Genomic DNA, 288,358 nt, shown 5'->3' on the forward strand with positions numbered 1-288,358 from the left:
TGTTGATGCCTCACACAAAGCCAGAGGAGTAGCCCTAGGCCAGATATATGAAAAATTGCCTTATGCCATTTACTTTATCAATAAGAATCTGTCAAAGGTCGAACTGAACTACACAGTGACCAAAAAGGAGCTCCTGGCTGTTGTGCATTCATTAAACAAATTTAGGAATTATATTATAGGCTATCAAACATTTTTACATACTAACCATGCTACAATCAAATATTTAATGAATAAACCTAATGTGAATGCCCGAATTATTAGATGGTTACTTTTATTACAAGAGTTTGATCTAATTATTGTTGATAAGCCTCGCAAGGGAAAAAGTGTTGCAGATTTTTGGTCCAGATTAACTTTTCCTATAGGTGAGGAGGGAATGGTCGATGACCAGCTACTAGATGAGCAATTATTATCCATTTTAGTTCTCTCTCCATGGTTTTCTGACATAGAAAACTATTTGGTTTCTGCACAGTTCTCACTGAATTTGTCCTCCAAATAGAAAAGCAAGATTGTGTTATGAAACCAACTCACAAAAAGATAGCAAAGATAAGTCAACGCCTTAGAAATAAGCCTCTTCGAGGGGAAAACCTCCTTTACATTACACAAATGAACAATTCTTGGATGATACAAATGACAAGGCCTCCTTTCTATATATAGGAGTCTAAGGGGTCATAATATAATCAGAGCCGACATAACAATAATAATGTAAGGGCACAATAATAAAAATAATGGGCTTCTATGGGGCACAATAATAACAATAAGGGGACTACATGGGCACAAAAATATAATAAGGGGGTTGTACTAATAACAATAAGGGGTTACACTAGTAGTATAGGGACCTAACATGCCCCTCTCCTTCAAAAAGTGTTGTTCTCAACGCTTGAGTAGTTCTTGATGCTTCTGTATAAAATTCTTGTCCTCCCATGTGGAATCTTCATCGGGTAAATTCTTCCACGTGATGAGATACTCTGAAATTGATCAATTTCGTAGCTGTCAAGTTCTTATTTCTGTGACTGCTCCAGGTACCAATATGATTTTTCCTTCCTCATCAAGTTCTGGCAATATTGTTTGAACTGGGATCTTCTGCAACTTTTGAATGAGTGACCACACTTCTTCATCCTTCTTCCTTTCATCCCTTGCTTCATTTATCCAATCTAGTTGGATAATAGAAATAGCACAAAACAATGCTTCCACATCCTCATCCTTTCTTGAGAGTACATCTGCAACAACATTTTTCTTCCCTTTTTTGTAGATGATTTCAAAGTCATAACCCAACATATTTGTGACCCATTTTTTCTATTCTTCTAAATATAATCTTTGTTCTAAAAAGTATTTAAGACTATCATGATCCATTTTTACCTTGAAGTGTCTTCCCATTAGGTAAGGTCACCATTTCTTAAGTGCATGTAGTATTGCCAACATTTCCTTCTCATAAATAGCTTGCTTGAGATGTAGCTATAAAAATACCCAATCGCCTACATCAAAACTTCTTTCACTGCGATGTTGATCTGCCTATTGTTTCATTCGATTCTGCACCAAAGTGGCATTATCCTTTAAAAGTTGGAGAACTTGTTTTTGATGCTCGATGTGATCTTTCACTGCTTGAATCTTTTTCTTCTTGATATGTCCTTCTATCTTGAGAGTTTGAGTGGTAATTTTTCCAATGCATTACAAGATATGGCCGAATTCATTTCTTGATGCTTAATGTGATCTTTCACTTGAACATTTTTCTTCTTGATATGTCCTTCTATATTGATAGTTTGAGGAGTGGTAATTCCGGCCAATGAATTACAAGATATGGTCGGATTCATTTCTTCTTTCTCGATGTGATCTTTCACTTCTTGAACCTTTTTCTTCTTGATATGCCTTTCTATCTTGAGAGCTTGAGGAGTGGTAATTATTGCCAATGATTTACAAGATATAGTCGGATTCATTTCTTCTTTCTCTGGGGTTGGTTCATGGTGTATATCCTCTTCTTTTGATGTTTCTTGATCATTTTCTTCCTCCTCTTCAAAATCAATGTAAAATAATTTCTTCTCAGCACACTTATGACCTTTAATTTATTTGTTATCACAATTGTAACAAAGTCCTTTTGCTCTTTTTTCTTCCAATTGTTGTGGTGTCAACTTTGTAGGTTGTGGAAGGCTAGGAGAAACAACAATTCCATCTTTATAGTTGTGAGGGGTAGAATTCCTTGTTGCCATAATTTTGCTTTCCACTTTTCTTGCCAACCTGAATGCCTTCTCCAATGGATCAAGTTCCCAAAGATGAACCTCATGTTGAATGTTATCCTTTAAAGTCCCTATGGAGATGTCAATCCTCTACTTCTCTGGAATATGATTTTCCCTTATATTCAATTTTTGAAAGTCCTCAATGTTCTCTTCCATTGAATACTTTTTTTTGAGATTAAAGAAGGTGTTTCTCTTTATATCCTCATAATGTGCTATCATTTCCTTCGTTAAAATTGACCACATAATAAGTGGTTTACGAGAAAAAAGCCCTTTATACCATAAAAATTGATCTGGTTCTAAATATGAAGATGCAATACGTACCTTTTGTTACAGTTTCACCTCATGTAGATCAAAATATTGCTCCATCTGTAATATCAAATTTACCGGGTCCTTGCCATCAAACTTCCTCATATTACCTTTTCTTTATTTTAGGATCTCGATCTTGAAATGACTATAACTTTGTAATTTCGGATCTTCCAGTTCTGAAATCATGACCTGTAGTAGCCCTCTGCATCCTCTTTCTAATGCCACTAGTTTGATCGAAATTGGATTCTCCAAGAAAGAGTTATGCACAATATCCCAAGCTGACCTGATTATATACCTTTTCAAAAGAGCGACCTTGTATGAAGTGCAACATGTCACTGTTTTGAACTTCAGATCTGAAAAATATAAAAAGAAGGCTACAGTCTGTCCTCTTTCTCTAACTTCTTAGGATATTTCAATCTGATGCTCAGAGTGAAAGTTATGACGATTTTCCCAAGGTCACTTGCTTAAGATGTAATTTGGGAGTCTGCAAAAACCCTAACTTCCTCAGTTCATATAGCCGAAATATAGCGAGACAAGATATGAAATTCAGACCCGAGGTTCATACTGCTTTCCCCTCATTTTTTTTTTGAGTTTCTGAAACTTCATAGCGAACAAGTTATAGCGAAACTTCCACGATGACCCATTTTAGATGAAATTCTAGAGCTTGTAAAATCCCTAACTTACTCAGATCATATCTCCGAAAATATAGCGAGACAATATTAGAAATTCGGACCCGAGGTTCCGCGAGATTTCATCTCAACTGGGGTTTTTGTTAGCTTCTGAAACTTCATAGAAAAAAAGTTATAGCGAAAATTCCATGATGACCTATTTGGAGAAGCAAAACCCTAGAATCCAAAGCTCTGATACCAAATGTTATGAAACTAGCTCACAAAAAGATAGAAAAGATAGATCAACGCTTTAGAAATAAGCCTCTTCGAGGGGGAAACCTCCTTTACATTACACAAATGAACAATTCTTGGATGATACAAATGACAAGACCTCATTTCTATATATAGGAGTCTAAGGGGTCATAATATAATCAGAGTCGACATAACAATAATAATGTAAGGGCACAATAATAACAATAGTGGGCTTCTATGGGGCACAATAATAATAATACGGGGACTAGATGGGCACAACAATATAATAAGGGGGTTGTACTAATAACAAAAAGGGGTTACACTAGTAGTATAGGGACCTAACAGATTTTGACGAAGAGAACCCCCTTCACTTGGATTGGGGGAACTTCTTCAAACTAGGCCCGGATCAAATTATGAGAAGGTGTGTTAAGGAGGAGGAAGTCTTTGACATCCTTCCAACCTGTCATGATGGGCCTTGTGGAGGTCACTTTGTAGCAAAGAGGACAGCATTTAAATTGTTACAAGTTGGTTATTATTGGCCCACTCTTCATCAGGATGTGAAATGATATACTAGTCAGTGTGATCGGTGCCAAAGGATGGGAAAGCCTACTCTAAGAGATGAAATGCCTCTGCAACCTCAAGTGACTTTCTAGCCATTTGACAAGTGGGGCATGGACTTCATTGGACCTATTGAACCTCCTTCCAATCAAAAGAAATATATCATTGTATGCACTGACTATCTGACTAAGTGGGCTGAAACCAAGGCAATCAAGTAAGCAACAGAGGAGAAGGTGGCTGAGTTCTTAAGGGAGAATGTATTTTACAAGTTTGGGTACCCTAGAGAACTGGTCATTGATTAAGGCAGCCAATTTACCTCAAACATGTTTAAAGACTTGCTAAGCCAGCACAAGATCAAGCATAAAACCTCCACTCCCTATCACCCACAAGCTAATGGGCAAGTGGAGGTGACCAACAGAGCACTGGGGGGCATCCTGATCAAAGTGGTTAGCAGCAACAGGAAAGATTGGGTAGATAGAGTAGTTGAGGCTACTTGGGCCTATAATACCACCTAGAATACCACCACTGGATTCACACCCTATGAGCTAGTCTATGGGAAAATGGCCCTGTTTTCCATTGAGTTTGAGTATAATACATTGAGGATGGTAGCCCAACTAGATCTATATCTCAACAGTGCACAAAAAGAGATATTTCTCTAGTTGAATGGTTTAGATGAGTTCAGAATGCAGACCCTCCTACACACAGAGGTAACTCAAATTCAGAGGAAGAACTGGCATGATAAGAACATCAATGATAAGCAATTTCAAGAAGGTGATTGGGATTTTTTATATGATTCTAGATATAAAGACTTTAAGGGCAAGTTAAGGACAAGATGGTCAGGGCCTTATGTTATAGACAGATGTCATGATAACGGTTCAGTCTAGATCAGAACCATAGATAAAGTGGCCATTCTTTTACTTGTTAATGGTCACAAATTGAAAGTTTACTAAAGGCCATTGTCAAAGCAATAGTTCATTGATGGTATCAATAAAACAGTGATGGTGGTGGAGCAAGCCTCAGCTCCTGCCTCATCAAGTCACTGAGAAAAAAGAAAAAATAAGGAAACTCGGGTGAAAACCTCCATGAGGTGCATGAGTCACACTACTGGGTTGAAAACCTCTTGGGGCGGCCCAATAGTGTCAAAAAAATAGAAATAAAAATATCTCTGGGTGAAAACTTCTCTTGAAGCGCCCAGGGAAAGTAGCTAGGATGAAAATCTCTTGGAGGCAGACTAGTTGTTTTCAAAAGAAAAAATAAAAGAAAAAATATGAAAAATTGTTTGCAGGTCAGCAGGAGGACGATCAGAGATCAAAGGAGAATCAAAAGGGACCTATTCCACTCATATTTTTATTTCTCCATCCATTATCCTTCATCATTCCACCATTCATGTCATTTTTTTCACTCATTTGCCTCAGTTTGCAAGGGTACTGTGTTTTCTACAGGATTCCTTGTAAACCTACAAGATCCCCTGAAAACCTACAGGATGATCCTGTAGGAATTACAGTGGCTTGGGAATCCTACAGGAAGTAACCCTAGGGTAAGGAAATGACCTGCCCATGTCAAAAAAATTAAAATCCATACATCACCACTTCATTACCATACCTCTCTCCACCTTGATCACCCCTGCATTCATCATTAAAAAAATTAGTTTTAAAAAAAATTACAGTCTTCAAGAAAAAAACACAGAGAAAAAAAGATGAGATAGAGAGCAAAGGGGAACAACATCTGAAGGTTATTTCTTGTTATTCACACACCCCTAGACCTCCTCTCTATCCATGGTCATCATCATCAGGTCCCATCAGTATAAATGATTAAAATTTTTGAGGGAGAAGCGGCTACAGGAAATCCTGTAGCAGCCTATCCCACAGAATAAAAATCATAAGTTGCAACAAGTTTCCAGCATGGAGATCCAAGGGTAGAAGAAGCTCCAGAGCAACAGTAGCACCATAATCTTCAACACCAGGTACCTGCACATCAAAAAAATCATCAAAGGAAAATCAAATTAAAAAGAAGGAGAGATCACATGCATCCAACATACAACAAAAGCCTTGTTTCTTCAGTTTACCTGTCCACCAATGTCTTATCTGGAATTCCTAAAACATTTGCTTGCCCAAAATAACCAATGAGGTGAATGAATCACAACATTAAAAACTATAGGAAACCCTACTAGAAACATTTCCAAAGTCGATGGCTCAAGTGCCTAAAGTATCTCCAACAACAAAAGAATCATATCCAAGTCATGCTCTGCCTTGTCTCCCCATCCTTTTTCCAATCACATTTCCTATAAGCTTCCCAAAAAAGAGTCAAGTAACAATCAAACGAAGGAATTGACATTTTTTTTTTATCTTTTATATCTATAAACTTTGAATATAAAAATCTTTTAACACAAACCAACTATAATACTAATATTATCTTCAAGTTTTGGATGTTGTTTAAATGGACATGATAACAAGTATGTTCGATTTTATAGTTAAAAGACAAAACAAAATCGAAGTTAAAGTTAAAAATACAATCAAACAATAAAGAGAAGATATCATGGAATGGGCATTGCAATTATAATTTTCTTTTTACCTATTCACCAATGTATGGCATTCCCTAAAATTGCTTTCCCAAAATAACCATGAGGTGAAATAATCTCAAAATTAAAAAAAATATAGGAATCCTTCCTAGAAACATTTCTAAATTCGATGGATCAAGTGCTTGAAGGATCTCCAACAAAAAATGAATCATATTCAAGAGATTCTCTTCATTGTCTCCCCATTTCTTGTAATCTGCCCACACCAGAGCCCAGTGACATTCAAACGAAATATTTTCTATTTTTGTAGAAAATAATGGAGAGTTGTCAAGCATGTTAACTACATGGTAAATATATTCATAAATATTTGCAGAAAATAATATCAAAATTTTTATATTTTGTAAAAAGAAATTGGAGATTTTTCAAGTAGGCTAATTGCATGTTACAAAAATTGTTTCCGCAAATGTATCCATAAATACAGTGGATCTTAGTCATAAATATTTGCAGAAGATTTGTCAAGCAGGAAACATGTATGGCTTTGGAGTCTTAGTTGCATGAATGTTTGACATATTTGATGCAAATTTGGTTTTTTTCTTCTTTATTTGAGGTTTGAAGGCCCTTCATCTGGTGAGCATATAATAAGAGTACCTCTACCACCATAACCCTTACACGAAGTTGGTGCCTAACTTCTTCCATTCCTGCAAGTTTATAAGGATGCAAAACAACGACAGTAATACCCACAGAGTATAAATTTGCAGACTTTCACTGTTAGCCCAACCATTGTGAATGTGAAAGGGACTTTTACTGCTTGGAGAATTTGGAGAGCCCAAAAGGTTTCCTAGAAGATTGAACTAGAAATGCCAAGGCTTTGAAGTTGGTTTATTTTGAATGATCACTCTTTATGGTGTCCTCATCCTAATTTATGAAATAAAAGTCAATACACATGGTTCTTATTGAAGCTGTAAATCATATTTCTGCTTGCAAAAATCAATTTCAAATGGCATGTTATGGTTGATCTACCATTTCAGCTTCATACACATCTATTACATCATATGCTAACTCTATTTTTTTTACAAAAGCATTCAATTGATCTTCCTAAAAAAAAGAATTCAATTGTTCTCTCTTATGAGGAAAATGATAATGATGTTTTCTTTCTCATGACACAACTTTCTTTTATCAGGACAAGGTCAACATGCCCAACCTTAAATTGAAAATAATTACAATGAAGTGTATCCAACTTATAACAGTTAATGAAAAATCCTTTAGCTAAGTAGTTGTGAGTGGAGGATCTTTATTTCACTAAAGTCACTTAGTACTCACACTTGATCCCAAGAATATGGAATGGTCCACTTGGCCCACAAGGGACAAATATGTCTTTGGGGACTTTGAACCTTGGATGAATAACAACATCCCTGCTTAATTGTCTAACCAAAACCCCAATGACAATGATATGGTATATGTTATCAACCACTGTTAATCAGGTTTTCTATAAATGCTAGGTTAATTGGCATCTTTATCTTCTGGAAAGTTATTTCATATGGAAAGTAGTTTCCTTAGTCCTTAAAACTATGTTGCAAGGTTCTCTACCACTGCAAAAATTAGAAGGTCAAAAAAAGTAAATGTCACTATAAGGCCTGAAAGAGAGGAATTGAGAAGAAAGGGTATAAAATTAAGCGATTGAAAAGAGCAGGATTACAGAGACTTCATAAACCATGAAGCAAGACTTTAAAATAATATTTTTCATACCTTGAAGAAGTTAAATGGTGATCTTCTTCAGATATTGGACTGTCAAGTTGCACAATCTACAATTAAAACACTTTCATTACTAACTACTACTTCCACTTGTTGAATAGTTTAGTACATAAGTAACTTCATGTAAAACTTGTATTATAGTGTTTGTATGGTACCTCTACTCCATATAAAAGCTTGTTTCCAATCCAATAACACAATATTTAGAACATGGAGTAATGGCAATATAAGAGAGACGGGGTTTGCATCAAGTGTTTTGGTTACAAGTTTCTGTATCATTAACATAACGAAGAGTTAAAATAACAAACTTGAGCATCAGTAAATATCAACAACATTTACATTTGGACTGTCAGGTGCATCCATTAAAATGTTTGAAAAGCTTTTGTAAAACTACAGGAAAGACGAGAAAGGTAATATTCGCACAAAGTTTATGGAAAATAAGGAATATAAATTGGTTAAAATTAAACTTAATGTCTACATTTATAAACTCTAATGTATCCCCCGCTGATTTCCATAACTCCACCAAAGACAAAGATGGTGCAACTTCAGTAACTTGTATAAAATTTCATTGCTTTCTCTTAATTTATCCTCCCTTTTGAGATTTTAGAATTGGAATTATGGATATGATATGCATGTACTATATATTTATGCATCTAATATGAATTAAGTTCAAGAAATTCAATAGTCTGTGTGATCCAATGGATGAAGAGTAAGATTATATATGGATCCAATCGGGGGGATAGAAAAAGATTTGAACCCAAGACTTTCGGTTCCGTGATACTTCATTTCCATGGCCATTTCCAATTGAGCTACCCCGAGTGGAAAAGCACAAGATTTTATATCATATTGTAAAGGAATTGCCATTAAATCTAACCTATGTTGACCCAGATAAATATTAACCCTTCTCAATTGTTTTGTCTTCATGAATCTTTATCTATCATCAAATTTAACAAGATTAGTATTTTCACGAAAACATTTTCTTTCAACTATGGAAGGAAGATTATTTAGATTTTATGACATATGAAACAAAGATGAAGAAAATGAAAGTCTAAAGAGAGGATAAACCAAATATACTAAACTGTTATTAGAACCAGTAAGGTTCTAAGGATAAAGACTGTAGGAGTTCAATTTCCTTATATTTCTATTACTAACCCATTTACGTATGGTTTGGAATTTGGATCCAATCATGATAGCACTTAGAGTAGCTAGAATTCTGGCAGAAAGACAGTTGCCAATAAGGAATATCACATGGGTCTTCCATAACAAAATCTTTGAAACCCAAATGAATGAAACTAACATAAAGCATCTAAAAATTCCCTATACCTTTCTCTCAAAAATTATTTCAATTATTGATTCCATTTATATATTACCATGTTTGAAAATTTATGCACTCTAGACCATAATGGTCCCCAAATTATTTTCAAAACAGATGCATCTTAAAGGAATGAAAAAAATCAAAAGAAGACCATTGATTTCTCTATTCAACAATCTTTCCATTCAGTCAATTTTTCTTCATAAGAAAATGTAAAAATGCATGTGCTTTAACGTATATTTCATTCTAGGATATTAGAAAAAATGTGGACAAGGAGAAAATATCTATAATCTGCATGCCAACCTTGCAAGGATTTACTCTTTCTACTAGCAAGCCTAGACTCTTTACAACAACATCCATTTTCTCTATTGTCTCCTTAGCTGAAAGTCTGGAACCAAACTTCCTTTTGTTTCTACCATCATTTTGCAATCCAAAATTGGCATTAAAAGGAAATTAGCACATTTCTACACTAGATAGACTTCAATTTTTGTTCATTAAATTAATTATTTTTTACTAGTTTCTGAAAATTTAAAATTCTAATGAATAAAGTCTCTTAAATGTTTCCCATTATTTATGGAAATTGAAATTTTAAAATTATAATGAATAAAGTCTATTAAATGTTTCCCCATTACTTATGGCAAGCTTCTAAATAACTTTGGTTGAGTCGAGTGAATAGCATGGTATTTACTTTCCTCAAGAAACGACGCAATATATTCAATTTTCATGGCATTTACTTCTCAAGAAACTGTGCAATATCTTCAATTTGCCATCTTTCAGATTTTCACCAGTTGGAGACATGTTTAGAATAAAACCAAATCACTAATCTAGGGTGGAGATTCCAAAAAACTCAAGAGTAGCTTCCCCTTTTTTGTCAGGTTCTGTACAATGGCATACTCTATAGACCTCCAAAGTGTCATCATTCTCACCTTGATATGAACCAGTAGATAATTTCTTATTTTCAGTCCACAAAAAGAAGGAACTCTCTCGTCTTTTGCACCTATTTTAGTAGCAGGTAACAATTCTTCTTTTCTCCCCATCACTTTCAAATTATGATTATGATTTTTCCTTTGACCTAGTGAGACTTAGGGCTCAAATATAACTCTGCAATTAGAGTGTAAATGCATAATCCTTTACCAGATCATTCTTTGCCCACAGTTTTGCAATTTTTCACTTGTGTTTCAGTTGAGTAATTCCTAGAACCTTCACTTGCTCATTAATTACCAAGTATAAGATGGTTGTATAAGAAAAATATGTTAAGTATAGGCCCCATGAGAACTTTGAGAATTTACCATCCAGGTAAGGTCTAATAGGTCTTTCCCCTCTGTCCTCTATTTCCTTGGGCCTCTACCCCAATGAAATAGAGAAACCTTGTATCATGTCCCCTTTTGGGGGTGATATACTTAACGTAACCTCACTTCCACCTTGTTGTGTTGAATTTCCCCACTTTGATAAGGCACGAATCCTTAGCAAAGTCTCCTTGGTGCTTGCTTTCCAACTTTGGGGTAGGGGGGTCACCCTAAAATCTTTCTCACCGGCTTCCATGCCAGCCAGGGTATTTCTAAGTGCCTTTACTATCCAGCCTCCATTAATCCTTCTTCCTCCACGAGCCCAACCTCGGATCTATATAATAGTAGCTGGTAAGAGAAAAAGTGGGAAATTGGGTATCAGGTCCTTGCCCTTCTTAGGCCAGGAAAGTGGTTTGTACCTTGATCCTTGTAAGAGGGGAAATTGACTAATGAAAGGTGGCATATCAAGATGGTAAATTGGGAAGTGAGAAGGGAAAACAAATCAAGGGTTAGGACATTACCTCCCTTCTAGCTATTTGAGGGGAAGAACTCATTTCAATTCGATCAAGTCAAAATGCATGATTAAATATATAATATATGATGCCTTGTAAGCTCTACGATTGAGGGAAGGTCTGTCTCCCTTAAAGTATCTGTTGTAACATGCATTTTTCATTATTTATAACATCCATTTTTCATTCAAGAATCTCTTCAAAATACTTAGAAAAAAAGGATAAAAGCAAAATAAAGGAGTAAGAATGGTATATCAGGTATGTTTTCCTTGTTAAGGAACAAGTAAAATAGAAGAATCGGCCTCGATTTAGGCTAGGGTGAAGTCAATGGTTATATGGATGTATTCATATATATATATATATATATATATATATATATATATATATATATATATATATATATATATATATATATATATATATCATAAAGCATAAATACATTGAATTTACAAAGAAAACAAGCGTTAAAGTGTTAACACCGGACCTCAAGAATATATGTTATATTTTAATGTTTCGGCGGGTCCACAGTATAATAGAGCACCTTATTCTTATATAGTTTCGGTTCTGCCATTTGCGGTTTGGGATAAGTGGACCCAAAATGTATATATGCTATATTATAAGCCCCGTCGGGTCCGCAATATCGCATAGCGCTTAATACTTATGTATAAGACTAAGCCGATCGCGATTTGCGATTGCGGGCCAGACCCGAAATATATGCATTGTATTTTAAAGTCCATCGAGTCTGCCTTTATGCATGTATGTTGGATGGTTGGACCCGATATTTTATGTGCTATGTTTTATACTATCGTCGGGTCCGCCATATCGCAGAAGTCTTAACATTTGGGCTGATACACCGTTTAAGAGCGCCGATTACGATTTATAATGGGAGGTCAACGCATCGCTGAACAGGTGGATTCGATAGGTTTATTAAATCAGATTAATTCCTTTTCAATTTCACTTTATGTGTTTTGCATCAATTTTGTTGTGTAGATGGAAAATTAGTGTTAAAACTAATTTTAACGGAAAAGGCAATCTGTTGGTTTTTTTTTCGTGTTTTGGTTAATTAAAATGTATCTGACACATCCGTAAGCCCAGGATTATACAAGTCTAACATAGCGCATTATGATTAAAGCGGATTAAGGAATTTACAAAGGAATTCAATAGCAGATTAGCAAAGCCAGTCAGCCATTATTGTCTTCTTCTAAATTCAATTGCTTTCTATTATTTTATGTTCTTTGAGGTATATTTAAACCTCTATAAAATTTTGTAATAGTTTATAGTTCATATAATTAGGGAAACAATTTAATAGTTTGACAGTTTACCAACAACTGTGTTACAAATGAAGAAAATTTACAGAGAAAGGGTTGGTGGTTCGAACTTTGGAGAACCCAGAGACTAGGCTGTTGTATTCTTGATATCATCATTGATTAATGAAAGAATTAGAAGTTTCCATGAGTTGTTGCATACAATTTTGTAAGCTTCTCTGTCATGTGTCATGCTATGTTTTCTTCTTTTCAAGTATAGTAATGAAGCAGCAGGTCTTTATTTACTTACCTAGATAAGGTTAAAATTCCTTAAAAGAACACTCCTATACTTGAAGTCCTCACTTCCTTTCTAAATTATAGATAATAGTTTCTATGAAAGATCAACATATTATCTTTAACTTCCCCTTCAAACTTTCTTCATTCATCATTTATATCTAGCAACAAATGGAATTCTGAGATGGTTTAGTCATACATGTATTAAGAGTTAAAGACCGAGTTTTCCAAGTCCTTCATTTGAGAACACAGCAAACAATAAGTGACAGTGAGTGATATTTATTAATGTCTTAAGCACAATTTCCCCATAGCTTGGAAATTGGTTTCTTAAGGAACAACATTAATTGGTGTTGTTGCTGGGGAAAGAAGACAAGAAGTTTTTTCCCCGGGTTTCAATATTTTCCTCTAGTTGTTCAGTGAGGAGGAAATACTTGGTTGTTTCGAATAAAAGCAATAAAAGGCGACTCCATTGTAACAAAGACCCTAGACTGTAAAGCAATAGAATAAGAACACTTTTTCTTGAATATATTAAGTTTGAAGCTGATTCTTGAGAGTGACAAGTTTCAGCAGTTTGTTGTACATTCACACCTGTGATCTTCACTTACAATATTGGTTGGCGATTCCAATGGACTTTGAAGTTTTCTTTTTTGGGTTTTAATGGCTCTCCCTGCATTCTTAGTCCATAAATTTGATCCATTTGATTTTACTGGGATCACTGGCTATCCTCATCATATGCCTGCATTTTTTGTGTGGAATGAGTATCTTCCAAAATTCAGTAGAAAGGAATATGAAGATCCAACTCAGCATCTCCAAGAGTTTCATGAATGCATGGAGCAACAGGGCATCATTCATGAAGATATAAAGATGAAGTTGTTTTTGTTTTCTTTAGACCTAGAAGCTAGGGCTTGGTTCAGGTCTCTGCCTCTTTCAAGCATTTCATCTTTGAAAGATTTCCATTCAGTATTCAATTCTTCTTGTAGAACTTATTACCCACACAAGTTTCTTTTTGAAGGTTGTTGTGAATACTATGATGTTAGAGAAACTTTAAAGGCTCAAGATAATCTTGTTGATGAAACTAATGATTTTGTTGATAATATATCAAGCATTTAGAGTTATGTGCGAGTCTCTGAAAGCGAGGAACTATCATGTTCTCAAAATGATGCAGAGAATGGGTTAACTCTATTCCAAGCAGATCAAGAGAGTATTCAGATAGAGGAAAGTTCAAGCATGCATCAAGAATTTCTGCTCAACAGTCTAGAGGAGGAAGAAATAATTAAGTTGCAAATAAATCCCCAGAGTTTTTATTCTATTAAATTTGATGATCCTCCTATCTATATTGAAAATGGTTTAAATGGGGAATGGGATGAAGCTCTTCAAGTTCATCAGTTGGGTGTTGGACCTATAGGAAGAAACCAACAAGTGGAATATGCTAGACAACAATATATCAAGCCTTCCATCATAGAAAAAGAGGCTATCTCATGTAAAAAAATAAGCTGATAAAGAGATTGTATATCAGTGCATTGAAGAACACAATGATGCCTATGGATCAGGGGTAAATAATCCATTTGATGTTGATCATATATTGTATAATAATGTGAAAAAATCCCTTCTTCTTCCTAAAGTTACAATTACAATTTATTTTCAATCAAAGTTTAGAGATGAAAAGTGGAGACATGAAAGTGACATTGATCATTTTCTTAAAGATGTTGTTGATTGTTCTATTGAACATGTTATCCCAAAAAAAGGTTTAATCGAGCAAGAACCTTCATACATAGAGAATTTTTTGTTTGGAGCAGGTCAGGACCATAATTTTTCTTATACTTTTGAAGATCTTGTGGTAGATTACATGGAAGAATCTATTAGCAGTCTACACATATCATTTTGTGGATATTCTTCTAAATTTTACTGTGAGCTTCCTTTATGCATAGTTTATTTTTCATTCAGGATGAATTGAATTTTTAAAGTTCACTGGCAGAATGGTTCAAGATTATGCACTCAAATGCTAATCTGGTATCATTGGAAGATTGACTTCACTTGATGGAGTTCAATCATGTACATATGTAGGGACTTGTACATAAATAAGCTCAGGTGTTGAGCATTTGGTTTCCAGTTGCAGTTATTCAGTTTAATTGTTAGTTGATGAATAAGGGTGACTTTCCCAGTTGGAAACTGGTTTGCAGAGGTGCTAGACTTCTATATTTTCAGGTTTCAGTTGTCATATTTCAGGGTTTTCATAGTGTTGGACTCCATGCCCAACTAAGGCTGTTGATCTACGATTCCCAATATTTTGATATCAAAGCGTGAGCATCTAATCATTGCAGATATTGGTGTGGGTTCACTGTACAGATTTTCACATAGTTAAGACTTGGTGAAGCAATATATGACTCCATGCCCAATGGATAAGGCATTGATCTGCGGTCCTTAGTGCTTCTGTGGAAAAAGCATTATCCCCAGGTGGAGCCAGATGTTGTAAGATGCATTTTTTATTTTTTATAACATCCATTTTTCATTCAAGAATCTCTTCAAAATACTTAAAAAAAAGAGATAAAAGGAAAAGAAAGGAGTAATAATGGTATATCGGGTATGTTTACCTTGTTAAGGAACAAGTAAAATAGAAGAATCAGCCCCGATATAGCCTAGGGTGAAGTCAATGGTTTTATGGATGTATTCATATATCTATATATATATATATATCTATATATATATATAGATATATATATAGATATATATATATATATATATATATATATATATATATATATATATATATATATATATATATATATATATATATATATATATATATATATATATATAGATCGCAAAGCATGAATACATTGAATTTACAAAGAAAACAAGCGTTAAAGTGTTAACACCAAACCTAAAAAATATATGTTATATTTTAACGTTTCCATGAGTCCACAGTATAACAAAGCACCTTATTCATATATAGTTTGGGTTCCGCCGATTGCGATTTCCAATAGGCAGACCCAAAATGTATATATGCTATATTATAAGCCCCGTCGGGTCCGCCTTTATGCATGTATGTTGGAAAAGCGCCGATTGCAATTTTGATGGTCGGACCCGATATTCTATGTGCTATGTTTTATACTATAGTCAGGTATGCCATATCACAAAAGTCTTAAAATTTGGACTGATACGCCGTTTAACAACGTCGATTGTGATTTATAATGGGAGGTCAACGCAGTGCTGAACATGCAAATCCGATAGGTTTATTAAATTGGATTAATTCCTTTTCAATTCCAGTTTATGTGTTTTACATCAATTTTGCTGTGTAAATGGAAAATTAGTGTTAAAACTAATTTTAAAGGAGAAGGAAATCGGTTGGGTTTTTTTCGTGTTTTGGTTAATTAAAATGTATCTGACACATGCGTAAGCCCAGGATTATACAAGTCTAACACATCGCATTATGATTAAAGCGGATTAAGGCATTTACAGAGGAATTTAATAGTAGATTAGCAGAGCGAATCAACCATTATTGTCTTCTTCTAAATTCAGTTGCTTTCTGTTATTTTATGTTCTTTGAGGTATCTTTAAACCTCTATAAAATTCTATAATAGCTTATAATTCAGATAATTAGGGAAACAGTTTAATAGTTTGACAATTTACTAGCAACTGTTTCACAAATGTATAAAAGGAATAAAATTTATAGAGAAAGGGTTGGTGGTTCGAAATTTGTAGAACCCGGAGACTAGGCTACTGTATTCCTGATATCATCATTGATTAATGAAAGAATCAGAAGTTTCCATGAGTTGTTGCATATAATTTTGTAAGCTTCTCTGTCATGTGTCATGCTATGTTTTCTTCTTTTCAAGTATAGTAATGAAGTAGCGGGTCTTTATTTACTTATGTAGATAAAGTTAAAATTCCTTAAAGGAGCACTCCTATACTTGAAGTCCTCACTTCCTTTCTAAATTATAGATAATAGTTTCTGTGAAAGATCAACATATTGTCTATGATTCAGTTCTCATTATCATAATTCCTCTAAGTTACAGATAGTAGTTTCTATGAAAGATCAGCATATTATCTTTAACTTCCCCTTCAAACATTCTTCATTCATCATTTATATCTAGCAACAAATGGAATTTTGAGATGTTCTGGTCATACATGTATTAAGAGTTAAAGACCAAGTTTTCCAGGTCCTTCATTTGAGAACACAACAAACAATAAGTGATAGTAAGTGATATTTATTAATGTCTTAAGCACAATTTCCACAGAGCCAGGAAATTGGTTTCTTAAGGAACAAAAATATCCATCTCCCTTAAAATAATGGAGTAAGGTAGAAACTATGTGTGAGATAAGGAGGAATCCCAATGTGTGCCAAAGGGCTAGATTTGGGATTTGGGAGGAATATACTAGGAAAAAGGGTTGGACAACATGCGTAGTAACAAGTTCAAGGAGGAAAGTCAAGGAGAAAGTCATTGTGGATATAATATAGGCTCCCTGAAAGTCAGAGATGGACTTACTCATAGAGTCAAAGACAAACTTAATCATCTTTAGAAAATCCATATTTAGTAAATACATTTCTAACCATCAAGTTTGTACCAAAAGAAAGGAAAAAATAACCATGTTTGTATACCCAAGGTCTTGCATATTTAACCAAGCAAGGAGAATAATTTCCAATTAAATGGGATCTTAGAGCAGGTCAGCCCCATAGGATTGTTTTTAAATGAAGCTTATTTCTGTGAATATTAGGGGTTTGGGTAGTCTTAATAAGTGACTTTCCCTGACCAGAATTGTTGAGGTGGAGAAGCCGAACATCATGCTTCTGCAAGAGACTATGAGTGGGGGTTTTTATTCAGTTTCATTGTTGAGGAAGCACTTCAAGGGTTGGGATTTGACTTTCACTGACTATTTTTTACTTTCATGGGGTATCATCATAGGATGGAAATCAAGTTTCAATCTAATGAACTCTTATATAGTGGTTTAAGGTCTATGCACAAAATTCTACAGTCAAAGTCTGGGACAACCTCTTACTGTTATGAATGTGTATGGATGGACCCTAGGTGTTCTGGGAGAGGATTTTTTATTTGCAAACCATTCAAGATGGTAGGGTAGTCATTGTTGTTTATTTCAATTTAACCATGAGTAGATTTGAGGTATAGGGCAAGACTTTGAGGGTGGAAATATTGGCTTCCTTTTTTACTCACCAACTAGAGATTATTGAGTTTGTTGACACCTAATCATCAGGATTGGGTGAACATAATGTAAATAAATAAATAAGTATGTGAAAAGTATCGAGAGATGAAGTGAACAGTCTCTCCCTCATGTATATAATGAAGACCAACCTGAAGAAATAAACATACGAATAATTTTTGCTTTAAGGAGTTACTGCCTAGCCTGACATGGTATCAGAGCCAGCTCCCAAAATAGGTCTAACTCCCTTCTGCCTACTGCTCTCTGTCCACTGCCCCTGTGTGCTCTGTCTGCCATAATTAACTCTAAATTCTCTGAACTAACAGCCTCAGACCTGAAAATCTTCTGAATCACTGAGTTCAATGCCCTTGAGGCCGTGCTACAGCGTTGAATGGTCCGTTGGTTGAACGCTTCTCATTACAACACTGGCCTGACATGCGTTGAACTACCATGATGACCTATACTGCTCGTTACATTATGAACGCTGCTCGTTACTATGCATTGATGCTGCTCCATATCTAAAACCTTTTTCGTATTGTCCGGCTCTCCATATCTAAAACCATTATTTATGCTGGTATGGCTATGCGTTGAAGTTTCTTTGGCAATCTATTGAAGTTTTTGGCTATGCATTGAAGTTTTTTTTGGCCATACGCTGGTATAAAAGCGTGGTGTTCACTAGTTTATGAAGGGAAAACGTTGGAGTTAATGCCATACGTTGAACGCTATTTTACCATTGTATTAACGTTGTTTTTAACGCAATTGTATTAAGGTTGTTTGGTATTGTATTAATGCAGTTGTATTAAGGTTGTTCTTGCCATATAACGTTGGTAACGTTGAACGGTGTTCATGGCATATTAATATGTTAAATGCCTATGTGAGTTGATTTGCATGTGAGTTGAGCCATGCGTTTAATATACATGGCATGCGCTGAACCATTTTTAGTACACTGACATTCCTGTTGCATGGTATACGATTGAAGTTTTTTGGCATTATATTGAGCCGTTTTTGTACACTGTTCATGACATTGTATTGAGCCCTTTTTTGGTACGCTAACTACATGGTATTTCATAAGTATTTGAGACATGCGTTGAGATTAGATTGGTGAAGACCAAATTCTGATAGCTCTGTTGCCTTTTCCATGTAAAACAATTCAAGAACGTTGCAAAAAAAAAAATTGATGAGGAAGAGATTTGAAATTTTTTGAGAGTGCATAACTGATCTGAATATTTCTTTGGAAAATGTTTTATATTTTCATTAAAGAAAAATATAGTACAAAGCCCTATATGGAGAGAATGCCCTTTTGAATTGTAATTTTTTAAAAATTACCACCGGAAGTACAATTTTACTGTATATCAGCAGAAGTATTTTTTTATAGTATGCATTCAATCATATCTATTGTGGGAATAGTTCTCACTGGCAAAGAGAACTATCCTGAGTGGTCCTGGATGATAAAACACATGCTCATTTTCAATGAGTTGTGGAAAGGAGTGTGTGTTGGAGATGGATACATAGAGCTAGAATAGCCTACATCAGACAAAGAGCTCGTCATTTGGGAAAACAAGAACAACAAGGCTTATGCATTAATCGCAGCATCTATAAATGAAGAGGTGAGTCGCCATATTTTTCCATTTTCAACTACCTTTGAAGCCTTATAAAAGCTGAAATAACTCTATGACTCACATTCTGCACTTGAAGTTGTTCAACTCATGATTAAACTCTTCACTCTTGAACTGCAAAATAATGATCCTCTTGCTCTTGCATCTAAAGTAAAGACTATAATGCATGTTATCAAATCCACTAAGGTTGAATTGGACATTCCTCTTATCGCTTTTCTCAAGACACTTTATCCTACTTACTCCAATTATCTTGAGTCATTACAAGCAAATGGTAATCTCAAAGATATCACCTTTGACTCTCTTGTGAAAAAGTTTGTTGAAAGAGAGAAAGATTTTGGAAAGAAGACAACCCCTGAATCTTCTGAAGAGGCGTGTGCCTTGCTCATAAAGAAACGAATCCTGCTAAAGATTCTTCCAGAGGAAGACATGGTCGAAGAGGAAGAGGAAGATATTTTAGAGGCAAGGGGGGAAAACACTCCCAAGGAGAAAAATCAGATTTGCACTGCATACGCTGCAAAAGAAATGGATCACATGATGCCTCTACATGCAAGTTACCATGGGACAAAATTGAGCAGCAAAGAAACCAACAGAAAGATAAAACTATTGATACAAACAAAGTTAAAGCACCTGAATCCGCTCACTATGTTGTGGCACAATGTAATATTAGAGTAAATGAAGATTTATTTAATGCTTCACTTGCTTCTTGGAAAAATGATTGGTTGCTTGACTCAAGAGCAACTTGCCACATGACTCATAGAAAAGATTTTTTTGAAGAATTTACTAAAAATGTTGATGGAGCAGTATACTTTGCAGACTAATAAAAAATCAAGCCATCAGGACTTGGCACAATCAAGCTTAAATTGCATGGTCTTCCAGACTTTCTTCTGCACCATGTTCTATATCTCCCACAGCTGAAGAGAAACTTGTTGTCCTTGGTTCACATCCGCCAGCAAGGTCACTCCATTCATATGTTTGATGGCAAGCTTGAGGTGAGAAAAGCATCTGACCACTCACTTGTGATGAGGGGAATAGAAGAAGAAAGGCTTCTCAAGCTGCAAGGAACCTCTCCTCGTGCACAACATTTCTCATACAATTCTTATCATGAAGAAGGTACTCTTCCATCAAGTTTATTATGACATGCTAGATTTGGACATTTGAACTATGACAACCTCCGCATGTTGAAGAAAAATGGTGTTGCTAGTTTGCCTACAATTCCTAGGAAACTTAAGCAATGTGATGCTTGCATTCTAGGAAAGCATAGCAAACAGTCTTTTCATGATTGACATTCAAGAGCACAAAAAAAACTTGAACTCATTCATTCAAATTTATGTGGTCCAATGCCTGTTCCTTCTGCAAATGGAAATAAATATATGATGACATTTATTGATGACTACACTAGAATGTGTTGGGTTTATTTATTGAAGAACAAATCTGATGCTTTTCAAACATTCAAGAACTTTCATAAATGGATTGAAAATGATGCACAGTCTCATATTGGGTCTATTCGCATTGATAATGGAAAAGAATACACTTCAAATGAATTTGAAAACTATCTTTTCCAACATGGGATCAAACATCAAACAAATGTACCTTATAATCCCCAACAGAATGGTGTAGCTGAAAGAATGAATAGGACAATCTTAAATATGGTATGATCCATGCTATTCTTCAAAAATGTAAAGATAATGTTTTGGGCTGACGTTGGTCTATGTGCTGCATATATAGAGAATAGATGTCCATCTAATGCTATTAGAAACAAGACTCCATATGAAATGTGGTATGGACATGTTCCTTCGGTAAAGCATCTCAAGGTCTTTGGTTCCACCTATTATGCCTTGATACCAAAGGTACATAGAAACAAACTTGGCGCTAGAAGTCGTAAATGTATCTTCTTGGGGTATTCAAACACCTCAAAAGCATACCGTCTCTACGATGAAGTAAATAAAAGGTTTGTTGTATCTAGAGATGTATTTTTTCTTGAATCATCCAAAACTGACAATGTTGTTGAGCGGAAACTTGATCGCTTGGATAGATTCACAAATGCAAAATCATTTCAAGAATTTGATAATTAGATCCCACATCTTGAAGGGGGGATTCTTATACTAGATCAACATGTGGAATCTTCTTCTGAAGAACACTCTCCACCGCATGAAACTCCAACAACAAATGATGCTTTAAGTGATGTGATTGATAGAATTGGGAGACTCAATCTTGATTCAGTCTCAACTCAATCAACAGAACAGCCTAGACCATCTGAGAAAGGTCCCACAAAGTGGCTGACAAAGACACTTGAAAGTGTTCATCCTGATGAATTTGGAAAGACAGGAACTAGAAATTGAAACCAGCAAAATGGAGATGATGTAGATGACTCTAATTTTCCTGTTGATATGGATGTTTCTTATGATTGTGAACTGAACTTGTCTACAGATTATGAACCAACTTCCTTCAAAGAAGTTGCTTCTCATGATGAATGGAAAGAAGCGATGCAAAAGGAGTATGATGCCCTCATAAAGAACTGCACTTGGAAGCTGGTTGATCCTCCATTAGGAACCAAACCAATTGGCTGCAAGTGGGTCTACAAGAACAAGTATAAAGTTGATGAATCACTTGGCAAGCACAAAGCTAGGCTTGTGGCAAAAGGTTTTACACAGAAGGAAGGGGTTGATTATGAGGAGACTTTTGCCCCCACAGAAAAATGGGCTACCATTCGGACACTCTTTGCCCTAGTAGCTTAGAATGGTTGGAAATTCCATCAAATGGATGTAAAAACTGCTTTCTTGAATGGAGATCTAAAAGAGAACATTTTTATGTCCCAGCCTGAAGGATTTGCTATGAAAGGACATGAACATAAAGTATGCAAACTTGTGAAGTCCTCGTATGGCCTCAAACAAGCACCGCGAGTCTAGTATGAAAAACTAACTGAGCATCTTCTGAAACTCAATTTCAAACATTATGATCTTGATGATGCAACTTTATTTTTCAAGAAATTTGGCAAAACAGTTGTATATCTTGTGGTATATGTAGATGACCTTTTGATGACAGGGAACAATGAAAGCTACATTGCATCCTGTTGTGGCCAGCAACAACCCCCCTCTCATTTAGTGTCATTCGTAATACTAAATGTGTGGGAACCCTTAGTTATAAAATCCAGGAAAAACAAAGTAGTGCTTAAATTTCCTTTCCGCAAATAAAGTTACCATCATAAGCTTAGGAAGCTCCTTGGAAATTCTTCAAATCTAAGTTTATGATAAGGTAAAAATCTTTAAAATCGCATCGTAAAAAGATAGCGAGATGCCACCTTACAAGCACAATCCCAACATTTGCGAGATCGCGGCAATAAATATCGCGTCGCATTCAGCAAAACTTACATGAAACACTTCAAAATCTACTGATATGCGATGACGCCGATCGCAAGATCGCATCTCGCAAGAAATAGGTTAACGAAATTTGTCATACATAAAACTCCTGCGATCTGCGATATTGCGATATCGCGATTTTGCGATAAAGCAATGTTGTGACGTCAGGCCAGATCAATGCTGCGATGTTGTGTTTTTGCAATTCTGCGATTTTGTGATGTTGCGATGTTGCGATCTGCGATGTTGCAAAGCAAATCGCAAAATCGCTCCATCGCAGATCTTTCGGGCATATTATTCAAGAAAAGTACTTTCCATAAGCTGACACATGGTTATGTGCTTTAAATGTTAATAAAGGAGTTAGTTGTCAGTTATTAATAGAATATGAGTGCGTGCTTTTCGAAGAATCATTTCACGTAAGGTGGTGTATTTGGTATGTCTGCGGCATTTAAAACCTCTCCCATCACCCTTCCTTGTCATTCATTTCTACTTCACTTGTGAATTGTAGGAACAGAGAATAGAGGACAATACAAAGCAATACGCAGGTTGAAATGGGAAAGAAAAGCAAAGTCCCGAGCTCCGAAGAAAAGGAAATGGCACCTTTGTATACAGACACGGCTTGTAACAGAGATGCGGGAATAGCTACATGGGAAGGCATGTATAATTTGCTCGAAGAGGAGAATCCCAGAGTAATGGAAGTTACTGTTGTTGCAGGCTCACAGAGTCCTTCTGAAGCATCCCTAACAGAGCTAGCTTGCTCATTCTTACATCGAATAGCAGCAAGGCCAAAAATCCTCCCATACACAGACATGGTCAAGTGGATACTGGATAGCGCAGAAATAAGAAATAGACAGTTCAAAGTTCATGGTCAAGGACTCATCGATTCATTCGCTGCGCAGGATTTAAAGCTCATGTATCATCTGCCCGAGCCACAGGAAACTTATAACAAGCAATTCATGGAGAAATTTGTAAAGGAAAATCAGGACCTGGCAGAAACCACCAAAGACTGGTCTAGGAGAGATGAACCGCTGAAGAAAGATAAACACGGTATGTACAGTACTGGTTCCCTTACCTCCCCATATTGCTTTGCTGCTGCCATGCTCTGTAGAATATTTGGAATGCCAAATATCAATAAATTTTCATCCGAATTGCTACCATTATGGATGCTGCCACAAATTCCATTATTGTAGATTGGGCCAAAATTTTATCTGATAACCTAGTCATGGCCATTGTCAGTTACCGGTCCAAAAGAGCTGCGGCTCAGAGAATTTATCCTCCTTTTTACCTATCTGCATATATTATGGATTCAATATGTTATGTTTCTAAGTTTCCTATTATGGGTTGGAAGTGGACCACTCAAGACCCCATACCCATCCATGTCTATCATAAAGAATTGTGGGACTCTCAGTTCACTCCATACTTCTACCAAATTTGTCATGGAATTATGCTACCCTTGCACATAATGTTGTATGATAAAGACCCCCCGAGGTGCTCACCTGAAGCAGAGGTAGACATCCTCCCCATCGCAAGATAGTTCAGAGAGGAATTGTTTACTTATGTCAGGGTATTTGGAAGTTCTGCACCCCCTCATGTCCTACCTCTGTATATCCCGGATAAACTCTTAGCTCGAGAGATTGCATATCAAACTTGTGGGGAAGGTGGTCTAACTAAAGACTTAAAGGACAAAAATAAGGCTATATGGCCACAGTTTCTTGTAGCTTGTGGGGCCTTTTCACTATTTGATGTAGGCCACACATTTATGGAAGTAAAAAATATGACGTGTTTACAACTATTCAAATTTCCGGGAAGACCATTTGACCCTAATGGGGTTTCCCAGAATTTCAAAACTACAGTCAAGATAAAGGTGTTCTCTGGAGAAAGGGATTTATTTAATGATATATTCCAACAGAAAAGCACACTTCAAGAAATTTTGCATGAAGCCCAATTGCAATTATCTCCAGAAGATTTCCAAAAGTTCACAATATACAGAGAAAGAAGGTTAGCCAGTATTCCTCTAGAGAAACTACGCCTACCCTCAAGAGAACCAACTCCAAGTGTTAGTCTTAGTGGGAGTTCAAGCACTAACGGATCTAAATCCAAGTCTGAACAAGAAATGTCCGAACACTCTAAAAGATCCAGAAATGAACAGGATAAGAGCGAAGGGTCAGTAAAGGATACTACCCAATCAATCAATGGAACTTCTACATCAGCAGGTTATTGCCTCCCCGCAAAGAGATCCTCCTCCTCTCATCATTCAAGCACCGCCAGTCACAACCAAATTAGATAAAGAATGGGAAACCTTCAACGACTTGATCAATCTTGAAGGACAAGCCATAAAAACACCTGTGAGCAATACACAGGTAGCAAAAGAAGTAGTCACAAGAATAGTCAGCGATGTCTCAGATATGGAACATATTCCTGTTGCCCCATCTTCTGAGCTTATACTCAACATTAAATAAATTCCCCCTCTAGATATATTTTATAGCCCACAGCATAAAGCAGTGGTAAGAAGATAGAGAAAGAAAAGGAAATTGGAAAATACACTCTCTCAAGACGCAGAACAATTAGACGTCTTGTGGAAAGATCCCACTAGCAATCCTACTGAAAATCTCACCAAACTATCTCAGATCGCAGGAGCATATGCTTCTTCGACTATTGATAAAGAATCTGAGGTATAGCAGTTGTTAAAAGAAAGGGAAGACCAGATACAAGTACTGCAATTACAGTTGCAACAAGCTAACGCCAATAATGAAGCACAGAAATAGCTTGAAAGGTTGCAGCAGGACTTCCAGCAAATGCAGATAGGATATCAGAAAAGTTTGGATGAGAAAGGAAAGCAGTTACAGAATTTACAGGAGATGCACAAAAACGACCCTAAACTTATAGAATTTATGACGGAGTCCATTTCCTTGAATGAACAATTACTACAGCAACAAGAAGTGTTGGGCCAAAAGATATCACAGTGGAGTTATTATTGTGAAATTAGTGATAAGGCCACTAATCAAGTGATAGATTTACAAAGTGACTATGATCTGATTTTTAAACGGGTGACTGAATATTTGGCTTGGCAAGATAAAGACGAGGGAAAAAGAGCAGGTGCACCAAGGATAAATGAAAACCTTAAAGAAATGCTCTTTAACAAATGGGACGAGCAAATGAGGGAGGCAGAACAAGCAGCAGAAGGAGCAGCAACGGCAGCAAGAAGTCTTATTGATTGTGTAAATGAAAATTTACACAGGGAAAATTTGATCACAGAGACCACTCTAGGATATTTACCAAACGCACAGCAACTAGAGGCAGAATGGAAACAGAGAGCACAAGAAAAGGCAAAAGCAATTCAAGGGCTGAGCAAGTTAACTGGGAGTATTATTGGGCATACTTGGTGAAGCCGTATAGCCAGTGGATGACTGTTAAGTGTATCATAAATGCGGCCGAAAAAATGGCACCAGCTCTCATCGATTCTGTTTTCTCAGCTCAGCTAAAAGCAGAAGTCAGCCAACCGACTCTCCTTAAACAGATGCTGCATACATGCAATTTCAAAGACCAAATACATAAATAGTTTAATTTATGTTCAATTTTAGCTTTAATTTTTTTTTATTTTCCTAGAAACAGGACGGTCATTTAAAACCGCATCCTGAATTTTTGTAAACAAGTTATTTTTGGATTTAGTTAGTAGTATTTAAACCCTTCGCATGCATTTAGAGAAGGGGTCCAAAAATTTATCAAAAACTTGTCCTCAGAACATGCACTTTTGCACCCTCCGAGGAGGTTTTGGTGAATGAATGGAACAAGATTTGCTGATGTTGCACTTTTGTACTCTTAGTGGATATTAGAGCAAGGAGAGATAAATCATTGTCGCTTGAAGCTCATGAGTAGGACTAGTTATAAATGGTACTTTTATCTCTTAACCATTGCTGCTTATGTGTGAAAGTGATATACAGTTTTTTTAGTTGTTTATGTATTATTGCATGAATGCCTGAGTTATCATTTGGCACTTTTGTATGGTGATAGTTATTTATTTATGCTTAATGTATGAATGGCTCATTATGTGATATGTTTTTCACAACTGTTTCATCTAACTTTTTATGCGAAGTGGTTCATCCTTATTTATTTCTTTTCTCATAATAGCTTAATGATCTTTATTACCAGTTGTTATTTGAAATCTTTTTAGATCGCATAATAGAAGAATTATATCCCGGGTTAGTATAGACTTAGATGTTGCTGTTTATTAGAATAGCATAGCATTACATTAAAGTTAGAATTAGAATATCTTAATTAGGAACCGTTAGATCAGGAACATCAAATTCTACACACACACACACTCATAGATTGGGAAACTGGTCCCATATCCCCAGTCGGACCCGCTATACCAAACGGATAAGGAGCTGCCAACCAAGGTCCGGACTGGGTGGGTATCCCCCTTGTTGTAGACCTGATTTTCGGGGCTTCAACACATCCATAAAGAAGGAATTGGGGAAAAGTTTTGAAATGCCTGATTTGGGCTATGTTCATTACTATCTTGGTATTGAATTAACCCAACATCTGAAGTCCATATTTCTTTCTCAAAAGAAATACATTGGAGATCTGTTGAACAGGTTTGACATGACAGAATGCAATCCTCTTACCACTCCAATGGAACAAAACTTAAAGCTCACATCTATTGAAGGAAAAGAATTTGAGGATGCAACAAAGTATAGACAGCTTGTAGGAAGTCTCAACTACCTAACTACTACTAGACCAGACATTTCATTTGCTATTGGAATCCTCTCCAAGTTTATGAAAAAGCCTTGTGAGGGACATTGGTCTGCTGAAAAAAGAGTTCAAGGTACTTGAAGGGAACTCAAGATTTTGGAATCAAGTATACACAGGTGGACGACTTCAGCTTGATTGGATACTCTAATTCAGACTTCGATGGAGACAAAGAAATTGGGGTATCTACTTTAGGATATGCTATGAGTCTTGGATCAAGAGCTGTCTCCTGGAGATCACGCAAACAATCAATTCTAGCAGATTCCACAACAGAAGCAGAATACGTGGCAGCAGCTGAAGCAACAAAAGAAATTGTGTGGATCAGGAAAATTCTTAAAGATTTGCAGGTAAAACAAGTACAATCAACTCCACTCATGATTAACAATACCTTTGCAATAAAGTTGGCCAAGAAACCAAAGTTCCATGATCGAACGAAGCACATCAATACTAAATATCATCTGATTTGACATCATGTTGAGGCCAAAACAATCCATCTCCATCATTGTTCCACTAATAAGCAAATTGCAGACATCTTCACCAAAGTGCTTGGAAGAGAAAAACTTGAACGATTCAGAATGATGCTTGGACTCACCAACATCCCTTCATATTAAGGGGGGAAATGTTGACACCTAATCATCAGGATTGGGTGAACATAATGTAAATAAATAAATAAGTAATGTGAACAGTCATCGGGAGATGAAGTGAACAGTCTCTCCCTCATGTATATAATGAAGAACAACCTGAAGGAATAAACATATGAATCATTTTTGCTTTAAGGAGTTACTGCCTGGCCTGATAGACTTGGTGGATGTTGAGGGTATCTCCTTTAGGCCCATGTGGTGAAAGTATTGAGATGACAATGAAGGAGTGTCTAAAAGGCTTTATAAATTATTGGTTTCTTCTCCTTTGCTTCAAAAAATGGACAAATATAGGTCTTGGATCGAAGGTGGTAGGATTTTTTATCACTGTCCTATTTTCTTATAGTTTTAGAAAAGTTACCCTAAATCATGGAGTCCTTTTAAGTTTCATTTTGGTTGATTAAGGGAGGAGGAATTGAAATATATTGTTAAGGAGTGGAATTCATTTGATCTAAATATAAGGGTTTCTGCTAGTGAACAATTATCTAATTTTCTTAAACTTGTAAGTTGTAAAGCAGAAGGTTGTGGCTTCGGTTGGGTCCCTCCATAGTCTGGTATTGTCTATGACGTAAGAGATTTATATAGTTGAAGTCACATAGTCTCTCCAATATGTAATGGATACTATAATCCTCTTGATTGTATGATATGAGGATCCAGCTGATGATATCCCTCCAGCATAGCTGGAACAAAAATATGTTTCATGATGACACATGTCCTCCCTAGGTCACATCAATGTAATGTGATCTTGGCTTTGGCTACTAGGCATGATGCTCTAAATGTGATACAACTGGGCATGGACTCCATATATGTAACAATAGCTCAGCTTAACTACCATGTATGTTACTTATGCTAATACTTGTATCTATCTATCTTAAAGTAATTAGGCTTACTTGACCTATGAAGGTTATACAAGATTAGGCTTAGATATCACAGTAATAAAAGTAATGTAATCAATATGATTTATCAATCTCACTAATTAGCGAGATATTGATACTAGATCTCATCCTCTATGCAGATACTTGTGATCATGACTAAATATGTATGTAACTTAGGTATACTAAGAGCTATGAGTAAGAGTGATACTAGTTATGAATCAACACCATTAGTAAGAAGTACGTACTCTATCAGGATAATAGTTAGTTAAATTAATCTATGCCAATATGAAACCAATATGGATTACTCTAGTATGATCATGCTTGTAGCTTACATTGTGAATACCATAATTAGTTAAAGCATAACATGAAGACTATTACCACTGCTATGAGAAGTTATATGATGAATTAGATGTGAAAGAGTTTATCTAAGCTTACTTGCGTTGTAATGGAATAGCTAATTACCATATTCAATTGGTGTCATTAACTTAGTTATTTCACCTTAATTCCTGGGACATCACATACGGGTTATTACTTATAAACATGATGAAACAAGGTTAGCATGAGCACCATTACAATTTTTATCAGTTGTGTGGAAGTCTAGAAATCGTCCCCCCAAAAAATACTAACCTCATCTACCTGCAAGAGATAGGAAGTTTGGAATTTCAGGAATAGGAAGTTTGGACAAGCGTTTCATTTAGTTACAGAAATATGTGTACACATAATATTATTAATCGAAAAGATTCAACTGCAATTACAAGTATTTAATTTTATTGCAGAAATATGTGTACACATAATGAATTCGATGACATATATATCAACCTTCAATTCACAGTATTATTCCTTTTTCAAACTTTAAAAAATAAAGGAATGTCATAGATACTCCTGCTAAAATTCCTGCCACATTCTTAACATTGACGTTAAGCACTCACGCTACTATAAAACCTTGAAACCCCTCGAAACTTCCTACAACACAAAACCTTGGTAGGATTTCTGCTAATCCAAAATCGATGTTAAAAATAAATATCAGACACTGTCGTCCTTCCCACTACTAATCTCCTTTTGCAACGTATTCATGAGGTTACTGAACCCTCACCACTATTTATTGAATTGGTGGTGCAAGTGTTGGTGAAACTATTATCAGAGGGCAGATGGGACCAGACGAATGCCGACCTGAAGGGATGTACGTATGGTAGTGGCATGGTTCGAGCCAGTACCTCCGTAACCTCCCTCATCATTGGACGAGCCATCGGATTTGGGTTGGAGCATGCCAGAACCAACATCAGCAAATGTTTCATGTCATCCTCGTCAATGTTGCAATGAATTTTCTAGTTGAATACTATATTACAACATTTAAACTGTGTATTTCCATGCAATGTCTCTATAGATTGATTTACTCCACAAATATAGTTTCATCGAGCAAAGATAAATAATGTCGTGTATTTATTTGATTTCGGTGTAAAATATTAGATTTAGAGAGCTAGAATCAAGATTCAACGATTACACGGTAAATCAAAAGAATCGACAATTTCAGCATGGTAAAGAAAGTGCTAGTTGTAGATTCAATCTCTATATAAAACTGCCCAAATGACAAACATCTAAAGATATAAATAAACAAATGCATATTTAGCGTAGCTTATGATCATCTTGAGCTTACATCTACACTCAAAGGCCAAGCCTACGCTCATCTTGACGATTAGAGAATCAACGATATTCCTGAGCTTGTGCACGGGAGTTGAACACTCATCCTCGAAGTCCTGGAGAATGGAAATCACTTGTTTCATCCCGTTCTTATTTCTAGCATGACGGATGGACATTAAATATGTGTCTCCAAATAAAAAAGTCATGGCTGAGGCTTTTAAATCCAATGCCTAACCCCCATTATGGTTTTGAAACCTAGGGACAATAGGAACCTCAATATGAACACCAAGAACGGAGTTGCGTACCTCGATCTGAAAATTTTGCCACAAGTTTTTAAAGATGTCGAGCCTCAAGCAGAATCAAACCCTGAGCACAAGGATTTCTCGATCCAAGACAGGACACTTGAAGGCACAAGGCAAATCACAGATGGTTCTAATCATCTCGAAATTGGAAATATGTTGGAGCTGTCATGGATTTCTTCAAGATTTTGTCCCGTAATATTATCAGTAAAAGTGGATGCCCGATGTTCCTGTCACACCGATCCCCCATTACCTTGCATATTCCACCCCTCTTGATTACACTAAAATTGCCTGCATATCCATCATAAGAACTAATCTAAACATCGCTCCACTTGGGGTCGATCTGATGACTTTCTTGCCCCAACCATGACTAATTAGTTAAACGTTTCTGGGGGAATTTAATTTTCAATTTGTTTTAGAATATTTGGACTTTCAATAATTAATCTTATTTCTATATTAAAAAATTAAAAATATTTAATGAATTAAAAATCATTTTAGTTTATGTTTTCAAATTAAAAATATTTTTAATATTATCAAGAAAATCAAAATGGCCCTTGGATAGAGCATATTGACAATATTAATTAATATCCATGCATTTGGAGGATATTTCTCATTGTGTTTAGTGTTTTAAGTTAACATAATAGAATGAAGAATGATTAACCTCATAGGAGAACAAGAGGCCATGATTATCTGACATCAATGATGAGCAATGTTATTAGAATATGCCAAAAGAGATAAAATAATATGCAAACAAATCAAAAGGTTAGGCCTCCTTACTCACCTACAATGTCACGATCCTCCTATAAAATATAACAAAGGTATTCACATCTCCGCACATACATATAACAAAAAGAACTCAAAAAAATGAGGGAAAATATAAATCTAACTAGGATATAAAAGATGTCTTTGGAATTTGGTAGAAGGACATCATCTCACACCTCACAGATATAATTGAAGCATTCCTTTGAGGTGATAATTTAAGTAGAGGATCAAACAAAGTGTGAGTAAATTAGGATTCTCAACACTCAGATAAGCATGTGAGTGCAACATGCCAAAAGTTTCGGTCAATAGGATATGGATCATCAAGATGTTGAACCATCCAATGTAAAGATGGTTTTCAATGCTAGTGATCTAGTCACATAAAAGACCTTATAAATTTGCGCTTTGGGGTACCCCCAGGATTCAATAAGTAATCCAAAATGAGAGGATTTGTTGCTAAGGTGATTAGTTCCATATCAAAAACCATTTTTTTTAGCTCAAACATTTTAATAAAGCTATAGTGATATCCTTTCACATCCTTAAATTGTAGCACCCCAAGACATCTATTTTCCATCATGTATGAGAATTCAAGTAAAGCCATATATATCATAAATCAGGGCATATAGTATACTATCCTAACAATATCTACTAAAACAAAAATTATCAGAATAGGCCAAAAATGACCCAGCATGTATCAAATTATCATCATGAAAGAGAAAAGTAATAGAAAAATATATTTCCAATGCAAGAAAGTGCTTGTAAGACTTCAAACAAAACTAAGGAAGGGATGTTAACATACCAAGATTCTAAGAATTCCCAAACCATTTTCTCATTATATTGGCTAGCCTTACATTGATGAAAACAACCCCTGATTCTCTTGCTATTTCCTTTTCAAGTAATCATGTTTTCCTAGTTCCAGAAGGGCCATACACCAAAACACCTTTTGGAGGACTGAGGAACTTGCACTGCCCAAACAAATTAGGCCTTTGTAATGGAAGAATAACCAACTCATAAAGTTCCTATTTAACCTATTCTAACCCTCCAATTGAGTCAAAGGTTACATCAATATCATCTATATTTATAACATCACAAGCTATCACAACATGTAAGAGAAAGGAATCACAATCCAAAAAACACGGTTGTAACAATCAAACTAGAATAAAAAGAAGGATATGGTGATTAGAAAAATACCATATGTGTAATAACATTGGGATGTGTAGAAAAACAAATATTGATAAGTCTACATGGAGATAAAAAAAGATTCACAATTAATGTGGGGAAGAAATTATAAATAAATTTATATATTTATTTAAATTTTTCATAATTATTAAAGAGTAAAGAAGGTATAAATATATTTATAGGTGGTGTTGTTGTTTTTTGTTTTTGAAATATTAAATTAAGTGTTAATCTAATATTAAGGAAGATGGTTTGTTTTAAAATTCTACATAATGTATTCTTCTCTTTGCAAGTATTTTTCATAATGTATTTGACTCAATTGTAATCCTTTGAATTTAATTCCTTGTGAATGTGATCAAAGGATATAACCTTGAAGGTTCTAATCAACTCCATAACTCTAATCATCTATTGATCCAATAAAGAAATGTTCAAGGAAGTATAACCTTTCAGCCAATTTATAACAACCTTTGAATCCCTTATCACTTGTAAGTTCAGATTGTTGAAGTGACACAATTAAAATGACTAACATAAATGACTAATTTGTATTATTGTAGTACTTTTTAAGTAGTCGTATTTTTGTTCCTAAACTAAATTAGTCATTCACGTTAGTCATTTTTAGTTGCATTACTTATTATCTAGTAGTATATTTTAACCCAAGACTAAATTAGTCATTTATATTAGTCATTTTTAGTTGGTTCACTTAAGATTGCTCATTTTTTGTAGTATTTCACTTGGAAAAGTTGTGGTGACTAACGTTTTTAGTCACCTGGTCACTAATTTCATCATTTTCTACTAGTGTACTTTCAGGGTGGAGGTGTGAGCCTCTGGATTCCCTTATTGCAGATGGAGGCATCATATCCTTTTATTTGTTAGTTGAGAAAATATGCATATGTTTATATGTGTGTATTATCGTAAATACTATAACGAGCTAGATTTATAAAGCTCCATAGACAGTATGGTTATTTGTTGGTTGAAGAAAATGTGTATGTGTATATTTGGTTATTGTAAATACCATAATGAGTTGTGTTATAAAGCTCTAGTAAATGGTATGTTTGTCATTTTTTAGCAGACGGTCATTGTAAATACTACAAGGAGCTGTGTTATAAAGCTCCAAGGATAGTATGTTTTGTTTTCAGCAGTCATGTTGGTTGTAGGTGTCACTAAACACCGAGGACAGTTTTCCCCCAAGGGGGAGGGTTTTGTAATAGCCCTAGTGAAAATTCCATGTAAATATATATATAATGCCATGGTGATGGGACACGTATTCCAAGATGAATGGTAGGGGAAACATCCTAGTGGATGTTTAATCGGATTATTATGGCTAAGGAAATTGGAAAAGGCAATGGCTAAGGCTTTGGAAATGCATGAGGCATTAATTGCCATTTTATTTATGAAAATAATGGAAATTTGGGGAAAGGAAGGTGAAAGGTCACAAGTTGCATGTGAGGATGAAATTGAAAGAAAAATAATGGAAAATGAAGAAAATAATGGCCTCATTGGTAAAAAGGCTTCTGAGGATCAGTTGGTGAGACTTTGACAGGTGTAGGTGGAGCTCTCTTCTCTTCTCTCTCTCTCATACTCTTGGAGACTTAGATTTTTCTTGGAGCACTCTTGGTCGGTGTGGAATACTTGGAATTTTAGAGCAAGAAGGAAAGGGAAGAGCAGGAAAGCGCAAGAAGGCATCGAGATTAGCAACTACATTATATTTTCTTGTAGGTGCCAAGTTGCATGTATGTCTCCTTCACTTGTTTTGGGATGCATGGCATATGCATGTGGATTTTTCATTGTAATTTGTCATTGGCATGGATGATGGTCAATTTTGAAAGTGGATTGCCTAGCCTTTCCATTTCTTGGATAGCCATGGTCATTGTGGGTTTATTTTCATTATTGTGTTTTTGGTTGGTTCACATGTTTCCTTAGCTAGGGTTGAGTTACTAGCCCTTGAGCCTTAGTTGGGAAAATGCTCTGGAACCTTGATACAACTTGGGTTTAGTACTAGTCCTGGACCCTTGGTTGGAAAAATTCTCTTGAGCCCTTGGTTGGTTGAGTTACTAGTCCTAGAGCCTTGGTTGGACAAATGCTCTGGAGCCCCGTAAAATCTATGGGTTGAGTTACTAGTCTTGGAGCCTTGGTTGGACAAACGCTCTATAGCCCTTGGTTGGTTGAGTTACTAGTCTTGGAGCCTCGGTTGGAAAAAAACTCTAGAGCCCTTGGTGGGTTGAGTTACTAGTCCTAGAGCCTTGGTTGGACAAATGCTCTAGAGCCCGGTAAAATTTGTGGGTTGAGTTACTAGTCCAGGAATTGAGCTCTAGAATTTTGCAGTGAAACTATGTTGGGGATAGTGACTATGCGCTTCGCAGTTCCAGGAAGTAGAGCAGCATCACTAAGGGCTGAGACTACATAGTGTATAGCTTAGTCAGTGTCCGTGAATGAGAGTTGTCCGGCCAGAAGGATTTTTAGGAAAATGACTAAGTGTGGGAGGCAAGGGAACTGTGAGGAACTTAACATTGTGATCACACACTTATCATGCTTTGATGACACAACAAAATAGACCATCAGAACAAAAACACAAAGCACTACCCTCTGTGAGATTGTCTAGAACTAAAACCGACAAATGCAACACTTGGGATAGACTTTAGGACAACCGTGACAATACTTTTGTGACAGTGATTAGAACTTTGTGTATGAGTGTGACGGGTGTTTACATGGCTAGGAAAACATGTATACACAAAGACCAACCTTGGAGGTCACCAAAAAGGCTCACAAACATAACATAACAACCAAACATGCTGAAAGACAATAATTGATCCAACAAGCGAAAGGGAGCAAGACACTTAGAGGAAACACATGGAATGGATTTTAGTGCTTGCAACCATGAATGTCATTGAAGACAAAAAAATGATATGATAATGATAAGCGATCTTTCATGCTACACTAAGAGGTGGATTTCAAAATATGTGCTTTGTTTTCCATACCTACCCTCCAAATGGTTATGCATCAGATGGAGCCTTCATGCGGTCTTGATATTCTATCATACCCTGGGTTCCTTGGTGTCCTTATATTTCCTCCTTAGCTCCTTAAGAGTCATTTAGCATGTCATCCTTCTTTGTGGCTACTTAGAGATACAATTGCATAATTTAAGCGGGCAATGACTATTGCGGGATGAGGCCTTGGGAGGGCATGTCTACGCAGTTTCAAGATGCAAGGCATACAAGGCAGATGAGATGCCTGAGGGACAAATCTATACAGTTTCTCGAGACAGTGGGTTCCAGATGAGGGAAGGATATCAGAGGAAGCCACTACATAGTTTTGGATTCCAAGGGAGACTAGATTTCTAAGCATTGTGCATTTCCAGCAGGCAAGGGAAAATCTTGAGGGTTTTAGATGTAACGTGCATGGTTTAGGAAAGCTGGATGAGGCTAGGTTGCTAGCGAAACTTCGGAATTTGGCTAAGTGTGGGATCAGTGGAACCGATGCGAATAGTGATAGAACTTGACTATGATCACACACTCAACATAGACCATCCAAAACATAATTCGCTTAATGCAACAACCTTTCTAGTAGCTCACGATAATTGTGGCTCCGATGATAGAATTTGGGAGGATAAAAGTGAAACTTGTTCAAGAGTGTTTTAAATGAGTTTGAAACATGTCTATGTGATGAGAACAACCCATTCTCACAAATATTTCCCCTTAAAGGAAAGCAAACTTCCCTTTGCATGACAAGCGATAATCCTCATGCCCAAAGATAACACATACCATATAAAGATAAAAGCGTCAACGACTCTTAAGGTCGAAGAGGAATGATTGAGATCATCACCTTAACAATAAGTGACTAAGGAAGGATTGATCACAGGATCCACATTAGGCTCCAAAATTTAAGTGTAGGCCAAAATTTTGAAGGGTGTTTCAACCGCTACAACACTTGACAACACACTGGTTGAATACCAGCTTCTCTGTCTTGGATCATTTTAGTGTAGGGCCTTGGTCCTTCAGGGTGTATTGATTCATCATGCAGATTACTTTGGCTTCCCCACTTAGTCGATGGGTAGATATGGTCCCCTTTGTACCTTATCAGTTGAACACAACATAAGATTTGGCCAGATCATAGTGTTTCGAATTCAGAAGGGTAGTTTAGCTCGCGAGCTTAAGATTTTTAGAGTATAGTTTTTCATCTCTAGTGTTGCTCCCCTCCCAGTAGGCCTGGATAGTACCCTGGAAGAGTCACGCATGAACACAAGAATTTCTCCATTACCAACGAGCCTGGACAGTACCCTGGTGGAGTTTCCTGCTTCACCTCTCTATGCAGGAAGCATTTCTCTTCTTTCGCCTTTATTTATTTTTTAAAGAGAACTGTGCATCAACACTTATTTATCTTGGGGTGAAAGAGGGATCTCGACTTATTAAGAGAAAGAGAGGTTGTTCCTTGAGAGAAGCATATAAAGACCTCTGATTTAGGTTTTCTTGTTTATATTTTCGCCTTCTCCATTTCTACTAGTAAGCTTGAAAACACCAAAGAAGAAAACTAAGTATAGGCATGAGGTTCCCAAATGGGAAACAGGTTCATGGACAAAAATTCTCCTTACGGATGGATCGTATTTTCTGTCAAGACTTCATCAGCCAAAAGTTACAACCAAAACAAAGAAGGTGGACACAGGACTAGCCAAGGGTTCCAATGTCACAAGACTCTTTGAACATCAACCAAATACACACTTGGAACCCAAATAGGTCCAGGAAAGACACTTATTCATGTAATGGAACAAAATAAAAATTCAGCAAGGAAGGAAAAAAAGCAACAGGAAAGAACACACAGAACCATGAAACAAAATCAAAAGACAAGTGAAAAGAATTACTAAAGTAATCGAGATGTAGAATCAGAACAAGAGAAAAAGGATAGACTACGAAAAAACGAGTGTAGATAGAGTGCACGAAATGGAAAGCAAATGATGCAGTTAATCCTACTCCTAACCAAACAGCTAGAAGTTCAAGGTCACGTAAAATGAAATTTCTAGGGAAGCCACAGTGATTGTTCCCGACCTACATCCACAAAGATAAGAACAGTTAAAATAGATAAAAAGTGATGTGTAACATATGATAACAAAAACTTGAAAGACTTGCACAAGAAAAGGAGGGTCTTGCCTGTGGGCAAAAAGGTGTGTCACAACCACCACTTTCATCCAATTCACATTCCTACCTTTTCAATGAATATCATTTTTCAACAAACCTCGAAAGCCTCTTGTGAGTGTGTCCTCATCTGCACTGAGCTTCTTAGCAAGCGTGAGGGATAATTGAAACTTGTTGCCTACAACAGAGCTTGCCAAGTAAGATTGTTCCATTCATTCAGCGATTGATCTTAAATGCCTTTTGATCTTTAAACGGATGAATTTTTTATTCGAGAGATGGGATCACAACGGGAATATTGTATCGGAAAATGGATCTGATCATTCTCTGTAGTCATGACAAGACAGTGAGGACCTACCATAACCATCAATAAAGGCTAAAGTGCCTCACCTACTTGACACCAATCTGAATAGAGAGATGTTGAACAATGAAGATCAAAGCAAGGAAAATTTTAAGGATGGAAAACTATCATGAATTTTAAAAACAATGGCGAAACTCACTAGTACCTAATATGCAAACTATAAAATGTTTATTGATATATTTGTAAAATTATTCAAATTTATAGTGATTTTATATATACTCTCTATATAATGTTGGCGATTTTTAAGATAAAAAAATTTTATATTGTAAAATTTGGGCAAATCATTTTTATAAAAAATGGAAATTTTCGAATCTTTTTTCTAGAAAAATCATGGAAAATTAGCCTACTTGTGAAAATTTTCCATGGATCAAAGAGTGTGAAACGATTGTCATCATGTGCTGATGGGAAAATCATAAGCTTATTGATAGTCATCAAAGACAAAGGATTGGTCATATGAGTTGATTGAAACATAAAATTCCAAGTTTACAATAAATGAATAAAAATCGATTTAAACAATCTTGCAAATTCTCTAAATAATCAAACCAAGTTCCTTGCGAGCCAGATATGACAAACCACCTTCGTTCAATTGGTGACCATTGTACAAGCATCATAGTCATCAAAAGAGTTTAAAAAGGATGCTAGCACCGTGAAGGCATGAAACTAGTTGAGGCATGGTGAATGGAGAAGAACTTCATTCCTGTGATAAACTATGTGTTCATTATCATATAGGGAGATTTCTAGTGTAGTGAGAGGATAAATTTGCAATACAATATTTGCAAGAAGATCGAGGAGCTGACCATTAAGGGAGAAATTCGATATGTATGATTCTTTCAGGAAAACATAGTACTTGATATGATCAACTTCAAAATTCCATGATTTCATGAGAGATGGACATTCCCAACCTGAGTTTGATGTGAGAGATTTGCATGGAGATGAATGAATTACAACAAATTCGAATTCAGTCATAAGTGAAATTTTGAAAAATTGAGAGATCACATCCGAAATACCAAACATTTTTTACGCAGGAATCCACATCAAGTGAAAGCATGCAGATAGAAGGATTATGCGAGAGAAACCATATCTGATTTAGTTTGGGGGGGGAGGCCTGACGAGATTCGCGAAATCTTGACATAACCATCAATGGAAGTTAAAGTGCCTCAGCTCCCTGGCAGGTTCCTGAACTTTCCAGGAATGTAGAATCGCATTTTGAAGCTTAAACCAGATCATGCATGGTTTGAGGGTGGTTTTTGTTGCTAATTTTATAATTGCTCTCTAGATGGAAGCCATCTCTATCACAGGTTTCACCAGATTTTTCAGCTTCGATAACAATCAGATTACTCAATTGAAGAGGCTCTTCTGATAGTACATTCAAATACAAATTCATTAGTGAGATCTAATGCGTAAGTTGACTTGAAGAGTTGTCTTTATGTAGAATAATATATGATGAGGGGTGGGAAGAGTTCTCTATGATTTGATTGTTTTCAACTTCATCATGGACAACCTCACTTCCTTGTGTCAATTGAGGAGATAACCCATCGGAGGAAGAAACAAAAGAACATGGAGTATCTCCATCACAAGTGGATGTGTTGTGAATGGTAGGACACAAGGGATAGTGAGGTGGAGGGGAAGTTTCGATATGATAATATTCTTTGACCCAAGCATATTCTAGGTCTAAATTAGAATCTTCATGAGAAACCAAAATATCATTTGATGTGCTTGGGCATCCGTCACGGAATATGGAAGAATTGGACTAATTATTGCCCAAGGCTGGGAGTTGATTGATAGAATTGATTGTACTAGATTTTCCACTGAGATTAGAAGATTAAGAATCATTCAAGAATGAAAACTCATTTTTTTGATGCGGACAATTTCGAAACAAAGCAGAAAGATTGATAGTGTCCTCACCTTTCTTCTCTTTTACCTGCAAAATGTGACTACCTTGTGCCTGATTGTAATTTGAGCCAATAGCCTAAGAACCAAAAGATGGTGAAAATTTGTCTAGTGAAGTAGATTGATCAAGTGAATCATGGTATAAGAGTCATGATGTTAAGAAATAGAAGATAACCGAAATTTAGACCAGTCTTGAGATTAGATTTGTGAATGATGACATCCTCTTGCAGAATGGAGGAGTGAATCTTCATTGTAGGCTTCTTGAGCCATTCTAGAACTTCCTCGATTGAAGCAAGAGAAGAGTGAGAAGATGGGCTGAAGATTTTATTCTCATATTTCCCAGTTTTACAATCACCACTAGGAGGCACCCATATCGAGATCGGAAAAGGAGGAGGACAAGGAACAAACGGGGTACCAAGCTCCTCCTCTGCAATTTGAGGTGCTTCATGATCCGCAAGAGTTGGGGAAGAAGGGAAAATAGTATGTTCATGGTATTGGGAGACATGAACCAAGCATTTAAACTCTTGTCTCAAGAAATACGAGTTCAAATTTTTGTCAGGAATCTCACAAAAAATGTGAAGGAACCGACTAGAAAAGCCCTCAACTAACTCATCTAGCTCCATTCTTAAATGATATATTCTTTCACAGACATCTTGGTGGCTATACTTATCGAAATATTTATAAAACATCTTGGTAAGATGAGCAAGTGAATGGATAGAAGCAACAAGTAATGTATGACACCATTGACTAACATGACCTTCGAATGTGAGGGTGGGTAATCTAGCCATGAAATCTTTGGGGTCTATTATGTTACAAAGGAAGAGACGGATAACCTGAAACAGATGTTCATGAAAAGTTGATTCACCCTCACCATCGAACTTAAATTCAGACATGTCATGAATGACTTTCGCAGGGATGGTACAATTAAGATCTTTAGAAAAACATTTCAATATTATGATTTGAGGAAGAGACATTTTAAATAAGAGACTCAAAACAAACTCTTCAGGAACAGCCTATTGTCTGGCCCTTCTTCTAGTGCCATTTTGTTGATGGTGCTGGAAATCCATCAACCAAGGGGATCTCCCCGATATGAAGTACCAACAAGACCTCACATTGTTTGGTGTAGGAGTCTCATCTAGTATAAAGGCACGGTTTCCATATACTTAGAGATTTTCCTTGGCTCTGGCTGTCAGCACAAGAGAGTGATGCAATGGCATCTTTGAACAACGAGGTAAATGTGCCTGGCAAGTGTACAACACAACTGTTTCAAGGTTCTATTACTACGAAAGGAGGGAGAAAAGTGAGCCTCTAAGTGAGAGGTAATAGTACCACCTAGGAAGGGACACATGCGAACGAGGAAGGTTTGTCTAGCATCCAGTGAAATAGTCCATAGCGGATGAGGAAGTCATTAAAACCGAAGTACAGGGAAAGATTCGTCCTCTATCTAGTGGAATAGTCCACAATGGATGTGAGGGTCATTATAACCAATGAACGATAAAGATATGTCAAGTATCCTGTAGACTAGTCCACAAAGATGAGATATCAGTGATAACCAATACAGCACATTACAAATAAGGTAAGCACTAAAACAACCGAAATAGTTCAATAACCTTAGTACATGTGAAACAAACATGAATTACAAATGCTCAAAGTATAGTCTTATAAAGATCCATAAGTCATGCATGGAAATCAGTTGGCCTAAATAGGCTTTTTTATTAAGCAAAATTTCCAAGACACATACTTATATCATACATCACTAGCCATATTAGTGGGACATTGGAGCCACTCATCACTCCTCAAAGAACTAAATGAAAACTCTCTATTCTTTGTGGGAGGAGCCAAGGTGAAAATTCATTTGCTCATATAATGAGGGGGTATATATAACCAAGGGTGATGCTTGACCCTTATGACTCTTTGACTACCCTCATGACTGTTCAACTTCCTGTGACTTTTGAACTAACATGACTCTTCATATTCATGTGTGTCCATTGGACTTCTACTTTACATTACATTCGATTTACAATAGACATGGCTCATAGTAGTGATGTTGCCCTGACAACTCATGACACGACTTGACATGACATTATTGACATGGACTAGCTTGCTGAGGTGGCAATGTCAAGTTTTTGTTGCTATTGAGTGATAGATGTGTTCTTGGATGTGCTCTCTCTTCTCCTTCGCATAACATGATGATGTGGGGTCTTCAATGATCTTTCGTCTTGAGAGGTGGTTGCATGCATGTGTCCCCTTTTCTTGTACTTGATAAGCTTCTTTGTTCGTCTAGTTGTAAGTCAGTATTCTAGCATGCTCGCTCCTCCTTCTCCTTCTTCATTGTCTCACCATGATCCAACAACATACCTGTTTCTGCAATTCACTCATGACAGGATGACATCAAATCCAAAAAATCCGTAGTCTAAGATGATGCACTGTTATCCATGGAATAAACCTAGGACAGGTAACAGATTTGTAAAGAGGGACCAATAACTACGCATTGTATATTTCCAGGTGACAGGGAGGGAGAATGGTCACTGAGATTGTGTAGAGTGCAACTCAGGCTTGGATGAGGAACTCCTGAGCACAATCTTCATTTCCGGGGAAAATTGTGCAGAGGCCACTGGGAGACAGGATTACGCAGTCAAGATCATTAGTGGCAGCTACAAAGTGGGACCCTGGGAGGCAAGTCTATACAATTTTCTGAGGGAAGGCAGGACTAGGCAGCAGAGGGACCAAACAGGAGATATCTGTGCAGTTTCTAAGATCAATGAGTCCCAACTGAGGGAGGACATTGGGGGACACTTCTACACATTTCTGGGAGATAAGGCAGGCTTGTGTCTCTACGCATTACAGGGTTACAATTGGCAGGGAGGGGGCTTCATGATTGATCTTGAAAAATGTGCAGTTCAGATCATGCTTGAGGAAGTTATTGTGCACATATGGGAAGGAAGGCAGTTTGTTGAGCTATAGAATTGTGCAGTGCAGCTTCCCTGGGGATAGTGACTGCGTAGTTCTAGGAAGTAGAGCAGAATCACTAAGGGCTAAGTTTGCATAGTGTGTAGCTTAGTCAAGGTCCAGTGAATGATATTTTTCTAGTCAAAAGAATTTTCATGAAAATGGCTAAATGTGGAAGGTAGGTGAACTTGTGAGGAACTTGACATTGTGATCACACACTTAGCATACTTCAATGACATGACAAAATAGGCCATCAGAACAACAAGGCAAGATATTACCCTCTGTGAGACTGTCTAGAAGTAAAAGCGATAAGTGCAACACTTGAGATAGACTTTAGGATGATCGTGACAACACTTGTGCATAAGTGCTTAAAACTTTAAGTATGAGTGCGACAGGGGTTTACATGGCTAGGAAAACTTGTATACACATATACCAACCTTCGAGGTCACCAGAAAGGATCTCAAACATGACATAACAACCAAACATGCCAAATGACAACAATTGATCCAACAAGCGAAAGGGAGCAAGAAACTTAGAGGAAACACATGGAATGGCTTTTAGTGCTTACAACCATGCATGTCATTGAAGACAAAAAAATGATATTACAATGATAAACAGTCCTCATGCTACACTAAGAGGTGCATTTCAAAAGATGTGCTTTGTTTTCCATACCTACCCTCCAAAGGGTTATGCATCAGATGGAATCTTCATGCGGTCCTGATCTTCTATCAGACCCTGGGTTTCTTGGTCTCCTTATATTTCCTCCTCAACTCCTTGAGAGTCATTTACCATGTCATCCTTCTTCATGGCCACTATGAGACACAATTATGAAATTGATCCAGGATGTTTTCGCTTCTAGATGTATAGAAAAGAATTACATATAAAATTGTAGCTTGACACAAAAATGTGCACATAAGAAAAGAAGAAGTAAACACATAAAAGGCACAAAAGAGGACACCAAGGCTTGATAACAGAGTTCATCCAATTCGGACTACATCTTCGGGCCCAGCTCAATAATGGGGAGGCCTTTCTTATTAAATGGCATGAAAGAACAGAATTACATTCATCAAACTGTCACACAAGAGGCTTATACCTCCCATCTGCAAGATGGTTGTGCAATAGATGCCTGAGATGGAGAGGTAAGCAACACCAAAGCATCCTGTAGCAAAGAAAGGGGATAGAGTATGTAAACTGTCCAAAACAAACCAACATGTGCTCTCGGCCTCCTGTGAAACAGCATGCTGCCACCAAAATTGTCTCCCCTCGCTCTTTCCAATGATCTTATTTTATAATGGATTCTCAGACATGATCCCATTTAAATCGGGGCTTGCCTAGTTAACTATGGAGGTTGGTAGCATGGAATGATTGGCGGGCACAACCGTTCTTGTAAATGGCCTTCTATCATTTAAAATGATAAAACTTAAAAAAAATCTAGAAAAACACTGAAATCCACCCGAAAACCATATACGCAGATTTCATAAAACATAAAATCAGGTTTATTTCCCATATCAGGTCTGCGCTAAGGTCACAAATCGGCATATCAGAGGTGTCCCTGTCCTGGTTATCAGGAATGTCTGACTGCTGATCACCAATCACCGATATTTGCGTTGGCCGATCGCGTCAAAACCGCACACATATATCACCGCGGGTGTCTGATAGTGGTTCCGCCGATCCGATCTGATCACCGATCACACCCTGCTACTGCCGATATGCATATAGGTAAGACCTCCGATTGTGATTGCCTCCAATTCGCTGATCCGATATGATCAGAGATCGGCGATCGAGGGTTCCATTGCCCAAAGCTTAAGTCCACCTCTATGCAACCTCTGATTACAATTTTGCCTTAAAGGCTTAAGACCCATTTTCAAAGGGAAATCCTCATTTTCTTAAGGATTAAAGCATCATTCTTTGTGCGATAACTTCATCATCCGGACTCGGATTGAAGTACCATTTGCATCATTGGAATTAGGAAGACGAGATCTCCACTCTGGTCCTAAGTTGACTTCATTCTGCTCACTTTGATTTCTGAGTTTTTCCATGCCATTGTATCTAAAGATCCACCTGGATCAATCCTCCCCATTGAGGATATTTTGGACTACCAAAAGCTTTTCATTAGTCAATTGGCAAGTGAGGGAATTTTTCCCTCACTTTCTCTTTCTCTAGCCATCTGGCCTTGCTGGGATGCATTCCCTTGAATCCAACTCGAAGGTACTCTACATCTCCTCGCCATGAAGTCCTGGTCCTTCTGTCGAGGATGATGTCTTCGGGAAACTCATCGAGATATTCTGGTGCAAAATCATTGACGGTAGGAACTGTGCCCACCTCATCAGTGTCCATGATCAAAGGTGGTTCATACAGCTTCAGGTTCTCCACATTCACTACTGAGTACATCTGCATATATACCGGCAAGTCAAGATGAAAGGCATTGTTCCCAATCTTCTCCAATATGGTGAATGGTCCATACTGGATTGGCCGCAACTTCTTTCCTTCTCCCTTCATCCTGTCTTTGCTGATGTGGAACCACACCTTGTCGCCCACTTGGAATTGATGGTCAACTCGGTGTTTATCATGTCAAGCCTTATAACAGGCTTGACTTTTTTCCAACTGCTCTTGCACTACTTGGTGAATCAATTGGATTTGCTGAATGAACTGCTGAGCTTTGTCTTTATCATTACATCCACTGGAGCCATCCTCCCTTCCAAAGACCATATCAAAAGGGTCCTTTGGTAGGTAACTAAAACATGTCTTGAATGGTGAATGTTGCGTTGATGAATGCACTGCTCGATTGTAGGAATTTTGTATATAGGGGAGATGTTCATCCCACAACTTGGGATGTTTCCCACAATAGCCTCGTAATAAGTGTACCACTGTACAATTTACAACCTCTATCTATCCATTGGTTTATGGGTGAAATGTTGTGCTTCTTTTCAGTTTGGTGTCCATCATCCTCCACAAGCTGGTCCAGAACTCTCCAAGGAAGCGAGAGTCTGGATCCAACACAATTGATGTGGGTAATCCAAAGTCGACCCAAACACGCTGAAAGAAAAGAGAAGCAGTCTGCTCTGTAGTAATTTGATTTTTACAAGGCATAAGAATACACATTTTTCTAAAACAATCAACAACAACATACAAATAGTCATGACTCTTCCTAGACAAAGGTCAACCTCCTACAAAGTCCATTGACACACTTTCCCATGGACGACTTGGAAGAGGGAGTGGTGTGTAGAGCCCAAGTTTTCTATTAGAGGGCTTTGAAATAGAACACATCACACAACCCTTTGCATAGCGAGTCACAATGTTTTTCATATGAGGCCAAAAACAAAATCTTTGTACGTGACATAAAGTCTTTTTGACACCAAAGTGTCCAGACATAAGAGAGGTGTGGGCCTCTCGAATTACATGCACTGTTTCTCCTGTGGGAATACACAATTTACCAAGGTGATACAAAAATTTACCCTACAAGTGATAGTTTTCCACCTGTGAACCATGGGTTAGTTTTGCATAAACCTCCTTAAAGTCATCATTGTTAGCATATTGTTCAGCATAGCTCTCAAAAGACAATGAAGCATTATGCAAAATAATAGAAGCAGAAATAGGAGGGCGAGATAGCATATCAGCCACTTTATTTCTAGTGCCCTTATTATACTTTATTACCAGATGAAACTGTTGAAGAAAGCTCATCAAATTGAAATGACGACTTTGTTGCAACTTGGTTTGTGACTGAAGGTACTGCAAGGGCTGATGATCTTTATGGATGATGGTCTCCTTGCCGATCAGGTAGTGTTTCCACTTTTTCACACTCTGCACCAAGGCATAAAGCTCCTTGTCATAGGTGGGATAGTTTATCACAACTTGAGAAAACTTCTCAAAATGGTAACAAATTGGCTTCTTTTTCTGCATCAGTACAACTCCCATGGCATAACCGCTGGCATCGGTTTCGATCTCAAATTTTTGTTGGAGATCAGGTAAGGCTAAGACTAGCGCGGTGCTAATTTTTTCCTTTAATGTTTCGAAGGACTTCTACTGTCTTCCTCCCCATTGGAAGACCTGTTTCACACTTGTCAATGTGTGCAAAGGTGTTGCAATAATAGAGAAATTAGCAATAAATCTCCTCCAATACTGGACTGCACCTAGAAAGCTACGGACCTCAGTTACACTAGTAGGCTTAGGCCAATTTACAATTGCTTCAACTTTAGTGGGATCAATTTTTAACTGACCATGACCAACAATATGACCTAGGTAACCCAAAGAGGTTTTCCCAAACTCACACTTTGACAATTTTACAAAGAGTTTTTCCTTTTTCAGCACATCAAGCACTTTCTTTACATGACTCACATGTTCAAACCAATTCTTGCTAAAAACTAGTATATCATCTAAATATACAAGAACAAACTCATCAATGAAGGGCTGAAATATATTATTCATAACCTGCATAAAGGTGGCTGGAGCATTGCAAAGCCTGAATGGCATTACCATCCATTCGAACAACCCCTACTTGGTTTTGAAAGCAGTTTTCCACATGTCCTGCTCCGCAATTCGGACCTGGCGATAGCCACGGTGCAAATCTGACTTTGTGAAATATACAAAAAAATTTAATTGATCCAATAAATCATCTATGTGTGGGAGGGGATAGCAATTTTTTACTGATATTTTGCTGAGCACGTGGTAATCCATGCACATCCTCCAGCTACCATCCTTCTTGGGCACTAGAACTATCGGCAAACCGCATGGAGAGGAGCGCGGCCTGATTACGCCTTGGTTCAAAAATTCCTGCATTTGCCACTTAATCTCCTCCATTTCAACTGCTGACATCCTATACATGCTGATATTCAGCAGAGGGGTATCATGCAACAGGTGGATTTCGTGTTGGATTTCCCTCTTTGGAGGTAGTTCCCGCGGCTCCTAAAACAATTCATTATAATTAGAAATTAAGTCCATAAATTCCTTTGTATGCCTCCCATCACAACCCTAGAACGCATCAGCAAATTCAGTCCCTTTCTCCCTTACAACCATAAGCATGCATGTCTTGCTGGAATTCACCAGCCATTTCATCTGTCCAGTGCTTACGAGGCTAACGTTAATCTTATTTTGATGAGCCTGCACTATGTATTCTACTCCATCCTTGGTGATGTGATATTTATTCTCATGGCGGAAAAATAGTGCTTTCTTGTCATACAGGTATGGGCTCCCCAATACCATGCCACAGATATCCAGTGGTATTGCATCCATCTCTACATCGTCTACCATCTTAGAGTCAATCAAAAATTTTACCTTGCACTGTTGGGTTACATTCAATTTAGCTTAATCATGTATCCATCCCAGCGGGTAAGGCTTTGGGTGCGGTTTTGTTTCCTCCATATTTCTTTGGACGCTTTTCTGGGTGCTACTTCCAACAGTGATCATCATTGTGGCCTTCTTTCTTGCAATGATTGCAATAAGGCCACTCTCCCTCTTTGGCTACTGTTGTTTTCTTCTCCTTCCCTTTCCATTTCGTTTTGGATTTTCCATTTGGAGGTTTGAATGGTGGCTTGCTAGACTGATCCTCTCTTTCATTCTTGCCCCTGTTCTCAATATGAATTGCTTTTACACTAGTTGTGTCAATAGTGGTTGGTTCAAACAATAACAATGAATGCCTAATATAACTATGCAGTGAGCCAATATATTTAGTTACAACTTCAGGTGCATCAAGTGCAATATCCAAATTTAGTGCTTGCTTCCTAAATTCTTCTGTAAAACTCTGAACATCCTGCCCTTTGCCTTGCCTTAAATATTTCCAATTCATCAAAGCTTTCTGTTTGTATCTTAAGGGATAACATTGTTCCTTTAACGCAGAAGTGAAATTAGACCATGATGAAAAGAGCTTACCCACTTTTTTACTGCTCTGCAATTTTCTCTCCCACCAAATGAGAGTTGTGCTACCCAGTTGTAGAGAGGCCAGCTAGATTTTCTCCTCATCCTCTACGATTTTCTGAATCCTGCAGTAAACCTCAATCTGCCTGATCCAATTATCAAGCTTCCCTGCATTACTTCCTCCATTAAACACAAGAAGATCAAATTTAACATCTAATTTAAAGAAAGGTTTCTTAGATGTGTCCTTGGGATTTATGGGATTATTATGGTGAGGGGAAGAAGAATCTGCATTCACGGGAGGAGAAGGAGGGGAATCTCCTCCACCATCTCCAGGTGCTGAGCCTAGTTCTTCTATAATTCTTCCCTCTACTCTCTCTAGCCTTAGAACCAATTGACTGACATTCTTTGCCATTGAATAGAAAGTCTTTCTAAAATTGTGCTCCTCTTCAATATGAGCTTCCTCTTCAGCCATGTTTCTTCTCCGAGGTGCATGCCCTACCTCTGGATCAAAAGGTTCTAGATTCCCTTCACCTCTTTGAAGCCTACCTCTTGTTAGCATGCAAACATGCAATTCACATCTAAAAAGCCCTGCTCTAATACCACTTGATCCAGGATGTTTTCGCTTATAGATGTATAGAAAAGAATTATATATAAAATTGCAGCTTAACACGAAAATTGGCACATAAGAAAAGAAGAAGTAAACACATAAAAGGCACAAAAGAGGACACCAAGGCTTGATAACGAAGTTCGTCCAATTTGGACTACGTCTCCGAGCCTAACTCAATAATGAGGAGGCCTTTCTTATTAAATGGCATGAAAGAATAGAATTACATTCATCAAACTGTCACACAAGAGGCTTATACCTCCCATCTGCAAGATGACTGTGCAATAGATGCCTAAGATGGAGAGGTAAGCAACACCAAAGTGTCCCGCAGCAAAGAAAGGGGATGGAGTATGTAAACTGTCCAAAACAGACCAACATGTGCTCTCGGCCTCCTGTGAAATAGTGTGCTGCCACCAAAAATGCCTCCCCTCGCTCTTTCCAATGATCCTCTTTTATAATGGATTCTCAGACATGATCCCATTTAAATCGGGGCTTGCCTAGTTAACTATGGAGGTTGGTAGCGTGGAATGATCGGTGGGCACAACTATTCCTGTAAATGGCCTTCTATCGTTTGAAATGATAAAACTTCAAAAAAATCCCGAAAAACACTGAAATCTGCCCAAAAACCATATACCCGGACTTCATAAAACATAAAATCGGGTTTATTTCCCATATTTGGTCCACGATGAGGTCGCAAATCGGCATATCGGGGGTGTCCCTGTCTTGGTTATCGGGAATGTCCAACTGCCTATCGGCGATCACCGACATTGGCGTCGGCCAATCACGTCAGCACCCCACACATATATCACCTTAGGTGTCCGATAGTGGTCCCGCCAATCACAACCTGCTACCACCAATATGCATATAGGTAAGACCTCTAATTGCGATTTTCTCCGATCTGCCGATCCAATCTGATAGGAGATTGGCGATCGGGGGTTCCACTGCCCAAATCTTAAGTCCACCTCTATGCAACCTCCGATTGCGATTTGGCCTTAACGGCTTAAGATCCATTTTCAAAGGAAAATCCTCATTTTCTTAAGGATTAAAGCATCCTTCTTTGTGCGATAACTTCATCATCTAGACTCGGATTGAAGTACCATTTGCATCGTTGGAATCAGGAAGACGAGATCTCTGCTCTGGTTCTGAGTTGACTTCATTATGCTCACTTTGATTTCTGATTTTTTCCATGCCATTGTATTTGAAGATCCAACTGGATCAGAAATTTAAGCGAGCATTGAATGCTATGGGATGAGGTCCTAGGAGGGTAGGTCTGCGTAGTTTATAGATAGAAGGTGGACTATGCAGTTGAGATGCCTAAGGGAAAAAACTATGCAGTTTCTGGAGACAGTGTGTTCCGGATGTGGGAAGGATACCAAAGGAAGCTCTTGCACAATTTTGGATGTCAAGGGAGGCTGGGCTTTCTGCGCATTGCTCAGTTCCAACATCAAGGGAAAAGCTTGAGGGTTGCAGATTCAAAGTGTGCATTTCCAAAAAACTGGATAAGGCTAGCTTGCTAGGGAAAATCCAGAATTTGGCTAAGTGTGGGATCAGTAGAACCGTTGTGAACAATGATAGAACTTGACTACGATCACACAGTTGAACACTTAGTTATTCAACATAGACCATCCAAAACATACTTTTATTAATGCAACAATCTTTGTGGAAGCTCACGATAAATGTGGCTTTGATGATAGACTTTGGGAGGATAAAGGCGACACTTGTGCAAGAGTGCGTGAAATGAGTACAAAACATATCTATGTGATGAGAACAACCCATTCTCACAAACATTTCCCCTTGAAGAAAAACAAACTTCCCTTTGCATGACAAGTGATAATCCCCATGCCCAAAGATGACACATACTATAAAGATAAAAGCTTGAACAAATATTAAGGTTGAAGAGGGGAACTTGAGATCATCAGCTTACCAATAAGTGACCAAATAACGATCGATCACAGGATCCATAGTAGGCTCTGAAATTTAATTGTATTTTGGAGGGTGTTGTAGCCACTGCAAGAGATGGTTAGCACTTCATTTTATCAAGACCAACACTCATATTCCAGAGTTGAAGCTATGCATTGGCTACTCCCATCTTGTAGGGATAATATCAAGTGGCAAGGTGGGAACCATCATTTTTCCATTGGTGTCATCAACCTCCCTGACATTTGAACCGAACATAAGTTCTCATGTTAGGGTAGTATTGTACATTGGATCATCGCACTTGTAGTATACCTGGGGGGGTATTATGGGGTACAGAGGGAGGTACCCAAGGGAATAATGTAATAATGTGATGGGCTATAGTTAATAAATAAAGTGTTTAACCTGCATCATGTAAGGCACCACAAGTAGTTAACAATAATGTGATAATCCCACTGTATTAGAAGTATGGTATTGAGAGACCCGTGGTAATGACCCATGGTATTGTATGTATTAAGCCTATATAAAGAGGCTAGAGACTCCCCATTGGGATGTCAAGGATTATTGTATTGGAAAGCATATGGCTTGTGTAGTTTTCTCCTTCCTTAAGGAGTGATTGTATGGTGTTACCCTACCTTAAGGGTTTTGATTAATAAAGAGAAGCATTTCTAAATTTTGTGTTTGTAATTCTCTTGAGATTATTTACAGTTATTGGGTATATTGGCATCATTTCATATTATATTATTGGATCGATCTTGTTATTTCTAGGTATATTTGTTATTTTCATATATTTGTAGGTCAGATCTATCACAAGTGGTATCAGAGCAATTTCTTGGGCAAAGTGGAAATATTTTTATTTTTACTTTTAGTTTTGCAGGATTTTTTTGGGGCGGCGAGTTTGAAGATCAGATTTGAAACTTCTGGTGCCAAATTTGTAGAAAAAAATTACAGATCTAGATTATTTGTGAAAAAATACCCAAATTCAAAAAAACAATCCACTGAATTGAAGTCCGGATGAGGGAGATATTGCTGATTTAAAGATCAGTTGTGTTGCCGAAATTTTTCTAACGAAAATTCGTGGAAGACGGATGTCGAATCAATTTTTGGAGTTTTTGTAGAGACTTTTGAGAAAATAAGTGCATATCTGAGATTCTCTTGAAAGGTTACCAATTTGACAAAAACAATCAGTCAAATTAGAGTTCGGATGAGGGAGATATCATTGATTTAAAATCAAGTCTTTTTTTAGAATTTTTTGTGATAGCAGGATAGTTGCATCATGAATATGAAATTCTAGAGTGCCCATATCAAGATTTCTATCACATAAAAAGATGCAGAATGGTTGTTCCATTTCCGACAACAGGCTATCATAAGGATTCTGAACCATATTGACAGAGTTGTGGCCATTTTAAATTTGCCGCATAAAGTAGGTAAATTTTTCAAGACCCTCATTGTACTTCATGGCTTCTACTGAGCTGATTTTTACAGGAAACGATGATGGCCCTGCTATTGAAGAATTCATAAAAAAGTGAAATTCGGCATTTGGGAAATATTGGAGATATTTAGCATGGCTTCTTTTGAAAGATGAGGTTGCCATATGGTGGTGCTCACTTGACAGCAAGAAGTCCAACCTTCGGAGGAAGAATTTGAAAAACTATTTTTGGACAAATCGTCTCATGCTACACAACAGGAGAATGAAACACAGAAAGGGTTATTTTCTGATGATATCTCCTTATTATAGGTTCATGGCTGTATTCAAAAGGTGAAGATCATTATGTCTATCAATCCTAGTTGCAAGTATAATTTTATTAATGTTCATTTGGCTAAAAGATTGCAAGTACTATCCAAACAAATGGAGCACACACAGATTAATAATGAGCAGGTGCAAGTTTATAAAGATTTGAAGATTTATATGGATAAGTATGTATTGGATTCTGATTTTTATGCTTCAGATATGGATAATGTGGATGTTTCTTTGGGATACCCTTGGATGGGCTCTGTTGGTACTATCAATATTAATGTGCAAAAGAAATTCCTAAAGCTCTGGTATAAAAAGAAGAAAATTACATTACATGATATTTCCATCAATAAATAGATTGAGTCCAAGGAGGTTGAAACAGAAAATGTTACAGGCACTGATACATTAGATGGGGAGTATCTAGTTGAAGTAATACTGGAAGATAAGAGACAACCGCAGGTGCCACAACATGTAAAAGATACCAATCAGGCTCCATTATGTGGTGAATTAAAGAAAGATACACCATTGGTTAAAAATTCAACATATCACCACCCACATCACCCAAAAAGAAAACAACCAACAAGATGGCAATGAATTAGCAACAAGGACAACAACCCATGCATGACAGATAAAGAAGTGTGAAAATCCACCCACAACACATCAACGTAGAGGAACCATCGGGGTCAACTCCCATCTCAAGCGAGCGAGCCACTGGCTAGATCGAGTAATCACCTGCCTCGGGGATGTCTAGATGCACGTGTATGGTACCAGTGGAATAGTCTTTTGAGTAGATCTTATTATTTGTGTTCTTCTTATGTTTTAGGGATGAAACATGTTTAAGGGGGGTGGAATATAGTATACCTATGGGGGATATTATGGGCTACAAAGGGAGGTACCCAAGGAAATAATGTAATAATGTGATGGGCCATAGTTAATAAATAAGGTGGTTAACCCACATCATGTAAGGGACAACAAGTAGTTAGCAATAATGTGAAAAGCCCATTGTATTAGAAGTATAGTATTGAGAGACCCGTGGTAATGCCCCATGGTATTATATGTATTACGACTATATAAAGAGGCTAGAGACTCCCCATTGGGATGTCAAGGATTATTCTATGGAAAGCATATGGAATGTGGAGTGTTCTCCTTCCTTAAGGAGTGATTGTATGGTGTTACCCTACCATAAGGGTTTTTATTAATAAAGAGAAACATTTCTAAATTTTGTGTTTGTAATTCTCTTGAGATTATTTACAGTTATCAGGTATATTGGCATCATTTCATATTATATTATTGGATCGATCTTGTTATTTCTGGGTATATTTGCTATTTTCATATATTTTCAGGTCAAATCATCACAAGTAGTATCACAGCACATTCTTGGGCAAAGCAAAAATATTTTCATTTTTATTTTTGCAGGAATTTTTTAGGGCGGCGAATTTTCAGATCAGATCTGAAACTTCTAGTGGAATATTTGTAGAAACAAATTAAAGCTCCTGATTATTTGCAAAAATATACCCAAATTCAAAAAAATAATCAGCCGAATCAGAGTCCAGATGAGGGAGATATCATTGATTTAAAAATCAGTGGTGTTGCAGAAATGTTTCTGAAGAAAATTTGTGGACGGCGGATCTCTAGTCAATTTGTGTAGTTTTGTATAGAATTTTGAGAAAATAATTACAGATTTGAGATCCTCTTGAAAAATTACCCAATTTGAAAAAAAAAAATCAGTCAAATCAGAGTCCATATGAGGGAGATATTGCTGATTTAAAATCAACTCTTTTTTCATAATTTTTTTGTGACGATGGGACAGTTGCAGTGCAAATCTTAAATTCTAGAGTGCCCATATCAGGATTTCCATCACATAAGAAGATGCAGAATGGTTGTTGTTATCAGTCAGGTTGTTCCCTTTGACTCCAAAGGGAAACAGCCGAGGTAACCACTAACCAATCTTTTAGCTACAGGTCCTAGCCTACCTGCAACCAGAGAGGGCTCTCTCTTTCTAATTTAGCTTTGTTTGGTGTAATTTTTAGGCTAGTTATGGTGCACAGGATTTTGTTTTGAATTTGTTGGGATGATGATTCCAGTCAGAACATGTATGTTTTTGCAGAATGATCTAGGCCATTGGGCATGGAGTCGATGATGGTGAACTGTTGGAAGTGTCTTTTTGAGGAAAAGGTTATGCTACAAAGCCAGACAAGCATCTATGAAACAATTTTTCAATTCTGTAATATGATGGGATGAGCTCAGGGAGTGAAAGGAAACTAAGGATCTTTCACTAAACTGATAGGGGGAATAGTGGGAACATTATTTAGGAGCATTTAAGAATTCCTTAACAACATTCATAATGATAGAACGAATACAAACATGAGCAGTTAAGAATTCATGTTTAAGATTAATTCTGAAGAAAACACATTTAACAACAGAGATTGAGCATAGGGTGTATTCAAACAATTCCTGTACTATTCTTTTTCTCTATTGCCAAGCTAGCGAAACATATATTTGAGTTAAACAAACATAGAAAGACAAAACATAGTTTAGGATAACTTATTGTTCCATCAAACAACACAGGGATTCTGTAGCAGAAAGCAGATCATCACTTTGACATCAAATAGTACAGAGATCATGAACTTTTCCAGCCATTTGTATTAGATAGTCTGAAAATATACAAAACAGCGTCTCAGAGAGAAAATCACCAACCCCAAATACGTTGTGTGGGGAGGTATATATACAAAAATTAGATACAAAATATCTAGCTGATGAGTTAATGGCTCATAAATTCTATGCCAGCCCCTGAGGGATTACAGTTGATAGAGTAAATGTTGTAATAACAATTTAGTGCATTAGTTGTCCATCTTTGTCAGAAAGTTTTGACTTTTGTGACCCATTGAGTCGGCTGGAGCTGTGCTGTCCAAAATTTGCGCGTTTCCTTTCTCTGGCTTGCTGTCCCAGTATTTTGCTGAGTCATTACTTTCACCCACCCTGCCTGTTGTCTTCATGCTGCATTAACTTTTGTTGACCTGAAGTTGATTAGAAGAGACCGAACTGAGATCGTTGGGGCAAAATTTGCAGCATTGCTTGCCACCAATCTTCCTTAGGAAGTTGGTGTCTTCGTATTTTTATTAGAGTTTCATCTGCCTCTGTGTACCTGTAAAAATTTGGTGGTACCTCAAACAGGTGATTAATTTCATGCTCAATGTAAAATATTTTTTCTAGCTTGTTATAGAGGCTCTGCCCTAATGGAGGTCCTGCTTCTTCAGAAGTGCTGGTGGATGTTGTGATCTGATTTGCAATGAAATTGGTCATCCTAGTGGCATATTGCTCATGGGTGAGAAGTCTTCCTGCGTCGGTCAATAGGCTGGGCAATCCTTTGTCTTGTAATGCACCCATTCTAAGCTTGTAGTCATCTACCTCAGCCTGCATTTCTTGACATTTTCTCTCCAAAGTTTGCACAAAAATTCTGAGGGTCAGCACTTTTTTAGCTGTTAGAATAGTATCTGTTCTGCTGCTGATGTCTAGGGCTGCCAACTCCTCCTTGGTGTGAGTGTTGAGGAAATGTATCATTCTACTAGCCTGCTCAGGATGTTTCTTAGTGCTGCTCTGGCATTTTGGCTTTCAACTTGTGCTTGGCCTATTAACTCCATCTGCTCATGCACTTTCTTGATTGATTTCCACTGTTTGGTAATAGAGTGGTCAATCCGGGCCCACAAAATTTTCTTTATTTCAGCCAGAGTTTTCTCCAAATTCAGTTCCTTCTCCAAGGCCTTTATTCTATCTTTCAGGGCCTTAATCTCTCTGGTCTGCTCAGCTACTGACATTTTAGATTTGTCATATTTTGTTTCCAGCTCAGCCAATTTTTCTTTGGCTTGCTTAATCTCTATTGCCTGAAGCTCCAGCTCTTTGACAGCTTTGGTCAAATCATCCATGCTTATGCCAGCCTCAGTAGTTGTTGTTGTTGCTGCCGCAGTACCTGAAGTTGTTGTAGCCGTTGGAGGGGCCACTGCTGCTTCTGTAGTTGCTGCAGTAGTTGGGGCAGTTTGAGGAGGCTGGGAGGTTGACTCTCCCTGTTTGTCTTGCAGTGCCCTCTCCAATTCTCCTTCTAAATCAATTACTCTTTGGTTTAGTTTCATCATCAAATCCAATTGATCCTCAGCTTCTTTCTCTTGTTGCAATTCTCCTGTTTGAGGGTGCTTAGTAGGAAGCAATCTCAATCTCTTTTTCAATGCAGCAATATCATCATCCTTCTTCTTCATAAGGGCCCTCACACCCTTAGGATCCTTAGGATCATGTCCTAAGCCCACAATAATGTCCACATTCTTTCCAAATCAAGCTGAGTATTAGTGTTCCTCAGAGATTCCTTTAACTCATGGGCCATTGTGGCCTTGTCTACCAATGTGGCATAGACCAGTTCCCCTGTTTGCTTATGCAGTTCTATTTGATCCATGGGGTGAATGTCTTTTGCCATAACCTCCAACTTTGTTCTGACATAATCTGCAGCTGAGTGATGCTGTTGTACTTTGGGTTTAAAATGGCTGAGGATCATCTTTTCCTCCTTGATGTCATATGCTGCCATCAGCCTTTCTTGTTTGGCCGGTGTTGCCTTGAGAAATTGGTCATATAACTGCACTCTTAGCAGCTCAATTTGTGCTTTAATTTCTTTAAAGGTGGCCTTGTTGCTAGATGGCTTCTTGCTTTGCTGAGTGGAGGAGGACACCTCCATGCCGTGTTGTCTTTCCTGCTCTTGTTGAAAAGAGCTTGTGGTCGTTTGTTGACTGTCTTCCTTATCTTTCCTTGGGCTTCCAATGATTTCTTCCACAACTGGAGAATCAACCTTTTGCCTTTTGGCTTTGGGTTGCTGAGTGGATCCACTAGCAGGTGTGGACTCCTCTCGGTCTCGTTTTCTGCCTCTTTCCTCATGTGCAGGAGTCTGCAAGGCAGGCACTGTTTGTGCTTCTGTTTGTTGTGGAGGAGTATGTTCTTGATGTTGCCCTATTGAAGAGGCAGGCTGCTCTGTGACCACTTCTTTTTCTGCACCCATTATCCCCTTGCCCTTTGCTGTACCTGTTGCTGATGTAGATGGTCCTTGGGCAGTTGGTGTGGCTGCAGCAGTGGATGTACCTTCTCAAATTTGATGTGGCAGCTTGAATATTACCTGCTGCACAGAATCCAAGTCAAGATTTTTTTCTAAATCCTTGACATTTTTCTCCATTATTTCCTCTTGAGTTAATTCCTCAACTAATGTACCTTGTAACCACTCATCTTGGTTGGCATACTACTCAATTTGTGGATATTTACAGTGGTCATAACCTAGCAACCTATATTTGACTCTTCTGGCACTGATAAAGCCTTCTGGGTCATAAGGGACCCACCAGAAGCTCCTCTTTAGCTTATATTTGTCCCTGAGAATTTGATCAGCATCTTGCCAACCTTCTTTCTTGTTCATGATGAAGGGGCCTAGATGGTCTTTGAATTTGAGGTGAGCCTTCTTTTTGGCACTATGAAAGTGGGTGAGGTCAGAACTAATGAGTTTCCTATAGTATTCCAAGGCAAACAATCTCATTGGTACATACCTTGGAAGCCTGTAAGGACAGAGCTCACAACCATAAATTCTGATGACAGTATGGTTTTGATATAGGTACCAATCACCTATTTTATAGCTTTTGGACAACTGCAAGGTCTTCTGAATCTCAAATGACAGTCTGGGAGGAGGGGATCTCATTAAGAGGCAAGAGACTGGGTAAACAAATTGGTCAACAAACTCACAATAAGAATATGGAGAGTTTTGAACTTCATGAAAGACCGATGACCAAAAGATGATAGACCTCTTTTCACCCCTAGAATCCAATTTCTTGATGGGGCATTGGAAGCTTTCAGACTGGTAATACATGAATAAGTGGTAGATATATGATGAATATTTAAATACTCCCTCCCTATCCACTTTCAATAGCTGGTCATGTATTTTATTGGCTATAAACTTGGCAAAGTTATACTTGTAAGCAGGGGGCTAGCCTGGACTATATGCAGCTAATAATACCAACATTGTTTCATCAATGTGCTCACTGGTTTTGAAGCCAAGCACATAAGAGATCATATCAACTAGGAGCTTGCCTACCTCATTGAAATGGACATATAAGAAAGGAGGTGTCCCTGTAGGCTGGCGGTTTGCCCTCATGAATGTCTTGGTGATCTTTGCAATGTCAGCACTGGAGAGTTTGGCGCCTGCATCCAGCAAATAGTTCATGGAGAAGGGAAACAACAGCTGAGTCTGCTTGAAATTGATCATTTGGTTGATGGAGTCAGGATTAATGTGGAAAAGTATGCTCCCAGATGGAGACTTAACAGTTCTCTGAGTTGGATCATAGTTCTCAGCACATAAGCAGATGATATCTGGAAAAATATTAACAGATGGGAGGAAATAATAAGGTAGATTGGACTCCCATATACCATATGTGTCATTGTTGCTTAGATAGCTGTTTCTCAACTGGCAGAAGGTCTACAAGTGGTTTCCATCACCAACAAGATCTTGGATAAGGTAATCTCTATCAGCAAGAGGCATGGCTTCAAGCTCCTTGTTTGGTGGATTCATAGGAGTGACACTAAGAGCTGATGGTGTAGCCATGATAGAAATTTCAGGTGTTATCTTTAGAATGAAGTTTGTGAGTATAACAGGCTGAGGATGATAGCTTATGAGGATTTGAAAAGGAGTGGCAGAATGAGTCTAGCTGAGCCAAAGTTGCTATATTGAAAAGAACAATTTGCAGAGTTTGATTTGAGCTTTGGTTTCTTCTGGTGAACTCTCAGAATTCAGAGACAGTGAGGGCAAATGCAGAGGAGAAATGGATTGCAGATTAACGTACTGAGAGCTTGAAGTAAAACATAGCAAAAGGTAACAATGTCGGGCCGGTGTGAAACTTATTTTGATAATTCAAGCCCGAAATTGGATTTTTGTTATGAACGATCCGTGGTTTTCTTAAATAAGGGTTGCATTAGATAATTTAGGCCAATCATTTACAGGACAACACCATTAATTTAGGATTTTGTAGGCAATTTAGCGGAAATACTGCAGAGAACGGGAAGAACAAGGGAAAACAGGTTGAATTTGGCAAATACCTGGATTAGCTAGTGCCGAGGGTGGTCGAGTCGATTGGAGGGCGAAGACTGACGTCGACTTTGCAGGTGGCGGCGTCCAACGTAGTGAAATTTGAAATCTGGAGACAGTTGGGAGTGACCAGCAGAACAACGCAGCCGCAATTGTGTAATGAAAATGACTGAAAACGGTCACTTTCGGCGTTTTTAACGACAAATTTGGAGCATACGCGCTTTTGGCGCTTTCCTGTGATGACGTCAGCATGACATCATCAGTGGGCCCTGGGTATGGACGGGTGACGTGGATGCTGACTGGGAGGACAACGTGGCGGGACATAGTGGCACAGCATCGGCGCAGAAGGACAGCGTGGCGGGCGACGTGGGGCAGCGGCGGGGGACCAGGTATGACGTCATAGTGACGGGAATGCTGACGTTATGGGCGGAGGGCGGTTTCCGAACGACGGTTTCCGGTTTCCACGCACCGCCTTTGGGGAGAAGTGGTTTCGGGGGGGAGACCTTCGAACACCCCGGGCTGTCGACACGTGGCAGGGGTACGGCGACAAAACCACTCATCCCCCGGATGTTAAAGCCCGGCATGTTGGCGGCCCAAAATACCCGCCCACCGTTGGATCGGGCACGGTGGGAGATCAACGGCTGGCGGGACCTCCGACGCGGCGTGCAGGTTTCGGAGCGGGACCTGCCCATTATTTTAAATAATATTTTTTGCGTGGGTTCAAAACTTTAGTTCGGGTGGGTTTTTGGAGGTTGAATTAATGCAGGTTATTGCGCCACAAGGTTTAATTAAAAGTATTTAAACCTTCTACCCTTTAAACATTGGGGTTTAACTGCGAGGGCAATTTTTTACAAGGGTTTAGGTGGGTGAGGGTTTAGGCATAGGCCCTTAGTCTTAACCAGGGGTTAGACTAATTCCGGGGTAAGGACGCAGAAGGGTTAACTATAGCCCCAGATGGACTAATGTCTCCCATAACCATGTTACTTAGCTATAATGCTAAAGGGGGGGGGATATTTAATATGCTTTTTTGGGAATTTTATATAGTTTTTTGTAGAAAATAGGGGTGGGGAAGTGACTAAGGAGCTATATAATAGGGTTAGAAGGTAATATGGGTATGTGAGGTGGAGTGTAAGGGAGAAATTGAGCTAGAGAACTAAAACTTAGAAACCAGAAATGGATGAAATATGAAGTGAGGGCTTTACACAAGAAATGTGGCTTCTTTTTGAAGAAGAAGGTCACAACTTGACCTAACTTTGTCAAGGGAGAAATGAAAGAAGGACTATTTAGGCAGATCCTAAAGTCCTCAAGGGGATATTAGTAAGAAACCTTTTGAAGGGAATGAGGGAAGTTAGACATGGTTTGATAGTTTTCCATATGGGCCATTGTTCTTTCCCTTCTCTTATAGGTGAGAAAAGATATGATTTTTAATATATCATGTGATCAGACCTTACTTCTGCAACCTCCAACTGCCTACCCTGCCTAATAGACCTAACATTTTTTCTTCTTTTGGATGGGTGCACTTGGCCTTGCAAACCCTGATAATCCTCTTTTCTTTTTGCTGCCCTCCTATCTAAATCTACCCTTATGTCTTCCAAGGGCCCAGATTAAGCAGTTGGGCTCCTTTATTTCTCTATTCAGTTACTCATCTGCCAAGCTTGAACTGTTTGAACAGGTATTCATTCTCTAGTCTAGAACAGGCAATTTAAAACATGGCATGGTCCAGTTTGAACTGTTGAGCAATCCATCAAGATAGCAGTGGCATTTTGGTTGGCCAATTTCCTGGTCTTTCTTTGGGGTTCATTTCAATTTTTTTTTTTATTTTTTTTTTTGACCAATTCATTTTCTTTTCTTTTGATTATTCCTTTAAGGCATACCCTCTTTACATTTTTTAACTGTCTATTTTTTTCACAAAATATGGAACCTTTGTAACATCAAAGATGAACATTTTTGGCACTTCCACTGTCAATCATGAAAAATGAAACCCTATTGGTATAGGAGACTAATAGTTGTTCCATTTCTGACAACAGGATATAACAAGGATTCAGATCCATATTGACAGAGTTGTGGCCATTCTAAATTTGTTGCATAAAGTAGGTAAATTTTTCAAAACCCTCATTCTACTTCATGGCTTCTACTGAGGTGATTACAGGAAAGTATGATGGCCCTACTATTGAAGAAATCATAAAAAGGGGAAAGTCACCATTTGGGAAATATTGGAGATCTTTATCATGGCTTCTTTTGAAAGATGAGGCTGCCATATGGTGGCGCTCACTTGATGGAAAGAAGTTGTCAAAACTTTCGGTGAAGAATTTGAAAAACTATTTTTGGAAAAATGGTCTCATTCTACACAACAGGAGAATGAAACACGGAAAGGGTTATTTTCTGATGATATTTCCTTATTACAGGTTCATGGATGTATTCAGAAGTAGAAGATCATTGTGTATATCAATCCTAGTTGCAAGTATAATTTTATTAATGTTAATTTTGTTAAACGATTACAGGTACCAGCAAAACAAATGGGGCACACACAGATTAATAATGAGTAGGTACAAGTTTATAAATATTTAAAGTTTTATATGGATAAGTATGTATAAATATTTAAATATTTAATTCATTCTGATTTTGATGCTTCATATATGGATAATGTGGATGTTGTTTTGGGATACCTTTGGATCGAATCTGTTGGTACTATCAATATTAATGTGTAGAAGAAATTCCTGAAGCTTTGGTATAAAAGGAAGAAAATTACATTACAGGATATTTCCATTAATAAACAGATAGAGTCCAAGGAGGCTGAAGCAAAAAATGTTACAGGCACTAATACATCAAATGAGGAGTCTGTGGTTGAAGTAATACCAGAAGATAAGAAACAACTGTAGGCGCCACATGTACCAGATACCAATCAAGCTCCATTAGGTGGCGAATTAAAGGAAGATACACTATTGGTTAAAACTTCAGCATATCACCACCCACATAATCCAGCAAGAAAACAACCAACAAGATGGCAACGAATCAACAAAAAGGACAACGACCCCTGCATGACAGATAAAGAAGTGTGACAATCCACCCACAACACATCAATGCAGAGGAACCGTCGGGATCAAATCCCATCTCAGGCAAGAAAGGCACCAACTATATCAAGTAATCACCTATCTATGGGATGGCTAGATGCACGTGCATGGTAACAGTGGACTACTCTTTTGAGTAGATCTTATTATTTGTGTTCTTCTTATATTTCGGGGATGAAACATGTTTAAGGGGGGTGGAATGTAGTATACCTAGGGGTGATATTATGTGGTACAGAGGGAGGTACCCAAGGGAATAATGTAATAATGTGATGGGCCATAGTTAATAAATAAAGTGGTTAAACCGCATCATGTAAGGGATCACAAGTAGTTAGCAATAATGTGATAAGCCCATTCTATTAGAAGTATGGTATTGTATATATTAAGCCTATATAAAGAGGCTAGAGGCTCCACATTGGGATGTCAAGGATTATTGTATTGCAAGCATATGGCTTGTGGAGTGTTCTCCTTCCTTAAGGAGTGATTGTATGGTGTTACCCTACCTTAAGGGTTTTTATTAATAAAGAGAAGCTTTTCTAAATTTTGTGTTTGTAATTCTCTTGAGATTATTTACAGTTATTGGGTATATTGGCATCATTTCATATTATATTATTGGATCGATCTTGTTATTTCTGGGTATATTTGCTAATTTCATATATTTGTAGGTCAGATCTATCACACACACCTTCTTTCATTCAATCGAAGACCAATACATCTAGGGTCACACCCCTTTTTAGCATTACTTTACCTCATATTCATGGGGGCATTCAAAGCAACCTGTTTTTTAGAAACACCCCTGGGGGTTAAAGCAGTTACCTTCATCAGTTATCAGCATGTCAGCTACCACATTGTTGACTTGAAAAGATTATTTCAAAAAGAGTCAAGGGATCTCTACCTGAATGGTTCATGAGGCACAATACTTGCTAAGGTTTTGCAAATGGGGTAGCAAGCTAAGTGGGCTTGATTGTGGGGAAAAACTCCACAGTTAAGCGCGCTTGAGCCAGAGGAGTTCTGGGATGGGTGACCTCCTGGGAAGTCCTGGTTACCGGGTGCAAGCCCCGGAAGTGATGATTGATGCTATGTGATTCGTTCTCCACATTTCACTAGTTTCAATCCCACTTCTTCACCCCTGTGAGCATCACCCGATGCAATGAGTGCTAAGTGAACTATTCAAAAATCATGAGATATTAGTCACTTTACGACTACCTCTCATGGAAATGGTCATACTTTGAATGACTTACTTAACGCAGTTGAATCCCAAAAATGATATCTAATATAATGCACTGCGTAAATCCCCCATACTTAAATTCAAAAAGAGTCAAGGGATCTCTACCTGAATGGTTCATGAGGCACAATACTTGCTAAGGTTTTGTAAATGGGGTAGCAAGCTAAGTGGGCTTGATTGTGGGGAAAAACTCCACAGTTAAGCGCGCTTGAGCCAGAGGAGTTCTGGGATGGGTGACCTCCTGGGAAGTCCTGGTTACCGGGTGCAAGCCCCGGAAGTGATGATTGATGCTATGTGATTCGTTCTCCACATTTCACTAGTTTCAATCCCACTTCTTCACCCCTGTGAGCATCACCCGATGCAATGAGTGCTAAGTGAACTATTCAAAAATCATGAGATATTAGTCACTTTACGACTACCTCTCATGGAAATGGTCATACTTTGAATGACTTACTTAACGCAGTTGAATCCCAAAAATGATATCTAAGATTATTTCCTATATATTTGTAGGATGATAGTTCTAGTCATCCTAACGAGCATGGAACATGTCCACCTCATATAGACACTTTTGTATCATTATTTAATCAGATCACTGGTTATCTATGAGTTCTTACTTAAGGACACCTCCCCGACCATCTCCGCAGTGATCTTCTCTCTCTAAAAAATCACGTGAAACCCATTGTTAGAACAGCAAAAATGTGATGTATTTCAGCTATACACTTTCTCCTAACATCATACATTAGGGGGGAACTATTAATATGAAAAAAATAATACACACACTTATACAATTTAAATGACACTAATAGTCAAACAAAAACATGTACAACTGAAGTTCTTCCAGCTAAAGGCATCATGAAAATCAAAAATCAAAATTTCTCCAAGCTCCAATTTAAAAAATAAACCAAGAGGACACTCCAAAAGAAGAAATTAACAACCACGTGGTTGTTTCTTCGATAGTCACATGGGTCAACCAAATCCCAAGTCAGAAATCCAAGACAACTTCGCACAAGTTGAAGTGGGATTCCTCAACATGTACCATCCTAGGACAACAGGGTTTGAGTTGACTTGGATATATTCAACCCCCAAGGGATCCTCTTTTCCTTCTCTCAGGTCATTTTCACTTAATTAGATAAGAGAGGGAAGGAGGAGTTCAAATTCTATATAAATAGGCCATTAGAAGACCCAAAATAGGAGGAAAATTTATGTTGGAAAAATTTCTCCCCAAGAAATCCTACATTTCATCATAGAGAGAGTTCTACCATCATTGATAACTCTCTTAGCTTCTTTGAGAGAGAGGAGTTTTGCATAGAATATTGAAGAAAGGAGTTCCTTGTTGAGAGTTCTTGAGCACCTTTGCTCAAAGACCTCTCTTCAAGTGTTTCGATATCTCATAGTGTAGCTCTTCTACCAGCGATCAATAAAGGGTATTTTGTTCATATGTCTTTTTGTTGATGTGATTATGCTTCATTAAGAAAAAAAAAATTATTGTGAATAGTTTTAGTTTATGTATGTTTATGCATTGTTTCCATTGTGTTCAATGCTTTGTTTACCCATGCTTGTCCACTAAAAACATCCAACTATTTGTATGTTCTTTATATGTACAACCAAACTACAAAGAATGGTTTTCTGGGGCTCATGCTCAATAAAAAACCAATTACCGGGGTCACAACTGATAAAGGACATTAAGATATGCTCTCCCCCCCTGTGTTGTCATTCACTGCTCACTCACTACGCTGCAAATTATCAGTGGTCCAGGATGCATGAGAAAAGTGAAGATGAAGCCATTTCTTGAGCCACAAAAGCTACTAAAGCTCGATCGGATCCTCCCCATTGCATAATGATTAGAAAAAGAATTATGGTGGTATATAGAAGTCCAAAAATGGGTTCCTGGATCAATAGTTAGATCCTGTAGAAGATTGCCCCTAAAAAGCCCAGCTCATTGAGGAAAATGTGTAAGTATGGAGAAAAAATCACAGCCGTGACCCGGGAGGCTCATCGCAATCGCAATCGGGCATTCAGGCAAGTAAGGAGTATTGATGCAAGGATGAACAATGATCCAACGATCGTTGATATCGCATATCGGCAGTCGGCGGGTCAGGGCCCAACATTTATTGATGGTCGAAACCCCCTAGGCACAGAAACATATCGGCGATCGGCATATCAGCGGAGTAAGGGGGTACCACTCTAACGACCTTGTGGGGGTCGATTCTAAGATATAAAAGGAAATTTTCGAGGGAGGGTTGTAAAGGTTTAACATAGGAAAGGTGAACAAAAACAAGGGTTGCAACACCACTTTCTATCTCCTCCATGTGGCATTAGAAATCAGCTAACGGCGGAGTCCCAAGGTTCACACTTAATGATATCAGTATTTATCAGCACCGAAGGCCGATATCACAGTCCCACAGTCCCACGATATCAATGATTGACATATCGGCGGGATTTTAACCTAAAATATTTGTAAGCCACTAAAAATACGATAAGGTGGTGCATCATTGGGGGGATGAGAAAACCAAATACAAAGGAAAAACATGAAAAAGATAGGGTCGGGTAGACCTTTTTCTCTCTCCTTCAGGGGGCCACGTGATGGCATGTGATTATTTCTCGAAGCTGACATGGCAGCTGACATCAGAAATGACATGGCAGTATGGATGCTGATGTGGTAGTTGGACACGTGTCACTCACGTTTGGCATTTTTAGGGGTCCTATGGGGCTGTTTCCGGGTGCCACATGTCACCACTCAAAGAGTGACACGTGGCAGTGATGATGTCACCCCGGGGAATCGACGATCAACGATTGGTGATTGCACGAGGTGAAAGTTCTTCCTACCACCGATACACCTCCTCGGCTACGATTGCAATCAGAAAAGAGGCCCCGAATGCAATATGTTATGTCTTGCAATTTTATGGATTTCGCATCAGGGAAATCGGTCGATGCAGTGTAAGGAGAGATTGAAGGTATTTTCAAGTTATAAAGGAAGAGGCCCCCTGCGCAGCTGTTGAGAGACTTAGCACTGAAGCACAATGCCCTTCATCCTAGCCCCCATCATATGTGAAGCACTATAAAAGGGGCCATAATAAAGCGGACCTAAGGGGGAAGCCCAAAGGTGCCCTTTCACATGTTCTAGAGGTAAAACGCCTGTGCCCTTTCACATGTTTGAAGAGGTAAATGCATGTGCCCCTTGAGACTTCCATCATTAAACTGAGAACTCGCCCCTAGGCCAGATTAGGGTGCCAATCATGCTCAGAAGTTGTTTATGGCGAAAATGACAGAGTCAGTCCCGGAGGCAACCGTAGCAGTGAATCAGGAGAGGGAGCATTCAAACCCAAGTATGGTGATCTGAAAATGATCATAGACTTAAGCTTATGTAGAATTGATTAACCATTAATGATTTGAATGTTAGCTCAAAGCACGGAAATTGAGGAAAATTTCTTGAGAAGAAGACTTTACGACAGTAGATTAAAAACAAGATAGATGCATAACAGAAGTGAAAATAGTAACAACACAGTGATATGAAATAGAAAAATTGATTACGTAGTTCGTTCCTGATGGACTATGTCTTCGGGTCTGCTTTCAATATGGGTGACCGCTTTATTAGGATTGAAACAGATGAGGTCGATTACACAAAGATTTTATCAGTCTAAATGTGTACACAATCACTTTTGATCACTGTCATCAAATAGCCCTCTAAACCAGATTTCCAATGCCTGTCATGGTTCCCAATTCTGACTCCGGATGCTCCTGTTACAATGAAAGCAAAACTGCCTATGACCTCCAAAATTTGCAAACAAAAGTAAAAACCACTCTCCTCTCATCAATGAAGGAAAATCCGCCTTTTAAAGGCCTACAGGTACATAAAACCACCTTGGGCTGATTTGTAGATGAATTTCGTTGAGTCTGGATGTGTTTTAGAAATCGGCCTTGTTGGAATTTGACACCTAGGGTTAGTTCCTAAGGTCAACGCATTAGTTCCAACGAGCAAACCATTGAAAACCCAAAAATTAACATTGTATTAACTCAGGACCATAGGTGTTCAACTAACTGGGCAGAGGAGGTTGGCAGTTGCGTGTGACCAGCTTTGGTCTAACCACAAGCTTCCACCTCCGTTTTCTTCCCCGGTAGTTCCGACGACAGTTTTGCTAACAACAGTTGCATGTGTCCACCCCTACTATGGTTGGAAAGGCCCGGCAGTTACCACCTAACCCCGTTAACTCTGTCGGTTTCAATACGTTCACATGTCAACACTGTGGTGAAAACTCTAGCGCTATCAAAGGTGGCGGATAGGACTGTGGTTACAAGCCCTCGACGGTCTATCAATGCCCGTTCACATGTCAAACCTCCGATGTGGTTAGGCTGATAGTTAACTGCTTATGGTATTTTGTAATGTTTTTGTTTGTTAAACATATAACATATGTCCAAGGTTTATATTATAGGTTTGTTATTTTTGTTTTATAATGCAATGGGTTGGTAGATTAGGTTTAGGCCTTAGAACTTAGGTTTAATGCAATAGGACTTAGGTTTTTAGAACTTAGGATAGGCTTACCACTTAGTTCTTAGGTCTTTAGCATAGGTATTAAAGCATTTGGATTACCTTTTGAATGTTGCATTGTTCTAGGTTTAGGTTTTTAGAATACATAGTGTAGTTTTTTATATCAAATTTGTCACAATACGACAATAAGCCACATGCATATCGTCGACACAAGCGACATTTGTGACGACAATTCCTGATGAAAAACCTTATCGAACTTTTCGATGGATGACACAACCTAATCCTATGAGTGGATGACAAAAACCATGTCGACGCCAAATCCAGCGAGGCGAATGACAAGACACATGTCTTCAAGCAATCCTGGTAGAACTGTTGATTTATACAAGTCGACAACTAGGAACAAACCCATGTCAACTGAATGCCATGCAAAACCATAAACCTGAACAACCTGATCCATAACCAATACTGTCGAAGCTAATGACACTGAACTGAATGTCTACGACACTGAACACCTATGCAACTGATCTGACGAGATCCTCTTGGATCAATCCTCTCCACTTGAAAGATTTTGGACCACCAAAAGTTTAACTAAACAAATAGTCGATGAGGGTAGAACTCCCTTTCTTTCCACCTTGAGCTGATGATGTACCAATAAATCCGATCAATCACCTGTAAGTGATGACCTTAATGATGCTGAACATGGAACTTTTTAAGTTGGTGACTTGTTTCATCCATCTGCAGTATGAACAACTTGCGACAATGGGAAAACATCCTGTTATGAACATGGCAACTGAATTCTTTCTGCGAAGAACCATGAGTTAGTGATTCATAATCATCTTTGAAAACAGTCTCTACTGGACATTGTTTAATACCATCAACATGTATAAACAATCTATTTTGTGGAATGATAGAGGAAATCAAAGATATTCTTGACATCAAACCAGCTATCAAACTGTAAGGTGAAACCTATTGCAACTTAGTTTGAAAGTATTGAATTAGCTATTGATTTGTTTGAATCACTTTTAAATGATGTTTCCATTTATTAGAACTTTCCCCTGATGCATTAGTTTCCCTTCGATACTTTGACACTGCTTTAGAAAAGGATTTGATATGAAAACAAATAGGTTTCCTCTCCACTTGAAAAGAGGTTTCCAAACTATTTGAAACATGAATTGGGGACACAATATAACAAGAGAAATTGAACACTGACTTTCCCCAATACTGACCTGTATCCCTGCAACTGTTTAATTCCAAACTTGGACTGAATTGATTCATTCTAACATTAGGAAGAAGATCTTTAAGCACAAACTGTAATTCATGTTGTAATCCATGCTTATGAATAAGATGTTTGGTTTTACATAGAACTGGAATAGTTTCTATTTCTTTAATCAAACGATCTTTAAGCTGAGTCTCATAACTTAAACAACCATCATGTCGATTGTTATGTTGTCCTTTCACACACATTTAGTTGAACTTATTAATCGCTTCATCTTATTAACATTAACTAAATTCAAGCTATTTTTGTTTTGATGTGCTCTGACAATAAATTCAACCCCATCTTTCTTAAGGTGATATTTATGTTCTCTCCGGTAAAATACTGCATCACGATCATAAAGATAAGGACTTCCTATGACAACTCCACATATGTTTACTAGAACCACATCTAATTCCACTTCATCAATGTAATTAGCTGTTATGGAAAATCTTAATTGACACTGTTTGGTCACTTTTATCTGAGTTGATCTATTTAGCCATCCTAATGGGTAAGGTCTTGGATGATTCCGTGTTTCCAAACCCAATATTTTAACTAAATATTCAGAGATTAAATTCACCTGTGATCCACTGTCAAACATTGTATCTATCTTTGTATGCTTAGAAGTTATCCTTATGTTAAACAATTCAACTCTTTTATCCTCATTTGAAGGATTTATGTCTGATGAAGATGCAATAGTTTTGAACTTGAACCAGTGTTAGAAGTTTTACCTGTCGTAACCATGATGATTATCCTCCTTTCATCACCTGAATCTGAACCTAGATCTTGTTGGACTGTTGCAATGGCCTTCCTTTCATCCTTCTTCTTAAGGAACTTTTTGGGCTTAAGTTCTGGATGAAGTTTCCAACACTTAGATTCATGATGACCGATTCTCCAGCAATGAGAACAAGTAAGTCTTTCCTTCTGAACTATCGGTGATTTCTTTCTCTTCAAAATGTTCTTCCCCTTACTGTCATTGGAATCTTTGACTTCCAACTCTTTGGATGACTGTGATGAAAACTTGAATGGTCTGCCACCTGATTCAATATGTATGGCCTGAACACACACTTCATCAAAATCATGAGAGGATTAAACAACAAAAATCTATTTTGCAAATATGAATGTAAATTTCCAATGTATTTTAACAAAGTTTCATGTGTATCCAATGAAATATCAAGTGCCAATGCTTTCTTTCTGAACTCTTGAGTAAACTCCTAAACACTCTGCCCTTTACCTTGACTCAGATGCTATCAACCAATAACAGCTTGCTGCATGTATCCTAAAGGATAGAATTGCTTCCTAAGAGCTTTTAAAAACTTAGACCATGAAGAGATGACTTTTCCTTTACGCTTTACATCTATCTGAGTTTTACTTTCCCACCAGATTAAAGTTGTTCCCCCCATTCTAAGTGTAGCTAACTGAATTTTAGTTTTATCATTATAAATGTTCTGAATGCGACAATACACTTCTAACTGCTTAATCCAATTATCTAGCTTTTCAGGATTCATTTTGCCATCATAAACAGGTAATTCAAATTTCACATCAAGTTTGAAAAGAGATGTTTTCTTAGGTTTCTTTTTTGTTTCAGATTTTGCACTGGAAGAAGAAGAAGAAGATGATGATGAGGGAGATGATGGAGATGAAGGTGGTTTATCAGTATTCCCTTTACCTTTGTCCTTATTCGATGTATTTGAAGAAGAAATTGCATCTCTCGCCTTCTTGTCTTCGTACAATTATCCCAACATCTACTACATAGTCAAGAATTATTGTTGAAACTATTCTTCACTCATCTTAGTTTTAGTGTTTTCACCTGCATCAGATCCTGTCATGGTCGATTTATGAATGACTTGTCGCTTTCCAATCTCTGGATCTATCTGCTCAAGGATTCCTTCTCCTCCTTGTGACTTTGACCTGGCCAACATTCAATGGTAAATTCTACAAACGCAACTTGCTCTGATACCAAATTACATGATCTAAAAATGATCATAGAATTAAACTGATGTAGAATTGATTAACCATTAATGATTTGAATGTTAGCTCAAAGCACGGAAATCGAGGAAAAATGCTTCAGAAGAAGACTTTACGACAATTGATTAAACACAAGATAGATGCATAAAAGAAATCAAAACAGTAAAAACACAGTGATACCAGACAAAAAAAATTATTACGGAGTTCGTCCCTGATGGACTACGTCTCCGGGTCCGCTTTCAAGATGGGTGACTTCTTTATTAGGATAGAAACAGATGAGGTTGATTACACATAGATTTTATCAATCCGAATGTGCACAAAGGCACTTCTAATCACTGCCATCAGATATCCCTCTGAACCAGCTTTCCAATGCCTGCCATGGTTCCCAATTCCAACTCCGGATGCTCCTGTTACACTGTAAACAAAACTGCCTATGACCTCCAAAATCTGCAAACAAAAGTCAAAACCACTCTCCTCTCATCAATGAAGGAAAATCCACCTTTTAAAGGCCTGCAGGTACATAAAACCACCTTGGGATGATTTGCAGATGAATTTGGTTGAGTCTATATGTGTTTTAGAAATCGGTCTTGTTGGAATTTGACACCTAGGGTTAGTTCCTAAGGTCACCGCATTAGTTCCAACGAACAAACCATTTAAAACCCAAAAATAAAAATTGTATTAACTCAGAACCGTAGGCGGAACTAACCAGGTGGAGGAGGTTGGTGGTTGCATGTGACTAGCTGTGGTCTAACTACAGGCTGCCACCTTCGCTGTCTTCCCCGGTGGTTCCAACGACAATTTTGTTGACAATGGTTGCATGTGTCCACCCCTGCTGTGGTTCCAAAGGCCCGGCAGTTACCACCTAACCCCGTTAACTCTGTCGGTTTCAATATTTTTACATGTCAAAGCTGTGGTGAAAACTCCGACGCGGTCAGAGGTGGCAGATAGGACTGCGGTTACAAGCCCCCAAGAGTCTATAAATATCCGTTCACATTTCGGACCTCCGACGCAGTTAGGCTGATAGTTAACTGTGTATTGTATTATGTAATGTTTTTTTTGTTAAACATATAACATATGTCCGAGGGTTATATTATAGATTTTTTATTTTTTGTTTTATAATGTGATGGGTCGGTAGATTAGGTTTAGGCCTTAGAACTTAGGTTTAATGCGATAGGACTTAGGTTTTTAGAACTTAGGATAGGCTTACCACTTAGTTCTTAGGTATTTAGCATAGGTATTAAAGCATTTGGATTACATTTTGAATGTTGCATTTAGGTTCTAGGTTTAGGTTTTCACAATACATAGTGTAGGTTTTTATATCACATTTGTCACAATGTGACAATAAACCACATGCATATCGTTGACACAAGTGGCATTTGTGGCGACAATTCCTGATGATGAACCTTATCGAACTTCTGCAACGGATGAAACAACCCAAATCCTGCGAGTGGATGAAAAAAACCATGTCGACACCAAATCCAGTGAGGCGAACGACAAGACACATGTCATCGACCAACCTTAGTGGAACTGTCAATGAATACAAATCTACAGCCAGGCACAAACCCATGTCAACTGAACGCCATGCAAAACCATAAACCTGAACAACCTCATCCATAACCAATACTATCGAAGCTGATGACACTGAACTGAATGACAACGACACTAAACACCTGTGCAACTGATCTAATGAGATCCTCCTGGATCATATGCGCACCCCCAGAAATGGCTTTTCATAACCCATTCTCAAGGCCGGCGCCGAAGCTCTTAAAGAAAAAATGACAAGAGTTAGCTGAGTAGTGCAGGAGCATATGTCATGAACTAAATGCATCCATGAAACGGAAGTGATTACAGGGATGGGGTGCTGGAATTTTGCATTAATGTCTAACATGTTCCGCAATTCTGCGATCTTCTTTTCTCTGGGAGGCCATTACTACTGTTTTTAAATTTTTTGGATGCCAAACTTCCCCTGGCTAAGAGAACAAGCTGCCTTGACAGCCAAAAACTCTGCCCAATATTTTATGTATTGAACCATGATTAAATGCACCCCCTCTTCTTATAAATATGGGGTTGCAACACTGAAAATAGGGTTCAGAAATCTGAAAGCAAGTCGGATTCCTCCTTTGATGTATTACAGTTTGTTACTTTGTTTCATTCATCTTGTATGTTTTCCTCTTTGAATTCATGCGATAATAGATACTCTGATATTTTAGACTTGTCTACAGATTTGTCTGCGTTAAAGTGTTAATACATATGCCTGTGTGAGGGATTGAAATTATATTTCCAAAACTATATTGCATGAAGCATATCGTTCATTTCTTCTTTGTCCATTACATCTTCCTGTCACTGAGATAGTTATAGTAAACCTTATGTTTTAAGGCTCTATCTTTTATATATATAATTCTTGGTACTATGAGTTTTATATCCCAAGTTGTCCCTTTTCTTTGTCTTCTCTCATATATCTTATAAAGCTGATTAAATTGTAAGTCTTTGAAGTGCTTGGCCCCCACTGTTTCTGTTATATTTATAGGAACTATGTGTGTGTGGAAATGCTGAAACATATGGCCTGTACCTTTGAATGAAAGAACCAACTCTCTGATATCTATCTATAGAATACGGGTGGTGTCTCATCCTGCTTGAGAATCATTTGAGGCACACCGATTTATAAGTACCCACACACTAGTATTGTAAGCAATCCAAGGTTGTCTCTGGGAGCGACAACATCTTTTGGCATCGTTTTTGGGGAGTTTATTGAGGTATTTTTCCCCATGGATATGAAAAATTCAGCACCCTTCGTGTAGGTGAGCGAAGTCTATTTTGATTTCTTTCAAAACAGCTTGGAGACTCCACATCCCCTTCATCATCATTCACCACTCTGGATTTTAGAAGGCCTCATACTCACTCAGACACCTCACAACAGAAAGCCCCATTTGTTTATGACCCTGGAAAAATAATTTTCAAGAAAGTCTGGAGAGAGAAAACTCTCTCTACCTCTGCTGCCATCTCACCAGCCTTTACAACTTCCTCCTCCAGTTCTTAGGCCACTGTTTCTCACAATTTAGGACATACTCGTAAGACCCTGACATACCATCCTTCCCTTCAAACCCCTATGGTCTTGACCTCAGTTCCTCAAGTAAATTTCCTCCTCCACGATACCAGGTGGCTCAACTAGGCCTCTTGCTAAATAAGTATGCACATCTCGATTTACCTCAACCCCTGAGTGCTATGCCCCAGGACTACTTGAAACTTTTGCATATGTTCAATGGGGAAGATGATAATTCTGGTCAGAAACACATTTAGGCCTTTTGTGCTTTTGCTGAGAACCTGAATGTAGAACAGCCACATGTGGTCTTGAGATTTTTTGTACAGTCCCTTGATGGAGAAGCTAGAAAATGGTTCAAAACCCTCCCTTATGCTTCCATCACTACTTGGGAGGAACTTGAAACCTCTTTCACACAAAAATGGGCTGAGAAAAGAGATCATGAGTACCTCCTCACAGATTGCAATGCCATCAGGAAGAAGCTAAAGGAGAATATCTCATATTTTAATAAGAGATCCAATAAGCAGTATAACAACTTTCCTGTTGAGATAAAACCTCCTCTAGTTGTTGCTCAGCTAGTTTACTTGGGAGCCTTTGAATTTGACTTTGGTTTCACTTTAAGAGAACAAAAATCTCCTACCTTAGATTAACTCCAGGTCAATGCTCTAGAAGTAGAAGAAAATTTTGCCTCCACAGGGAATTCAAGTGGAAAGAAGGAAACCACTGGGAATAGAAGAGGTAAAGAAGAAGCTTCCTCCTTTCGTCAAACTAGATAATCACCAGACCAGAAGTTGGAGGAGTTGCATAAACTCATCAGGAGTTTTTCACATAAGATTGGAAAGCTCTAAATTTTGTTATAGACATATTTGGGCACTACAACCCCAATCACATATGTCTATAAACCAAGGGCTTCTAAGTCCCTAAAAGTGTTGTTTCATACCCTAAAGGAGCAAGGTCAGCTGATTACATCATCTCCCAGAAGTTCTCCATGAAAAGCTACTCGGAACTAGTCAAAGCAGGACCATACAGACTGCCTAGTGCTAAAGGTGTGATGCATCTCACCTGCCACATGCAAAAAGTGCGATGCATACTAGAAATCCCTTCTATAGGGTGCAATGAGTGAGAGCAGACAAATGGCACAAGCAGTTTTCTAGGTGGAAACCCAAAGAATCTTCTAGAAACTGCTCATTTGACACTTGCCTCTCTGAGTTCACCCAGGGATGAGTAAGAGATCTAAAATCTCCATGTGGAACCAAGAACTATCATAGAGATGACACTAATAAAAATCCCAGAAGCTGACTCACCCCCCTATAAATATCTATAAATGGATCCCTCATCCAAGAGATCCAGAGGTTTGAATTTGGTAATTTGCAAAGAGGTGTTGCTAGTTTCTCTTTGAAGACATTGTTGGGTGATCTTGCTTTATGTGAGGTGAAGAGGGCTTTCAAGCTGGGAGGATGGCGTTGGGTCAGACCAAGTGGTTGTAATCCTCTCTTCTACTACTTTTACTAATAAATCTATTTGAGTTTTCCTCCATATTCTTATGTATCTCTTAATATTGTGTTGATGTATGCATTTGTATGGTCAATATATATCTGATCCTATATTATTTACAGTGAAATATCTCTATGCTTTGATGGTATTATGCTGCTGTGAATCTACAGGTACTCTTTGACGCAGGACAAGTAAGGAAGCCGTGGCGAGATTCCATCAATGGGGAAAGGAAACAAGCAAGGAGCCAAGCAGAAGACTGAGGTTGGTACTCTCTGCTTCTTTCTCATCTCTCTCTTGTAAAGGAGAAACAAGTAACTTTAATCTGTTTGTTTCTAAGATAGCTACCCGTCTTAGTGGGACTAGAAGTTCTGAATAGACACTAGATTTCCCGATAACAAAATGGCGACTCCACTGGGGAGCGATTAGTTTGATTGCTTGTCTCTATTTGTTTGATTCATAAACCACAGACGGAGCCTAAAGTCAAGCCAGCTAGCCTTCGAACTGCATTTGCTATGCAAGTGCAAAGTAGATCAACACTGCTTCAGTCAATATCCAGGTTTATTTATGAAATGAACAATTGACTTGCAAACATCCTAAGTGCCCTAGAGGTAGCTTGAGTAACCTCATTAGATCAGCCCTATACTTTGTAGTTACTAACTATCATTTGCTCGGCCTAAATCCCTGGACTAAACTACAAACTGTGACCAAAAACTAAGTTAAAGTCTCGTTCCTTGAACATCTCACCCTCTCCTTTAGGAAATCTAGATGCATCGCAACTCCCGTATGCAGTAGGTGGGATGCATCCCTGTTTCCCTGTGTTATAGGTGCGATGATCAAACAAGACTAGATCTGCCTCCAGATTTTGGTTTTTGCTTCACTCTCTTCAGTTTTATTCAGGAGTTTTGTTGTCTGTGATCAGTAGACCACTATTGAAACTTTCTTCTTTGCATCATCCAACCTCTATTGTACAAAGAATTTTGAATGTTTTTATGTATTGTGCACCATTTACAGTTCTCTTTTACGAAGAAGTAGCTTAATCGAACTGTCGTCTTTTGATTTGGAAGTGTCGCAAGTGTCATTTTCAGTCAAATAAATGAATCCTACTGTTCTTGATAGTCGATTGTACTGTTACTCTTGTATTTGATCTAAATTAGTAGTATTTCAAGTGTCGAAAGCAATTTTCAATTGAAAATCGCAAGTGTCGTCTTGCCTTCCTGTCATTTTTTGAAAATAAAATCGTTATTATTGTCGCTTTGAAAAAAAATTAGATTTGTATTTAGCATTCTTTTTGTCATTCACACATTAAGAAAGCGGAAAACAAATACATGCATGTGCATTTGCATTTAGACTGCTTGTTGATTTTGATTTAGGATAGTGCATCTAATGTGTGCTCTCTGCTCTATGTTGAAAGGATTTCATTTCTCTTTCCTTAGTAGCTAGGATTTTCATTGCAAAAAGAAGATTAAGCCACTGTTTATCATCTTAGATTGCATTTTAGGAATTGTATATCTACATCACGCGGTGAACCTGAAAGGCAAATTTCTTAAGAAAGACCAACTGTAAAATAAATTCAATGAACATAAAAACACTTTGGAACCTAACACACAACATCTAGAAGTCTAGGCTAGAGACATATTTCGGCGTCGTAAAGCCTGGTAACTGTCGCTTTCACTGTAGGTTGGATGATTCCTCCCCTTTGAGACGACAAGTGCCAGTACAGACTTGTGCTCCCATGTACCGTCGAGTATATATTGGGAGACCACAATAGGCTATATCCTTTATCCTTAGGAAGCCGTGTCTGCCACCCTATCAATCGCAATGCACTGAACACAACATTCAGGAAGATTGACTGTCGTACCGTAAAAAGTATTCTGCAGTTTTGCAATTGGTTTGCTAATCCCTCTTTCTAGATTTCCAGAGTAGTCTCTTTCGTTCCTTTTCAGACTCATTAAAGGAAAATGTCAATCTGAGCACTTGTCACTTCAGGCTCATTAAAGTCGAAGGCGACTAGAGTCATCTTTAACTTTTTCTCGACTCTTAAAAATTGAAAAATCAAGTTATGTCAAACCGTCTAAATTTTATTTTAATCGGAATAACATCATTGTTCCCTCGTTGGTCTTAGGTTGAGAAAATGGATTCCACCAACCAAGATTTCCCCTTGGAGGAAGTCCTAGTCCTTTCTCCTCTTGGGGAGATGTTGGTGCACCTCATGTGGCCACATTGTCCCTTCCAGCACTGACAATTGGCCTGCCGGTATGATTTTTCTCGACCTTTGTCGTTCAAAGCACCGTGATTCCTGAACAATCGAATCAGCAACTAGATGATACCAGAGCCCCCCTCCAACCTTCTATTCCATTCATCTCTCCCTCTCCTTCTTCCTCTTCGCTTCGTAACGATAGTAAAACTAAAAACCAAGTAACTGAGAAGAAGAAGAAGGGGAAGGAAAAGAAGAAGAAGGAGCCAACAGCAAAAAGGGGCAACCGTACATCATCTAGCAAAAATCCACACACTGCACCGTCCAAACCTAAATCTCCATTTGTCATCTACAAAGGAGACCACTATCACAGAGATTTTCCTTGCATCCCACAGATCCTAAGGGACTGGTCTCCCCGCTTGCACAATTCGGTGTCATCAACCTCAAAGGATCATGTTGAAAGTACACCATCAACTAGTGAAAGTGAAGTCACCAGACAAGGAGGAAAATCTAAATTTCCCTGCAGACTATGTGAAGGCGATCATGCCCTCCACCGTTGTCCCTTCCTGGATGAAGCTAAAAGAGTCTTGGATAATCGTCCTGTATCACCGCAGCGACTCCCTCCTGGGTACAAGAAACTCTTGCCGAATCCATTGCTAGTTGAAAATATGATTGACCCACCTTTGGAGTCGGCCGAAGCATCTATCATTGAAGATAAACCCTCTGAGTCCACATTAGACCAAATTCAACAGGTTGAGATGGCAGTCGACCCCATCTTGACTTCAGAAGATTTACCTTCAGATGATACAGTCACCGAAGAGGATGAGAATGACACCATTCAAATTCTTTTCGTAAACACAGACTCCGATGAACATGGGGGCAATCTGCCCATTCCTTTACCGTGGGAAGGAAATTCGTCAGAGTTGTATCTGACCATTTATTCAGTCCCACCTCCAAGCAACCTAGTTGTTTCCGTCGATTGGAATCTACTTGGCAGACCCCGTTTACCATCTAATGTACCATTTTGAATCATAGTGCAAACCTACAAAATGGTCATGGTTGGTACCATCATAGATGAAGGGGCTTCTATGAGTATCCTTTCCTCAACTGCTTGGAAAGTGCTTGGTTCGCCATCGCTTTTGCCTGAGATGCGAAATCTGACAGGCTTTGATAAAGGAACTAGTCGGCCGTTAGGGATCCTTCCAAGTTTGCCTATAAGTTTGAGAAGTAAAACCGTTTATCTAAATGTAATGGTAGTCCAAGGACCTTTAGATTACAATCTACTCCTTGGGTGCAACTACATTTATAGCATGGGAGCCATCGTATCCTCACTCTTTCGAGTAATGTGTTTTCCACATGAAGGCAAAGTGGTCTAGCTCATAGACCAGCTTTCATTCCCCGGTTCACACATAGCTAATAGTCAAATGCCATCCCTAACAGGTCTTTTTGCACAAGGAATGTCTCATCAATCTCCAGTTTGCCCAAATGGCAAATTATAGAACAAGCATATGTTATCCTCCTCAAGCTTGACAAAAATAAAGAGGTACTGATCAGAAATGACTAGGGAAAATTGGGAAGAAAACTTGAAGAAACTTTATTGGTAGCAGGTCGCTCTTGAACTAGACACTTTCACTCCATCACCATGATTGAGTCGGGTTGGGTTATTCTGTTGACCGATCATATCACCATTGGTCAACCGTACCATCCACTTTTGGGGTTAATGCTACCAATCCATTTCAGTGTCGCCGATATGTTCAAGAGAAGTCACTCAAAGAATTCACCTACCCAGCTTGTGTCTCATCTGCTGCAATACCTTCATGCTTCATTCTTTCATGACCGCCACCCTGAACCTTGTATCATCAAATCGTTTTCACCTCCACAAAATCATTTGATCCATTCCATGTCGTAGATTTGGGATTCATTAATGCCCTCCTACAATGAGTCACTTCTTGTCAACATCAGCTCATTATCCAAGAAGTTGACCTAGGAACAACCCTTTCAGTACTTTGAAGCTTGCCTCAATGGCAAGTTTCTCACTTCCAACGATAGGTTTACATTAATGGCCTTCGACTGAAAGATTTTGCGTGGTGTTCGACATCAACTCATGTATTCACACCACGTGAATTGTACTGCAGTACCTTGAGGGTCATCGTCATCATCGGTCATTCCTCTTGCGCCTGTTAATAGTTTACATCATTGGTTGGTAATCAGGCGATGTCTTTCCATGTTCAACATCAGAACATCTTTTCACATGGACCGACTTGTACTTTTAGGCGAAGATTGAATGAGTTTTGAAGACCCCGGATCTAGTTTCATCCATCTGGGCTGCGATATAATCAGGAAAATAAAGACATCAAATGTACATCATTGTTGCATAGATAATCATCCAAACCAAGGGATGATGGCTCTACTAGAATCATCAGTCTGTACACAGATGGTTGTCTGTCCTAGGTACATGAAAATGAATTCATCAAGCTGAGCATGGGAATGCCCGCCTCAGCTAGATCGTGAAAATATTATGAAGATAATGTATTGTATTGTATCTTATTGCAGGTCACCTTCCAGTGCGAAAAACCTTGGATCCTCATTATAAAGCATTTCACCCGACATCAAAAGATTTACGACCTCATGCTTTAGGGGGCAACTGTTATAGACATATTTGGGCACTGCAACCCCAATCACATATGTCCATAAACCAAGGGCTTCTAAGTCCCTAATAGTGTTGTTTAATACCGTAAAGGAGCAAGGTTAGCTGATTACATCATCTCCCAGAAGTTCTCGATGAAAAGCTACTCAGAACTAGTCAAAGCAAGACCATACAGACTGCCCAGTGCTAAAGGTGCGATGCATCTCACCTTCCACATGCAAAAGGTACGATGCATACTGGAAAGGCCTTCTATAGGGTGCGATGAGCGAGAGCAGACAAATGGCACAAGCAGTTTGCTAGGTGGAAACCCAGAGAATCTTCTAGAAACTGCTCATTTGACACTTGCCTCTCCGAGTTCACCCAAGGATGAGTAAGAGATCTAAAATCTCCATGTGGAACCAAGAACTATCAGAGAGATGACACTAATCAAAATCCCAGAAGCTGACTCACCCCCGTTCATCAGGTAGACGAACTGGAGATTCATGAGACATTCCTTGTGCAAAAAGACCTGTTAGGGATGGCATTTGACTATTAGCTATGTGTGAACTGGGGAATGAAAGCTGGTCTACGAGCTGGACCACTTTGCCTTCATGCAGAAAACACATTACTCAAAAGAGTGAGGAGACGATGGCTCCCATGCTATAAATGTAGTCACGCCCAAGGAGTATATTGTAATCTAAAGGTCCTTGGACTACCATTACATTCAAATCAACAGTTTTCCTTCTCAAAGTTATAGGAAACCTTGGAAGGATCCCTAACAGCCGACTGGTTCCTTTATCAAAGCATGTCAGATTTCGCATCTCAGGCAAAAGAGATGGCGAACCAAGCACTTCCCAAGTAGTTGAGGAAAGGATACTCACAAAAGCCCCTTCATCTATGATGGCACCAACTGTTATCACTGAGAACTGCAGTCACATGTATATAAGTTGAGTCCAAAATTTCATTGTTAAAAATGGATGTCAAATGGTTGTTATCCTATATTAACTACTTAGGGGGTCATGTTTTTCAATGATGTCAATGAGAATCATTTTCAAAACCGTTAATCATCCTCCATTATGATTGATTAAGATGTGTCTTATCTCGTATATGTCATTTGTCCTTTTCGCAGTTTCGTAGCGCAGTTTGATTGGCTGATTTTGAAGCACAATAATGTTTTAGCCTTTTCGTAGCGCCAGCCATTTCGCAGCACATGTCGCTAAGTTATAACTGTTTGCGCTACGAAATCGCGGATTCGGGGATTTTGCAGCGCAGATCTTCGAAATGTCATGTCCAGGGATGAGTCATTGTGTCCGGTCGGTTGTTGTCAGTTAGTGTACCTTCCAAGCACTTACGAGATATCATTCCACGAATAAGTTCATAGTCATACACATTAAGTTCATTCAAATGTTTTTGTCATACATGGTTGTGTCATGATGTTCTGTTATTATTACATGAAGTGGCCAGCTTATATGTTAAGATATTTGAATTGAAACGAGCCCGAGTTTCTTCTTCAAGAGAGCTGCATTGCAAGCGAGCCTGTGTTCTAAAGTTTGAATTTGCTTTTCGAGTTGAAGCTGCCGGTGTTTCTCTGTGCAAAAGTTTTCAAGGTGTAATGGAGAAGAAGGAGCATCGGTCCGGAAGGTGTCAAAGGGCAGAGCCCGAAGGATTGGACTTGACATTAAGGGAGGAAGGTGTTAAAAAGGCCTTCAAAGAGGCTGGCTGCTGGAGTTTATGTTCAAGCCAAGAAGGCCAGTTACAAGGAAACAAATTAAAGAGGCTGAGAAAGTGCATAAAGGAGAAGAAGCTGTAAAGGAGAAAGTGCATAAAGCAAAGAAAGCTGTAAAGTCACCCAGAACAGAGGTAATTGAAGTATTGACAAAAACAGTGGAGGCAGTCAAACATAAAGACAAGAATAAGAAGGTCATCATCACCCAAGGAGGAAATGTGATTGCCATAAAAAGTCAAGTGGAAACAGCCATAAAAGATCAGGTGGGAGCAACCAAAGAAGAAATTGTCAAAGCCAAAAATGTGATTAAGGAGCGTGCAGTTAGGTATGCCAACTATAAAAGAGCTGTGTTAAAGGGCAGCAAAAACCTAGTGGGTCAGACAGATTCCGTGGCTGATGTATATAACTGGACGGTCCCAGCCCTCAAGCAAGCTAAACTCCTCAGAAAAATGAACCTGACCCTGAGAGCTAAAAACAAAGCTTTAAAGAAGGAGATTTCAAATTTGAAGATACGGCTAGGTCAGCTAGCTCATTGATTTGAGGAAAAGGTGATATTTTCAGTTTTGGTCAATTTTGTTTGAGTTCCACTATTTTGAAGTCATCTAAGTCTTTGACACCTGTAGAGGAAGTTTGAAAAGTCAAAATTTCAAGCAAAGGAAGCTTTAGTGCAAATGCATTTTGTTTTAGCAAAAACAGCAGTTTCGTAGCGCGCTACGAAACTACTGTAGGTGCTGTTTTATAAGAAAAACAAGGAGTTTAATGATAAGGTCAGCAAATTTTTGAAGGAAAAGCCTCAAGGACATAAGGGAAACCTTAAAAGACTCTCCTAGCTATTCAGAGAATGACAGATGTGCATTTTGGAAAAGGTGAAATATTTTGTTTCTAGCTCAAGTCTCGTTAAAGGTACTTTATGACCGAATTGTTAGGGTTCCTGTTAAGGTTATCGGAGATTTTTGTTTGTACACTTGTTCAGCTCACAAGGCTTCCAGCTCATTGGAGAGTATGGTGATATGCGTTGTTTATGAAGAATTAGAGAGCAGGGGACATGTTCTTTAAGTGATGAAGAATGATGGGAGACAGGGACCGTAAAAACAGAGCACTTCTCTTGGTTAATTAATGAGCCATCTGCGCAACTAGAATCTAAAGCCAGCTCGTTCAGTGTATTCTCCTCCAAGATACCTCAACCAAAACAGATAGTGGACATGTGTCAAGAGTCAGAAAAGCATCATGCTACGAGGAGGACAGATTTTGAGTTTTGAGTAAATTAAGACCATTTGTAATTACAGTTCAGCAATCATGTAATTAATGAATTAGTTATACAGTAGATAAGGATAGTTAATAGCAACCTTCGATGCTCCCCTCACGCTGGAGGAGGAAGCTCGAGGTGGTTAAGCATGTATTCCTATATATGGATAAAACTTGGATGTAATAGGGGTTGGATACTTTGATAGAGAACAAGTCTATTTTGGTTTATGTAAAGCATGTTTCAGGAATACAAATGACTGTTGTTTTTGCCTCAGGATTCTCAATAGATCTCATTGTTCAAATGTATGGTGGCTTGTTATTTTAGTGTTCTTTTACAGTTCTGTTATTGCATAATCACTCAGAACTCATGCCCACATGCTCTGACTTCCTGTATGTTATGGCAGACTGTGTTTTATGTTAGTTATGTTTGAGCATAGATGTAAAGAGCCCTGACTTCCATGAAAAATAGTATTTTGGTTTGCTGAGATGTGTGAGACTCCATAAGCCCAATGGGAATCAATCTGATATCTGTCCAGCCAGCTTATTTTCATGTGTTTGTTAAAGAGTTAGCCATCTTTCCTTGTTAGTGATCAACATTCATAATCTGTGAGAGAGCCCTCTCAGACTAAGGAGGCTAAGCCTTAGTCCAAAGCTAGGTTTGAAATAGTTACACATTATCTTACTGATAGGCAGCCTTCAGTGTGTGATTTTGTGATAACATTTTGGTGCGTCTGCCAGGAGCCTAAAGATTATTCTTTCCCGAAATTATGAAGCTAAACTTCTGAAGGTAGCAGGAGCTCAGAAGGTTTTTGAGGCTGCAAAACTACCTTGGCGACTCCACACATCAAATAACAAATTAGAAGGTGACTCCACTGCTAGAAGGTCAGTAGCTTGATGAAGTTTCAAGATGGATTCTACTGCAAGAATGAATGCCAGGTATGCTCCTATGGATCGGTCTCATATCCCTGGTTTTCCAAATCCTATGCCAAAGGTTGATTGGTTAGATGATCTTCCAATATTCAAAGATGAAAAGAAGGATGATGCTGCTCTCCATTTGGTTAAATTCCATATGCATGTACGCAGTCTTAAGGTTCATTTCCCTGAAGATTGTCTCATGAAGATGTTTATGACCACTTTAGAAGGAAAAGCATGGTCTTGGTATAAAAATCTGGAAAATGGTTCAATATATTCTCTTGCTGATTTCCATGATGTGTTCTGTGAAATGTATAAAGAATGTTATCCTTCTTTGTTGCTGCTCAAAGATTGTTGTAGGCATTCTTTAAATCTTATTCAGAACTTGGAGGATTGTTATGGTGATGATGAATTTATGGATGAAGAAATTTTAGAGGCTCTCCATAACAATGCATTTCAGCACCAAGGAGAAAGTATATCATCCCATGAAACGCAGCATGAGGAGCAGCAGGGGTTCACTTGTGAAAACCGTGTTTCATCCCTTGATATGAATGAAGAGATGCAACAGTATTCTGAAGATGAAATTGATTGCAAACAGCAAGAAGAAGTACTGGAAGATAGCTTTTACGACCCTCAGGCAGAGGATAAGCTTGTTCAATTTTGTAATTCCTTGCAGCAGCTTTCTTCAAATAATAATCATAATAGTGAGGAAAATTACATTGTTTGTGAGCATCCTTCAGCTAGGCAGTTGGATAGAAAATCAAATAAATTTGGTGTGGCTGAAGATAAGTTGTCTAAAGATACAGAAAGTTTTGAGAATCAGCAAACTAACCATGTGTTTTTTGACCCTATAGCTGAATACATGGAAAAGATTTACTGTTTAGACGGCTTCCAGTTATATTTTCATGTTGAAGAACAGTTACACCTCATGCTGCCTCAGTTACTTCAGTATCTGGTTTATTTTTGTTTCAAGCACAGCCAAAGGACTCAAATGTCAGATAAAACAGAGGATTGGCTACATTGGAAATTTCATATTGATTGAGCAGAAAGAAGTTGAAATTGTTAGGGTAGGTAGGTAGGTAAATGCAAATAAGCTCAAGGTTGACTGAGCATTTTGTTTTTAGTAGATGTAGTTTTCTTTCTCCTACAGTGATCATCCAGCTAAAGCCCGAGGTGAAGGCCCAAGAAGCTGAAAGAGGATGTTTGTCAAATAAATTTTATAAGGCACTGGAACTGCGAGTTCTTAGTGTACCACGAGGGCACACTATCCCAAGTGGAGCCACTGTTATCACTGAGAACTGCAGTCACATGTATATAAGTTGAGTCCAAAATTTCATTGTTAAAAATGGATGTCAAATGGTTGTTATCCTATATTAACTACTTAGGGGGTCATGTTTTTCAATGATGTCAATGAGAATCATTTTCAAAACCGTTAATCATCCTCCATTATGATTGATTAAGATGTGTCTTATCTCGTATATGTCATTTGTCCTTTTCGCAGTTTCGTAGCGCAGTTTGATTGGCTGATTTTGAAGCACAATAATGTTTTAGCCTTTTCGTAGCGCCAGCCATTTCGCAGCACATGTCGCTAAGTTATAACTGTCTGCGCTACGAAATCGCGGATTCGGGGATTTTGCAGCGCAGATCTTCGAAATGTCATGTCCAGGGATGAGTCATTGTGTCCGGTCGGTTGTTGTCAGTTAGTGTACCTTCCAAGCACTTACGAGATATCATTCCACCAATAGGTTCATAGTCATACACATTAAGTTCATTCAAATTTTTTTGTCATACATGGTTGTGTCATGATGTTCTGTTATTATTACATGAAGTGGCCAGCTTATATGTTAAGATATTTGAATTGAAACGAGCCCGAGTTTCTTCTTCAAGAGAGCTGCATTGCAAGCGAGCCTGTGTTCTAAAGTTTGAATTTGCTTTTCGAGTTGAAGCTGCCGGTGTTTCTCTGTGCAAAAGTTTTCAAGGTGTAATGGAGAAGAAGGAGCATCGGTCCGGAAGGTGTCAAAGGGCATAGCCCGAAGGATTGGACTTGACATTAAGGGAGGAAGGTGTTAAAAAGGCCTTCAAAGACGCTGGCTGCTGGAGTTTATGTTCAAGCCAAGAAGGCCAGTTACAAGGAAACAAATTAAAGAGGCTGAGAAAGTGCATAAAGGAGAAGAAGCTGTAAAGGAGAAAGTGCATAAAGCAAAGAAAGCTGTAAAGTCACCCAGAACAGAGGTAATTGAAGTATTGACAAAAACAGTGGAGGCAGTCAAACATAAAGACAAGAATAAGAAGGTCATCATCACCCAAGGAGGAAATGTGATTGCCATAAAGAGTCAAGTGGAAACAGCCATAAAAGATCAGGTGGGAGCAACCAAAGAAGAAATTGTCAAAGCCAAAAATGTGATTAAGGAGCGTGCAGTTAGGTATGCCAACTATAAAAGAGCTGTGTTAAAGGGCAGCAAAAACCTAGTGGGTCAGACAGATTCCGTGGCTGATGTATATACCTGGATGGTCCCAGCTCTCAAGCAAGCTAAACTCCTCAGAAAAATGAACCTGACCCTGAGAGCTAAAAACAAAGCTTTAAAGAAGGAGATTTCAAATTTGAAGATACGGCTAGGTCAGCTAGCTCATTGATTTGAGGAAAAGGTGATATTTTCAGTTTTGGTCAATTTTGTTTGAGTTCCACTATTTTGAAGTCATCTAAGTCTTTGAAACCTGTAGAGGAAGTTTGAAAAGTCAAAATTTCAAGCAAAGGAAGCTTTAGTGCAAATGCATTCTGTTTTAGCAAAAACAGCAGTTTCGTAGCGCGCTACGAAACTGCTGTAGGTGCTGTTTTATAAGAAAAACAAGGAGTTTAATGATGAGGTCAGCAAATTTTTGAAGGAAAAGCCTCAAGGACATAAGGGAAACCTTAAAAGACTCTCCTAGCTATTCAGAGAATGACAGATGTGCATTTTGGAAAAGGTGAAATATTTTGTTTCTAGCTCAAGTCTCGTTAAAGGTACTTTATGACCGAATTGTTAGGGTTCCTGTTAAGGTTATCGGAGATTTTTGTTTGTACACTTGTTCAGCTCACAAGGCTTCCAGCTCATTGGAGAGTATGGTGATATGCGTTGTTTATGAAGAATTAGAGAGCAGGGGACATGTTCTTTAAGTGATGAAGAATGATGGGAGACAGGGACCGTAAAAACAGAGCACTTCTCTTGGTTAATTAATGAGCCATCTGCGCAACTAGAATCCAAAGCCAGCTCGTTCAGTGTATTCTCCTCCAAGATACCTCAACCAAAACAGATAGTGGACATGTGTCAAGAGTCAGAAAAGCATCATGCTACGAGGAGGACAGATTTTGAGTTTTGAGTAAATTAAGACCATTTGTAATTACAGTTCAGCAATCATGTAATTAATGAATTAGTTATACAGTAGATAAGGATAGTTAATAGCAACCTTCGATGCTCCCCTCACGCTGGAGGAGGAAGCTCGAGGTGGTTAAGCATGTATTCCTATATATGGATAAAACTTGGATGTAATAGGGGTTGGATACTTTGATAGAGAACAAGTCTATTTTGGTTTATGTAAAGCATGTTTCAGGAATACAAATGACTGTTGTTTTTGCCTCAGGATTCTCAATAGATCTCATTGTTCAAATGTATGGTGGCTTGTTATTTTAGTGTTCTTTTACAGTTCTGTTATTGCATAATCACTCAGAACTCATGCCCACATGCTCTGACTTCCTGTATGTTATGGCAGACTGTGTTTTATGTTAGTTATGTTTGAGCATAGATGTAAAGAGCCCTGACTTCCATGAAAAATAGTATTTTGGTTTGCTGAGATGTGTGAGACTCCATAAGCCCAATGGGAATCAATCTGATATCTGTCCAGCCAGCTTATTTTCATGTGTTTGTTAAAGAGTTAGCCATCTTTCCTTGTTAGTGATCAACATTCATAATCTGTGAGAGAGCCCTCTCAGACTAAGGAGGCTAAGCCTTAGTCCAAAGCTAGGTTTGAAATAGTTACACATTATCTTACTGATAGGCAGCCTTCAGTGTGTGATTTTGTGATAACACCAACCATGACCATTTTGTAAGTTTGCACTATGATTCGAAATGGTACATTAGATGGTAAATGGGGTCTTCCTATTAGATTCCAATCAAAGGAAATGACTAGGTTGCTTGGAGGTGGGACCAAATAAACGGCCGGATACAACTCTGACGAATTTCCTTCTTGTGGTCTGCACACAGACGGTTGTCTGTCCTATGTACATGAAAATGAATTTATCAAGCTAAGAATGGGAATGCCTGCCTCAGCTAAATCATGAAAATATTAGGAAGATATGTATTGTATTGTATCTTATTACAGGTCACCTTCCAGTGCAAAAAACATCGGATTCTCGTTATAAAGCATTTCACCCGACATCAAAAAATTTACGACCGCATGCTTTAGGGGGCAACTGTTATAGAAATATTTGGGCACTGCAAACCCAATCACATATGTCCATAAACCAAGGGCTTCTAAGTCCATAAAAGTGTTGTTTCATACCCTAAAGGAGCAAGGTCAGCTGATTACATCATCTCCCAGAAGTTCTCCATGAAAAGCTACTCAGAACTGGTCAAAGCAGGACCATACAAACTGCCCAGTGCTAAAGGTGCGATGCATCTCACTTGCCACATGAAAAAAGTGCGATGCATACTAGAAATCCCTTCTATAGGGTGCAATGAGCGAGAGCAGACAAATGGCACAAGCAGTTTGCTAGGTGGAAACCCAGAAAATCTTCTAGCAACTACTCATTTGACACTTGCCTCTCTGAGTTTTCCCAGGGATGAGTAAGAGATCTAAAATCTCCATGTGGAACCAGGAACTATCAGAGAGATGACACTAATCAAAATCCCAGAAGTTGACTCACCCCCCTACAAATATCTATAAATGGATCCCTCATCCAAGAGATCCAAAGGTTGGAATTTGGTAATTTGCAAAGAGGTGTTGTTGGTTTCTCTTTGAAGACATTGTTGGGTGATCTTGCTTTGTGTGAGGTGAAGAGGGCTTTCAAGCTAGGAGGATGGCGTTGGGTCAGACCAAGTGATTGTAATCCTCTCTTCTACTACTTTTACTAATAAAGCTATTTTAGTTTTCCTCCATATTATTGTGTATCTCTGAATATTGTGTTGATATATGCATTTGTATGGTCAATATATCTGATCCTATATTGTTTACAGTGAAAGATCTCTATGCTTTGATGGTATTATGCTGTTGTGAATCTACAGGTGCTCTTTGAAGCGGGACAAGTAAGGAAGCAGTGGCGAGATTCCGTCAAAGGGGAAAGGAAACAAGCAAGGAGCTAAGCGCAAGACTGAGGTTGTTAATTTTCCTAGTGTCGAAAACAAGTATTCATTTCCAAATCGTAAGGTGTTGTGATTGCCTCTATTTTTTATTTCGAAAAGAAACTTGTTCATAATTATCGCTTGAAAAGTAATTCAGATGTGTGCATCAACTTTCTTTTTATCATTTACATACTAAGAAAGTCGAAAACAAATACATGCATGTGCATTTGCATTTAGACAGTCTGATTGGTTTGATTTAGGAAAGTGCATTTAGAGTGTGCTCTTTGCTCTTTGTGAAAGGATTCTGTCTTTCTTTCCTTAGTAGCTAGGATTTTCATTGCACAAAGAAGATAAAAAGATTGTTTATCATCTTAGATTGCATTTTAGGAATTATACTACATCTCGCGGTGAACCTGAAAGGAAAACTTCATAAACAAGATCAACTATAAAATAAATTCAATGAATCTAACAATGCTTTGGAACCTAACGCACAACATTTAGAAGTCTAGGCTAGAGACGTATTCCGGCGTCGTAAAGCCTGGTAACTGTTGTTCTCACTGATGGTTGGGTGATTCCTCCACTTTGAGACAATAAGTGCCAGTACGGACTTGTGCTCCCACGTACCGTCGAGTATATTTTGGAAGACCACAATAGGCTTAATCCTTTATCCATAGGAAGCCGTGTCTGCCGCCCTATCGATCGCAATGCACTGAACACAGCATTCGGGAAGATTGACTGTCGTACCGTAAAAAGTATTCTGCAGTTTTGCGATTGGTTTGGTAATCCCTCTACCTAGATTTTCAGAGCAGTCCCTTTCGTTCCTTTTCAGACTCCTTAATGGAAAAGGTCCATCTGAGCACTTGTCACTTCAGGCTCATTAAAAATTGAAGGCGACTAGAGTCATCTTTTGTTTTTTCTCGACTCTTAGAAATTGAAAAAACAAGTTGTGTCAAAGTGTCTAAAATTCATCTAATTTGGAAACATACTTCCCCTTTATTTTTAGTTGATCGAGTAATCCGCAATCGTGGAAGAAAGTCAATTGAAACCCCGTCGTTCGCGGAGGCTTACGAGTCAACTGTCTTTGTCTCTGGAATCGAAGCTAGTATGGACAAAGCGAACTCGTTTAACCGGTTCCAAATCTCCTGTTAAAGTTAGAACAAGTGTTCCAACAACATCAGAGACTCCGGTTACTCCAAACATTTCTGGTATCCCTGCCTTTACAGAAGAAGTTCAGCAGCCACAGAAGGATAGTAGTACTGATCCTAGTCTAAGGGTAAACACTTGTATCACTGAACCAGTTCCATCTACAACCGGTTCGGAGAGTGTTGCTCCTCAAACATCTGTCGCTGCCGATTCCATACCTTCTTCGGCACCAGAAATATTTTACGGACCTGACGGTCTACCCCTTCCACCTGGTCTGATTGCTATAGAAGAGATTGTGGAAGATCCTCCATCGCAATTTGGGGTCGGTATCACTCTATATCCTTCTTCATCAGAAGTTAGTCTACCGCCAGCGGAAGTTCCTGTAGAATCGCTAGGTAATCTTTTGGATAGACTAGAAATTTCTGAACAACCGTCAACATCTAGGACTGTGTCGTCTGACACAGCGACGGCAGAACTCCCTGCTATCACTCCAACCATGTTCACCGGTATACCATCTGTCCCAACTAGCTCTCAATCGCTAGAAGGAGCCCACTCAGGGGTCATTTCGACGGTATGGTCTTTTCCTGTTTGTTCATCCGGAATAATATCCGGAAACTCTTATGTTGAGTCTCAACAAATTGATCCATTTGGAGGTCAATTTGGGCAGCCTGGCCCTCAAGGGAAAACCATTCCCTTGAGTACTAGATTACCACCGTATGGGGGGTAGTATGCCCTTTCATTATCCCCTCCGGGAGGACAACCATACGGGAGTTCACAATAAAATTTAGGTTATGCTGGAATTACTTCAAGCGGTTGGGTACTGATACTACCTCAACAACCAAGCGCTGCCTGTTGTATGCCAACCTCAGGTTTCTCAGGTTGTAATGAAATAGCCCCTTCACCCCCCAACTCAACCACAGTCGCCGACTAGTGGAATGACACAGGTTCAAACGGGTACAATTACCCCTCATCTTGGTCAAACAGTTAGTATCGGGCAACAGCACATGGCTTCACAACCATGGCTAGTGCAATACCAACAACCGCAGTTCCAACAAGTATACCAAGGTTCTGAGCAACAGATCTTTGCAATAGTGGACAGCCGTATATTCAAAGCGGTCAAAATCAACCATTTTACAATGGTCATGCCCACCAGCCCTACCAAAGTTACCAACATCAAATGCATTATGCCGGTATGCCAAGACCAACTGCTCAGGCAATCCCATCTTATCCTGGGTATGCTTCACCTAACCTGAATCAACAGTTACCCTTCGTGGCAACTTTAGAGTTACCTGATTTAAATCGGTTAACAAACGATCCAATCGCTTACGCCCCTTGGTGGCCAACGATTCCGCATAAACTTCCATCAGATATTCCTAAATTTAATGGAAATCCGGGTGAAGATCCGTCGAATCATGTGATGACCTTTCATCTGTGGTGTTCATCAAACACCCTAAACGATGATTCGATTAGGCTTCGCCTTTTTCAGAGGACGTTAACTGGTCTGGCAGCAAAATGGTATATCGAATTGCCTAGAGCTTCATTCGACAACTTCAGTACCCTAGCCACAACCTTTTTAACCCATTTTCAGTTACCGATAAGGTACGAAACGGGAACGAAACTTCTTACCAACTTCAAACAAACGACGGCCACTCACATATCTGATCATATACATGAGTGGCGACGTCGTCGTAGAATGGTGAAAACATATGTTCCCGATCAGCTTTTAGCTGAATGGTTTATTAAGTCTTTACTGCCTTCCATCACAGAAGATGTGGCAAAAGGGGGGGTCATCACAGAAGAGCAAGTTATCGCTCGTGCGCAATATTTGGACTTGATTTACACTCAGTCCGGCATGCTCTACGATAAAATACCTGACGCCCCTAGACCGGAATTCTCAGTTCCTCCTCCTCCTAAATCAAACAATGACTCTCATGCCAGCGACGGCGTGATTGGCGCAACAGACATGAAATCGACAAAGGCTACATCTAAAAAGGCCCGTAAGATTTCTGGTCAAAATGCAAAAGAGGAACTTCTTGCCTCGGAAGTAAATGTCGTATCGATAGATAAAGGCAAAGAAACCAAGCAACCAGGGGGCAAGAAGAGAGGCAAAGGGAAGAAGAAGAAACAGGAGGAATCATCTCCTGAAAAATCTTTTGCAAACCCTCTTGGAAATAGGAAACTAAAATATCCATGCATGATATGTGATGAGGATCATCAGACACCAGATTGTCCACACAGAGCTGAGCTTAAAAAATTCTTCAAGAATACAAAAACCTCAGCAGTATTAATTGATCCAGTTTCGAATCCAGGAACAAATCTGGTTGACACTGGAAATGCTTCCCCGTCTCAAGTGCTAATGTTGTCGATTTCAAAACAGCAAAATGATGCTTTGATATCGACAAGGAACAAAGATTATGGAAATCCACAGCTGTCGAACAACAAGGATAAAGATCAACCTAGTAGTTCGACAACAACTTCGACAGAAGTTGCGCCGCCCATTGTTCCTGAACTGACAATAAAACCGCCAAAGGGAGTAGTACACAAATCGACATTTAATCCTCGTGCTAGAGCAACACAACATTATAATATACTGGAAGATTTGGCCCAATCGCCATCCGCTATGTCGACTCTTGAAGTACTACAAAATTGCCCATCCAAAAAGCAAGCTTTATTATCAGCCATTGGTGGGATAGACCCAAAGGATTCCAATCTTGTATCCTTTGATCATAAAGGATACGATCCTCAATTACCAGCTCAACTAGCTTTCCTCGTTCAAGTGAAAGCCCTCAACAAAACTGTTCATCAAACAATTATTGATGAGGGGGCATCTACATATATTATGTCGATGAGTTGCTGGAAAACTTTAGGATCTCCAACCTTGTCGCGATCTTCGACGACATTAAAAGCATTTGATGGACGAACATATACCCCATATGGTATTCTAAGTAACTTGAAGGTTGAACTAGGAGGGAAAACAGTAGAAATAGATGTTGAAGTAATCGACGGAAATCTCGATTACAACATCCTACTAGGAAGACCATGGATATATGCTATGGCTGCTGTTGTGTCGACATATTTTAGGAAGATTGCATTTCCCTTTCAAGGAGGAATTACAATCGTCGATCAACAAAACTTCCTCCCCAATGGTTCTCAAGTTACGGGAAGCATTCCTATGATCCATGGAAGCCCCCATTCGCTTCAAAATATCGGAGTAGGCCTACTAAAAGACCCTGTATTAATGGGAACTTTTGCCCTTCCACCTCCAATCAATTTGGCGGAAGTAGCGTCAGTAGGAACCTGCAACATGATATCTTCTAAAAAGATCTCAGAAAACGATATCGACATGGATCATGCGATGGTTTTGCCTCCAAGCCCAACAGAAATATTGTAGCAATCAATGTTCCTAGCCTAGGAGGCAAACCCAAATCAACGCTCATCGAGCGTTTGGATAGATAGGTCTAAGGAATATGGCACCCCTTCAGATCCTTGGTTGAGAGTGCATGACACCGACAACGGAATTGTTCAATCAATGGTAATTGAAGGGGCACCATGGGACGATTACCACCATTGTTCCCTTCTTCTGGATTGTGAAGAAAATACTCCTGATGACCTTTATCATCCTTCAGTTTTTTATTTTCTATCAAATACTGTAAACACGGTGGATTCCGAGCGAAACTTGTCCAACATTGAAGAGACTATCGCCATAAATATCTCGACCAAAACAGATGTTGTAGAGAATATTTATGTTGGCAAATGTTGTTCTCCTTCAAAACTGGAAATATATAACGCTCTTTTTCGCGAATTCAGAGATGTCTTTGTTTAGTCATATAATGAAATGCCAGGCATTGACTCGAGTATCGTTGAACATGAAATCAAGATGTATCCAGATGTCAAACTAGTACGACAACTGCTACGGCAGGTGCACCCCAAGAAAGCCGCTGCCATTAAGGCAGAAGTTGAAAAACTTCTACATGCTGGTTTCATTTACCCTGTTCCTCTAACCAATTGGGTATCGAATATTGTTCATGTTATGAAAAAACAAGGAACAATTAGAGTGTGCGTCGATTATAGGGATGTAAATCAAGCTTGTCCAAAAGACAACTACCCTACACCCTTCATCGACCAGATAATTGATGAATGCGCCGGATGTGAAATCTTTTCATTTATGGATGGATTCTCCGGGTATAATCAAATAAATTTCCGCCCACAGGACCAGTCAAAGATTGCATTTATTTGTCCGTGGGGCACATTCGCATATCGAAAATTACCCTTTGGTTTAAAGAACACATGGGCAACGTTTCAGACAACAATGAATTATGCCTTCCATGACATCAAAAACATCGTTCAACCATACCTTGACGACCTTCCGGCTCATTCGCGAAAGCGGACTGATCATCCGCAGCATTTAAGAGCGATATTTCTACGTTGCCGATACTACAAAATACGACTCAATCCACACAAATGTGTATTTTGTGTTAGTTCTGGTCGTTTTCTTGGCTTTGTAGTCTCGAAAGACGGGATTCGTCTCGACCCATGTAAGGTTCAGGCAATCATAAATTATCCTCCACCTTCAAATTTGCTTCAGATTCAGAAACTCCAAGGGAAAGCAAACTTTCTGAGGAGGTTCATTCCAAATTATGCCGAACTTGCTAAAGGTTATACACGTCTTTTGAAAAAGGAAGTACCCTTTGTTTGGGATTAGGTTGCGCAAGCTTCCTTTGATGATTTAAAAGAATCCCTAATGAAAGCATCAATAATGTACGCTCCTGATTATCAAAAGGACTTTAACTTGTATCTGGATGCAACGGATACAACCATCGCAATGGTTTTAGTTCAAGAAGACAATGGAATTGAACATCCTATATATTATTTAAGTAAGAACTTAAATGATACAGAAAGCAAATATTCTTATGTCGAAAAGCTAGTGCTCGCAGCTGTTCAAGCGATACAGAGATTTCGACACTATGTACTCTTTCGAAAAACTACCATTCTATCAGATTGCAACCCCATGACTTATATATTGTTGCGATAGTTGCTGGGGGGCAAATATTCAAAATGGATAGCAATTCTACAAGAGTTTGATCTGGAATTTGTAAAATCCAAATCAAAGAAATCTCTGGTTTTCGCAGAATTATTATGGGATCTCCCATCGTCGTTCAACGATGAAACATCCGAAGAAACGATCGTGGACGAAAATTTGTTTCTGATATCTTCAAGCAATCGGTGGTATGGGGATATAATAATTTATCTCCAAACCCAAAAATATAGGCCAAATACCTCTCGCTCCGAACAAAAACGTATTCGATACCAAGCAAAAGACTACATCATTGTCGGTGACACACTTTACCGTCGCGGTATCGATAGAGTTCTGAGAAGGTGCCTCACCCATGAGGAGGCCGAAAAAGTCCTGAATGATTGCCATTCAGGCGCGTGTGGGGGGCATCAATCCGGTTATGCTACAACACAAAAAATCTTATGAGCAGGATACTTCTGGCCAACAATTTTCAAAGATTGCATAACCGCAGTCAGAAGTTGCCATGCTTGTCAAATTTTCGATAGCAAAACCAGAAAACCACCCGCACCTCTGCAGCCAACAGTTGTTGTCGGGCCATTCGCCAAATGGGGCATCGATTTCATGACATGTAACCCCACTTCGACGGGGGGCATGGGTATATCACAGACGCAGTTGACTATTTTACCAAATGGGCCGAAGCAATGCCTACATTAGATAATACTGGTGAAACAGCTACCCTCTTCTTTTTCAATCATGTAGTCGACAGATTCGGCATCCCACAAGCTATAGTCACAGATCATGGATCGCATTTTCGCAATCACATGATGGTTGAATTAGCTGCCAAACTAGGGTTGTCTCAAGACAGCTGTACTCCATATTACCCGCAAGCCAACGGACAAGTTGAAGCAATCAACAAAGTCCTGAAGTGCATGCTGCAAAGGATGATTGGAGTTCACAAAAGAAGGTGGCACCTAATCCTGTACTCAGCCTTGTGGGCTTACCGAACATCGGTAAGGAATGCAACCGGGTTTACACCTTTCCAACTGGTATATGGCCTGGAAGTAGTCTTACCAATCCAGTGTGAAATCTCGTCCCTCAAACTCGCAATTGACCTTCTCCCCGGAACTTCAGAAGAAGAAGCTCGTTTCTTGGAACTAATCCAATTGGATGAAACGCGTCGTGATGCCGCTTTGGCTAACGAAGCCCATAAGAAACGAGTCAAAGCGCAGTTCGACAAAAATGTCAAACCCCGTGTCTTCTCAGAAGGTGACTTGGTCTTGCTTTATGACCAAGAATCCGATAAATTGGGAGCAGGAAAATTCAAGTCTTTGTGGATGGGCCCCTATATTGTTAAGCGAGTGTTAGCAAAAGGAGCCTACGAGTTAATGGATTATGACGGAATTCCACTGGCGCAACCTCGTAACGGGTTGTACCTCAAGCGTTACTATGCGTGATTCAGTATAGTAACCTGTATGCTTTTGTTATGTTTTTGTTTTCGCTAAAGTGTTTATTTTGGTCAAGTAATCCACTTTTTACATTTATTGCAGATGTCAAACCTATTGGAGTCATGTGTTGGATATGCCGACGGGGTGAGTCGTAGTTCGCAGAACCTATCTTCCGCGGCCTGGGCCATTTTTGATCCAAGCGGCGAGTTAGTAAGTTTCAGAGGGGTATGCATTGGTCGATCAACGAATAACATCGCTGAATATAGCGCGTTGATAGAACTTCTCTCTAATGCCATCACACATGGTATACGCCGACTGATTGTCAAGCTAGACTCACAACTCGTCATACTACAACTCACTGGTATCTACTCTGTCCGAAATCCAGCTATTTATCGCATGTTCCTAAGGGTTAAGATTTTGGAAAGGCAATTTGATTTTATTCAATATCAGCATATTTCCAGAAACTTAAACACATTAACTGACTCATTGGCAAATTATGTGTTAGATAGACATTTGCAACATTTATAAAAAGAAGCATACCATCAATATCGCATTTGGATCATGTAACTTAGCCGAAATAAAACTTCGAAAATCAAAAATATATATATAACTATTTATGGTTTACACATAATGTTCTGTAACCAAGACAAAATTGGTCAAATGACCCAAAACTCAAAACACTAGGGGGCACCCTAGTCTAATGATGCTCGTGATAGCAAGTCACAGCCTGTGCGATCATGCGTAAGAGCCGAGTCCATCGTCTTGGCACACCAGTAGTATGCCGCTGCAACCTCAAGGGCAGCTCATCAGTCCTCACATCTGGAATACCAAGAGTGAGGCCCTCAACCTGTTCCTGTAATGCCGCAAGAGTCTCGGCCACATCAAGGTCGCGAAGGATAGCCCTTCCAACAGCCTCTCCTGCTGGGGCGGCAGCTGGCACTCTCAGGCGTACTACTGGCCGAATGGGACCAACATCTGCATGAACACATGAGTTTGGTTAAGTCTTGACAGAATAAAGCACAAGGACATTATAAATGAAAAACGATAAACAGGAATATGGTCAAAGAATTTACCAATGGCGCCCCACTGTTCGCCATCCGGCAGTACTAAATCTGGATCACCTCGGAAGTCCATGCCAGCATATGGATACTCGGAATAAACCATCTCCTGACGATCAAACCACCCAAAGAAGGTATCAGAAAATGAAATCTGAGACTGACCAGCATGCCTAGACATATGGTCGACCCATCTCTGCATACGTGGTTCAGTCGGTGAAGGTAAATCGAGTGCAATATACTGCGGCTGCATCAGTGGTATCTTTTCCAAGGCAAAGGCAGTCAAAATAGAACCATACCCAAAGTTCTTCAACCTCCCACTCTTTACCTTGGTCAACTGTTCTTTCATCACAAGAAGTACTGTGTCGCACCAGTTGAACACTTTCGGTTGGAGACATTCCAAGGCATACTGCATATAAGATCGGTTGGCCACATGAAGAGCCGCTCCACCAGCCATCCTACCAAAAGTAAACAGAATAGTCCTGAGGGACCTATCAGTGACATCACGGATGATGATCTTGTCGTCTTTACTCGGCTGAGATCCCTCTCTGCAATACCGGCGAACATAATCTCTCACAGATTCACCTCCTCAGGCCGAACCTAATAAAGAGATGGGGGCACCCCGCCTCGACAAGCCAGTCAAGAAATAGTTGTCCACTACAGTCAAGGGGATGGACTTGCCCCTAATCTGGAACACCTGGTTGGTAGGATCCCAAGCATCGAGCAAATACTGCCGTAAGTTGATCTGTTGTCTCATGCTAGAAATGCGGAAAAACTTCAGCAAGCCACAGTTCCGCAGTGCGTTTACTGTAACCGGATCATGTAAAGCAAGCATGTCCTCTTCTTCATGCTCACGTTCTCACCATGTAATATTCATCTTGCTCCAAAGATCTCTGAAAACAAAGAAGAGAAGAGTTAGATCCTGATTTTGGTAAGAAACAAGCAAAATTTCCATCAAAAACTGTGCATAAAATTCCTTCTTTGCGCCCATCGCACCTACAGTAATGCTCTGGGTGCGTTGCATGTCAGATGGCCAGTAGACATGCCAACATCCAACACACCTTTCGATACACAGAGGGTGCGCTGAAGGCAGAGCGAGTTTTTCAAACCCCAGAGGCTCAGAAAAACCAGGAATCAAGCTCAGAATGCAAAATGGAAAGCATGAAATGAAAGAGTTCAAGTTTAGCTCCTACCTGGTCCAGACGGCGCTGAGAATCGTCCACAGAAACTCCCGAAATCAGCTGATGAAAATTGGGGGGAAAAGCACCTCCAAAGCTCCAACAAACCAAAGTTCAAATGAAATGGTAAAATGAGAGGTAAAAGCACTTTTACATTACTTTTTACGTAATTCGAGTAAAGTATTAGTGTTCTAACTCATTTTTCAAACATGTATTGTTCATTTCTAACTAGTTTGATGAAGCAATTCAAAATGCAGTACAAACTTTGAAAGAACAAAGCTATTTACGGTAAAATCAAGAAATGACCGTTACATCGAGCAGTTTTAGCGCGGACTTCATGCTCGTTAAAAAATAAACATAAGCAATGAGCACATGTTCCTCCAGAGTTTAAGCTCATTAAAAAATGAACCAATTTCTGGTAAATAACCATCGTGAATGTAATACTTCAGCCTTTAAAGCCTTGGTTGTGTTTGCACCGTCACCTCCACTTTTACATTGGCCGATCATTCACCTCCATTTGATTGTTTACCCATTTTGAGGAACAGCTGCGAAGAGCAATCTCACTAGCCATCCTTGTAACACTGCCGTGATTGGAAAATTCCAAACCTTACCTGGAATCAGTTGCTACCCAATTTTATCACTCGTTCCTCAAAAGACGAGTCTCCTTTAAGCTCTTTTCAATTGACTCGTAAAATATGAAAAGATTGCCGAGCCATTGGCCTCTCCAGCTCGTTAAAGGGACCGGAAGCGCTATCCCTCCTCTAAATTTTAATCTTTTTGGACCTGAGGGATTATTACACAAAAAGATCAAGCGCTTGTTTTGTTCATCTCGTTAAAAGTATCGAAAATTCATCCCTTCTGTATTGTTTTATACTTTTTCGAACTTAAGGGATTAGATGACGAAAAAGGAATTTTGGAGTTTCCTTTACGTTCCTTTTTAGACTCTCTAAAATTGAAAAGGACCGAGTTATCTTTGTCGTTAAACTCGTTAAAATTTTAATAGCGACAAACTTGTCTATAGACGAGAACGAGTTTCACTATCGCTAGGATCGTTAAAACATAGTAATGGGTTTGCCCGAAGGGCAAATTATAGAACAAGCATATGTTATCCTCCTCAAGCTTGAAAAAAAAAAAGAGGTACTGGTCAGCAATGACTAGGGAAAAATTGGGAAGAAAACTTGAAGAAACTTTGTTGGTAGCAAGTCTCTCTTGAACATGACACTTTCACTCCGCATCCAAGTCGGGTTGGGTTGTTTCATTCACCGGTCACATCACCATGGTCCCATCACACCATCCACATTTGGGGTTAATGCTATCAGTCCATCACGTCAGTGTCGCCGATATGTTCAAGAGAAGTCATTCAGAGAATTCACCTGTGTATCACCCACTACAATACATTTATACTCCATTCTTTCATGACCGCCACCCTGAACCTTATATCACCAGATCATTTTCACCTCCATTAAAATCATTTTCTCTGTTCCGTGTCATTGATGTGGGATTCATTAAGGCCCTCCTGTGACGGATCGCTTCTTGTTGACATCAGCTCATTATCCAAGAAGTCGATCTAGGAACACCCCATTCAATAGTTTGAAGCTTGCATGCCTCAATGGCAAGTTTCTCACTTCCGGCGAGAGGTTTACATTAATGGCCTTTGACCGAAAGATTTTGCGTGGTGTTCGACGCCAAGTCCTTTATTCACACCACGTGAATTGTACTGCAGTACCTTGAGGGTCATTATCATTATCAGTGATTCATCTCCTGCCTGTTAACAGCTTACATCATTGGCTGGTAATCAGGCGATGTCTTTCCATGTTCGACTCCAGAACATCTCTCACATGGATCGACTTGTACTTCGAGTGAAGATCGAACGAGATTGAAGACCCCGGATCTAGTTTCATCCATCCGGGCTGCGATATATATTTATGGAAATAAAGACATTAAATGTACATTGTTGTTGCATAGATAATCATCCAATCAAAGGGATGATGGCTCTACCAGAATCATCAGTCTACACTCAGACGATTGTCTATCCTATGTACATGAAAATGAATTTATAAAGCTGAGCATGGGAATGCCCGCCTCAGCTAGATCATGAAAATATTATGAAGATAATGTATTGTATTGTATCTTATTACAGGTCTCCTCTCAGCTTGAAAGAACTTCGGATCCTCATAATAAAGCATTTCACCCGACATCGAAAGATTAACAACCTCATGCTTTAGGGGGCAACTGTTATAGACATTTTTGGGCACTGCAACCCCAAGCATAAAATTTCCATAAACCAAGGGCTCCTAAGTCCCTAAAAGTGTTGTTCTAACCCCTAAAGGAGGGTCAACTGATTACAGCTTCTCCCAGAAGTTCTCCATGAAAAACTACTCAGAATTAGTCAAAACAAGATCATTTCAGCTGCTCCATAGGCAAAGTGCGTTGCATCTCACCTAAACACACTGTGCGGGTGCGTTGCATTTCAAAAATCCCTTCTATGGGGTGCGATGGGTGAGAAATGACAGATGGCAGTGTCATTCCGCGAGGTGGAGAGGCAATGGAAGCTTCCAGAAACTTCTCCTGTGACACTTGCCTCTCTGAATTCGACCAAGGATGAGTAAGAGATCATCAATCTCCAAGTGGAAGCAAGAACTATCAGAGGGAAGACACTAATCAAATCACAAGTTGACTCGTCTCCCTTATAGATATCTATATATGGATCCCTCATCCCAGAGATCCAGAGGCTGGAATTTTGCATATTGTAAGGAATTGATGTTGGTTTCTTGAGACAAACATCAGATTGTTGGGTGATCTAAGCTTTGTATGAGGTGAAGAGGGGCTTCCTTGCTGAGAGGATGATGTTGGGTCAGAACAACTGGTTGTAACTCCCCTTGGCTCTTTCTTGTTTATCAATAAAAGCTATTCAAGTTTTCCTCCATACTCTTGTGTCATTTATGTTTGCTGCATTTTTATGGTCAATTTACATCTGATCCTAGATTGTTTATGATTATAGATCCATGTTCTTATATAGTGCTATGCTACTGTGATCTTACAGGTACTCTGTGAAGCTGGGCGTGCAAGGGAACAAGTAGCGAAAGACTATCAAGAAGGAGAGGAATCGAACCAGGAGATTAACGCAAGACAGAGGTTGGTCTTCTTTGTTCTTCTCTATCTATACTTCATAAAGGAAAAACGAAAGTAGCTTTACTTTGTTTGTTTCTAAGGTAGCTATCACACCTTAGTGGGATAAGCAGTTCTGAGTAGATACTTTTCCCTGTAACACATAACCCGCTTTATTTTTCTGTAGCAGCACTACGACAATGGTATGTGGGGAGGCGAAAGAAAAGATGTAGAAAGGCACTGAATAGTTAGGGCTAGCTAACATTGGGGCTTCATCCAAAGCTTCTTTGATTCTACTAAAAGAATCATGGGGGACAGGGCTCCACTTGAATTCATTTCCCTTCTTGAGCATGTCTGTAATACCCTTGACTATCTCTGCATAGTTGGGTATAAATCGCCTTAAGAAATTTATTCTCCCCAAGAAGGCTTGGACTTCTTTCTTATTCCTGGGCAGAGGAATGTGGCTAATAGATTCAACTCATTTAGGATCGATATTCACACCCTCTTGTGCCACTATATGTCCTAGCATCTTTCCCTCACTTAGGGCGAACTGAGATTTCTTAGGATTCAAGGAGAGGCCATATCTCCTGCACTTCTCAAAGGTGAGTTTTAGGTGGAGGGTGTGTTCCTCTACAATCTTGAAAAATATTGTGATGTCATCCAAGTAGACCACCACGAATTTTTCTTGCTCCCTCACGAAATCTATGTTCGTGGCTCTCTAAAATGTGGACCTTGCATTAATCAGCCCAAAAGGCATGCGAGCATACATGAATGTCCCCACTGGGTGGTGAAAGCGGTCTTTTCCTAATCCTCGGGATGAACTGCCACTTGATTGTATCCAGAGAACCCATCCATCATGGACATTCTAGATGAACCAACCACCTTCTGCAATATATTATCCATCTTGGGCAGTGGGTAGTTGTCTTTCAAAGATGCCCTGTTTAGATTCCAAAAGTCTACACATAGCCTTATCTCTCCATTCTTTTTCTGGGCTGGGACCAAATTCTCTACCCACTCAGAGTATCTTAAAGGTACTATGATCTTTGCCTGGAGCCGCTTCCATACCTCCATTTCAATAGATGGGAGTAATAGTGGATTTATCTGTCTGAGTTTTTGCTTGTAAGGTTTCATTCCGCTTTTCAAGAGAATCTTATGTTGCATGATGTTAGTATCAAACATTTTTAAATCATCATAAGACCAAGAAAAAACATCTTTGTAGGTTTTTAAAAGATCTAAATTCCTTTGTTTGTAATGCAAGGGGATTCCTTTTGACAGCTTGATCATCTAGGACCCCTCCTCTAATCCCATGTTGCAATCTTGTACTTGATCATCCATCTCAAGAGCCATTTGTTCGGAGACTATGTCGTCTTTATTAAAAATCTATTCTAGTGGGACTAGTCCATGAGGGATATATTCCCTTTCAATTGCAAAATTTTGTGCCCAACCACTGCATCTTTCCACGAAGTGGCTTCTTGATTTACTTCTTCTTCTTCTTGATCAATAGTGGAGTTAGAAAACTCCCCAACGACTTCTATGAATCGTTTCACTTTCTCATCATCTTCAAATGCCTGCCAGTGCTTGATATTATCAGGTATGGAGGGTCTACACCTGACTTCCACCTCATATCTGAGGAGAGGATTTTGAGGGGGCATGAAAGTGCTTGTAGATACATCAAGGGAGTTAGCCATTTTGTTTCCTTCTCTCAACAAAAATTGGATATTAAAAGCCAGGAAGAAGTTTTCAATTATTGTGGTAGGTCCTCAGTCTGGGGTGATTGGCCTAGCATTGATTTCTTATTTGTCTTATGATCAGCTTAGAGTCTCCATAAATTGCTAGGCATTCAATATTCATATTTTTTGTAGTCTATAACCCAAGGAGCAGTGCTTCATACTCTGCCACGTTGTTAGCTTCTTCGAACTCCAGCTTGAATGAGAGGGGTCTCAGGCGGCCCTCGGGAGATACCAACCATACTCCTACCCCATTTCCCTCTTTTGAATTGGCTCCATCAAAATATAATTTCCATACTTTTCTTTCACTTGCATGCTAATGTTATAACTGCCATGTTAGGTGGACTGTTGTTTCTTCTAAGATAGACTCATCTTCTTCTAGGAGTAGACAGGGGAGGTCACTTTCTTTTCCATACACTGGCGATTTTTTTGAGCCTTTAGATAAGGTCACAGTTTTTACAAACATGGATTATCTATATTGCCTCCTTTGCTCTCCTCAAAAAGTGGGAATGGTGGCATAAGTTAGATCCAACTTGAGAGAGCCCCCCACCTTGGAACCCCAAGATCTAGATAGAAGCATGCCAAAATGAGGGGTTATATCTTCCACTACTATGTCCATTACCACACTCTTCACAGGGATCTGAGCTAGGTTCAACACCATATCATTTATGATTCCCAAGCATTTGACCCTCTTTGAGTGAAAGGAGTATAGGTCCTTGTAGGCCCTAGTGATCTACAAGCCAAGCTATTCCATTACTTCCAATGGCATGAGGTTGTGGGAGGCTCTGGATTCCAACATGAAATTATGCAAAAGAAGGTCATGGATTCTGAGAGTCATGTAGAAAGGTGAAGTAGAAGGATCAAGTTCTTCCACATGCAGACCAAATACCACCATTGGCCTCTCTTCCTAAAGATTTAGAGAATCATGGGTGGGTGATGAGACTGATGGGTGCATGAATTGAGATACCTAAGCTTTATAGGTAAGCTACTTTAGAAGCTCAGTCAATGGAACAGAAAGCTTTACCTTCTCATGCTCCTTTTGAATGTTGAATGAATATTGGGTCTTTTCTATACCTCTTGGCTCTACTTCTCCTTCACTACCACCGGTATTTTTCTGCAAAATAGGTGCCTCCTTTGATGTGTTCCCCTCTAAGCTCTTTCTTTCCTTATTCAAGGGGACTTTTACCTTGGTAAGGTCAGGATTCAACTTACCTTTCCCTTTATCTGGTACTGAGGGAATGGTTTGTGGGGTAGTTTCCTCCTGTTGCTCTGGTTCTCTTGACCTCTTCTTTGAATATCTTAGATTATATTTACGTTGTGGTTGTGCCAGCATGAACTCTGAAAACCATTTGCAATAATAATCTATGTCTTCCTCATCTGTTTCTTCTCCATTATGACTGACCTCCTGGTGAACCATATTCTCCTATTCTTCTTCAGAGAAAGAAGAATATAAGTTTCCTTGCATCTCCTGTGTATCTGACCATTGTTCATCGGGATCATCTTCTAAATATAGAGGATAAGGGATCTGATCCAGCTGTTCCTTTCTTTCCCTTGGCAGTAATTGTAATGGAGACCTTCTATACTATGGGTTATATCCCCAATTGTTGCCTTGAGCATTCTGTTTGGAGAGACTCTTGTTCTCAATTTTGATCTTTCCACCCTTATGTGACAAACTCCTGACGAGTTTATCTAGCTCCTACAACTTTAGGTCTGGTGATTCTCTTGTTTGAGAAGAGGAGGAAGCTTCTTCTTTACCTCTTATATTCCTAGTGGTTTCCTGCTTTCCACTTGACTTCCCTGTTGAGGAAAAATTTTCTTCTACTTAAATAGCATCAGTTTGGAGTTTATATAAAGTACGAGACTTTCTTTCTCTTAATATAACACCAAAGTCAGATTCAAAGAATCCCAAGTAAGCTACACGAGCAATAGCTCGAGGAGGCTTTATCTCAGTAGGCAAGTTGTTATACTACTTATTGAACCTCTTATTAAATTTTGAGATATCCTCCTTTGGCTTCTTCCCGAGGGCATTGAACTCTATGAGGAGGTACTCATGATCTCTCTTCTCACCCCACTTTTGTGTGAAGGGGGTCTCAAGTTCCTCCCAAGTGGTGATGGAGGCAGTTGGTAGGGTTTTAAACCATTTTCGAGCTTCTCCATCAAGGTTATGTACAAAAAGTCTGAGGACCACATCTAGTTGTTCTACATTCAAGTTCTTAGCAAAGCACAGAAGGCCTGAATGTGTTTCTGAGTAGAATTTTCATACTCCCCATTAAACCTAAGAAACAACTTTAAGTAGTCCTGGGGAATAGAACTTAGGGGTTGAGGTAAATCAAGAGGTGCATATTTATTTAGAAAAAATCCTAGAAGAGGCATCTGAATTAGTGGAGGGGGATTAAGAATTAGCTGTAGGAATTTACAGGGTAACAAAACCATAGGGTTTTGAGTGGCTGGATTGGAAGAAGGGTATGTTAGGATCTTAGGAGCCAATCCTGAATAGTGAGCAATAATGGGTTGAGAACTGGAGGAGGAAGTTGCAAAGGTTGGTGAGATGGTATCACAGGCAGGGGGAGTTTTCTCTTCCCGAACTTTCCTGAAAATTAATTTTTCACAGTCATATACAAATGGGGCTTTTTGTTGAGAGGTGTCTAATCGAGTATAAGGCCTTTTAAAAGCCAGGGTGATGAATGATGATGAGGGGGGCGTGGAGTCTCCAAGGTGATGTGAATGCAATCAGAATAGACTTCGCTCACCTACACGAAGGGTGCTCAATTTGTCGTATCCCAAGGGAAAAATCCTTCAATACGTTCCATGGAAATGACGCCAGAAGATGTTGTCACTCCCAAAGATAGCCTTGGATTGCTTACAATACCACTGCCTGGGTACATCTAAATTAGTGTATCTCTAATGATTCTCAAGCAGGAGGAGACATCACCCATGTTCTATAAACATATATAAGAGGCATGAGTTGGTTCTTTCATCCAAAGATACAGGTCAGGTATTTTAGAATTTCTACACATACACAGTTCCTAGAGATATAAAAAAAAAATAGTGGAGGTCGATTACTTCAAAGGTTTACAGTTTAATCAGCTTTATGGAATAAATGAGAGAAGACAAGGAGAAGGGATAGCTCAAAATGTAGATTTCAAAGCACCCAGAATTCTATATTAAAAACATAGAGCCTGAAACCATGAGATTTGCTACAATTATTTGAGTTGCAGGTAGATATAATGGACTGAAAAGAAACTGGATGTTGTGATTCATGTAGTGTAGTTTAAAGATATAATTTCAACCCATCAAACAGGCATGTGCATTAACAACTCAATGCAAATGAATCTGTAGGCAAGTATGAAATATTCTAGCATCTATTGTTACATGAATTCAGAGAAGAAAATAGACAAAATGGATGAAAATAGGAAATAACACACTGTAATACTTCAAAGGGGGAATCACCACTACTCCTGTGATATTCTGCAAGATCTATGTAACTAAGTGATATAGTCTCACAAAAATATCAACCTTTCTTTGCAGATTTCAAAACCTTTATTCAGTGTTGCTACCCCCTATTTATAAGAAGAGGAGGTGTGTTATCAATCATGATACTGTACAAAATATCCTTGGGCCAAGTCTCATCTGTCAGATCAGCTTGTTGTCTCAGCCATGGGAAGGATCTGTGTCCAAAAACATCGCAAAAATAGTAATTTCCTTATAAAGGATGCACATCACAAGATCACAAAACAAATGAAACATTAATGCAACATCTTCATGCCCATCCCTATAATTACTTCAGCTTCAGGTTGCATCTACTTCATGGTATGGTCTCCTGTGCTGCTCAGCTAACTCTTGTCATTTATGCCTTTAAAGTCCTACTAAATACAATCAGCTCCTGGATCCGCCTGGTTTTGAATGCTCAATCTTATGTATGTAGTGTTACAGCTGCTTTTGGTGCTGACTCTAGATGCATATTGCAGAATGGTTTTCTCATGAATGTGCCCACACCTAGTTTGAATGTGCCATCCCTCCCTTAAACACCCCAACTGCTGACCCATACGACCTTTAAGCTCTGCGCAGTCCTTTTCTATGCTCTGACACACCTGGAGAAGTGTTTCATAATGTAGTGAATAGTCGGTTGAGTGCGGGCCTTAAACATTGAAATGATATGACACAGGAAAGCTCTAATTTCCCCTTGGGGCCCCTTTATTATAGCCCCTTTTGTAATTTTTCTCATAGGACCAGGGCCTGGAACCATGGGCTTAGCCCTTCAGTCGCTAAGGCTTTCAAATAGCTGTGAGGGGGGCCTTTTCCTATTAGAACTTGAATTTTCGTTGATGGACCCTTACACCGCATCAGTCAATATCTCGAATGCGAAAACTTTATGAAATATGGCCTATGAAACATCGCATTTAGGGTTTTCTTTATCGCAATTGGGATCTTGTATCCCAGCGCTTGGTAGCATTTTACCTTTAGCCTTTCCCCTTAACATTTGCGATCGCCGATCTGCGGAGTGAGGTCATCACCGCCATTTGTCACCCTGTGAGTGGTGACACGTGTCACCTAGAAATGGCCCCATGGGACCCCTGAAAATGCCGAAACTGAGTGACACATGTCATCTTCCACGTTAGCATTCATATTACCACGTGTCCTCCGTACTGCCACATCATTGATGATGTCAGCTTCCATGTCAGCTTTGAGGAACAATTGTATGCCGCCATGTGGCCCCCTAGGGGAGAGAGAAAAAGGCCTGCTCGACCCTATTTTCATGTGCATTTCCTTTGTTAACGAATGTTGGCCCTCCCCGAAACTTTTACACTATATCGCAGAATCGGCCCCCGCACGGTCTTGGAATGAAAACCTCGCCGACCTGTCGATATTGTGGGATTGTGGGATGAGAGATTTACCATACCACCATACTGCCATGTGGAGGAGAGACAAGGGGGTGGCTCGGCCTTGGTTTTTCCATGATTTTCTTTGTTAGACCTTTTTGGCCCTCCCTGGCGATTTCACACTATATTGCAAGTTTGGCCCCCCACAAGGTTTGGAGTTTGTTGTGACTGCAGGACTATGGGGTTGCCGAGATGCGGGATGTGGGGCCCTGCAAGACCTGCGGGACAGTGGGACCTGTGGGACTGCGAGACCTGCGAGATGCGGGGACCTGCGAGACTGTGGGATGCGATATTGGCGTTCAACACTTTGAACCGCTGATAACCTTAAGTATGTGCCCTAAGACCTCAACGATATGTGGGATGCAGGATTGCGGGTAGTGTGAAACTGAGACTGCGAGTAGTGTGCCACGTGGCCCCCCCGAAGGAGAGAGAAAGGGGGTCCACCTGCCCTTGGTTTTTCAATTATTTTTAGTGTAAATCAGCCTCTGCCCTTCCCCGATGCTTTAACATTATCGGTGTGCTTCCCCCCCGCAATTCCTTAAGGATGGCCCATAAGGAATTGTGGGGATCATGCAGGATGCAGGACCGTGAGATGTTCGATATTCTCAACTTGCTATGCTCGGGGTCCTCTAATAAGTTATTTTCCTTACTTCAATGCAACAAGACTCATGATCTTCCATATGCCATATCTTCTGATCTAGAGGTCCATTTTGGGACTTCTATATATTGTTGGAAAGCTCATTTCAGGCACTATGCAATGGAGAGGGTCTAATCAAGCTTTGATAGCTTCTATAGCTCAAGATATGGCTTCAACTTCACTTATATTATGCATCCTAGACAACTGATCATTTGCAAAGCATTGAGTGACAACAACAGGAATGCGCAAATGCAAGAATGTGCGAGTGCAAGCACGTGCAAGTGCAGTGACGCGAGTGCAGGAATGCGAGTGCAGGAACACGAGTGTAGGCAATGCGAGTGAGTGTTGAACATGTAGCAAACTTCACCAGGGTTACACAAAAGCTGAGCAAGGCTTGGTATGTATTTTATTGATGTGTTAAGGTTGAATTGATGCTAGTGGATGGTGTCCTAGGAGAGGAAAATTTGGAAGTATGTTAGCGTCCATGTGGAGGAGTTTCTTAGGTGTTGGATGCCCTTACTAGGATTAGATGCTACAATAGAATTGGTCACTAATGGATTATTGGAGGGATGCGTGAGAGTGCATCAAATGTGGATAGTGATTAGGCATTTATGGTCTGCTGGAGGAAAACATGATAGTGCTAAATTGGAGCCCAGTGTACAATACTTTGATGGGAAAAAGTAGTTGCTAGAGTGGCAGTTGTTGAGCTCAAGGGTTGACACACCAAAGGAGCATTTGAAAATCCTTAGACTTCTATATGGAGAAGGAATTCTATAGTAGATGATGGGAAATCCTCCAAGCCCATGTTCATTGTGGGATATGGACATATTGTAGTGATAGGTGGCATCCCTTCGTGCCCTATGTTGGTCTTCATTAGAGAAACGCATGAAGACTATAGTGGGTTGAAGGCCCTAAGTAGTTGAGGAGTAGTAGTGGGCACATTAAGAGTTGTTCCCAATTGGAGCTGTGAACAACTTGACATGCATCTCGATGTGTTGTGCCCTTGATGGACTAAGGAACAACTAGTGAGAAGATTGGATAACCGAGGTTAAGTGGTCAGATGGACTTGGATCGTTGATAGAGGCAATGGTGTAGATCAAGAGCTGAAGGACTAGGCAGGTACAAGGTACGATCGAGAGGAACTGAGAGAGTCGACTGCATCATCCAGATGGTCAAAGTATCTTGTTGAGGGTAGATTGGTTGTCGATGGATTGACACCAAGCCTAAGTATTGTATTCTTGTACTAGTGGATCTATGAGGGCCATTATCCCTAGTATGGGAGTCTTATACTATTGTATTATATGTTGATTAATATAACGAAGTTGGGTTCAAAAATGTAAAAAAATCCATATTTTGTGTAATAGTATATTTCTTGTTGTTTATATAATGTTGTGCAAAGTAGTATCATTGTGATTCTTGGTTTGCTAGCATCAGAGGTTCTAAGATTCTATCCTAGACGCAAGATCGTGGAAAACAACATGGTATCGGAGCGTATCTGAGCTACTTTGAGGGATAGTGAATCAAATTCTACACAACAAAGAAAATCAAAGGGATTTGTGGGTGTCTAAATCATGGAGCAGAGGGTTCAGCTAAAGACATGGAAATATGGTCTTGACTGGCTTGGCAACGATATTGGATGGGAGTTCTGGTGGATTGGTGGAGAGCCTGGTGAACAACAATTTGTTGTAGGGAATATTGTTGATCATGTAATTTCGTTGATTTTGTATGTCTCGTTGGGACAAATCGAAGATTGATTTGGCATGGATTAGATCAAGATGATCGATATTGCTTCATGTGATGGACTACAAATTGGAAGGCTAGAGTCTTCATCGGATTGTGATGTTGCATATTTGAGATTGAAGGGATTTGCATGACTAGTATTTGATCGAGGAGGATGAGTGCTTGCAGGATTGAGCCAATGGAGATTGTGTAGGCACAAAGGGAATCTAGCCTCAGAGGTAGTAGCCCTATGGAGTTCTGGGATCTTCAGGTTCGAATGTGATGAGGCAGAGGCACTACCGAGATTATTAGGTTCATTCTACAGGGTATGCTATAGTGATGGATGCCAAATGGATAAGTGTCACCAATGATGATGGTTACTTCCTATTCTTTAGATTACCTCCCTCGTTAAGAGGGAGTGTTGTTTTTTGTAGCTTGGGAGGTACTCCAAGCCTTGAGAATCAAGGGTTTGGAGGTAGGAGCTCCATAATTGGCCTTATGGGCTTGAAACCTAAGCTTTGGGTTTTTCACCCATCAATGTTGGGGACAAAACTATGGAGATATTTCGATATGTGATGGATGAGGATGATAGTACTCATCGAGATAAATCCGACACATAAAAAATCATCTAATTCTGAGTTGTGGTTGAAGAGAGATGATTTTTTGAAGTTAAGATGGGTAAATTTGTTTAGTTAGGCAAGTCGACTTGAGGTTAAAGTAGTTCCCAAAGACAAATTCGTTGGATCCACTTGATGCCTATAAATATAGGTCAAGTGTGAGGCATTTAGATACATCCAAGAAGCATATTTCATAGTATACACATCAAGAAAGACAACATGAGTGCAGGTAGCTTGAGTGTAAGAAATCGAGTGCAGATAGCGCGGGTGTAGGAACGTGAGTGTAGAAATTCATGAGTGTGGGAACACACAAGTGCAGGGACGTGAGTGCAGGTATGTATGAGTGTTGGAATGCACGAGTGCAGGAACACGTGGGTGCAGGAATGCATGGGTGTAGTAAGACGCAAGTGCAGGAATGCGAGTGAAAATTGCACTAGGGTGACGCAGAAGCTGACCATGGCTCAATATGTATTGTATCGATGTGTTAAGGTTGAATTGATTCTAGTGAATGGTGTCCTAGGAGAGGACAATTTGGAATTATGTTAACAACGATGTGGAGGGGTTTCCTAGGTGTTGAATTCCATAACTAAGAGCAGATTCTATAACAGACTTGGTCACTTGTGGACTATTGGAGGGAAGCGTGAGATTGGACCAAGTGTGGATGTTGATTGGGCATTTATGGTCTGTTGGAGGACAGTGTGATAGTGCCCAAGTTGGAGCTTGGTGTACAACACTTTTATAGACAAAAGTAGTTGCTAGAGTGGCAGTTTTTGAGTTCAAGGTTTGACGAACCAAAGGAGCAGTTGAGAAACCCTATACTTGTATGTGGAGAAGGACTTCTACAATAGATGATGGGCAATCCTCCTAACCCATGTTCATTGTGAGAGATGGACATTTGGTAGTGATAGGTGGAAGACCTTCGTGCCCTATGTTGGTCTGCATTGGAGTAGCGCAAGAAGACCATAGTGGGTTGAATTCCCTGAGTAGCTGAGGAGCAACAATGGGCAGATTGAGAGTTGTTCACAAGTGGAGTCGCGAACAACTCGACAAGAGTCTCAATGTGTTGTGCCCTTCATGGACTAAGGCACAACTAGTGAGCAGATTGGATAACTGAGGTTCAGTGGTCTGATGGACTTGGATTGTTGATAGAGGTAGTGTCATAGATCGGGAGTTGAAGGACAGGTAAGGTATAGCCTACAACCGAGAGGATGTAGTATACCTAGGGGGGATAATATGGGGTACAGAGGGAGGTACCCAAGGGAATAATGTAATAATGGGATGGGCCATAGGTATAAGGTAAACTCGTGGTATTGGATATATGGTATTGAGAGAACCAAGGTAATGACCCATGGTATTGTATGTATGAATCATATATAGAAGCTAAAGACTCCCCATTGAAAGATGTCAAGGAATATTGTATGGACAAGCATATGGCTTGTGGAGTGTTCTCCTTCCTTAAGGAGTGATTGTATGGTGTTATCCTACCTCAAGGGTTTGATCAATAAAGATAAGTTTACTGAAGTTCTTATCTTATATTGTGTTATTTCTTGGTTATATTTGCATTATCATATATTTGCATGTCAGGTCTATTAAAAGTGGTATCGGAGCACTTTCTTGGGCAAAGCGGAGAATTTCTTTTTATTTTTCTTGCAGGAATTTTTTGGGGCAGCGAGTTTGCAGATCAGATCTATAACTTCTGGTGCAAATTTTGAGGAAAAAAATTGCAAATTTGGATTATTTGTAAGAAAATATCCAATTTCAAAAAACAAATCGGCCGAATCGAAGTCTGGATGCGAGAGATATCGCTGATTTAAAAATAAACTATGTTGCAGAAATTTTTTGACGAAAATTAGTGGACAACTGATCTCCAGTTAATTTTTGTCGTTTTTGTGGGGAATTTTGAGAAACTAATTGCAGATCTAAGATCCTCTTGAAAATTTACCCAATTTCAAAAAACAAATCGGTCAAATTGGAGTCCAGATGAGGGAGATATCGTTGATTTAAAATCAGCTCTTTTTTCAGAATTTTTTGGGACAGCGGGATAGTTGCAGTACGAATCTGAAATTCTAGTGCCTAGATCAGGATTTCTATCACATGGTAAGATGAAGAATGGTCGTTCCATTTCCGAAAACAGGTCATAATAAGGATTGTGAGCAATATTGACCGAACTATGGCCATTTTAATTTTCGCCAAGTAAGTGATTTTTTTTCAAAACCCTCTTCATGGCTTCTAGCAAGAAATATTTTACAGGAAAAGATGATGGCCCTACTATTGAAGAATTAATAGAAATACATAAGTCATTATGGATGACAAGTTGGAAAACTTTCATAGTGGCTCAGTTTAAAGAGGAGGTAGCCACATGGTGGTAATCACTTAACGAGAAATGGTTAAACCAGCCCGATAAAAAATTTGAAAAGTTATTGTTAGACAAATGGTCTCATGCTGGAAAACAAGATAATGTGAAACATGTGGGGATATTTTCTACTGGTTCATGGATGTATTCATAAGGAGAAGATCATTGTGTCTATAAATTGTAGTTGCAAGCAAAATCTTATAAATGTTAATTTGGCAAAAAAATTACAAGTTCCAGCGAAACAAATGGAGCACACACAGGTTGATAATGCGAATGTTCAAGTTTATAAAGATTTGAAGATTTTTATGGATAAGTATGTATTGCATTCTAATTTTTATTCTGCAGATATGGCTAATGTGGATATTGTTTTGGGATACCCTTGGATGGAATCTGTTGATACTATCAATATTAATGTGCAGAAAAAATTCCTAAAGCTCTAGTATAAAAAGAAGAAAATTACATTACAAGATATTTCCATCAATAAATAGGTAGAGTCCAAGGAGGCTGAAGTAGTAGATATTCCAAGGTCTGACACATCAGATGAGGAATTTGTGGTTGAAGTAATACTGGAAAATAAAAAACAACAATAGGTGCCACAACATGTACCAGATACCAATCATGCTCAATTAGGTGGTGAATTAAAGCAAGATACACCATTGGTTAAAACTTCAGCATATCACCACCCACATCACCCAGCAAGAAAACAACCTACAAGATGGCAACGAATCAGCAACAAGGACAACAACCCCCGCATGACAAATAGAGAGGGGCGACGATCCACCCACAACACATCAACACAAAAGAGCCACCAAGGTCAACTTCCATCTCAAGCGAGCGAGGCACCAGCTAGATCGAGGGTTCACCTTTCTCTTGGATGGCTAGATGCACGTGCATGGTACCAGTGGACTACTCTTTTGAGTAGATCTTATTATTTGTGTTCTTCTTATGTTTTGGGGATGAAACATGTTTAAGGGGGGTGGAATGTAGTATACCTAGGGGGGATAGTATGGGGTACAGAGAGAGGTACCCAAGGGAATAATGTAATAATGTGATGGGCCATAGTTATAAAGCAAGCCTGTGGTATTGGGCTAGAGACTCCCCATTGAGAGATGTCAAGGAATCTTGTATTGACAAGCATATGGCTTGTGGAGTGTTCCCCTTCCTTAAGGAGTGATTGTATGGTGTTGCCCTACCTCAAGGGTTTGATATTAATAAATATCATAAGTTTATCTATTTATATCTTGTTATTTCTTGGGTATATGTGCATTATCATATATTTGCAAGTCAGATCTATTACAGAGGAGCTGAAAGAGTTCACTGCATCAGCTAGATGGCTAGAGTATCTTGTTGAGGGTAGATTTGTTGTATATGGACTGACACCAAGCCCCATTTTTGTATTTGTGTACTAATGGATGTACGAGGGCCATTATCCCTAGTACAAGAGCCCTAGACGGTTGTATTATATGTTGATTAATATAACGAAGATGGGTTGAAAAATGTAAAAACTTGTCCATATTTTATGCACTAATAGATTTATTGTTGTTTATATTCCACTATGCAAAGTAGTATCATTGTGATTCTTGTTTTGGTAGCGTCATGGATTCTAAGATAGTATAAGAGCCCTAGGCAATTGTATTGTATGTTGATTAATATAACGAAGTTGGGTTGAAAAATGTAAAAACTTGTCCATATTTTATGCACTAATAGATTTATTGTTGTTTATATTCCACTGTGCAAAGTAGTATCATTGTGATGCTTGGTTTGGTAGTGTCATAGATTCTAAGATTCTATCCTAGACCCAAAACAACAGAGGGAAGTGCATGTTAGATTCAAAATAGGGATTGTTGATCAAATCCTAGCCACACTTGCATCACCATTTGATTTATGATAAGGGAACCAATTCCATAATGGCACCACCATTGCATTAATGGCCAATCTAATCGGGGTGGCCATTTACTAGCCATGAGGTTCAACATTAAAAATTTTATGAGATGGGTATGACAATTCACGCTCGGAGTGGCCATTTACTAGCCACGAGGTTCAACATCAAATTTTGAATGAGATGAGTATGGCAACTCGGAGTGGCCATTTACTAGCCACGAGGTTCAACATCAAATTTTGAATGAGATGGGTATGGTAAATCACGCCATAACCCACCCCTTCATACTCTTGCATGTGTCCCTTCTCCTAAAAAATAGTTAATAATCAAATAAATATTTAATTCATTGGAAAAAATAATAATTATAAGTAAACATGTAAACATAAACATAAACGTAAATGTAATGTTAAACATTTAACGTTTTAATCTAATATGGACCCCATTTAAAAATCAATCTAATTATTATTATGTATAAACCATAGTTTTAAAAACCGTTTTTAAAAACCGGTTACCGGTCTAACCGGGTAGTTAGTAAGCCCGCCGATCTAAACCGGCCAAAAAACCCAGTTTGAATGCCTATTTCTCCATTTTTTTGCCCTAACTGGTGAAAACTAGCCAGTTTAGGACGAAACCGGCCAGTTTGTATCAAACCGGCCGGTTCCGTCCTAAACCGACCGGTTTTAGACACGCCCACCATAAAGTTAAAAAAGCATATTTATGACTGTGTTTTAGGGGTTTTGGGGGAAAACTAAGGGTGTTTCAACCCTAACAATGTTGGCAATTAATGGTAATGTTAAATTCTTAATGTAAAAGTGACATTTCCTTTAATTTTCATTTTCATCTTTTTACTTAAATTTTTAACATTACCATGAAATGGCTCAGGATGTTTGAGAGTGGTTTCGACCTCATTGGATTTCATATGGAGAAACTAGAATTTTAGATTTCACTCAAAATTCAGCAGACTTAATGGTTTTCAGGATTTCATGGTTTGGGGGTAAACAATAAATGCAATCGGAGCTCCAAATGATGAGCAAAACTCCTGATCTAGATCCCATTGTGTTGGACGATATTGATCCAACATTAGAATGGGTGGAGGAGACTAAAGAACCTGTGTTTGAGGTTGATTTTGATATCGACATGGCTTTAGTGGGGGATGAAGCAGATTATGTGGTGGCATCAGAACCAGGATCAGTAGCGGCATCAAGGAAAGGCAAAGAACCAATGGAAGGCACTAGTCATGCAGGTCGACAAACTCGTGCTTCCATTAGGTCCACTTCTATTGTCATTGGTGGCATTGATACTGAGGTTGCAGATCAGGCTGAGGCATCCTCAGACTCTGAACCAGATGATGTCTTTGTAGCTCCTGATGATGATCCTGTGTCTAGTAGTGGTGATGAACTTGATGATTGATCATGTGTACACTGTAGACTTGTAGTAGGCTAATGGCCTCATAGCTTGTAGCATTGTTTTTGGACTTTATAGGCCATTTAGAGCCTCATTTCTTATGTATTTTGTTATTTTGTCGATGATATGTATTGCAATTGGTGCCATTTTGATATATTCACCTTTACATGGTATATAAATGAGCAAACTTTGCATATTTTGTCTCTGTTGGCTTGGAATCATGGTTTTACATCTTAAAAATAGTTTTGTTTCATTAAAAATTAATTATTTAATGTATTTTTTTAAAACCGGTTCGTTTAGACCAAACTAGTCCTGGTTAAACGATTCCAGTTGGTAAACCGATTCATTAGGTGGACTAGTCCGGTCACCGGTTCTGGTTTTAAAAACATTGGTATAAACACAATATAAATTTAAAATATAAAGCGGTTTATGAACACTAAATAAAACCTTTTTTTTTATATTTACTACATAGGTATGGTAAATAAATAAAAATATAAATAAAGTAAAGGTATGGTAAATAAATAAAGGCTCTTTATATTTACGGAAACTCAAAAAAGAGGTTTTATTTAAGTGAAGCCTATGGGCCAAATACCACAGGACAAATAATTATTAATACCATGCGTCAAATACCATGTTTATAAAAGAGGTATGGTAAATAAATAAATATAAAAGATGTATAAAGAGATATGGTAAATAAATAAAAATATATCAAATAGGATTAGAAATCAATATCTAATTATATACCAAGCCTATGGGCTAAATAGCATGGTAAATAAAAGAGATATGATAAATAAAAATAAATATAAATAAATGAGGGGTATGGTAAATAAATAAAACCTCTTTTTATATTTACTCCATAAACCTCTTTATACTTACTAACACTAAAAAAAGAGGTTTTATTTAGGTGAAGCTTATGGGCCAAATTATTATTAATACCATGCAAAAAAACATTATTAACCCTAATATTAATATTAAAAGATTATTATTATTATTATTATTATTATTAAATCTAATATTCATATCAATATATCATAATATTAATTTATTATTAAATTTAATAACTTTGGATTAATACAATATTAAATTTATTATATTATAATATATATTACTATATCATTATATATATTAACTCTAGATATAAATGGGAGGGAAGAACAAAGACATAGAGTCATAGAGGTGGAGAGATAGAGGGAGTGATACGGGAGAGATGGAGATAAACTGAAGGAGAGGGGAGAGGAGGAATGAAGAGAGAGAGAGGGAGAGAGAGACACAAACTTTGAAACGGGAACTATAAACTCAAAACGGGAATTTTCAACATGTTTCAAAAATGGCTTTGAAAACCAATTTTTTGTGCAAAAATTGTCCAAAAAACACCCTCAAAATGAAAAGTGTTCATGCTTGAATAACACCTTTTTTTTCAATGGTAAATTTTGTACAAAAAACACTCTTAAAACGAAAAGTGTTGAAGCTGGGATAACATTTATTTTTTTCAAGGGTAAAATTTCAACATTTCAAAATAATGGTATAAAATATTTTATCATGACCCCGAAAAACATGAAAATTTCAAACGAATAATAAAAACATAAAATTAAATAAAAAATTAAAACAATAAAAAACACAAAAAAAAAAAAAGTTAAAAAAAATAACAAAACCTAAATTAAAATATATACTAAAAACAAAACATAAAATAAAAATAAAAAGCAAAAAAAAAATCAAATATATAAAAAAGACCAAAAAAAAAAAAAAAAAAAAAAAAAAAAAAAAAATCATAAAGATGTAAAAAATAAAAAATAACCTATAAAAGATAAGAATTTAAAAACTTAAAAATTATAAACAAATAAATAGTAAGAAAAACATACATACATACATACATACATATATATATATATATATATATATATATTTTAAACTATAAAAAAATTGGCAAGAGAAAAAAAAAACAAAAATATGGAAAAGAACAAATAAATAAACTAATAAACTATAAAATTAAATAGGTAAAAATAGAAAAATTTAAAAAACATTAATAAAAAACTAAAAAAAAAAATTAAAATTAAAAACATACTAGATTAAAAAAAAAAAAAAAAAATTAGAAAATTAACAAAAAAAAATTAAAAACTACTAAAATTAAGATTAAAATGTTGATTACCTAAAAAATCAGATATATATATATATATAAAAGAAAAAGAGACAAAAAAAATGTTCAAAAAAAAAATTATCATAGACCATAAAAGAATTTGGAAAAAAAAAAACAAAACAAAACAAAATTTAAAAAATATATATCTAAAATTAAATAAAAAATTAAAAATTAAAAAAAAAACACACATTTAAAAAAAACTAGATTTAAAAAAAAAGAAGTAAATTAACCCAAAAAAAAATTAAAAACTAGTAAAATTAATATTAAAAACATTTTACTGCTCTGCCTCCCTCGTCCTCCAGTTCTGAGCAGGAGTTTCTGGTTTTGCAGGATACATACCAGACATTCCGCCTCAGAATTCCCAGCAGACTCATTCGGTCAGATCTGATTGTCAATTTCTCGGTCTATCTCTCGGAGGAGGCACCTGGAGATCCCTCCTCGTCCTCCCCTGCTTCTGCAAGCATCCAGGGCAGCGACATACTCCTGGGGGACATGAATGGCATGGTATATCGTACTCCCCGTCCCCAGGATGCCATGACGCAGAATGTCCAGCCTCAGCAAGTCTTGGCTCAGAAGGGCTCGGCTCAAGCCGCGTCAGTGCAAGAAATTCTGCCGCCTTTCAATTGTGCTTTGGGCAAGGAAGAGGACCATGACTCCATTCAGCCTGGCTCGGAAGGGCAGCTTCAGAATGGCGATGAGCTCGTCATCTGGCTCGACTCGCCCAGTCCGGAGAAGGGGAAGCCACCAGCGTCGCCCAGCCATCCAGCTTAAGCCTCCACGGGTGTTCTTCTTAAGTCTTTTGCAAAGTTGTCAATGTCTTTGTTGGTGTCTATTTCTATTTTTTTCAGTCCTAGTTCTCAGCCTTACCATGGCTGCATGTCTCTGGTCAATACAGGAAGCCTGTTAAATGTTAGAGTCAATGAAGTAAACAGTGTCTGTATTTTTGTCTGTCCATGTTCAAAATGTTTGTTGTCCAAGGAAAATCCAAATGGACAAGGTTTTGTAAATCTGTTTCAGCGGATCGATAGTCAGTTCCAGTCGCTACTGTTAGAGGAGTGGCCTCGGCCTCCTCGGATGATGTAAACCATGTAAATATTTTTCTTTCCTTAATATAGAAGTAGACTTTACCTAGAAAAAAAAATATTAAAAACATTTTAAAAAAACAAAAATAAACTCAAATTAAAATTAAAAATATATATATGTGTGTGTGTGTGAAAATTTTAAAATATATATATATATATATATATATATATATATATATATATATATATATATCTTTTCAACACAAAAACAAAAAAAACATTTAAAGTTTAAAAATAAATATGTATTTTTTTATTTTTTTTTAAGCCCTACCTTTTTTTATTTAAAAACAAAAAAATTAAAAATTAAAAAATTTTATTTTATTTTTAAACAATTTTTTTTTTAATTTAAATTTCTTACCTCCGCTGCTGCCCGACCGCCCGTGGTGGCATGGCTGCATGTAGACCCTATGACCAGGGCCGCACCATTTTTTTTTTGTAAATAAAAATAAATAAATTGTTTAAAAAATAAATTTAAAATTTTTTAATTTTTAATTCTTTTGTTTTTAAATAAAAAGGTAGGGCTAAGGTCAGTGGAGGCGGCTGGTTGGTAAAGTCGGACTCGTAAAGACGGTGAGGTCTTGTGCTCAAACCTGAGCGAGGGCATTGACTAGTCGCGAGGAGTGACTTGCTTGGGCCAAGCCCGCTCACCTTTTAAGGTCGGTGGAGGCGGCTGGTTGGTAAAGTCGAACTCGTAAAGATGGTGAGGTCTTGTGCTCAAACCTGAGCAAGGGTGTTGACTAGTTGCGAGGAGTGACTTGCTTGGGCCAAGCCCGCTCACCTTTAAAGGTCGGCAGAGGCGGCTGGTTGGTAAAGTCGAACTCATAAAGATGGTGAGGTCTTGTGCTCAAACCTGAGCGAGGGTGTTGACTAGTCGCAAGGAGTGACTTGCCTGGGCCAAGCCCTCTCACCTTTAGAAGATGTTTTTAAAACATGGTGATATTCAGAAGTAGTTAGGGAGAAGAGCTCTGAAGCACTAGGGTTTTGAATAGGGGGCGATAGGAACAAGCTGGTAACAATGGAGGGGCTTGGAGGAGGGATCTCCACTCCCTCCTATAGTAACGTGGTTTCAAATAGAAGCAAAGAGGCGAGTCTGAACAATTCCTGGAAACCACTGGAGACAGAGACAAAGACAACGGGCACTCACAAGCCGGGCAGCAGCAATTTCCATGAAATGGAAGGGACCCACAAGGAAGCTAGGAAGGAAACGAATCATAGCGACAGCAGTCAGAGAACTGAGAAAAGGTCTATGACAGGACCCTGCAAGCCCAAGGCTAACATTAAACCCCGGGTGGTCTTAAATGATCCTGCACTACAGGTGCACAGAGACCACATGGCGACTTATGCGATCATCTGTAAGTTCATGGGCATATGGCCCACGGAGAAAGCACTGAACACATGGATAAGAAACAACTAGAAACCAAAGGGAACAATAAATCTACATCTTGGCTCCAAGGGTTTCTTCACAGTGGTTTTCACTAACCTAGAGGACAAAGACAAAGTTTTCGAAGGAGAACCCTAGTTCTATGTTGCCGCAGGCCTTTACATGCGACCTTGGGTGATGAACTTTGTTCCAAGCAAGAAACGTTCACATCGATACCGGTATGGATTAGATTATACCCATTACCTTTAGATTATTGGATGCCAGAATCTTTAAAAGCTATAGGTAACAAACTAGGGCATTTTATAAAGATATCAGAGGTGACTCTGTGAGGGAAATACACCTCCTTTGCTCGCATATGTGTAGATATGGACTTATCAAGAGCACTTTCGGATGAAGTCATCCTAGAAGTTTATGACGAGGAATGGGTTCAAGAAGTTGACTATGAACACATCCCATTCAGATGCCGTAAATATCATGAACATGGGCACCTCTTCAGAGACTGCCCACTTAACAAAAGGGAGGAATACTCGAAAACCAACAAAGGAAAAGACCCTAAGGTTTCACCAAAGTGGGAGGCAAAGGGAAAGGAGGGGGAAAAGTCCCAAAAGAAACCTAGTGAAAGCAAGTTACCAAGTCACAACAGTTTTGAAATTTTAGAAGAAGAAGGAGAAGAAAATGGAATGCACAAGAAACCAGAGGACTATCAAAAAGAGAAGGAAAAAGAGGACAGCATGGAAATCATATAGGAACACAATGAACAAAAGGTGGACCCACCGAGCACTATGGAACTTGGAAGGGACCATGAGATGACCCCACGCGAAGGAAGGACCAAGACCTACAGGAGATCCTTGAGAGGGAGAACCTTGAACTAGAAAAGTTTCTAGAGTAGGGAAGCAACAAAGGAATTGACTCTCTACCACAAGAGGAGTTTGACAGAGTACAACAACTATTCCTCAACAGGTCTCACACAAAGGCTGTAGGAGTCAAAAGGAGCCATGACAGCCAGGAGAACATAGGGGTTAAATCAATGGGGATAATAACAGGACACTCCACCAAAAACCCAGGCAAGAAAAGAGGAAGGAAGAGACAAAATGAACTGTTGATAGAGTGTGGAAAACTCATGATTAATTCAGGTAAGATGAAATATCTCACCAGTTACTCCTTTACAAACCCATCATTATGAAGCTTACAACTTGGAACATTAGAGGACTAGGGAGTAAAAGAAAACAAAGAAATCTTAGTAATAGAATAAAAGAAGAAAAACCAGATATGGTGTTCATACAGGAAACAAAATGCTCAGTAGATAAGATTAGAGAAAAGCATAGCAAATGGATAATTAAGTATGAGTATCTGGAAGTCAAAGCAACTAATTTAGTTAGAGGAATTATCACTCTATGGCATCCTGGATGCTGAGGCATCCAGAAACCACCTTTCTTTGGTTATCCAACCTGTGGGAGACAAGGATTGTTACATGATCACTAATGTCTATGGTCCTCAACTACTGGATGATAAACTCAGGCTCCTCACCTCTCTGGAGGAAATGAGAGAAAGACATCCAACAATGCCCTGGATACTGGGGGGGGACTTCAATATGATCAAATCTCTCATAGAGAAAAAAGGGGGAACCAGAACACTTGGGAGAGACTCAATAGCCTTCCAGGCCTTCCTTACCAATATGAGACTGGTGGATATGGATACAATAAATGGCATTTTCACGTGGAACAACAAAAGAGGGGGAACTTCCCAAGTAGCCTCAAGATTAGACAGATTCATAATCTCAGAGGATCTCCTTCTCACCGGTCGTATCATGACAGCTTTCATCCTCCCTTTTGGAGGCTCAGACCACTGGCCCATCCAATTGGAAGCTTCCTTTATTGGAACCCCGAGGAATAGACCCTTCAGGTTTGAAAATGTCTGGCTCTCTCACCCTGATTTCCTCACCAACATCAGAAATTGGTGGACTGAAGAAATACCCACCCAAGGCACAAAAATGTTCCTCCTGCATCATAGACTCAAACACATCAAGAGAATGGAATAAGAATGAGTTTGGAAACATCTTCAAAGCCAAAGGAGAAGTGGAAAAGAAATTACAGGAAATTAACCAAATTCTCATCACAGAGGGCTTCACAAAGGAAAGGAAAATGCAAGCTAACTCACTTCAACAAGAATGGGATAACAGATGCCAGTAGGAGGAAATATTCTAGAGACAGAAATCCAGAGTGCAATGGATCAAGGAAGGGGAGAGAAATACAAGATTCTTTCACAAGTCCACCATGGCACACAGGGCTAATAACAGGATCACAAAACTTATAGATCCTCAAGGAATAGAGCAAGATACTCATAAGGAAATGGAAGTTGTACTGGTTCAACATTTTCAAAGTATTGCAGAGGAGACCATGGCAGACAGATCTCAATTTACTAAAATATTTACTCAGCATATTCCAAAACTAGTAACCAGGGAAGACAATCATAATCTCAATAGGCCAGTGATGGAGGAAGAGGTCAATGAAGTAATCAAAGAGATGCACAATGGGAAAGCTCCAGGCCCAGATGGTTTCAATATAGACTTCTTCAAAACATGTTGGGAAATAGTCAAACATGACATTCTGGCTGTGGTGGAGGACTCGAGAAACTCTAAAACAGTTCTGAGAGCGCTTAATGAATCCTTCATTGCCTTAATCCCCAAACAGGAAAAATCCATTACTCCAGACAGATTCAGACCCATATCTTTCTATAATGTGGTGTACAAAATCATTTCCAAAGTAATTGCTAACAGACTTAAACCCCTGCTTCCAACACTTGTGTCAGAGGAGCAGACTGGATATGTGGAAGGTAGACAAATTCTCAACAATATCATTCAAGCTCATGAAGTGGTGCATTCCCTCAAGACCAATAAGCAAGCAGGTATGATAATACAGCTGGACATAGCAAAAGCTTATGATAAACTAAGCTGGTCTTACATCAGGGAAGTTCTTAAAGCATATGGCTTTGACCACAACTAGATAAGATGGGTCATGGCTCTTGTTACCACTACCAGTTGTTCAATTCTTCTTAATGGCTCTCCATCCAGAACCTTCAGGCCATCGAGAGGCCTCAGACAAGGTGATCCTCTCTCCCCCTTCCTCTTCATTCTCATGATGGAAGGATTGGGCAGAGCGATCACTTCTGCCAAGGAGGAAGGAAGAATACAGGGACTTAGACTCACTCAGAATGGGAACACTTTGACCCATCAACAATTTGTGGACGACACTATGTTGCAGGGCACACCCACAGTCAAGGAAGCCAAAGCTTTCAAACAAATCCTGTATGAGTTCGCAATGGCTGTTGGTACTGAGGTAAGCCTCACAAAATCAAAGGTCTTCTTTTTCAATACTGATATTTCAATTCAAAGAAATCTCTCCAGAATTCTAGGCTTTCAAAGAGATATTCTTCCCTCAAAATATCTGGGAATACCCCTCACTGACAAACCGTTGAGTAAGAACATCTGGGAGTCTGTAACAAATAAATTGAAGGACAAAGTCAACAAGTGGACAAGCAGATCCTTGAATTTAGTAGGGAGGCTAGTCCTCACTAAGGCAGTACTTCAAACCATCCCAATCTACATGTTATCAACCCTTCTGGCACCAACATGAGTCTTACAGCAAATCAGGAATATTCAAAAGGATTTTCTATGGGGAAAAGGGAAGAGAAAAAGAAATGGGCTCTAGTAGCTTGGGACAAGCTCTGCAAACCCAAATCCCATGGTGGTTTGGGTCTCCATGACCCAGATATTCTAAGCAAAGTTTTGGGGGCAAAACTTTGGTGGAGATGGCTAAAGGAAATAAGAAACCCCTAGGCTAAACTCTGGAAACAAAAATATGCAATGGATTGGCAAGAAACAGACCACATAAGAATGACAGGACACATCAGGGGTTCACATATTTGGAACAAGGCCTAGGAGAATAGAGCTTTAGTTCAGAAACACAGTTTCTGGGAGATCAGAAATGGAAATCTTGCTTGGTTTTGGGAGGACAACTGGCAGCAGGAAAATAACCTTGGTAGAGAGGAACTAGATATCATCCAAACTGACACCATCAACAAAGGACTGAAAAAAGTAAGTGACTATTGGGATCAGTCAAGGGACACTGGTAAATGGAGAATCTGGAAGTTACCAGACTATAGTGAGGAGACCCCGTTGAAGACCCAAGCTAAAGCTCTGGAAGCCATTCTGGAAAAGAGACAAATTTTGACCTCAACTTCGAATGATCTACTAAGATGGGGTAGAAATAATGAGGGTGTCTTCAACCTCAAAGAAGCTAAAAGAATAGCCACGAGACTTAACTTCCCAAGCCCTGACAAGACATGGAAAGACCTATGGAACAACCCACACTAGACGAAGATCAAACTGTTCAGGTGGCTGGTTCAGCATGAAAAGATTCTAACTTGGGAAAATCTCAGAAAGAGAGGTTTTGCTGGTCCATCAAGATGTCAATTATGTGGCCTGCAGGAGGAAACTATGAATCATCTTCTCAACCTCTGCTCCTTCACCTCAACCTTATGGAATTGGGTAGCCGATATCTTCAAGCAGACAGATAGGAATGAAAATGACATCATTGTTACGTTGAAGAACTGGAGAAAGGACTTCTCGGACAATGAGACAGTAAATACAGCCTGGGCTCTGATTCCAGGATTCTTGATCTGGAATGTCTGGAAAGAATGTAACAACAAGATCTTCAAAGGCAAATCTGGCCCAGCTCAAAGCATCACAGCACAAATCCTAAAACAGCTCAAAGAAACTGTCAATGCCCTTTGGAAGCAATCTCCTGGAAAGCCCCCGGGTCATTGGGATGCTCACATTCTGGAGCTATTGGGACTACAGTCTCACGTCCCTCAGGGCTTAAATAAGACAACAAAGCATATTTCAGAAGGAAAGGCTTTCTGGAAACCCCCTCCACATGGCTTTTTAAAATTCAACATAGATGGAGCCTCAAAAGGTAACCCTGGGGACGCTGGTTATGGAGGAGTCATAAGAGATGAAGAGGGCAACATAAAAGTCATCTTTCACAGTCACCTGGGAAGGCTACCAACAATATGGCTAAACTCATGGCTATGGAGCAAGGCTTGGAGATTCTGATGAAGTACAATTTACATAATACTATCATCGAGGCTGACTCGGAAATAAGTATTACTTCAGTCAAGCGGCTAAGCACGGGTACTGCACCAAACAAAGTCTCGAGACACTGGAGACTTTTGCAGGTCTATCACCGAATTCAATCGCACCTAAGAATTCTAATAACTCTCAGTTTTGTACATGTGCGCAGAGATGCCAACAGAGTAGCAGACTGGCTAGCCAATGAAGGGGTGAGATGCACAAGAGACAACAGGTGCTGCTTGTGGGAGTCGGTACCCACAGGTCAACTGCATGAGGGCTGTTACACTCTGGCCCTCACAGACAAGGAGAAGTATCAGCACAGACAGGGAACCTAACAGTTAACCTTTCATCAATGGACGACAGGGGTTTGATAGAAAGACAACCGAGAGTGGGCATACTCAGGTCTCGCAGAGGAACACCATAGTTTGCCTTCTCAGAGGGGCTGCTGGGAGCTCAGTTAATGAGCGAGAAGCTAGGAAAATTGTGACAATCCATCCTAACAGGTGGCTCAGACGAATGGAAGGCAGCAGGTGCAAAGTTTCCGTGGTTTTGGGTTATCGAGTGTCAAAGCAGTTTCTGGGTTATCGGGCACCCTCAAAACCTGAAATGGTTTCCCAGAAATGTATGCGATGCCACTCAGCATTCAACACATGGTTCTTGGAGGAGAGAGAATACCGCCCACATCGGGTGGGTATTCTCCTGCTTCTTCACAGCCCAATATTGCCCTCAGCCATTGGATCATGGAGCTATAGATCAACGGCTTAGGTTCGATGAGCAGGTTAGTGGGTCCGGGTGAACCCTAGCAGACCCGAAATCCTTTTGATAAAGTCTCTATTCCCCTCTTTGGGTCCGAGTAATGGTTTTGCGTTTTCGGGTGTCAAAGCGGTTTCCGGGTTATCGGGCGCCCTCAAAACCCGAAATGGTTTTCCAGAAATGGATGCGATGCCACTCAACGTTCAACACGTGGCTCTTGGAGGAGAGAGAATACCGCCCACATCGGGCGGGTATTCCTCTTGCTTCTTCTCCGCCCGATATTGCCCTCAGTCGTTGGATCATGGAGCTGCAGATCAACGACTTAGGTTTGATGAGCAGGTTTGTGGGTCAGAGGGTACCACAGCGAACCACAAATCTTCTGATAAAGTCTCTATTCCCCTCTTTAGGTCTGCTTATTGTTTTTTCGAGTTCTCATGTTTTCGTTCGAGGTGGTGGAGGCCATGAGTTTGGTTTTTCTTGGGCCCTAGGCCCATTTCTCGTGTTGTTGCCTTTCTTCCCTATGCCAGAAGATTTGCTTTCTTTTTCAGGCCGCTTCCTCTTTGGGTGCGTTGTAATTTATGTAATATATTTTTAGTGACAAGATAATAGAAGGACCGACTCTTGCTTTAGCAAAAAAAAAAAAAAGGTAGGGTTAATAAATATATATATATATATATATATATATATATATATATATATATATATATATATATATATATTTTAAATCAAAAATACATATTTCTTTTTAAACTTTAAATGTTTTTAAATTTATTTTTTTTTAATTTGAAAAGATATATATATTTTTAAAATTTTCATATTTTTTTGGTTTTTTTTTTATAATTTGAGTTTATTTTTGTTTTTGTAGTTTTTTTAAAATGTTTTTAATATTAATTTTACTAGTTTTTTTTTTTTTTAATTGTCTATTTTTTTTTAATCTAATTTGTTTTTAATTTTTAATTTTTTTCTAGTTTTGTTAATGTTTTTTTTTTTTTTTTCTATTTTTACTTACTTAATTATATATATCTATATATATATATATATATATATATATATATATATATATATATATATTTTTATTTTTTTATTTTTTTTTCCAAATTCTTTTATGGTTTATGAGATAACTTTTTTAAACATTTTTTATTTGTCTTTTGTCTTTTTTATATATTTTTATATTTGTTTTTTTAAGTAATCAACATTTAAAAAAAGAAAAATAAAACAACTTGAAAATTCGTTAAGTAATCATAATTTCAAAAAAAATTGGACATAATAAATTTTAAAGTGTGAAAAATAAGTCCTCTAAAAAAAAGGTATGCTGCATCAACACGTTTCAAAATTAGCATGAAAATCACTAACATTTAAAAACAAATATTTATATTTGATACATAAGAAAATTTAAAGTGTCAAAAATATGCTCCGAAAAAAAAGAAGTGTATTCTGCATCACCACTTTTCAAAATTGGGTCACGTTTTTACTACCCCTATGAAACGGGTAATCGTATCGGTTATTTAAAGTGCCAAAAACTATGCTCTAAAAAAAATATGTGTGTTCTGCATCGCCCCTTTTCAAAATCGGGTCAATTTTTTGCTATCTCTACGAAATGGGTAACAGTATCAATTCCTGTTTCAAAGTTTACGTTGTTAGGAGAGAGGGAGGGAGATAGTGAGAGGATTGGAGGGCAGAGATAGAGAGAGAGAGGACTTGCGAGAGAGGAGGAGAGAGGGAGGGATAGAGAGATGGAATTGGAGGGGGAGAGAGGGAGGGAAGAATAAAGACATAGAGAGTGAGAAGTGGAGAGAGAGAGGGAGTGACAAGGGAGAGATGGAGAGAGAGGATGTATGTTTAGGGGTGAGATAAAGAGACAAAGAAGGGGAGACAGAGAGAAAGGGGGAGAGAAGGAGAGAGGGAAGGATATAGTAACATAGTTGGAGAGAGAGAGAGAGAGTATGTTTAGGGGTGAGATAAAGAGACAAAGAAGGGGAGATAGAGAGAAGGGGGGAGAGAAGGAGAGAGGGAATGATATACTAACATAATTGGAGAGAGAGAGAGAATGACGGGGAAAGAGAGAGGGAGGTAGGAGAGAAAGGGGGAGAGAGGAAGAAAGAGAAACATGAATTGAGAGAGAGGAGGAGAGTGATGGGGGAAGAGAGAGGATTGGAGGGCAAAGAGAAAGAGAGAGAGTGATGGGGGAAGAGAGAGAGGGAGGTAGGAGAGGAAGTATGAGAGAGCGGACTTGAGAGAGAGGAGGAGAGAGGAGGGATAGGGAGATGGAATTGGAGGGGGAGATAGGGAGGGAATAAGAAATACATAGAGAGTGAGAAGTGGAGAGAGAGAAGGGGTGACAAGGAAGAGATGGAGAGAGAGTGTGTATGTTTGGGGTGAGATAAAGAGACAAAGAAGGAGAGATGGAGAGAATGGAGGAGAGAAAGAGAGAGGATAGAGGGAGGGATATAGTAACAAAGGTGGAGGGCGGAGAGAGAGAGAGAGATAGGTGGGAGAGAAAGAGAGAGAGAGGATGTGAGAGAGTGGAGAGAGGGAGGGAAAGAGATATGGAGTTGGAGGAGGAGAGAGAGGGAGAGAGGGAAATACAGATGGATAGATATGGAGTGAGAGAGTGTGTGCGTTTTGGGGGTTGAGATAGAGAGACAAAGAAGGAGAGATGAAGGGAGATATAGATATAGATGGAGGGGGGAGAGAGGGAATAATATTTCTTGTACTAGATGAATTGATTTCAGTGTAGGTGGTCGTTTTTAATCCTATTTGGCTACTTGCACTAGATGCATTGAGTTTAGTGTAGATGTTGATTTCTAGTGATATTTGTTTGTTTGCACTAGATGCATTGATTTCAATGTAGATGTTTATTTCTAATAATATTTTATTGCTTTCGCTAATGCATTGATTTCAATGTGGATGTTGATTTTTAATCCTATTTGATTGCTTGCACTAGATGCATTAATTTCAATGTAGACATTGATTTCTAATAATAAATGATTACTTGCACTAGATGCATTGATTTCAATGTAGATGATTTCTAATCCTATTTGATTGCTTGCACTAAATGCATTGATTCAAGTGTAGATGATGATTTCTAAACCTTTTTTATTGCTTGCACTAGATGCATTGACTGTAGATGTTGGTTTATAATCATATTTGCTTACTTGCACTAGATGCATTGATTTCAGTGTAAATGTTGGTTTATAGTCCTATTGGCTTACTTGCACTAGATGCATGGATTTGAATGTAAATGTTGATTTCTAATCCTATTTTATTGCTTGCATTAGATGCATTGATTTCAGTGTAAATGTTGTTTTCTAGTCTTATTTGATTTCTTGCATTAGATGCATTGATTTTAGTGTAGATGTTGATTTCTGATATGATGTAATTGGATGTATGATGGTACATTAATTTTAAAGTGATTGGATTAACTTTGTGCATTGATTTCGGTGTAAGCACAAAAAATTATTGACAATGTAAATTTATTTTTATGTTATAGTAATTCAACCTATTAATATTGGAGAGAAAGATAAACAAGACATGTTGTTTACTACAATAGCTGAAGCTAAAGATTTAAATGGTTTACGATTTAACCTGTCCTTTTCATATAATTGATATGAAAAGATGACAATCGATATGAAAAGATGACAAAATTAACAAGGGTGACAATAAGAATAGTAGAAGAAAATAGTTTGAGATTAATCACAATGAAGACTATTTGTAATTGACCATATTCTTATTATTCACATTTTCTATCATTCGACACTATTACACTGTCACTTTACATTCAAAATTGTATTTCATCATTAAAGTTATTAACAATATTTCTCATTTAAACAAAGTCTTTCGGTAGAAATAACTTGAGATAATTGTAATAATAATGGGATTGGTAATAAGACTCTAAGTTTGGATAATATTGGTTGTTCTAATTTTCTTGCCTCTTCTAGTAATAGGGTTGTCAATATCTCTAGCTTTTCTTTTGATACCCCCGTCTTTAGTCTTTTGGAGAAAGGTTTAAATTTTTCTCTTGCTCCTAGAAAGATCCCGGTCGACGATATCATCTGTGACATTGAATATGGTATTAGAGACTTATCGGACATCACTAAAGATATCATTCGTCAATGTGGTTGTCCTTAGAAAGGCAAAGCCCCCCAAGAATAACATCAGCAAACCTGAGTTTGATGCTCTCAAATCGTTAAATGATAATAAGAATATTGTTGTTCTCAAAGCCAACAAAGGTGGTGCTGTGGTTATTCTTGATAAAGATGATTACCATCGAAAGATGTTGGACCACCTCCATAATAGAGGGAGCTATAGGAAACTCAACACAGATCATCTGAAGAAGATTTCCAAAAGTGTGGCTCTTGCTATAAAGGCTAGTAGCTCGGTCAGCTCATTCAGTCATAAGCTTATTGAAAGTTTCCCTCTTACCCCTAGAATCTATGGTCTGCCAAAGATTCATAAGGAAGGGGCTCCTTTGAGACCCATTGTCAACATGATAGGAGGGCCAACTTATCTTCTTGCTAAATATTTAGCCCAGAAGCTTAAGCCCCTTGTTGGCCATACAGAATCCTTCGTCAAGGACTCTGCATCGTTTGTTAATGAGTTAAAGAGTTTCAAGCTTGATCCAGATGACAAGCTTGTGAGCTTCGATGTGGTCTCTCTCTACACTAATATCCCTATCAACGAGGCCATCAAAGTCATCAAGTGCATCATAGATCCTGATACGGCTTATTTAGTTGGTATTTTTCTTACTTCTACTTTCTTTTCATTCGATGGGGAATTCTATGAGCAAACTTGCGGTGTCGCCATGGGTTCCCCCCTCTCCCCTATGGTAGCTAATCTATTCATGGAGGATTTTGAATCAAAGGCCTTAACCTCTTCTTGTCTTCTGCCTAAGTTGTGGAAGAGGTTTGTGGATGACACTTTTGTCATCTGGTCCCATGGTAAAGAAAAGTTGGAACTATTTTTCCTCCATCTTAACAATCAATCTAGTTCTATAAAGTTCACCATGGAATTTGAATGTAATGGTAGTCTTCCCTTCCTTGACGTCCTCCTCTCAAGGAATGATAATGGCTCTTTCTCTCATCAAGTATATTGTAAGAAAACTCATACGGAACAATATCTTCATGCTAATTCTCATCATTTCCCAGCTCAAAATCTTGGTGTTCTCAACACCTTAGCAACTAGAGCTTTAAGAGTTTCTGATGAGAACTATCTCAAGGAAGAGAAATCACATCTCCTAAGTGTTTTCTTTGTATAGTAGACACTAATGTACTAAGGCTTTCCTCAGAGCTGAAAAAGGTCTTAGTGCTAAGAAAGATACCAAGGATCAATTTTCTAGTGTTCATCTTTCTTTTATCCAAGGGACCACTGACAAGATTGCAAGGATCCTAAGGAAGCATAAGGTGGCTTCAACCTTTCGGCCTTTAAATACCATACAGAGCTCCCTTAGATCTATAAAAGACCCAGTGGACCCCAAGAATATGAAGGGTGTTTACGTTATCCCATGCTCTTGTGGGACTCCCTACATTGGTGAGACTGGTCGCTCGATTAATCAAAGGATTCGTGAGCATGCTACTGACATCAAGCATGGCAGGACCCGCTCCTCTGCTTTGGCGGAGCATGCAGATAAATCTAAGCATCACATTTGCATTGAGGAGGCCAAGTCGTTGCTAAGGTTAGTCATTTTCATCATCGTAAATTGAGGGAGACCCTAGAAATTGAAAAAAGACCCAATAATTTGAATAGAGATGATGGTTGGAATATTAGTAGAAGTTAGGTCCCTGTCTTGTCCTCCTAGTTTTTTGGTTTTTATTTTTTTTGTTTTTTTATCTATGTAGGTAATGACATCCTTTTTATAGTATTTGTTGTTGATTTATTCTTCATTGGAGTTTATTTTCTTGATCCTTCGTGTTTTTTATGTATTTTATCATCCTATTCGTTCTTAACTCCTTTTAGTGTTTTTGTTATTTGTTTAATGGGCCTGAACCCCATATTATCGCAGTGGGGTCTGCGATCATTGTCCTCGATGCAGCATCTTTGCGGCTGGGTTCTAGATCTAATATTCTGCAGCTAGATCTAGATCTAATCTTTAAAATATGGCTCCCAGCTTCGCGAAAATAGTTGTTGGCTCACTTCCGTCGGCTTCTGGAGGGCAAGCTCCTGCCCATATCGTCAGTGAAACCCCAGCTCCCACTGTCCAGGTGGTCCAGGCCTCACTCGATGAGGCTTTGAAGTTTTCTAAAAGTGCCCTAATCTATCAGTTCAATGGTTTTTGGCCCCGGCTAACAACTCTCCACAATTGGATCTTGGAGGTATGGAAACCTGTCATCTCTGATGAAATTAATATCTACCCCTTTGCTAGGGGTTTCTTTATAGTAGATTTTGAAAATCCTAAAAGCAGACAATGTATTCTAGATTCCGGCCCTTGGTTTTGGGAAAACTCAAGCCTATTCATGAAGCCATGGAACCCATCATTCGATCCCTCAACAACAGTCATAACCTCAGCACCAGTTTGGGTGAGATTGCCAAGCCTACCCTTGCATCTCTGGAATCTCTCCTCACTACAAGCCATTGGAAATGCAATTGGGAAATTTTACTGCAGGTGCCCAGAAACAGAGGAATATGCCAGAACCACCTATGCATGCATCTATGTGGAAATGGACTTCAGCGCCGGATTCCCAGCTGAAATAAACCTAACAAGTAAAGACTATGTGTGGAACCAGAAACTCGATTATGAAAGTGTCCTCTTCCGATGTCGATCCTGCTTTGAGACAAGCCATCTAGCCAAAAATTGCCCAACACAAATCTACATGGTGGGAAGGAGCACAAAAAGAACACTACACTATCGTCAAAGAAGAATACTCTAGAGAAAACTCTGAATCACAAGAAATCGAGCAAGAAAGAAACAACTCTCAAGACAAGCAGGGAGAAAGCCCCGCCCAACAACAAAATCGACAACCCCTCAAGCATCAACAGTTATGAGGATTCAAATACCACACAAAATAAATCTTCATTTAACAACAGAGGAGATCTCCTAGACCAAACTTCTTCTTTGACTATATTCAAAAGGACGAACACAATAGATCGCGAAGCTAAGACACCAATGTCCCAAGAACCAGAAGAGATGAAGGATATGCAAGATAAAGGAAGTTGGAAGACCGTAGAGAAAAAAAAAGAAAGCTACAAGACCAATCTCGCCAAGAAAGATGAGGAGCCAGACAATTAAAAACTAAGAAAATTATAAGTCTGATAGACCAATTTGGTCTCAGTGGACATTAACCACTATTATCATCATCAACATATTATTGACCGTGTTTTATTTATTGATTATTTTTCTTTGGATATATAAATATATGTGTGATATATATGTGTGTGTGTGTGTGTGTGTGTGTTTCTGTTTATTTATTTATTTATTTCTATTTATTTATTTTTATTTATTTATTTATATACATATTTATTTTGACTTGGGCATATTTTTGTTTTATTTTATTTATTTTTCCATTAATTATTTTTATTTTATTTTATTTTATTTCCAATAGTTATTTTATTTATAAATGATCTTGTCTCAATTAGGGTCTTCACTTGTTTTTATAATTTTTGACTCCCCTCCTTTAAAGTTTGACTTTGATTATTTATTTATTTATTTAAAAAACTAGTTGTTTAATATAGTGGTTACTTATTAATATTTGTTTTTAATAAATTATTTTAAATATTATTTTTCAAAAATTAGCCGTTTAATATAGCTGTTACATATTAATATTTTAATAAATTAATTAACTAATATCATTATTTAAATATTATTTTTCAAGAACTAATAATATTTGGTTTTAATAAATTAACTTAAATATTATTTTTCAAAAACTAGCAGTTTAATATAGCCATTACCTATTAATATTTATATTAAATTAATGAAATAATATTATTACTTAAAATATTTTTTCAAAAACTAGCCATTCAATATAGCCATTACATATTAATATTTTAATAAATTAATAAACTAATATCAATATTTAAATATTACTTTTCAAGAACTAGTAATATTTGGTTTTAATAAATTAATTTAAATATTATTTTACAATAACTAGCCGTTAAGTATTAATATTTTTAATAAATTAATGAAATTATGTCAATATTTAAATATTTTCTCAAAAACTAGTCATTTAATATAGCCGTTACTTAATAATATTGGTTTTTAATATATTAATAAATTAATATTATAATTTAAACATTATTGTTCAAATATAGTCGTTACTTGAAATTATGTCCCTACATTGCTCTCTATTTAAGCCTTTGCCATGGTCTGCCTCTTCATCTGGTCCTGATGATGAACCACACTTCTTGGTTCAAAACGCGTCCGCCAAAAAAATCTCTCATGTGATTTCTACCGAAAGACTTTGTTTAATTCATTATGGATCACAGAAGCTTGAATACAGAAAATATTTATCATCTCAACAAACTGAGGTAATTAAGAAAATTTAAAATTAAAATGACCAGATTAATCTGAGACATATTTAGCATATTTAAAATGATTGTATTGATATTAGATGAATTTACATATTATTGATAAAATTAATCACATGTTTGTTAGATTTTCTTTGGTCGCACACAACTGAAACCAGACTAGATCCATCTTAACTCCAGATCTATCAAACGCCGAGAGGGATCAAATCTCTCGAGGTTCAAACATTTCCTCAAGTTTTGCACTCAAAAAAGAGGTTTGCACCTCGAGAGATTTGATCCCTCTCGGCGCTTGATAGATCCGGAGTTAAGATGGATCTAGGCTGGTTAAATAATATAATTACAAATTAATTTTACTCACAATCATTAAAGTATAATTATTTATTTTTAATTAAAATACTAATCCACCATTAATTTATTTCAAGCATGAATATATGCCTATTTTAACTTTGGAATTAATTTGAGTGTTGAAACATGATTAATATTAATCAGAGTATTCACACAACTTAGCACCATGAAGGACATCATAACGGATTTCACTAGTAATGAGTTTTATTATATTAAAACAAAGTTTCTCCCCACAATCAGATATATATTGAATTGAGGTGCTCAATGACAAAAAATGTTTATAAAGTTCATAATTAAAGTAGGGGTCTTACACTTTGATCTTCACTGGGCTGTACACATACTTTACAAGGCCATTCATGCTTCACACTCAAATCCATCTTTGATATTCACTAAGATGCACACATACTTTACCAGGGCATTCACCCTTTGCACTCAACTCCACCTCTCATATTCACCACGCTTTGATCAAACACACATCAACTTGGACAACAATTCTGATACTAGTTGTTAGGATCATGAAACACTGAGTTGTTTAAGGTCATAACTATCGGGCTCCCATTAGTCATAAGAACTAATTTGCCTCTAGTCTTTCTACCTTTAAATATGCTTTATTCCACATGAATACCATGGGAAAAACCATGGGTTCCCTTAAACATGGAGCTTGAAAATGATTGGTAACTTCATTATGTCAAGTTTACTTTTTTTCTTATAAGTAAGAGACGAACCTTATATTAGTCAAAGTAAGTTACATAATATACAGAAAGCCCCAAAGAGGACAAAAGCCTCTAGGACACAGAAGCGCTAACTACAACCTCTCATACATGCACAACAACAATAGAATGAGAGTCAAAGAATAGAGGGCAACAAGCAGCTAGCATAATCAAACCCCGCCGAGGAGGACAAGAAACCGATCCAAAGGTCAGCGCGAAAAACGCAAGAGAGTGGTTTCCCCACTTCTCAAAGCGCCACGTGTCAACCCTTGAATGGAACCACGAGCACTGACCATTCAAAGGTAAGGGATCCATGACCATGGTGAAGCGAAGTGTCGGGCCCACAGAGGGACCCCCCATGGCGAAGTGGCACCTGGCTAACCATCCCGCCAACAACTCAAGATGGGGACCACCAGATCAGATCGGGTTCGAAACCTTTGAGTAACCTGCTCGAAAAATCCTGACCGTTGAGAGAGGTGACCCGATCCCACGCCCCTCGACGATATCGCACAGCCGAGATGCACGGGGGTTAACCGCGCGATGAGAGCGGTTTTCTCTCTCATCTCGATGCCACGTGTCACAACCTGAGTGGAATCGCATGCCCCTTCCTCTAAACCAGATACCATCCAGAGCCTGCGCAAAAAACCACTTGTGGTTTTGTGATCACGAAATCGCCAAAAGAGGATCATCTGAGCAATCCCGCCAGCCAATCTGCATCCGGCCAATCCGAGCTATCCAAAAGGAGTCTCCATCAGAGACCTGCTAAGCCAAAAGAGCAATGGCAGTCCAATTTGTGTCAATGATCGACTCAAAGCCTGCATCCATCATCCCTTTGAACATAACATGAAGTCGAGTTAGGCGATGTCTTCACCACCCCTGTCCCCAGTGTCAGCCCTGTCCATCCACAAACCCCAATCTGCATTTGCCAGGGTGACACAGTCCTCCCGCAACTTCCCTGCTGGAAGTAAATCCCATGGATACTGCGAATCCCTGTCTCCATTGGCCAACCTATCTGCAAGCATATTAGCCTTCCTCCTAACATGGACAAATCTTATTGTTTTAAGGATTCGTAAGTGAGATTGGATACAGTGAAACACCTGCAGCAGCTTCCAGTGCTTTGACACTTTGTCTGGCGAGGCTCCATTTTGAATCTTCTTGGCTTCTTTGATGACCAATTCTGAATCTGCTTCAATTATAACATTCCATAAATTTGTTTCCACCAGGATCTCCATACATTGATCTAGTGCCAAAAGCTCAACCATGTTATTGGTACCCTTTTCCAGGTGGGCATGAAAAATGTATTTTGTCAACCCCTCAGAATCCCTTATGGCACCCCCGAAGACAGCTTCCCCGGGATTTCCCTTGGAATCTCCATCAATATTAACTTTGAAGAAGCCCTGTGGAGGGGGCTACCAACCCCAATCCCCAATGTTAATATTTCTCACATTCTTCTTTATTTCGTGAGGATTGAGGGATTGAAGATCCAGATTGGTAAGAATGTGCACCTCATGAGGTAGAGGAGGGTTTGAAGGGTTTGTTCTCAGAATGCTCCTAACTGTTTCCTTGAGCTATTTCAAAATCTGATTGATGATAAGCAGGGGTTCTCTGGCTTTATCTTTGAAGATCCGCATGTTCCATTCTTTCCAAATATTCCAAATGACAAAGCCTAGTACAAGCATCCAGGCCTTGTTGATGATTTCATTGTCTGAGAAGTTCTTTCTCCAGTTCGTTAAAGTATTGGAAATGTTGAGCCTGTCCCTGTCAGTCTGTCTAAAGCTAGAGGCTACCTAATCCCAAATTTTAGCAGAAAAAGAACATAGATTTAGAAGGTGTTCGATCGTTTCCTCATGTGAGCCACAAAGGTGACATTTAGAGGGTCCAATGAAACCTTTCTTGAGAAGGTTATCCCATGTGAGAATTTTCCTTTGATGAACTAGCCAGATAAATAGTTTGACTTTCATCCACTGAGGAGTTTGCCACAATTCCTGCCAAACTTTCTCAGCATTTACAGAGTTCAATCCTGTGATTGTCTGTTTGGCCTCTTTGAGATTATAGTTGCCTTCATTATTCTTTCCCCATCTTAATTGGTCAGGTAAGGAGGAGACCAGAATTATTCTTTGCTCTAAATCCTTGGCTAGAACCTCTGCCATGGCCTTCAAAGGGCTCTCCTCAGTATAACTTAGGTTCTTCCATTTCCTCCATTTATCCTTATCCCTCCCCTGATCCCAGAAATCTTTTACTAGTGAAAGCCCTTTGTTGTCTGTGTCTCTCTTGAGTGTTGCCAATTCATTCCTGATCATGATGGGTTCCTGTTGCCAGCTGTCCTCCCAGAAGCGAGCCGGTCCCCTGCTCTAATTTCCCAAAAATAATGTTGCTGAACAATACTTTTGTTCTCCCACGCAAGGTTCCAGATGTGTGAGCCTCTGATTTGTCCTGTCATTCTAATATGATCCTGTTCCTGCCAGTGCCTGGCATACTTTTGTGTCCAAAGCTTGGCCCAGGGTGCTCTCAGCTCCTTGATCCAACGCCACTAGATTTTGGCACCCGAAGCTTGACTTAGAGTTTCCGGATCCTCCAGCCCCAAACCACCATGGCTTTTGGGCTTGCAGAGCTTGTCCCAGGCAACTAGAGCCCACTTATTTTTCTTTTCCCCTCTGCCCCATAGGAAGTTTCTTTGAATGCTTCTTATTTGTTGCTTAATGCCTTGTGGAGTAGGGATAGCTACAAACATAAATATGGGAATGGCCTACAAAACCGCTTGAGTGAGCACCAGTCGCCCTTTGAAGTTTAAAGCTCGACAAGTCCAATTGCTGATCGTATCCTGAAGTTTGTTTAAAATCGGTTCCCATATTTGCTTACATAGAGGTTTGTCAGTAAGAGGTATGCCCAGATATTTGGAGGGCAACTGTTCCCTTTGAAAACCAAGAATCCTAGTGATGTTTCTCTGTATAGCAATATTAGTGTTAAAGAAGAAAACTTTGGACTTGTTTTGGCTTACCTCAGTGCCTGCTGCCATAGTGAAGTTGTTTAAGATCTCTTTGATTGCCCTTGCCTCCTTAACTGTGGGTACACCCTGCAGCATAATATCATCCATGAATTGTTGATGAGTGTTTTCCTCCCCATCTGGGGTGAGCTTGATCCCCTGAATTCTACCTTCAACATTTGCCATTTTGATTGCCCTACCCAGCCCTTCCATCATGAGGACAAAGAGGAAGGGAGAAAGCGGATCACCTTGTCTGAGCCCTCTAGAAGGTATAAAAGTATTAGAGGGAGCTCCATTAAGCATAATGGAGAAACTGGTTGAGGTGACTAGTGCCATGACCCATCTTATCCAATTTTGGTTAAAGCCATAGGCTTTTAGAATAGCTCTTATGTAAGACCAATTGAGTTTGTCATAGGCCTTCGCTAGGTCCAATTGAATGATCATACCTGCTTGCTTATTGCTTTTGAGAGAGTGAACCACCTCGTGTGCTTGGATGATGTTGTTAAGAATTTGTCTTCCTTCCACATAGCTTGTTTGCTCTTCTGAGATGAGCAAAGGTAGCAGTGGCTTGAGTCTGTTGGCTATCACTTTGGAGATAATTTTATACACCACATTACATAAGGCGATGGGCCTAAATCCCTCCAGAGTAATAGCATTCTCCTTTTTGGGGATCAAAGCTATAAAGGTCGCATTCAGAGCTTTCAGAACCTTTTTGTGTTGTCTTGAGTCTTCCACCACCTCAAGGATGTCCTGTTTGACTGTATCCCAGTAGGCTTTGAAGAAATCAACATTGAAACCATCTAGGCCTGGTGCTTTTCCATTCTGCATATCCTCGATTACCTCACTGACCTTCTCTTCCGAGACTGGCCTGTTGAGATTATGGTTGTCCTCCCTTGTGACCAACTTGGGAATGTGTTGAGTGATCTTATCAATGAACCTAGTTCTGTCTTCCATTGGCTCCTTTGCAATGTCATAGAAGTGTTATACTAGAGTCGATTCCATGTCCTTGTGAGCGACAAGCTCAATGCCTTGAGAATCCTTTAGCTTTGTGATTTTGTTGTGTGCCCTGTTGGCCATAGTGGATTTGTGGAAGAACTTGGTGTTCCTTTCTCCCTCTTTGATCCATTGTATTCTGTAATTTTGTCTCCAAAATGTTTCCTCTTGTAGGCAACACTCTTCCCATTCTTTCTGCAGAGAATCAGTTAGGTTTTGTCTTTCCTCATTGAAGCCCTTTGTGATGTTGATCTTATTGATTTCCTGGAATTTCTGTTCCATACTCTTTCTGGCCTTGATGATATCCCCAAATTCTTTTTGGTTCCAGTCCTTAAGTTTGGATTTGATATGTTTCAGTCTCTGCTGGAGCATGTACATCTTATTATGTCAAGTTTACTTGAATCACTCTAACAACTTTTATTTTTTCAAAACTTTAAATCCATTTATATATTTAAAAATATATCCCAAATAACTAAAAACCAACATAGATCCATCTTAACTCTAGATCTATCAAGCGCCGAGAGGGATCAAATCTCTCTAGGTGCAAACCTCTTTTTTAGTGCAAAAATTGAGGAAATGTTTGCACCTAGAGATATTTGATCCCTCTCGGTGCTTGATAGATCTGGAGTTAAGATGGATCTAGGCTGGTTTCAATCGTGTGTGGCCAAATAAAATATAATGAACATGTGATTAAGTTTATCTATAATATGTAAATTCATCTAATATTAATATAATCATTTTAAATATGTTAAATATGTCTTATATTAATCTGTTCATTCTAATTTTAAATTTTCTTAGTTACCTTAGTTTGTTGAGATGATAAAGATTGTTAATAACTTTAATGATGAAAAATGTTGAAATAAAAATTTTGAATGTAAAAGTGACAATGTAATAGTGTTGAATGATAGAAAATGTGAATAATAAGAATATATTCAAATTACAAATAGTCTTCATTGTGATTAATATCAAACTATTTTCTTCTACTATTCTTATTGTCACCCTTCTTACTTTTGTCATCTTTTCATATTAATTATATGAAAATGACAGGTTAAATCATAAACCGTTTAAATCTTTAGCTTAAGCTATTGTAGTAAACATCATACCTTGTCTCTCTTTCTCTCCAATATCAATAGGTTGAATTACTATAACACAAAAATCAATGTACATTGTCAATAATTTTTTGTGCTTACACTGAAATCAATGCACAATGTTAATTCAATCATTTTAAAATTAATGTACCATCATACATCCAATTAGATCAAATCATAAATCAACATCTACACTGAAATCAATCCATCTAATGCAAGAAATCAAATAAGATTAGAAAACAAAATTTACACTCAGATCAATGCATCTAATGCAAACAATCAAATAGGATTTGAAATCAACATTTACACTCAAATCAATGCATCTAGTGCAAGTAAGCAAATAATATTATAAACCAACATCTACATTGAAATCAATGCATCTAGTGCAAGTAAGAAAATATGATTACAAACCAACATTTACATTGAAATCAATGCATCTAGTGCAAGCAATCAAATAGGATTACAAGTCACCATCTACACTGAAATCAATGCATTTAGTGCAAGCAATCAAATAGGATTAGAAATCACCATCTACACTGAAATATATGCATTTAGTGCAAGAAATAAAATATTATTAGAAATCAACATATACATTGAAATCAATGCATCTAGTGCAAGCAATAAAATATATTTAGAAATCAACATCTACACTCAAATCAATGCATATAGTGCAAGAAATCAAACACGATTAGAAATCACCATCTACATTGAAATCAATGCATCTAGCGCAAAAAATATTCTTCCCTCTCTCCCCATCCATCTATATCTATATATCCCTCCATATCTCCTTCTTTGTCTCTCTATCTCAACCCCCCAAACACACACACTCTCTCACTCCATATCTATCAATCTGTATGTCCCTCCCTCCTTCTCTCTCCCCCTCCAACTACATCTCTCTTTCCCTCCCTCTCTCCACTCTCTCACATCCTCTCTCTCTTCCTTCCTCTCTCTCCCTTTCTCTCCCACCTCTCTCTCTCTCTCTCTCTCTCTCTCTCTCTCTCTTCACCTTCCAACTATGTTACTATATCCCTCCCTCTCTCCTCTCTCCTTCTCTCCCCCATTCTCTCCATCTCTCCTTCTTTGTCTCTTTATCTCACCCCCAAACATACACACACTCTCTCCATCTCTCCCTTGTCACTCCCTCTCTCTCTACACTTCTCACTCTTTATATATTTCTTCTTCCCTCCCTCTCTCCTCCTCTCTCCCTCCTCTTCTTCTCCTCTCTCTCAAGTCCGCTCTCTCGTAATTCCTCTCCTACCTCCCTCTCTCTTTCCCCATCACTCTCTCTCTCTCTCTCTCTTCCCCCATCACTCTCCTCCTCTCTCCCAAATCATGTCTCTCGTTCTTCCTCTCTCCCTTTATCTCCTACCTCCTTCTCTCTTCCCCCATCAATCTCTCTATCTTTTTCCTCTCTCTTTCTCCCTCCAACTATGTTATTAGAAATCAACATCTACATTGAAATCAATGCATCTAGTGCAAGCAATCAAATAGCATTAGAAATAACCCTCTACACTGAAATCAATGCACTTAGTGAAAGCAATCAAATAGGATTATAAATCATCTATATTGAAATCAATGCATCTAGTGCAAAAAGTCAAATATCATTAGAAATCAACAACTACACTAAAATCAATGCATCTAGTGCAAGCAATCAAATAGGATTAGAAATCACCATCTACACTGAAATAAATGCATCTAGTGCAATAAATATTCTTCCCTCTCTCCTCCCGCCATCTATATCTATATTTCCGTCAATCTCTCCTTCTTTGTCTTTCTATATCAACCCCCTAAACACACATGCTCTCTTAGTCCATATCTATCAATCTCTATGTCCCTTCCTCTCTCTCTCCATCCCTTTCTCTCCCCCTCCAACTCCATCTCTCTCTCTCTTTGCCCTCCAATCCTCTCTCCCCCCTATCACTCTCCTCCTCTCTCTCAATTTTTTGTCGCTTGTTCTTCCTCTCTCCCCCTTTCTCTCCTACCTCCCTCTCTCTTCTCCTATCACACACACACTCTCTCTCTCTCCCTGTTATAGCTCCAAATCTCACTCTTATGGTTTGTGATGCTGCACTCATGGCCTAGGGCAACCCCTCCTTCCAGACCTGGTCCTAAAATTTAAAAAACAGTGTTTTATTCCCTATACACGACATTGCCCTGAGTTAAACGCGTATACACGCGGGTCTGTGTATACCCAACCCGCGTGTATGTATTAAAACACTTAAAAAAATAAATAATTCCTTATTTTCGGGCAGAGATCGCGGGTTTTACCTGCTGATCACCTGTTAGTGCCCGTGGCCCAACTGTTCCCAACCAACTCCTAACTAAAAAACTATTTTGGAGATGGTATAAAAATACATCAAAGGGAAGGCCTAAGAGAGAGAAAAAAGAAGAGCAAGATTATTATGCTGAGATTTTCCCCTTAGACCAGGTCTGAAGTCCTTGGTGCCTTCTGCACTTCCCCCATTTTGCATAGGAAACCCTTGTTTCCATGTGTATTGGTGATCATTCATCCTTTATATCACCATTGAGTAAGACTTGGAAGGAGCTCTTGTTGGAGGCTTGAGGCTGGAACGAATCCGGGAGGAAGCTTTGCTTGGAGCCTGCTGAAGGTGTTTCAGGTGAAATCTTTCCGTTATATGTACTTTACTTGCCTTTATATGAAGAAACACGTCTTGGTTCCCGAAACAATCTTTCTTTATGCTTATGAGATTCTTGTTTTGAATTCTTATGCAAGTAGTTACTTAAAGATTTTTATAACTAACTTTATAGCATGAAGATGGTTTATGTATAAGTATTTGTCCATGTACTATTGTGTTCTTTGATTGGTTTGTTTTACAGGTCAAAGGAGAAGAAGGGAACTCCAAGAAGGGTTTGGACCCTAAAGACCTTCTCGAACGTAGGACCTTAGGTACGTACCCTAAAAATTAGAATTTGCTTATAGTAAAGATAATGGCTGTGTGTGTGTTTCTTTGAATAAGCAATTTTCAGTCTGGTAGAGTCTCAACCCAAAGGACCCTAGGGGTACTTTCCCCTCAACCAGAATTGGCGACTCCGCTGGGGAACAACACTCTTGTTGTTCCTAGTTTGGGTAGCCTTCAAGCCAATCAAGGCTCAGCCTCTCTGTTTGCTGGCTCTGACTGTCTGATCTGTTCTTGAACTCTAAGCTTTTCCAGTTTTTTCAGTCTGTATTTTTTTATTTTTCTTGAAAATCCCAGATACGCTGTTTTTCTGGATTACAGAAGCGTATATACGCTAGTTGTACTAAGTGAACCCGCGTATACACAGGTTTCCTTAGTTACAGTCGCGTGTACACGCACTCTGCACATCACTGCAGGCGCGTATATTATCTAATTTTCAAGATTTATAAATTTTCTTTTTGCTGAATGTCTGTCTGGTGGTTTGGGTCAGTTTGAAGCAGTCATTTTCCAGTAACAGTCCTCTATTTAACAGGGGACATCTTGTTCCGAACTCTTTCTAGTTATAAGGAGTATAAGTCTTGTTTTCGTTAATTGCAAGCGTCATTGTTTTTTGACACACAAGATTTCTGGTTAAGAATCTTGACTGCTCTGTTTTGGCAGAGTAGGAAGATTGGATTCAATCTTTGTGTTCATTTTGTTTTGGTGACCTTTTGTTTGCTTAACGAAACCATTTTTGTGACCATTTGCTCCTTCGTTTCGGGAAAGTTGTTTGTTACCATTTTCTTGAAACTTGTCTTTTGATCTTTTGAACTTTCATTGCTGCTTTTGATTGTCATGAGCAATTTCAAACGCATTTATTTTTGTTGGGTTTTCATCATTTGAAAGGTGTCAATTCACAAAAGTGTTTGGTTGCCTATTCATCAATCATTGGTGTCAGTATTTTTGAGAGCATTCTTTGAAAAAAGACTTTTTGGTTTGATTGAAAGAAAATCTTTTGAAAGTTTTGAGTTTCACTTTCTTGAACTTGCTTTTCATTTGATTTCCTTTTTTGCGAAGTGAAAGTGCTTTGTGTTTATCTTCGAACTTGTTTTTATTGTTTGGACGAAATGATTGGTAACACATCATCTTCTATCTAAGCATTTTAGTGGCAAGACAAATTTGATAAGTGAGCAACTTTCCTTCTTTGTTTGTTGAGTAGTCTTTAAATCTTGCATCCACATATAGTTCTTGCATTAGGATAGATTTGCATCTCTTTTTAGGCATATATAGTTTTGTTAGTTTTTGTGAGTGTGGAGTCTGAAAAGAAAAGAAAAATTTGTTTATATTAGAAGTACCTTCTGAACCTCATAGAAATTGCTCTTCATCGAAAACAAAAAGTGCATGTGCATGTAGCTAAGTTTTATTAATTTCTTTTGCGTCCATAAAAACACCACAAGTTTCATCTCCATTACCCTGTGACTTAAAGAACAGCCTAATAAAATCAAGCGCTAATTAAAATCCACTAGAACTTTTCGTTTTAGTCAGTTACACCAACAAGTTTAGGATTTTAGGGCCTTGGATTAGGCGAGTGGAGAGTTAATTCTCCAAGGCCACATATAAACGTCAAACATAGGAGTCTGAATAACGAGAGAAAATCCAATAGCGTTAGGAAGACCAGGAAAGCTCCGGATCTGGGAGTTAAGCACGAGGGTCTGTGAAGATAGGGAAGAGAGATACCCCCTCTCCTACTTGTCCGAACTTACCTCACGACTGTTCCGCCTGGCTTCTGCGACGAGTTGGTGTCCATAGTTGCCTCTCCTAGGGATCTACACAGGTGGCTGCGGAGGGGAATCCCGTGGCACCTGAGGTTGACGTTGCATCACTCTCGACAGTACTACTGGAGGGCACCCTTGCGAAGCTTGGGGGCTTGCACCGGCGCAGGCTGTTGTTAGGAGGTCATCGTAACTTCCTCTGTTACCTTCGCTGATAGGACTGGGCCGTCATTATCCCAGACTATCTTCAGAAGGCCCCTGACTCCACTTTCTTGTATTTTGGTGTCCGGTCCTCATCACCCGGAGCGGAAATACTCGGAAGTTGTTTGACTGGCTGTATCTTTAGGGACTTTATAGTGTGTGCTCTTTGTTCCTTGTATATAGTTGGCTTTAGGTATTTTTGTCTAGTCACCTTTGGACTTTGTGGTCTGAGTACCTGGCTTACCACTCTACCGATCTTGAAAGGCTTTTGGTTGTTCTTTCCGAAGTTGTGGAGTTGCCTCCTCAAGGGCAAAGGTTTTGATCGCTTATCCATATTCCTTGAAAAGTTATTTCTATATTCCCGCAAGGGAAAGGGTCTTTGGATCAGTTAGATATGGCTAATATTCCTGTGGAAACCAACCAAGGTACCCTTCCAAAAGGGGATCCTTGTGCTTTTCCTTTCTTTGGAAACGTTGGTACTCCCTTGATGGCCACTTTGAATATTCCTGGGTTGAATGTTGGACTACCCGTTTGGCTGTGGTCCACTCCGAATATTCCAAATGCTCTTGAAGCCTCTCAGTTGAATGCTTTATTTCAAGGGCATCACATGGGTGCTAATTGTTCATCTTCTTTCAAAGAGAAATCTGGGATTCCTTCTTCGCCTCCTTCTTGTAACAAGAAATCTAAAAAAAGGAGAAAAAGGAAGTCAAAGAAGAATAATAAGTCTATCCTTGCATCTTCAACCTCTGCGAGTCATGTTGGAGATGAGCCTTCACCCATTGCTAGTCATGCTGGGGGCACAAGTCTAGTCACTGCAAGTCACACTAGCATTTCATCTTCAACCTCTGCGAGTCATGTTGGAGATGAGTCTTCAGCCGTTGCAAGTCATGTTGGGGGCACAAGTCTAGTCACTGCAAGTCACACTAGCACTTCATCTTCAACCTCTGCGAGTCATGTTGGAGATGAGTCTTCAGCCGCTGCAAGTCATGCTGGGGGCATGAGTCTAGTCACTGCAAGTCATACTAGCAAAGAGTCACCGACCTCTGCAAGTCATGTTCAGGACTCTCCGCAAACCACTGTTATTCATGTTGGCGGAATGGAGGTTGGTAAGAAACCTGGACGTAGAAGTTTTAAACCTAAGTTCCCTTGTAAGATATGCAAGGGAGACCATCTTACTCATTTATGCCCTGGTATTCCAGAGGTTCAAAGGGTTTGGTCCGAGTCTGAAAGTACTTCTACTCCTGAACCTGATATGGTTTCTCATCAATCCCATCAACCATCGGTTGAAAATGTGGTAGAGCCAGTGCAATCGCTGGCTGATTACACTCCTCTTTTGGGGGGTGAAGTGCCTAACAAAAGAGTTTGTTTGATCTCTAGTACAGAGTCTTCTAGTATAGGGGGCATTCCGGTTTCTTCGAATGTCCCCCCTCCAAGTTCTAAGAGTGTTTCCTTTGATTGGGGTAGTCTTGTTGAGCCTCGTCTTCCTTTCGCTGCACCTTTTCAAATAAAGGTCAGAGTGAATTCCACAAATGTCTATCGATGTATGGTGGATGAAGGATCCTCTGCAAGTATTATATCCTCTTTGACTTGGAAAGCTTTGGGTTCCCCAAAGTTGTTGACAGCTCAGAGTCAGTTGTTAGCCTATTATAGAAGGCCTGGTGAATCTATGGGTGTTCTTCCTCAAGTGCCTATCACTTTAGGTGGGAAGACTGTCTTAATCGATATGATGGTGGTTGATAGCCCTTTAGACTTTAATATGCTACTTGGGCGTGATTGTGTCTATGCTATGAATGCTGTGGTGTCTTCACTCTTTCGAGTAATGTGCTTTCCTCATAACGGGAATATTGTCACTATTGATCAGCTTGCATCTGATAATCACCACCCTAATTCGACTTTACTGCAGAATGCCCCTTGGTTTGTTCCAAGTGTTCAAGTAGACTCTACCCCGCCACGGGTGAATTATGTGGCATTGAGTCCTCAATGTTCAATTGCTTCTGAGAAGGATCCTTTGACGTATTATTCTCCTTCTTGGGACTTGGTCCCGGCAGTTGACCGAGAGATTCATCCTATAGGGACATGGGACCCTTTAATTCCCTCTTTTGATCCTTGTAGTTCTCATGATTTCTTAGAACTTGTTTTGCCTTCACAGGAGGAACTCTTTGAAGCCATGAGTTATGACTACCAAAGGAGTCCTTGGTCCGATCCCTGCAAGGGGTTTGTCCAGAAGAACTATTATGCGTAAGCCGCAAGGCTGCGTGGTCCCCTGTACCATATTGTACATATGAGGTACGCATTTTCAAGTTTTGTATTCTATAACACAAAGATTTTATATGAAGTTTATATGTGGGATGTATTAACTTTGTGTCTAGTGTTCCTATTTATGTTTACAGAACTTGGAAGATTTCTCCTTTGGAAGTTTATGGTTGGTCCGTTCTGACAGGTATTGGTTCTCGAAACTGGCATATAGGTTAGGTTTTTCCACCTGCATTGTGCATTTATCAGTTTCCTTTCCCATTTTGCTTTAGGATCGACCCCACCAAGTTATGGTGCGGAAACTTCTCATTGCTTAGAAGTATCATGACTTGTGTGGTAGAGCCTACCTTATCATGGGTGCCCTAGTTAGTACCTTTTTTTTGCTTGGCACTCATGCTGATTTTTCGTCCTTAGGCTCAGGAGTCCTCTGTAGTCCCGCCATGACTTATGCGTTGAAAACTCATTCTTCTTAGCTTCTTCGCTTCGTTCTGGCCTTATACCCTTGAGGCTCCTTTGTGTTGATTTGTACTACTGCATTGCGTGTTGACCACTTGCACCTTTTGGCCTAGAGCCGGCTTCACTTGGACTCGTGTTTAAGCCAACTTTTGACCATGACATCCGCAAAATCAACCTTGCATACCTTTGACTTCTGCAGCTTGACATACCCAGATCCGTGGAAGGAACATACCTCTGAGTGTCACTGACCAGTTTTCACCTCCCTGCATTGAGCATAGGAACGTTCCTTTCCCAGGAACTAGATCACCTGTTTCACCGACACTCGTTCTTTCCACTGTACCATAGCATTCTTTTATTCTTTTTCCGGCTTAATAGAAAAAGACAAAAAAATTAAATATTCCAAAAAAGAGCGGGAAAAGGTACATTATTTCCATTTATTGTTGGCACCTAGAGTCAGTCGTGTCGCCCTTGAACAAAGCACTCAAAACAAAGTCTCCTCCGCATGGGTGGGATTTAGTTTGACTTAGGTATGCCACAACCTTGTTATTGAGTCAGTTCTCCCCCGATTGGTTATCTCTTCCAATCATATGGAGGGTTCGTTCGTGCCTCCTGCATGGCGAACTTATACAGAGTCATCATATGCTGCCACATAGTCACATTGAGTCGTGCTTTTGTTCAAGGGAAGTTAGCCTGAGTCGGCCTTTCTGCGGTGTCTCTTGACTCATTTTCAGTCGGCCATCCCTGGTTGTCAGTATCATGTCTATCATCACATCAGCTATATTGGTCCTTTACTCGTGCCGGTTTGAGAAGGTCCCCATTGACTTCTTGCTAGCGGGTCTTGTCCTTATCGACGACGACACCTTGCTCTGAGGACAGGCCTAGAGCCGCACCCTGGCCCTATTTTCATTATTGATAGGTCACCTTGTGCTCAGCATCGATCAGTATCATGGGTCTTTGACTGAGTGGTTTCCCTTGTGTTCGACGTCAGCATACATTATCACACATTGGGATTCGTGCAGTACCTTGGTTTCCATTTGACCCTATTGGTGGATACCTCGCCTCTGTGTCAGCTTTCATTATTGGTTGGTTCAGAGGGTTTCTGTCGTGCGCTAGCCACATCTTGTGTACGTCGGAAACGTACTTCGGTTGGGTTACTACATCTTTTTCGTCCGATTCCTTCCACATTATTGGCCTACGGGTTACACTCGCGCTAGATTGATGGAGGATGCCTTAATGCCTTCCTTCTAGCGGATCTTTCCCTATCGACTCTGACTCATTGCTTTGGGGCAAAGATCTAGAGTCCATTTGGCAGTACCTTGGGGTTTGCAGTCATTAGTGGCAGATTCCTCGCTATCGACAGTGGGAAACCATCATTGTCTCCTGATCGATAGATTCTTACAGGTGTTTGACTTCAGCTCATCTATTCACACTTGTTAGATTGTACTAGGTACCTTGACGCTCATTATCATTATCGGTGAGTAGTCTCGCGTTTGTTAACGGTATACATCAATGACCGGTAATCAAACGATTTCTCACATGGTCGACTTCAGATCATTTATTCCCATGGTGTAGAAATGTACCACGGCGGTCGGTGAAGACCTTAGGTTGTATCAGCATTCATTGGTTCACTTGACAGTTGCTCCTGTTGCTGCTAGTTGATACCACTCCACCTTCTATGTTGCAGTCAGTCATGGCGACATTCTATATGCTGGCACCTGAGTTTGCAGTGTAGTACCATCCTATTCCATCATGTTCAGTTGGTACCTTTTGGGATCAGTCTTTGATATCAGTGATCCATTGCATCTTTCAGCATCATTGGCAGTCTTATATGTGATATTCGGACATGTACTTGCTCCTTATGATCAGATGATCCATTATGTATCTTCCAGTCATTTATACTTGTATACTTAGTGGATCCGCTTGTACTCGATATGCGGACATGCTTTACTTTTTCTGAGCATGGGTATGCCCGCCTCAGACAGTGTTTCTTTCTGATCTCCTTTTGGTGGCTTGGCAGGCTGAATTCTGGTGAAGTCCTCCTCGGTTTTTTGACAAGACTTCCTTTCCATGTTCTTACATAATATATTTCAGCCATCATGTTCCCCTTCTGACCTCATACATTAGGGGGCATCTGTTATAGCTCCAAATCTCACTCTTATGGTTTGTGATGCTGCACTCATGGCCTAGGGCAACCCCTCCTTCCAGACCTGGTCCTAAAATTTAAAAAACAGTGTTTTATTCCCTATACGCGACATTGCCCTGAGTTAAACGCGTGTACACGCGGGTCTGTGTATACCCAACCCGCGTGTATGTATTAAAACACTTAAAAAAATAAATAATTCCTTATTTTTGGGCGGAGATCGCGGGTTTTACCTGCTGATCACCTGTTAGTGCCCGTGGCCCAACTGTTCCCAACCAACTCCTAACTAAAAAACTACTTTGGAGATGGTATAAAAAGACATCAAAGGGAAGGCCTAAGAGAGAGAAAAAAGAAGAGAAAGATTATTATGCTGAGATTTTCCCCTTAGACCAGGTCTGAAGTCCTTGGTGCCTTCTGCACTTCCCCCATTTTGCATAGGAAACCCTTGTTTCCATGTGTATTGGTGATCATTCATCCTTTATATCACCATTGAGTAAGACTTGGAAGGAGCTCTTGTTGGAGGCTTGAGGCTGGAACGAATCCGGGAGGAAGCTTTGCTTGGAGCCTGCTGAAGATGTTTCAGGTGAAATCTTTCCGTTATATGTACTTTACTTGCCTTTATATAAAGAAACACGTCTTGGTTCCCGAAACAATCTTTCTTTATGCTTATGAGATTCTTGTTTTGAATTCTTATGCAAGTAGTTACTTAAAGATTTTTATAACTAACTTTATAGAATGAAGATGGTTTATGTATAAGTATTTGTCCATGTACTGTTGTGTTCTTTGATTGGTTTGTTTTACAGGTCAAAGGAGAAGAAGGGAACTCCAAGAAGGGTTTGGACCCTAAAGGCCTTCTCGAACGTAGGACCTTAGGTACGTACCCTAAACATTAGAATTTGCTTATAGTAAAGATAATGGCTGTGTGTGTGTTTCTTTGAATAAGCAATTTTCAGTCTGGTAGAGTCTCAACCCAAAGGACCCTAGGGGTACTTTCCCCTCAACCACTCCCTCTCTCTCTTTGCCCTCCAATACTCTCTCTCTCTCTCTCTCTCTCTCTCTCTCTCTCTCTTTTCCCTCCAATCCTCTCTCTTCCCTCATCTCTCTCTCTCTCCAACTATGTTACTATATCCCTCTTCTTCTCCTTCTCTCCCCCCTTCCCTCTATCTCTCCTTCTTTGTCTCTTTATCTCACCCCTAAACATACACACTCTCTCTCAATCTCTCCCTTGTCACTCCCTCTCTCTCCCCACTTATCACTCTCTATGTCTTTCTTCTTCCCTCCATTTCTCCCCCTCCAACTCCATCTCTCTATCCCTCCCTCTCTCCTCCTCTCTCGCAAGTACTCTCTCTCATCCTTCCTCTCTCTCCCTTTCTCTCCTACCTTCCTCTCTCTTTCCCCATCTCTCTTTCTCTCTCTCTACCCTCCAATCCTCTCACTATCTCCCTCCCTCTCTCCTTCTCTCTCTCCCCCCTCCATCTTTGTGTCTCCCTCTCCCTCTCTTACTCTTCTCTACCTCTCACTCCTCTCCCTCTTTCTCTCTTCATTCCTCCTCTCCCCTCTCCTTTAGTTTATCTCCATCTCTTCCTTATCACTCCCCCTATCTTTCCATTGTTATCACTCTGTCTTTGTTCTTCCCTCCCATATATATCTAGAGTTAATATATATCATGATATATTAATATATATTATAATATAACAAATTTAATATTGTATTAATCCAAAGTTATTAAATTTAATAATATTAATATTATAATATATTAATATGAATATTAGATTTAGTAATAATAATAATAATATTTTTTTGCATGGTATTTATAATAATCTGGCCCATAGGCTTCACCTAAATAAGACCTCTTTTTTTACTATTAGTAAGTATAAAGAGGTTTATGGAATATAAAAAGATGTTTTTATTTATTTACCATACCTCTCGTTTATTTATATTTTTACTTATAATATTTTATTAACAGCAGTAAGTTCAACTATTTAACTATTGGTACCTTTGGGGTAAACTAAATAATTATTACCATTACTGTTTGAATTTAATTATGTCGTTAATTACTGTTATGTTGTTAATTATTGTTAATTCAAAAGAAAACAGTGTGTCAATGGATCTAGCGACTCCTCATGAAAGGAGGTTAAAAAAAATTAAGAATGGCAGTTGCCAGTAAACCCTAACTACCCTCCCCAATTGTAGATGCTTCCAAAGGAAAAGGAAGCGAGGGGAAGGAAAAACAGTGTTGTAGGGACAAATGGAGAAGGGGAAAGAATCACTAAGTCTGGTGATGACCAGATAGCGCATGCTTTGAGTGCCAGAATCTTGTAGAAGATGCTAAGTCTAGTGATGACCAGATAGCGCAGGCTTAGATTGCCGGAATCTTGCAAAAGATGCTAAGTCTGGTGATGGCCAGATAGCGCAGGCTTAGAATGCCGAAATCTTGCAGAAGACGCTTAGTCTGGTGATGACCAAATAGCGCAGGCTTAGAGTGCCAGAATCTTGCAGAAGACGGTGGTCTTGCAAGAGTGCTTGGGGGGAGGTTGGGACGAGGAGGACCCACCTCATGGTCGGGTGGAAGACAAGCAGAAGAGAATAGAGGTGAATCTTACCTAAAGAATACTTCAATTCAATACTGGAATTCAGGTACAGAGAATCACTTTTGTGTTTTCAATTAAGAACAGAGAAAACCTTATAGGAAAAGCAGGAATAGGAAAATTGTTAATTTCTCTTCAATAAGGTTAGGATCAAATCTTGTTTACTCAGTATAGATTCTATCATGTTAATTAAACCTTGATATTCAATATAGTATGTATAGATTTATCAATGATAAGTAAGATTAAACTTCTGTTGCTCTGTAAAGTAATCTACGTAGTCCATATAAAATTGAAAGCAGTTAGACTGTATAGAAGTCCTAAGAAATCAAAAATTTCTGGTTTAGCCCTCATAAAAAAGAAAAGGTAGACAGGAGGATAGCTCTACACTGTGTAAACCCCTAAGATATTACAGACGGAGAAAAGATTTATAAGGAATAAGACCTGAGTCTTTGGCCTAAGAAAGTATCCAGATTCATCGTGTCAAACCCTAAGTAAGAATAATAGCCGCTCCTATGACAATGGTTTTCAATGCAACGCTGCACGATAGCAGAGTATTACGGAAGCTACACAGATTTTCTATCCGTTCTAAACAACACAGTAACAACAATTCATGACCAGCACTTGCTGGCAATTTATAAACCCAGAAAGAAGTTGTAAAGTAAACAGAGGACCCGGTAGGCTCTAGGGTTGACATCCCATAACCTAGACCTGAGTCGGCCAAAACAATGCAGGAGACTTTAATTGCATGTGACTCGACCTATACAAGAAATTCCCTAAACCCTTGTGTCAGGAGAACCCTCAGCAACACAGGAAGGAAAAACACCTAGCAGTCTCAGACGATTCTGTAACAAATGAAACAACAGCAAATAAAAGAGAACTTAACAATCAAAATGGTGAACCATTAACAGAGTAATTATTTCAGTCAAGTACCTTGTGTGAACCATACTGGCATTCTTAACATTGAGTTTTCTAATTCTCAGCACATGATTAATATCAAAAAAGTAAACTTATAATTATATCTGAACACAAATATTGCACCAGAATAAGCATGTTGACGACAGACGCAAGCAAACCCTTGGTTGCATGCCTAAAAGTAGGAAACCGTGCTATACAAAAATCAGAGTGCATTTCTTAGGAAAACTATCTTCTCAGAGTGCAATACAGTAAACAGTAAATGTAGTAACATGCGGAGCTAACTAGGGTCTGCCCAAAAGCATATTAAGCCCCAAGAACTCAGGGATCAGTCTAAGGACACCTCGATGGACAATAGGCCCATTAGATTTAAATATCCATCAAACCCTTGAAAGCAACAGAACAGAGTACCCAGCAACTGCGCGAAGCTGTTCGGCCATCTCCGCTCCTCATACTTTCAACACTGGAAATCTAGGAGCTAGAAGGTAATGCGCTTAAAAGAGACAAACCAGCCAGATTTTCGAGCAACCCAAAAACTGTAGTTGTTTCTTACCCGAGAAGTTGTGAGTGGAGGGACTTGGCTGGAAGCATAGCTCTCTGTTCGGAGAAGTAACCGGTTCCCCTGATGATACACCTGTAAGAAAACACAACATCTGTTTAGCAATGAGAAGGGAAACTTTGTATCAATAAAGAATATCGTGCCTAAGGTAAATCAAATTCGAGTTACCTTGCCATCCTCTGGGAGTTGCAGCGCGAGGATGAACTCGTGGCTAAGCAGAGGATACCATACATCAAGTTTCCAGTCCTGCGATGAAGGTATATCAAGCATCATGTAAGGCATGGAGAAAGGCAGAATGGAGTCCTGGTAGCAAAAAAAAGAAAAATCAGAAAGGAAAAACCAAACAGTCGATTGAAGGCTTGAACCCAAATGAAGACAAGATTGACCGTCAGATCTTCACACCCATTTTCCTCCGTCGATGCAATGCCGAGCCCGAGGAGAACCATTGCAAAGATAGACCCTGCTCGTGCCATGAACCATGGCAGAGCAAGACATTGAAAACATAACCAATAAAAAAATCACTGTTTTTGATAAGGTAGATAGCTGGAATAAGGCAACGGTTGACACCTGTGTACTATCCACGTTGTGATTAGCTTAATCACATGGGATAGTACTTCAACCATAAAGTTTGACATCTGTAAACTGACCCGTATTAACCGTTCCCAAAACTTGAATTAAATGGTTAGCACTATCATATCCACCATAGCATTTACCGCAATGTAAATATTTTTTTTTTTATATGTGTATTTTACTATGTTTAACTATTTGGAGCTTTTACAAGTGGTATTAGAGCCAAGTTACTATACTATGGCCTCTCGCTAACAGTGATAATAAAATTAAGAGTAATAGGAGGAAAACTAAGCAACTACTACCAGACAATTTTATTTAAATATCTTTACCTGTTTGAAGTTTATTAATCTGTTGAAATTAGGGAATCAGGCGACAACAGATTATGAGGAGAACGAGCAACGTTCCTCACAGGAACGTGGATGGCCCAGAAACCACAACCTTTCCTCATAATAATCTTGAATTATGGGTGCAATTGGGGGAGGAGGCTCGCAACACCAATCTGACGATATTGGAAACAGTTCAGGAATTGAAGAATGAGATGGCTCGCCTACGGGAGGATAACACAAGATTGACCATGGAACAAGAGAAAATCATGAAAAGTTTGTCGGATAAATAGAATCAGCGCCAACCGAATCCTAGTCCTAAACATACACGTGTGTCAGAGGAACAAGGTTATCATACCGATCAGGAGGAGACAGAAGGAAGGGAAGAGAATCGAAGGGAGAAATCTGACAACGCCTCTGAACATTGAACCTCAAAGTGATAGCGGATAGAATTGCAAGGGGAGTTCCGAAAGATCAAGCCACCATACTTCGATGGGGAGTTGGAGGAGGCAGCAGAGGCCTAGTTAATTAATATGAACAAATATTTCCAAGTATACGAGTATGATCACAATCTCAAGGCGCGGCTGGCTATTTTCCAGTTGCAAGGCAAAGCTACCTTATGGTGGGAGGAGGTCAAGATTGTACGGAGGGTAAGTGAGCAGAGTATAACTTGGGAAACTTTTCAAAGATACTTATTTAACTGAACATTTTTATGATGAAAAGGCAAGGGAATTTCATGATCTGCAGCTTGGGCAGCAGACAATGGATGAATTTATCACTAAATTTACCTCTCTGCTCCGCTATGTACCGTACATACGGGAGGAAAAGGCAAAAGTACAGCAGTTTGTTAGCAGCTTACCCCAGACAATGAGGGAAAGAATTGAGTTTGACTGTTGGGTCCCTATAATACTAGTGATTACCCCATTACTATTGTAGTTATACCCCTTATTTATATTGTTGTGCCCCTATTACCCCCATATTGTTATTTCTGTGCCCCATAGAATCCCTCTATTGTTATTTTTGTGGCTTTATATTATTATTGTTAGGTCGGCTGGATTATATTGTGACTCCTTAGACTCCTATATATAGAAAGAAGGTTTTGTCATTTGTATCATCCAAGAATTGTTCATTTATGTAATGTAAAGGAGGTTTCCCCCTCGAAGAGGCTGAATTCTAAGGTGTTGATCTATCTTTTCTATCTTTTCTTGAGCTGGTTTCATAACATTTGGTATCAGAGCTTTGGATTCTAGGGTTTCGCTGCTCCAAACAGGTCATCGTGGCATTTTCGCTATAACTATTTTTCTGTGACATTTCAAAAGTCGCAAAAAAAACCCATTTGAGAAGAAATCGCGTTGAACCTTGGGTCCAAATTTCAGAGCTTTTCGCGCGATATTTGCAGAGATATGATCTGAGGAAGTTGGTCTTTTTGCAGACTCCTGAATTACATTCAAAACAGGTGACTTGGGGAAAATCGTCATAACTTTCTCTCTGGGGATCGGATTGAAATTTAGTAAGAAGGTACAGAAAGAGGACAGACTGTAGTTTCCTGTGTGTGTGTTTCAGATTTAAAGGTTGAAACAGTGACGCGTGGTACATCATACAAGTTCGCTCTACTGAACTAGTCTAAAAGCAAGTCACTGTGGGAGATTTCACATAACTCTTCCTTGGAGAATCCAATTTGGCTCAGACTTGTGGCATTGGAAAGAGGACACAGAAGGCTACTACAGGTAGCAATTTTAGAACTGGATGATCCGAAATTACAGAGATACATCAGATTCAATATCAGGCTTCTATAAAGTGAAAAAAGGTGTGTAGTTTTTTTTTTTAATTTTTGTATAAGCTTGGTTTAACGGAATTCAAAGGGCATAGTAAAGCATTATTATCGGTAACTGATGCCCCGAGGAAAGAAAATGCAAACACCTAGTAAGGAACCTGAAAGCTCTAGCATGACTCATGAAGAAGAGGAAGAAATGCTACATGATATATCAAAATTACAAGAACAAGTGCAACAAATGTCACGCTCACAAAAGCTAACAGAAGCTAAGATAAGTGGCGTGGAATCTAAGATAAAGGGCATGGAAGCTAAGATGGATGATTCAAAGACAGATTTGAAGAGAGACATGGCAGATTTGAAGATAGATTTGAAGACAAACATGGAAGAATTGAAGAAGTTGCTACAAGAAAGGGTCACTAATGGTGAAAAGGTAGTAAAGGAAACTCATGATGAGAACAAAAGAAATGTTAATCATGATTCCATAGACGCTAATGTTGGATCGAAGAATCACCATATTCCAAAAATCGATATGAGGAAGTTTGATGGCAAGGATCCCGCCACATGGATATTACAGATGGAGCAATTCTTCGATCTCAATAATGTGCAAAACACACAAAAGGTACGTATGGCAACTGTATATTTGGAACCAAATCAGTTTGTATGGTATCAATGGCTTTGCTCTCGTAAACAATTTATCACTTGGGCAATTTTTACGGAAGAATTGATAGCACATTATGAAGATACAAAAAGCAACACTTTTTTTAGCCAATTGATAAGTCTCAAACAAAAGGGTTCAGTAATGGAGCACATTGAGGAGTTCCAAAAATTGAACATAAGGGTAAAAGATATTCCAGAGGAGCATAGGATTGATGTGTTCATAGGGTCTTTAAAGGATAATATCCAACATGATGTTCGCCTTTGGGAACCTGATTCATTAGAGAAGGCATTCAGGTTAGCAAGAAAAATGGAAAGCAAAATTATGGCAACCAGGAAGCATACCACTCACAACTATAAAGACGGAAGTGTTGTTGCCCCTAGTCTTCCACAACCTATAAGGTTGACACCACAACAATTGGAAGAAAAAAGAGCAAAAGGGCTTTGTTACAGTTGTGATAGCAAATACACTAAAGGTCATAAGTGTGCTGAGAAGAAATTATTCTACATAGATTGTGAAGAGGAAGAAGAAAAGGAGCAAGAAAGGTCAAAAGAAGAAGATATACTCCAGGAACAAAGCCTAGATGAAGAACAAATAAATCCGACCATATCTTGTAATGCATTGGCGGGAATTACCACTCCTCAAACCATCAAGATAGAAGGACAAATCAAGAAGAAAAAGGTAATAGTGTTGATTGATTCAGGAAGCACCCACAATTTTATTCATTGTAGGGTAGCAAAAGAATTGAATTGCTTCCTATATCCAGCACCAGAGTGTCAAGTGATGATTGCAAATGGAGGAACAATAAATTGCTCTGGAAAGTGCCATAATATCAAGCTATCCATGGGAGAATATGTATTGACTAGCCCAATGCTTTCCATTCCAATGGGAGGTGCTGATGTTGTACTAGGAGTCCAATGGCTACAATCCTTGGGTACAATAGCTTTTAATTTTCAAGAACTTTTCATCAAATTTTCTACGGAAGGAAAGGAAGTTGAATTAAGGGGTATTGCAGGGAAACCAGGAAAGATAATCAGCTCTAATGGCATGACAAAGCTTCTAAAAAAGGAGCAAAGAGGTGTAATTGCACAATTATGTTCGCTAGATGTTTCCACATTGGAATCATCTATTTCTCCAGATCTCCAAAAAGTCCTGGACAATCATTCCAAGGTATTTGAGACTCCCAAAGGTCTCCCACCTATGCGTGATCATGATCATGCTATTCATCTGATTCCAGGAAGTGTTCCTCCAAACATCAGGCCGTACAGATATCCCTATGTCCAAAAAAGTGAAATTGAACGTATGGTTGCAGAAATGCTAGAGGCTGGTATAATTCAACCAAGTCAAAGTTCTTTCTCAGCTCCAGTAGTATTGGTGCACAAGAAGGATGGATCATGGCGCATGTGTCCGGATTATAGGGAGCTCAACAAGCTCACTATTAAAGATAAGTTCCCCATTCCTGTTATTGATGAATTACTGGATGAATTGCATGGATCAATTTACTTCACCAAGTTGGATCTTCGTTCGGGATATCATCAAATCAGAATGAAGATTGAAGACATTCCGAAAACGGCATTTAGAACTCATGAGGGTCATTATGAATTTTTGGTCATGCCTTTTGGCCTTACCAATGCACCTTCAACATTTCAAGGTTTGATGAATTCAATTTTCAAACCATTCCTTAGAAAATTTGTGTTAGTATTTTTTGATGATATACTAATCTACAGCAAGTCTTGGAAGGATCATGTTGAACATGTTGACAGGGTGCTACAACTATTGGAGGAGAAACAATTATATGCAAAAAGATCCAAATGTTTCTTTGGAGTCCAGGAGGTGGAATATTTGGGTCATATTGTATCTCATGAAGGAGTTAAGGTAGACCCTAGCAAAATTAAAGCCATTAAGGAATGGAAAATCCCCACATCCATAAAGCATCTGCGAGGATTTCTTGGGTTGACAGGGTATTATCGCAAGTTTGTTAAGAATTATGGGAGAATAGCAGCACCTCTAACAACATTATTGAAGAAAGATTCATTTTCATGGACTCCGGAAGCAACAAAGGCCTTTGAACATCTTAAAGAGGCAATGTGCCAAGCACCGGTCTTAGCTACACCGGACTTCACAAAAACCTTTATTGTGGAATGTGATGCTTCAGGAAATGGAATTGGTGTTGTTCTAATGCAAGATGAAAGACCCATTGCTTTTGAAAGTCGTCCAATCAAGGGAAAGTTTTTAAGCAAAGCTATTTATGAGAAGGAAATGTTGGCAATACTCCATGCACTTAAGAAATGGCGACCCTACCTAATGGGAAGACACTTCAAGGTAAAAACGGATCATGATAGCCTTAAATACTTTTTAGAACAAAGATTATCCTCTGAAGAGCAACAAAAGTGGGTCACAAAGATGTTGGGTTATGACTTTGAAATCATCTACAAAAAAGGGAAGCAAAATGTGGTGGCAGATGCACTCTCAAGAAAGGATGAGGATGTGGAAGCATTGTTGTGTGCCATTTCTATTATCCAACCAGATTGGATAAACGAAGCAAGGGAGGAATGGAAGAATGACGAAGAAGTGTGGGCACTTATTCGAAAGCTACAACAAGATTCCAGTACTTCTGATACATTTAGCTGGCAAAATGATTCGTTATGGTACAAAGATCGCTTATACCTCTGTAAGAATTCCCAGCTAAAACAAAAGATTCTTATGGAATTGCACACTTCTCCCTTAGGAGGGCACTCAGGATTTTTAAAAACTTACCACAGGGTTAAGAAGGAATTTTTTTGGGATGGCCTTAAATCAGATATTCAAAAGTTTGTGGCGGAATGTTTGGTTTGCCAACAAAATAAAGTTGAAACAATTAAGACACCGGGTCTATTACAACCTTTATCCATTCCAAGCCAACGTTGGGAGGAGGTTTCAATGGATTTTATCACAGGTTTACCCAAGTCTGAGGGAAAGAGTGTCATCATGGTGGTAGTTGACAGACTTACCAAGTATGCACACTTTTGTGCATTATCACATCCATTTAAAGCCAGTACAGTTTCTACTGCATTTATGGAAACAATTCAAAAGCTACATGGAAACCCAAAGATTATTGTAAGTGACAGAGATCCCATTTTCACTGGAAATTTTTGGACAGAATTATTTTCTTGTCTTGGTACTCAGTTAGCTCATAGCTCATCTTATCATCCTCAATCTGATGGGCAAACTGAGATAGTAAACAAATGTTTGGAAGGATATCTTCGTTGCTTTGTATCTGATAAACAGACACAATGGGTCAAATGGTTGCCTCTGGCTGAATGGTGGTATAACACTTCCTTCCATACAGCAACAAAAATGACCCCATTTATGGCACTTTATGGGTATCAACCACCATCCATCACATCATATTTAAGAGAAAATTCTAAGGTTCAGGCAGTGGAACATCACATCGAACATCAACAACAAGTCCTCCAACTCTTAAAGGATAACCTCGTGTTGGCACAAAATAGAATGAAACAACAGGCAGATCAACATCGCAGTGAAAGAAGTTTTGATGTAGGTGATTGGGTATTCCTACGGCTACAACCATATAAGCAAATGTCCCTAAAGCAAGCTAAGAAGGATAATAAATTATCACCAAAGTATTATGGTCCGTACAAGGTGTTGCAAAAGATTGGTACTATGGCATACAAATTGGAGCTTCCTGCAGCTTCTCGATTGCACCCAGTTTTCCATGTTTCATGTTTAAAGAAGGTTATAGGTGACAAGCTCCCAATTCAAACAATATTGCCAGAACTTGACGAGGAAGGAAAAATTATATTGGAACCGGAAGCAGTCACAGAAACAAGAACTCGACAGCTACGAAATCGATCAATTTCAGAGTATCTTATCAAGTGGAAGAACTTATCCGCTGAAGATTCCACATGGGAGGATGAGAATTTTATGCAGAAGTATCCAGAACTACTCAAGCGTTGAGGACAACACTTTTTTGAAGGAGAGGGGCATGTTGGGTCCCTATAATACTAGTGATTACCCCATTACTATTGTAGTTATACCCCTTATTTATATTGTTGTGCCCCTATTACCCCCATATTGTTATTTCTGTGCCCCATAGAATCCCTCTATTGTTATTTTTGTGGCTTTATATTATTATTGTTAGGTCGGCTGGATTATATTGTGACTCCTTAGACTCCTATATATAGAAAGGAGGTTTTGTCATTTGTATCATCCAAGAATTGTTCATTTATGTAATGTAAAGGAGGTTGCCCCCTCGAAGAGACTGAATTCTAAGGCGTTGATCTATCTTTTCTATCTTTTCTTGAGCCGGTTTCATAACATTGACAACCCAAAAACAATGGATGAAATGACATGGAAAGCTAGGCTATGCTATCAGCAGAATAAACAGAAGGGAGAAAATTTTGGAAAGCGATGGACTGATAGGAAGGGCAATAAGATAACTGTGGGTGCCAAGGGTGCTCGTGGCAGCTTCAGTAAGGGACTTTCCAAGGGGCCAAACAGCAAGAACCAGCCCAAAAACCAGCTCAGATTAAAGCCACCCATCGAATCCAGATTTAGTGAGCAATCAGGCAGAGTTCATAATGAAGGGGCAGCAAGACTGCCAGTACAATGTTGGGGCTGTGGCAGGCCACACTACATTAAGAACTGCCCTCACCGAAAGGGTAATGAAAAGGTGTCATAGATCTATGAAGCATCTACAGTGGGAGACGTGGCTCGGACCATACCAAGGATTAATGCTGCCCTCGAGGATCATCAAGCTGAATATCAGCCGACTATGGTGGAGTATGAAGGTAAGATCTTTGATCGAACTGTATCTGTTTTAATTGATCCTGGAGCTACATTAAGTTATGTTAGTCCCAAGGTTGTGGAAAATTGTAAATTGCAATCTGTCAAGTTTAAAAACCCATGGCTAGTTCAGCTCGCAACAGGGGCAAAAAGGCGAGTGCTAGCCAAGGTCAATAACTGCCCACTGAAGATCGCAAGCCATACGGTGAAGGCAAATTTAAACATACGGTGAAGGCAAATTTAAACATACTTCCCCTTGGATCATACGATGTGCTGATAGGGATGGACTAGCTAGAAAAACGCTGGCTATAATAAACTGTAAAATAAAGACAATCTCTTACCAAGATGAACTGGGGAAAAAACAGGAGATCCAAGGTATTGTGAGGCTGGTACAGATTCGGCCAATTACCGCCTCACAATTAGCAAAGTGCATCAAGAAAAAATGTCAAGTATATGCTATTCAAGTTGGTTATGCCAACTCCAAGGATAAAACTGCTACCTTGGAAAGCATCCCAGTGGTGCAAGAATTTGCAGATGTGTTCCCCAAAGAAGTACCAGGTTTGCCACCTAAGAGAGACATAGACTTTACTATTGAATTGATACCTAGTGCGGCCCCGGTGTCCGAGCGCCATATCGGATGAGTGTACCAGAATTGACAGAATTAAAGATGCAACTGCAAGAGATGTTGGATAAGAAATACATCCACCCCAGTTTGTCACCCTGGGGAGCTCCCATGTTGTTCATCAAGAAGAAGGATGGAACCCTTCGTATGTGCATGGACTATTGACAACTGAATAAATTGACAGTTAAGAATAAATATCCATTACCCCGTATTGATGAACTTTTTGATCAGGTAAAAGGGGCAACGATATTCTCAAAAATTGATTTGCGATCCAGATACCACCAGATCAGAATCAAGGAGGAGGACATAGCCAAAACCGCTTTTCGAACTCGCTACGGACACTATGAGTTTGTGGTACTACCTTTCGGGTTGACCAATGCACCTACGACATTTATGTGCTTGATGAATAGCATATTTCATCAGTATTTAGACAAGTTTGTGTTAATTTTTATTGATGATATACTAATATATTCCCAGAATGTCAAAGAACATGAGGAGCATCTCAGGTTGGTTTTACAAACACTACGGGAACATCAACTATACGCCAAGTATAGAAAATGTGATTTCTTTAAGGAGCAGATCCAGTACTTGGGACATATTATCACCAAAGAGGGTATTGCAGTGGACCCCGAAAAGATAAGGACCATAATGGAGTGGCCAGTACCGAAGGATGTGGCAGACATAAGATCTTTCATGGGATTAGCAGGATATTACAGGCGGTTTGTGGAAGGGTTTTCAAGAGTGGCTTACCCTATCACTTCCCTACAAAAAAAGGGAAAAATATTTAAATGGACTGCAGAATGTCAAAGGAGTTTTGAACAACTCAAACATCTGCTCACCACCGCACCAATATTGAGCATAGCAAACCCGGAAAAGGATTATGTGGTCTGCACAGATGCGAGTAAAGAAGGAGTAGGGGGAGTGTTGATGCAAGAAGGAAAAGTGATCGCTTACGAGTCCCGAAAATTAAAAGAGCATGAACAGAAATATTCTTCTTATGATCTGGAGTTGACCGCTGTCATACACACTTTAAAATGTGGCGTCATTATTTGATGGGAAAGAAATTTTTATTGATGACAGACCACCACAGCCTGACTAGTTATTTCAACCAGCCTACTTTAAAGGCTAGGCAAGCTCGGTGGGTGGATTTCTTGAGTGGATTCGATTTCGAGATTAAACACCTGAAAGGGAAAGAAAACCGGGTGGCTGATGCTTTAAGTCGAAAAGTACATTGCCTCTACGAAATTGCTTTTAGTGAAGGGTGGTCTACCCTCAGCGAGGAAATTAAAAAGGCAGCTGAGCAAGATCAGATTTATCAGCAATTAAAACAATAAGTGCAGAACTTAACCAGTCACATAATGCAACAAGGTTATGCGCTGAATGCAGCTGGTATGTTGTACTACAGGAAGAGAATATATGTACCCAACCAAGATGACATCAAAAAAGTGATTTTGGATGAATGTCATAAGAGTCCTTATGTAGGACACCTGGGATACCAGAAGCTCATTACATCACTTTGGAAGGAATACTACTGGTCGGGCATGAAGAAGGAAGTGACCGAATGTTTGGCATGTTGCATAGAGTGCCAACAGGTTAAAATAGAACATCAACACCCTGCTGGACTGTTACAACCATTACCCATACCAGAGTGGAAGTGGGAGATCATTACTATGGACTTTATAACAGGATTACCTAAATCCAAAAGGAACAATGATTCCATCATGGTAGTGGTGGACAAACTAAGCAAATCAGCCCACTTCATACCGGTACAGTCCACTTTCTAAGCAGCACAAATTGCAAATATTTTTATGCAGAACATATTTAAGCTGCACGGTTTACCCAAAACTATAATTTCTGACTGCGATGTTAAGTTTACATTAGCATTTTGGAGGAATTTGTTTGAGGGATTGAGAACTCAACTAAATTTCAGCACCGCATATCATCCGCAGAATGACAGACAGACTGAATGGGTGAACCAAGTGGTAGAAGATATGTTGAGGTTGTATGTGATGCAGCAACCATCCCGGTGGGAAGAATATTTGCAACTGGTAGAATTTGATTATAATAATGGTTATCATGCATCTTTACAGATGAGCCCATTCGAGGTGCTTAGAAATGTTGTACACCCTCCAGTTGGGGTGGACAGGAAGACAGACTTATGTTGGGCCCTGAGATGCTAAAGAGATGGAAGAAATGGTCAAAAAGGTGCGAGCCAATTTAAAAGTAGCTCAAGATAGACAAAAAAGCTTTGTAGATCAGAACAGGAACTTTAAAGAATACCAGGTAGGAGATCATGTGTATGTAAGGATTCGAGCCAAAAGGAGTACCTTACAATGGAGTGGTTGCGCCAAATTGGCACCCCGTTTTTGTGGACCTTTTCAAATTTTAGCGAGGGTTGGGCCGGTGGCATACCAACTTGCCTTGCCTAGCCACATCCGGGTCCATAATGTCTTCCATGTATCAGTATTAAAGAAATACGTTTATGACCCTAAGCACATAGTTAGTTGGCAAGACATTCAGGTAAGGAAATGTCTTAAGTAGCACAAACCAAAATTGGTTGTTAAGAGGAAAACTGGTTAAAATATTGTGTGTTTCAGGTAGAACCGGAAGGAGAATTCTTGGTCGAGCCAATGAACATACTCGATCGGAGAAGAGTCATGCTGTGGAAACGAGCCATCGCCCAGGTTAAAGTGCAATGGCATCACTTTGGGCCAGATGAGGCCACCTGGGAGGATGAATAGCTTATGAGGGAAGCTTATCCCGAACTGTTTATGAGTGGAAAACATCAGGACGATGTTGAATTTCAGGAGGGGGGATGTAATGCCCATAGTAAAACTGTAATATTTTATCAACAGCAGTAAGTTCAACTGTTTAACTATTGTGACCTTTGGGGTAAACTGAATAATTATTACCATTACTATTTGAATTTAATTATGTCGTTAATTACTGTTATGTTGTTCATTATTGTTAATTGAAAAGAAAACAGTGTGTCAATGGATCTAGCGACTCCTCATGAAAGGAGGTTAAAACAAATTAAGAATAGCAGTTGCCAGTAAACCCTAACTACCTTCCCCAACTGTAGATGCTTCCAAAGGAAAAGGAAGCAAGGGGAAGGGAAAACCGTGCTGTAGGGACAGACGGAGAAGGGGAAAGAATCGCTAAGTCTGGTGATGACTAGATAATGTAGGCTTTGAGTGCCATAATCTTGTAGAAGACGCTAAGTTTGGTGATGAACAGATAGCGCAGGCTTAGAATGTCGGAATCTTGCAGAAGATGCTAAGTTTGGTGATGGCCAGATAGCGTAGGCTTAGAACACCGGAATCTTGCAGAAGATGCTAAGTCTGGTGATGACCAGATAGCGCAGGCTTAGAGTGCCAGAATCTTGCAGAAGACGGTGGTCTTGCAAGAGTGCTTGGGGGGAGGTTGGGTCAAGGAGGACCCACCTCATGGTCGGGTGGAAGACAAGCAGAAGAGAATAGAGGTGAATCTTACCTAAAGAATACTTCAATTGCAATACTGGAATTCAGGTACGGAGAATTACTTTTGTGTTTGCAAGTAAGAACAGAGAAAACCTTACAGGAAAAGCAGGAATAGGAAAATTGTTAATTTCTCTTCAATAAGGTTTAGGATCGAATCTTGTTTACTCAGTATAGATTCTATCATGTTAATTAAACCCTGATATTCAATATAGTATGTATAGATTTCTCAATGATAAGTAAGATTAAACTTTTGTTGCTCTGTAAAGTAATCTACGTAGTCCATATAAAATTGAAAGCAGTTAGACTGTATAGATGTCCTAAGAAATCAATAATTTCTGGTTTAGCCCTCATCAAAAAGAAAAGGTAGATAGGAGGATGGCTCTACACTGTGTAAACCCCTAAGACATTACATACGAAGAATAGATTTATAAGGAATAAGACCTGAGTCTTTGGCCTAAGAAAGTATCCTGATTGATCGTGCCAAACCCTAAGTAAGAATAATAACTGCTTCTGTGACAATGGTTGTCAACGCAGCGCTGCACGATAGTAGAGTATTACAGAAGCTACGCAGATTTTTTATCCGTTCTAAACAACACAGTAACAACGATTCATGACCAACACTTGCTGGCAATTTATAAACCCAGAAAGAAGCTGTAAAGCAAACAGAGGACCCGGTAGGCTCTAGGGTCGACATCCCATAACCTAGACCCGAGTCGGCCAAAACAATGCAGGAGACTTTAATTGCATGTGACTTGACCTATACAAGAAATCCCCTAAACCCTTGCGCCAGGAGAACCCTCGACAACAGAGGAAGGAAAAACACCTAGCAGTCTCAGACGATTCTATAACAAACGAAATAACAGCAAATAAAAGAGAACTTAACAATCGAAATGGTGAACCATTAACAAAGTAATTCTTTCAGTCAAGTACCTTGTCTGAACCATACTGGCATTCTTAACATTGAGTTTTCTAATTCTCAGCACATGATTAATATAAAAAAAGGAAACATATAATTATATTTGAACACAAATATTGCACCAGAATAGGCATGTTGACGACAGACACAAGCAAACCCTTGGTTGCACACCTAAAAGTAGGAAACCGTGCTATACAAAAATCAGAGTGCATTTCTTAGGAAAACTTTCTTCTCAGAGTGCAATACAGTAAACAGTAAATGTAGTAACATGTGGAGCTAACTAGGGTCTGCCCGAAAGCATACTAAGCCCCAAGAACTCAGGGATCAGTCTTCGGACACCTCGATGGACAATAGGCCCATTAGATTTAAATATCCATCAAACCCTTGAAAGCAACAGAACAGAGTACCCAGCAACAGTGCGGAGCTGTTCGACCATCTCCGCTCCTCATACTTTCAACACTGGAAATCTAGGAGCTAGAAGGTAGTGTGCCTAAAAGAGATAAACCAGCCAGATTTTCGAGCAACCCAGAAACTGTAGTTGTTGCTTACCCAAGAAGTTGCGAGCGGAGGGACTTGGCTGGAAGCACAACTCTCTATTCGAAGAAGTAACCAGTTCCCCTGATGATACACCTGTAAGAAAACACATCTGTTTAGCAATGAGAAGGGAAACATTGTATCAATAAAGAATATCGTGCCTAAGGTAAATCAAATTATTCAAGTTACCTTGCCATCATCTGGGAGTTGCAGCATGAGGATGAACTCGTGGCTAAGCAAAGGAGACCATGCATCGAGTTTCCAGTCCTGCGCCGAAGGTAGATCCAACATCATGTAAGGCATGGAGAAAGGCGAAACGGAGTCCCGGGAGCAAAAAAAAAATCAGAAAGGAAAAACCAAACAGTCGATTGAAGGCTTGAACCCAAATGAAGACAAGACTAACCGTCAGATCTTCACACCCATTTTCCTCCGTCGATGCAACGCCGAGCCCGAGGAGAACCACTGCAGAGATAGACCCTGCTCGTGCCATGAACCATGGCAGAGCAGGACATTGAAAACATAACCAATAAAAAAATCACCGTTTTTGATAAGGTAGATAGCTGGAATAAGGTAAGGGTTGACACCTGTGTACCATCCACGCTGTGATTAGGTTAATCACATGGGATAGTACTTCAACCATAAAGTTTGACATCTATAAACTGACCCATATTAACCGTTCCCAAAACTTGAATTAAATGGTTAGCGCTGTCATATCCACCATAGCATTTACCGCAATGTAAATACTTTTTTTTTTTATATGTGTATTTTATTATGTTTAACTATTTTGAACTTTTACAGACCCATAGGCTTCACCTAAATAAAACCTCTTTTTTGAGTTTTTTTAAATATAAAGGGTTTATGGAGTAAATATAAAAGAGGTTTTATTTATTTACCATACTTCTAGTTTATTTTTATTTTTATTTATTTACCATAACTATGGAGTAAATATAAAAAAAAGGTTATGTATTTATCATGCTTTTATATTTACATGTTTATTTGAAATCTACCCCATAATCTTACCAAAACTTATATTATCAAATTATTGTAAAAAACATAATAATAAAATTCACCATAAACTTATATCTTCAAATTATTATAAAAATTAAAATAAAAAACTTAAGTTTCAGCTTTAATCACCCCAAACAAAAAGTTGTACTATGAAATAATAAAAATTCATTTCCTAATTCTAACCAAAAAAAAAATTTGAGGTGCCAAAACTTCGTCACCAAATTATTATAAAAACATACAAATTAAAAAATTAAGATCCAACTTTGAACGCTCCAAACAAAAATTGTACCCTGGGATAATGAGAATTCATTTCCCAATTCTAACGAAAATTTAACTTAGAAAATTCCCTCATCAAATTATTATAAAAACATCAAAATTAAAAAATAGGAAAAATTAAGGTTCAACTTTAAACACTCCAGACAAACCAAATTTGTACTGTGGGATATGAGAATTCATTTCCCAATTCTAACAAAAAAATTTAACTGCGAAAATTACCTCATCAAAATTAAGGTTCAGCTTTGAACATTCCAAACAAAAATTGTGGGGGAATAATGAGAATTCATTTCCCAATTCTAACAAAAAAAAATTAACTACGAAAATTACATCAATCATAAAACTGTAATCTTATTTATAAATTTTATTTTACGAAGTATGGTAAAAAATTAAATATTACTTTACCATTTTATTATCGAATCACAAGAAATATTTATCATAAAGTTTAAACACATCCCAAAACCTTTAATCCTTTAATAACGTGATTACATATGGAATACCATTACATCGAACCACCGAATCTGGAAACCTTTCAGATGGAGACTTTACATGACAGAGACTACTTACCATCATCAAACTCCTCTGATTAGACGCACATGGAATACACTGCATCCGATCCAACCACTGGAAATCAAAACCAAAACAAAAACCTTCGAGATAGATGCAAACTTTACATGACAGGGACTACATGCCAGAAGACTCACCATTATCTAACGCCTCTAATCAGACGCACATTTTATTCAAAGCGTGCGTGGTCGGGACCAGGTTGCAATTTCTTGGAAGTCATCCGGAAAAGACAAGTTTCTGAACATTTTCATAATCTTGATCTTTGGAGCAGCAGATGATTACGATCTTGAATAAAGCGTATTTATTTTTCGCTGTCGCTCTCCTGTGGTAGGTTGGATATCTTCCGGGGGCTTCAATTTTCCGGTAAGTCGGAATCAATGGACGCGTTGTCACAAAAACCGGCGAGGATCTTTCGTTCGTTTTCACACTAGTAGACTTTCCGGCAGCATCGGGAACGGAATCGACGAAGATATCGTCCGGTGATGGACTTCAATTTTGCCGGTGTGTCGGATGACTGGACGCATTGTCGGCGTATAGTAAAAACCGGCCGGCATCTTCGGTTCGATTTTCAAACTCCGGCGGCACCGGGAACGGAAGGCACGAGTGACCGTCGAGATTGGAGATGCCAGAAGAAAGAAAGCGAGTTTCAGCCCGCACGCACGCACTCGTGAAGTGTCGCTGCTCTGCCGTGAATTTCGAGATGGCGCGTCACCGGGAAAGTAAACCTACCTGACGAATAGTAGGAAGTTGCTTTTGCTTTTGTCCGGCCGTTACAGTTTAAAAAAAACTGAGCGCTAGCTACTGTGAGGTCACATGGTCACATGGACGATGGAGGCGTCATTTTCCGGTGTTAGTTGTCTGATTGAACAGCTCCACTCCAACGTCTCTTTGTCGGCCATCCCAATGTACGACCACGTGCATTGATTTCAGCTTTGGGTACACTATGATGATATTACCGATCCTGTCAGTGCCTGTAACACTGTGATGTGATATATATATATATATAAAATTTCCGTACCTACCGATCAGACCGCAGGAAGCGCCAGGATCCAACTGTACACATGTCGAATCTAGTCTGTTGTGCCTCTACCTATGCGATGCGATGGTTCGTGGCCGCTACCAGACGTGGGAGGCGGAACTCCATAAACAGACACGGTTGATAAGCAAGTCTACTTCTCACTCACTGCACGGCCCTTATTGCACACTGCTGGTGACCGGACAGTTACAGCTACTTCCCACTATGCACGAAAGCGACGGATCATAAAGGATTGATTGGTGCCATTCAGACTCCAGATTATGTCAGATCAGCCAGGGGCCTGCTTGGAGCGTTAATTGAAACGCGCCATTTCCGGCCAGTCTCCACCAATTCCGGCGAACTATTTTTATTTTATTTTATTATTAATTTTAAACAATTTGGATCGGGATTGTAAATTTGTATGATTGCGAGATTTTTCAATGTTAAAATTTTGGGTATGAATGTATGGTCAAAACAACCGGCGACAGACCCTAAAATTTTGGATGAAAATTCAATAGAAATTTTTTGAGTGTGATGAAATTCTTGCTTTGAAATGGACATGTAAATAATTCCAGGATTTTTGAATTCGGTGAATTTTGAAAATTTAATAAAAAGTTTGCAGGGCTTTTTTAATTATAAAAGAGTTTGGTATAAGATCCAGATTATTGCATAATTCGAGAATTTTGAGTGGTTGAATTTGATTGCATCATCGGAAGTTGCAATTTCTATAAATTTCATAACGAATTTTAAGGAAATTGATTCCGAAGTTCAGGTTCAATAAAGAATAACCCAACATTAACTTTTTCCTTTCAAGCGGGATTGTAATTTTTAAATTAAAAACGTAAGATAAACATTAACTTTTTCCTTTCAAGCGGAATTGTAATTTTTAAATTAAAAATGTAAGATAATTACGTAATAGTATTATGCTGTTGGGCTCCGTTTATCATGAAGTTGAAGGTCCTAAGCACAAATTAGTATTTAAAATTTTTAAATTAAAAATGAAAGATAATTACGTAATAGTATTGTGTGGTTGGACTACGTACAAATTAATATTAAAAATTGAAGCGGTTGGATAATTACGTAATTAATTGAGTTGAAGCTCCCAAGTACAAATTAATATTAAAAATTAATAATAATAATATTTTATTCTATTTATTTTAATCAGTTTTATTTTAATTTATATATAATTTAATTAAAAAATAAACTATATTATTTTTTAAAAATAAATTATATTATTTTTTTAATTGTAGATAGATGTATTTTTATTTTAGAATAGATTTTCTATAATTTTATTTTAATTAATAATAGTTATAGAGTCACGATGGGAATTTAACCTTCGAAAAATACTCTAGAATATTCATAATAATATTTTACATATTAAAGATTAAAATTTAAGATTTTCCGAATTTCAAGTTCAATAAAGAATAAGCAAACCTTAACTTCTTCCTTTCAACTAGATTTTAATTTTTAAATTAAAATTATAACATAAATAGATAATAATATAATGTTGTTTGACTTCGTTCAACATGAAGTTGAAGATCCTAACTTAATTGTTATTTTTAAATTAAAAATATAGAGATTAAGATTTAAGATTTTCGGAATTTCAAATTCAATAAAAAAGAACTAAACCCTAACTTTTTCCTTTCAACTAGATTGTAATTTTTAAATTAAAAACCTAAGATAAATAGATATTGGTACTATGTTGTTTGGCTCCGTTGAAGGTCTTAACTTAATCATAGTTTTTAAATTAAAAATGTAAAATAATTATATAATAGTATCATGTTGTTGGGCTCTGTTTAACATGAAGTTGACACAAATTAATATTAAAAAAAAGAAATAATAGTATTTTGTTCTATTTTGGTTAACAAGTTTTAACTTAAATATCATTTAATTTATATTAATTTTTTGTGATGTTGATAAGTGTGTTTATTTTAGAATAAGTTTTTTATAATTTTAATTTAATTAGTAGTAGTTATCATGGGATGGTAGAGATTTAATCTTCAAAGAATAAATAGTAAGATTTATTTCCAAATTAGTTATACTTTTTTATTAATTTATCTACAATTAATTAATTAAAAAAATGTCATATCAACACCTCATATTGAATATGTGGTATTGATAAGACATAATATTGTAACAAGAGCTATTTATAATTTAAGATTTTTCATGTTAAAGTGGGAGTGAATTTCCATGGCTAAAAATATTATTACATCTTTTTCAAATTGTATATATGTTTAACTCATACATTAATTATTTATTATTAATAACAACAATAATTTAAAACAATGTTATATTTAGTTCATTTTTATGTTTTTTTAAATATGTGCAATATGAGATGTATCATGGAGCTAAGTATTTTGATGCTTATCATGGATTGATGTATAACCATTTAATTTATTTGTTATCCTAGTAAATAACCACCAAATATGAACACATTTTACTTTTAACCATGATTTTATTCAAAATAATATTTAAAACTTAAACATTTTAAATAATCATTATATTTTTTAAATTTCAATTAATTTAAAATTCCAAATAATATTTCATATATCAAATATAAATTAAGACATAACCATTTTCCACTTCAATTTTTTGTTTTTTTAATAATATTTATAATGGGAAAGAGTTTCTTTAACTAATATGACTTACATTTACATCATTCATGTAAAAATTAATAATTTACATCATTAAAAAGAATCTTTTAGTAGAAATCACATAAAGAAAATTTTGGGAACACATAAGCAAACAAACAAACAAAGTTAAACTACAAACAAAAAACAAAATAAAAAAAAACAAAACAAAACAAATAAATATATAAACTAGACAAGACTCCATTTATAAATCAATGAATCAATATCATATAAAAAATATATTTATGATAATATCATATAAAATTAGAATTAGTGAAAATTTTAAAAGATATACTTTTATCATATATAAATTTTGGATTATGGTAAAAGCATTTTCAATTTTAATTTTTTTTTGGTCCATTTCATATATATTACATTATCAGATAATTAGAATGATCACTATTTATAAAGATATGATTTTACCATATATAAAATTTGGATTGTGATAAAAGTTCCCATTTATGATAAAAAAATATTCTAGTTACATTTTTTTCAAAAATTAATTTTCTTCCTCTTCATCTCAATAACCATTTTTAAACGTATTTAATCATATTGCAAATTTTCCTTTAACAATACAGATCCACAGCAAATTTTCCTTTAACAATACAGATCCACAAAGCAATTAGAAGTTCCACTCGATTCCGAATTTCGATAAGTTTTTCAAATTTTTTGATAGGAGGAGAGGAAATCTTTGCACAAAAAACAAATAGTTTTGTCGAGGTCTTCTGAAATGTGCGAAAGGTAAACATGGCAGGTTGGAAGCACCATTACCGCGTAAATTCCAAGTTCCAATGTACAGTACACTAAAATTTAAACTTAAGAAGAGTGCATTTTGATTAAGTTTAAACCTGCGCAGCTAGGGACAAGAAGATCGTTTTCCTTGTACAGTGTAACATGGAAAAATAGGAAGAATGATATGTTTGTGGGGTTGGGGTATTTGGACGCATTCTGTGAATGAAGACTAAACTATGTATGGACCACCAATGCATGTTTGTGAAACATTGGATGATTGTTATTGTTATAATTAATTATCATGAAAGATTGTTATTGGGATAATTAATTATCATGAATAGATTAATGGAACGATGATTTGAATTCACATAAACCTGATGGATCTTGTCATCATTATGAGAAAGATGACTAATTGGGCCACCACGAGCTGTCTATTTGGACCAAAAAAACGTACTTTTTCGGCAGTCTGTGTCGGAATATGGCGAAGCAGATTTTTATGGGTCTTAATGCGTCACAATCCAATGGTGTTTAGGTTTTCCGAGGTTACTGTTCACAGTTGCGGGTTTTAGGTTTTCTGCTGTTTACTGTTCATTTGTGACCCAATAATCCTTCATATAACGCCCCAAATCAGTTCAAGCACGAAATCATTATTTATGGTCTAATTGCACTTAGGCCAATGCTGGGTTTTTTCAGCCCACGCCATCGGTTTTATAGGTGAATGAGTACAGAAGAAAAAGTCGTTTGATTTTTAAAATTTGGATATTGTTAATTCTATTTATTGAAAAGTGTTATGCTCATCTTTCAAGAAAAGGAGTGCATCGGTGGGTTATCACCTAGAAATGCAACGAGAAGTACAAGAGAAAGAGATGTTGGTCCTCTGTTTTTGCTGTAGATTGTTATGAGAAAGTGGAGGGAACTGACGGGTGTGCAGGGTGCTGGAAATTGCCTGGGCTACAGCTTCAAGCTTGTGTATTTAACCAGAATTTGAGGTTGCCCTCCTTGAGTATTATTTTATAAGAAATTGAGGTTATTCTCCTAGGGATTCACGCATGTATTACAGCTTGGTATTTTGCAGAGGCGTGGATAAATGAGCAAGACTCCTGTAGCAGATTCTTCCAGCAGTGCATGGTAGGAAACTCACTCCTGGTCAGATTTCCATACCCATTTTCAGAATTCCGTTATTGAAAGAGAAAGAGGAGGACAGATACAGATTCTTGTCTTTTCCCCTTGGATCCCAACAACGCACGCAACACTAAGTTTGTACCTGCAAGATTGACTTTTTGGAGGATACCCAAGGAGCAGGGGAAATATTAGGGTTTGGCTGTACAGATCTCATCTTCAAGGGGGAGCGAGTTGCAGAGCGAGTTGAGGGAGGAGCCATGACATCTCTGAGCAGAGAACTTGTTTTCCTCATCTTGCAGTTTCTTGACGAGGAAAAGTATAAAGATACGGTACACAAGTAAGTAATTTTTTAACAAACATTTTCTAATGCTCAGATCCTGATTTTGCGTTGTTTTGTATGTAATCCTGTAAATGAGAAGCTGATGTTATGGGTGTGCGTGTCATCGTGTAATAATTATGATAATAATAGGTTGGAGCAGGAATCGATGTTTTTCTTCAACATGAAATACTTTGAAGATCGAGTACAAGCAGGAGAATGGGAAGAGGTTGAGAGATACCTGTCGGGTTTCACAAAGGTGGAAGACAACTGTTATTCCATGAAACTTTTCTTCGAGATCAGAAAACAAAAATATTTGGAAGCTCTGGATAAGTAAGGGTCTCTTTCCTCTTCTTAATGTCTTTTCTCATCTGAATGCCTGAGATTTTTTTATCAATAATATTGTGAAAATCAGACATAATCATTTGAGTATTTTCAGGCAAGATCGGGAGAAAGCCGTGGAGATACTGGTGAAGGATCTAAAAGTCTTCTCTTCGTTCAACGAAGAGCTGTTTAAACAAATCACTCAGCTTATTCCCCTGGACAACTTCAGGTAACTTTTCTAATTTATCTCTCTTTTCGTTGGACTGGACTCAAAATGCTTATGTTCATGTTTGGGGTTTGGCATATGTAGGGAGAATGCACAGCTATCTAAATATGGGGATGTAAAATCAGCGAGGGACACTTTACTTTCGGAGCTCAAGAAATTGTTGGAAGCCAATCCTATGTTCTCTGACAAACTCCAATTTCCGGCCCTCAAAGCTGCTAGGCTCCGAACTCTGATAAATCAAAGGTAGGATGCTTTTTCATGGTTAATAGTTGATGGAAGCTTGTGGCTGAGAAGAACGTTTGTACAGTTTTCACTACAGGCTTTAGAAAATTCAAATCAGCAGTTATTTATCAGGTCAACAGAGTTGGCAACTTTGGATATGCCTCCTTTTGTTGTATCTGAGCCGCTTATATTACGGCCGAGTAAATGGAAAAGTTGTAATAACAAGAATTGAAATGAAATTTAATAATAGTAAAATTAATTAACATATAGTCATTGCATAGGTTGAATTTATTTTAAAGTCTTGATGTATTGGTTTATTTTAGTTCATTTTGATCTATCAAGACTCCTGAAAAGATCAAATCTCTTGAGGTGCCAGCCTTTTTTTCAAATTCCATTGTTGAAAAGAGTTTTATGTATTTCGATAGGTCCGAGAGTAAAATGGACCTATGCTGATTTTGTTGCAGTCCATCTCTATGCTGATTATGTTACAGCCCATCTCTCTGTAAAGTTTGATGGGAACAGGGGATTTGACAAAGGTACTAATATTACATTGTCTCCTTTTGGCCTGTTTGTTTCCAGTCTCAATTGGCAACATCAGCTTTGTAAAAATCCTCGACCTAATCCTGATATCAAGACCCTGTTTGTCGATCATACATGTACGTCTTCAAATGGGTGTCGAGTGCCTATGCCTTCATCAAACCCATTTATGGGGACAGACCCAAAAGGAGCAGCTTTTCCTCCTTTTATGACACACAATTTGAATCAACCACTGGTATATATCATTGCGAAAGGCTTGCAGCAATGAATTCAATAAATTTCATTTGTCTGTATTGTCTTGTTGCCATTTAGTAATGCATTCTCTTCTTTCCCTTTGATTTCAGCCTTTCCAACCTACCGGGGCTGCTGCCAGTTCTCTTGCAGCATGGATGACAAATCCCAATTCTGCTGCTCCAAATGCTACAGGGTCTGCTGGGCCAGTATCTCTTGCACCGACGCCAAATGCAGGTAACTTGTGTACAATTTGTAAATTGCCCTCTAGTACCAAAATGCTATGGCATCTCTTGAAAATTAATTTGGCATACTGGAATGTAATTGTCCCAAGTGCACTGGATAGTTTAATTTTTAGGGCATTTTCAGGGCACTTCATATATATATATATATATCATTTTTTCTTCTATAAGATCATTTTACAAAATAGAGCATAATTGGATTTTCTAATTCTGTGAATGGCATCAGTGGCTTTTTTAAAGCGTCCTAGGACTCCATCATCAAATGGTCCTACTATAGACTAGCAGTTTGACAAACAATCTGTTCCTTCTGAACATCTAATGAAGTGCATCCGGGTTGGACAGCCTGAGGAGGTGGTAGAAGCAGAGCATAAATTAAGATCAACATTCAACCATATGCTGGATTCAAAATGGCCGTCTGTAATCCGTGTGGTTTAAGTATTCTTAGTGGAGTCAGTGACATCTTACTGCTAAATTCTGTTTTTACGCTGGTTTAGTCAAGACAAGAATCATGTCTCTTGGCTCTTCTGGGAGGTCCTGTTGGAGCTGCATTATATTGATTTTGAGCAGATAACTTTACCTTCTAATTGTGGGCAGACTTTCCCAACTCATCCCCTGAACATTCAAGAAGACCTTTCAAAGACAATGGCAGTAATTCACTCAGGTTCAAATGTTAACGACCATGGATTTTCAATGTGTGCAGCTGAAAATTTTGCTAGATGACTTGCTGTTCCATTTAATATAACTCCTTTTTCAATAAGATTCAAAACTTTGCTGGATGACTTGCAGTTCCATTTAATACAACTCTTTTTCAATAATATTCATGCTTCTTAGATATTTGATATAATAAAGTGTCTTAAATAAAAGACATATTTAATTCTACTTTAGGACTAATTTTGGCAATTAGATAAACCTTCCAGCAATTTGCCACTCCAGATATGATACAAGCCAATTTCAGTGTGGAGTTCTGCCACACATATTCACAGCTTAAATTTCAGAAGGATGATACTATTGATGATGTATTCTGTCTCCAATATAACTTGCTGACCTAGTCGGTCTCTCCGGTGCATCTTCGATAGGGTAATTGATCACAAAAACACCACACAATTGAAGAACAGTAATCAAGATTGTGCAGACTCAGAAGACAAAACAATATCACAAAAACACCCCAATTGAAGGAGACTAATAAAGATTGTTCAAACTCAGAACACAAAAGGACACAAAACAAGAGCATCTCATGTGCCTAACTTTTCTCAACTCTGGTTGTAAAATAACATCATATGCTTCTGGAAAGACAAAGTTGTTAATCACAAGGTACAAAGATTTCAACAAACATGACAATTCCTAAGCTTTAAGATGAAACCTCCAGAACAAATTTGATAATATTATGTTAATTAGTAGACCTAAATCAATTTGATGAAGATAACTTTGTTTTGGTTGGGGCTCGTTATAAAGTGACTTTTACATAATGATTCTTCAAAGCATTCGATTTTTATGACTTTCGCTGATGAGTCCAACTAAAAAGAGCTTCCACATGCTTAGTAAGGGAATGTACTTTCTTTTCTTCTTTCAAACCACTTCTTGTCTATGTTCTTCTTGTCTTATGTTTTACATGAGTAAAGGATTGAATTTGAGCTGAATGTCTCATTTTGTGCTCCATGTTTTCCCTATCCATCAGGGGAGTTTAACCTTTCTTCGAGTCCCACTTCATTTTATAATGAGATATAATGTTTAAAGGAGACATATAGTTTGAGGTTTTAGTTGATGTTATGATCAAGTGTTTTTTGTTTTTTTAATTGAAAAGACTGGTTCGTAGAATTCACTTAAGATAAGGCCTAAAGAAAATAAAAGAGATGGAATTGAGCACAACATCCAAGTATTATTTTATTTAAAATAATATTAAAGATAACAAATGATTAGAAACATTACATTGAAATAATTTTTATTTATATTATAAATTTATTGAAAATAAGTATTCATGTTCCATAAAAATGTTATTAGCTTTGAAGCTTCAAAACCTTAGTTGACCTTTTGCAATTCCTGATGTTGTTTAGCTCTAGGGGATTTGTTTGCCCTTGTGCTCCATAGGTCCTAACATCGATGTGTTTATTGTTTTTATATAGGCGTAGTTCAAAATCACAAGATTGTGGCCTACCAAATTTGTGAAGAAGATTCATGAAATTATAAAAGTTGTGGTGAACATTGCAATATCACACACTAAGGTTCTTTGGTTGGTAGACCAAGGTTTGTTGGGTAGGTCATAGGGATTTGGCCTTTAGGTTTGTTGGGGTAGGTCATAGGGATTTGACCTGTCCCTAAATCCTTGAACCTTGAATATTTGGCTTGATAAGAATTGGAGGCATTTGATTAAAGGAAAGTCTCGACCTCTTTTTGTGGAAAAGGTTTTTTAACCCTTTTATTTTTAAGATAAATCTAAAAAGTGGCATAGGCACTTTGTTAGGGTTTTTGGTTCCTCTACTTCATGACACTTGAAACTTTGCGGCAATAATTGTTCTAGACTTCCCTAATTCGCAACAGTTGTAGAACTTTAATTGCCTATGTTACTAATCCCCAACTATGATTTCCCTTGGAGGGAGGGGTGCGAGCCCCTCCTACTGAAGCATTGTCTTGGGAGATGGTAAGCTTTGAACTAGATTCATTTGGCATGGTTCATGAACAAGGCACATCCTAGGAGAATGGACATTACACTCCTAGGTGTCAAATGGAAATATTGATTTCAAGAGAAAATGCCTTTCACAATATATGAGAAAGACTCCAAATCTGATGTATGATCTACCAAACTCGATAGCTAAATAAAAAATATGAAAGGCCAAGCTCTTGTTTGAAAATTTATTTGATTCTAACTCATTAAAAGGGACCTAGGAAGTTGGATACACCACAAATGGTAGCCTAAAGGACACATGGATCTAGAGTTAGGAGCCAAAGGCTTCTTCACAATGATTTTCAAGAATTTGGAGGATAGTGCCAAAGATTTTGAAAATGGTCCATATTTTTTCAACAATACTGGGCTAATCATGAGATTATAGGAAGAGAGATATTGTCTAGAAAAAGAACAATTTCTAGTAGATCTGGTATGGGTTTGAATTTTTCACTACACAAAGAATTTTGGGATACTAAAAACCATTGGCTATTTCGTGAAAATCTCAAAAATAAAAAGAAGAGGGAGCTATACTTCATATGTTAGAATTCATGTCTATATGAATATTTTACAATCATCGCTAGAATGGGTTGAGATCTCATACGAAGATAATGTTTGGAAATAAACCTTGGATTATGAACTTGTGTTTTTTTGTTGTTGTCTTTGTTATAGCTCGAAAAGCCACACCCTTGGGTCTACTAGAAGGAAACATCATCTTCAATGTTAAGATGTCAGAATTGGTTGGTGGAAAGCTCTAAAAAATGTGAATTGGTTCTTTCAATGCTCTTTTGTAGTTGTAGCAAAGCAACATGTTGTAGTTGCTACCACCCCCCATAAAATTTTGGAGCTTCCTTATGACCATGCCATCTTGAATTTCAAGCCATGAAGGTCATGCTTGGTCATGTTGCCTAAGTATCCAAGTCTTATTTTTGGGAATTCTGTGTGTAGCAACTACTTGTTTTCACATGCCCAACTCTTGATGTCTTCACAAGCACACTTTCAAGATACGCTAAGCGCACTTCATAGTGATAGTGCTACACAATTATTTTTGATAGTCATCGTGCAATCCTTTCTCACAGTCACTATGCACATAGTTTCCACTGATAGTGATTGCGCAGTATCCAATGATAGTGTAAGGGCATCCATTGCATATAGTGATTGCGAACTCTTTGTCAACAATGAGAGTGCACTTGAATTCGGTACTATCACACCTCTTAGTGGTAGTGAATACACTCTTGACTCCTAGTTTCTCGACATGCACTAAACACATTCACAAACCTTGACCCTAATTGCATGTCTTCTCTCCTTATATAAAGAGTTTAGTCCAAAGCTCATTTTCACATTCATTATTCGCTTTGGAGATCTGTGCATTCTTAGAGCACAAGGATCTTTCTTGGTTGCACATACACCATATTTCAGGGGAGTTTCTCAATTGTCACTTTTGCTTTTTTTTGCTCTTATATGTGTTGTTTTCGCTTGCTCTATCTTTTGCAAGCATCACTTTTCCCTGCTTTTATTCTTGCATGTATCACTTGTGTTTTCTTTTGTTCTTGCATGTGTCACTTTTACTCTTGTGCCCGTGTCGCTTTCACTTGCTTTCACATATCTTGAGAGCACTTTGGAACACTTTTTAGAGGAAACTCTAATCTCTTCTGTACTGGTTGATACTATTTATCATTAGAACATGTGTTGGACGCATTCCCATGACATAACACACTTTTTGGTTGAAGTTAATACGTATGTCGTAAATATATGCGTCCTAAGGGCCACACTTAGAGATAAGTGTCACTTTATTGTCATTTCACTGTGGACATGTTGGATTTGGGCACTGTGTGTCTTCTCGTCATATGTGTGATTGTGTATGTGTGTGAGATCATGTTCAAAACCTATTATGCATTCTCTTGCTCTCCTCTTTATTCCACTAATCTTACACTTAGTTATTTTTGGGATTTTTCCTTGCCCTCACATCATGCACAAGTTATGAACACCTTTAACCTTCAACCAAGTGATGAGTGCATTCTACACTTCCAAGCCTCAGTGATGAGCCTCTTGCTATTTACACTTTCCCTTTGCGCCCATCTTGAAGACAACTCTTTTCACATTGCACATTGTGCATCTCTAGAGCACAACCACTCAACCCTTGTTACTTACACTTTCCCATTGCCCGAAGCCTTGATCATCCCTGCGTTGTGTTGCACATTGAGCTCTCCTACTTGATAATGAGGTCTCTTTTAGCTCCTTGCAATAGCAAGCAATACCAAGGCTTCCCTCTCTTCATTGTGCATTGAGCATTCCTATGGTAGAGTGATCCAACTTCTTGCTACTTACACTTTCGCTTTGTGCAATGCCTTAATCAATTTTTCCTTCATTGCGCATTGTGCAATCATAGTGGGTAGTAGGGTCATTCCTTGGTCCTTTCATTGGTGATCTGCACAATACTTAGAGCCTCCTCCTCAATCATTGCACATTCCGCAGTCACAGTGCGCAAATTTTTCACCCTTGTCTCTTAGACTTGCCCAGTGCACATAGCCTTGCCTCTTTCCCTTTCCATTGCACAATGTGCACTTCGAGTGCCCATACCTCCATCCTTTTCCTCTTGACATTGTGCTCTACACCCAAAAAGGCCCCTCTCAGTCCTTGCACTCTGTCCCATCACAGTCAACACCTCACATGAGAAAAAACATATAGAATATGTGATTTTGACACTGATATTTTCTTGCCATGAGTGAACTTTATTTGCAGGTACTATCATCTTAACCTGACGGAGGATGTTCAAGGAGGTCAATAAGGAGAAGTTTTAGGAAGACACTTGTGGAAATGAGACACAAAGATGCTATCATGTATGAGTAAAGGAATCTTGGACCATGATAGAGAAGTGGTAATTCATGTTGATTGAAAATGATCCAATACTTATCTAGACCCTTTGGAGGGTGAAGATGAAGCATATCTTATATCAATCATGAAGATTTGAAGACATAAAAACAAAGATAAAAACTTGACATTAATACATTACGATGAAGACTAAGTTACATCTGCGAAATTATAACATCAAAATGTGAATACAAGAGTCTACCTTGCTCCATGTATCTTGCCACATTGGTGGAATGTAACTTTCGTATTTTCCAAAAATAAGAAAGTGTAAAATGTGTGAAAGCCCAAAGGTCACACATGGAATGTGAAAAGTCACTAGGAAGTTCTAGGATCATGTAGGAGCTCAAAATTCATATGGGAGTTTAAGATTCATGAAGGAGCTCAAGAGTCACATGGGAGGTGAATGGTCACCTCATTTGTTATAAATAGACCCTCATGCTTCAAGTAAAGGTCTTCCACTTTGGCTTCTCTAGCTTTTCATAGAAGTAAAAAAACATTCTTTGGAGGAGCAAGTGGTGGTTTAATGTCTCACTATTGGAGCTAGTGTTACATCATTGTAATTGTTTCCTTGGAAATTTCACTTAATATTCGAAGCTCTTAGACATGGAAAATTTTAGAGTCTAATAAAATTCATAGGGAGGCTAATTTTCCATATTTTTTCCAAAAAAAAATTCACCAATTTCATTTTTTCCTAAAAATGATTTGCCTAAATTTTACAATACACGATTATTTTACCTTAAAAATTGCCAAAATTTTATATAAACTAATATTAAATCATTGGAAATATAAATATTTCCACAAAAATATCACCAAACATTTTACAGCTTGCATATGAGGGACTCGTAAGATTTGCCAAGGTTTCTGAACTTTAAGATCTTCCATCCATAAAATTTTCATCATTGGAAATATAAATGTTTCTACAAAAATATCACCAAACATTTTACAGTTTGCATATTAGGGACTCTTAAGATTTGCCAAGGTTTCTAAACTTTAAGATCTTCCATCCTTAAAATTTTCCCTACTCTTAGAGTCGACACACTTTCATGCATGTATCGTGAATGTTGTAAGACCATTCTTTTAATGTTTATGGTATATGTTTGTGTTCATACATGCTAATTAGAAAATGAACTATTTCGGTGGCTTTGGTATATATCTTGTTAAATGTGTTTTGTTATTTGCTTTCATGATTGTTGTTGCTTTGTGAACTATTCCGCAGGTTAACTGACGATTCTTTGTATGTTCATTTGCGTTTTTATTATTATAGTACTATTACTTTTATTTTAAAGGCTCACTCTCTCTTTTTCGCTATGTGAAAGTGCTTTGTATGCATTGCAATTGGTGTTTCAAAAAGTTAACTTGCTTACCAAAATTTATTTGCATATTCTATTGTGTTAATAATTGCAGTTAAGGAAAACCCTTAAGATCAATATAATGGTAGCCAGACCAAATTCTCAGATGGGGCCCCTATCCTAAACATTGTGAGCTCTAGTTGAGACTTCACATCGGGGTGACCCTTTGTGTTGGCGGACTTTCAACACCATCAACAATTGGCGCTAGAAGGAGGGCCGTATATTCTAGAGGGCGATATGATAAGATGTGCCTGTTGAGTTTATTTCAATATTTCATTATAAATGACTTCTTCCAAAATCATAACCCTGTGAACACTAGTACAAAATGGCTAATTAGTTACTAAAATATGACTAAAATTTGCATATAAACGACCATTTTTTAAATGGTGACCAATAGTGTCTAATTTACAGTATCTCATAGCGTGACCAACTTTTAGTCATATTTAGCATAGTCATTAATTGGTCGTTTAAATTTTATCATCTAGTAGTATATTTAGTCATTGATTTAGTTATTAATTACCACAATTAATGACCAAATATACAACAAAATATATTACTACATAATCACCCGAGAAAACCAATTAATGACCAAAGAAATATAACCAAAATATTAGTCGTGTTATAAGACACTATAAATTAGCTACTAATAATTATATATATGTAAATTTTAGTCATCATTTGAAACCAATTAGTGACAAAAAAAAATACGACTAAATTTTAGTCGTGTTATAAAACACTGTAAATTAGCTAGTAATAGTCGTATATATGCAAAATTTAGTCATCATTTGTAATCACAAATTTATCATTTATATTAATTATTTATCTTTTTTTAGTAGTTTTATATTCATTATATAAATCATTGATTTAATAGTTTTTATTCACTTCATTTACATTCAGTAATAATCATTATAAACCACTAATTTAGTCGTTATATATTCATTTTATATATGTTTATCATTAATCAATATAAATTACTAAATTAGTAGTTTTAGATTGATTTTATATGTTCATTATTAATCAACATAAATTAATTCGTATTATTTTGCGACTAAAATTTCAAAAAAAAAAATGTTATACAATGTGCATGTTCATCTAATATGCAAACACAAAGTTACATATGTTAATTACAATACTAAAAAAGATAAAATATAACTATAATAACTTCAATCACATAAATTATATTATATGAAATGACAAGTATTACAATATGAGTTTCCAACTAAATATTGGTTGGACTATAATTTACACATGAAATGTTGTTTTATCACTTCAAAACATTATCATTGTGTTTCCAAGGCATTGCAGGTGAATTCACCAACTTTAAAGGCTTGACCTTCACTCTGTATGCGGGAAATTGACTTTAAGGGTATCTCTAGACAAGTTCTCTTCTCTCTCGCTTTTTGCATTTGTCGCTCCGGTGTTATTATTCTCTTTTTTTTTTCAATTCTTATTTGGGTATCGTGTGCAGGAAGAGTTACACTCTTGTTTTCTGCCATATTCCATAGTTCCAATCACTGTAATCAAACACAATAAAGATCAACATATCACATATCTCAATCACAACGTCTATCATTACCAACTCTTACAAGGAAAGAGTGCATATTAAATAAATAATAGTTTCAAAGTCAAATACCGAATGTGACTAACCTGATAACATCCAATTACCAAAAGTTCACAACTCTTATAAGGAAAAAAAATACATATTAAATAAGTAATAGTTTTGAATTCAAATATTGAATTCAACTAACTTGATAACATCTAATTACAAATTTTTTTGAATAGCTTGGATGGAATACACATGAATGGAATTTATTTCCACTACAACTTAGTTCATGTACACATTCACCATATTTTCCTGAACAAAAAAACCATACCCTAACAGAATCTTTATTTACAAAAACAAAATATTCTCCACTTGTATCCCAACAAACTAAGTCTTTCTTTATCTAAATCTAATAAATGTTTACAACCATTGAAGATATTTCTAGAAAATATTTAAAAAATTAGAAGGTACATGCATCACATGTGGAAACTGGAGATACCTTAAGTAAACCGCTTTAAGCAAAACTAAGAGAATCAACAAACTCAAAACCTTCATCCAATATTAATTAGAAGTTTAGTGTGGATAACAAAACATTAAATGTGAATGAATATAACACAAAACATACCTGTAAAGAATGCAAATTGTGCCTTGTCTCAACATCAAAAATTGGTACAACATTTTCTGCAGTGGCTGCAAGAAGTCTGCCAATTGCTATTTGAAATCGCACTTGACTCATACTACTATGTGAAGTAAGTGAAATCAAGAATACTTATTTCATAATTTAAAGTGTACAACATCTTATCTAGCATGGTGCATTCATCACGATTAATTACACAAATAAAAAGTGTATACTTTATAAATTGTCCACCTTAAAAGTTCTTGTTCACATGCGTTGATTAACACTGCAATAACACATTTCATTTTCTCTATCACAAGAGTAGAGCAAATCATTGTTTCGATGGAAATCAAGAGACATAACAATTCCTGAATGATTACTAAGCATTTTTAATGAATAGCTTGGTTGTAACAAATAACAATATGTTAGAATGATTTGACCTATCAAACACAAGATTTGGAAGCCACCACTCTTTAAGACAAAATTCCCATTGGGTAAATTCTTGGATGAAATCAACTTATAATGACAATCCTACACCCAATCTATTAAAAAAAATAAAAAAAAATCAAATGCTTGCATGTGCCAAGAAGGTACCAAAGCAACCCAATCAATGAAAGTGGTAGTAGGTGCCAGATGGCTATCATCTAGAAATTAGTGTACTTTGACAAAAGCAATGCTAAGATTTGGAGGAAAACAAAATTATAAGCCCATTATGTCACAAAAATAAAACAAAAAAATGAAAAAGCCAAGCATCATTTAGTGAAAGGATGACTTGTTCATCTTCAAAGTTTAAGAGGACAACAATATTAGAAAGTTGCAAAAATATATCAATTATGTTGCTAAGATCTCAAGCAAACCTATCATGCAGGTCCCTTGATCATTAGAAAGATGCAACAATATATCAAATGTGTTGCTAATATCTTAAGAAAACCTATCTTGCAAATCACTCAATGGGCATTATTTGAGAGTGGATAATTGAACCATCTTTTTTATTTTTAAAGGTAAAACAATACTTGACATCCAATTACCAAAAGTTTTGGATAGCTTTGATGAAAGACACATGAATGAAATTTATTTCTACTATAGCTTAGTTCATGCACATATTCACCATTTTTTCCAGAACGAAAAGGCCATGCCCTAACAAAATATTCTCTTACAACCGCAAAATATTCTCCACTTATGTCCCAGCAAACTGAGTGCACGGGTTTTGTATGCCTTAGAAATAATAAATATATTAAATATACTAATCATTTCCAAGTCTTTCTTTATCTAAATATGATCAATGTTTACAACCACTGAAGATATTTCCATAACATATTTTAAAAATTAGAATATATAGGCATCACATGTGGAAATTGTAGATACTCTATGTAAACCAATTTAATCAACAAACTCAGAATATTCATCCAATATTACTTAGAAGTTTGGTGTGCATAACAAAAGAGTGAATGTGAATGCAAGATAACACAAAACATACATGTAAAGAATGAAAATTGTGTTCAGTCTCAACATCAAAAATTGATACAAGATTTTTTGCAGCGAATGCAAGAAGTCTGCCAACACCTGTATGAAATCGCACTTGACTCATACCACCTTGTGAAGTAATATTCTACGGTGGCTGCAAGAAGTCTACCAACTCCTATTTTCTGCAGGGGCTGCAAGAAGTCTACCAACTCCTATTTGAAAATGCACTTGACTCATACCACCTTGTGAAGTAAGTGAAATCAAGAATAAGTCTTGCAGAATTTAATGTGTACAACATTTTATCTAGCATATTGCATTCATCACTATTAATTACACAGAGCTAAAAAACATATAATTTATAAATTGTCCACATTAAAAGTTCTTGTGCAAATTGCATGATTAACACTACAATAACGCATTTCATTTTCTCCATCACAAGCGCAAAGAAGAGTAAATCATGGTTTGGATGGAAATCAAGAGACATAACGGTTCATAAGTGACCAATAAACGTTCTTAATGAATAGCTTGGCTTTAAAAAATAAAAATATGTTAGAATGATTTGACATGTCTAATACAAAAAACGATTTCAGGAAAATGGAAGAAAGATGAAAAGTAGATGGAAACTAAACATAATTAATGGTATCTCACTTGAAACTTGACATATAGAACATTAAGACTTAAAGATGTCTGCAGAAATGTAGAAAATTAAGAGGAAATTATTCCAACATTAAAGACCAAAACGAGCATTCAAGATATATGAGGGTTGACTGGTTGGTTTAGCCAGTTCAATAAACCACCTTCATTCATCATGCCCTTGAAATAATTTATTATGCCTTCACCTTCCCTGATGATTCACCAACCACGAGAAAATTGCACTTGTTGTTGAATATTCTGATTCTTAATCGATTCCCTTTTCACTAGCCTTATCAATTATGTTATCAAAAGTCTCTATTTCGGTGAAGTGAAGAAGAATTTGTGCACTGTGATCACTGTTATTCTCAACTAGATCATTAGCATGAAATTTTGGAGGACATGAATCCAAAACACATGTGTACAACCTCAAATGTGCACTTCTAATGATGAAACATTTTAAAAGCTTCTCACTTCAATTTGGAAAATATTATTGATGCAAAGCATATCCCAGGCATCAACCAAGACAAAAAATTGTTCCAAAATGAAAATTTTGATAAGATTATCCAAAACTGTAGGTGTTCACTCTTGCAAAACAAGAAGTGAGATTCCAATTCAACATGTAGCAGTAATGGCAATGGAAAAAGTAGTATAGTTTCATAAGGGTACCTCAAATACTTCATGTATTATGACTCCAGGTGTCAACAAGATCAATTCAAAAACAAGAACCAACTGAGAAAAAAATAAATCAATAGTCAAGCAATCAGAAATAAATATGATCCATCTCCAACTCAATTATGTCAATCATGTACTAGAGCCTAGACAATGTCAGTGAAAGTGCCCAAGATTTTGTTCTTGCACCAAAAAAAATTTATTCCAAGTAGTCAGGACCAAAGTCCCATGCCAGAATCCTTGTGCAACAATGAAAACATGCCAGCATGCCTAAAATTCCGAGCACAGCCTAGTAATACCACACAAATGCCACTATTGGTGATCAAGTCTAACTAGGTCAACATCAGATCCATGCCAAAGCCACTCATCAACTTGGACTCAGTCAAGACCTGCTATAATAGACTCGAAAATAAGGAGTGAGGCACCAGTCAACCTCAGATACAATGCCCAAGGCCAACCTTACATACAATGCCTAGGGCCAACCATTACGATCCACCTTTAATGATTTTGTTACAACATTAATCAATGATCACTTGAATTGTATAAATATGTATCATATCACCATTTCTCTCTTAGCATTCTCTTTAGCAGTTAGCTATAGCGTAGCTTTCCTGGCATCTCTCATCACAAGGATCTAGCACGGCTATTTCACAACTCTATAATTGCTGCTTGATTTTATTCCTTTGAACTAGCAATAGTATTGTACAAATTTGAGCTACATCTTGTCAATAAGGGAATTCTGATTGTGGGATGTTCACGATTCTCTCTAGTTTACCCTCTGACACTCAAATTTCTAAATATTTCTGCATTATCCTCTGATTTATTGTTTATGTTGTGCAAAATTATCTAATTAAGTTGTTTATTGAGATTACTGCATTATACACTGTTATTTCATTGTGCACACAACAGATGCGCTACTCTATAACAATTCTCTAGTTCATTATATTACCATGTGAAGCTTTATAACTTGCCTAAGCACTTTTAGCCACTTCTGCAAATCGAACAATTTTGCATAGGACTATGATATTTTCAAATGCAAAGTTCCCCCTCTTCCTTGAAGGGCTCAATTGCCGTTGAAGCTTGATCATATTATCGAAGCTCAAAAAGGTATCTGACAACTACAATCATCTTTGGACAAAAGTAGCAATTTCTGAAGCACCAATGGTGATTTGCATTGAATGTCCACATGGATGATATCCAAGTACAGGAAGCACAAATTCAATCCTTCTCTCCACACTCCGCACAATATTCAGTGGTAGGAAATCTCAAACTCAACAGTCCGATCATTGTCAATGATGCCTACATGAAGAAATGTATGAGCAATTTCCCAGATTCTTGACAGAGTTCAACTCTCGATAATAATTTCTACATTTGTGAACATTGGATCTGATCTGTTTGGTGAATGCACTACCTTCAAAGTTCAAGTGAAAATCAAAATCTTGCAGTTTGAAGTCAAGATCAACATTGAAGCATTGGATGGATGGTTGCAGAAGGTCAATATCTTATTTGTAGTCAACCACTTCAGTGACACAAACAAGATTGCCTTTACTACATTCAAACAAACGACAACCACATTTGGTTGGTGGGATTCTCACAACAAATAGTGCACATACAATTCTCTTTTTCACAACAAGGCTCAATATACCCAATGGAAACCATTGTGCCATTACAATGACTAGTCTACACAAGACTAAATAAACAAGTTCCATGATGTAATGACTTATTTGGACAGCTAGGAGACCAATGACAATCAAATCCCCAAGTATTGGAGTCGATCACATCACTACATTTAAATCAAGCTCAATTTCTTCAACAAGAACTCTTGTGGGATGCATATTGTTTTCTGGAAAAGAAAAAAGAACACATTTGTGCTAATAACAGTGGTAAGAGACCACCCAGTAACCAACACAAAAAAGGAATACAACAACATGTGCAATCCTATGCTAAAGAATCAATCACAAAATTACGATAAGCTACACAAGGACACCAACCAAAACCAAGGATGACGCTGCAATCAATGCCAACAATAGCAAAAGTAGTCTAGTAAATGGTGTTATTTATAAAGTCAACGATGGAATCAGATGATGAGTGCCATGCATGCAAAACCCTTCTAGCACAGATTCAACCAAACTATCCAACACAAGACAAAGGAAAGCATTTTGTCATAAGCATGAATCTTCCATTGTCTTAGTTCTCATTACACCAAGGGGTGCATTCTACAACCCAATATACAGTAGATGTGTCTCATGGTCAATGCTAACATCATCATTCATGGCCCATAAATCATTTTCAAAAAAATAAAATAGTAACAACTCTACTAAAAGGGCTAGTACCCAAAATTCCTCTTTCCTAATACAAGTGATGCATAATTTGAGTCCCCTTTATAAACTAATAAATAAACATTCTAGATCCATCTTACGTAGGGCATAGCAAAAATTGAGAGGAATCAAATCCCTCAAGATACAAACATTTATTCAAGTTTTTGCACCTCGATTTATTTTATCACTCATGGTGTTTGATAGATTTAAGGTTAGGAACAATTTTATTAGTTACATAAACAAGTCCAGGGACAACCAATCTTACTAACATAGAGGAAGAAAAAAAGTGCTTGTTCCACTCATAATTTTCACTACATAAACATGCTTTGAAATCCACCATGGAATCATGGATAATGGATGTTTAAAGATTATGATCTATATGGCCACTTTCAAGTGACTCAACCTAGTGACAACACTGCACCCTCAATCGTACACCACTCATTTGTTGAATCTGTGTAAGGAACTATTGATGACATAGTAATGCATATATTAGTGTAACATAAAGGCATGTAAGGATAAAGTCCCCTATGATGTGACCCCATTGAATACCTATGATTTTCTGCACGGAAAAATCATTGTGTCAAAGCACCCTGGAAGGTACAAGCTGTGACCTCAATGTTGGAAATAATACTGAGAGGGGGGCGGGGGGTGAATCAGTATTATCAAATCAATAAAACTTTTTCATTTCCATACTTAGATACATATACACTACTTCAGTTAATGGAACCCGCGTGTATACGCAACTGTGTCTAATGCAACTAGCATATATCCAGAATACTTATGATTAAGTTAATCCATTAAATGTTGATCTTTAGTTAGTGCATCAGAACTTCATTAACCATATGAACAGTAAGCAAGTGCAGTAAAACAGAATAGATCATCACACACAAGAAGCACACATGAACACCATGATATAAGGTGGAAACCCAATGTGGGTGAAAACCACCTGCTACAAGTCATCTCTATCTTCTTTTAATAAGAAACTTCATTTTACAATATTTCTGTACTGGTGCAGTCTTATACCAGTACACAGGCTTCTACCTGCAGAAGGCTACAACCTTCTCTCATTCTCCAGACTCTCCTGGATGGGAGCTACAACCCCCTTAGCTCTTGTACTAGCTGATCCATTTACTAGTACGTAGGTGCTTGCCTACTGAATGCTCCAATCTTCACTTGTTCTCTAGCTGCTACTGGACGGGAGCTACTACCCCTTTTCTCTTGTACTAGCTGATGTACTAGTACGTAGGCACCGGCCTACAATATCCTTTCATCCTCTAGGGACCACATTTCATACATTTTCAGAATGGATACTCCTGAAGCACAACACTATAATCTGAAGGCCACGTTTCATCCAATTTTCACACTGGACCCATAAATATCATTGAAGCACAAAACAATCAATACTAGCATCATCAATTTTTGAATCACTGAAACACTGAAACCTTGTCAACAACACAGTCACCAGAACACTAAACTCGGCAACAATATTCACAACCAACTATATCATCAAAATCATGCATCAGAGTGCATACGCTACTTGGAAGTGCTGAACCAGCGTGTATACGCAACTTCACCAAGGTGAACCAACGTATATGTCATCAATTACTTACTTATAACTTGATGCACTCCCTGACTTCAAACATATCCATATTATTACATATACAAGGATAATATGTGTGTTAGCACCCAGATCTAGTCCATCAGATCACATTAATATGAGTCATTATGATCTTGATCCAATATTAGTTCTCATCCATCAATACTGAAGCTAAACACAATCAACCAAACAGGATATGCAGAATACTGACACCTTTAAACTGTCATCAGAACTCATCAACAACTAGAACCACCTGTAACTTCAAACATCATAGCTCAAATGGTATACGCTACTACAATGAACCAAACCCGCGTACATATGCGCTTTCACCAAAGTCAACCCGCGTACATATCTATAAATATTCAATCATGACTTGCAGCGATTTCAAACTTAAGTTATACCCAGTTCAGATCATTACATGCGTTAGTATACAGATCTAGAATAAACATAATCAACCATATAGAGATAGTTCATTTCAAACCATTTGATCCTGATCTATCCTTAGATCTTGTTCTCCATCAACTGGTGAGATCCCTCCTTAGCTCAGATCAAGCAATGCATCATAAACCCATAACCAGCATACTGGATCTCATCCTTCATCAGATATTCAACACTTTTTTCAATACACTTGCCTAATGATCTTCTTCTCCTTTTATAGTCTTAGGCCTTGCTCAATACCACGGTCCAAAACCATAACAAACCAATACCATGGACCCAATACTTGGGATCAACACATCTGACGAGATACTATGGTCCAAAACCATAGGTTCAAATACCAAGGACTAACTACCACGGTCCAAAAGTAAGTTCTCCAACATATACGTGCTTTTCCTTGCATGAAAGTGTGTGTATACGCATACGCGCCTTTGTAACGTCTAACCCGCGTGTATACGCGACTCGGTCATGATGAACCTGCGTATGTATATTTTCTCTTCATTCTTGTAGTCTGATCATCAAATCCTTGTTGCTGACCTGCTGCATTATGATCTGTCATCTGTGTGATTTGGCATCAAGGACAACACTTGTTTCATAATGCCAACAATCTCCCCCTTTGGACTTGATGGCAAAGCTAACTTGTCACACTTAGAACTATCATCTGATTCCTTTGAGCTGTCCTGCATCCCATGCATTCAGTCACATCTGATATCTCTTCTGAAGATTCATCTAGTTATAACTAAGTGAGATGTTCTTCTATGAGTGAGTTGCCATAAAGTACAATACATGCATCGTAATGGCAACACTCAAAGCATCATCCTAAACATTGTGAATAAACTCTATAGAGATCCCAAGGTAATCTCAAATGTTGAAGTATATTTAATGTTTGCTAAATAATGATGCAAGTTAAGCTGTCATTTGAAAAAGTTCAACTTTTTGATTATCTTCCCACAAGTCACATAAAGACCATGACATAGACCCAACTGTCCTTTGTCACATAAGCTATGCAGTAGAAGCAACACAATGTGAATTTAGAGGAATACACTAACAAGGACCCTATTAATGTTCTTCTAGAATAACATGTCCCACATTCAGTTGATATATCCCTAGAGCTTGATTTCCAAATTGACCAATATATTGCAAATGCATCATAGAAAACACGAAGATCAAGTGCCAAATCTAGGCACAAATACAAAAAGGATACATCATCTTGAGTAGTTCACCCTATAGAAGCCCTCTTGTGTTCATGGCACAGAAATACAATACATGGTGCCTTTGCACCTGAATAAAATCAAAGCAAAGAAATACCATTCTACTACACACATTACCTTTGGGGTTGCTCGAGAAGAAAAAATTACTTAACCAAAATTGATCTAAAGCTTGGTTATCATTAGGCTCTGTTTAACCTTCAAATGTTTGGAAAACTACATTCAAGGCAAACAATGGTCTATATGAATAGCTAGTTGGTAACGAAATTCATCATGGGTTACTTCAATGACAATCTTCAACAAAACATGGGAAAAATTCTACGATAAATTCATCTTGATTTCCTTTCGTGTCACCTTTTAGAAATCAAATTTTGAGTGGCATCAAACATAGTTCTCAAGTGGAATCAAATATAACAATATGAATTAGAAGAACTCAAAGACAAATTGTGCTCCACGCTCAATTTTATACTTGCCCGATCTACAACATCCTTTTGAAACCGAAATAATTGCTTTTAAGCATGCAATGGCAACAATTTTAATCTAGTTTAGTCACCCCATTACACAACACTCGAAACCTTCAATGGTGTTGCCCACAATTGTTAATCTTATGATTGTGATTATATTGAATTCTATAGTCTATCACCAAATGGAAGGATTGCATACTGGGTAAGGAGACAATTCTTCACTCTAACGGATCATTCAAAGGCATACTCCAAGTTCCATAGCACATCCCCCATAATAGGCCTATCAATACCGTGCTCGACCAAACACTTCTTTGTTTTCTCTGCAAACTTTCACAAGGAGACATGATTTATTGTATCCACAAGATGAGGATCAATGATATGGTCAAGCATTCCTCTTTTCTACCAATGCATTTCCCACTCTGCAATGTTGACTTGCTCTCTTGGAAGAGCAGGATTTATTATAGGCCTTGCAATGAAAACCTCCATGAGAACCACACCAAAAGAATAGACATCAAAATTCTCAGTGAGTCGCTTCCTTCATAAATACTCGAGATCAAGGTATCCAAATCTGTCTTTCACAACAATGCTCACATGTGTCTGGTATAATGTATGTCTAGTTTTGACAGACCTAAAATTGCCACCTTAGCAAGAAGATTCTCATCCAACAAAATATTTGTTCATGGTGAATAATCCCCCATGCTGCCCCAGAATGAAGGTAACAGAGGTCTCTTTCCACCCCTATACATATTTCAAGCCTCTATTTCTAGGACAGAGATGGAAGATCTGTCCCATCAAAATGACTCCTCAGAGGCGCATTGGCCATGTATTCATAAACAAAAATAATTTCAGAATGTTCCTCTTAGTATCCAATTAGAGAAACAAGATGGCGATGTCGAACTTTAGACAACATATCAATTACTGTTTGGAATTTTGTGAGACCTTTCTCATATCTGGGATTATCACGTTGAACCATGGGCACATCAACCCCAACCTATAGATCAATACTATTAGGGCCATCAAACCCTAACTCAGTTGTTACATGCCCTAAAGAAGTCAACCATCAGAATGCATAGCTTCCTAGCAAGTTCCATGTCTTAAATCATCCAGAAACTGCTTCTAAGAAGATCAATGTAGGTAGACCTTGATTAGGATGCTCTGCAATGCAATCCATACACTGATAGGGTGCTATGCAGCGCACGCGAGCCCTCTTTGGCCTGCACTGGGCGAATTTGAGTGAATTTGCATTGGGGTTTGGGAATATTCTTATCCATTGGATGCATCTAGAAGTTTCCCAAGTTTATCTACTCCGTTGAGCTCGTATTTGGATGAGGAAGGGAGTTAAGGAACATCAATCCCTTTATCCCTTCCTCCATGGAACTAAATTCTAAGATTGGGAGGGCATTCATTATCACCATTTATGGCATAACTTCCTTCATTCACCTATAAAAATGCCACTCATCTAAGCGATCAGGGGATGGAAATCATTGAATTATAGGGAGATGCTGTTAGTATGAGACTTGAGTTGATTTCAAGTATTGTAATGATGTCAAAATGTCTTGCTTGTTATGAGGAGAGGATGGGATTGAACTGGAGGAGTGATGCTGAATCGAGAAAATTGGGTTGTAACTCTTCCTTTTACTAATAAAGTGTTCAAAGCTTTTTCCATATGCTTGTGTTATTCATTTATTCTTTCATATGTGTATCATGTACTTTATTCCATGCTATGTTTAATCAATAGATCATTATCATATGCTTTGATCGGTTTTTGTCTTCTCTCTGTGTGCAGGTACTCTTCAAGCAGATTAAGTATGGAGAGGAGTGACATAATTGGTCAAGGGAGATAAGGAGTAAGAGAAAGCTATAGGTAGGCTTCTTTACCTCTTATTTAATATGTTGATCATAGAAAAAGTAGAGAATGCTTTGCACTGTTGTTCTAGACTTAACTACTAGTATAGGGGTTTAAGCGTTTATCCGTAGACACTAAAACTTCCCAAAACAAATTGGCGACTCCACTGGGGAATGAAAGCTATCCATATTAGTATCTTATCAGCCTCTTAAGACATTTATACATACTATATTTGTGGTTGTTGATTGAATTTCAGTCTTCTTTCATTGAAAATTGAACCAAGACTATGCCAAATTGCCTTCAAAATTGCTTACTGCCACTAGTGTGGCCCAATGAAGGACACAGTGCACTGGAATTCACTTCATGCATAGATCCAATGCACTTCATCGCACTGTCTCTCACTACTTCCTGCGTTGATCCCTTGAGGGTCAGTTTCCCATCTAAAAAACTGAATTTTTGAGCCAATTTTCTTCTATTTGAATGATTTGCTGAATGTCAACGATGTCTTGTCTCTGAAAAATAGTTTTTCATCTCTTTATCTGGCCCTACTTAGACTAGGATTGATAAATGTTTCTTATGTATTTACTTTGTCATTTTCAATCTATAGTCGAAAGTTAGTGTTTTGGTTGATTGATCTTTGTCGAAAGAAAGTGTCATAAAATCGTATTTTCCTTTGAAAATTGAATTGTCGTAAAGTATTCATTCATGAAATATCGATTGATTGATGTATGCATATGATTAGTCTTTTCATTGAAAGTGTCGTAATTCCTCATTTCTTTGAAAACAAAAGTGTTGTAAAGTCTTCCTTTCCTTGGAAATAAATTGTCGCAAAATCGTCATTTTTATGAAAAGCATTTATTGATCGATTGTGCATTAGTTTTCCTTTTTGTTCATTCACATTAAGGGAAATAAAAAAGAAATACATGCATTTTGCGTTATAGATATTGCAGTTTATGAATGCTTGAAATGAATAGCTAGGGAAATTGCATTATATGTGCTCTTTGCTCTTTGTCAAAAAGCTGATTGCTCTATCCCTACTAGCTAAGGATTTTCATTGATTAATTGAATGGAAAGAATGCTTATCATATTAGTTGCATTTTAGGAATTGCAAACATACATCACGTGGTGAACCTTGAAAGGCAAATTCTAAAGAAGATCAACTTAAAATTTATATGAATTTACCTAATGGAGCATTGTCACCTAACAAAAAACATTTAGAGGTCTAGGCTAGAGACGTGTTCCAGCGTCGTAAAACAAAGCAACTGTCGCTAACTTGTCTGCAATACATCCTGAGTGTGATGCCTCATTCCACGTACGTGAGTATATCATAGCTCTTCCACGTACCTTCGGGTATATAGGGTGGTGTTACAATACGTAAAGTATATGGGAATGCTCTCACTGTGCGGTTTTGCATTAGACAACGCTTATATGAATTGGGCCTCCACGTACTTTCGGGTATATATGGGAGGACAACACTAGGTTTCTATCCATCCTTAGGTAATCGAGTCGGCCGCCTTGTACATTGTGATACACTGAACACAACATTCAGGGAGATTGCTTTCCCATACTTCTTGGTTCGCTAGGAGGTATTATGCAGTTCACAATTGCTTGGTAAACCTTTTGCCTAGATTATCCCTCTTTTGTTTTGTTATGTTACTTTGATTAAAATTAAATTAATTGACTACAGATAACATCCTCCATGCTCGCTCCTTAGTTGATCTTATGTTGAGACATATGGCGACAAATCCGGAATCCACCGATCAAGGAATTCCTTTTGATGGGAATCCTAGTCCTTTTCCTCCTTTCAGAAATATTGGTGCTCCTTATATGGCTACATTGTCCCTTCCGGGATTTATCATTGGCTTGCCAGTATGGTAGTTTTCAACCTCCTTGGTTCAAAATTTTGTGATTTCTTTGCAATCGAGTACTCCTCCAACTGGACAAAATCAACCTCCATTTGATCCTAAAGTTGACCCTTTGCCTTCTTCGTCCCCTTCCTCTTCGCCTGGTGAAAGTATTGGTACTAATAACCAGGTGGCTAAGAAGAAGAAGCAAATTCAGCAGAGGTGCAAGCAAGCAATCATTGCTTTGAATGCAACATCTGATGAGAAACTGTCCATCAAGCCTCACAAAGTTCGATATCCATGAAAACTTTGTGCGGGAGACCATCTTCTTCGAAATTTTCCTGATATTCCTTGGATCTTAGAAGAATGGTCTTCCTGTTCACATCATCCTGTGTCATCAACTTCTGGAGATCATGTTGGTGACACACCATCAACTAGTGGTAGTAAAGTTCATGGAAAGAAGGGTAAAGTCAAGTTTCCATATAGGTTATGTGAGGGGAATCACCCCATTCACCTTTATCCCTATCTGGATGAAGCCAAAAAAGTGTTGGATAACCGTCCTGCTTCATCACAGCGACATCCATTTGGTTACAGGAAACTATCCCTAAATCCTTCACTAGTAGATGAATTGACTGACCAAAATCAACTGTTGGTCAAACTCACTCTCTCTGAAAGTGAATCCTATGAGTCTATACCTGACCCAAATCAACAGGTCAAGGTAATAGTTGACCCAATTTCACCTTTAGTATATCGTACCTTTCCCGAAGAGAGTGAATATGATACCACTCAAGTTCTTTTTGTTTCTTCAGATTCTAATGAGCTTGGGGGAAGTCCTCCTATTCCATCAAGACAGAAGGAAAATCCTTTAGTTCTCGTAACTCAAGGGGTTAATTCTCCTGTTTCTACAGTACCCCCTCCAAGTAGTCTGGTCACTTCCTTTGATTGGAATCGACTGGCAGGTTTCCGTCTTCCTTCTTATATGCCTTTCCAGATCATAGTAAAAGTTTGTAATATGATTGCATTTGGCACTATTATAGATGAAGGCACATCAGTGAGTATCCTTTCCTCAACTTCTTGGCAAGCGCTCGATTCGCCGCCACTTGTGCCTATTACCTAGAATTTTTTGGCTTTTAACAGAGGAACCAGTCGACCATTAGGGATCCTCCTTCAGTTAACTATTACTTTGGGAGGAAAAATCATTTATCTGAATGTGATGGTAATCCCAGGCCCTTTAGATTACAATTTACTTCTTGGGCATGAATATGTTTATGACATGGGAGCTATTGTTTCCTGCATGAAGGCAAAATTGTCACTGTTGACCATCTTTCATTTCCCGGTCCAAATATGGATCCTAGTCAACCATATTCCCTAATTGGTCCTTTTGTACTAATGGTATCATACCCGCCACGGGTTAATTATGTGGCAACCTGTTCCATACCTACATCAACTGATGACCAATTCAGTGATGTTGTATATCATGTACTAGTGGCGTTGGAACCAGATCTCTCCTTCATGACCTCTTATGAGTTGTGATCCAAGGGTTATGAGGATAGTTCCTTGTCTTGTGTCAACCTTGTTAAAAAATGTAACAAGGAATCCGAGGATGGTTCTTTTACCGTGTCAACTTCGATAAAAAATGAAATTGGTCCATGAGGATGGTTCTTGGTCTTGTGTCAACCTTGTTAAAAAATGAAACCAAGGATATGAACATAGTTCCTTGTCTTGTGTCAAGCTCATTAAAAAATGAAACGAGGTCCCAAGTTCCAAGTCGAGTCTTTGATTAGATCTCGTAAAATCTCAGTCAAGTCTTTCACTTGATCTCGTATATGAACCTTCATTCCATCCACCTAATAGCCACGAGTAGTCTACTTAGGTGAATATAATAAAGCTTGGGGAGCATGCACCTAATGGTAAAGTTAAGTTTCCCTATAGGTTATGTGAAGGGAATCACCCCATTCACCTTTGTCCCTATCTAGACGAAGCCAAAAAGGTGTTGGATAATTGTCCTGCTTCACCACAGCGACTTCCATCTAGTTACAGGAGACTCTCCCTTTCATCATGCTAGGGGCATGCAAACTAATCTCAAGCATAGTTTTTCATTTCAAGCTTCTATAAATATGAAACTGAATTCAAACATAGTTTTTGTTTCAAGCTTGCATAAACATGAAACTGAATCTAAGCATAGTTTTTTGTTTCAAGCTTATGTAAACATGAAACCGAACCCAAGCATAGTTCCCTATAGTTCAAGCTTGCGTAAAAATGAACCCATTTCCATTTTTAACCCTCGTGATTGCCATTCTATCAACCTCTTTCGTCAGATGAGCCTTGGTTGTTTTCATCCCATCGCCACCATCCCTTTGGCCGATCATACGGTTTCACTTGGCCTTTTTACCTTTTTTGAGGAACAGTTGCAATGAGTGGTCTTATTAGCCAGCCTCTTCATGTCAATCAACATGTTTTGAGAAGTTACAACATCACCAGAACTAGTTGCTATCTTAGACACCACTCGTTCCTCAAAATGGATTCCTCTTTAAGCTCTTTTCAGACTCTCTAAACATGAAAAGATTGTTGAGCGCTTGTCTTTTCCAGCTCGTAAAGGATTGGAAACGATATCTCTCTCATATTATTTTACACTTTTTCGGAATTGAGAGATTAATTTATGAAAAAGAACTTGCAGATTTTTCTTTTCGTTCTTGTTCAAACTCTCTAAAGATGAAAAGGGTTGAGTTATCTTTGTCGTTAAACTCATAAAAACATCAAATAGTGACAAACTTGTCCATCTAGACAAGACCGAGTTTCACCTTCACTAGACTCGTTAAAGCATAAAATAATGATGGATTCACCCAAAAAGGGTGGAATTATACAACAAGCATTGTTATCCTCCTCAAGCTTGATTAAAAATAAAGAGGTACTAGTCAGTAATCACTGGGGAAAATTGGAAAAAGGGGAAAACACTCTATGGTAGCAAGTTGCTCTTGAACATGACACTTTCACCTCATCACCGTGACTATGTGGGTTGGGTCATTCAGCTTGATGGTTGTCACATCGTTGGTCTATCATACCATCCATTACTTTGTTGTGGGTCAATGCTACCAATTCATCTTAGTGTCGTCGACATGTTCAAGAGAAGTCATTCAGTTCAAACTTCATCCTTTGTAATATTGTAAACCTTCATTTTCATGATCGCCATTCCTGAACCTTCTGTTGTCAGTCAATTTTTCATCTCCAAAATCATTTACCTCATTTTATGTCATTTATGTGGGATATATCAAGGCCCTCCTGCAATGAGTCGCTTCTTGTCGACATCAGCACATAATCCAAGAAGTTGACTTAGAAACACCTCTTCAGTACCTTAAGGCTTGCATACATCAATGACAAGTTTCTCGCTTCCAGCGATAGTTTGACATCATTGGCCTTCGACTGAAAGACTTTGTATGGTGTTCAACATCAAATCATTTATTCACACCATGTGAAATGTACTGTAGTACCTTGAGGGTCATTATCATTATCGGTGATTCCTCTCGTGTCTATTAACGGCTTACATCATTGGATGGTAATCAGACGATGTCTTCCCATGTTCGACTTCAGATCATCTATTCACATGGTTAGAATTGTACTTGAGTGAAAGATTGAACGAGATTGAAGATCCGAGATCTAGTTTCATCCATCCGAGCTGTGATATTTTCAGGAGTACTAAATCAAATGTACAATGGCCTTACATTCATGGTCATCCATTCATGGGTCTATATTTGTAGACAACTATATTTGTACATGTAATGAAAGTTTATAAGCTGAGCATGGGTATGCCTTCCCTCAGCAAGTTCATGAGAAAAAAATCAAATTATCATGATATATGTATTGTAATTGATGTAGGTTACCTTCCGCTTCGAAACCTCCTCTCCACATGATAAGCATTTCACTTGACATACATATTTACAACTTCATGCTTTAGGAAGAAAATGTTACAGATCCATTTGGGCACATTAACCCCCACTTAAAGATCAGTACTATTAGGGCACATCAAACCCTAATTCAGTTGTTACATGCCCTAAAGAAGTCAACCATCAGAATGCCTAGCTTGCCAGCAAGTTCCATGACTTAAATCATCCAGAAAATTCCTTTAAGAAGATCAGCGCAGGTATGCCTTCATTAGGGTGTGCTGCAATGCAATCCATACACTGATAGGGTGCTATGCAGCGCACGTGAGCCATCCTTGGCTTGCGCTGGGAGAATTTGAGCGAAATTTCATTGGGGTTTCGAAATATTCTTATCCATTGGATGCATCTAGAAGTTTCCCAAGTTTATCTACTCCGTTGAGCTCGTATTTGGATGAGGAAGGGAGTTAAGGAACATCAATCCCTTTATCCCTTCCTCCATGGAACTAAATTCTAAGATTGGGAGGGCATTCATTATCACCATTTATGGCATAAATTCCTTCATTCACCTATAAAAAGACCACTCATCTAAGTGATTAGGGGCTTGTTGTGCCCTACAACAACCCCCCATTTCATATCATCTGTATTCATAAACAATCAACATATGAAATGGGTCCCTTTTAAAAAATTAATTGGCATTAATGATTTTGTTCGGAAAGGATATGATAATCAAATGTGTTTGTGAATTGAAGCCTTTTTCGAATAACAATGTTCCCAAAATAAAACCAATCTTTCGTTATTGCGATAAAGCGATCGCAAGATCGCATATCGCAATAACAAAAGAGACGCATTTAAATGGCACTTCGTTCTTTGCCGATGCGATATCGCTATCGGCGATCGGCGGTATTCAATGCATACACAAAAAGAGCACATATCTTACACCCCGATGCGACGCTATATCGGCGATCGGCTATCGGCACTGCCTCTTGTGGGAAAACGCTTTAAGTTATAAACCCCGACCTGATGCGATATCGCTATCGGCCGTCGGCGGTATCCCATGCACTCTCATAAGGCGCTCAGGTTTTCCCCGATGCGATGCGACATCGCTATCGGAAGTCGGAAAATCACTTAATATGCATCTGGTAATGTATTCACGCGCTAGTCCGATGCGATGTCGCAATCGGCATTCGCCAGGACTTCTTTCAAACGATAGTGTAACTCTTTCCCCCGATGCGATGCGATATTGTTGATCGGTAATCGGCATTCTCAAAAAGTGATTGCTTTGAGCCTTAAAATTATATTTAAATCCGGTTGATAAAGCGCAGATTTCAAAATGCTGTTAAATGCAGGGATAAGGTAATGCATGCGTATTTAATAACTTTGCCCCTTCGATAACGAATAAAGCATTTTCATATCTGTTGCACGCGTTTGGGGGTCATTCAGCCGAATAACAGTGTAAAGGTCATTTAATGGGTAGCAGGCCTTAAAAACACCATTAATGCATATGCGATCTCTTACCAGTGATTGGATCCGCAGCCACCTTTTGAAAATTAATATCGCCACGCTTCAAGTGATATATATCTTTCCCATTATGCTTTGTCTTCATTATTTCTCGTGTTACGATTTCTCTTGCATTTGTGTAGAGTTCGTTTGTTGAGAAAAGCTTGAACATGATGGGGAAGAAACACAAGAGGGCTACCGGTTCCACTACAACACCTGTTGCAGGTCAAGCTGCTACAATTTCGAAGAAAGGCCTTATCTCGGACACTACGTGCACTGGTCTTGCTAGGACCACATGGCAGGGCACATATAATCTGTTGGAGGCCGAGCAACCGCAAGTGACAGTGAGAACGGCTAGTGTAGATGTACTAAGGAAGTCTGATGCAACGCTCAAAGACTTGGCCGACTCCTTTTTACACAGAATAGCGGCCAGAGAGCAGGTTCTCCCTTACACAGATGTGGTGCGCTGGGCAATTGAAGAAATCCCCATCACTGATAGAACTTTTCATACAAGGGATGGAAGGATTTTCGGGTCGTTCAAGCCTGATGACCTGAGGCAAATGTATCATCTGCCTGAACCGGAGCTAGTGTATAACAGAGCCTTCGTGGAGAAATTCGCAAAAGAAAATGAATCACCATCTGAACCCCTCCGAGATTGGAGGCAGAACCCAGCCAAACACAAGCATGAAAGTTTGGGTAAGTACTCCAACGTTTCTTTGGCTTCTCCCTATTGCTATGCGGGGATTATGATGTGTAGATTGTGGGGATTACATGACTCCGTTAATATCAATATTGACATGGTTCCCTTAATGGAAGCGGCTATCAATAGTATAATTATGGATTGGGCCACTATTCTTTCTGATAAGTTGGTCATAGCCATTTGTGAATTTAGAGCCAAAGCTATAGTCACCGAAAGGAAAATCCCGCCATTTTATTATACTGCTTACATTATGGATACCTTGTGTTATAATTCTGAGTTTCCTGTCCTCGGTTGGAGATGGACCACCCAAGATCCAACACCCATTCATTTATACCATCAGAAATTGTGGAAGTCCTCTTACAAGGACCATTTGTACCAAGTTTGTAATGGTTTCATGGTGCCCATTTACTATTCTATTTATGACAAGCCCATTCCCAGAATTTCCTATGAAGCTTCTTTTGACTTACCAGCCGTAGCAAGTTGGTTTGGGGAAGAGCATTTCACCTATATCAGGGTTTTTGGGAGTAAGGCTAGGCCGCATGTCCTCCCTTTATATATCCCAGACAAACTGTTAGCCCAGGAAATCTGCTACTAGATTATGGCCGAGAGTGTCACACAAACTCTCAAAGAGGAGAAGAAGAGAGGTTGGCCCTCTTTTCCTTTAAGAATTGGGGTTTTTACTCTGCTTAATTACAAGCATGCAGAAAAAGAAGCGACAAAACTCCAAGCTTTATCCCTGGCCACTATCCCAAACAGACTCTATGATCCAAAGCAAACTGCCTACACTGCCCTAGAACAAGCAAAATTGACAAAAGTTGATCATCAAGAGGATATGTTTGATGACCTGTTCGCAGGTGCCGATACAATAGGTCAAATCAAACAGCTTGCCAGAATGAAATACAATGATGAGGCATTGACTGAGTTTAACAAACTTAGGGAGCAGAGGTTGCAAACTCTGCCTCTAGATTTATTATCCACAACCCCAGCGTCTTCCTCAAGCGAGCCTGGTCGGCAACAGATACATCCACCTCCTGTTACAACTGAAGAACAGGATAAACAACAGGAGGAAAGGCAGAAGAAGCTGCAGGCTGAGAAGCAAAGAAAAGAGCAAGCAGAGAGGCAGAAAAAGGAGCAGATAGAAAGGCAACAAAAGGCACAGAAGGATCAAGAGCAGAGGAAGAAGAAGGAAGAAGAGAAACTAAAGAAAGAGCAAGCAGATAGGCAGAAAAAGGAATTGGAGGAGCAGCAGTGGAAAACGCAAGAAGCACTTGAAGAACAACAGAAGTTAGAACAAGAAAAAGAACGGAGCAAAGCCCCTACAGAGCAACATAAGCAAACCTCCATCGATCCTGAATTGATTAAACAATGGAACCAATTCGATTCCATTATCAGTGGTAAGGAAGGCTCCAAAGACACAGACACCCCTAAAACAAGCGATGCGCCTGATACCACTTCTTCTCAGGTTCTAGGAGGAACCAGCGGCCCACCCATTTCACAGGATGTCGAGGTAATCAATAAGGACCCTTCTGATCAAATTTTTCTCCAGGTGGAAGAAATTCCTCCCCTGGATATTTTCTACAGCCCAAAGCATAGAGCCGTTATTAAGCGCTCTAAGAAAAGACGAAGGCTTGATCAACCTTCTATCTTTCTTGAGCAAACAGTCACGGGCAATATGGTCTGGAAGGAGGATTTGGATCCCTCCGATGATCTAACAAAGCTGTCGCAATTCGCGGGAGCTTATTCTGCAGCAACTATCGACAAAGCATCGGAGGTAAGTCTTCTGTTGAAGACTAAGGACCATGAAATATATGCATTACAGGCATAGGTAATTGAAGCGAAAAACAAAGCAGCACAGGTGGAAGAGCAGTTGCTGGCTCAACAACAGGAAAACAATTTGTTAACCCAGCAACTGCAAACTGAAAGACAAAGGATAGACCAAAGTGAAACTCAAAAGGCAAAAGAATTGTCGGAGGCATTGTCACAGTTGAAAGCATCAAATGAGCTGATGATGAAATCGAAAGATGAGCGAATAGCTCAACTATCAGCACAACTCGAAGGTATCAAGAGCACACAGAATGTGAAAGTTTTCAGAGCAGAGGCAACTCAAATAAATAGCGCATTACTGTCTCAGATCAGACTTCTATGTCAACAACTTGCTAAGGCTGAGCCATTATGCGAAATATCTACAACAGTGTGTGAGCAAATAGAGAAGGCTAGAAATGAGCTAGATCAGGCCGAAGAAGCCATATCCGATTATCTTGAGTGGCAAGACACTGTTGAAGGGAAAGCGGCGAATTTGTCCCGAATCCATGAAGCGTACAAGGACATACTCTTCACGGAATGGAACACTCAGGTAATGAAAGTAGAAAGGGCGGCTTCCAGGTGTAAAATAATTGCCAGCAATATGATCGACCTAGTCAATGATACACTTTATTTGGCAAACATGATCTCCAAGTGCACACCTGGAAGCATAACAACAGCAGATATGCTTGAACAAACAAATTATCATGACTTGGAGGAACAGAGGAAGTTAATTACCGGAGTAAATACTTTAACCTCTGATGCATATTGGCTCTTTCTAATCAAGCCACATACTCAAAGGTCTGCTCTCAAGTGTCTAACAGATGCCCTCGGATGCCTGATCCTCGACATTCAGGATGCTACATATGATGCCCAGCTAACTTCGCGTCTCAACACTCCACCGGAAGTAGAGCCAATGCTGGCGATATGTCAGCTAAGGAGTAAAGGCAAAGAACCCACCGAATGAAGCATTGCCGCCAACTACCAGATCGCCAAGAAAGATGGAAAAAACATTTATTGATGCCAATTTAATAGCTTTTCAGTTGTTTAGATATTTAGATTAGTATAGTATTTATAGACCCTTTCATTGTTTTGGAAAGGGTCGTAAAAATTTTGTAATAGACTAAAAGGCTGAAGTTTGCACTATTGTGCTTCAGTCTATATTCTTTTGTGAAACTCGACCAACGGTTCTTAATTTTGATTAGAAGGCTGTTTTACACAATTGCGCACGACTGTCTGTTGTTGGGAATGCTTTCTGATTTGAAGGAAGGACTGCGACATAGTGATTAATATACTGGATTGATCGAGCAACTTACATGGTACTATTATCTGTATCTGTGTTCTTTCTTATTGTATGAATTACTGTGTTATTATCTTTGCTATTGTTGAATGCATGTATGCGATATAACAGCGAATCTTCATTTCGTTTCACTATTGAATGTTTTGGTGATTTGTTATCTCTTTCACCCATGCATGTATTAACGATATAAATGATTAAGTGTAGTAATTCGCTATAATCGCTCTGCATAACTAATTATGCAGAGCAATCTTAAATGGTTTAAACATCTATGCTTAAGTGTTAGAGTCATCTATATGCCTGCCTTAAAGTACAGATTATCAAACGCTACGCTTTGAAAGATTGATAAGTCCCGGGATTAGATTATTAGATTATATATTTTGCTGATAGTTTTAGTTATTCGCTTATCACTATCCTACCGCATATGCTACTCGTCCATCCCACTTTTATCTATTATTGGGAAACTGGTCCCATTATCCCCAGTCGGAGCCACTATTCCAAACGGAAAAGGAGCTGCTTTCAAGGTTCCGGACCGGGTGGTTTCCCCTTTGTTGTGGCAGCGATTTTCGAGGCCTCAACAAAATTGGCGCTAGAAGGAGGGCCTTGACTGTGAATGGCAAGCAGACCCAAATCGGCAAGTCATTCTAAGAGTAATTCTCCCTCCAAATCTCCTCGTTCTTCTCAATTACATGCTGGTTCGCCAGCCCATAACCAAGAAGAAGAGGAATCTACCACCACTGCTCAATCCCATCATATCCCAGAACAGCTAAGTCTTGAATCTCCTGAAGTCCAGTCTCTAATCCATAAACTTCAGAGCTTCTCGATCTCACCACAGAAATCTGAGATATCAGAAAGCAGTGCGACTTCGCAGTTCAACCTCACTCATCCTCTTACCAGACTTCAGAGCGAAAAACTTGGTATTGAACCCACTGAGTTTCCTTTACCCAAAAGGAAAAAGCCAAAGAAAAATACTGAAGGATCTGATAGTGGGGATTTTTCTTCCACATCCTCCATTTCATCTCCTCATCTGCAAAGTCAACCATCCACTCCTCCATTACAAATTGTCGTTCACCAGGGAACAGAAGCCTCAATATCCCAATCTATCCACTCCTCATCTTCAACCCTTTCCAACACATCCGGAATCCCAACAGTAGTCCCAACCACTGTCGCCATTATAATGGCAGATCCATGGACTAGGCCGGGTGCAGTCAACATGCCTGGACCATTGCATGATCTACCCAATGATCCCGAAAAATGGCTGCCTAAATTCAATCCAGATGATGGGATCCAGGCTGAAGAACACATCAACAACTTCATGTTAGCAGTTAACCTTAAAGGAGTGACAGAGCAAGATGTTGTTGTAAGACTTTTCCCCTACACTTTACAAGGATCAGCAGGATCCTGGTATTTTTCCTTACCCTCTGGTTCGATTACCAGTTGGAATACATGCCAAGAGCAGTTTCTCACCAAATATGGAGATGATAGGTCCCTAGCAAATTTAATAAATGACCTCTCCAATTTGAGAATAGAGCACAGGGAACCAATAAAGGAGTTTAATGCCAGATTTAATAAACTACTGAATAAAATCCCTACTGCTTCTAAACCAAGTGAGCAAATCCGAAGCGAATGGTACATCACTACCCTACCTGCCAACATAGCCATTTTTGTAGACAGGGCTGGCAAACCTACCTTAGCTGAAAATATGAGAGAGGCACTTGCCGTTGAAAAGCGCATCAATGCTCTTGAAAAGAAAGCTGCTCTAGAAGATAGAAAAGCTAAAAATGTCTCGTTCAAAGAAGATTCCAAGAAGAAAACCCCGAAGGACCCATATGACATGGAAGGTTTACAAAAGGTCCTTAAAACATTGTCTAATGAAATGGTTGAGATTAAAAAGCAGGTGGCCGAAACTTCAAGCAAAAGACCATTTAGGACTTTTAAGAGAACCGAATCAAAGCCACCTAATGTTATATCTAACGCTGATTCGGACCAAGAAGAAGAAGAAGAGGAAACACCTTCACAGACCGATGATGAAGAAGAAGTAGCTGAATGCCACGGAATGTGGGATTTTATACTCCCAAACTCTGATATGGAGAATGAAGAAGAAGCCTTTCCGGTTACTACAAGAAGTAAAAGCACTCCTGAACCCGCCCAGGCAACTTCAAAGAAGAGGAGCGCAGGCGCTACTACAGCAAAGGAAAGAGTTCCCCCAAAGAAGTCACCTGTGGTAGTTCCTCAAAACCAGCCTTCAACTTCTAGTTCTCCTTCAACATCCAAGACTCTAGTGGTATCCGATTCAATGGAATATAACATTGTTGATGACATGAAGAAAACCAAGGCAAATATAACCATGTTTGAACTTAGTAAACTGAAACATCATCAAAAGCTACTTCTCAAAGAATTAAATGCTGTTCCTTCTATTCCCCTTCCCAGTGCAAGAGCTGCCAATGATTCAGGCCAGCCTCCCGCAGGTATGGTTGAAATTACCGATTCAGTCTTAATCGGAGATAAATCAAATTCTCACACTCCACCCTTCCTGCTGACGTACGAGATTTATAATAGAAACCTACACAACTGTTTAATTGATTCAGGGGCCTCATCTAATATAATGCCAGCTTCAGTTTGCTCTAAGCTGAACATTGAACCCCAGAAGTCTGCCATTCATATTGTACATTTGGATAGAACTAAAGTGCAGGTTGTGGGAGAAATTAATTCTGTAACCATCAGGTTGTCAGCCGACCCCAGAATTGTTCAAAGGATTGACATCTTAATCGCTGACATACCTGAATTTTATGGTTTGATTTTAAGCAGAGATTGGTCCGAGAAACTACATGGGTATATTTCCACAGATTGGTCACACATGTGGCTTCCCTACAAGGGAAAGCCAAATCAAATAAGGATCGATCGAGAGAAGCATATGACCCACACAGTTACTGAATTTGAGCAAGAAAACCAACCTGTGGCATTCAACAACAACATTTTGGGGAACTATGCGGCAGAATCATTCTTTGGCAACTTTGTTGCCCAACCATCTCCTTTTTCAGTTAATCATTTTACATCTCAAATAGAAAATTTTTCACAAACTGATAGGTCAAGATGTTTTAATGATGCTGAGGAAAATGTAAATATTTTAGTTAATACTTCTTTATTTTGGTCTCTGTATTTTGATGGCTCTAAGTCCACTGAAGGTTCAGGAGCTGGATGTATATTGGTTAGTCCCCAAGGAGAAAAGACAATGCTGTCTTGTAGGCTAGAATTTGAGTGTACTAATAACACAGCTGAATATGAAGCTTTAATCCAAGGATTATACAAAGCGATCGGCCTTGAAGTGCGATATCTAAAGGTATTCGGCGATTCGGAAATCATAGTCAAACAGGTTAGAAATGCAATTCATTGCCTTTCGACTCACCTTAAACATTACCAATCGCTCGTTCAAGAGCTTACCTCACACTTTTTGGCATTCAACATTTCTTCTATACCTCGATCTCAAAATTCAGCCGCAGATTTACTAGCCAATGTAGCTTCAAAGCTTCTACCTTCTGAAGACTACAGCCTTGATAGATTTTCTGTAGAATTACTTTTCAGACCTTCAATTCCTGACAATGTCACTAATTGGAGAGTATTTAACCATGATGAAGATATCTTGCAGTTTCTGACTTCGGAAAAATCCTATGACAATCAAGTCATTGAGGAAGATGATCACGATCTTCAGATGAAACTAGTGCCTCAAGAAAATTCAATTCCCAAACCTGTGGTGAAGCTTGAAGATCTTTACGATATCAAAGACAGGTTTAAACCTGTAATTAATGCAAAGCTTCAAAGTTCTACTCTTAGGTTTGAATTAATAAATTTAGGCACTGACGATGCTCCTCAAAACATTAACTTAGGAATAGGACTTTCCCAAGAAGAAAAGGAAGCATTTATTAAACTATTGAGAAAAAACAAACAGGTCTTTGCTTGGAGATATGATGACTTAAAGACATATGATACATCTATTATCCAGCATACCATCCCTATGCTTCCTGATCAGAAACCAATTCAGCAGAAATTAAGGAAAATACATCCAAGTTTGGAGAGCCAGATAAAGTCGGAACTTAACAAGCTCTTGAAAGCCAAGATTATCTTTCCGGTCCGACATTCAAATTGGGTCTCTAATATGGTGCCAGTCAGAAAGAAAAATGGCGACATTCGAATCTGTATTGATTTCAGGAATTTGAACAAAGCGAGCTTGAAAGATAACTTCCCATTGCCTACTATGGAGCAAATTCTCCAATCGGTGGCAGGTTCTGAATTGATGTCTTTTCTAGACGGTTTTTCAGGGTACAATCAAGTTCTGGTACATCCTGATGACCAGCTTAAAACTACATTCAGAACAAAATGGGGAACCTATGCATATCAGAAAATGCCTTTTGGTCTTATAAATGCCGGAGCGACATTTCAGAGAGCTATGGACATGGCCTTCAGAGGGTTAATTAATCGATCAGTAGTCGTCTATCTAGACAATATTACTGTGTATTCTAAGAAGAGAGATAATCATTTGCACGACTTAAATCAGATCTTTCAGCGATGCAAAAGATATGGTATTTCTCTAAACCCAAAGAAGTCCTTCTTTGCTCTTGACCAAGGAAAACTCTTAGGCTTTATAGTATCCAAAGATGGTATTTATATTGATCCTGATCGGATTAATGAAATTTCTGAAATCCCTTTCCCACATAACAAAAAATCAATGCAGTCATTTTTGGGTCAGATTAATTTTGTCAAACGATTTGTTCCATATTTTTCGCAGATTGTATTACCACTTCAGACAATGATCAAGAAGAATTCAGTCTTCAAATGGGGATCAGAAGAAAAGCAAGCTTTTGATGTTATCAAACAGTCAATAATCAATGCCCCAGCCTTGAATACTCCAAATTTTTCTAATCATTTTACACTATATACTATTGCATCCAACACTTCATATGCCGCAGTACTCACACAACTGAATGATAACAACTTAGAAGCACCCATATCATTTTTTAGTTCAAATCTTCAAGGTGCCGAATTGAATTATTCTGATGTGGAGAAACAAGCCTTTGCTGTATTCAAAGCAATCAAACATTATAGACCCTTCCTTTTGAAAACCCACACAAAAGTTATAGTTCCTTTCCCAGCGGTAAGACAACTATTAATTCAGAAAGAATTGGGTGAAAAAAGAGCCAATTGGGTTACAACGCTTCAAGAGTATGACTTAGAAATAAAGCCAACAAAGATTGTTAGGGGCCAAGGTTTTTGCAGGATATTGGCAGGAGCATCAAACATTCACGAATCAAGCGATGAGGATCAGATTGAATCCATCAATCAGATAAGTGTCACTGATTCTGAATCCCAATATGCTGATTTGATATTTTATTTGAAGAACGGTCATGCTCCTCCAAATTTATCTTACAAAAATAAAAGGGCCATTAGGTTAAAAGCTAAGAATTTCACTCTCATTGATGATGTGTTGTTTAAACAAAATTATGATTCTATCCTGTTAAGATGTCTTGAGAAACCTGAAGCTCAAAAGGTTTTGCAGGAGCTACATGATGGACCAGCTGGGGGACATTTTGGAGCTGACACAACAGCTCACAAGATTATTCATGCTGGATATTATTGGCCTACTCTATTTAGAGATTGCCATGAGTATGTAAGAAAATGCCTTAATTGCCAAACATCTGGTGGAAGACAACGGAAATCAGCTTTCCCTCTGCAACCTGTCAACATTGAACAGCCATTCGAACAATGGGGATTAGATATCATCGGGGAAATTACTCCACCATCTTCCAAACAACATAGGTATATCCTTACTGCTACCGATTACTTTACTAAATGGGTAGAGGCTATTCCTTTGAAGGCGGCAAATGCAGAGGCAATTATCGAGTTCATTGACCAATTCATCATTACCAGGTTTGGTGTTCCAAACGCTCTTGTTTTTGATAATGCTTCCTATTTCTCAGGAAACGCTATGTATGATTTTGCTATTAAAAGGGGGTTTAAACTGAAATATTCTTCCAATTATTATCCCCAGGGAAACGGTTTAGCCGAATCTACTAATAAGAATCTCATCAAAATCATTAAGCGAACTGTTGAACAGAATCATAGAAACTGGCATAAATTTTTGGTCTTTGCATTATGGGCTGATAGAATAACACAAAAGGCTTCTATAGGAACCTCTCCTTTCAATTTGGTATATGAAAAAGAAGACGTGTTGCCTACAAATCTTGTTCTTCCATCTTTAGCCCTAGTACAATACATTGAAGAGACTCCTTCTTCTTCTATCCAACTTAGACATGACCAAATTCTCAAATTAGAAGAAGAGAGGGAAAAAGCCAGAATCACTCATGCCAAACATCAACAAATCATCAAAGCATCCTTCGACTCAGCATCATCCGGTTCCAAACAACTTCAAGTTGGTGACTTAGTTCTCAAATGGGACAAGGCCCATGAAGATAAAGGTAAGCATACCAAATTTCAGAAAATGTGGCTTGGACCATTTCAGATCTGTGAAAAGATAGGCCATTCAACTTTTATATTGCAAGACTTATCAGGGTTGAGAGATTCTCTCCCCGTCAATGGCCCGATCTTGAAGAAATTCTTTAATTGAGAAGGTAACCCCTTCTCCTTTTGTAGATTTGCGTAGTTTGTAGGATTGGTAGGAAATAAAACTGTAGAGTATCTCCATTGACCTTTTGTTGTGTTTGAGGAAGATGTCTCACAAAAATAATATAAATATTTGTTTTTAGATAATAGAACCCTCAATCAAAAGAAATAGTTTCTAGGAAACTAGATATCCTTGTGTTCTGAAACTATAATTTAAATTTTGAAGACTCCTCTCAAGAGGTAAAAGTTCTGAATCATTTTCTGTTTTCAAAACTAGTCTCCAAAGGTTATCTATTAAAAGATAGAAACTAACCCATTTTCAGTATCTTCAACTCTTCACCTGTCATCCATTTGCTCTTAAGGAGAAGATTGTTCACCCCATTCACTAAAGGTTATGATTACTCAGAGTGTAATTCTAAAATATAAAAGATTAAAGATAAGAGGTCTTATCATAAGCCTGCTTACCATGTTCATAGGGAAATAGGTTGACTGACATTACCAATACTGCCTACCAAAACAGGGTAATGGCTTGAAATTTCAAGAAAAGGGGTCTCATCACGAGCCAGCTTGATCAGTTAAATTATTACCAGTGAATGGCATTGTCATAAGCTGGCCACCAAACCAGGACAGTGGCTTTTTTATCTTATTAATTACAAAGAAAAAACAGATGAAAAATAAAATATGAAAACATTTTATGGATTCATTCTGTTAATCACACTCTTATGTGAATGGAAAAGTGGACAATACTATGGTTAAAAGGTATCCCTGTCGAGACTATAAATGTTTGCTGGCAACAGAGGCTCTACCTATGACAAAGGGGTTAATTATAAAAGCTGATGTGGGAAGGTTTTCTATTTTATCACTATGAACCAATAAAGACTTATTTTTGAAACTTATTATGTATTTGGTTTCTTGAAACTAAATGGGAAGAAGTTGACAAAATGAAGTTCACTTTAGTCAGAACACATGAATATCTAGTTATATTAGAAGTTCTCCTTCTGATTGAGTTTCTATTTTTGAAAAGCTTGAGTGTTTGTATTAATTTCAGAGATAACTGGTTCTACCAACGAATCGCCAATTGTTGTGCCCTACAACAACCCCCCATTTCATATCATCTGTATTCATAAACAATCAACATATGAAATGGGTCCCTTTTAAAAAATTAATTGGCATTAATGATTTTGTTCGGAAAGGATATGATAATCAAATGTGTTTGTGAATTGAAGCCTTTTTCGAATAACAATGTTCCCAAAATAAAACCAATCTTTCGTTATTGCGATAAAGCGATCGCAAGATCGCATATCGCAATAACAAAAGAGACGCATTTAAATGGCACTTCGTTCTTTGCCGATGCGATATCGCTATCGGCGATCGGCGGTATTCAATGCATACACAAAAAGAGCACATATCTTACACCCCGATGCGACGCTATATCGGCGATCGGCTATCGGCACTGCCTCTTGTGGGAAAACGCTTTAAGTTATAAACCCCGACCTGATGCGATATCGCTATCGGCCGTCGGCGGTATCCCATGCACTCTCATAAGGCGCTCAGGTTTTCCCCGATGCGATGCGACATCGCTATCGGAAGTCGGAAAATCACTTAATATGCATCTGGTAATGTATTCACGTGCTAGTCCGATGCGATGTCGCAATCGGCATTCGCCAGGACTTCTTTCAAACGATAGTGTAACTCTTTCCCCCGATGCGATGCGATATTGTTGATCGGTAATCGGCATTCTCAAAAAGTGATTGCTTTGAGCCTTAAAATTATATTTAAATCTGGTTGATAAAGCGCAGATTTCAAAATGCTGTTAAATGCAGGGATAAGGTAATGTATGCGTATTTAATAACTTTGCCCCTTCGATAACGAATAAAGCATTTTCATATCTGTTGCACGCGTTTGGGGGTCATTCAGCCAAATAACAGTGTAAAGGTCATTTAATGGGTAGCAGGCCTTAAAAACACCATTAATGCATATGCGATCTCTTACCAGTGATTGGATCCGCAACCACCTTTTGAAAATTAATATCGCCACGCTTCAAGTGATATATATCTTTCCCATTATGCTTTGTCTTCATTATTTCTCGTGTTACGATTTCTCTTGCATTTGTGTAGAGTTCGTTTGTTGAGAAAAGCTTGAACATGATGGGGAAGAAACACAAGAGGGCTACCGGTTCCACTACAACACCTGTTGCAGGTCAAGCTGCTACAATTTCGAAGAAAGGCCTTATCTCGGACACTACGTGCACTGGTCTTGCTAGGACCACATGGCAGGGCACATATAATCTGTTGGAGGCCGAGCAACCGCAAGTGACAGTGAGAACGGCTAGTGTAGATGTACTAAGGAAGTCTGATGCAACGCTCAAAGACTTGGCCGACACCTTTTTACACAGAATAGCGGCCAGAGAGCAGGTTCTCCCTTACACAGATGTGGTGCGCTGGGCAATTGAAGAAATCCCCATCACTGATAGAACTTTTCATACAAGGGATGGAAGGATTTTCGGGTCGTTCAAGCCTGATGACCTGAGGCAAATGTATCATCTGCCTGAACCGGAGCTAGTGTATAACAGAGCCTTCGTGGAGAAATTCGCAAAAGAAAATGAATCACCATCCGAACCCCTCTGAGATTGGAGGCAGAACCCAGCCAAACACAAGCATGAAAGTTCGGGTAAGTACTCCAACGTTTCTTTGGCTTCTCCCTATTGCTATGTGGGGATTATGATGTGTAGATTGTGGGGATTACATGACTCCGTTAATATCAATATTGACATGGTTCCCTTAATGGAAGCGGCTATCAATAGTATAATTATGGATTGGGCCACTATTCTTTCTGATAAGTTGGTCGTAGCCATTCGTGAATTTAGAGCCAAAACTATAGTCACCGAAAGGAAAATCCCGCCATTTTATTATATTGCTTACATTATGGATACCCTGTGTTATAATTCTGAGTTTCCTGTCCTCGGTTGGAGATGGACCACCCAAGATCCAACACCCATTCATTTATACCATCAGAAATTGTGGAAGTCCTCTTACAAGGACCATTTGTACCAAGTTTGTAATGGTTTCATGGTGCCCATTTACTATTCTATTTATGACAAGCCCATTCCCAGAATTTCCTATGAAGCTTCTTTTGACTTACCAGCCGTAGCAAGTTGGTTCGGGGAAGAGCATTTCACCTATATCAGATTTTTTGGGAGTAAGGCTAGGCCGCATGTCCTCCCTTTATATATCCTAGACAAACTGTTAGCCCGGGAAATCTGCTACCAGATTATGGCCGAGAGTGTCACACAAACTCTCAAAGAGGAGAAGAAGAGAGGTTGGCCCTCTTTTCCTTTAAGAATTGGGGTTTTTACTCTGCTTAATTACAAGCATGCAGAAAAAGAAGCGACAAAACTCCAAGCTTTATCCCTGGCCACTATCCCAAACAGACTCTATGATCCAAAGCAAACTGCCTACACTGCCCTAGAACAAGCAAAATTGACAAAAGTTGATCATCAAGAGGATATGTTTGATGACCTGTTCGCAGGTGCCGATACAATAGGTAAAATCAAACAGCTTGCCAGAATGAAATACAATGATGAGGCATTGACTGAGTTTAAAAAACTTAGGGAGCAGAGGTTGCAAACTCTGCCTCTAGATTTATTATCCACAACCCCAGCGTCTTCCTCAAGCGAGCCTGGTCGGCAACAGATACATCCACCTCCTATTACAACTGAAGAACAGGATAAAAAATAGGAGGAAAGGCAGAAGAAGCTGCAGGCTGAGAAGCAAAGAAAAGTGCAAGCAGAGAGGCAGAAAAAGGAGCAGATAGAAAGGCAGCAAAAGGCACAGAAGGATCAAGAGCAGAGGAAGAAGAAGGAAGAAGAGAAACTAAAGAAAGAGCAAGCAGATAGGCAGAAAAAGGAATTGGAGGAGCAGCAGCGGAAAACGCAAGAAGCACTTGAAGAACAGCAGAAGTTAGAACAAGAAAAAGAACGGAGCAAAGCCCCTACAGAGCAACATAAGCAAACCTCCATCGATCCTGAATTGATTAAACAATGGAACCAATTCGATTCCATTATCAGTGGTAAGGAAGGCTCCAAAGACACAGACACCCCTAAAACAAGCGATGCGCCTGATACCACTTCTTCTCAGGTTCTAGGAGGAACCAGCGACCCACCCATTTCACAGGATGTCGAGGTAATCAATAAGGACCCTTCCGATCAAATTGTTCTCCAGGTGGAAGAAATTCCTCCCCTGGATATTTTCTACAGCCCAAAGCATAGAGCCGTTATTAAGCGCTCTAAGAAAAGACGAAGGCTTGATCAACCTTCTATCTTTCCTGAGCAAACAGTCACGGGCAATATGGTTTGGAAGGAGGATTTGGATCCCTCCGATGATCTAACAAAGCTGTCGCAATTCGCGGGAGCTTATTCTGCAGCAACTATCGACAAAGCATCGGAGGTAAGTCTTCTGTTGAAGACTAAGGACCATGAAATATATGCATTACAGGCAGAGGTAATTGAAGCAAAAAACAAAGCAGCACAGGTGGAAGAGCATTTGCTGGCTCAACAGCAGGAAAACAATTTGTTAACCCAGCAACTGCAAACTGAAAGACAAAGGATAGACCAAAGTGAAACTCAAAAGGCAAAAGAATTGTCGGAGGCATTGTCACAGTTGAAAGCATCAAATGAGCTGATGATGAAATCGAAAGATGAGTGAATAGCTCAACTATCAGCACAGCTCTAAGGTATCAAGAGCACACAGAATGTGAAAGTTTTCAGAGCAGAGGCAACTCAAATAAATAGCGCATTATTGTCTTAGATCAGACTTCTATGTCAACAACTTGCTAAGGCTGAGCCATTATGCGAAATATCTACAACAGTGTGTGAGCAAATAGAGAAGGCCAGAAATGAGCTAGATCAGGCCGAAGAAGCCATATCCGATTATCTTGAGTGGCAAGACACTGTTGAAGGGAAAGCGGCGAATTTGTCCCGAATCCATGAAGCGTACAAGGACATACTCTTCACGGAATGGAACACTCAGGTAATGAAAGCAGAAAGGGCGGCTTCCAGGTGTAAAATAATTGCCAGCAATATGCTCGACCTAGTCAATGATACACTTTATTTGGCAAACATGATCTCCAAGTGCACACCTGGAAGCATAACAACAACATATATGCTTGAACAAACAAATTATCATGACTTGGAGGAACAGAGGAAGTTAATTACCGGAGTAAATACTTTAACCTCTGATGCATATTGGCTCTTTCTAATCAAGCCACATACTCAAAGGTCTGCTCTCAAGTGTCTAACAGATGCCCTCGGATGCCTGATCCCCGACATTCAGGATGCTACATATGATGCCCAGCTAACTTCGCGTCTCAACACTCCACCGGAAGTAGAGCCAATGCTGGCGATATGTCAGCTAAGGAGTAAAGGCAAAGAACCCACCGAATGAAGCATTGCCGCCAACTACCAGATCGCCAAGAAAGATGGAAAAAACATTTATTGATGCCAATTTAATAGCTTTTCAGTTGTTTAGATATTTAGATTAGTATAGTATTTATAGACCCTTTCATTGTTTTGGAAAGGGTCGTAAAAATTTTGTAATAGACTAAAAGGCTGAAGTTTGCACTATTGTGCTTTAGTCTATATTCTTTTGTGAAACTCGACCAACGGTTCTTAATTTTGATTAGAAGGCTGTTTTACACAATTGCGCACGACTGTCTGTTGTTGGGAATGCTTTCTGATTTGAAGGAAGGACTGCGACATAGTGATTAATATACTGGATTGATCGAGCAGCTTACATGGTACTATTATTTGTATCTGTGTTCTTTCTTATTGTATGAATTACTGTGTTATTATCTTTGCTATTGTTGAATGCATGTATGCGATATAACAACGAATCTTCATTTCGTTTCACTATTGAATGTTTTGGTGATTTGTTATCTCTTTCACCCATGCATGTATTAACGATATAAATGATTAAGTGTAGTAATTCGCTATAATCGCTCTGCATAACTAATTATGCAGAGCAATCTTAAATGGTTTAAACATCTATGCTTAAGTGTTAGAGTCATCTATATGCCTGCCTTAAAGTACAGATTATCAAACGCTACGCTTTGAAAGATTGATAAGTCCCGGGATTAGATTATTAGATTATATATTTTGCTGATAGTTTTAGTTATTCGCTTATCACTATCCTACCGCATAAGCTACTCGTCCATCCCACTTTTATCTATTATTGGGAAACTGGTCCCATTATCCCCAGTCGGAGCCACTATTCCAAACGGAAAAGGAGCTGCTTTCAAGGTTCCGGACCGGGTGGTTTCCCCTTTATTGTGGCAACGATTTTCGAGGCCTCAACAGGGCTGGAAATCATTGAATTATAGGGAGATGCTGTTAGTATGAGACTTGAGTTGATTTCAAGTATTGTAATGATGTCGAAATGTCTTGCTTTTTATGAGGAGAGGATGGGATTGAACTGGAGGAGTGATGCTGAATCGAGAAAATTGGGTTGTAACTCTTCCTTTTACTAATAAAGTGTTCAAAGCTTTTTCCATATGCTTGTGTTATTCATTTATGATTTCATATGTGTATCATGTACTTGATTCCATGCTATGTTTAATCAATAGATCATTATCATATGCTTTGATCAGTTTTTGTCTTCTGTCTATGTGCAGGTACTCTTCAAGCAGATTAAGTATGGAGAGAAGCGACATAATTGGTCAAGGGAGATAAGGAGTAAGAGAAAGCTACAGGTAGGCTTATTTACCTCTTATTTAATTTGTTGATCATAGAAAAAATAGAGAATGCTTTGCATTGTTGTTCTAGACTTAGCTACTAGTATAGGGGTTTAAGCGTTTATCCGTAGACACTAAAACTTCCCAAAACAAGTAACCAACACAAAAAAGGATTACAACAGTAGGTGCAATCCGATGCTAAAGAATCAATCACACAATTATGATAAGATGCACAAGGACACCAACCACAACCAATCAAAACCAAGGATCAAACTACAATCAATGCCAACAATAGAAAAAGTAGTCTAGTAAATGGTGTTCTTTCTAAATTCAACGATGAACTCAGATGATGAGTACCATACATGAAAAACCCTTCTAGCACAGATTCAACCAAACTTTCCAACACAAGAAAAAGGAAAGCATGTTGCCATAAACACGAACCTTCCAATGTCTTAGTTCTCATTACACCAACAGGTGCATTCTACAACCCAATATACAATGGATGTTTCTCATTGGGAATGCTAACATCATCATACATTTCCCATAAATAATTTCCAAAAATAAAAAAGTAAAAACTCTATTGACACGGCTAGTACCTAGAATTCCTCTTTCCTAATAGAACTGATGCATAATTTGAGTCCCCTTTATAAACTAATAAATAAACATTCAAGATCCATCTTACATAAGGTCTAGAAAAAGTCGAGAGGAATCAAATCCCTCAATATATAGACCTTTATTCAAGTTTTTTCACCTCGAGTTATTTGATCACTCATGGTGGTTGATAGATTTAGGGTTAGCATCAATTTTATTGGTTACATAAATAAGTCAAGGGACAACCAATCTCACTAACATCGAGGAAGAAAAAGTGCTTGTTCCACTCATAATTTTCACTGCACAAACATGCTCTGCAATCCATCATGGAATCATGGATAATATATGTTGAAATATTATGATTTATATGGCCACTTTCAAGTGACTCAACCTAGTGATAACATTGCATCTGCAATCGTACACCATTGGTTGGTTGAATCCATGTAAGGAACTATTGATGACATAACAATGCCTATTTTAGTATAACATCAAGGCATGCAAGGATAAAGTACCCCTATGATGTGACCCCACTAGATATCTATGATTTGTTGCATGTTAAAATCTTCGTGTCAAAGCACCTTGGAAGGTACAAGTTGTGACCTCAAAGCATCATCCTAAACATTGTGAATCAACTCTACCAATATCCCAAGGTAATCTCAAATTTTGAAGTGTCTTTAGTTTCTGCTAAAAAATGATGCAAGTTAACCTGTCATTTGCAAAAGTTCAAGTTTTTGATTATCTTCCCACAAGTCACACAAAGACCATGGCACAGACCCAAATTTCATTTGTCACGTAATCTATGTAGTAGAATCAACACAATATGACTTTAGAGGAATACAATAACAAGGACCATATCAATGTTCTTCTAGAATAACAGGTCCCACATTTATTTGATATATCCCTAGAGCTCCATTGCCAAATTGACCAATATATTGCAAATGCATCATAGAGAACACGAAGATAAAGTGCCAAATCTAGGCACATATGCATAAAGGGCACATCGTCTTGAGCAATTCACCCTATATAAGCCCCGTTGTGCTCACGGCACAGAAAGACAATACATGGTTATTTTGCATGATCGTTACACCTTGAAGAAAATCAAAGTAAGGAACTGTTATTCCATTGCACACATTACCTTTTGGGGTTTGCCGAGAAGCACAATGTACTTAACCAAAATTGATCTAAAGTTTGGGTATCATTAGGCTCTGGTTCACCCTTAAATGTTTGGAAAACTACATTCAAGGAAAATTATGGTTTATATGAATAGTTGGAAATGACATTCATCATGGGTTACCTCAATAAAATCTTCAAAAAAACATGGGATGAGCACCTTCAACATATTGTCCAAATATCATAAACTCTGCGGCAACTCAAAGTCCACCAATTTGGAAAAATGTTTCCGCTCAATAAAGGGAATTCACTACCTTGGATACATTGTTGAGGAAATAAGATTTCACATCAACCCAGAGAAGATATAAATCAATCACAACCTACCCGAACCAACATTCTTAAGCCACATAATTTTCTTGGCATGGGAAAACTTCTACGATAAATTCACCTTGGTCGCCTTTCATGTCACCTTTTCCAAACCAAATTTTGAGTAGCATCAGACATAGTTCTTAAATGGAATCAAATATAACAATAAGAATTTGAAGAAATCAAAGACAAATTGTGTTCCACACCCAATTTTATACCTTCCTGATCTACAACAACAATTTGAAACCCAAATAATTGCTTCTAAGCATGCATTGGGAACAATTCTAATCTAGTTTAGTCACCCCATTACATAGCACTCAAAAACCTTCAATGATGTTGCCCACAATTGTTAATATTATGGCTATGATTCTATTGAATTCTATAGTGTATCACCAAATGGAAGGATTGCATACTGGTGAGGGAGACAATTATTCACTCTAATAGATCATTCAAAGGCATACTCCAAGTTCCATAGCACATCCCCTATAACAAGCCTATCAATACCCTGCTTTGTCAAACACTTATCTGATGTCTCTCCAAACTTTCGCAGGGAGCCATGATTTATTGTATCCACAAGATGAGGATCAATGATCTGGTCAAGAATTCCTCTTTTCTACAAGTGCATTTCTCACTCTGCAATGTTGACTTTCTCTCTTGGAAGAGTAGGATTTATCACAGGCCTTGCATAAAAATCCTCCATGAGAACCACACCAAAAGAATAGACAAAAGCTTCTCAGTTAGTTTCTACCTTGTCAAATACTCAAGATCAAGATATCCAAAACTTCCTTCCATAGCAGTTCTCTGTTGGGTTGTGTTATATTCTTTCCATGACTAGCCCACGTAGTTAACCGGGGGGTTAAAGGGGAGGCGGAGCCCCCCATTCATTGTGCTGATTGCGTAGCGGGGGGGTCACAGGTGGTTTGAGGGGTAAAATTTTGGTTTTGGACCCTATATTAGGCTGGGCGGAACAACCTATGGTTTTGTGCATGATTTTCGCACATGGTTTTGGATGCAATGGTTTTCGGTCCATGGTTTTGGACACGATCATTTTTGGTCCATGGTATTGGATGCTTCGGCATGTATAAATATGTATTGTAACATTGAAAGGAACATAATGAAAAATCAAGCTGGTAGTCCCAGTTTTGGGATCCAGGGGAAAATCTCTGTGTATATGTGTTTTATGTGTTATGCTCTCGTATTGTTTATTTTCCGTGTTTTAGAATTCGTATGCAGGTAATTTTTGTATAGGGTTAAAACCTACATTTGGAATAAGAGTTGTTTTGGCTTCAAGGGGACACCTTTGTTGTTGAGGGGTTTTGCGCGGGCCTATGGTAGACCCTGTTTAGTGGGAGATCTGCAAGAGCGATTCTAATGGTGAAAGAAGATGGCGAGCAATGGAAAGATAGAGATCGAGAAATTTAATGGTGAGAGTTTTGAGTTGTGGAAACTCAAGATGGAGGATCTGTTGGTGGATAAAGATCAACGGATCATGGTAGATCCAGGTACTAAACCAACGAGAATGTCCGATGAAGAATGGAAGAAGTTGGATCAGAAGGGAAAGAGCAAAATACGATTGTGTGTCTCAGATTTAGTATTGCTGAATGTATCAGGGGAAGCTATGACGAAGGCTTTGTGGGACAAGTTAGGGACTTTGTACCAATCTAAGTCTCTGGTGAATAAACTGTTCCTACAGAAAAAGATGTATAACTTGAGGATGAAAGATGGAGACTCGGTGACAGAGCATATGAACACATTTAATATTGTGGTAAGTCAGTTATTATTTGTTGATATCAAAATTTCAGATGAAGATAAGTGCATCATTTTGTTGTGTTCTCTACCAGATTTGTGGGATACTTTGGTTATTGCAATAGGTAGCAATACAACTGCCTTGCAGTTTGATGAAATAGTCTCATCCTTACTGATGGAGGAGATGAGACGGAAAAATATGGAGACCCAGAATGGTGATGCATTTTCTATGCGAGGACGATCCCAGAACATAAACAAAAATAAGTCATCGAGTGGGAGATCTAATTCTAGAGGGAGATCTAAATCTCCAAGAAAGCCTGTAAAGGTGGTGTGCTGGAAATGTGGAAAGGAAGGGCACTACAAAAGGGACTGTAAATCTAAAGCTCCTGATAAAGGAAAGGGATCTGATGATTCTCCTTCTGTAGAGGTGAAAACCACCTTAGATGAAGGTGGGGATGTGTACTTGGCTTCTTCAAGTACACATGTAGATCATGAGGCATGGTTGACTGACTCAGGTGCATCCTTTCACTTCACTCCCCATAGAGAGTAGTTCTGCGAGTATGTGAAATATGATGGCAGTGATGTATTCTTGGGGGATGACAGGAAGGCTAGAATTATTGGTCGTGGAAAAGTAAAGTTGAAGTTTCAAGGTGGAAGGGTTAGAACAATTCTAGGTGTTCTGCATATTCCTGCATTGGCTAGAAATCTGATTTTCGTAAGCAAGCTGGATGATCTAGGTGTAAAAATAGTGTTCGAGAAGGATACCTACAAGATGGTTCAGGGATCACTGGTATTGATGTGGGGAGTTTGGATTGGAACTCTGTAAAAGCTGCAAGGTAGAACTATTTTTGATAGGTGCAACAGTTCTATGGTTTCTGAAAGTGGAGCAAAAGATCTAGTGGTCTCCAGAGAGAAGACCATGTTGTGGCTTCAAAGGCTTGGACATATTAGAGAGAAGGTTCTTCAAATACTTCATGGTAAATGTATGGTAGAAGGTATGAGTAATAGATCTCTGGATTTTTATTTATGTGAAAATTGTGTATATGGGAAGTAGAATCGGGTGAGTTTCCCCTCTGGTGGTAAGAGGGCGAAACATATATTAGAACTTGTGCACAGTGATGTGTTTGGACCAGCGAAGGTTCCATCACTGGGTAAGTTTGTGTACTATGTATCATTTATAGATGACTTGTCAAGGAATACATGGATATATTTCCTTCAGAAGAAATCTGAAGTCTTTGACAGGTTTAAAGAATTTAAGGCTCTGGTGGAAAACCAGACAGAGAAGAAGATAAAGGTATTGAGGACAGATAACGGTGGAGAGTTTTGCAGCAAGGAATTTGAATAATTATGTAAGAAGTGTGGTAAAGCACAACAAAAGACTACTCCATACACACCTGATCAAAATGGAGTTGCAGAAAGAATGAAAAAGACATTGCTGGAAAGGGCAAGAAGCATGCTCAATGGTGTCGGGTTAGGACACGAATTCTGGGTAGAGTCGGTGGAGACAACATGTTACTTGGTCAACAGATCACCTTCATTAGTGTTGGAGGATAAGACTCCACAAGAGGTATGGATTGGTAAGAAACCCTCTCTTTCACATCTGAGGGTATTTGGATTTGATGCATATGTACATGTTCCAAAGGAGAAACGAACCAAGTTGGATAGTAAATATGAAAAGTGCATCTTTATTGGGTATAAGGATGGTTTAAAGGGTTATAAGCTTTGGAACCCAATAACAAGGAAGGTTGTGTACAATCGATATGTGGTGTTCAGAGAGGTGAAAGATGTTATTAAACATGAAGTCCTTCCAAAGGAACCTAAGAAGATAGAGTTTGAGCTTAAGGAGGAAGAATCAGACTCTACAACAGAGGATGAATCAGAAGATGAAGAGCCACAAACTCCTGGTGTGAGAAGATCAGTTCAAGAAAGAAGGTAGCTAGAAAGGTATAGTCCAGTTACTTTCTGTTCAAATTTTGCTTTAACTGTTACTGATGATGATCCCAGAACTGTGAAGGAAGCAATAGATTTAGAGGATGGAAAACTCTATAAAGAGGCCATGGTTGATGAAATGACATCTTTGCACAAAAATGAGGCTTGGGATCTGGTGGAGTTGCCGGCTGGAAGGAAACCCATTGGTAGCAAATGGGTGTTCAAGAAAAAGAAAAATGCAGAAGGAAAGGTGGAGAAATACAAAGCTTGGTTGGTATCAAAAGGTTATTCCCATGTGTCGCGAATTGATTTTGGTGATATTTTTTCTCCTGTTGCCAAGGTGACTTCTATTAGATTACTTTTATCTATTGTTGTTGCTTTTGATTTTGAGGTAGAACAGATGGATGTGAAGACAACATTTCTTCACGGAGATCTGGAAGAGGAAATCTACATGAAGCAACTTGAAGGCTTTGTGGTGAAGGGTAAGAAAGAATTGGTATGCAAGTTAAAGAAGTCTCTGTATGGGTTAAAACAATCACCAAGGATGTGGTATCGGAAATTTGATACATTTATAGGGGACTTGGCTTCACCAGAAGCAAAGCAGATCACTGTGTGTATTTTAAATTAATTGGTGACCATGTTATTTATCTAGTCTTATATGTGGATGATATCTTGCTGGTTGGAAATGAAAAAGAAATTATCTAGGATTTGAAGACCCAATTGTCCTCCAAATTCGACATGAAAGATCTTGGTGCTACAAACTATATTTTGGGCATGGAAATTAAAAGAGACTGGGAAATGAGGAAGCTCTGGTTAAACCAGAGGAAGTATGTTGAGACAATACTGTAGAGGTTTAATATGCAGGATAGTAAACCGGTGAAGGTTCCTATTCCTGTAGGTGTGAAGTTATCTACTGAACAATGTACCAAGACACAAGAAGAGGAAGAGGACATGTCCCATGTTCCATATGCAAGTGCAGTCTGTAGCCTGATGTATGCAATGGTTTGTACTAGGCCAAACATTGCACACGCAGTGGGAGTATTGAGCATGTTTATGTCAAAACTAGGGAAGGAGCACTGGACAATACTGAAGTGAGTTTTCAGGTATTTGCGTGGCACTAGTGATTATGGTTTGTGCTATCAAGGAAGACCAGGATTGGACAGAGTGTTGGATATTCATGGCTTTGTTGATGCAGACTGGGCTGGAGATCTGGATCAGAGAAGATCTACAGGTGGGTATGTGTTTAACGTATTTAGAGGTGCAGTCAGTTGGACGAGTAAGAAATAATCTGTAGTGGCACTATCAACTACAGAGGCAGAATACATGGCAGCCACTCATGCAAGCAAGGAAGCAGTTTGGTTGCAGAGATTGTTTTCAAGTATGGGGTTAGTATAGGGGGCTATAAGGATAGACTACGACAACCAAAGTGTAATTTTCTTGGCAAAGAACCCTGGATATCATTCAAAGACAAAGCACATTGATGTTTAGTATCACTTTGTGAGGGATATGATAGAAGACAAAGAGGTGTTGCTGGTAAAGGTGGACACTTTGAAGAATACTATAGATGCATTGACAAAATCTCTGAGTTCTGAAAGTTCTCTTGGTGTAGAGAAAAAATGGGCATTGTAGGGATGGATAAATTACTAAGCTTTCTTGTGGCTCCCTATGGAAAGAAAACAACAAGTGGGAGAATGTTGGGTTGTGTTATATTCTTTCCATGACTAGCCCATGTAGTTAACCGGGGGTTAGAGGGGTGGGAGAGCCCCCCCTTCGTTGTATCAATTGTGTAGCGGGGGTGTGAGGGGTGCAGGTAACCCCCCTCTATGGGGTCCGGGGCAGTGCCCTGGAAAATTTTGGTTTTGGACCCTATATTAGGTTTGGCGGAACTACCTATGGTTTTTTGCATGATTTTCGCACATGGTTTTGGACGCGATGGTTTTCGGTCCATGGTTTTGGATGCGATGGTTTTTGGTCCATGGTATTGAATGCTTCAACATGTATAAATATGTATTGTAACATTGAAAGGAACATAATGAAAAATCAAGCTGGTAGTCCCGGTTTTGGGATCCAGGGGAAAATCTCTGTGTATATGTGTTTTATGTGTTATGCTCTCACATTGTTTATTTTTTGTGTTTTAGAATTCGTATGCAGATAATTTCTGTACAGGGTTAAAACCTACATTCTCACATGTGTCTGGTCTAATATATGTCTATTTTTTGATAGATCGAAACTTGCCACCTTAGCAAGAAGATTCTAATCCATAAAAATATTTGTTGTTTTCACATCATGGTGAATAATCTCTTGTGCTGCCCCAGTATGAAGGTAAAAGAGGCAACTTTCCACCCCTCTACATATTTCAAGCTTCTGTTTCTAGGACAGAGATAAAAGATCCGTCCCATGCAAATGACTCCTCAGAGGCCCATTGGCCATGTATTCATAAACCAAAATAATTTCACAGCATTCTTCGTAGTATCCAATCAGAGAAACAAGATAATGGTGTTGAAATTTAGACAACATCTCAATCTATGTTTTGAATTCTATGAGACCTTGCTCAGATCTGGGATAATCTCGTTGAACTACATCTTTGGTCCCATCTTCTAGTTCACCTTTATAACTTCACAAAAACTTCCCATGCCGAGTATGAAATTTTCATAAAAGTTGTTTGTGGATTATTGTATTTCTGCAAATGTAAAGAACTGGACCATATCTGAAGGTGAAGATGAAACATAGTTGTTGTGGGGAAAAGTATCCGACTCGGAATGACCCTATCCCTACTCTAAGGGTGATAGTTCCTTAGCAACAACTAAAAGTAAAGCTTTGATATTTTCCTTTATGAAAGTACAGAGAAGGAAGAAAAGATTGACCAACCGATATCCTTCGCTTTTGTCGATCTTGTCCTCTCTCTTCGTCCCTTGTTCCCAGCTCCTTGTTCTCTTGCCGGCCCAGCTACACAAAGATCCTGCACAAACAAGAGAGGGAAACTACAAGAAACATGTACTCATAACTGATGCATGGATTAGAGTGAATCAGATATACAAGTAAATACAATACATCAATGCAATACAAGTATATAGGAGAACATTCAAAGCTTTATTGATAGAAGTAAAAGGGTTCTGAGAAGGTTACAACCATCAATGGCTCCAATCCAGCAGCACCTCCCCAGCAGCAAGAAATCTCCTCTTCCCCTCTATAAAAGCAATCACCCAATAGCTCTAACTGTAAACCAACAGCACTTCCTTACTTTGCACAAAATTCCAGCCTCTCTAGACCTCATAGAAGAGCTCTATATATAGGAGAGAAGAAGAGAGGATGAGTCAGCTTGAGACTGACATAAAGCTGCCTTGTGTCCTCTCCTTCTTCAGTTAAACTTCAGTTCTTGAGTCCACTTGGAGATCCTTGCTTACACATGGAGATCAAGTACCTCTTACTCATCACAGGGCGAATCCCTTGAACCAAGTGTCAGTTTGGAAGCTTCCTGGGCAGTTGACACCTTGTAGAATGACTGTGCCACTTGGCCAATCTCGCCCAGCGCAGGTAGCCTTCATTGGAGTTGACTTTCAGCGTAGGTACAAGGAGGAGCAGTTGACATTCAGCGCAGTTGCTCAGTGGAGCAGCTGACATGATTCAAAAATAGCCTGTTTTTGAGTGTTTTCAGGTGGAGAACTGATAGGGAGTGCTGTGGTTTGCTGACCTTGTTCCTCTAGGGGTAAGAACAACATGTTTAGGGACTGAGGATCCCTGTAATTATTGACATTTCATGCTCCATGCTTCGAGGCACAAAAATGTCTATAACAGTTGCCCCCTAAAGTATGAGGCCGTTTATCGGGTGAAATGCTTTATCCAGAGGATCCGAAGTTCATTCAAGTGCTGAGAGGTGCCCTGTAATACAATACAATACAATACATTATTTTTTCTTTCTGTTTTCATGATCTAGCTGAGGCGGGCATTCCCATGCTCAGCTTTATAAATACATTTTGGTACATAGAACAGACGATCGTCTGATGGTAGACTGATAATTCTCTGCTGAAATTATCATCCTTTGAGTAGGATGATCATCTGCTGCAATGATGTACATGACAAATGCTTTTATATTTCCTGAATATGTATCGCAGCCCGGATGGATGAAACTAGATCCGGGGTCTTCAAACTCGTTCGATCTTCACTCTAAGTACAAGTCGATCCATGTGAGAATTTCGCTGAAGTCGAACATGGAAAGACATCGCTTGATTACCGGTCAATGATGAAAACCGTTAACAAGCGCGAGAGGAATCACCGATAATGATAATGACCCTCAAGGTACTGCAGTACAATTCACGTGGCGTGAATAAAGGACTTGGCGTCGAACGCCATGCAAAATCTTCTGGTCGAAGGTCATTGATGTATACCTGTCGTCGGAAGTGAGAAACTTGCCTTTGAGGCATGCAAGCTTCAAAGTACTGATGGGGTTGTTCCTAGATCAACTTCTTGGATAATGAGCTGAAGTCGACAAGAAGCGATCCGTCAAAGGAGGGCCTTAATGAATCCCACATCAATGACATGGAACGGAGCTAATGATTTTAGTGGAGGTGAAAACAAACTGTGATATATGATTCAGGGTGGCGATCATGAATGGATGAAGGATAATGTATGGCAGTGGATGGGACACGGTTGACACTTTCAGAATGACCTCTCTTGAACATATAACGACACTGATGCGATGGATCGGTAGCATTACCCCAAAATGTGGATGGTTTGGCGAAGACCATGGTGATGAGACCGGTGAATGAAACAACCCAACCTGATGTGGTACGGAAGAAAAGTGTCATGTTCAAGAGCGACTTGCTACCATTAAGCTTCGATGTTCTCCCAATTTTTCCCCAGTCATTTCTGACCAGTACCTCTTTATTTTTGTCAAGCTTGAGGAGGATAACATATGCTTGTTCTATAACCTGCCCTTCGGGCAAGCCCATCGCTATGATTTAACGAGCTTAGCGATAGGGAAACTCGTTCTCGTCTAAAGACAAGTTTGTCGCTATTTAATCATTTTAACGAGTCTAACGACAAGGAAAACTCGGTCCTTTTCATTTTTAGAGAGTCTGAAAAGGCACAGAAAGTTAACTCCATAATTCCTTTTTCGTCATCTAATCCCTTAAGTCCGAAAAAGTATAAAACAATACAGAAGGGATGGGTGTTCGGTACTTTTAACGAGCCGAACAAGACAAGCGCTCGATCTTTTTGTGTAATAATCCCTCAGGTCCAAAAAGATTAAAGTCTAAAAGAGGGATAGCTCTTCCGGTCCCTTTAACGAGCTGGAAGGCCAGAACTCGGAAAACTTTTCATATTTTATGAGTCAGAAAAGAGCTCAAAGATGACTCGTCTTTTGAGGAACAAGTGATAGACAGGGATAGCAACTGATTCCAGGTACAAATTGGAATTTTCCAATCACGGTAGTGTCACAAGGATGGCTTAGTGAAATCATTCTTCGCAGCTGTTCCTCAAAATGGGTAAACAATCATATGGGGGTGAACGACCGGCCAAATGACGGTGGAGGTGATGGATGAAAACACGACCAAGGCTTTTAAGGCTGATAAATTTACGATCGCAATGGTTATTTACCGGGATAGGTTCATTTTTTAATGAGCTTGAACTCTGGTGGAAACTTTTGCTCACGCTTTTCTATTTTTTAACGAGCATAAATTCCGCGGTAAAAATGCTCGATTCATGGTCAAATTTGATTTTTTTACTTTTACTAGCTTTTCTCTTTTCCAATGTAGTACTTCACCTTCAATTGCTGCAACAAACTTTGTTAGAAATGGACAATATTTGCATGAAAATGAGATTATAACCCTAATATTTAACTTTAAACTATGTAAAAAGTCATAAAAAGGCGTTTTTACCTCTCATTTACCATTTCATTTGCATTTTGCTTGTTGGAGCTCTGGAGGTGCCTCTTCTTCCTTGATTTTCACCAGCTGATTCCGGGAGATTCTGTGGACGATTTTCGGCGCCGTTTGGACCAGGTAGGAGCTAAACCTTAGCCCTTCACTTTCATGGTTTCCTTTTTCAGTTTCATGCACATTTTTCAGGGTTTCTGAGCCTCAGGGGTTTCATCAAGGCGCCCTGGCATCAGCGCAGGTTCTCCTTTCGAAACCTGCGCTGTATGTTAGGTTGTCTTAAGGCAGACTGCGCCTTAGCGCAAGGGAGAGACTCTCTGCCTGCGCTGGGCCTAGAAAAACTGATCCTGTATGTGATTTTTGATAATTTTCGCCAGTTTTTCATCAAAATTAGGAATTTACTCCTTCTCTTGTTTGCTTGCAGGGAACTTTGAACAAAATGTCCCTTACATGGCGAGAACGAGAACATGAAGCAGAGGACATGGTTGCACTCCATGACCCGGTCACGGTGAACGCGCTTCGGAACTGTGGCCTACTGAAGTTCTTCCGTATCTCTAGCATGAGAGCACAGATTTCCTTACTGCAGTACATGCTTGATGCTTGGGATCCTGTTAACCAAGTATTCCAGATTAGGGGGAAAACCATCCCCTTGACCATAGAGGACATGTACTTCTTGACTGGGTTGTCAAGGCGGGGTGCCCCCCTTTCTTTGTCAGGTACGGCTCGAGGGACTAATTCCACCAGAGACTATATCCGTCAGTATTGCCGGGAAGGTTCACAGCTGAGCAAAGACGGCAAGATCAATATCCGTGACATCACTGACAGGTCTCTTAGGTCCATTCTGTTTACCATTGGTAGGATGGCCGGTAGCGCAACTTTACATGTTGCCAACAGATCTTATATGCAGCACGCCTTGGAGTGTCTCCAACCGAAAGTGTTTAACTGGTGTGATGCGGTACTTGTTCAGATGAAAAGTCAATTGACCAAGGTAAAGGACGGGAGGCTGAAGAACTTTGGATTTGGTTCTATTCTGACTGCCTTTGCCTTGGAGAAAATCCCATTGATGCAGCCTTAGTACATCATACTTGACTTGCCTTCTCCGACCGAGCCACGCATGCAGAGGTGGGTTGACCACATGTCCCGACATGCTGGTCAACCTCAGATTACTTTTACTGAGGCCTTCTTTAGGTGGTTCGAGCGTCAGGAGATGGTGTTTTCTGAGTATCCATATGTGGGTATGGACTACCGAGGTGATCCGGACTTGGTGCTACCGGATGGCGAGCAATGGGGCGCTATTGGTAAAATCTCTGACCATATCACTATTTATTGTTTTTACTCATGATGTTACTGTGCAAAACTAATCAAACTCTTGGGTGCATGCAGATGTTGGTCCTGTTCGTCCAGCAGCCCGTCCACGATCACCAGCTGCTGCCCCAGCAGCAGAGCCTGCTAGGAGAGTTGTTATTCGCGACCTTGGTGATACCGAGACACTTACAGCTGTGCAGGAGCAGGTTGAGAGCCTTACTCGTGGTCTTCCGGATGTACAGATTGACGAGTTACCTTTACAGTTGCAGCGGCACACTATTGGCGTGCCTAGACGATGGACTCGTCTCTTGCGCATGATTGCACAGACCGTGACGTACTATCATGAGCACCACTAGGCTAGGGTGCCCCCTAGCGTCTTTTTGAGTTCTAGGTCATACGACCAATTTTGTTTTGATTACAGCACATCATGTACAAACTATAAACAACTTTATATATTTTGATTTTCGGGGTTTATTCTGGTTTATTTGTGATCCACTTGCATTAGCACTGATGCATCTCTTTTTATATATATCGTAAATGTCTATCTAATACATAGTTTGCTAATGAATCTGTTAATGTGTTCAAGTTTCTGGAAATATGTTGGTATTGAATTGAATCAAACTCTCTTTCCAAAATCTTAACCCTTAGAAACATTCGATAAATAGCTGGATTGCGGACTGAATATATACCAGTGAGTTGTAGTATCACAAGCTGTGAGTCTAGCCTAACAATTAGTCGGCGTATACCATGAGCGATGGTATCAGAGAGGAGTTCAATCAACGCGCTATACTCAGCGACGTTGTTCGTTGACTGCCCAATACACACACCTCTGAAACTCACTAACTCGCCGCTTGGATCAAAAATGGCCCAGGCTGCGGAGGACAAATTCCACGTACTACGACTCGCTCCGTCGGCATATCCCACATATGTCTCAGAAAAATTCGACATCTGCAACAAACGAGAAGGGTGGATTACTAAACCGAAACAAACACTTTAGCGAAAACAAAATACAACAAAAGCACTCAGGTTACTATTCAGGCATAGTAACGCTTGAGGTACAACCCGTTGCGGGGTTGCGCCAGTGGTATCCCGTCATAATCCATTAACTCGTAGGCTCCTTTTGCTAACACCCTTTTAACAATATAGGGACCCATCCATAAGGACTTAAATTTTCCTGCTCCTAATTTGTCGGATTCTTGGTCGTAAAGAAAAACCAAGTCACCCTCAGAGAAGATACGAGGTTTGACATTCTTGTCGAACTGTGCCTTGACTCGTTTCTTATGGGATTCGTTCGCCAAAGCGGCGTCACGACGGTTTTCATCCAACTGGATCAATTCCAAGAAACGAGCCTCTTCTTCTGAGGTTCCGGGGAGGAGGTCAATTGCGAGTTTAAGAGACGAAATCTCGCACTGGATCGGTACGACTGCCTCCAGGCCATACACCAATTGGAATGGTGTGAACCCAGTGGCGTTCTTTACCGAGGTTCGGTAAGCCCACAATGCTGAGTACAGGAGTAGGTGCCATCTTCTTTTGTGAACCCCGATCATCCTTTGCAACATACGCTTCAGGACCTTGTTGATTGCCTCAACTTGTCCGTTGGCTTGTGGATAATATGGGGTAGAGCTGTCGTGAGATAGCCCTAGTTTGGTAGCTAATTCAACCATCATGTGATTGCGAAAATGCGATCCATGATCTATCACTATAGCCTGCGGAACGCCAAACCTGGCGACTACATGATTAAAAAAGAAAAGGGCAGCTGTTTCACCAGTGTTATCCAATGTAGGCATCGCCTCGGCCCATTTGGTAAAATAGTCAACAGCGACTATAATATACCCATGCCCCCCGGTCGAGGTGGGGTTACATTGCATGAAATCGATGCCCCACTTGGCGAAAGGCCCAACAGCAACTATAGGCTGCAAAGGTGCGGGCGGTCTTCTGGTTTTGCTATCAAAGATCTGACACGCATGGCAACTTCTGACAGCTATTATGCAATCTTTAAACATAGTTGGCCAGAAATATCCTGCTCGTAAGATTCTTTGTGCTGTTGCATATCCAGATTGATGCCCCCCACACGCGCCTGAATGACAATCATTCAGGGCTTTCTCGGCCTCCTCATGGGTAAGGCACCTCCTCAGAACCGTATCGACACCACGACGGTAAAGTGTATCACCGATGATCATGTAGTCTTTAGATTGGTATCGTATACGCTTCTGTTCCGAGTGTGAGGTATTAGGCCTAAATTTTTGGGTTTGGAGATAAACAATGATGTCTCCATACCACTCATCGCTTACTGATATCAGAAACAAATTTTCATCCACGATTGACTCTTCTGATGTTTCATCGTTGGACGACGATGGGAGATCACACAATAATTCTGCGAAAACTAGAGCTTTCTTCGATTTGGATTTTACAAAATCCAGATCAAACTCTTGAAGGATCGCTATCCATTTTGAATATTTGCCCCCAAGCAACTGTCGCGACAGTATATACGTCATGGGGTTGCAATCTGACAGAACGGTAGTTTTCCTAAAGAGGACATAATGTCTAAACCTTTGAATCGCTTGAACAGCAGCAAGCGCTAGTTTTTCAACATAGGAATATTTACTTTCTGTGTCATTTAAGTTTTTACTTAAATAATAAATAGGATGTTCAATTCCATCAACTTCTTGCACTAAGACCATCGCAATGGTCGTATCCGCTACAGCTAGATACAGGTTAAAATCTCTTTGATAGTCCAGGGCGTACATTAATGACGCTCTTACTAGAGAATCTTTCAGGGCGTCAAAGGAAGCTTGCGCAACCTGGTCCCAGACAAAAGGCACATCCTTTTTCAAAAGACGAGTATAACCTTTGGCAATTTCTGCGTAATTTGGAATGAACCTCCTCAGAAAGTTTTCTTTCCCTTGGAGTTTCTGAATCTGAAGCAAATTTGAAGGTGGAGGCAAATTAATGATTGCCTGAACCTTACAGGGGTCGAGACGAATCCCATCCTTAGAGACTACAAAGCCAAGTAAACGACCAGAACTGACGCAAAACACACACTTGTGCGGATTGAGTCTTATTTTGTAGTGTCGGCAACGTAGAAATATTGCTCTCAAATGTCGCGGATGATCAGTCCGCTTCCGCGAATGAGCCAGAAGATCGTCGAGGTAAGGTTGAACGATGTTCTTGATGTCATGGAAGGCATAATTCATTGCCCTCTGAAACGTCGCCCCTGCGTTCTTTAAACCAAAGGGTAATTTTCGATAAGCGAATGTGCCCCACGGACAAATAAATGCAGTCTTAGACTGGTCCTGTGGGCGGATATTTATTTGATTATACCCGGAAAATCCATCCATAAAGGAAAAGATTTCACATCCGGCGCATTCATCAATTATCTGGTCGATGAAGGGTGTAGGGTAGTTGTCCTTTGGACAAGCTTGGTTTACATCCCTATAGTCGACGCACACTCTTATCGTCCCTTGTTTTTTCATAACAGGGACAATATTCGATACCCAATCGGTTAGAGGAACCGGGTAGATGAATCCAGCATGGAGAAGTTTTTCAACTTCTGCCTTAATGGCAGCGGCTTTCTTGGGGTGCACCTGCCGAAGCCGTTGTCTTACTGGTTTGACATCAGGATACATTTTAATCTCATGTTCAACTATGCTCGAGTCAATGCCTGGCATTTCATCATATGACCATGCAAAGACATCTCTAAATTCGCGAAAGAGAGCACCATATATTTCCAGTTCTGAAGGGGAACAACTTTTGCCGATATGAATATTCTCTACAACATCAGGTTTTGTCGAGATGTTTATGGCTACGGTCTCTTCAATATTGGATAGGTTTCACTCTGAATCCACCGTATTTACAGTATTTGTTAGGAATTCAAACACTGAAGGGTGATATAGGTCGTGTTGAGTTTCTTCTTCACACTCTGGAAGAAGGGAACGATGGTGGTGATCATTCCATGGTGCCCCCTCAATCATCATTGATTGTAAGATTCCTTCGTCAGTCCCATGAACTTTTGACCATGGATCTAATGGGGTACCATATTCTCCAGACCTATCTACCCAAACGCTTGACGAGCGTTGATTTGGGCTCGCCTCCCATGCCTGAAACATTGATTGCTATAATATTTCTATAGGGCTAGGTGGCAAAACCACTTGATAATCCATGACGACTTTGTCTCCTGCGACCTTCGAAGAAGATACCATGTTGCATGTTGCTACAAACGGGATATCCCTTACATGGAAAGGAGGTGGCAACGCGAAAGTTCCCATCATTGTGGGATCTTTTAGCAAGCCTACTCCGATATCTTGCACTGAATGGTCGCTTCCATGGATCATGGGAATGCTTCCAGTAACTTGTGAACCATTAGGGAGGAAATTCTGTTGATCGACGATCGTAATCCCTCCTTCAAACGGGAATGCGATCTTCCTAAAATATGTCGACACTACAGCTGCCATGGCATATATCCATGGTCTTCCCAGTAGGATGTTATAGTCAAGATTGCCATCAATGACTTCAACATCGATTTCCACTGTTTTTCCTCCTAGTTCAACCTTAAAGTTATTTAGGATACCGTACGGAGTGTACGTCCTACCGTCAAATGCTTTCAATGTCGTCGAAGATCGCGACAAGGTCGAAGATCCAAGAGTTTTCCAGCAACTCATCGACATGATACATGTCGATGCTCCCTCATCAATAATCGTTCTATGAACAGTTTTGTTGAGTGCTTTCACTTGAATAAGGAAAGCTAGTTGCGCTGGTAGCTGAGGATCATATCCTCTGTGATCAAAGGATACAAGATTGGAATCTTTAGGATCCACTCCACCAATTACTGATAACAATGCCTGCCTTTGGGATGGACAATTTTGCAGTACCTCAAGAGTCGACATAGCAGATGGCGATTGGGCCAAATCTTCCACTATGTTATAATGCTGCGCCGCTCTGGCGCGAGGATTAAATGTCGACTTGTGTACTACTCCCTTAGGTGGCTTTATTGTTAATTCATGCGTGAGGGGGGGTACAGCTTCTGCCGAAGTTGTTGTCGAACTACTGGGTTGATCTTTCCCTTTGTCGTTCGACACCAGCGGATTCCCATAATCTTTATTCCTGGTCGAGATCAAAGCATCATTTTGCTTAGAAACCGACAACATAAGCACTTGTGATGGGGAAGCATTTCCACTATCAACCATATTTTGACCTGGGGTGGGAAATGGATCAGTCAACACAGCTGAAGTTTGGGAACTTTTAAAGAACCTCTTTAACTCAGCTTTGAACGGACAGTTCTTTGTCGAATGATCCTTTTCATCGCATATCTGACATGGATAAATTTGTTTCCCTTGCCCAGGAGGGTTTGAAGGAGTTTTTTGAGGGGATGACTCACCCTGTTTCTTCTTCTTCCCTTTGTTTTGTTTCTTCTTGCTTCCTGGTTGATTGGAGTTTTTGCCTTTATCCGTAGATACAGCATTTACCTCCGAAGCAAGAATCTCTTGATTTGCTTTTTGATTCGAAGTCTTACGGGCTTTCTTATTGGAATCCCTTGTCGACTTAGCGTTTGCAGTTCCAATCACGCCATCACCGGCATGAGAGTCACTATTCGATCCGGGAGGAGGAGGGATTGAAAATTCCGGTCTGGGGGCGTCAGGTATCTTATCATAGAGCGTGCCCGACTGAGTATATACTAAGTCCAAATATTGAGCACGAGCAATAACCTGCTCCTCTGTTACGACGCCTCCCTTGGCCACATCTTCTGTTATAGCAGGAAGAAGCGACTTTATAAACCACTCAGCTAATAGCTGATCTGGAACATAGGTCTTTACCATTCTGCGACGACGACGCCACTCATGTATATGATCTGATATATGTGTGGTCGTTGTCTGCTTGAAATTGGTCAAGATCTCTGTTCCAGTTTCGTACCTTATAGGTAACTGAAAGTGTGTTAAGAAAGTTGTGGCTAGGGAACTAAAATTGTCGAAAGAGGCTCTAGGTAATTCAATATACCATTTAGCCGCCGGACCAGTCAATGTCCTCTGGAAAAGGCGAAGCCTTATCGAATCATCATTCAAGGTATTCGACGAACACCACAGATGGAATGTCATCACATGATTCGACGGGTCTTCGCCAGGATTTCCATTGAATTTAGGAATGTCCGAAGGAAGTTTGTGAGGAATCGCTGGCCACCAATGGGCATAGGCGATTGGATCGTTCGTCAATCGATGTAAATCTGGTAGTTCTAGAGTTGCCACGAATGGCAACTGCTGATTCAGGTTTGGCAAGGCGTACCCAGGATACGATGGAATCGCCTGAGCAGTAGGCCTTTGCATACCAGCATAATGCAACTGATGTTGATATGACTGATATGGCTGGTGGGCTTGGCCACTGTAAAGTGGTAGATTTAACCCGTTCTGAATATAGGGTTGCCCACTATTCGCAAAGATCTGTTGTTCAGATCCCTGGTACACCTGTTGAAACTGAGGTTGTTGGTATTGCACCATCCATGGTTGCGAAGCCATGTTTTGCTGTGCGATACTAACCGACGGACCAAGATGCGGGGTTATGGTTCCCGTTTGTGTCTGTGTCGTCCCGGCAGTTGGCGATTGTGGTTGTGTTGCAGGTTCAATGGGTTGTTGCATTCCAACTTGGGGTTGACATACAACAGGCATCGATTGAACTTGCGACACGGTTACAATTGCTGGCGTCGTCGGGATACTAGACATAGGTACACACTGTTGCATGGAATATACAACTCTTGGTTGTTGGGGCAACATAGGTACCCAACTACTCGTCGTTACTTCAGACAAACCTGAATGTTGTTGAAAACTACCGTATGGGTATCCCCCCGGAAGGGGAAGTGAAAGGGCATATTGCCCCCCATATGGTAACAATCCGGAACTCAAGGGTATAGATTGCCTTTGAGGAATGGATGGCCCAAACTGATTTCCAAAGGGATCAATTTGTCTAGTTTCAACATAAGAATTACCGGGTATTATACCGGAAGAACAAACTGGAACAGACCAAGTTGTCGTAATAGTCCCTGGGTGGACTCCTTCTAGCTGATGAGAGCTAGTCGGGACAGCTGGTATGCCGGCAAACATCGTTGGAGTGACAGCAGGAGGTTCTGCTGTCGCTGTGTCATTTGGCACAGTCCTAGATGTCGACGGTTGCTCAGACATTTTAAGTCTATCCAATAAATTGCCTAACGATTCTACAGGAACTTCCAGTGGCGATGGACAAACTTCTGATGCAGAAGGAAAAAGAGTGGCGCCTACTCCAAAATGAGTTGGAGTATTTGCTTGCTGGTCCTCTACGATTTCCTCTATTGCAATCAGACCAGGAGGAAGAGGAAGACCGTCAGGTCCGTAAAAGATTTCTGGTGCCGAAGAAGGGGTTGCTTCGACAGCGACAGTTGTTTGAGCAACAAGACTCTGTGGACCGGTTTCAGATGGGACTGGTTCAGTTATGCAAGTACTTGTCCTCAGACTAGGATCAGTACAACTGTCCCTCTGTTGCTGTTGAACTTCTTCAATAGAGGCAGGGATTCCAGAAATATTAGGAGTGACCAGAATCTCAGATGTTGTCGGAACTGTTGTTCTAACTTTAATGGGAGATTTTGACCCGGTCAAGCGAGTCCGCTTCGTCCGTACTACTCTCGGTTCCGGAGACAAAGACGGTTGACTCGCGAGTCTCCTCGAACGACGGAGTTTTAATTGACTTTCCTCCACGGTTGCGGATTACTTGATCAACTAAAATACCAAAAGGGGAATTATGTTTCCGTATTGAATGAATTTTATTAGACGCTTTTAGACACAACTTTGCTTTTTCATGTTTTAAGAGTCGAGAAAAAGCTAAAGATGACTCTAGTCACCTTCGATGTATTAACGAGCCCGAAGTGACAAATGCTCGGTTGGACTTTTTCAGTTATAGAGTTTGAAAAAGGCCAAAAGAAACTGCTCTGGAGATCTAGGCAGAGGGTGTGCCAAACCTTTCGCGAAACCACAGAATACGTTTTACGGTACGGGTGGTCGATCTTCGTGAATGCTGTGTTCACTGCATTGCGATCAGTAGGGCGGCCGAAACGGATTCCTAAGGATAAAGGATAAATGCCTATAGGGGTCTCCCAATATACGCGACGGTACGCGGGAGCACAAGTCCGTATTAGTGCTATCGTCTCTCAGGAGGAATCACCCACCTTCGTAGAGATCAACAGTCACTACGTTTAACGACGCCGGAACATGTCTCTACCTAGACCTCTATTGTGAGCGTTATGTTACAAAGCGTTTTTAGATTCATTCAATATATTTTAAGTTGATCTTGTTTAGTAGTTTATCTTTCAGGATCACCACGAGATGTATTGGTACAAATTCCTAAATGCAGCTAAAATGATAAGCAAGCTTTACAATCTTTTTAGCTTTGAAAATCCTAACTACTGAGGGGAGAGAAAAACATAATCTTTCCACACAGAGCACAAAGCACAAACTAATGCACTTTCTCCTAGATCAATCACGCAAACTTATCAAAAAATGCAAATGCAAGATGCATGTATTTCTTTTCTTTTCCCTTAATGTTGATGTAAGACAAAAGGAAACTGTCGTATAATTTTCGAATTCAATTTGAAGCGTAAACAAACAAGTTTTGTCTAAAATCAAAAGACGCCTTACAGGTACTTGTTTCGACACTAAAAATGTATGAATTCAAACCATAAAATGAAAAACAAACAAACTCAAACAGCCATGAACAGTAATAAAACTAGCTCTTAAGATCATAAAGACACTTTTGCAGTTCAGGATCTAAGAGGCCACAGCTATACTAGTTCGCTTTTCACAATGGGAAACTGTAACCGAAACAAGAAATACTGAAAGAACAATCACAGTTTCATCACACAACTGAGGCGGAATAATGTCAAGGAAAGTTGGTTTACAGCAAGTACAAATGACAAGCAATCAGCAGCAAAATAACAGTGAAAACAGGGCCAAGACTCAATAGGAAACCTCAGCAAGACACTGGCTAACTGGTCCAGCGCAGGCTCTGGTCTGTCAAAATGACTTTCAGCGCAGTTCCCGAAGGGAGTACCTGCGCTGAAATGCAGACTTCCTTTGGACAGCCTGCACTGAGACACGAGAGTTGCGTTTACAAGGATTTCCGGGTCATAAAAAGCTCAAAAATTCACTGTTTTTGCTGAAATAAAAAGCTATAGGTCAAGTACAAGCTAAGGGATGATCAAGAGGATGAAAAGCTATCACAAAGAGCACAAGAGTCTTTTGTAGATCAGCTCTTCAAATCATGAATCTGCTCAGAAAATGAGCAAGAGTAGCAGCCCCTCTACTTCGCTTTTGATATAGTCAAAAGCTTTTAGATTTGGTACTCTTTTCTTCAGGAAATGAATAGCAAAGATACTACAAATACAATCAAACGGATACTTTCCCTAGCGGAGTCGCCAGTTTGTTGTGGGGAAAAGTATCCGACTCGGAATGACCCTATCCCTACTCTAAGGGTGATAGTTCCTTAGCAACAACTGAAAGTAAAGCTTTGATATTTTCCTTTATGAAAGTACAGAGAAGGAAGAAAAGATTGACCAACCGATATCCTTCGCTTTTGTCGATCTTGTCCTCTCTCTTCATCCCTTGTTCCCAGCTCCTTGTTCTCTTGCCGGCCCAGCTACACAAAGATCCTGCACAAACAAGAGAGGGAAACTACAAGAAACATGTACTCATAACTGATTCATGGATTAGAGTGAATCAGATATACAAGTAAATACAATACATCAATGCAATACAAGTATATAGGAGAACATTCAAAGCTTTATTGATAGAAGTAAAAGGGTTCTGAGAAGGTTACAACCATCAATGGCTCCAATCCAGCAGCACCTCCCCAGCAGCAAGAAATCTCCTCTTCCCCTCTATAAAAGCAATCACCCAATAGCTCTAACTGTAAACCAACAGCACTTCCTTACTTTGCACAAAATTCCAGCCTCTCTAGACCTCATAGAAGAGCTCTATTTATAGGAGAGAAGAAGAGAGGATGAGTCAGCTTGAGACTGACATAAAGCTGCCTTGTGTCCTCTCCTTCTTCAGTTAAACTTTAGTTCTTGAGTCCACTTGGAGATCCTTGCTTACACATGGAGATCAAGTACCTCTTACTCATCACAGGGCGAATCCCTTGAACCAAGTGTCAGTTTGGAAGCTTCCTGGGCAGTTGACACCTTGCAGAATGACTGTGCCACTTGGCCAATCTCGCCCAGCGCAGGTAGCCTTCATTGGAGTTGACTTTCAGCACAGGTACAAGGAGGAGCAGTTGACATTCAGCGCAGTTGCTCAGTGGAGCAGCTGACATGATCCAAAAATAGCCTGTTTTTGAGTGTTTTCAGGTGGAGAACTGATAGGGAGTGCTGTGGTTTGCTGACCTTGTTCCTCTAGGGGTAAGAACAACATGTTTAGGGACTGAGGATCCCTGTAATTATTGACATTTCATGCTCCATGCTGCGAGGCACAAAAATGTCTATAACAATAGCTACCAGTACCACTCTTGTGGGAACACAGGGAAACTTTTCTAGCAATAGTTTCTTAATTCCTACCATGAAAAGGAAGAGGCAATTAGGTTGGAGGGGAGTTCTTTCAATTTGATTTTGGGTGGATATACATGCAATACCCTGTTGCTAGTAGTCCCAGTGCATCAAAAGCTCCAACAATTGATCCAATAATAGGTGCCATCTTCCCATTTTTTCCTTTGGAGTTCATAGGACTATTGCCATGAATAGGATAGGGCTCATCTAGGCTTTCAATAGGACTACTTATATTCATTATTTCCAACCCATTTAGTATAATATTAACATTGGTATTATCATGTAGAGGACTTTTCAGCCCAACTTGGATTTGGACTAGCTTCTCCCGAACTGAAGTGTTGGCAACAAAGTCTCGATAAAAATACACATCCAACCCCCTTGCCTTGCTAGACATATCAAAGTCTGCTAATGCAGATTGGCCATTGATATAGGCACTACAAATCAACAGATATATAGCTCAGCTACCAATATCACAGAAATTCATCTAAACAAAATATGTGAGAATACAATCCACACTAAAAGTCCAAGAAATGTTGAAATTTTGGGTTTACAGTACTGGATGCACTCACATCCATTTCTTCCGTTGTTGCATAGCCCGTGCTAGGATAAATAATGTCACTAACAAGATCATTGTATTTGATAAAGTTGGGATTAATTGAAGCACTCTTAGTGGTAGTTTTTATCTTCAAATACTTCTGAACAATCTCCCAAACTCTTCACAAAGTATCATTCCTAGAATCAATCTTAGTTCCCCCATATTAATTATATAGAATGTCTCCAGAGCTATGCCAGAGAGTGCATATCCATCCACAAGAAGCTGAATATATAGGGGCCGAGACAACCTCAATGGCATTGACAAATGCCAAAGACCTTTTCCTTTTACAACATTCTTCCATCTTGCAGTAACATGGTAGCCCTAGAACTAGGTGTGGAGATCCAGGAAGAAATAATTAGAAATCAGTTTATGTATGATGTGGTTTTAGAAAATTTCCTCATAGACATGTATGAAAAATGTGGAAGTATATGGAAGGCACGCGAATTGTTTAACAAAATGCACCAACAAAATGTTGTCTTACAGACAACCATGCTTGTAGGATATGCACATAATTGACTCATTGATGAAGACCTAAAGTTATTTAAGGAAATGCCTAAATGAAATGTGGTCTAATGTAATGCCCTGATTGTAGGATTTACATAGAATGGGAATTGTAAGGAAGCCCTAAAGATATTTTTTGAAATGAAATTGATGGGTATAAGAGCTAATTCAAAAACATTTTTTAGTCTTTTTCAATCTTGTGCTGGCTTGGAGTAGAGTATGGAAATCCATCAAGAAATATTTCAAAGTTGATTTCAATTTCTATGTTGTGGTGATGACTGCACCTTTTGATATGTATGATAGGCAAGTCATGGTAATTATTTGGAAAAACTCATCATAGAGACCTCATGTCATGTAATTCAGTGATTACATGTTATACACAAATGGACTTGTTCATGAAGCCCTAAAACTCTTTAAGGAAATGCTTGATGTGAATGTAGTCTCATGGAATGCATTTATAACAAGATTTGCATAGAATGGGCATGGTGAAGAAGCCTTGGAGCTTTTTCAACAAATGAAATCAGCAGGTATGAAGCCAGACTCAAAAATATTTGTTAGTGTTCTTCTAGTATGTGTCAATTTAGAAGCTTTGAAATAGGGTATGTAGATCCATGATAAAATAAGTAGAAATGGATTCATGTTTGATGTCATGGGGGTGAATTCCTTGATAGAAAATTCCTCAACAAGATATAGTCTCATGGAATGCAATGATTGTAGGATACACAATGCATGACTAGGGAAAGGAGGCACTAAAACTCTTTGAAAAAATGAACCATTATGGGATGAACTTGAATCATGTGACCTTAGTGTTTTATCTGCATGCAACCATGAAAATTTAGTTGATGAAGGCTATAAATATTTTTACTGCATGAGAGAACATTATCAAATCACACATACAATGGAGCAATATCTATATATATGTTTGACCTTCTTGGCCGAGCTATCTGTTTGTATGAAGCACAAGACTTTATCAATAAAATGTCAATAAAAATTGATGCAATTGTATGGAGTTGTTTGCTTAGTTCATGTAAACTACATAATAATATGAACCTAGCAGAATGCATGGAAAAATGTCTTTCTGAGCTAGACCCTAACAATCTGGCCCCTTACATGCTTCTCTCAAATATTTATGTTTCAGCTGGCAGGTGGATTAACATTGAAAGGGTACAAAAAATGATGAAAGATAGAGGCCTAAAAAAGACTCCTCGGTGCAGTTGGATTAAGATCAATAGACAAATACATGTTTTCCTTACAACAAACAGATCACATGCACAAATAGAGGAAATCTATTCAATTTTATCTTGGGAGATGAAGGTGGTTGGGTGTCTTCTTAACATGAGGTTTGTACTAAATGCTATGAATGATCCAGGTGGATATTGGTGGCCACCTGCCAGGTCCACCTGGACCCCCACCATTGTCTTTCTCAGCATTTTCAGTTTCCTTAATTGTAGCACAGTTTACTATTTTTAGCAGTTTTTCGGGTCCTGAACTTCCGGAGCCGTTTTGAGGCCCTAAACGACGTTTTTTTGGAATTCTGGGGTGACCGAGTCCTATGTTGCCTCCCAAAGTGGTAGTACTCGGATAGATCTTTCTAACGAGCTATCGTACGCGTCAAACGGAGATCGTATGCCAAAGTTACGACCCCGGGAAATTGATGTACCAATTTACCCAAACGGGGCCCACAATTTGGCGTTTCATCTTCTAGGGTTAGGTTTCGGTATGTGAAGGGTTTTCCATTGTTTCTCAACAATAAATAGGCCTTCGAGCCTCATTGTAATACAGTTCAGAACAGTTCAGAGGCATGTAGCCATCACATCTCTTCTCAGAGATAAGCTACCATCGCCCTAGCTAGTTTATTGCCATTTCTGTTTGTAAGCATATGTCAGTGTTTTCCATTAATGAAATGAAGTATTATTTCCGCTTCATCTTTGTGTATATGGTTATCTCTGTAATTTGTTGCGTTCCTGTTTAAATCTGGATCAGTAGTAAACTGTGCTACAATTAAGGAAACTGAAAATGTTGAGAAAGACAATGGTGGGGGTCCAGGTGGACCTGGCAGGTGGCCACCAATATCCACCTGGATCAATGAAGGAGGAGAAGGATAATTTGTTTTCCTACAATAGTGAGAAGCTTTCCATTTCATTTGGTTTGTTAAACACATCTCCTAGAACAACCATTCGAATTGTCAAGAACCTCTGAGTATGTGGTGATTGTCACTCTACACCCAAGTTCATTTCCAAGATTGTTTCTCGCAAAATCATTATGAGGTTACCATCATTTCAAGGATGGAGATTTTTCATGTGGCAATTATTCATGATGCTAAGTGGAGCAAGCTATAAGCATAAGCTTGAATTATATCCTTGTATGAAGAAATTAACTATACAAGGTAATGTTTGGATATCTGGTGTGTGATGTTGTTCTTTGATTGGCATAATCAGTATGTGGACTAACTGTGGAAAGTCATTGCCTACATCTACTAATGGAACATATCTTCCTAACCATTTAGAAGGATGATGTTTTGTTAGATGCCATATGTATCTATCTCTAAAATCTTTGCTAGACAAGAGGCTTTATTATAATGTGAACCTCTCAAGCCATACTGATAATGATCCAGGGGGATGTTGGTGGCCACCCACCTATCCCATTTGGACCCCAAAGATTGTCTCTTTCAGTTTTTCAGTTTCCGTAATTGTAGCACAATTTATTTTTTTAGCAGTTTTTCGGGCCCTGAACTTTCAGAGTCATTTTCAAGCCCTAAACGATGTCTTTTTGGGAAATCTAGGAGCAAAATCGGTCCAAGTTATAGTTATCAGATAGATATTTCTAACGAGCTATTGTACACGTTAAACAGAGATCGGGTGCCAAAGTTACAACCCCCATAAATTGATGTACCAATTTACCCAAACGGGGCCCACAATTTGGCGTTTCATCTTCTAGGGTTAGGTTTTGGGATGTTAAGGGTTTTCCATTGTTTCTCAACAATAAATAGGCCTTTGAGCCTCATTGTAACACAGTTCAGAGGCATGTAGGTGCCACATCTCTTCGCAGAGATAAGCTACCATCACCCTAGCTGGTTTATTTCCATTTCTGTTTGTATGCATATTTCAGTATTTTACATTAATGAAATGAAGTATTATTTCAGTTGCATTTCTGTGTATATGGTTATCTCTGTATTTTTTTGTGTTCCTGTTTAAATCTGAATTAGTGGTATCAGAGCAGTCTCCTTTTTCTTTGCATATCCCCAACGAGGTGGGGATATGAGGAGTTAAGGCTTGAATTGGTCGAACCTTTACAATGCTAGCCTCTCAAATCCCGACGACCTCCCATGGCGGATGAGAAGAAAGACGAGGGGGCAGGAGATCCTATCAAAATCTTGCTTAAAGAAGCCCTCGAGTGACAAAGGAATGCGATGATGGACAACTTTGTGTAGATCCTTCAGCGGCTACCCAGAGGCGACACATCGGCTTCCAATAGCTACTCTGGAAACACCACACCGTTTAAGGTAAAAGTTAATTTTGAAATCCCCATATTCGAGGGTCAGATAGACGTAGATGCCACATATAAATGATTAAATCTGCTAGAGGGTTATTTTTCTGTTCATGAATTTTCGAGTCGGGAAAAGATTGTTTTCGCTCTTCTCAAAGCAGCCCCCCATGTCAAGGATTGGTGGGAAACCTATTGCGAACAAAAGAATGAAAGTACAGGCTCACTATTTTTAGCTGCACCCACTTGGGATTCATTCCAGGATGCTGTTAAGGAGCAGTACTACCCTGTCAAAATCTATGAGGACAAATACATCAAATGGACCACACTACCACAGGGAAGGGACCAAGATGTGCCAGAGTTCACAAACATTTTTCATACCCTTCGTACACAGTTGGGTATCAAAGACTCTGAGCTGCATTTGGTAGTCAAATACTGTGGATGCCTACATAGATACATCCAGGAAGAGATGGAGTTCTTGAACATATCCTCGCTCGGCATGGCGTACCAATACGCTGTCAAAATCGAGCAAAAGTTCAAACAGAAGAAGCGAGACTTTGGATTTGCAAATCCGAAGACCAAAGGATAAAGCTAAGGTAGGGTGACACAAGACAACCTGTCGAAGCTGCAAGAAAAGAAAAACACCACGAAGTCGAAGAAGGACACAGGAAAGTGGTGTGAGTTCCACAAGAGTCCCACTCATAACACAAGTGAGTGTCGGTGTTGGGTTGTGTTATATTCTTTCCACGATTAGCCCACGTAGTTAACCAAGGGGTTAGAAGGGGGGTCACAGGGGGTTTGAGGTGTACCCGTAACCCCACTTTATGGGGTTCAAGGCAGCGCCTTGGAAAATTTTGGTTTTGGACCCTATGTTAGGTTGGGCGGACCGACCTATGGTTTTGTGCATGATTTTCGCACATGTTTTTTGGACGCGATGGTTTTCGGTCCATGGTTTTTGATGCGATGGTTTTTGGTTCATGGTATTGGGTGCTTTGGCATGTATAAATATGTATTGTAACATTGAAAGGAAAAAATGAAAAATCAAGCTGGTAGTCCCGGTTTTGGGATCTAGGGGAAAATCTCTGTGTATATGTGTTTTATGTGTTATGCTCTCTCATTGTTTATTTTCCGTGTTTTAGAATTCGTATGCAGGTAATTTCTGTATGGGGTTAAAACCTACAGTTGGACCAAGCAGTCGTTGGTGGTTGAGTTGAAGGCTTCAGAATCAGATGCATGTCCTAACCCTGAGTTAGAACCTGACAAGGGGAATGGTAAAGGGAAGCAGATCATTGATGCGGAGCCCAGTGTCACTGTTGCCACCGCCAAGATCCAGAAGAATGAGCTCGAAGATCCGGAGGAGGGGGAAAGTCTTTTCCACTGACAGATGTGGGTGAAGGGTTTGCCATTGCAATTCATTGTTGACAATGGCAGCCAAAAGAACCTCATTTCAGCAGAGGTCGTGAAGTAGTTGGGCCTACCGACTACACCACACCCGCAGCCATACAGTATCGGGTGGCTTCATGAAGGATGAGATCTCAAAGTTCGCCAGTAATGTCGCCTTCCCTATAGCATCAAGCCCTTCATAGACGAGGTATTGTGTGATGTTACACCTCTGGATGTTTGTGATGTATTATTAGGCTAGCCATACTTGTGGAGGCAACATGCTGTGTATGAGTCAAGGCCTCGCGCTGTCATTATTTCTTTAGATAATTCATTATACAGGATATTGGAGGTAGCCCCACCTACTGCCACCTCTTTGATCTCTACTAAGAAAGGTAGCAAGCTCATCTCCCAAACTAGGAAATTCATTTTCTATCTGATTCGCTCCCAAAGTAAGGGGAAGATCGTCACCACATCCATGACCCCCACGAAGGGTTCCTCCACGCAGCAGCAGCAGCAAAGGAATACGGTCATGACAGAACACAGGAACAACTTCTCCTCACCCATAGGGGTACCACACAAGCTTCAGGTGGGAAACAAAGTCTGGTTGCATCTGCAGAAAGAACGCCTTATAAGGGCCCATCAGAAGCTCCAACCATGCCGACATGATCCTTACACCATTACTAAGGCTGTGGGAAATAATGCTTTGGAGCACAACATTCCTCCATTCCTTCACCTTCACCAAGTGTTCAATGTGTATTTCCCTCGACCATGCTTCCCACCATTACTGGACACATCCGAGATTGTAGAACAACTCACCAGGGACAAAGTTCAGTAGATGGAGGAACTCAACGCAATGGGTACCATTGCTTTCTAAGGGGGGAGGAATGATCTAGGTGGATGTTGGTGGCCACCCACCTATCCCATTTGGACCCCCATGACTGTCTCTCTCAGTTTCTTAGTTTCCGTAATTGTAGCACAATTTACTATTTTAATAGTTTTTTGGGTCTTGAACTTCCAAAGCCATTTTGAGGCCCTAAACGATGTTTTCTGGGAAATCTGGGAGCAACATGGGTCCATGGACCATGTTTCTCTTCCTAAAGTTATAGTTCTTGAATAAATCTTTCTAGCGAGCTATTGTATGCATCAAACAAAGATCGGGTGCCAAAGTTACGACCCCGGGAAATTGATGTACCAATTTACCCAAATGGGGTCCACAATTTGGCGTTTCATCTTCTAGGGTTAGGTTTTGGGATGTTAAGGGTTTTCCATTTTTTATCAACAATAAATAGGCCTTAAAGCCTCATTGTAACATAGTTCAGAGGCATGTAGCCACCACATCTCTTCTCAGAGATAAGCTACCATCACCCTAGCTGGTTTATTTCCATTTCTATTTGTAAGCATATTTCAGTATTTTACATTAATGAAATGAAGTATGTTTTCAGCTGCATCTTTGTGTATATCGTTATCTCTGTATTTTGTTGCGTTTCTGTTTAAATCCAAATCAGATAAATAGGAACATGAACTTGTAACAAACCCTGAACAAGGGATATGTAAAGAGAGAATTGGGGTTCCTAGTACACCTGAAGTTTCTGTTGAAGCTTGAGCTTTTCCATATTAAAATCAAATCAGATTTTCCACAACATTTCTTCTATTTCCGTATGGCCTACATTTGACTCATTGAAGTGATTATATGAGCTAAATGAGCCATGTTACTATAATGACTCAATCACTCGATCTCTCCATCCAACCAATGGTGATTTTGGTTTTTAGATATATAACCACTTTTGCATGCAAATGAGAATGTCGCTACGAATGAGAATTTCACTACTCTATCATTGCAAATGAGAATGTCACAGGTCATATGACTCAAGAGTCAACGTGTCAGATGAGGAGGAGCGCTTGGAGCCACTAACTGTGGGAGGGTGGAGGGGGTTCCAGACTGAAGAGGAGGTGCGTACCTCTAGACTGTAGTGACGTCGGGGAGAGATCAAGGGAGTCGACTGTGTAGAGGAGTGCAAGGGAATCAGAGTAACAAGGAGTTGAGGTCAAACGTTAACAATGCAAGGGATCAATGTGTATGCCGAGTCGAACTGGTGGGAGCGCTATTATAAATTGTGATATGGAGCGGCGGTCATTCCTCCTTCAAATCCTATTGTGAGTTCGATATATGGATTTGGTTATGGTATGGAAGGCGAGGTCAGTTGGGAGGAGCTGGCTGTGGAGAGGAATTGAGACCAACAACCCAACCGGGGTGCTAAATTTGTGGTAGTTTAGGCCAACTGTGATCTGGTATGGGCTGTGCAGGTATAATGTATGGAAGGGAAAAGTATGGGCAACGACGCTCAGTGGTAAGGGGTTGAGTGTGGTATATGTTGGTATAGTTCGAGTGGGAGGAAGTAATTGGGTTTTATGAGAAAACATTGGGGCAACACAAGTGTACAAGAGAAATCAAACGCATACAAACACATTCAAGCACGTACAAGATGTAGAGAATGGAGCAATGGAAGAAGTGTCAGTTTTGTAAAATAGGTAGAACAGGAGGGAGTTACAAGGGCAGAAAACCTAAAATGGAGCTAGCTCTGATACCATGTCAGGCAAGGAGGTAACTCAAATGGATTATTGTGTATTGCATTAATACTGATCATGAATATATACATGGAGGGAGATACTCTTGGGCTTCATCTCCCAGTGTGTCTTCATTTCCTATTCTCCTTATTTTCTATGTACACTATATTACACAAATTCCCTAATCCCAAAGATTAGGTGCCAACACAATCAATCACAAATACATTCCTTAAATAGAAACTCACTAATTTTAACCATTTGAATTGCCTTTAATAGAAGGAATGAAGTCACAATTTTAATCATTGTTTTGGTGAGACCAAGAAATAGGAAGCACAAGTTTGTGCGTGGAGGTTGTGAGAGGAAGAGTGTGCAAGAGAAGCTTGTGCACAGGTTGGTAGAGGGGGGTAGAGATCAACAATATTGCAAGTGTTTCAAGCTTAGATCAACCAGGAAATACAAGTGTGCCTTTCATATTGAAACAACTGTATTTTGTAAGAGATCAATTACTCAATTTTTTCTATCAATAAAATTCTCATCAAGCAGAGGGTTTTTCCCAGTTGGGTTCCCTACTAAAAAAAAATTGTGTCTTGAATTGTGTGATCGTGTTTTATTTTTGTTCCTAATTTCGCTGCAAATTGAGTAGAGAAATTTTGTGTTTGTAAGAAAAGAAAGTGTTTTTTAGATTGTTCTTATCAGCAGATCAGAATTTCATGGAAATTATACATGGTATCAAAGCTCTTGGAAAAAATTTAAGACCATCACAAGTGCATCACACAAGGAAAATGAGGTATGTGGTAGCCGAGTACCTTAGGTATTTCTTTAAAGTGAAAGGAGGTTGAGATAGTATTTCTTCTTGTGTTTCAAGATAAACGAGATTGGGAAGGTGGTGGTTGTGTGATAAGGTTGAAGTCTGGAAGGTTTTTTGTGCAATATTAGTGGGCATATTCTCTTCACAACATGCCACAATAGCTCTATGTCTCTAGGAAATAGACTGATCTCAAGTAATGAATATTTGGGAGGCTCATAAGGCCTCAAAAGAAGTTTCTATAGGGGTCGAGTAGAACCCAAGAACAATGCAAGTGGAAAGGGTGATAGAAGAAGGCTCAACACAGATGTTGAAGGAAATAACAGGCCGAGAGGAGGGTCATAGCAACTGCTACAACATTCCTAACCACGGCCAAAGGTTGTTGAAACTTGTACAAGCACAGGTCTAGAAGAATTGAGAAAAAAGTTGATCCTAAAGGTATGATATTCATCCTTTCAAGTATCGTGTTGATGTTAGGTTGGTAGAGGTCATGTTTTGACAGAAATGGGCAATTTGTGTACAGGTCGGAAAATTGTTAGAGGGCTGCTAAAAGAAACCCTAAGTTCAATCCTTGTGGAGGACTACAAGACTAATAGGAGAAGATGAATTATTTGAGCACTAAGTACAACTTCTTGTGAAGGACTAAAATACTATTAGTGGGCAACATTTTTAGAGATCTCTTAGGGGAAGCCATATGTCTTACCAAGGTTTGAGAGCAGATCACTATATAAAGGAAGCATTGAACTTCATAGCTTGGAAAGGGAGTACCACGATAGTGATGGAAGATAATGAGGTGGGAGAGTACATTAAGCATGCTATAGTACCACCTCAAGACCCCCAACAATTGGCCCAACATAATAAGAATGATATCAAGGCAAAGAGTATCATTCTAGAAGGGGTCAAAGATCAAATAGTGCCTCATATCCATGAGAAGAAGACATCATATGAGATGTACAATAAAATCCTGAAGTTGTATTTGAGTACTAGTGATATCGGGAATCTTACTTTTAAGGAGAAGTTAAGAAGTATCCAGATGAGAAAGGATGAGCCCATTGTCCCATATTTGACAAGGTTCACTCAAGTACGAAATGAACTAGGTGGGGTAGGCAAGGTTGTATTTGATCATGGTCTTGTGGGCTTTTCCTTACTTGAACCTCACAAGTTGTCAAAATGGTTCCAGGATGTTGTTAGTGGGATAGAGAACTTCCTAAAGTGGGAAAGGTTTTCGACTGACTGCATACAGGAAGAGATCTGAAGAGGAAACATAGAAGGGAGATTAGTTATGATAGAGGACAAGGAGAACTGTGCTCTAGCAGGAAAGGGTAGCAAGGATAAGGGAAAGAAGGGCCAAGGAGAGGTTGGGTCCAATGAGAAGGGAAAGAAGAAGGATCTACATAATATCAAGTGCTTCCATTTCCATGAGTTTGGACATTATGCTTCTAAGTGTACTGGTAAGAAGAAGGGGGTCGAGAAGGATCATGTTGTTGCATCAATAAAGGTACATGACTTTTCTACCCAATTCAAGAAGGATATCTCATTGATGGATTGCATGGAAAGCTCAACATATAGCAATATGTGGTATATTGATTCAGGAGCTTCCTTCCACATGACTGGGAATAGGAAGAGTTTCAGCCACCTGAAGGAGAAGGACATACAGGTTCAGATTGAGCTAGGAGATGATTGTTAATATGAAACTAGAGGAATTGGTACTGTTAGCTTTCAGAGGAAGTCAGGTAATTCCCTTCACCTCAAAGATGTTCTTTATGTTCCAGATTGAGGAAGAATTTTATTTCAATTTCCACCCTTGAGGATAAGGGATATTATGTCATCTTCAGCAGAGGTCATGTGTACCTCCAACACTTAGCTTTTAGATGTAAGAAGTAGATAGGTTTGAGGGTGAAGAATCTCTACAAGTTGTATGTAGAGACAGGTGCAACCTTGAGCAACAAGGTAGGTAATGCATAGAGTAGAGAAGTGATGGTTGAGTGAGAGCAGGATAGAGCCCTCAAGATGGAGCCTTGAACAATATCTCAGTTTTAGTCTAAGCTAGTTGGAAATTGGGCTGACCAGTAGGATGATGATGATGAGGATCACATCCCAGGGTGAATGGAGGTAGCCACTCAGTGAGAGACTTCCATTATTAGGAGAGTTCGAGCCAAGTGGGCAGAGGACTTGGTTAAGGGAGATCTGAAAGATATTTGAGCCTCCCAAAATCGAGAAGAATCCACAGGGATACACATGGTACATGGAATTTATGACTAAAGTGGTGGAATCGTAGAGCATGGTGGGAAAAAACAGGTCTTCAAAGAAGGATCCACAGAAGAAAGTAGGAAATTATTCTATTTCAGAGGGAACAATTACAGTAGCGGAGAACTTGGTAGAGTTGAAGACAGATCCAAATGGATGAGGTTCTTCCAGAAACACCTTCCTCACTAAGAGGGAGTGTTGAAAATATTAGCGAGAAAAGGGTTCCTTGATTTGTGCCTTAATCATAGGAGCCAAAACAAGTTCCTTATTGTGCATGACTCGAGTTCCTAAAATGTTGTTAATGTTCAACGTGGAGGGTCTATTGGTGGAAGGCCACCATCTATTCATGTGGATGAATTTATGGATAGACAACGTGAATGCCAATAGCTAGTAACTTCGGCTGGTGGAGACCTGTAGAAACCTGTGAAAACACTACCAACTGTGACTGAGAGCAGTGTTGATAAAAATACTAAAACTAGAAAACTGAAGTCTCACCTTGAAGATGACTTATAGGAAATCAATATTAAGTTGTAATTTGTTTTTGAATCAGAAGACTTGTTGAATCATAATCAATTTTCCTTTTGATTCAAACCAAGATGAATCAAACCATCCGCCCTTCGTCACTCTTTTAAGCAACGTAGTTGGATCCTTTTAATAAAATTAGTTTGGATAGTACCCCAGTTCACTGGGACTACTATTTATTTTTTAAAATTCAAACAATCCCCCTCCCCCTTTTTCAAGAAGGATAGTTGGATCCTTCTAATAAAGTGAATTGGAGAGTGCCCTAGTTCCCCAAGACTGGTATAATTTTTATATCCCAAACCATCTACTCCCCCTCTTTCAAGTATCACAGTTAGATCCTTCTAAGAAAAGAAATTTCAAGAGTGCCCTAGTTCACGAGGATTACTATCAATGACATAATAAAGAGATATAATGTGATGATTAAATGTTTTTTAGGTGCTAGTGAGGACCTTCCAAGCCACAATTGGAAGATGGGTGCCTAATATAAGCATAGAGTTATGCTTAAGACCCTAGCTTTGTCAGGGAAAAGTAAACAAAAAACAAATATATGACACCTCAGACACTAGAAAATTGTAACGATATTGAACTGAGGTCTCCAGCCCTAATGAGTACCACTCTTAATGGCTTGCATTCAAGGTAAGGGAAAACAAAACATGCAGGAATGAACACATAATAATACCACTATTTTGAAACCTTCACTTTGGAAACAAGCTCAATTTCGTAAAAAAAAGATCAGAGTTTGTGACACAAATACAAGATTTGTGAATTGCAAATCTAATTCAGAGAGGAGCCTAGTTGGGTATAAATTGAACTGAAATTATCATCCCAAGAGAGGATTTCTTGGTCATTTGCTTCAATCTGAAATGAAAGAATATTGGTGGAAAGAGTGCCATAATTGCATAAAAAATTAAAGAATCACACAAATGTCCTGGAGAAGATTCTATGCCTCCTCCTAAACCACAGTGAAGAGAAGGACGAGGGTTTATCCATTAATCCATTTATTTTTTTGTTATAGCAATTTGATTGTGTTTGTGTTTGAAGTTCATGGGAATTAATGTTGGAATGCAAGATTATAATCATCTAGTATTTCTAATTTTCCAATGTAATCAAGTGGACTAGATATTAGTTTCAAACCTAGGATGTCTTGAGAATAGAGGTAAATCTCTGGAGAAGAGCACATTTGTGAATAACTTATTTGTATTTGACACACATCTTGGAACACTAATTTTGGATCACAAAGAATACTTTGTCAAATGACCTAAAAAATTGCAAACTTCTTCATTAATAAGGCAATATCAAAGAGTGGAACATATTTATCCAACAATTTTATCAGACACAAGCAGAAAAAGAAACATTAAATGATAATAGAGTATAGCTTGTTAAAGGACATGAATGCTTTCAAAACTATGCCCTGGACTAAAATTTTCCAAGGTCAATATTTACCTAATAATTGAGGACAACTTGTTGAAGGACAATGATGCTTTCAAAACCACATCTTGGATGTGAATGCCTTCATGGCTACATCTTGCACTAAAATTCACTAAGCTCAATATCTACCTAACTCTTTTACAGAGTCCATAAAATTGAAAGGGAACTTTTACATCATATTTCAAACATCTTGTATAGCAATACATAACAAAATTTAGTGGGTTAAATAAAAACAGAATAATAAATTTCCCACTCACCAGGGTTGGGGAAAAATATTCAACAGTCATTTGGGGCAACATAAAAAGAGAGCATTTGCAGGATCAAAAATTTCTCTGCATATTAATGAAAACCACTATTGCAAAACTCCTAGACTAGTTGCAAACTCTATAGGAATTCCTCCCTGTAAAACATCGACTTCTACATAAGCAAGTGGCTCAAATGAATCCAAAAGAATTTGAGATTTATGAACTATAATTTCATGTTGTTCATCATGATCTTCTTATGGTTCTCAAAGCATAGCCATTACTAGATGCCTCTTAGACTTGAAATCAAGAAGGGAGTTATATTCAAGTAACCAAAAATGAGCATCATGTAATGGTAAATGTTGAATAAGATTGTTTAAATCTAATCGAAATGTACTTAGCATCGATAGAAAATCTTCCATATCATCTTTGGAAATCTTGGGAATGGCATGAAGGCCCTTCCAAATGAAGAGGAATGGATCCCAACCAAAAGGGAAATCCTCACATGTGTTTCCTTAGCTTTCGCTGCACCAAAGGCTGGACTCACCAAAGGGATCACTGCAACAACCTCCACTAACAACATCTCAATGCAAAGCACCCTCAACTTATCTTGTAGGTAGGGGTCGATCTACTTTCACTCTTCTAGGAAGAGGCTGGCAATGGATTCAACAAGCTTGAGGATTTTATCGGAGAGAGGAGGCTTCAACCCATATGGGATCACAATGTGATGGCAATTTTAGTTTTTTGGATTTGGTTTCCATAGAAAAATAGTTTGGAGTGTCAGATTTGGCTCCAAATGGAATGTACAAAAGTGATCATTGGTATTTATCTGCGACTTCATGTCTCAAAGCGAGAATGGGATAGTTTTTAGAGTATAAATCAAACTCTAATTTGTACTAGAATGTTAGTCTCATGCTTTTAAATATGAACTTAAAGTTGGGAATGACTTAATAGGTATTGAATATATCGAGAAGAGGATAGCTGCTTCAGGAAGATAGATATTGCCAACGACAACAAGAATAGATGTCTCCTAGTTTTGAATGATAATGGTTACTAGCTCTGGAAAAACCTGTAGAGTTGCCTTATTTCCCTACAAATCTTTGGAAGTTTAGTTATTTGGCACTAAACATAGTCTCTGTAAGTTGGCCGATAGAATTGAGACTCTCTTGGAGTCGTTCATGTGACTTGAAATTTGAATCAAACTACATACAAAAAACACGTCTGTATCGTTGTTGGACCGAACTCCATCACTGATTTTTGAGGCAAAAAACCACACTCCTCTACATAGGGTTCGCTGTAATTTCTTGTTTTGATGGTAGTTTGACTTGGATGGTAGTTTAGAAAAAAAGTGAACAATGTTTACCTGCAGCCGTGATGCGAAGAAGATAGATACCTGAGGCTAGCAGACAAAGATATATCACTAGCTAGGTCCAGATGCTAAAGTATAGTATGAACAAATTCGATCCTCAGTATCCTCCACCAGAACCACTTCCTGTCCATGAAGTTTTGATGGTGGAATTCGATCTTGCATCTGCCACGATCAATGGATTGAAGATTAGATGGTAGCATTTGATATTGGGTCTGCTGCCATCAATGGACTCAATATCCGATGGTGGCTTTCCATATTGGTCCGCTAGTAGTAAAACCATAATTCACAACTCTCTTAGATGCCATTTTCCCACATTATGAAAAGTTTGTTGGGATGCCATTTTCCCACAATGTGAAAGTTTGTGCTTGGGAAAGGTATTGTAAATCAAAATTAAAGTTTAAATTTTTAAAAAGAGTTAAATTTCCAATGTTCAAAAAATAGATACAATATTTTATTTGCATTTTTACATATCTTAGTTGTATTTGAGAAACTAATAGGATTTTACATGTTTTTGGTTGAGATATTAGGTGGTATTTATTATAATAATAATAAAAATAATTTAATTTTAAGGTTATGTTTTTATGTAATGATTTTGCTATTAAAGTTTATGGAGGAAAAATGTGAGATGTTGGAAGGAAACAAGTTCTTTTAACCTAGTTGTATTGAAAACATTTAGGTGTTCTTGCATATTAAGTGGGTAAAAATAAAATAGAGTATAGAGTAAATGGTTTTAATAGTTAAAAACAAGTGTTAGTTTATTAAAATTCATATGTCAATTTTGGAAGCAGTAGAATACACATTTTTATTTAGGTTAAATATATTCAACTTGTTGCAGCAATGGGGTTGTAAGACCCTAAGTTTTCGTCTTGAGAAAATGGAGTTCTTTCCTAGTCATTCACATAGTTTAGGTTGTTATAAGCAAAGTAGGTGTTTTTCCTTAAGATGTGAAAATTTCATTTTATGTAGTGTGATAATGTGGTTTCAATGAAGCATTAAAATATGGAACAAGCATGCACATTCGAGATGCTAGTGTTAGGTTCTTCTTCAGGTATGAGTGCACGTCTAAGAAGACTCTAACAAAGGTTGAAGAGTTTGAATAGTTAGATATGTTGGAGGGTTGTAGTCTCAATTAGAGGTTTACAAAAGTAATTTAAGCACCATGAGAAGCTGTGAAGCAAAATTAAGACATTTGACAAGTTGCATGAAGGAAATTTGGTATTGGTACTAAGTGAACATTCTTTGATCAAAGTTCATACCCTCTCCTTAGCACTACCACTTTGCAAGACGAAGAAGAAATGTGAAATATATGTGCAACCAACTAAATAAGTTGGCAAGGTTATTGCAACATATATAGGTGGTCATGTCGTGTTGCAAAAGCAGGTGTTGGCCCACTCCTCTTTTCGATAATTTGTCAACCTTTGCGTTTAATTCCATGTGAATGTGATCAAAAGATATGACCCTAAAGATTCTAATAAGCTCCATAATTTTAATCATCCTTTGATCCAATAAATAAGTGTACAAGGAAGTATAACCTTTCATCCAATCTAAAACAACCTTTGAATCGCCTATGACTTGTAAGTTTATATTGTTGAAGTGATGCTATTAAATGACTAACATAAATGACTAATTCATATTATTGTAGTTTTTGTTAGGTAGTCATATTTTTGTTGACGTTAGTCATTTTTAGTATTATTACTTATTAGCTAGTTGTATATTTTAACTAGGGACTACATTAGTCATATATGTTAAACATTTTTAGTTGGGTCTCTTAATATTGCTAATTTTTGGTAATATTTCACTTTGAAAAGTTGTGGTGACTAATGTTTTTAGTCACCTAGTCACTAATTTCACCATTTTCTACTAGTGGATGCTTTTCTATCATAGAAAATCTTACAGTCCCTGTGGGACTAATTTACAACTTGTCTCAATTAAATTTTGATGGTGAAGGTGGAACGTCGACAATTGATCATGCACATCAGTTTCTTAAGTTTTGTGATTATAATGAATTGAATTGTGGGGATGTTTCTTGTAAATTATTCACCCTCACACTTGAAGATCGTGTTAAGAAATGGTGTCACACCTTGCGTGTTTCTTCCATTCATTCGTTCAAATAATTTTTCAGAGAGATTCATAATTTTTTTACAAGTATAATTATAAAGACATGTCAAAAAGGAGTAATCAACTTAGAATGAAACCCGATGAATCATTAGAAGATATTCTTGATTAGTTTCATCATTTTTGTTATGAATTTTTGGAAGAAGATTTGGATTGGGATTTTACGAGTGAAAAGTTTCAGCGTTTGGTTCGAATCTCCTTGAAACAATTTGAATATGAATCCCTGGATCTTTTTTCTCTTCCAACTTATACTAGTCATGAGGCACCTCCAATTTTACAGGAGGAACCTACAACTTCTTTGGTCCCTTCGCCTCCTCCTTTCTCATTACTAAACAAAGTGGTCCCTCATATTGATGTTGACATTGGAAAATCTAAAAATAAAATCGCAGATCCACTTATGCCACCTTCATTTCCTTCCCATGGATAAGATCTCATCCAGGAAATATTTTGAATTTTCTAATAAATCCAAGGAGCCTAGTGCGAAGGTTGATCCCTTGATTTCTCAAGGTGACATTAACGTGCATAATTTAAATCTTGAACCTAATTTGATTGAAAGTATTTCTTTTTCAAGGGATACCTATCACATTTTATCATTTTCATCTCATGGCTCCCTATACCTTGATTCATTTAATGAACCCACTCCCCCAGTGATTGCTCCCGATACTCTTGATTCTCAATATGTTGGTTCAAATAGAGATCAGGTACAAGGTGGTCACATTTCATAGGTAGAGGAGCAAAAGTATGAAGACACTTTTAATCTCATTTATTTTTTCAAATTCCTCTTTGTCAAGTTGATGCTTCTACATTCTTGGTTGATCAAGAATCTCATGATCTTGGTGATCACTCAAGTGGGAACGAATTCCTCAACTAAAATGCACCCTTAAAAAACCATCACCCTGAAGACAATGACTCCACTGATATACATGGTAATAAGTGCCCAAGTACATTTGTCGATCTCTTTGTTTCTAAACAAAAAATGGGCTTGCAAGGCTTGAATATAGAATCTGGTCTAATTATAGAAGAGTTTCTCACGGGAATTTCTTCTTCAACTCATCAATCCTTGTGTCAATATGTGTGTAATGAATCAACTGATATATCAGGTTCTTCCATTTCGCATTCTAATGAACAAGATCTCAAGTCCACGTAAGGTGGTAAGGTTGTCCATGATGAAGAAGATGATGCGGTAATTGTTGAACATCTTTCTTACAATTTGGGTAGTCTATTTGGTGATGTTGAGACATTTGATGAAACTGTTGATTCCAATAGTTGCCATTTGATTCATAATGATCTCGTTGAAATAATTGATGATATTTGTCTTCACACAAATGCTTACCTGACTGTGCTTTTAGAATTCAATCATCCAACATTTGAAAGTTTAGGGACTTGTTAACAAGTTGAGGCAGAGTCATCTCGTTGATGGTTATGTCAAGTTCTCATGATTTTGATGAGGTCCCTAAACTAGGTTAGATCCATATCTCGCATAATTATTTTCTCAGCATTGGTTCACCCAATGTAAGCTCACTCTTGGAGGACTTTCAACATTTCCAAGTTAATTCCCTCAATCCTCAAGATAGAGTCTCTGATCGGATAGAATATTCATGTTTAGTTAATTTATGTCCCTACAAATTTCTTGTATTAAATCAAGGTTTAGAGTGCATATATTTCACGAATGTACAAAACTTTAAAGTTTTTTAGTATGATTATCAAGACACATATCATCATCGGCTGAAATATTTCTCCCTATTAAACTCCCCCATGAATGATAAATATTGATATTTCTTTAGTATATTATGAAGCTAATCATTTTGTCTCTGGCACAATTTATTCTATTGAGTGCTAGTGAATGCTGGAGTTATTCGGTGAATCAAAATCCTCATGCTGACAGATTTATTTCCCAAGTTGATATGAAGGTTAAATATGAATCAACACATGTTAATATGTTATCAAAATGTTCTCATTATTATTTGTATCTTGACTAGTTCCCATGATCAACTACACCAACATCCATTTTTAATCCTTTTGATTTTTGTGTCAGTGGTTTAGTTTGTAGCTAGATACAAGGTAATGATGTTTTGTACTTAGCATGTGAGAAGAACAATTCTATTCATAAAATCTCTCCAGTTGGCACACATTTGTTCTTGAATAATGGAGGACCTTATGCATTAATTAATCAATATGATCATAACATTGGTTCTAATCGCTATCATTCAATTAATAATTTTCCCACTAGTATATCTGATGATAGTTCTTTTCTTACACTTATTCATCTCATCAACCCTATATGTTTTTATGATTCATTATCTCATTGTTCAGATACTTGTCAAGAAGTTAAGGCACTTCAAATTTTATTGATGGTTATGTCAAGATCTCACAACCTTGACAACATTTCTGGACAAGATCAAGTCAAATTTCTTTCACAACATTCTCTCCATAATTCGATTGTACTGATTGAAAGATCATCTTTGCAAGAATTTCAGGATTTTTAAATTAGTTGTTTCAAATATCATGATCCAATCATTGAATTGTTAGAAGAATCGTACTTGGAAAGCTTCATTGCTAATAATAAGTATCGACCTTTCTTGATGGTTGCTAACACTAAAAACATGAAAAAATGTACATTCATGAGTAGCCTTCAAAGTTTGTATGATCATTGTTCAATCAACAAGGTAATGTTGCAAACTAGTTAAAGCACGTTGTTATATCACACTTTTCTGCCTGCAAACATGACCTTCATCTTTATGTGCAAGTGATTTAGGCAAATATTTTCATCGCTACAAATTATTTTATATTGTTATTAATCGCTTATATCTTTCTGCTTGCAGGTCGGGAATAATTCATATGGTTGCATTGGAAATTTGACTTTACATGATCTTGACCCTCTAGTTGAATAAATTATGATGTAGGTCTATTTATAATCTAGCTATATTTTCGTTGCATTATAACACTTTTCCCACTTCTTTTTTCTCATTTGGGTCTTTTTTTTGTATTCCCTTTACTAGTTTTTTTTGCTTTCTTATTTTCTATATTTTATGTTATGTCCATTTCTTTCATGTCTTTGCTCATGTTTTGTTTTTAATAAGACCATGTACAAAACCCATCCTGTTTATTTCTATGATAATGTGGAAAAATTCAAAAGGGAAATTGTGAAAACTGGCAACACTTTGCTTACCTTTGGCCTACTTCTTTGTTTGGGCCTAAATATTGTAGAAATTGATAGAAATTTGCTACTACTGATGAATTCGAACTGAAAAGAAGAGATTACAAATTTCCTCTACAATACTGTGGAATGGAAATCATAATTTAGAAACACATGAGATGACATGCAACCATCAAAACCACAAGAATACAATGAATTTATAGGGGAACTCAACTGGGAAAATTCCCTTTGCTTCTTTTCATTAATTAGATGAGAATTAGGAACTATTGTAATGTCTTGCTTCAAATCTGAAGCACACCTTGCACTGTAAAACTGTTCTCCTACTGACTCTATTGCACTGGCCAACATTTAGTCAATTCATGGACCCAACTTCCTCATATTTCCTTGCACAATTAAGGGGAAATTAGGCTCCTAAACAATAAGATAATTCCCTATTTCCTTGCACATATCTTGTTGACACCTAATCCTCATGATTGGGTGAATTTATGTAAATAATTAAATTAGAAACATGAACAGTCATCAGGAGATGAACTGAACAGTCTCTCCCTGTTGTATATAACAAAGACCTACCTGATGGAATAATACACGAATCAGTTTTTGCTTTGTGGAGTTACTGCCTGGCTTGACATGGTATCAGAGCCAGCTTCTTTTTAGCTTTTATGTCCCTTGTAACTCCCTTGTCTGCTCTCCATATACCTGCGCTGCTCCTCCATACAATTAGCTGCTCCTGACACTGCCTGCGCCCTCCGTCTGCCATATTCCATATTTTCAGGCCTGACATAGTGGGCAGGTCTGAACGCTGCATTATCTGCGACTGTCCACAAACGTTTTCTGCCATAACATTTTCTGCCATACTTATTCACTGAAAGCCATCTCCTCCGCCATTATTGTGAGTCCATGCAGTCCGTTTGAGGAATGCTGGTGCGGTGAGCGTGGAGCGGGAGCTGCCGAGACCTTGAAATGCGAAGTTAGAAGTCTTGAATTCGCTCAGCCAAGGTTCTAACGATACAGGAAAACGTTGTTTCTTGGGTAATCTTTACACATTTAAATCAATGCTCAATATAAACGCTGTTTCAATATATATACGCTGCTCCGGGATTTTTAACGCTGGTATATGCTGCATGAATAATGCTTTGAAGCCTTCCACATAACGCTGCTTCGATCTACTCTTTTGCTGCTTCCTTTGTTGTGCCTTGGACGACGAGCGCTCTACTGCAGCTGGCCTGGAAATGATATTGAACTTGTATCTGTCCAAGCATGTCCAAGAGCTCTGTTTAATCTTTCCATGTGCAAAGCTTTAAGTGCGCGTGCTTGACAAGAATAAACAGAATATGTGAAAAATGCAGGAGCAGATCCAGCTTCCCGAAGGTCCGAAATTCCTGCTGATAAAACGGTCTTAAGTCACGAACATTGCGTGGGTGGCCATTTGAAACTAAAAAAGAGGTAAAGAATAAAGGCATAAGCAGCGTTGGGACCTTCGAAAAATATTGTAATCTGTTGCCTTGATTAATCAAAAATGTCATGTGAGGAAGAGGGATATTCGAAAGTTTTTGGATGGTATATATATGTGAGTGAGAGAGCCACTATTGAAGATTGAAGGCTGTGCTCTCCCATCTGACAACAAATTTTCTCTGGCGCCGTCTGTGGAGTAGTGCATTTGCTGTGCATTTGTTTAGGGTAGCGAAGTGAGCTTTATTTCAGGGTTTTGCTAATCTAAACACATAAAATTCATGTGTTTTTTTTGTGTGTTTGAGATGATATCATTATCGCTGGCATATACTTTGAAGTTTTTTTGGTATATACTTGAAGACTTTTTGACATGTAAAATGTGTACTCTAAACTCTGTTTAACACATGGAATTGTATTGAGCCCCTTATTTTTTGGTACGCTGACTACATGGTATTGGCATCCATATTGGTATATAAGTAAGAGATTTGAAATATTTTGAGAATGCCCTTTTGAGTACAATTTTATTGTATATTGGCATAAGTATTTTTCTATCAATAGAAATAATTTCTTTTTACAGAATGCATTCAATCATATCCATGGTGGGAATAGTTCTCACTCGCAAGGAGAACTATCCTGAATGGTCCTGGATGATAAAACACACCCTAATTTTCAATGAGTTGTGGAAAGGAGTGTGTGTCAGAGAAGGAGACAATGAACCAGTACAACCTACCTCAGACAAAGAGCTCGTCATTTGGGAAAACAAGAACAACAAAGCTTATGCATTAATCACAGCATCTGTAAATGAAGAGGTGAGTCGCCATATTTCGTCATATTCAACTGCCTTTGAAGCCTTACAAAAGCTAAAATAACTCTATGACTCACATTCTACGCTTGAAGTTGTTCAACTCATGATTAAACTCTTCACTCTTGAACTGTAAAATAATGATCCTCTTGCTCTTGCATCTGAAGTAAAGTCTATAATGCATGATATCAAATCCACTAAGGTTGAATTGGATATTCCTCTTATTGCTTTTCTCAAGGCATTTTATCCTACTTACTCCAATTATCTTGAGTCATTGCAAGCAAATGGAAATCTCAAAGATATAACCTTTGACTCTCTTGTGAAAAATTTTGCTGAAAGAGAGAAAGCTTTTGGAAAGAAGACCGACCCTGAATCTTCTGAAGAGGATGTGTGCCTTGCTCATAAAGAAAAGCATCCTGATCAAGATTCTACAAGAGGAAGAGGTGGTCGAAGAGGAAGAGGAAGATATTTCAGAGGCAGGGGGGGTAGACATTCTCAAGGAGAAAATGCAGATTTGCACTGCATACGCTGCAAAAGAAATGGATCACATGATGCCTCTACATGCAAGCTACCATGGGACAAAATTGAGCAGAAACGAAACCAACAAAAAGGTAAAACTGATGATACAGACAAAGGTAAAGCACCTGAATCCGATCACTATGTTGTGGCACAATGTAACACTGGAGTAAATGAAGATTTATTTAATTCTTCACTTGCTTCTTGGAAAAATGATTGGTTGCTTGATTCAGGAGCAACCTGCCAGATAACTCATAGAAAGGATTTTTTTGAAGATTTCACTGACAATGTTAATGGAGTAGTATACTTTGCAGATCAATCAAAAATCAAGCCATCAGGGTTTGGCACAATCAGACTTAAATTGCGTGGTCTTCCAGACTTTCTTCTGCATCATGTTCTATATCTCCCACAGCTGAAGTGAAACTTGCTATCCTTGGTCCACATCCGCCAACAAGGTCACTCCATTCATATATTTGATGGCAAGCTTGAGGTAAGAAAAGCATCTGATCACTCACTTTTCATGAGGGGAATAGAAGAAGAAAGGCTTCTGAAGCTGCAAGGAACCTCTGCTCATGCACAAAATTTCTCATACAATTCTCATCATGAAGAAGGTACACTTCCATCAAGTTTATTATGGCATGCTAGATTTGGACATTTGAACTATGACAGTCTCCACTTGTTGAATAAAAATGGTGTTGCTGGTTTGCCTACAATTCCTAGAAAACTTAAGCAATGTGATGCTTGCATTCTAGGAAAGCATAGCAAACAATATTTTCATGATTCACATTCAAGAGCACATAGAAAACATGAACTCATTCATTCAGATTTATGTGGTCCAATGCTTGTTCCTCCTACAAATGGAAATAAATATATCATGACATTTATTGATGCCTACACCAGAATGTGTTGGGTTTATTTATTGAAGAACAAATCTGATGCTTTTCAAAAATTCAAGAATTTTCATAAATGGATTGAAAATGAAGCACAATCTCATATTGGGTCTATTCGCGCTGATAATGGAAAAGAATACACATCAATTGAATTTGAAAACTATATTCACCAACATGGGATCAAACATCAAACAATTGTGCCTTATAATCCCCAACAGAATGGTGTAGCTGAAAGAATGAATAGGACAATCTTAAATATGGTACGATCCATGCTCTTCTTCAAGAATGTAAAGATAATGTTTTGGGCTGATGCTATTCTATGTGCTGCATATATAAAGAATAGATGTCCATCTAATGCTATTAGAAACAAGAATCCTTATGAAATGTGGTATGGACATGTTCCTTCGGTAAAGCATCTCAAGGTCTTTGGTTCCACCTGTTATGCCTTGATACCAAAGGTACATAGAAACAAACTTGGTGCTAGAAGTCGCAAGTGTATCTTCCTGGGGTATTCAAACACCTCCAAAGCATACCGCCTCTATGATGAAGTAAATAAGAAGTTTGTTGTATCTAGAGATGTAATTTTTCTTGAATCATCCAAAACTGACAATGTTGTTGAGTGGCAACTTGATCGCTTGGATGGATTCGTAAAAGCAAAATCATTTCAAGAATTTGATAATCAGATTCCACATATTGAATTGGGGATTCCTATACTAGATCAACATGTGGAATCTTCTTCTGAAGAACATTCTCCGCCGTATGAAACTCCAACAACGAATGATGCTTTAAGTGATGTAATTGATAGAATTGGGAGACTCACTCTTGATTCAGTCCCAACTCAATCAATGGAGCAGCCTGGACCATCTAAAAAAGGTCCCCCAAAGTGGGTTATAAAGACACTTGAAAATGTTCATCCTGATGAAGTTGGAAAGACAGGAACCAGAAATTCAAACCGGCAAAATGGAGGTGATGTAGATGACTCTAATTCACCTATTGATATGGATGTTTCTTATGATTGTGAATTGAACTTGTCTACAGATTTTGAACCAATTTCCTTCAAAGAAGCTACTTCTCATAATGAATGGAAAGAAGCGATGCAAAAGGAGTATGATTCCCTCATAAAGAACGACACTTGGAAGCTGGTTGATCCTCCATTAGGAACCAAACCAATTGGCTGCAAGTGGGTCTACAAGAACAAGTATAAAGTTGATGGCTCACTTGAAAAGCACAAAGCTAGGCTTGTGGCAAAAGGTTTTGCACAGAAGGAAGGGGTTGATTATGAGGAGACTTTTGCCCCCACAGCAAAATGGGCTACCATTTGGAAACTCTTTGCACTAGCAGCTCAGAACGGTTGGAAAGTCCATCAAATGGATGTAAAAACTGCTTTCTTGAATGGATATCTAAAAGAGAATGTTTTTATGTCCCAGCCAGAAGGATTCGCTATGAAAGGACATGAACATAAAGTATGCAAACTTGTGAAGTCCTTATATGGCCTCAAACAAGCACCGCGAGCCTGGTATGAAAAACTAACTGAGCATCTTCTGAAACTCAATTTCAAATATTTTGATCTTGATGATGCAACTTTATTTGTCAAGAAAGTTGGAAAAATAGTTGTATATCTTGTGGTATATGTAGATGATATTTTGATGACAGGGAACAATGAAAGCTACATTGCATCCATAAAGAAGGAATTGGGGAAAAGTTTTGAAATGATTGATTTGGGCTATGTTCATTACTAACTTGGCATTAAAGTAACCCAACATCCAAAGTCCATATTTCTTTCTCAAAAGAAATACATTGGAGATCTGTTGAATAGGTTTGGCATGATAGAGTGCAATCCTCTTACTACTCCAATGGAACAAAACTTAAAGCTCACATCTATTGAAGGAAAAGAATTTGAGGATGCAACAAAGTATAGATAGCTTGTAGGAAGTTTCAACTACCTAACTACTACCAGACCAGACATTTCGTTTGCTGTTGGAATCCTCTCTAGGTTTATACAAAAGCCTTGTGAGGGACATTGGTCTGCTGCAAAAAGAGTTCTAAGGTACTTGAAGGGAACTCAAGACTTTGGAATCAAGTATACACAGGTGGACAACTTCAACTTGATTGGATACTCTGATTCAGACTTCGATGGAGACAAATAAACTGGGGTATCAACTTCAGGATATGCTATGAGTCTTGGATCAAGAGCTGTCTCCTGGAGATCACGCAAAAAATCAGTTCCAGCAAATTCCACAACAGAAGCAGAATGCGTGGCAGCAGCTGAAGAAACAAAAGAAATTGTGTGGCTCAAGCAATTCTTGAAGATTTGCAGGTAAAACAAGTACAATCAACTCCACTCATGATTGACAATACCTCTGCAATAAATTTGGCCAAGAACCCAAAGTTCCATGATTGAACGAAGCACATCAATACTAAATATCATCTGATTCGACATCATGTTGAGGCCAAAACAATCCATCTCCGTCATTGTTCCACAAATGAGCAAATTGCAGACATCTTCAACAAAGTGCTTGGAAGAGAAAAGCTTGAACGATTCAGAACGATCCTTGGACTCAACAACATCCCTTCAGATTAAGGGGGGGGATGTTGACACCTAATCCTCATGATTGGGTGAATTTATGTAAATAATTAAATTAGAAATTTGAACAGTCATCGGGAGATGAACTGAATAGTCTCTCCCTGTTGTATATAACAAAGACCTACCTGATGGAATAATACGCGAATCAGTTTTTTCTTTGTGGAGTTACTGCATAGCTTGACATATCTTAAGGAATGGATCACCTGCCTCAATGCCAAGCCTGTACACTCAATTAGTATACAATTTATAATTACAATGTGCCTTTTCCTCCACTCCAGCTAGGAAATTCGAATTCCATGCATGTCTGGGCTAGTTTTAGCTGATTGACTAGTTTAACTAGGAGATCATTGAGTTAAAATCAGTTCTATTACTCAACTGACGTTCAACTGACTCAAATAATGACTTGAGCTTAGTTAACTAAGTTCAACTAAAAATAACTAAACTAGATTGCTAAATTTTAGCAATCACTACATGCAAAACTCTAGTACAAGCCTATAACTCAAATTTACTGACTTAACTAGTGGAGAAGGCTATTACACTCTAGCTAACTACAATCCAAGTCATTTTCCTGTTCTGGAAAAATGAATTACTCAATTTGACTAAGTCAAAAGTCAAATTGAGTCTTTCTTGCTACATTTGTAACACTCCCTTTAGCAACAAAAGGGATCTGCACAACCCCAATCCAACTCCTGTGGAATGTACTGTAGCACTAGCTCTCATTGTTGTTGTTGCTACTGGCCCAACTACCACTGAGAAACATAAAAAAATAACATTGAATCACCTATATCTCTGCAATTCTCTACTGGGAAAACTGCACTGTTGTTGATTCTGCACTATGCCTCCTGCACTGCTATCAACACTGCTTTGTGCTCCTCAACATATGACTACACCAATTGACATTGATCCTTCTACTACTAAATACTGTTGGCCCATGTATCAAGGTAATGATTGCTATAGGGATTAATGCATGTGTGGTTGTGGCTGGAATATCCTTAAGGATCTTCCCAGGATCCTTGGCAAACAGATCAAATTAACTGCAACTGGCACAAAGAAGCATACACATCTCATATTAATGCATGATATTCAAAGGAGGAGGGAATATATTACCTCAAATCTTGATGTAGTTTTATTGGAGAACCCAAAGTAGCAGAGTAGAAGACCTGTTTGCTAACTTCTAGACCAACACCTACATATGAACAAGACAAGAAATAATACTAGAACATATAAACTTTGATGATTAAAACATTAATATATAAGGACATCAAATAACATGCATCTAAGCTACTCATAAACTATGACATTGCATGAACATATAACTAAACACAATGTAAAAACCATACAGTAGACAACAAAACTATAGGCCTATATTATTAATAGAAAAGGATGATTACAACGATCTGGTGAATCAAGCTTCCCTTAATCCTCCAACTCCTTTCTCTCTCTCTCTTCTTAACCTCTTGGTAAACAACTATATCTCATACAAAGTTTCGACAATTAGTTGACAATCCTTCGACCTTCTGACCTCTTTCACAATGCCCCAAGCCTCCAATATATATAAGGAGAGGCTTATCCTTGCCAACTCTCTCACGAGTTCCGTTTGGAAAACGCTATGATGTTTCCTTGCTTTATTTCCCTTTCCCCTTCTATTAGACTTCGTTAGAAATGGCAATATCCTTAGACAAGTCAAAGGTAGATGTTTCCTGCTTTTCGGGCTGACATTTGAGTAAAAAGTGGGATATTATTTAGTCAACCCGCTCATTTGACCTCCAGAATCTCACAAAAGTTGACTAACACTGTCCCTAAGGCAACACAGTGAGTTACCCTAGGGACTAACACCCCTGTCTCATGCATGGGGAGTGTTATAACTCTTCCTTGCTAGTTCCTGGGGAGTGTTACCCTAGCAAATATGCATGTGAACTTGGTCTTGTCTTCAACCAAACTGTCTTTCTCCTCTGAGCTGATGAGGAGGTCATTTTCCTGTATAACATATGCCCCTAAAGTGTGAGGTCAAAGATGAAGACGATGGCCGAAATAATTTAGAATTGTCGTGTTGGAAAAAAGAGAGAGAGTATTAAAGCTTCAGGACTATGGGAAACCTGATACAACCACATATGTTAAAAATCTAAAATCATGTCTTGAGTCAGGCATTCCCATGCTCAGTAGCTATGTCAGAGTGATTTCTCAAAAAAGAGGTATGACGATCATGTCCACCAATAAGCACAATGTGGAACTGTGTCATAATATGATCATCCTGATGAGCTGTCTCTGAAAAATAATATATGCAACTTGGGAGAGGAAATAAGGTTGAGTGATGTAAGCCTCTACCCAAGGTCTTGATCGTTGCTTCATCTTAATAGCATATTTTGACACATGTGAATAATGGCGTTGACATCGAACATGTGCGAAATCCTCTGATTACCAGTCAATAAGGAAAACTGTTAACAGACGTGAGGATGGCCACCGATAATGATGATGGTCTCTAAGATGTGCAATACAATCTAGCGATGTGAATAATGATGTTGTCGTCGAACACTCATAGAATCATACAACCGAGAGACAATAATGAAAACCCCCAATCAAACACAAGGTAACATACCAGTAATGACTGCAAGTTACAGGGTACGGATATGTTTATGGATCTGCTTCCTAGATAGAGTGTTGAAGTCAATAGGAAGAGACCTGTCGAAAGGTAGGAAATATTGTGTCCCACATTAGTTGACATGAAACGAGACAAGCATGATTGTTTTTGAAGATAAATTTTGGGCAATGGGTCAAACAAACGGAGGGGATGATGGAAGTATATGAGCGAGGGTTAATACATGAAGCAAAGGATAAAGGAATCTCTTAAACAATAGAAGGCATAAGACAAAGGCTTACCAGGCAACTTTAGACTCATGAACACTAAAGAGTGTTAGGATACAAGGATGTAGGAACATCAGAGTATATAGGCTAAAATCATATGATTGTAAGGTTTATCTCAGAGGCTTACGAAAAAAGAGGTTTTGCTGAGGGAGTGCCATGTTCAAGGGAATGACTGTTGCCAATTTTTTTTTTTTCTTCTGAATACATACATAGATCAATTGTGTTGTCCAATTTTCCCCCATTTGATTAAGTTGAACGACTCCATACGAGTAAACTCGGTGTTCTTTTCATATTTAGAATGTGAAAAGATTGTAAAGAGCAACTCTAGGGGGGTTCCTTTGTCATAATTGATAACCGGGTGCAAAAAAGGTTTAATAGTATACCTGACACATGTCCTTTTTCGTAAATTAGTCTATTGAGTTCAAATAAAATGATAAACCTATGCTCAATAGACGTTTTCCTCATTTTGTTACGAGTACAACATAGTTACCGACCAAACGAGAAAATGAATTGGTATCCCTTTTTTTGAGGAAGCAAAAAATCACCCGATTTTGAAAAGTGGTGATGCAAAATACACTTTTTTTTTTTACCATATTTTTGACACTTTAAATTTTCTTATGTATCAAGTATGATCATTTTTTAAAAAACATTAGTATTTTTCATTTGATTTTGAAAAGTGTTGATGCAACATCATCACATTTTTTTAAAGAGTTTATTTTTGACACATTAATTTTTTTTATGTATCAAGTATGAACACTTTTTTTAAATGTTAATGATTTTTATCTTGATTTTGAAAAGTGTTGATGTCGCATCAACCCTTTTTGTTTAGAGGGCTTATTTTTTACATTTTTATTTTTCTAATGTATTAAGTGTGGATATATTTTTTAAATGTTTGTGATTTTCATGTTGGTAATAAAACATAAAAATAAAAATAAAAAACATCACAAAAAAACTCAAATAATAAATATATATATATATATATAAAAGAAAAAACTTATAAAAATGTGAAAAAACAACAAAATTAAATTGTAAAAAAAAAACCAAAAAAATAAAATAAAAAGTAAATAAGAATATTAAAAAATAAATTAAAAAAAAAAAATATTTCAAAAAACATATAATTTAAAGAAAAATATGGAAAATTAAAAAAAAAAAAAAACACATCTGTAAAGCTTTTTTTAAGCTAAAAAAAATAAAATAGAACCAAATAATAATAAACTTAAAAAAAGAAGAAGTTTAAATTAAAACAAAAAGAATGAAAAAAAATTGAAAAATACAAAAAACTAAAAATAAAATTTAAAAAAATTTAAATATTTAAATTAAAAACAAAAAATCAAATAAAAACCAAACCATTAAAAAAAACAATTGAAAACAAAAAAAGATAAAAAAAAAATAGTTAAAAAGATAAATTAAAAAGTAAAAATTGAAACAAAAAAATATAAAAAAAAATTAAAAAAGAAGGTTAAAATAAATAATAAAAGAAATGAAAATTGAAAAAAAAAAAAGGGTTAAAAAATAGAAATTGAAAACAAAAAAAATATAAAAATTAAAAAAATGAAAACAAAAATTTAATAAAAAAAAAAATTTCGACCATAGACAGGGTTGGCCACGAGCATGGGTGGGGAGTTGGTTGCATGCAACTCGTCTCCCCGCCCGCGCCCATGACCAACCCCGCACAGGGGTTGGGTTGGCCCTGGGCGAGCGGGCGGAGAGGTAGGCTGCACGCAACCGCCTCCTCATCCACGCTTGTGGCAAACCCCACCCGTGGTCGGAATTTTTTTTTTTAAGGAATTTTTTTTTTTGTTATTTTTTTTTCTTGAAACCCTTTTTTTCAATTTTTTTTTTTAATTGTTTAATTTTGTTTTGTTTTTAATTCATTTTTTTAATTGTTTTTTATTTTATTTTAATTTTTAATTGTTTTGTTTTGATTTTTTTAATTGTTATTTTTTTATTTTTTATTTTAATTTTTTAGTTATGTATTTTTTTGTTTAAAGAAAAATGCTTTTTATTTTTTTTGTTATTTTTTTTTTTTTAAATTAGGTCTATTTTTGTTTTTTTAATTACTTTATGATATTTTTAATTTTAATTTTTTGTTCAATTTTTTAAATTTATAAGTTTTTTTTTTTTTTTTTTTTTTAAAGGTTTTATTTTATAATTGATTTTTTTGTCATGTTTTAAATTTTTTTTTTTATGCTTTATTTTTTGTTATTATTTAAAAAAACCAATCATGTTTGTTTGTTTGTTTTTTTTGTTTCCCATATTTGAATTTTTGGTGTATTTTTGTATTATTTTTACTGTTTTTAATTTTTTTATTATATATATAGTATTATTTTTTGTGTTTTTTTTGTTCCATTATTTATATTTTGTTTTCTTTTTATTATTTTTTGTGTATTTTTTTTACCAATATTAAAAATTTTGTTTTCTTTTGTATTATTTTTTGTTTTTACGTTTTCTCTCTCTCTCTCTCTCTCTCTCTCTCTCTCTCTCTCTCTCTCTCTCTCTCTATATATATATATATTTGTATTTTTCATTTTTATTTCTTTATACATTTATTTTTTATTTTGGTTTTTATTTTTATTTTTTTTCTACAGGGTCCGTGTCGACGCTCGTCTAAGAACCTGATCCCATTATGGGCAATTTGATAGTTGATTAATTTTTTTTTGTTATAATGAATAGACTCTGCCCCCACAATGTATCAATTTCATGGTTGATCTTCAAGTTTCATTACAATGGGTCGAGTTCACCTACACGGCGTGTCAATTTGATGGTTGATTTCTAAAATTTTGTTGCAATGTATCAAGTTGTCTTAGGCAAAGATTTTAAAATCACTATATATTTAATATTCAAAGAATAAATTACTCTTGGGTGTTCATTTTTAAAATTTTTTGTCATAAAATATTTCCATAATGTCATGCTTGAAATATTTTGAAAACTTGGGTTTTTTTGTAGTCATAATCTTTGGTTTTAATTGCATGGTTGAAAATTGTCAAGATTTTAATGTTTTTCTAAGTCATGAGATTTTATCTTTAATGCTATGGTTGAAAACAATTACAATTTTAGGGTTTTTTAGAGTCAAGATATCTTATCTTTAACAACATGGATGGAAATTGATGGAATTATCAGGATTTGAGATACGATATTTTATCTTTAACATCATGTCTGAGAATTGTTGGAATTTTACAGTCTTTCAAAGTCCAGAATCAACACTTTTTTTAAGGGTGTTTTTTCATCCATTTTGCAAAAAAATATGGTTTTTACTTCCATTTAAAAAAAATGATGAAAATTTATCCTAAAAAAAAACATCGTTCTGGAATATACAATTTTCATTTTGGGTTGTTTTTTCATGTTTTTTTGGGGGTTTTTGGTCTAGAGTATCCGTTTTGAGGTAATCGTTTGATTGGTAACTATGTTGTACAAGGGGATGGAGTAAACTCGATATTATTCATGAAATTTTAATGAGTCACGTGAAGACAAACTCAATAGATCTTCATCAAATTTTAACGAGTCAAATGAAGAAAAATCGATATATCTTTTTCAGTTTAATGAGCGAGGAAAAATAGATAAAATAACTTCTCATGCCTTCTTCATAGATTTAACGAGCTCGAAGAAGGGAAAAAATCAGGGATTTTTCAATTTAAGAGCGAGAAAAGGTCCCAAAAAAGAAAGCGCTCATATCATCATCGTAGGAGTTTTATGAGCCCAATGACGATAACTCAGGGATTTTTTAGTTCAAGAGCGAGAAAAGATCCCATAAAATAAAGTGCTCATATTGAGTCAAACATGGTCGTTTATGCAATTCAACACTAAAATTATTCATCAGAGCATAAGTAATAATGATAACATATCGAAATGATGTATGATGAACAACATAGGAATGAATTTTTTGTATTTCAATGGCTAGCTAAGGTGAGTCATACCTCCAGAGTGACTATAAGAAGGTTTGGAAGCCTTCATTTTCACCATTTGAGTTCTGTGAGAGTGTTCTGGAGTGAAAAAGGAGAAGCTCTTCCCTGAGCGATTGTGAGCAATCCAGGCAACCATTTGATGCGCCGTCTATTCCAGCTAGATTTTCTAACCCTCATATTGTTTCTATTCCCTTTTTTAGTTGCTTTTGGTGTGAAAATTTTGATTTAGTTTACTATGCCTAAAGTTGCCTTCCAGGGCTGGAGGAGCATTAAACACTCTTCACGACTTGCAGGGGTGCGTTAGCGCACCTTGTGTGCCTTGGGGAGTAGCATTAGGTTTCCTAGGTGCAAGTCAAAACCCCTATCCATGTTTCCCTAGGGATTTTACCACCAAAATGATTGATTAATGGGTTATTTGATGCAGGTTTTGAGACACCAACATGAGTCTTTGGAGGGAAAGAGCTCATGACAATGAAGAACTACAAATTATTAATGATCCAACATGCTTACTTGCTTTGCATAGATGCAGTTTGATGAAGTATGCCAGACTTGACCTGATGAAGGGTTAGGAAGAACTTCTCAGCTGGATTATCCAATGATGGGATGAACAACAAGGTGTGTTCAGGATTGGGGATCATGAGCTTGTGATCGAAAGAGATGAAATTTACTTTCTTACAGGTTTATCGTGCAGAGGTGCACGAGTAAACTTGACTGGTGGCAGAGTAGATCCATGAACCACCCTTGAGTTGGTCTAGACTCACTGCAGGCCAGGCAGTGGATTAGTTAGTAACAAGGTCCCCATTGAGCGGATCAGGACTAGGCCTATGAGGGCCATTCTTTGGATGATCGTGTGCTTGGTGGGGTCCAAGAGCCTACATGTAGCTACAAAATCTTAGCTGTTACTAGCCATTAACTGTTTGTAGCCCCAGATATTCAACTGGTGTGAGGGAGTTCTTCGCCAGGTGAAGGCAGAACTGACATCTTGTAATAATCAGGCCCAAAGATATTTTAGGTATGGTACTCTTATTGTATCCTTCTTTCTTGAGAGAATGCCTGTGTTGAGGCCTTAGATAAGTTTGGGCCAGGCTGGTCGCAGGGAGGCAAGGCAGGGGCAATGGGCTTCCCTAGTTCCTCAGACTAGAGGGGGGACAATTCAACACTTCTTCGAAGATGATTTATTCGAGTGGCTCAGCGGCCAGATTCTCATGATCGATGATTATGCCTATGCAAGCATGGATTTCATAGGAGATCTAGAACTGATGTTGCCACCTGGCACTCAGTGGGGGCCACAAGGTAAGAGGATTTCATTAGAGTACAAAATTTTTTTTTTAACTTTTGAAAGTTGTGTAATGTTTTTTATTTATGCGTGAACAAGTATTGACATGAAATGTTTGCTTGACACATATGTGGCACCAATATGTCTAGTGGGCATGCCCTGCTAGGTGAGGCGGGCGGATCAACTACCTAGGAGATGACACACAAAGTCTCCACGAGGTTCTTAGGAACTGCAAAGGTTTGAGTATGGGTGTGCCGCGTCTTCCCATGAGGGAGATACCAGCTCATATGAAGTGACACACAGTGGGTGTGCCTAAGTGATTTATGGTTCCTCTTAGGAGGTTAGCTATAACTGTTCTGAGTTATCATGAACAATAGTCTTAGCAGTAGCATGGTATAGCCATCAGGTGTCATAGTGAGGCTCAGTAAATCCATTATATACTTAAAAACACCCAAGTTTTGGGAATTTTTGATGTAAAAAGGCTGGATTCGATATATATATATATATATATATATATTGGTGCTTTATGATGTAAATGTGTATTTTAATGTTTTGTAAATTTTTAACTGTGTAAAATTTTACTTTCATGCATGTATCTATAATGAATGAGACAGATGCCAATCTAATACATAATTTTCTAGTGAGTCAACGACTCTATTAAATTCTCGAGGAATGTGTTCATATGTAATAAAATCAAATTGACGTTCCAAGAGTCGTACCCTTAAATAATGACGTAACAAGATTGGATTGCGAATGTGATAATGATTTGTCAATTGCATAACGACTAGCTGAGAGTCTAACCTAACCACCAGATTGGAGATGTCCCGAGATGATGCTTCAGTAAGAAGTGAAATTACAGACATATACTCAACAATATTATTGGTGGCAGTGCCAAGAAAAACTCCCCCAGAACTAAGTAGTTCCGACTTAGGTGTGTAAATGACCCAAGCAATTGATGCAATGTGTCATGTGTGACGACTGGCACCATTTGTGTATCCTATGTATGGTAAGGGTGATGAAGAAATTTGCATAACAAGAGACATGTATGAGACAAATACTCATAAAAAGCCAAAAAATCCAGTCACAACAAAAGAAGCAAAACTTATAAATACATAAAATTACAAAGCAAATTCCTAGTGCAATACTAGGCATAATACTTTTTTAGATAAAACCCATTGCGAGGCTCCACGAGCGAGATTCCTTCATAGTCCTGAAGTTCATAAGAACCTTTTGAGAGGACATTGGTAATGACATATGGACTGATACACAATGGTTGAAGCATTCCTTCCCCCAAGAGGTCGTGTTTTTGATCATAGAGTAGGACAAGATCACCCTCTTGGTAAGAACGAGGCTTGAAATTTTTGTCATATTGGTTTTGACTCAACGCTTGGGGGAAGGAAAACTCACTAAGATCATCATGGGTTTGAACCATTACCATACCATTGGAGGATGGTGAGGCTTCCAGGTATAGGAGAAAGTCACGCGAATAGTTGGGAGCACTAAGCAGTGGGGCAAATATAAGTGCCTATTTTAAGGCATCAAATGATCGTTGGGCTTGATAATCCCACAAGTATGATACTCCTTTCTTCAATAGGTGCATAAAGCCTTTAATTAGCTCAGCATAGTTCACGATGAATCATCGTAAGAAGTTTTCTTTCCCTTGCAAACGTTGGAGCTGTAAAATGGATTGTGGTGTGGGAAATTGAGTAATTGCCTTTACCTTATCAGGATCAACCCTAATCTCATGTTTGGAGACAATGAAACCAAGTAGTCATCCATACTCGACAAAGAATACACATTTGTGTATATTCAGGTGTATGTTATAGAACTTGCATGATCTAGGTTGCTCCCGACACATGCAAAAGTCCAAAAGGGCTCAGAAATGGTCAAAATTCAAAGTGGTCAGATTGCTCTCAAACCCACACCAGATCATATTGCTCGTCACCCTGATTCCAATAGTGTGAATGAAAATCAAATCTGAGCCCATATGGAGGAGATAGGGCTAGTCTAATTTCAGGGTTAACTTGGCCAAGTGGCAGGGTTAATTGTCCTACAAATTGCACCGACAACTACCACCGAGTGGGTGAAATTGTTGCCTCTTTAACATGCCCAATGACCCTTAAGTTTGACAAAAATAAAAAAATATACATAGTTAATATCAAAACAAAAAATTATTAATAGGGGTGATAGGCTGCCAACCCTACCACCCCCGCAGACCTATTCCATCGGTAATATATATATGTGTAGTGGTGGACCCAACCCACGTCCCCACCTTTTGCCACATGTCAATGAAGACCGTGGGTGGTGGGGCTTGAACTCGCTCAGCCAAACTGGTCGGTGTTGGCTTGATGGGCCTTGACCCACGTTTAGCGTTATTAAGTAGCCAAGAAAATCCCTACACTACTGGCCCTTTCGGCATCAATCCACCGAGTGTGGATTGAAGTCTAACCCGAAGCAGTATGGGGGGATGTAGGAACCAAGTTTTTGCACCCTGAGATGGTTGTGATGTCGGTTATTTTCCCTAACCTTCCTTCATGTAGATAGATAAGCCCTTTAAGGCTTATCAAATTACTTCTCTTACTCGTCCTTGAAGCCTCTGCGAAAGTCTCTGATCACCCTTCGCGGACCCTAAATAGATAGATCAGGCACTTACATGCCTATGTAATTACTCCTACTTCTATATCTACCCAGATTCGCTTAATTATTGGTTACTTTAACATGCATTATGGTTATATTCGCGTAAACATAAATTCCTACTTGCATTCATATGAAAAAGTAAAATACATAGATTCGTGCATCAACATAGCATTACTTCATACTCCAATATTCAACATAACATAATCGCAACATTCATAACAAAAGTAAAATAACGCATACACAGATAGTTGCAGAATATTCCTCTTTATTAATAATCCAAGTTTCCAGTACAGACTCTGACTACGCTACACACACAACTGTAGGGATCCGTGGACTTAGCTACGAACTTCTACCCTAGGCCTCTATGTACTCAGCTGCAGATCCTCTTCCTACGCTAAGACTCTTTACTCTTAGCTCTCACAGACCCATACGTAAAACATAACAAGAATCTACTGAACTGAATTGCTTTACACTCTTATAAGACTCCCTTTTTATACAATCCCATGGTCCACAGACCATGGGAAGATCTCTAAATCTGACATGACTTATACAAAAGAAGGGCGAAAAACCTTTAGTGACACTTTACATCTTCACAGTCCGTGGCCACAAAATGCGGATACTTCACATTATTTACACAAAAATTGGGCCTTTAGCCCCAAAACTTGGGCTTTTAACCCCAAAATTGACCCCAGGGGACCCGTTCCCAATAGGCCCCCAAAACAAATTTGGTGACTCGCCCTCGAGTCACTCTGCTAGTGTAGAGATCTTGTCACAAAGACCTCCCAGCTCCACTTGTACCACTGTGACTTTGGTGGTGCACTGTGTTTCTGCTTGCTTCATATGCTCAACCAACTGCTCCATCGCTGGCCCTGTGCCATCTATTTGTACCTTCTGGCATGACCCCTCAAAGACGATTTTTTCCGATAGTAAGCGTGTATGCAGTGTGACCTTGCTTTCATCAATGTCCTTCAAAACCTTTGTCTTGCCTCTGCGCGGAGGGATGTACTCGAGCAGTTTAGAGATAGGGTCGGACCCCTTAATGTCAATGCCCTCCACCCCCATGTCAATGTCTTCCTCATCCATATGGATTTCTTCAACATCCTCTTCAGGCTCCAGGTCAATGAGCTTTCCCTTCTCCTGCACAGTGGGTTTTTCCTTCTGTGGGTGTTTTCTGGGTGATGCGCACACCCGCTGTGGCGCTTTCTTCTTATCTTTCTTTGTTTTTGGACCCTCTTTGGTCAGCCTAGGCCTCAGCCTAGGCAACCTTGGTGATTTAGGCACTTCTACCAGTACTTTGATTCTTGCAACCTCTGGGGCAGCACCCTCAACTGCCATTTCTACTTCTGGGACAGTTCTCTCATCTTCCATTGCTTCTCCAGTGATCGCAATTTCTGCAGGCGCTGACATGATACTAGACAACAACTCTTGTGTTTCCTTTGGAAACTTCTCAAATGCTAAACTCGCTATCAAAGCTACAAATTACTCACAGTTCATATGTGCCTGAGAGCTCAACACCTAAATTCTCAAAAGGCCAAGTGTTTCTTGCTAGGCAGCCACCAGTAATTTATAGGAATTCAAATTCAAATCCGACTGTTCCCCCCAAAATTCATTCACAAATTCTGGATTGGAGGAAAATTTTCACATATCTTGCCCTTAAATTTTGACTTAAATGCCACCTCCCTGCTCCATTTAGGCATTTTCCCACTGTCAAGTCATGAATAGTGACCATAACGGTTACTTTTCGGGTGCCCTGCGCGGTCCCTTCTTGGATAGCGCAACTCCCCGCGCATTTTTTGCTGACGCTGTGACATGGCCTCATTCTGCGCAGTTCCCCAATCACGTAACTCCCCAACCTGGGCAGTGTAGTTTATAGTCTCGTGCCTCCTTTCAACTGTTTTGAGCACTAAGACTGTGCTTCCACCATGTAATCATCTAGCTGGATCGTCGGTGTATGGATTCAATCAACTACCATTTACTCGCCTTGGGAATGGTTCTCCATTCAAATTTACCAACTAAACTGCTCCACCATTGGTAATCTCCTTGATGACATATGGCCCCAGTAAATGCATCCAAAATTTTCTTGAAACTTTATCAAACTTACTGTCATATAATAGAGCTAAATCATTTACCTTGAAGGTGTGCAGTTTGATGTGTCGATCGTTCCATGCCTTTTCGCACTCCTTTTTAACTTGTTGATGGAATCCGGCTAGAAATATATCTTCTTCAAGCTCTGATAGCTACATGAGCCTCT

At 38.6% G+C, this 288,358-nt stretch overlaps 1 protein-coding gene across 2 annotated transcripts; it reads left to right on the forward strand.

Annotated features, from left to right (window-relative positions):
* Window positions 1-178,631: 178,631 nt before the first annotated feature.
* On the forward strand, window positions 178,632-182,061 carry LOC149234116 (protein TOPLESS-RELATED PROTEIN 2-like). 2 transcript variants are annotated; one of them, XM_089371751.1, is made up of 8 exons: window positions 178,632-179,051; window positions 179,138-179,521; window positions 179,654-179,833; window positions 179,940-180,053; window positions 180,135-180,293; window positions 180,852-181,044; window positions 181,154-181,277; window positions 181,509-182,061. In XM_089371751.1, exons 2-8 carry the CDS (start codon window positions 179,442-179,444, stop codon window positions 181,562-181,564), a joined length of 906 nt encoding a protein of 301 aa, XP_089227877.1. In that variant the 5' UTR covers window positions 178,632-179,051; window positions 179,138-179,441; the 3' UTR covers window positions 181,565-182,061. The 2 variants fall into 2 exon arrangements, with proteins under 2 accessions (XP_089227877.1, XP_089227876.1); XM_089371750.1 differs by having other exon boundaries at window positions 178,632-179,521.
* The last annotated feature ends 106,297 nt before the right edge of the window (window positions 182,062-288,358 follow it).

This window comes from Pinus tabuliformis, chromosome 8 (genome assembly GCF_031772625.1).
Source record: "Pinus tabuliformis cultivar Carrire ecotype Pingquan chromosome 8, CPIR1, whole genome shotgun sequence".
Taxonomy (NCBI): Eukaryota; Viridiplantae; Streptophyta; class Pinopsida; order Pinales; family Pinaceae; genus Pinus; species Pinus tabuliformis.

Excerpts from the sequence above, each read along its gene's own strand:
- LOC149234116 (XM_089371750.1), top strand. The coding sequence starts at position 179,442 with ATGACATCTCTGAGCAGAGAACTTGTTTTCCTCATCTTGCAGTTTCTT. Across the intron at positions 179,834-179,939 it reads TATTTGGAAGCTCTGGATAA|GCAAGATCGGGAGAAAGCCG; the intron begins GTAAGGGTCTCT and ends GAGTATTTTCAG. Across the intron at positions 181,278-181,508 it reads TGCACCGACGCCAAATGCAG|TGGCTTTTTTAAAGCGTCCT; the intron begins GTAACTTGTGTA and ends GAATGGCATCAG.